The 286,286-nt window shown below is 47.4% G+C and overlaps 3 protein-coding genes across 21 annotated transcripts in view; all 3 read left to right on the top strand.

Annotated features, from left to right (window-relative positions):
• The window catches only part of LRRFIP1 (LRR binding FLII interacting protein 1), a 196,769-nt gene extending 71,402 nt beyond the window's left edge, over positions 1-125,367 (top strand). The window contains exons 2-26 of one of the 19 annotated variants that reach the window (XM_036769025.1): positions 36,567-36,653; positions 46,656-46,673; positions 54,093-54,140; positions 56,546-56,590; positions 57,261-57,311; positions 73,053-73,112; positions 77,303-77,365; positions 80,313-80,393; positions 82,248-82,292; positions 83,790-83,855; positions 86,134-86,211; positions 93,577-93,612; positions 94,079-94,204; positions 95,454-95,525; positions 98,567-98,737; positions 99,512-99,604; positions 100,506-100,598; positions 103,542-103,634; positions 105,954-106,095; positions 108,630-108,722; positions 116,844-116,893; positions 118,593-118,710; positions 120,109-120,188; positions 122,070-122,174; positions 124,491-125,367. In XM_036769025.1, the coding sequence (XP_036624920.1) occupies positions 36,567-36,653; positions 46,656-46,673; positions 54,093-54,140; positions 56,546-56,590; positions 57,261-57,311; positions 73,053-73,112; positions 77,303-77,365; positions 80,313-80,393; positions 82,248-82,292; positions 83,790-83,855; positions 86,134-86,211; positions 93,577-93,612; positions 94,079-94,204; positions 95,454-95,525; positions 98,567-98,737; positions 99,512-99,604; positions 100,506-100,598; positions 103,542-103,634; positions 105,954-106,095; positions 108,630-108,722; positions 116,844-116,893; positions 118,593-118,710; positions 120,109-120,188; positions 122,070-122,174; positions 124,491-124,601 (2,025 nt within the window). In that variant the 3' untranslated portion in view covers positions 124,602-125,367. Of the gene's footprint in view, positions 1-15,210; positions 15,742-36,566; positions 36,654-46,655; positions 46,674-54,092; positions 54,141-56,545; positions 56,591-57,260; positions 57,312-73,052; positions 73,113-77,302; positions 77,366-80,312; positions 80,394-82,247; positions 82,293-83,789; positions 83,856-86,133; positions 86,212-93,576; positions 93,613-94,078; positions 94,205-95,453; positions 95,526-98,566; positions 98,738-99,511; positions 99,605-100,505; positions 100,599-103,541; positions 103,635-105,953; positions 106,096-108,629; positions 111,628-116,843; positions 116,894-118,592; positions 118,711-120,108; positions 120,189-122,069; positions 122,175-124,490 lie in introns of those variants that run through there. The other 18 variants (XM_036769026.1, XM_036769027.1, XM_036769013.1 and 15 more) reach the window with 18 other exon arrangements.
• Positions 125,368-129,992: 4,625 nt separating this feature from the next.
• On the top strand, positions 129,993-160,919 carry RBM44 (RNA binding motif protein 44). Its single transcript, XM_036766752.1, has 15 exons — positions 129,993-130,128; positions 140,218-141,863; positions 142,078-142,136; positions 143,250-143,426; positions 144,481-144,667; positions 144,772-144,794; positions 144,967-145,057; positions 150,003-150,117; positions 150,745-150,873; positions 153,008-153,093; positions 153,218-153,291; positions 155,445-155,739; positions 158,023-158,168; positions 158,257-158,401; positions 160,840-160,919. Exons 1-15 carry the CDS (start codon positions 129,993-129,995, stop codon positions 160,906-160,908), a joined length of 3,378 nt encoding a protein of 1,125 aa, XP_036622647.1. The 3' UTR covers positions 160,909-160,919.
• Positions 160,920-165,827: 4,908 nt separating this feature from the next.
• On the top strand, positions 165,828-263,290 carry RAMP1 (receptor activity modifying protein 1). The gene is made up of 3 exons (XM_036768014.1): positions 165,828-165,991; positions 193,538-193,676; positions 262,457-263,290. Exons 1-3 carry the CDS (start codon positions 165,931-165,933, stop codon positions 262,710-262,712), a joined length of 456 nt encoding a protein of 151 aa, XP_036623909.1. The 5' UTR covers positions 165,828-165,930; the 3' UTR covers positions 262,713-263,290.
• The last annotated feature ends 22,996 nt before the right edge of the window (positions 263,291-286,286 follow it).

Below are 286,286 nucleotides of genomic sequence, written 5' to 3'. Positions count from 1 at the left end.
CAGGGGGCTTCTCCCTCTTCGCTCTCTATGTGACAGCTTCCCACCCCCTCCTGACTGAGGCCAAGATTCCTCCTCTTGACCTCATTGTCCTTTTGGATTTTCCTGCTGAAGACAGTTTCTGGTTTTTAGCAGCACTTGTATAACCACCCAAGTGGACTTGTGCCGGTTGGTGACTGAGGACCCCAGACTTTATCAGATCCTGTCAAATTCCAAACGGGTTTAGACCCTCTCATTGGGCAGAACCAGGAGAACAATGTAGCCGCAAGCCACTTTGAAAGATTTGAGGATCTGAATCGATCCAGTGACCAACCATAGGTGCAGAGTATGGATGCTGAAACACGTTCACCTCCTCCTGACCAGCAGGGTGATGGGCTTAGGGGGCAGATGGACAGATTATAATTTGGCCATGACCAGTGTGGGAACTTGTCTTGCTTGACATATCCATGTATGCCACAAAGGTTTGGGTTTTTTCTTTTTTTCAATAATAATGAATTTTTTAATGAAGGTATCTTACCAGCTGTGATTTAATAATTGGACTGTCTTTTCTATCTCCTTCAATGATGACCAGACTTTTGTCCATGGCAGCAACATTTGGCTCTTGTTTTAGAGTAGTTACGTACAGAAGAGAAATCCTGGAAAGTGATAACAGACCATTCTTCATACCCTTTGAATCGCAGCTTCCCAGAATTCACTCATCCCTCGTCTAACAGACATGATGCGGGCATTAACTGATGTGTTAGAATGTATCTGGACTCACGTTAATGTCTGTGCTTTGTAAAAATAGTCAGTTTTGGTGAAGAATTAGCTGAATGGCTTCATTAAACCAAGATGCTTCTGTAGGTCTGGAGCCCATGATGAATTAATTGATCCAGGTCTGCCTGAGAGGCAGCTTGCTATAGGAGAGAGTGTTGGGATCTGAGTCAGAAAAGCCCTGGGTTAGAGTCCTGCCTCAGAAAGATGCTTAGTCATGTGACCCCAAACTTCTCCGGGCCTTCATTTCCTCCTTTGTAAAATAAGGAGGTTGGACTCAAAGGCCTCTTGAGGTCCCTTCCTGCTCCACATCTGTGATGCAGTGAGTGACAGTGGACAAGTCACACCCTCTCTCGGCCTCAGCTTGCCCGTCTGTTGAATGGGAATCATGATGCTTTTACTCTCTTCTTCACTGGGTAGGTGGGGAAGGTTTTCAGATTGTAAAGCATGACACGTGTAGGTGTGTGTATATACATACACACACATGTACATCTATATATGCACATATACACATGAAAATGATTGTCTTGCAAAAGGAAAGACTTTCTCAGTGATTTCATTTTTGCCAGAGCGTCTTGTTAAAGTCAAACCCACATCAAAACCAGATGCTTCCACCAACATGGAAGAAATGATTTCAACATAACATGAGTAACTAAAATTCGAGTTGTTGGCCAAAGGACACAGAGGAAGGGCCAGGGAGGTTTATGGGTGCCTCGCCCTCCCCTGTTACTCCCAGGAGATGACTGGCTCCCTGAGCTGGGTGCTGAGCACGAAGGTACCTCTCTAATTGACCTCTTTGCTGAGGATTTCATGGTGTGACGTGGTCAGGGGTGGCTATTTTTATCTCCAGTTATTCCAGAATTTCCACCCTCCTGCCTGATGCCAGGCATCTCCATTGTGTCTCCAGCCTGCTGTTTTTGGCTCTTCCATCGACACTCCTTGAGATCTCTCTGGAAGCTGCTTCCTTTCTTGTGAACCCAAAGGTGAGGCAGTTGGGGTTTTTGAGACCCACTCTAGAAATATGAGTGACAGCTGACTGGTCCCTAACATTTATAACTTAGTCACTTTCCCAAAGCTCGGTGGCTTCTGTGCTGAGTTGTATTTGGAAGAGCTGAAAATGCAGGGACCAACTTGAAACATGTCTTTTTAGTACTGAAATTCTTAGAAGGAATTTCTTTTTTCTGGGAAGATGAATTACTGTGGGGTGGCTACTTTCAGAATTAGGGGGAGGGTTTTAGGTGGAAGGCCATGAATTTAGCCTTGCCCACTCATCCCCCAGTGGTCAGATTTTGGTTCAGCTTTTTAATAGGAACGTGTTAGCATTAATTTCATAGCCTGCTTAAAGTGCTGGGTTCTCCTCCCTTTTGTTCGTTCCAGGGCAGGTGTGTATTACTTTCTCCTTGCTGGAGACCCCTCTTGGTTTCCGCTTTCTTCATTTCATATTATTCTGGAATTAGCCTGTGTTGGGAGGAAAGTTCAGTCTGTAAGATTTCTAGCAGGGATCAGACTGGATCTGTGATTTCATCAGTGTGAAGAACTCCTCCCAGGGAAGGATCCAGCTGGTAATGCAGGTCAGCACTTTGTCTGTGGCCTCCAGTCCCAGAGAGCCAGATCCTACAGAGTCTTAGATCAACAGAGAGTCTTAGCCTTAGAGAGCTCACATCAAGAACTCATGCCGTTGATGATAGCGGTTGAGCCGTAACAGTAACTCGGAACCACCACATGATTACCGAGCGATTTCTTTCCTCCAACCAGCTCGTTTGGTCCTGACCTCTTCTTATTGTTACAATTCCATTTGTCACTATTATTTGTGTAGTTTCCCTGGTATCATTATTAAGGAAAACTGCTGAAGCCGAGGCTCGCAGGGGCTTGTCTACGGCCACCCGGCTCCATGAGCTCTCTGGGATCTGACTTTTCTTTAGTCCAGTGGAGCAGGTTACATCTCCGCTTCTCTTAGCTGTGCATCTATCCAAGTGCTTCCCTCTGATTCTTGCAGGAGGCTGTTTGGGGGCATCTGACCTTTTATCTGAATACAGGGAGGTCCTGTAGTTTGAGTCCCTGAGTAATTTCTGGTGTGAGAGCTTAATTTTGTAAGCACCTCCCAGGATTACAATGTTTAAGTGACTTGCCCAGGGTCTCAGTTCTGAAGTGTTAGAGATAGGACTCAAACCTGGATCAGAGCCCAGCATTCCCTCCCACTACACCGTGCCATTTCTTTGTCCTGATTACTATCTAATAATTCCAAGTAACAACCACCTACAACTGTGTGCAGTTGTTTGAAGGAGAGCTAACTTTTCCTGTATGACTCTGAGTCCTTCTCTGTCAAGATCAGAAATATATTTGCGAGAAGCACAACCACGGAGTATCAGAATGGAAAGAACCCACATCAGCCATCATTTGTTATTGTTTAGTCGATTAGTGGGTCTGACCCTTTGTGATCCAACTTGGGGTTTTCTTGGCAAAGGCATGGAGTAGTTCTCCATTTCCTTCTCCAGCTTATTTTACAGAGGAGGAAATGGAGGCAGATAGGGTGAAGTGACTTGCCCAAGGTCACACAGCTAAGTGTGAGGCTGGATTTGAACTTAGGACGTCCTGACTCCAGGGCCAGTGCTCTCCCCACTGTGCCTTATCGGCCATCTAATCCAAGCCATCCCTAAACAGGGACTGAGCCTCTCCCCCCGGAAAAAATACCCAACATACATGAATTTCTGGCTACTGGGAAGGAGGATACTCCACCTCCCAAGACAGGCTGAGTGCTTGGCACACAGTAGACACTATAGAAATGCTTACTCCCTCCCCAGTATCAGCCCTAAATCTGCCTCTTCTGGCCATGGCCCCAAGAGTTTGCTGCCTTTGGGGCCAGATGGACTAATCCCGTTCTTCAAGAAAGCCATCACGGCCCTCCTCGGCAGGTCTTCTGGGTTCCCTCCACGCTCTTTTCCTTGCTTGGAAGGGAAAAGCAGAATGTTCTAGTGTCTGGAGAGCCAGCACTGGAGTTCGGAAGACTGGGTTCAAATGTAGCCTTAGACACTTCCTAGCTATGGGACCCTGGCCAAGTCACTTCACCTCTGTCTCAGTTTCCCCAACTGTAAAACGGGGGATAGCATTTCCTTCTCATGGTTGTTTTGACAATGAAATGAGATAATGTTTGTAAAGCATTTAGCAGAGTTCCTGGAATAGTAGGTACTTAATAAAATGTTTGTTCCCTCCCTCTTTCTTCAAACCATTAGATCCCAGGACTCAGCAGTTCTTCCTCGATTAGAAGAGCAGACATTTAGGCAGGAATTTTGCTGCCACCCTCATGGCCTGTATTCAAAATCTGCTCAGCCTGACGTGAAGTGCCTTTTGGTCCTAAGAGATAAGGGACTTGGCTTTTCCAAGAGGCACTCAGGTTGTATGCGTTCAGGGTGTTTTCCTTGGTTACGGTTTATGAGGACTGTTCCCGTGACCAGTCAGTCTAAGTGGGACTGGTTGGACAGCTTGGATTGATTGGGGAAAACACACTTTTTTCTTTAAGGGTTGCTATGTACTTGGGCTTTTATGTCATCAGACTCTGACAAAGGGACACTTAGTTCCAGAGGAGCAAAGGGGAGACTGTTGAAAAGTTACTTTGACTCTTTACTCAACAGCAGCTAGAATGATTAGTTCAGGCATACAGTCTATAACCTGTGATAGAATAAGCTTCTCTAAAAAGAAACCATCTGAACTCACGTATGCAAAGCCCGGGCTGCAGTGACTATGAGGTTCAAAGGAGATCATCTCTGAGAAGCTCTGTGTCACAGTTCACTCTTATTAGGATTATGCTGGGGAAGAAAAGCTCTCTGAGCAAACCCCCTATGGGGGCTCATGGGTGATAGGCACAGAAAGCAGAAAAAGAGGGAGGCCCCTCCTCCATACACTGACCAAGGCCAGTAGGATAGTAATACTACGGTAGGAGGTGTCAGTACAAGGAATAATTAAGTAATCCTGCCGTCATCTCAGTCCTAAGCACAATCAGTTGGGGCTCTGCAGCTCTGATATGCCTCGATATTTCAATGTGATCTCCTTGATGGAGGTGTACTCTCCCCACATACAGGTAGCAGCCCATGCGTGTTTGAGATTCTGCTTTAAATCTCTAGAGAATCTGCCCTCTGGGGTTTTTTGACATCCGTTCCCAGTGAGCGAGCGACTCTCCAGAAGTCCATGTTCCTCACTAGCATCTTGGTATTTCCTGATTTGCAAAGAATAACAGAGTTTAAAAGATGAGGTTCCCTTTGGGGAGCGTTTTGGAGTTACAGAAAGGAACTAATGCCTAATTTCCTATGCTCAGTTCAGCCTTTTCCTCCTGTTCATTTCTGGGCCCAGATAATATTCATTTTTCATTTCCTATCCAAGATATATTTACTGATGGACTAAGGAGGCTGCCTATGCCCTCCATTGGGGACAATAGTCATCTTTGATTTGATTTTTTTCAATTCTGTTACTATATTTTGTTTCTGCATCACCTTCATTTCCAAATATATCTCTCCCTCCTCTGCTATCAAGAGAACCAGCCTTTGTCACAGAGAATAAAAAAAGGAAAAAATCAGTTCAGCTGAATCTGGTATATTTAGTTTTCCACACCCATGGTCCCCCACCCCTGCAAAACTGGTTGGCAGGTCCATTTCTTGGTATCTTCTTCCAGGGCAGCCTTGGAGCGTTCGGTTTCATTGTTGCTGCTACTCCGTTTATATTTATGTGGCTGTTGTTTGTGCTGGGCTCTCCTTCACTTTGCCTCAGTTCATAGACATTCTTCCGTGCTTCTCAGAGTTCTTCCTATTCGTTGCTTTTTTTATAGGGCTGGAGTAATGAACTTTCAGTTTGTTCAGCTTTCATTCCCCAGCCAGTGGGAGGCTTCTTTGTTTCCAGCCCTTTGCAATTGCTAAAGTCGCTGGTGTACTTGACGCCTTTCTTTCTGCCTTTGACCTCAGTGAGGCGAGTTTCCGTCAGCCTTCTCTCCTCAGAAGAATTGGAGCAATTCACAGCTCCACGGACAGGATATTTGTGTTCCTGAGTCTTCCACACTCCTCAAAACATATATTAGAAGTAAAACATTTAACAGAGCCTGAAATAATTCATAAAGAATAAAGGAACACTGCTCCCTCCCCATCTGGGGATTCCTTCCTGGAGACTGTCAGGGTCTCCATCCTGGATAAAGAGTGGGAGAGCTTGTTTCTCTGAGATCCTGCCCAGGGAGAGGTTTCTTCTGTTCTCGACCAGAGGCTGACCCCTGGTGGGTCTCATGGAGCCCTCACAGCTCCCACCTGCTTGTTCCTGGCAGCTGTCCAGCCAGATGTGCCGCTGCTGGCCCCTTTCTGGTACCAGGTGGTCATTTCTGCCCACTCAGCTCCTCTTTCTTCCTAGAGGGTCTCTGTTACCCTCCTGACATGGCTGAGTCCCATAAGAATGAAAGCTTCCTTCTTCCCAGTCCTTAAGGCCCAAAGGCTCGTGGGAAATGTGGTCTGTTTGCTTTCTCTTGTCCCTGTTACACCTGGGTAATTTAACCAAGTGATTTCCCATATTTTGTTCAGAATGCCATTCATTCACATTAGTCATTTGTGCTGGTGACATGATGATCAATTAGGAACACATGTTTAGAGCTGGAAGCAATGGTTCCCCCATCAGTTCCTCCTCTTCATCTTACAGATAAGGAAACTGAGGCAGAGAGAGGTTAAGTGTCTGAGGAGGGATTTGAACTCAGATCTTCCTGATTCTAATCCCAGCGCTTCAGCTACTGCCCAAGGAGGAACCCCAAAGCCTAATGAGGAAACTAAGCTTCAGAGAGGTTAGTGATTTGCCCAGGGTCACACAGCTACTGAGTGCCTGAGATGGGATTTTAACTCGGGTCTTCCTGGCACTAGTTAATGAACAAGCCTTTATTAAGCACCTACCCATGCCAGGCACTGTCCCAGGTGCTGGGGATACAGTGACAAAAATGAAACAGCCCTTGCCCTCAAGGTGTTTAATAATGGGGGAAACATAGATGGATTTGTGTGTGTATTGTTTATGTCACACACTTACAGCTACCAAATAGAGAACTAGGTCTTGCTTGACTCTGCATCTTTGTTACAAGAGTTTTCTTTTTCTTTCTTTTCTTTTTCCAATATGGGGGTGGGAAGAGGGGAGAAGGGACCAGCAGCTGGCGGAGTCCAGGAAGGCACGATCTAGCCTGGGGGTCTTTGGTTGGGCTTTAAGGAGACCTGGGCATTACAACAGGCCGAGAATGGAGAGTATTCCAGTCATGGGGGCAGGAAGTGGAAGGTTACGTATAGGGACCAACCACAGAGTGTGTGAAGGGGAGCATCTGGGTGACAAAGTAGACAGAATACTGGGTTTGGAGTCAGGAGGACCCAAGTTCAAATTCTGTCCCAGATGTATACTACTTGTGCCACTCAGGGCAAGTCACTTAACCTTGTTTGCCTCAGTTTCCTCATTTGTAAAGTACAGATGTTAGACTTAATGGCCCCACAGGCCCTTTATCAATCTAAGTCTATGATCCTGAGTTACATGCAATTAGGTTGGAGCCAGCTTATGGGTGGCTTTAAGTAGCAAGCAAGAGTTTGTATGGGGCCTCAGAGATAAGAGGATTTTACGGATGGTGCTTCTTAAGTTGGGGCATTGACATGTTGTTTCAACAATCCAGCTAGCAGCTTCTGTGGGGGTGTAAGATCCACCTACAACCAGCACCCAGAAAGCTGCCAACACGCTGCAAAAGCCCAGGTTCTTTTGATCTGCTTAACTAAGGAAAGCTACGTTAAGGGGTTGACAAGCTTACTTTAATTCAGCGTACAAATATCATTCACTTAGTTCAGGGGAAGAGACCAGCACGCTGAACTTCAGAACAAAATACAAATCACAAACGTCAACAGACAGACCTTGTCTGATTCAAATCCCAATACATAGTTACCACCAGAGTTCAACAAAGTCTCAGCATCAGGGTTACAAGCTGGAGGGCCCTTAGCTACAGCTGCCCAGAGTCTCTGCATCAGCACACCAGCATGAGTGAGAGCCCTGCGCAAATGGCTCTGTCCTCTCTTCTTATAGGGCTTCAGATGTCATCAAACATCATCTGAATGACCAGAACTTAGGCTGCTATGATTGGCTCTTGAGTTAGCCCCTCCCCTTAGGACCCTGGGAGGTTCACATCCACATATGTTGGGTTAACACCTAATAGGGGTTAGAGCCTTGGTAAGACTCAATGAAATACACTGAATTACTCAAAAGAAACAAAGCCAAACTCTTCAAGAGCACTTGTTGAACTAAGTGCTAAGAGCCCATTTTGCTTACCAACACACATGTGCTTTGGGAAAATCGGTTTCACAGCTAATTGGAGGCTGGACTGGAGGCAGGGAGCCTGATGAGGAGGCTACAGGAGTAAGTGAGACTAGAGGTGATGAAGGCTTGAAGAGGAGGTGGGAAGGAGGAGCCGGAGGGTGTGTCAGGTGGACAGAAGAGAAAAGATCCAACCAGGTTGTGGTGGTGAGTCTTCTAGACAGGAAAATGGCCTTTCCAGCTATGGAGTCTCTGTCAATGGAGAGTCGAGTTTAAGTGTTATGCCTGACACATTTTCTTTCCCCCTGATACAGACATCCCATCTAACACTAATTGGTTCCCTGTAAACCTGTTAGGGTTTTCTCGGAGAAACAGGTGGTCTGCATGGCATCAAATGAAAGAAAAAATGAGCCATTTCCATCGGGGTATCCATGACCACCAGAAGGTGTTTTGTTCTTGGGATGAGGGCAGATTTGTGATCTCAACTGTGGTTCAGAGGTGTCTCCTCTGGTCCTGGGCAGTCTGGATGCAGCCATCCTGAAGGCTTCCCTTACAGCAGAGTTCTTAATGAGGGGCCTATGAGCAGGCGATGAACAGAGATGGAGAAAAAACTGACATCTTTTATTTAGATAGAACTGGTTTCCTTTGCTGTTCTAGGTTTCATTTTATGCTTATACAATTATTATTAATATGCATATAAAGTTATTATTCTGAGAAGATGCCCCAGGCTTCATCAGATTAACAAAGGGGTCCATGACACAAGAAACAGGAAGAACCTGGCATCTTTCCCCAGGGTATAAACCTTGTGTATCACCTGCAGGTGGTAGGAAGTGTCATGGCAGAGACCGAGACTGTCCTTGGAAGCCACAGGGAGCCCCCGGAAGGGGCCACAGAAGACACTATCTGAAAGTCCTGATTGTGAAGGAGCCAGAGATAGGAAACAAAGATAGAGACAGAGAGACAGAGAAACAGGGAGAGACAGCAAGGGTGTTCCTGACTTGCCTTATGGTTCAGTGGCCAGAACTTCCTTCTTCATCATCACAGCTAGCATTTAGATCGCACTTTAGGGTTTACAATGCACTTTTCAAACATTGTCTCATTTTTTCCTTACAACAATTTTAAAAAATTTTGGTGGTGAAGAGGGGTTGCCCATCTTTGAGAATCTTAATTAATTTAAATGACTGTAATGCCATGGTTCCCTCTGACAAAGACAGAGCTGGCAGAGGCGGATGCTAAGACTGCCTGTCTCAGCTGAGGGATGCAGGAGGATTTCAGCAGAAGAGTCATTCTAGAATCTCCCTTGGTTTGAATTTCATCTCTGATTCTCCAGCACCGCTCCCACTTTGAATTAGATTATCCTTTTGTGTGTGTATCTGATGACCCAAAGTAAATCACTTTGAAGTCCATTGTAAACTCTAAGGCATTACAGAAATGTGCGTTCTTGTTTTTGTTTACAGGGATTTCCTTTGTTCTCTCAGCCTGCACAGAATTAAGAATTGTGTTGTGGTGAGGTCGTTAGAGAAGGATTCCAGTTGGATGGACATCTCTGATGCCTTAATCAGTACCTGCTTAGGGTTTACAGTAATCATAGTAATGACAGCAGTCATGATGCTAGCTGGCACTGAGAAAGCTCTTTCCAGATATCTCATTTGATCCTCAAACAACCCTGGGAGATAGAGGGGGTATTCTTACCACCATTTTACAAATGAGGAAACTGAGACAGCGGAGGTTAAGTGACATGCCTGAGGTCACCCAGGTATCAAGTGTCTGTGGTTGATTGAACTTGGATCTTCCTGACTCCAGACCTGGCACTCTATCCGCTACACCCCCAGATGCCTTAAAAGTGTGAGTTCCTTAATTACTACTACCCTTTGGCCCTGGACAGATAGATTACGTAAACTTTGCAAGCCTCGATTTCCTTATCTGTAAAATGAGAGGCTTGGATCTGATAGCCTCAGAATCCATGATCTTTTGTGGTCTGTGACCCAGTGAGCTCGCTGGTAGGCACACACACCTGAGCGTGCGATGAGAGTGCCATGTGCCATTTGTACCCACGTATTCTCAGCACCTCTGGTGGTAGCAGGAATCCAGGAGAGCAGGAAGGTGTCCGATGATCACTGCAGAGCTAAACAAGTTACAGTGAATGAGTGATAGGGCAGGATTCAGCCCTAAGGTGAGGTACAATGAAAATGAGAGGAGTGTGGGGGAAGGGGGATGTGTATGACCAAGTAGGAGGCAGAAAGCAGAACCAGGAGCCCAGTGTGCTCAAGATGGCGGATGGACACGCCCACTTCCTTCCTCCCAGTGCCCGAGGTAATCCCCAGTGCTTGGAGATGCATGCTCTTGGTCCAGTTGACTTGGCAACGGTGGCTGGTTCTGCTTAACTGGTGGTTATTGGTTTGCAAACGAAGGGGGGGAAGGTGGGGGTGGTCAGGAAGTGATTGTTGGGAAGGACAAATAACATCACACAAGCTTTTCTTAATAAATGGCTGTTGGATCACAGAATTCTGATCCAGAAGTAACCTTGGGTGTTACTTCCATCCATTGAGCCATGAAACCAAGGGCTGGAGAACTGTGCCTGGGTGAGGCCAGGAGTAAACAGAAGAGGCAGCTGCAGATTAGAGGCAGTGTAGTTGAATGGCTAGGGAGCTGACCTCCAGACTGGGAAGATCTGAGTTCAAATCCTGCCTCTGACACGTCACATAGGGTCTGTGTGACCATGGCTAAGTCACTTAACCTCTCAGTGCCGGGTAACTCTTTAAGATTCTAAGTTACAAAGAGAGAAGGTCCCTGCATGCTGGAAGTTCCCTCTGCCAGTGAAAAGTCCTCTCCTGCTGATTTCAATTCTTCTTTCTTCCTGTATCAAGCCTTTCAAAAAAACAACTAAAGAAAGAAAGAATTTTAAAAATTCATTATCACACAAGCTACATTTTGAATAACCTTAAGGTGATAAAGTCTCTCATACCTCACCACTATACCTGTTGGGTGCTGAGGTGCTGGAGGCCGCTAGGTGACTTCCAACTCTGTCCCACACTTCCTATAACTGTGTGACTCTTGCACTTACCTCTGTCTGCCTCAGTTTCCCTATCTATAAAACGGGGATAATAACGCCTTTCTTCTGGGGTTTCTGTGAGGATCAAATGCGATCATGCTAAATTGTGATATAAATGCAGCTATTATGATCACTCTGAGTCAATCCATGGCTCATCTGGGGGGAGGGACTCCCCCATTCCCCCAGCCGCCCCTTTGCCCCCTCTCCCTACCTCAGCCTATCAGCTAGGGTCTGGGGTTGGTTGAAGAAAGGAATTCTTGTCCTCCTATGAATGTCAGACCTGGTCCTCTCCCCAAGGGGATATTTGTAACTAAAGGAATCTCTGCTTGGCTGATGGATGTGTGGGAGCCAGAGCCTTCCTAGGAAAGCTGTATCACCAGGAGAGGGGAATAGGAATGTAAGCCCCTGCTCAGGCCAGTCTGGGTCCTCGGAGGTGTTTTAGACATTGGTACTGGCCCTTGGTGAGAAGGAGCAGAAGAAACTGGCCGACCCTGAGTGTGCAGATGGCTTCCTTCCTCTTCTGTGATATGAAGGACTTGGCCCCGAGGTCCCTTCTCTGGGCCTCATTTGCCCTGCTGTGAAATGAAGAGGCCGGCCTGGCCTCTAAGGTCTCAGGATTCTGAAATATTGCTCCTTCTGGATGGAGACCTCTGAGCTCACTTCCCTGTGTTATAGGAAGGGGTGGGTGTGCTTTAGCAAACTCTATATTTAAAAGGAGGGGTTGTGAGAAATGTGTCCCCAGGGCCTTGTCTGGAGAGGAAGCGTGGGCCAGTCCCACATGCTTGGCCTTGATGGAACAGAAGGCCACACGTGGACCTTGTCCAGGGCTTGCCAAGCTGCTGGAAATTTGTCTGGTGGGCCACGATGCTCCCATCTGCCTGGAGCTGGATTGGCAGATCTGTTCTAGCCCTGGCCTGACATTGGGCATGGCCCACCATGCTATGCCAGGCGGTGGCTGAGAACTGGGCCCCAACTGGCAGAGCTGACCTCATTTGGTCACCAGGCGGGGCCAGCAGACAGCAGCTTCCTTTCTGGAGCGGCCTAGCCCGGAAGAAACACAATGGAACTTGTTGCTAAGCAACCTCCTCTGCCTCTGGGTAACAGAGATGCGGCCAGGAGGAGATGACTGCATCCTGTCTCCCTTGCTCTCCCTCCCCTCTTCCCCCTTGCCCCTTCCTCCTGGGGTGATGAGGGGAGGGAGGAAAGCAGAGAGTGTGAAGACATCGGAAGTGGCTTGGGGGAGGGGGCCCAAGTGCCTGAAGACTGAACTGGCTAAGGTTGAATCTTTTGGTTAAAGACAGCTATGATTTTCTTCTGGCTGTTTCTGTTCCCCAGCCAGTCACCCAGAAAAAAGAGGGGGGGGGGCTTCATTTACCTTGCAGAAAAAAAGCAGCCTTGTCACCTTCCGGCCCCCAGCCCAAGCTCAGTCCCCGGCTTCCTGTTGGGGGGGTGGGAGAAATGAATGAAATGTATGTTTCTGAGACATTCTGAGGTGCCTGACAGGCGGGGGTAGAATGCCCAGACCAATGATGTGAGTAGGAGGCGAGGGATTTGTGTTAGAATGTGGTGATGAGAGAAGCCCCTTCACATGATGTCTGTGCGTTCCAGTACAGTTGAGAAGTCGGCTGTGACTTTTGGTTAGTGGTTTAGTGACACGGGGAGAAGATGAAACTTTCTCTGAATGAGTGTTTACTCTATCAATGCTCCTAAACGTTTAAGCTCAGTTGGCCTTGAGCTCAGAAGAGAGCCGTGTCCATGGACATTCACCTCCACCTTACCTGGTATATATAGATGTGGAGATCTGGTGCTGGTTCGTTTGTTTTTGTCTCCCCCTCGAGGCTCAGGCCTCCTGCAGAGCAGGCTTTGGCTTTTACCTTTGTAGCCCCAGAGCTTAGCACAATCCCTGTCATCTAGTAGGCACTTTAAAGTGCTCCTAGACTGACTAGCTGTCCATCCCCTGGGAGTCTGCAAACAAGAAAAAAGTGGCTTTTTTATACATAGTGAATGGAGGAACGAGACATTTGCTTAGGGTCAGTACTTTTGTGGTTGTTTTCCCTTTTTAACCCAGTATCCTGTAGCCCTTCCAAAATCCTGACTATGGAGAAGAAAAATGCCAGCAAGCTTTGATTGGAGTGCTTGTTAACTGATTAATTAACTATCATACCTAATTCGAGGTTGCATTTGCTTTTCGTTCAGTTTATCACTAAGCAGGCATTTGCTAAGGCCCTGCTATGCCTCAGATGTTCCGCTAGCAGCTATTGGGAAGACAAAAGTATTGCTGTCCTGAGGAGTCTAAAGGGGAGACTACCAGGTGTCGCACTGAATAGAGCACTGGACCCTGGGCAAATCACTTAACCTCTTTGACTCAGTTTCCTCACCCGTAAAATGAGGTGGTTGGACTCAGTGGCCTCTGAGGAGTGATCCTGTGGTCTGCGCAAATAAGTATCTTCAGAATCCTATGAGGTAATTTCACAGGGAGGGAAGGAGGGAGCTAACTTCTGGAAAGATCAGGAAAGGTGAGTGGGTGAGTCCCGAAGGAAGCTGGAGATTACAGGAAGTGAGGAGGGAAGGCATTCCAGGCATGGGAAACAGACAGAGAAGCCTCTGTGCATCCAGCTGTGAGACCCTGGGCTGCTCACATAAGCTCTCCGTGCCTCATTGTCCTCACCTGTAAAATGGGTAATGATCCTTACCTCCCTGGGTGGTTGTAAGGATCCAGTAAGTTAGAAAGCTCTTTGCTAACATCAAAGCTCTAGGTAAATTCTGCTGTCCTCGTTGTTCCTGGTATTAGCCGTCTTCACTAACGGCAAGGTTGTCTGATTTGAGTCACATTTACAAACAGTAGGAGTCATCCTGTCTGAGAGGGGGCAGGTAGACACGCTTGGTGTGTTGTGTTAATCTTGCAGTGCAGCCAGTGTTGATTGGGAGCTGGCTGTGTCCAGCATACTATGCCAGGCACTGAGTTGTGGCTCTCAGTACCCTACAGTGCACAGGAATGTGACAGTTGACAAGCATTTATTGAGCACTGACTATGTGCCAAACACTGTGCTAAGTACTTCAGATGCAAAGGAAGGCAAAAACAGGGTCCCTGCCCTCAAGGAGATTCTATTCTCATCTGCCAGGGAAAGCCTCTTCCTGCAGAAGTTGGGGTTGAAATTGAGTCCTGAAGGAGGTCTAGGAGGGAGGCCAAAAGGTAGAGGTGAAGAGAGAGCATCAGGCAGGGCCAAAGGCTCGGAGGTAGGAGACAGAGTGTGTTGGGTGGCAAGGAATAGCAAGAAAGATCAGCGTATGCGAAATCTCTGTTTCTAACTATTCAGATGTGCCTGCAGAGCTTGAAATACACAGACCAATTTTTTGGTGGGGGGTGGGAGGAGGTCACTGGAAGCCCAGTGGTTTGAGTGGCAGCTGGTCATTTCCGGTAGACTGTGGCAGGGAAAGAACCCCTTTAACAGATGAGAATTTTAGCTGCAGGGAAGCAGCCCTTTTTCTTCTCTGAGAGCAGAGCACAGGCTGGACTGGGGCTGGACTGACAAGTCTTAGCTGTTGGGCCCCCAAGTCCTCCAAGCTTCCAGGCAGGAGACGACCCGGTTGTGCTGGTTCGGAGCCCCTGAGATTCACTGAGCAGGACAAGGTGATCAGACCCGTGCTTTAGGAGAACCACATTGGCAGCAGCATGTACAGTGGCCGGAGCCAGGGGACCCACACAGTCCAGGTGTGAGATGATAGTGTCCTGGCCTCTCCTCTGGGACCGCTTTGCCGTTTGGCCTTTCTAAGACCAGCAGGTTTAAGGGCCAATGGTCATGAAATCTCCTACTTACTTCTAGGCAGTTCAGATGTGCCCTGCAGAGCTTGAGATGCCCAGGCCAGGCAGGGAGACTGGCAGGAGGGTCAGGGGATGGCAGCCCCAGCCATCGGTTCTTCCCTCTGTCCGGCCTGGGCTCAGCTCCCAGAACCAGGAGGGCTAGGGCCCCCAGCTCTTCTCTCTGTCTGCCCTCCCGGCACCTCCTCAGCCAACTCCTCTCCTGCTGACTCAGAATGAAGCTTGGGAGCTGAGAGGCGGGGCCAGGGCAAGCTTTTGACTGCCTTTCCTGTGTGTCTAGAAATAGGGTGGGGGACGGATCAACGGAAAGTTACTTGGGGCTGGCCTGAGCAGGGAGGCTGCGGCAGAGTTTGGGCTGAACCTTTGGGGGAGGCAGGTGGTGAGATCCCCCAGCAGACAGGCACTGGAGAGTTTCGGTCCGCGACCTAGGGGACCACCTGCATTTGGTTCACTTCCTGGCCACGCCCCAGGTGACCAGCCTCAGGCCACGGCCAAGCCCAGCTCCTTGTCTTGGGGCTGCCAGGAAAACATGGAAGTCTCATCACAGTGAAGACAGGTTGGATTTTTCCCTTCTGCCAAGTAGCAAGACTTTTCCCCTTGGTTTTCATGTGGTGGATCCAGAGCCCCTCTGGCCTGCTCCCCTGAGATGGACTTGGATGAATGAGAAGAGCTGGGCCCCCGAAACTGCCCACTGCCCTCTGCCCTCTGCCCCTGCCCCTGCCACCGCTGCCTGAGGTGAAGTTTGGGCTTGGAGAGACCTCGGTTAACAGAGACCTCAGCCATGCAAAAGAAAGAAATAGACTGCTTGAGTCCCGAAGCTCAGAAACTGGTAAGGGGAGGGAGCCTGTCACCCGACAGTCGGGCATGGTGGTGGCTGGGCAAAGGGACGTGAGGAGAATTGTTTTCTTTTGGTTTCCACCGCAGGGAGAGTGCCTCTTTCCTTGCCTGTCTCCTGGTGGGTGGAACAGTGCCTGTTGCTGTTGGCCAGGGGAGGCGCTGGTGGGGGGCCCTGAGGTCTCCCTCTTCCCTCCTTCCAGCCCTGCTCTCTCTGTCTCCCTCTGGGTGGGGTGGGGTGGGGAGGAGAGGGGAGGGGAGGGGAGCGCCGCCCTTTTCTGCCCAGCCCAGCCTAGTGAAAAAACCCCCAGGACCGGGAATCCAGAGACCTGGGGTCGTGTTTCCCTCTCTGGGCCCGCCACTGCCTCAGCTCATTCATTGTGGAACCGGCCTCTTTCCCTATCAGGGTTTCGGTTTCCCCTGTGTGACATGAAGGTTTCTACTGGATGGCTTTTGAGGAGCCTTTCCAGCTGTGGCAGGTTCGGCAGGCCCCGGCCCACCTCAGTTTCCCAGTCTGTAAAGTAGAGGGCTAGGGCTCCTTGGCCTCTGGGGGCCTTCCCAGGGGTAGCCAGGCAGGGACCCAGAGGTACAGTAGGAGAAAGCTCTTCAGCCACAGGACTTGTTAAACAGCACTTTGGATTCCCTTGGGACAGCATGTTTTCCTTCTCCGTAAAAGGTTTTTCTTTGTTCATTATGTTAAAATGTTTGATTGAAGCACCTCCATTCTGGCAGCCCAGGGAGTCACTCCTTTTTCCTTTGGGGCCCAGGCTCCTTCCCGGACGGGTTTCTGCCAAGCAGTTGTTATTCGGCTGCCAAGTCGCCTAACTTGGGGCACACATGTACCAGGAAGAGCTCAGAGGCAGAGTGGTGCCTAGCGTACCAACCCCCTGAGCCACCGACCTGCCTGACAGCCTGCCCTGGCTTGCTTCCCCAGGGATGGCCCCATTGGGGTCCAGTTTGATAGTTGTAGGTCATTCTGGGGAAGTAGCTGCCTGGACACCAAAACCCACCTGCTCAGGAACCGCTGAGAACGATCTTGGGAGCCCCCTGGGGCTGATGGGGGGGAACGAGGTGGAAAATCTATAAATAGCAAAACAACCTCATTTTACAGCTGAGAAACTGAGGCTCAGAGGTGAAATTACTTAGCCAAGGTCATAAGGCTGTAATTGGCAGTAAGTAATTACCATGTGTCCCACAGGCATGATGGTAGTGAAAGCTAGCTTGTGTCTCCACGTTGAAATCCTCCCGGCCACAGTCTGGGAGGGGGAGGGGGAGGAGAGACTTTTTTCATGGTCACCCCTGCCCCTGCACACCCAGTGAAAGGCAGATTCATCTGAGGTGTGCACTCCTGCCTGCTGTTTGTTATCTGGCCCTGGGAGGTTTTGTATTGACTCTAGCGACCTAGGATTGAGGCCCAAACCTTCAGGCTGGGGGACTGCCTGGGAAGGGGGGGTGTTCAGCAGGAATTGGGGCTGCCACCATTCTCCCCCTCTGGATGGCAGCAGGCCACAGACAGGAGCTCCATTGAAAATTAACATTGCATCTAAAATATTTGCCCAACCCCCTCAAACTTCCCTTTGTATTTCAAGAACTGGTGCCATATTGGGGTGGGGGGCGGGGTGAGGGGTCATGTTTCAGACATTTAATACGTTGACCTTTGTCCATTTGGAGCCTGGGCTTAAGACAGGGCCGGATCTGCCAGCAGCAGCCCCCATGTTACTGCCTTCAGTTAAAAGTAAAATGAACAGGGTACCTTCACCCCTGCCCAAGAACCTCACTGAATCCAGCTGCCCCAACGTCCCATTGGTCGGTACCTTCATGATAGTGGGAGAAGTCGAGGAAGGCCGGCAGCACATCGGGAGGACACACAGGATGGGCTGGGATCCTTGGAGCATCACCGAGATCCCCACCCATGGGCCTGTTTGAGGGAGTAGCTTTGAACCCACCTCCCTGCCATTTCTGGGCGAGGCCTTCTTTGCCTTTGCTCCAGATTGAATAGTTAATCGCTAACTGTACATAGAGCTTCAAAGTCTGCAGAGCCCTTACCTCATTGGATCTCACCACACCTTCCCCAGGGTGATGCCTAGCCCCATTTTGAAGATGGGGAACCTGAGGCAAACAGAAGCTGGGTGACTTTCCCAGGGTCACACAGCTGGTGTCTGAGGCCTCATTTGAACTCAGCTCCTACCAACTCCAAGTCCACTATGTTCCAGGCTTCTGAAGTTTAATTAGGAAGGCCCTCTGCTCAGCTGGGGCACCTCCCTCACACCTGGCATCACCATAAATTAGAATGCCTGCAATGAACACTGGGTATTTTCCCATCGTGGATATTTCTGCTTACTGTATTTATTGGAGGGGGGAAAACTGTGTTCTCCTTTGTGCTGGTCAGTATTTATAGGCCTAAGGTCAAAGCCTTTGAAAGGCCCCAGATCAAGCAATCTCTCTTGCATCTCTGGTCAAACAGTATGACATCACTGCCAAGCCATGCCCGGGCCCTTGGTACCTTCACTTGCCACACTGGTAGGCAGCAGTGCCCCAACAGCCTCAGAGGTGAATGCTGGCTAGGATGTGCTATTCAAAGGTGGGCCAAGCTCAGAGTACGGGAGAGCCATGGTAGGTCTCCTGGCCCCCGGAGTAGGAGAATGCCACAAGGAAGGCATCCTGGCCTATACAGGGCAGTTTTTCACTTTGAAAGTTTGGTTTCTTTATAATTAAGACCTGAGTGTGAAGGTGGTGGTGGCTGGAAGGGCTCTAAGTTAGGGCTCAGCTGGGCACTTTCTCTGGTTCCATCAGATAGATTGGGGCTCGCCATTATCTGATGTAGGATAGAGAAAAAGCCCTGTCTCTGCAGATGCTTCTCTGGATCTCAATGGATCAGCCAAAGGGCTGGGTTTTTAAGTACTCTATAACTGGGTTTTTAACATCTCTACCTGTTGATTGAAACCTTAGGAATCACCGAATAAAGTGGGAGCATGGGTTGGTTGGGAAAGAGCAAGACTTGGAAATCTGGCTGGAGTCCTGCTTCTGTCACTAGCTGTGAGACCCTGGGCAACTCACTGAAGGACTTTGTGCCTCAGTTTCCTCATGTGTAAAGGGGGGATTTAGGAGACTTTACTAGCAGGTTCGTGGGTTTGCTGGGAGAGTCATGTTTTGTAAACCTTTAAAGCATCAGGGAGAAAAGAGCTGCAGTTTGGTTCAACCCTCTGAGGTTACAGGTGAGGGAGCCCCAAGTCCCCTGACCTGGAGGTCATCACTGTCACTTCCACCATCTCCCTTTCATCTTCAGTCTCTCTCTTCTGGCTCCTTCCCTGCCATCTCCAAACATTCCCTCCTCCCCAGCTCTGGCCCTCTCTCCTCCCTTTTACAATCAGCACTTTGGAGGAAGCCTCTATGGTCTGTGTCTAGGCTTTCTTATAGGCCCCTTGCCATCTGGCTTCTGACCACACCAGTCAGCTGACATTGCCTTCTCCATGGTTGCTAGTGACCTCCGCATTTTTGAAATCTGCCGGCCTCATCCTTCCTGACCTTAAGGCATTTGGCGCTGTCTCACCCTTTCCTCCTGGGTGCTCTTCTCCTCTCTGGGCTTTCTGGGCAGCAGACTCTCTGACTGCTCCTTCTCTGTCTCCTCTGCCACATCAACCTCTCTGTCTCGTACCCTGCGTGTGGGTGAACCCCAGGGCTCCATCCACCAGTTTTTTCCTCCCTCTCTGCAGTGCCATCAGCCAAGATGGGTCCAGTTGTCAACTGTAATGATGGTTATTAAAGACTTCCTCTCTCTCTCTCTCTCTCTCTCTCTCTCTCTCATGTTCTCCAGATCCACATCACCAGCTTGGTTTGGCTGTTGGACGTGTCTGCTCAGACACTGTCCCGTAGAAACTCACCATCAGCCCCCTCTTAAACCGGCCGTTCTCCTGATTCACTTATTTCTATCCAGGGAAACGTCCTCCCTGGAGCTGCCCACGTTCTCAGCTTCAGGCATGGCGATCTCTTGATTTTGGCCCCTTCTCATATCCCAGGTTTTGTCGGTTCTGCCTTCATGTTATCTCTCACTTTGTCCCCTTCTTTCCACCTGGCATTCCCCTGGTTCGCCCTCCTTCCTCTTGCCTGGATTAATAGGCCTCCCTTCTTCTTGTGTCTTCTCTACAGTCCCCAGCCTCCTCATGACTGACAATCTGACATTCCTAAAGCACGGGGCTGCCTTTGTCACCCCCTCCCCACTGCTCAGTAGATCCTAGGGGCTCCCTCTCATTCTGGGATCAAATACACACGTGTCAATGGACACTTAAGGCCCTCCATAATCTGTTTCCTGCCTTCTAGACGTATTTGATATTACCCCACCTCTCCCCCATTCTCTCTGTCTCTGTCTCTCTGTTTTTCTCTACCTCTCTCCCACCTCCCTCCTTCCCTCTTTGTCTCTCTTTTTCTGTGTGTGTGTGTGTGTGTGTGTGTGTGTCTCCTCTCCTCTCCTCCTCTCCTCTCCCCCTCCCCTCCCCGTCTCTTTTTCTCTGTGCGTCTCCCTCTTGTTCTCTGTCTCTGTCTGTCTCTCTCCCTTTCTGTCTCTCTGTGTGTCATTCTCTCTCCTACCTCCTTACCTCTTTCTTTTTCTCTGTGTGTCTTTCTCTGTCTCCCTCCCGCTCTCTGTCTCTCTCTGTTTCTCTTTCTCTCCCTTTCTTCCCCACCCCCCTGCTCCACCCCCTTTCTGAATCTTGCTTAGGTCCTGACTTTCCACTCATCATCCAGATCACTGCTTAGGTCCCTTGACTTCACTAAACATCTCCTTCCTCTTCTACAGCAACAGGACAGTCTCACACTACCCACCTCTTCATGAAGTTGTTTCGAGGGAAGCATTTTAGAGTGCCAGAAAGGGCTGTGCAAAGGTCACACAGTCTTCTTTTTAGGCTTGGAGCAGACCCTTAAGATACTGTGACAAACCTGGGTAATAGTCCTAAGTTAGCTGTCCTATACCCTGAATGTCATGTTTCTCCCTAGTACTCCAGCGGAAATGAACATTGAATTTTAGATGATTGTTTTTCGTGGTATGAGGTACTTGAACTTTAAAAAAAAATTCTATCCCTAATATTTATTGCTGAACACACATTAGTTCTCAAGAGTCCTATGTTAGTTTAAGGGCTATAGGATCACATGCGGGAGCTAAAGCATTCCTCAGGGTCACATGGTCACGGCAGTACTCTGGGTTTGGAACAGTTAGAGAGAGGTTTGAAATTCCAAGGTAATAAATGACTGAATAGCTAGCATTCCTGAGTCAGCCCTGTATGCACAACAGGAGCCCGACCCAGGCTAGCGATAGGGACTGGTCCTGTGGTTTTAGTAATGCAGGGAGCTCCCAGGTGAGGAACCTCCCTATTGCATTTCTCCCTATGAGAGAGGTTATGTGACTCACCCGGGGTCACACAGTCATCATGCGTCAGAGGCAGAGCTTGACCCCAGGTCTTCCTGGCTCCAAGGGTGACTCCGTCCTGTGGCATGTTGCCTCTCACCTAGGCAGAGCTAGGCAGAGTTTACCAAACCGTCTCGCCGTCCTGCCGGCTGCTTCCCCACTTTGGTCCACCAAACCTGAAAGGAGAGAGTGTGTAAACCCCGGGGCTTGGCTTTGGCTAGTGATGTCTGTCTATCTGTCTGTCTGTCTGTCTGTCTCTCTCTCTCCCCCTCTCTCCCTCCCCCCCCTCCCTCCCTCCCTCCCTGTCTCCCTCTCTCCCTCTCTCCCCCTCTCCCTCTCCCTCTCTCCACACACACACACACACACACACACACACACACACACACACACAAATTTCTATATGGGGCGATCCTTGTTGTGAGAACACTCTCTTGTGCTAGGGGCTGGCGACATGCCCCAAAGTGAGTCTAGAGCAAGGGAGTTTTTGGAGGGAGAGAGTATGGCTCTTTGAGGACCAGGAGGTGGTGTCACTGTGAGCCTGGCAGGAAGGCAGGGAGGGCATTGCTAGGCTCGGTGCGGAGAAGACGGTTTGTCTGGAACGCTGAGTTTGTGAAGGAATCCTGGGCTTGGAGCTGGTCGGGACCCCAAAGGCCATCTTGTCACTTTACAGATGAGGGAACTGAGGCACAGACCAGCGAAGGTAGGATTTAAACCCAGGCCCTCTGACCTAAACCCAGCGTTCTTTGCAATGTATTCTTCTGCCTCCAGAGTAAAGGAAAATGAGGCTGGAAAAATCAGAGAGCCCAACGGTGAACAGAGGGCCTTGAATGCCAGAACAGGGGATTTAGGGAGCTTTGAATTGGCGAGGGGAGAGAGGGGAAGTGGGTGTCCAGTCCTGTGGCTGCTACGGTAATCACCCAGTGGGAGGGAATGAAGGCTCACGGCACCAGTGTGAACAGAGAGAAAAGAGAGAGGGGAGGTGGTATCAGGCAGGCCTGGCATCTGATAGGACATGGGGGATAAGTAGAGGGCAGAGTCAAGGAGGATTCTGAGGTTCTGGCTGGTGGGGATTGGGAAGATGGGAAGAGAAAAGTTAGGGAAGAAGGAGAATTCCCTTAGGAGTCTGAGATTCCCAGGAGAGTCCCGGAGGAGAGGTCTGCCAGACGGGGGCAGGGCATGGCTGGAGAGCAGACCATCGATCAGGGATGGGTGTGTCGATGGGAGACACGCCTCAGCATCCCCTCTCCATCACTGGTGCAGCCAGGAAGGAGACCAACAGGACGACCAGCCCCTTGGGCCTTCATGCCACAGCCCTGTCACTTCACCGTATCTGAAACCCTGAAGCCCTAACTATTGATCCTAAATAAGTCATGAAGGAGGGACGCTAATGTACCTGTGGTGCACCAGAAGCCCTCAGCCTGCAGATCATGCCTCCCTGCTCCTGGGCAGCTGATGGCAGTGTTCTGAAGGCTCAAGTTCGAATCCGGCCTAAGATGACACTAGCTGCGTGACTGTGGGCAAGTCACTTAGCCTTTGCCTGCCTCAGTTTTCTCGACTGTACAATGAGGATAGTAACATCTCCCTAGAAGGGTGATTACTTACCTAATTACTTAGCTTTGTCTGGTTTTATTTGTGTTTGTATCCTCAGTGCTTCGAACGGTGTCTGTCACATAGTAGGCTTTATATGAATGCTGATTCCCCTCCTTTCCCCTTCCTCTTGGTATAAGGAGTGGAGAGAGAGGGTTCAAACCTATGATTTCATTAGTGTGAGAAACTCCCTATATGGAAAACTCCTTCCACCAATGCAGGTTAGCAATTTCTGTCGATGTCAATAAGCGTTTATAAAGTGTCTGCTCTGTGGCAGGCACTGTACTAATAAATAAAAACACACTCCCTGTCCTAAGATGCTTATAGTCTGATGGGGAGAGGCCACACACAAAAGGAAGCTACAGAGAGAACAGGGAGAAGGTGCCCTGCATGGGGTCATGTTGGAAAACTCCAAAGATGTCCCAATGCGGTGAAGCCAGTGGAGAAGGGGGTAAGAAGCCAGGGCTGGGCCCCCTCTTCCAGTGGAGGCCCTAGAGCCAACAGCCCTATCCTCCTGGAGCCAACAGCCCTATCCTCCAATCCAAGGGGCAGAAGGTGCTGACAAGGTCTGAGGACAAGGCAGGGCCGGATAAATGAGTTTCCTGGGGAAGGAAGGGATGATAGAGAGGCCCAGAGAAGTCCCAAAGCAGATATGATGGTGGAGAATTTCTTCTGGGGTTCGAGAACAGCTGCTGAGGGCGATGAGAGGTGACGACTCACCAAGGTTGGCTTCACAGCCATCGTGTGAACCCAGGTCCTCCTGACTCCAGGCCCAGCCCTCTGTCCCCTGTCCCCTCTCATTTTGTACTTTGGAAGTTGGATCTTTAAATTCAGGTATAAGATTTTACCTTTCTCCTCATGAAATGTCATCTCAGCACTCTAATGTGTCAGGAGCCTGACATCTCTGGCATCTGAAGTGGTCCTTCCCGTTCATGTGTTGTTCACAGGTGGATAAAAGTGGGTCGTTATCTAAGTCACTGATAAGATTGCCAAGTTCAAAGCCAAAGGCAGGCCCCTGGGGTCCTGCCCTAGAGACTCTGGCAGGGAACTTCAGCCACTCCCATACCCATCTCCCAGTGCATGATTTTCTAGTCCACACCTCTCTCTTTTTTCCACAAGAAGAGCATAAGAAACTGTGTTAAGTGCCTGGTTAAAATCTAGATGAATAGTCTGTGCCAATCTGTGCCAGTCCCCTGACCTTGTCAGGGAAGGAAATGAAGGGACTCCATGAGCTGTTGGTGACAAAGCCTTTGAAAACCGCCTCCAGCCACTTGGACGTGGAGAATTCTCCCAGAAATTAAAGTCCAGCTCCCTGGCCTGCAGTTGAAAGAGACTGTCTTCCCTTTCGGTTTTTGAGAAATTGGATGTTTGCCCATCACCAGTCTCCTGGCAGCGCTCCCACCCTTTGTGACCTTTCAAAAACCAGTCATAATGCATTGTTCAGGAGTCACGTTGGAGAGCTATTGGGCATCAGCATGTACTTCATATAAACGTTAGTAGTTGTGATTGTTATTTGGGTCAAGCAGCTTGAGTTCCTCCAGGGCAGCAAGGTGCCCTCATATGATTTCCTCGTGTATTTGGGGCGTCGATTCCTTTTAGTTGTGTTTGTACTATTCTCCTGGGCTAGACACAGCAGAAATGGAAAGGTTGGGGAATGGGAGGGGGAGTATCTCTGCCTTTTCTCCACCCTCAGTCCCTTCTGCCTTGAGAAGTGGTCCTTTCTCTTCTTTGATCTCTTTTCCTTAATTCAACTTAAAGAAAACAAGTTTGTGCTATTCTTAGCTTTCCTCCCTGGCCTCAGCTCATTTTGAGCATTAGTGATCTTGGGGCTGTCATAGAACATCGGTCACCTTTCTGAACTTATGCTGTACAGCCTGCCTTTGCTTCCATCTCCGTGTCTTAAGAATCCCTTTCAGTTGGTGAGAGTTCCCTGTGTGTCCCCATCAGTCTTTTCAGATATCTCCGGTTGTTCCTCTTCAGAATGGCTGTCTGTTCTTTCTGAATTCAGAGTTTCCTTCTGGGTAGGATCCCATCCCACCTGGATTGACTTTGTGGGTAGAATTTTAGTCTGTAGAATTCTACCTGTCAGTTCTCTCCTTAACGAGCATGCACATTAGATTATTCCTAGCTTCCCAACATGGTTCTATCACAAACTCTGAACTGTGTAGTCACTTCCCCCGGGTTCTCATGCTTTCTACCCCAACAACCAGTTTGTTCTTGTTGGTGAAAATCAGACTTGTTATAGAATTTCCCACTTTCCTGGTTCTTCCACTTTTCAGATAGGAACTGTCTTGGGCTGAAGGAAAACAAACAGCCAGGTATCTGAGTGATCAATGGACGCTAGTGTCATACCCTAGTCTGTACTAGTGATCTGTTTCCCAAACTCTTCATCTGTTTCCTCTGTCTAGGAGGTCACCAATCAACCAACCAATCACCATGCACGTATTAAGCTGTTATCATGTGCAAAGCGAATTATGTGGAGGCAGCTTGGTGCCTCAGTGGGCAGAGCACTGGGCTTGGGAGTCAGGAAGACCTGAGTTCAAATCCAGCCCCAGATACTTACTGGTTGTGTGGCCCTGGGCAAGTCCCTTAACCTCTGTTTGCTTCCATCTTCTGGAGAAGGAAATGGCAAACCACTCCAGTATCTCTGCCAAAAAACTCCACGACAGTGTGGCCCATGGGGTCGTGAAGAATCAGACACAACTGAACAACATACGCAAAGTGCTGGGGATGCAAAGAAAGGCAAAAGCATGGACCCTGCCCTCAAGGAGCTTATATTCTAATGGGGGCCATAACATGTAAATAACGAGGTCCATACAAGGTACTTCATAGAAGATAATCTTAGAACGACAGACTTTAGCCGCCGAAGAGGCTAGGAAAGGAGGCCTCCATTGACCTTCCCCCCCACCCCACCCATTGCATTTTGAAAGATGATTTCCAGTCCCTGGATTTCTTCTTTTAACAGTGCTGCTTGCCTCTTCTATTTCTTTTAAATACGGTACATACAAGGTGTCCCAGAAGTCTTAGTGTCGTTTTAAGCTTTAATAGCCTTAGGGATACACGCGTTTAACAACTTAAATCTGCACTGAGACTTTTGGGACACCCTCTACCTCCAGAAGCATAGTCTAGTAATGAGTCTCTTGCCCTCAAGTTTTAAAGATGCCTGTGATGCCGGATTTGTCTTTTGCATTTGGGTCTCTGACTGTCAGAGGGGGTCCATGCACCAAAAGAGGTTAAAGATTCCTTCCCAACTCTTCTTCTTGCCTGGTGGATATATACATATGCAGTTTTCTTCCTCCCCCTTCCTATTAACTTTAATTTTTTAAAAATTAGATTTGTAAAACACTTCCAGGCCTTATTAGTTAGATATCCTTGTGCAGACCAGGCATTGTCGTATTTAAAGCAGAGGTCCAGAAATCCAAGTATCATTCTCTTCATGAGCTGTCCTCTTCCCAAATCTTTTTCCTCCTCTGAATCCATTTCTTTCCATGGGTAGCCATGGTGCCTTCAGGTCTTGCCTGTGTTGCTGGTCTTTCTAGGGAACCCATCAGCTCCAGGCTATCTCAGGGGCTGAAGGCTCTCTCCCTCTCTCCCTGCTGCGGCTGCTTGTGGTGATTCCTGGAATTCTGAGCTCTTGGCCAGACCTTGGCTGGGGAACTCTGTCCGCACAGACTTGAGCTTGCTTCTCTGGAACTTTGATCTGCTGCCAATGTAACTTTTTGGGGTTCTTCAGAGAAGATTCTCTTTAGACTTCGTAACTTCTCCTGCAATAACAGACCAGGTGAGGATTGCCTCGAGATTTCTTCTCTGTTCACTTTCCTCAGCTTCGAGATGAAAATGGAGGAAAGGAGATGGAATCTGGAAACATTATAGTGTTGTCACAGTCAATGTTTAGTGTTAGGATGACAGGACCCTAGAGGCAGAAGGCACCTCAGCAGCATCTAGCCCAGCCCAAAAGCAGAGAAGGTAATAAAATAATAAATTAATTAACTAATTAATAAAAACTTGGGTGTCATCCTCATTTCTTATTGCTTGTGGCAGTTAGGAGATTTTCCCTTCACCAGCAATGTCTATACACTTTAAAGAAAATTGTTTATTATAAGCAACAGCATGGGGACGGGAATGAGGGGCTTACCGTAGGACCAAGACAGCCTCTGCCTCTGATCCTTACTGATTATAAGACCTGCTTTTCCTGCTGTTGCTGTTCAGTCATTTTCAGTCGTGTCTGACTCTCCATAACCCTATTTTGTGGGGGTTTCTTGGCAAGGTACTGCCAAGCGTTTGCCAGTTTCCTTGTCTTACTCATTTCACAGATGCAGAAACTGAGGCAAACAAGGTTGAGTGACGTAGCCGAAGTCACACAGCTAGTAAGTGTCTGAGGCCAAATTTGAACCCATGAAGATGAGTCTTCTTGGCTCTAGGCCCAGCATTTTATCCACCGTACCACATAGCTGCTGTAGGTAATTCTTACGTTTTAGAGAAGTTAGTATATTGGAGCAGGGGTCTCTCCCCTGAGAATTCTCTGTGCTAATAAAAGCACTAGTCTAGTCTTTATCCCTAGCCTAAATAGGGCTCTTATATTCACCTATCAGAGAACTAACTCTGATTACTAAGGCCATTCAGCTCATTTATTACCATGGAAAAAGAAGCTAGAAAATGAGCCATGAGACATCGGTTGGACATTGCGAGAAGGGCTTGCAGGTGTCCATACAGTAGAGGCGGGAAGGGGGTGGAGGGTGTCCACTGTAAGCCAAGAGGTCTGAGGAGTTGGGGATCATCCCTTTAGCCAAGCCCCAGAGGTTTCCAGTTCAGTTCAGTTAGTGTCAGAATTCTTCAATGGATCTGTGATCTCACTGAGTTGGGAGCTTCCTACCAGGACACAGATCCCATCACCCCCTGCCTTGGTGACGGATGGACCTCTTTGACTCCTGTCACTTGTTGGTTCTATGTGGCGGCCTGTTGAATTCATTGAATTGCCTGAGAGAGCTATTTGTCACACCGAGGCAGGCCGGCCACAAGAATGGCCTTGCCTCCCGGCCTCTGTCGAACCAACTTGTCGGGCTCTTTACTCTTTGTCGGGCTGCGACAGATTCCTCTTCATTTCCCCAATCTGTCTGTGATCCAGAGACTTCTCAGGTCTCCTTTCCTTGTTTTTGTAACTCAAAGCCAGAGCTGTTTTATGTTAGGTAAAAACACTAGGAAAAACAAGACCTTTCCTTTTACAGGCTAATAGGAACACCAGTAATCTTTCATTTCTGTAGTTAGTTATCGTACAAACAGCTGTTTTCATTTGCTCTGCCTCAGGTTGTATATTGAGCAGGATGGGAAGATCCAGTGGCCTTTAAGACAGCCAGCCTCATTGGAGCCTGTCTGGAGATGGTTCGTTAAAGACACTGGCTGCCTCCTTTGCCTGATGTTCGACTTAGGCTGAGGCTTGTTCCAGCACTAGGGGATCAGGGGGAAGGAGGGGGGGAGTTCTGCAAGATGCACATTCGCCTTCCTTTTGTATATTAGGTCTTTTCCCTAGTGTGAAGAGATGCCTCACCCTTGTGGGAGAGTGGGGGGAAGAGGAAAGGGAAGGAGAGAGAGGAAGAAGGAGGAGGAAGAGAAGAAGAAAAGGGGAAATGGAAGGGGAGAGAGGAAGAAGAAGAGGGGAGAGGAGAGGAGAGGATTGGAGAGGAGAGAGGGGAGGGGAGAGAGAGAGAGCGAGCGAGCATTTCTGTTTCAATTGAAGGTAGTTTTTGTTCGCTTTGAATTAGTTGCTCAATAACCTTGCCTGTCCTTGGTGAGCTGTGGAAGAAAGAAGCTGGCTTTGAAATACACTGCTTTCCAGAGTCACAGGAAAGCAGGGTATGTCCAGTTCTCCCTGCCTGGACTTGGGCTTCTCAGCTACCCTGAACTGAACCATAAGCAAGCATCAGGCAGAGGTCTTTGTTTAAGATCTAGCAATGCATAAACTCTGCTGAATCTCCATATAGTAACCAAGCATTGCTTATTAATTTGCATTAAACCCACGGGGGTGACCCAATTGTGTAGACAATGGCACCTGGTATGTTGACCTTGGCAGGGTGGCAGTTTTGAATAGCTCTCACCAGCATCCCCCCCCTTCCATCAAGAGTAACCTTGTTGAGGGCCGATGGATACTGGTTTCCTTTGGATTCCCCAGAGTTATTATATGTCTTATTTACTAGACTTCCCCTTTGTGGACTTATCAACACTTCCAGCTAATTTTTGCCTTGCAGTGAGGTTTTCTATAATCCAGCCATGGAGTAGGCTCTTCAGGTTATCAGAGATTCAGTGCTAGAAATGACCTGAGACATCATCTAGTCCAGCCCCCTTATTTTTACATATGAGGAAACTGAGGCCCAGAGGTATTACATGTCTTGCTCCAGGCCACATAAGTAGCAGTGAGTGTCTGAGCCAGGATTCTTTAACTCCACACACAATGAACAAAGTCACCTGTTGGGGTCCAGATGGAATGGTACAGTCTTCCACTTGTCTCTGCCTCTGTCTCTCTCCGTCTCTCTCTCTTTCTCTCCTCTCTCTGTCTTTTCTCTCTTCTCTTCTCTCTTCTCTTCTCTCTCTCTCTCTCTCTCTCTCTCTCTCTCTCTCTCTCTCTCTCACATTTTCCTTCTCTGTAAAATGAAGGGGTTGGACTTACGATGTCTTTTGCAACTGTCTATATCTTATGATTTTTCTGCCTCTGGGCCTCAGTTCCCAAATCTGTATAATGACTAGCTAGCTCTTGAGCTAGGCTCCCAGCATGTTGAAAGGCAGCCAGCCAAATTCTCTTAAGGAAAAATTCATAATTGGCACTATCTGGGATAGGCCAATTTCAAAATTGTGTCTTATTTTGACTGACGCCAAACTTGTTTGCAGATGGATTTGTGTCTGTTGGCCTGGCCTCTGGATCCAGTGATTCCTCACTTTCATGGATATGGGTTTTCAAAGGGCCTCGTTGGAGTACTAACAACCAGAGGGACCTCACTTCACCCAGATGCTGAGGGCTTTGGTGAAAAACCTTTGCTGCCCTTTTAAAGTCCAAGTACAAGAGGCCAGGAAAAGCTGCTTTTCCCAGTTTAGAATTCTGAAGGTTTACTTTGAGCAGTAATCTAGAATGTTGCTGCCCTGTCATATTTCTTTTTATAAAAACAGAGAATCTCAAAGCCCCAGAATCACAAATCTTTCCTTGGCTTCTTGAAGCGCAACCTGGCTGGGGATGGGAGGCAGCATGGGCTGCTTTTCTGTTCCATGTGGTACTTTGGAGGTACCTCAGGGAGCCTACAGCCAGCCTCCCCTCTGTGCTCTGTCCTTTATGATGGCCTAGACTTGGTCGCCTTGTTTCTCAAGGCCTCCTAATAAAAGCTCCTCACTTTAAGGATCACCGTCCTCTTCTGCTCCTCTAAGTCCCCAGAGTGGTGGGTTGGGAGCTTGGGGTGGCATGGGTTGGGTGGTATAACTGAGCTGTGTCCCCAAGGCGCTTAGCACAGAGCCTGGCCCCTGGGAGGCACCTAGGAGATGCTTTGTGATGGAAGGAGGGAGGGGGCCTCTCTGCTTGAGTATATTCACACTAACAGACAATGGATGTGGCGTGGAATTGATAACCCAAACAGTAGTAGAGTGGGCCCAAAACAAATACAACCTGTGTTAGTGGGTAAAGGTTGAATTGGAAGGGGGTGGTCATAGAAGAACTTTCAGGCCATGGGGAGGACAACATAGAGGACTTTCCAATAACACATGATGGCGTCTGGCTTCCATATTTATAGTTAGGCTTGGGATGGACCGTTACTGTTGGGAGGGTCGCACATGAGTGTCATCTGGCGATTGTAGCAGGAAGCCGTGTGTGTGTGTGTGTGTGTGTGTGTGTGTGTGTGTGTGTGTGTGTGTGTGTGTGTGTGTGTGTGTGAGAGAGAGAGAGAGAGTGTGTGATTTGTCTTATTTTCTTTCTCAAATGTGTCAAGGTGATGAAATGGGCGGGGGGCAGGGCTCAGTGAAAAGACCTGGGCTCGAATCTCACCTCTGATGTCCGCACTCCCTCTGTGACCTTGGGCAATTACATAATCTTCCCGATCCTCAGTTTCTTTCTCTGTAAGTTGAGGCAGCTGGCTACTATTGCTCCGAGGCAGCTCTATTACCCTGTGCTAGCTCCATAATAGAGAAGCCTAGGATCATGTATTAAAGCTGGCAGAGACCTTCCAGTCTGTCTCATCCAACCCTCTCTTTTACAGATCAGGAAACTTTGCCCAACTGTTAGTATCTGAGGCAAGATTTGAATTCACATCTTCCTGACCCCAGCCCAGCACTTTATCCATTGCACCACCCTGGGGTGCAGTTAAGCAGGGGCTGGGGGATGATGCCTCACAAAGATCTGGGATCTGCAAAAAGCCCTCGGGATTTGGCCATTCCAGGTCCTGGGGACCTCTTCCAGCTGTGGTAAAAGCATTGTCTTCTAGCTGTGTGGGGAATGAATGAAAAACCCACATCCTTTAAGCTCTTACTTTGTGCCGGGTTCTGTACTATCTGCTGGGGATACAAACACAAGCAGGAGTGCGCATTCTGGGGTGAGGGGGACAATAAAAGGGCAACAATTAGTCACCTGTGGGGGAGGGATCAGAACAGGATAAGGGGAGAGCTCTCCAATCGGAGCCTGGTACCCTGAGGTCTTCTCTATTTTACCCCTTCGGCCGTTCTGATTTACTAAGTCATTTCCATTGTGTCCCACTCTCCACGACCCCATTTGGGGTTTTCTTGGCAAAGACACTGGAGCGGTTTGCCACTTCCTTCTCCAGCTCATTTTATGGATGGTGAAACTGAGGCAAACAGGGTTAAGTGACTTGCCCAGGGTCACCCAGCTAGTAAATGTCCGAGGTCAGATTTGAACTTGGGTCCTCCTGCCCCCAAATCCAGAGGTCTGTGCACTATGGCACCACCTAGCTGCCCACACCAAGCAGTAATAAGTAATGACCAACCATGGATGGGAAACTCAGCTCATGGAACCCTGGAACTCTGCCCATGACAATGACCCCGGTGGTCATCTGGTCTGCTAGTTGGGTGTTAGTGATGTTCTGTGACCCCCAGCTGGGAACACGGCCCTCTCTGAGCTCATTACCTTTTGATTTGTCCCGGTCAAAGGCCATTAACATTCGATTTAAGCATCTGGTCCGGTGCAGAGTAGATCCCCAGGACTCAAGGTCAGTAATGCTGAAGGCCTTCCTTCTCTCCTTGTCTCCTGACACTTGGCCTCTTAGGTGACATCAGTAGCATCATGGTTGGGGGTGAGCAGCCTTCGGCATCATCCAAAGACAAAAACGGGGAGGGGGAGGACAAGGAGACGCTTCTTCCAAGCCCACTTGTCACCACTCACTCGGGTCCCTTTTTAAGAAAAGACTTCTTTGTCTGGTTTACTTTCTGTGTCTGTCCAAGCACTGGCTGCCAGTGCCCTGCTGAGGAAGCAGATTTCAGGACCTACTTAAGCTGACTGACATCTGTGCCACAGGCTTTGTCTGGCTGAGGAAGAGGTTCAAGGCAGAGGCTAGTTTTCTCCGTGCAGGCCGGTACATGAATGGAGGCCATCCTTGAGCTGGTTCATTCAGTCGTTAGGACATTGCTGACATGGCAGAGTAATCCGGACTTGCTTGGATGTGCGCATATGTGGGTGTTGCCCAGGCCTAGACACGAACAGATAAGACTTAAATGGCTGCTCAAAGGCAGGAGGGTCTTCACCTCTTTTGTGCTGTGGATCTCATTGACGTTCTGGTGAAGTCTTTCTCACAATTATGGTTTTCTATGCATAAACCAAAGTACGTAGGATTACAGAGGAACCAATTGTATTGAAATGTAGCGATCAAAATATTTAAAAAACAAACTTCCAGATGTCACGTTAAGAACCCTTGCTTGCAGGGAACCTGGGAGATTGCTGCAGGCTTGAGCCTGACCTTGAACGTGACTGGCACCGCTATTTGACTCACCTTTATCTGGGTGGGGATGAAAAGGAGCTTGGTCGCTGGGCTCATCCTGTTGTGGAGCATGCCTTTTAATGAACGCATAGCGCTTCAGACCTCAGCATTGCTGCTAAGGGTGGCCAAAAAGAAGAAAGGAAAGAAAAGAAACCAACTTCTGTTTTGCCTGTTTCTTTCCCCCAGGAGCCTCCAAGCTCCTCGTGGACAGGAGCTGCATAGCTCTAACTACTTTAGCGTGTCTCACGTGGCATCTAACAACATGTTAAGGCCATGGCACCGTCGCCACTGTCCAGTCATTTCAGTTGCATCCAACGCCCCGTGACCCCAAATGGGCCTTTTCTTGGCAGAGACACCGGAGTGCTTGGCCATTTCCTTGACAGATGAAGAAACTGAGGCAAACAGGGTGAAGTGACTTGCTCAGGGTCACACACAAATTCCAAGGCCGAATTTGAACTCAGGTCTTTGTAACTCCAAACCTGGCACTCTATCCCCTACACCACCTAGCTGCCATGTTACTACAATAGGGAGAAATAGTAATAATAGGAATATGGAATCCTATTATGTGGATTTTTATTAATTTTTATCATAATTGTAATTATGTTTTATAATTTAACTATAACAAATAAATAAATTATAAATAAAACTATAATTTATAATTTTATAATTAATTGATTATTAATAATCTTATTATATGGAATAATTCTATGGAATCCCAGTGACCTTCTAGTCCAGCTCCCTCCTTTTACAGCTGAGGAAACCGAGGCCCAGGGACACTAAGTCATCTGTGTCGGTTACCTAGAAGTTCCTCCTGGTCTGCGATGGGCCAAGCACCGGGCTAAGTGTTGAAGTGACAAAGAAAGGAGAAGAGTCCTCCTGTCAAGGAGCTTGGGGGCTGCTGGGGGAATGTCACGCAAACACTGCACACAAACAAGGCGGGCACAGAATCAAGTCTTATGCTAATAGTCATCACACCTAACTTAGATATAGCGTTTGCCATGTGGCAGGCGCTGTGCCAGGGGTTCTACAACTGCCATCTACCCTGGAGGTAGGCACTGTTATTCCCCCATGTTACAGATGAGGAAACCAAGGCAAACAGATGTTCAGTGACTTGTCCAGGATCACACAGCTGGTAGGTGTCTGAAGCCGTATATGAACTCGGGCCTGGCTCCAGGCCTAGCCCTTTAAGCCCTTCAGAGGGAAGGCACTGAGGTTAAGGAGGACTAGGAAAGGCTTCTTACAGAAGGTGGGACTTGGGCTGGGACTCCAAGGGAGTCCTGGATGCTGGAAGTCGGCAGAGAGGAGGAGGATATTCCAGGTCTGGGGGTTGGCCAGTGAAAACATGGAGTCAGGAGGAGGCCGGCGTCACCAGACCACAGGTGAGACAGGAGACTGAGTGGTCAGTGGTCCGGAGGGGCAGCATAGGAAGGGCTTTGAAAGCCAGACAGGGCTTCATGAGTAATCCCTGGATGGAACAGAGAGCCACCGGAATGGGGGGAGTGACAGAGCCAGACCTGGGTTTTAGGGGGATCAGTTTAACAACTGAGGGTTAGAGAGGATTTGAATACAAATTCTCGTCTCAAAAAAATGAGTCCTAGCTCTAGAGTTGGACAGTTAGGGGGCACTGTAGTGCCCAGAGCACCAGGCCTGGAGTCAGGAAGATTCTTCTGAGTTCAAATCTGGCCTCAGACGCTTACTAGCTGGGTCACCCTGGGCAAGTCACTTAACCCTATTTGCCTCAGGTTCTTCATCTGTCAATTGAGCTTGAGAAGGAAATGGCAAACCTCTCCAGTATCTGTGCCAAGAAACCCCAAATGGGGCCCTGGGGAGTCGGACACGACTGAAACAGCTGAACAATAAAGAGCTCTAGAATCTGAGGACCTGCGTTCAAATCCTACCTCTGACAATACCTTCTCTGACCTTGCCTCTAATTGACCTTCGTAGTATCCGTTTGTGGATAGTTGTTGGCGTGTTGTCTCCTCTTTTGCCTGAGCTCCCTGGGGCCGAGGACCGTTCTCCTTGTTCACGTCTCCCGTGCTTGGCCCGGCACCTAGCACACAGTCAGCTCTTAATAAATGCTTTTTGCCAACTTGATTGAACCTTCCTGGGCCTTGGCTGTAAAGTGGGGGAATTGGGCAGACTCGGGCTTCTGAACCCGAGGCCCAGGAACTTTAAAAATACGTATGTTTTGATAAAACTATCTCAGTGTGATTGGTGTCCTTTGGGATCCTCTGCATTTTATTTTATGCATTTAACAACATGCATTGGAGAAGGGTCTGCAGGCTTCCCAGCCTGTCCTTCTAGGGCTCAGGGCATAAAGAAAAGAAAGATCCCTGACCCAGACACGTCAAGGTCCCTCCATCTCTGGTTTATGATCCCGCTGACAGAGGCCTAATTTCTCCCATTTTAAAGATGAGAAAACTGACGTTCAAAGAGTTTGTGATATGGACGTGGTCACACAGCTCGAAACCAATCAAATGCATTTGTTAAGCACCTGCCCTGGACCGGGCTCTAGGTGACTAGGGTTACGAGTGACTTTCATTCTGCTGGAGGAAACCAACCCACCCATGGAAAAGTCAATATAGGATGTGTCACAAGGACAACACAAAGTGCTTCTGACGGGGTTCCGGGAGAACTATTGGGGGAGTTGGGGAAGGCTGAAGTCCACCTGAGGGAGGCAGCCCTTGGGCTGAGGCTTAATGGGGACTGGGGCTTCCAGAGTTAGAGGAAAGCGTTCCAGTCACAGACGTGTCACGGTCAGATTTGATCTTTAGGAATTTCAGCTTAATCATCATTTGAAGAAAGGAGAGGCTAGAGGCAGAGAGGCCAGTTAGGAGGCTGTTGCAATAGTCTAGGTGGGAGGGGATGATGGCCTGAGTTGGGTAGAGAACAAGGGGAGGGATATGAGAGATGTGGAGAGGTAGACAATTGACAATGCTGATGGGATATTTGGTGTCAGTGAAAGTGGAGGCCTGGGCGTAACTCCTAGGTTGTGAATCTGGAAGAATGGACAGAAATGGGGAGTAGGAGGAAGTAGGAGGGAGTTTAGGAGAAAAATGAGTTCTCTTTTTGAACTTGTTCAGTTTGAGATGCCCATGGGTCATCCAGGTGGAGATGTCCAATGGGCCAATGGTGATGGAGGGCTGAAGCGAGGGGGGAGGGAGGGAGGGAGAGAGAGAGAAGAGGGGCAAGATGTAATGTGGGGATTGAACCTTGGGAGCTGAGGAGATCATGAAGGGGACACATGCAGAGAGAGCAGAAGAGGTGGCCTAGGATGCCCACACATCATAGGACGCAGATGAGAATCCAGCAGAGGCTCCTGAGGAGCCATCACATGGGTGGGAGAGTCTCCAGAGAACACGATTCTGAAATCCCAGGGAGGAGAGAGTACGCAGATGCCTGGGGCAGTCAGCAGGCAGTCTGTAGGAGAGGCTGAGGAATGTGTAGAAAAGAACACTTAGGGGTTAGGCAAGACCTGCCTTCAAGTACCTGAGGGACTGCCCTACCAAGGAGGAAGCAGACTTTTTGAATCCATACCAGAGAAAGTCATGAGGAAAGATGCAGTTTTTGCCCACAACCTTTCTTTCCCATGTGGAACTGGAATTGACCTTGTGATCTGAGCTCTGCGTCAGTGGAGTGAGTCCCCTGGAGAAGCAGCGACCTCCCCAAGCAGCGGATGGATGGAATGTTGGGGAAGTCGTGGGAGGGATTCCCTGTCGGATAGGAGTAGGGATTAGACACCTCCAAGGTACCTTCCAACTTTGACCTCATGAATTAACACTGGAAAGCGGTCAAGTTTCAACATTTGGTGCTGTGGTTAATGCTGTGCCATGAAAGCATTCATTGGTCTAGAAATTAACTGTACTTTTTCTGTTTTAGGCGGAAGCCCGGCTCGCAGCCAAGAGAGCGGCCCGAGCTGAGGCTCGAGAGATCCGAATGAAGGAGCTGGAGAGACAGCAGAAGGAGGTAAAGAGCTTTAGGCCCCTGATGTGGCTTTGCTCTTTTGGGGGGGTGGCATTTCTCAGAGCTGCCTCTTCTCAGCTGGTCTGTCCTAGCCAGGCCTGGGTTTGCACTGAATTTATTCAGTCTGAATTCCTGTGAAATGAACCCCAGGCATGCGTGTAATCAGTCACGCCAGCAGGACCTTGCCAGGGCCCCTGGGGCAATGGTGTAACTCCTGAACCCCTAGCTCGTCCCCACACACACAGCCACAAGCTGAACACGGTTGTCCGGCCCCAGTCCCTTTCTGTTTCCTCTCGGAGGGGCAGCCCATAGTCAGTACTGCCCACCCCAAGTCCTGTGGGCAACCTCGAGGGTGCCCTCGACATTCCTGATAGAAGTGGTCTGTGGGGATAATGCCAGAGAAACACACAGGTGCTGCCTCTCTCAGGTAAAGATCATCTTGGGGACTCCAGGGAAACTGAGTTTGGGCCTGCAAAAGGATGGGTGAGACTTTGGAATATGGCCTAGTTTGGGGCTTCCATTCTTGCTAAGGATCAGTCATTTCAAGCAGTAAGTTTTGACTGAGTGCTGTGTCAGTATTGTATGTGTATGTACATATATGTACATACGTTCACATGTATGTGTGCCTACACGTTACGCATGACATCTTACAAATCTTAGTAGTTCGAAGCTTTTAAAGCTTATACTTTGCTGCACGCACATATGCGTTCATGTCTATATGTCCATGTATGCGTCTATAGTTAGAAATGTGCGCATATATATTTCTATGTGTGTGTACACGTACTTCTCTCTCTCCCTCTTTCTCCCTCTCCCTCATCCCTCCCCCATCCCCCCACGTACACATACTCAGAATTTTTCTGAGATTGGAATCAGAATAAGTGAGGGGTGACAAAGGCTGTGACAGAGAACCCCCACAGCCTTGCTCTTGAAGGGCCACATCATGTCAACCTCCAGCCCAGCATTAGGGCGAGGGTCTGGGCCTGCGATGTCACTGATATAGGGAACTCCCAGAAGAGGAAATCCCCTCTACCAATGCATGTCGCCACCCTCTCTGCCACTGGGCAAGTTCCCTGGAGCGCTTTGAGGTGAAGGGGCCTGCTGGGCCTTGAACCCAGTTGTTGCTGACTCCAAGACCAGCCCTGCCCACTAAGCCACACTGCCTCTTGTACTCCTACTTTTGGAGTAGGGCAAGGGACCTGGGACTGGACCTGGGATTTCACTGGTAGAAGAAACTCCTGGGTGAGGACAGCCCTGCAGCCTGTGCGGGTCTGCACCTTCTTTGCTGTTTATAGCGTTGCCCAGAGCACTGAGGTTAAGTGACTTAGCTTGGGTCACACAGCCACCCTGTGTCAGGGTGAGGCTTGACCAGAGTTCGAGGACAGTTCTCTGGGAGATGTGTGTAACAGAACTGTTTAACCTGTAGCTACTCTTTTCACACGGCTTTCTCCCTTCAAAAATCACCCCTGTTTAGGGAGACCTGAATGGACTCAGCTCCCAAAGGTGCTTTTCCAAGTAAGCCATTTGAAATTCAGAATGCATTTTCCCACTGGATTGGGGTCAATGGGGGTAGTTAGGTTCTAAAAACCAACCCACAAAAATACTATTCTACATTCTGGCCGAAGTGAACTGGCCTGCCTAGAACCCACAGCGAATTCTGAGATTGTTGCCAGTGGACCAAAGAGTCCTCTGATGCCTCTTTGTAGCAGGCTGGGTTTCTCTGGGATCCATCAATGGTTCCACCAAGCTGGAGAACTCCTGAGCACAGGTGTAGTAACCGACTTTGCTTGCTCTCTGAGGGCCAGCCTCACTGAGTACATCACCAGAAGCCTGGCTTGGCAGAGACGGATTCTTTGGCCAAGACGGTCCCTGAAACCCACCCCCAGGATACAAAATGGCTCTCGGACCTGTCTGGCTGCCTTCTGCTAACACAGTAAGAGTGGACATAAAGAGTGCCCAGCCACCTTCATTGACTGAGGTCAAGGCCCAGGTGAAATTCATCTGGAAGTTCTGGAGGAACCAGCAGGTGCTAAGCTGGGTCAATGTCAGTGAGCTTTCCATATTCATGGAGAATGGCAGAGATGCTTGAGGACCAGAGATGGGCAAATGTTGGCTTTGTCTTAGCAAAAGAAAGACAACAGAGTCTTTACACTATAGACTGGCAGTTTGCCTTTGCTTCCTGGCCAAAGTCTTTAATGGGAATGGTTTGCAAGTATTTAGAAAGGTCAGTAAAAGCCATTATGGCTTCATCAAGGGCAGGTCATGACCTGATAAGCCTCATTTTTTAAGAAAGGGAGTTGGTTACTAGACTGGTAGATGAAAGCATCGCTGTAGAAATAACCTACCTGGATTTCTTTGAGGTATTTGATGGTTTCCCATGTTATCCTTTTGTCTCAAGTTGTGAAATGTGGGCTAGTTGTTGGTACAGATGGATGAAGCCCTGATTGGTTGAATGACCACACCAAAGAGTTGTCACTGATGAGTCAATGCCAAGTTGGAGGTCTCTAGTGGAACACCCCATATGTTCCAGCATCATGCTCTTTAAGTTGAGAGGTCTCTTAGAGGGGGTTACCTAATCTGGCCATCTCAACTTACAGATGAAGAGCTGAGTCCAAGAGATTAAGTGGCTCGCTCACAGTTAACATAGGTTGTGAGAGGCAGACCCAGCATTCCAACCAAGGTCCTCTGGCTCCAGATCCAACATTCTTTCTACTGCCGATCTCTCCTGGGCCTAGGTGGTCCAACATTTTGATCAGTGACTTGGATGGCGAGAGAACAGAGCTTTTCAACTTTGTAGACAGCATAAAGGTGTCAGGCAGAGCTCACACTCTGGGTGAGAGCTGAGACCTCAGTAGCCCAGACCAGAAGCTCAGTATCAGACATGGCAGCCAGAAAATCACATATGACTAAGGAAAAGGGAATGAGAAAGAACAGAACAGGGAAACCGAGAATCTTGGCGAGCATCCTAGGGATGTGGAGCTGGAACTCTCCAAGCCCACCCCTCATTTTACAAGAATTGCAAAGTGCTCTTTCTCTCTATACACACACACACACACACACACACACACACATAAAATGTATCTTTCTATATTTATACAGGAAGAGGAGAGAGAATATTTCTAAACACATTTTATAGTTCTTTTAAGATTTGCAAAGTGCTTTGCAAATATTATCTTATTTGGTCCTCACAACAGCCCTGGGAAGTAGGTGCTATCATGAGCCTCATTTTACAGACAGGAGGCAGGCATGAAGTGACTTACTCAATATGGACCACATCTAGTAAGTGTATGAGCTGGGATTCGAATTCAGGTCCAGCACGCTCTCCACTGTGCTATCCAGCTGCCTCAGTGGCAGATCAGGCCCAGAGAGGGTGTAAGGATTTAGGAGGAGAAAAACCGACCATAGTCTGTAGATTGAAATTCATTGATTTCAGTGTAAAAGTTACTGTGCAGATTCAGATTCAGTTGGAGGAATTCTTGGTCAGTGTTATTAATGAAACCTTTAGCCAAAATGTATTTTAAAAGAACATAGGGTCCTGCCAGGTTTATCGTTTATGGATTTTTAAAATGGATTTGGAAGAGAAAAATGCAACATCTCAGGCTCTTCTCAAACCAGGAATCTCTCAGTAAGATCACGCCAGATTTCCTGCTAGACTCAGTCACTACAGTGACTTTATTCAGCAATCCTGGGGTCATCAAGGTCGCGCTTAGCATCAAACAGAACCCCCCAATGTAAGCGCCGAGTGGCAGAGGATGGCCAATGCTAAGTCAGAACCAAAGAGGTTCCCCCCTGTTGTTCACAAAAGCCCATGTCTCATTGGAGCTGAAGCCCAGAGCACCCCGGGATCTTCTCCATGAGACCCATGTCCATAAAGGAGATAGGCTCCATGATTCACACAAAGAGAAGCCAGGGAGCCTTGCTAAGGTTCGGGCACGCAGCTGCATGGCCTCCATGGAGTCTGCCCATTAGGACTGGTGTCTTGGACAGACACTGAGCTGAGTCCACAGCTAATGAGGAATAGAAGAGCTGGCTGGGCCATTTGGGAAATTCCATGGCGGGACCCAGCCAGAGCAGTCATTGATTTCTCCTAAGTGTATGTATATTCTTATAAGTGTTTTAGTTTTCTCCAAATGCCTCTGACCATCCTGGGGATATTCAGCACAGGATGTTATTAGGAAGTCCTTGAATTGGCCTGTTTGCCATCTCCTCCAGCTCCCTCTAGTTCTGCTCTCAGGGCCACGCTGTTCAGGTTGATTTCTCCTCCAGATGCTTGATGCACAACCTGGGCCTCTTCCTGTCCAAACATCCCCAGTTCTTTGAAGCGGAGCCTTGAACGACATGGGAGCTCACTTTAGACTGGGGCCTCCTCGAGGGCAAGGACTGTCTTTTGCCTTTCCCTCTATTTTCAGTGGTTAGCACCCAGCCCGGCATACAGTAGGTGCTTAATAAATGTGCATCAATGAATAGAAGGGTGGACTGGGTTGAAATGCCAACCTCCGAAGTTTGTATTTTGTCCTGAGGTCAATAGGGAGCCGTAGAAATTTACTGGAGTGATGTAGTCAGACTTGAACGTTAGGAAGATTAATTTTGACAGCGCTGTGGAGGCAGGATCTGGAGTCCCATGAAGAGGCGGTTACAACGTTGTTCAGGCTGGAGGTGATGGGGACTCAGAGACAGCATGAGCCTTCTCGACTGACCTTTCTACTATTGATTACTAGAGGGCTTGCGGTTCCCTGGAACACCCAGATCTTTTTCATGCGGACCACTGTCTGACCAGAATTCCCATCTTGTGCTTGGAAAGTTTATCTCTGAACTCAAGGGCAGAACTTTAACGAATCTCATCTCGTTAGATTCCAGCCCGTAAAGTGTGTGTTGACCATCCTGCCCAGCTATGTGTCATCTTCAGATCTGATATACACTGATAAAGACAGGAACAGCATAGGCTCAAGCATAGATCCCTGTGGCATCTCACTGGAGACCTTCCACGTGGGCATCAAACCATTTTCCAACCTCATTGCACTCTGGTCTGTTCCCCACCGCTCTGTCGCAGATAGTACAAGAAAGTTTGTCAGATGCTGTTGCTGAAATCTAAGTAGATGATGTATACACAGTTCCTATCACAGAAAGGAAACGGTCTCATTCTGCCATGCCCGCTTCCCGGGGAAGCCTCGCTATCTCTGTGGTCGCTGCTTCCCTCGTATGCACCCCTTGCCAACACCCTCTTTAATGATCAAGTCTGACATCTGCCAGGAATCGGTCAACCTCACTGACCTCCGGTTGCAGACTCCATGCACATTCTCTTCCCTTTGTGGAAAACCAGGACATTTGCCTTTCTCTGGTCCTGCGCGGCCGCCCTTCCCATAACCCTTCAGCGCTCTCAGTGGAGTCCCCCCTGCGGGTTCCCTCAGCAGCCCTCGGGCTGGGGGCCTTGAGCTCATCTCGGGCCCCTGAGGGCCCTCTTCCTCACCTTGGGCACCAGCTCCCTATGGGCCACGTTGGTTCTGACCTTTCCAGCCCAGAGCTCATTCTCCTTGACCGAGAGCAAAGGCCAGTCGCGAATTGGACCATGCCGTCACCTCTCGGATCTCGCCATCCCTGCATCGCTCTCCAAGGCCACTTGGGAGACGTGGTGGCACCCTCCAGGTGCCTGATTCGTATCCAGAGGGACAGCTGTCAGAAGAACTTAGCCCCCGATTTGGCGGCCCAGCCAGTTTTGGTAGCGGGGGACTCAGCCTCAGGCTTCAGCTCTCGTCTCCGATTAGCGGTTCTCCTGGCAGGTGGTTTCGTTCGCAGGTGCAGCCAGTGAGTTAGGGCCTGTGGGGAATGAACGGCAGAGACACGGAAGACCGCGTATTTTGGCTTTTGTGGTGTGCTGAGAACCGTGGTGAGGATTCGTCTCAGGCTCTGAGAAAGGCAGTTATTGAAAACTTTACAAAACCAGGACAAATTACATTATATGTAGAAGATGTATTTAGGCTTCAAATGATGTAATTAGATGGTGGGGACAGTGTAGACAGCAGCATGCGGTGCTGGATAGAGCTCTGCTCTTGGAGTCAGGAATACCTGCTAGCTGCGCGACCCTAGATGGGCCATTTCACCCCTCTGCCTCAGTTTCCTTACCTGTGGAATGGGGATCCTAAGAGCTTACGTCCTGGGGTTGTTGGGAAGATCAGAGGAGATGACACTTTGCAAACCTTAAAGCACTATATTAATGTTATTATTTCATTGATCTGGGGAACTCCCAGGGAAGGAAGGTCCCTCTCCCAGGGCAGGTCAGCACTCTCTCTGTAATTTATAGCCTCAGAGAGTCGTGTGGGGCATTGAGCATTGAAGCGACTTTGCCAGGGTCACAGAGCCAGGACAGGGGCGGCTCGAACCCAGGTCTTCCTGACTCTGAGGCCGCTATCACAGCACCTTACTGACTATACAGGAAAATGTGTAGTTTTCAAATTCAAATTCAAAATCCTGCTTCTGGCAGAGTGTGTTTCAGAGGGGGATATTTAGAAAGAATTGAGCCCCCCACCTCGGCAGACATCTCCAAAGGGGCTCGCCCCCCTTAAAAGAAAATGCCCCTTTTGGCCTTCAATGGAAAACCCCCTAAATGCATTTTTCTGTTAGCGCTTCTTATTCGTGACGGAGCCAGAAGCAGTCACTGGCTTCTTATCAGCCTGGTGACATTAAAAAATAATCACTCTTAAACAGCTAGGAGGCACAACAGACCGAACCCAGGGCCTGGAGTCAGGAAGACCTGAGTTCAAATCCTGTCGTAGACACAGTTTAGCTGTGTGACCCTGGGCAAGTCACTTTACCTCTGTTTGGCTCAGTTTCCCCATCTCTAAATTGGAGATAATAGTAGCACCTTCCTCCCAGGGCTTTAGGGAGGATCAGGTGAGAGAAGAATTATAAAGCGCTTAGCACACAGTAGGTGATATATATATATATATATATATATATATATTTTAATACAGCTAAATTCTTAGCCATTTTAAAAACCCTTGCTCAGTAAGCTGTCGAATTGGAACAGAATAACCTCGGATTGTGATCCCTGGCTCCATTTCCTTGATTCGGGCTGAGGACACTTACTAAGAGCTCAGAGACTATTGAGTCTGACCCGCTCAGTGACTTAGGCCCCTACCTAGAGCTGGAGGGCGCCGATCAGCAGCCTTTGGCAGTAGTCCAAGTGAGGGATTGAAAAAGGGCCTGATCTGGGCCTCACATCAAGAAAGCAAAGGGGGGCTCAAATAACAGCTTCTAACAGGTTAGATTTGTGTTGTGTGTCAGGTTTCTTATTTTTCAAATGAACAGATGTAGGCCACGAGGATGCTGTTGAGACTCTTCCTGGACTTTGGGTCACATGGCGTGCAGCCCCAAATCTGACACAGGAGATTACTCCTGTGAAGACCGCCAGCCCCGTGAGGCTGCCCAGATGTCAGAGACCATTGGCACGAAGCGCCCTAGGCCATGGAACACAGGCGTCTTTCAATACCGTGGTACCTGAGATAACCTGTAAGCCAAAACACTTTGCCCTTTTCAAAGAGGGAATAAACAAAGTCCTGGCAGGGTCACTTTCTTTTGTATTGTCCTTGGGAAAGGAGCCTTGGAAATGTTTTTGAGAACCTGTAGATAAAAGAAGTATTTATTAGAGATCATGACAGGAGGAAGAATTGAGCTCTTGTAGTGCATTGCCACACAGATCAAGAGTTGAGCAGATACACACATATTAGCCTCCATTTCCCTGGCAGATTTGAAAATAGTAGAGAGCTTCATTTATTTAAAGTTCGTGATCATTTTGCGTTTCACCATAAGCCTTGTGCGTTCCAAGCCTTGGATTCTTCATTCTTTGATATTGTGTCCCTGGTACCTAGAAGGGTGCCTGCGCATAGTAGGTGTTTAATCAGTGCTTCATTTTTTTTAACTGCCTATTCACTGCCACCCTACTTCCTTGTCACTGAAAGGCCTATATTTGGCGATGGCAGCGTATGTATGACATTTATATGTATGTGACCCCACACAGTGGTTAAGAGGAGTCACAAGGATTGTTGGTCAGCCTCCTGGGGAAGAGCCGTTTTGTTCTGCCTTGCATAGGCAGGCCGTGGTCACTGCATGCTCCCAGGCAGAATGTCTTTAAATTCAGTGGCTGGCAGACTTAACTCTTTGCTGCTTAAATTGTTGCTACGGTTTGTCTGCCTATGTAAGTTTCCTTTAAAACAGGAGTTTTTAACTTGGGGTACGTGGGCTTAGGAGTCTGTGGATGGACTTAAGGGAGTCTGTAAATTTGGATAGGAAAAAATTCCATCATGATTGTTTAGGTGTTTCAGTCACATCCGACTCTTCATGACCCCATTTGGAATTTTCTTGTCAGAGATTCTAAAGCGGTTCCTTCTCCAGCTCACTTTACAGATGAGGAAACTGAGGCAAACAGGGTGAAGCAACTTGCCCAGGGTCACATGGCTAGTAAGTGTCTGAGGCTAGATTTCAGCTTGGGTCTTCCTGACTGCAGACCTGGCACTCTATCCACAGTGCCACTTAGATGCCCAGCCTTTGGTTACCTTGGGTTTTTTTGCATTTAAAAACAGTATTAAGAGTAGGGGTCTCTAGGCTTCACCTACAACGCACAAAAAAGGGCAGATTCCCGTGTTGAGGAAGGACCACCAGGGAGTAAAAGCAGTACTCTTAGGAGGAATAGAGCCCTTGCACTGCCCAGTTCATGGGAGGTGTCCATCTGAGTCAATCCCTGTACAAATTTTCAGAGGGCCGTAGACAACAGAGGGAGTCCAGTGGAGAAAGAACATCCAGGGCCCCCGAGTGGTCTGGAATCATGTAATGGGGAATAAGGCTGTCTGGGAAAATGGAAGAAGTCGTCCCCCCCACCTGGCTTTGTAGGAATGGGTCTGGTTAGGTTAGTTTACATTAGAGGAAGGAAAGCTAACTTAGATGGGGACTAGCCGAGCCAATTGACCACTGACATAACTTAAATTAGCTGCTCCCAGATGCATCAGTACATGTCTGAGACTTGTGATCTTTAAGGGTGGCTTCTTGGCTTATGGACCTGACCCATGTCTACATCTCTGCACGGACTCACTACAAAAGTGGAAATGTTTTAGGTAGCTATGTCAGTGCAAGAAAATATGCCATACTTATCCTTTTGGTATTCATCTTAAGAGAGGCAGGGAGGGCTGTATAGTAAGCTGAGAGCTGGCCTTGAAGCCACTAGAACCTGGGTTCAAGTCCTACCTTTGACACATACCAGTTGTATGATCCTGAACAAGTAACTCAACCTCTCGGTGCCCTACACAACTCTCTAAATGAGGTGATAAGTTGCAGAGAGATGCCTACTTGCATTGGTAGATGGAATGTCCTCACCTGGGAGTTACCTATCACAGGTATCCTTGTCCTCCTCTTCTACTTAAATCCAATTGGCATACTGAATGCTCCTCTTCTGCTTCCTGTGGCCTGCATAAATCAGAACATTATAATGTCGCCCCTCTCCTTCACATCCTGGTTATTTGCTATACTCGAGTCTAAATATCTTTTTGGGATTCAAAAGCTGTTTGGAAATCTGAGAAATCACTGGATTTGATCCTTGCTTGGTTTGGAAAGGCATCCCTTGGCATTAGAGAAGGTGCTTTGCAGTTTGGGTCCTGGTAACGCTTTGGAGGGGAAATGAAAAGAAACTTCGCCCATGAGGGTTAACACCTGGCTCAGCTGAGCGTCTGCTTGAGAAAGGGAGCCTGAGAATCCCCCGAGCCCCCTAGAGATTCCAGGGAGCTCTCCAACCTCCAGGGTGCTGATCAGAGTCCAGTGGAAGGAGGTCCTTGGGGGAATGATTACCTCTTGAAGCTGGGCTGAGATTCCTTCAGGAAAGCGGAATTCCACCGATGTCTTTTTTTCAGAGTGCTGCCATTCTTCCTGTTTGTCGCCATTTCTTCCCTGGGTTACGTGTCCTACTTTGTAAATGACGTCAACTTTTGTTTCTTTCTTTTGTTTTCCTTTCTCTTTCTCCTCTAGATCTATCAGGTTCAAAAGGTAGGCTTTGCTCGAGCATCGCTTTTCTGACCTGCATGTGCCTTGTGTTCCTTGCTAAGGCCCTGAACACCTCTTAGAAATAACTTCCTTAACCCAAGACACACAAAAGTTTATGCTGAATGTGCGAGTTGCTTTGAACCCGGCCCCCAGTGTGGGACTGTTTTGTTTTATAAAATAACAGCGTAGGGATTTCTTTGGCATTGTTCCATTCAATCGTCACAACAGCCATGAAAGGTAAGTATGGCGGGTCTTGCTGTGCCTTTTGACGAGTGAGGAAACAAGGCCAAAGATGTTCTACTGGCATTTAGCCAGGCTGAGACTTAGGGTGGGTTATTTTGGGGTTTTGTCCCTACCAGCCGGATGCCCATACCACCTCTTTGGGCCCATTCCTGCAAGACGAATTTCTGAATAATTGAATTCTTTTGTAGAAATTGATTTTCATCGTAAAATTGAGAATTCATAGCCCTAGGACGGCTCACAGCATCGCAGTTACTGCAGCAAAACTTGTAAAAATCATACATTTGATACACAATTCTTGGCAAAAATTTGTCACCGTATAGGAACCATGAGAAGTCTGGGTGACATTTCTGTCTTGTAGCCTGCTTTAAAGAAAGGGGAAAAATAAACCCAGCACCTCAGAGCCTGAAGGGACTGTGGTCTCCAGTCGTGAGGGGAACCCACTTTCTCCTGATGCCTCCTGTCCCAATTTGTACAACTCTGTAAGGAAATTTCTCCTTGTATCATGGTGAAAACTGCCCCTTGCTTCTTCACATGTTCACATCCCTCCCCAAGCCTTCCCTTTTCCAGGCCAAACATTCCTAATTTCATAAACTGATTTTGGGGCATGGTTTCAAGGCCCCTTTTGAGCCTAGGCACCCCTCAAGGGGCCCTTCAGATTATCCACATCTTTCCTAAAATATGACCCCCAACTGAATATGGTGAGGGCTCCACATTTTCTCACCAAGGAAGAATACAGCAGGACAGGCGCGTCCCTCAGCCTGGATGTTCTTCTGATATTAATTAACATGGCCGAAGCTTTCATTTGCTTTTCTGGCTTCCACAACACTGCTGGCTCACAATGATTTTGCAGTTTGCCAGACCCCCTGTATCTTTTCACATGAACCACTGTCTAGTCATTTCTCCCCCATCCTGTACAAGTACAATTGGTTTTTTGAACCCTAGGGTAATACTTGACATTTATTCTTGTTAAATTCCTTTGTGTTAGATTACATTCACTGTTGTCATCTGCTTCATTGATTTTTTTTGTTTCCCATTTTTATCATTCATTTTATTGGTTATGCCTCTCAGTGTCATCCACAAATTTGATAAGTCTGCCATCACTTATCCAAGTTATTGATACACATATTAAACAAAATAGGGCCAAGATCAGATCCTTGTGGCACTCTGCTAAAGACCTACCTTCAGGGTGACATCGGTCCACTAATCAACACCTTTGGTTTGATCTTTCAGCCAGTTCCAAATTCACCTAATTGTCTTTTAGGCCACCAGTGTCAAAGATGAGGCTTAAAACATAATTGGGAAATACTTGACAAAATAAAAATACAATAAAACCATTACATCTTAAAACTAAGTCACCATGCGGCCCTCAGGGACCCTTATGTAGGGATTGATAGTCCCACTTGAGTTGGAGGCTGATTGAGGCCACGTCCCTTGATCTTCTCCCAAGGACATTGTGAGAGCCATTGGATGCTTTGCTGGAGTCCTGGTGGACTCTCTTCAAGGCATTCCTTTGATTAACGAATCTGGTAACCCTGTTCAGAAAGGCGGTGAGCTCAGTCTGGAGTGATTTGTTCTGGATGCACACATGCTGGTTAGGAGCCATCACTCCTTCCTTTTGTAGTGAAAAGAAAGCTGGATCACAGTTGTGCTGCATAGTACTTGTATGACCTGGGCCACAGTCATAACACCATCAATTTAGCTGAAAGAACAATCAGCTAGAAGGGGCCTAAGATCTCATCTCCTTCATTTTGCAAATGAGGAACCTCGGGCAAAGAAATATGAAATGACTGGCCCAAGGTCACACATTGTGGTAGTAAGTAAGTGTCAGAGCCAGCATCCAAACCTAAGGTCTCTGATTCTAAAGTCATTTTACTACTCTGGGCCTCAGGGGGAAAGGAGGAGGTTCACCAAAAGGTTTCCAAGGTCCTGCCCAGTTCTAATCTGATTTGGTCAGGAACTGAAGCCAAACTTTACAGAGGATCCTTTGAAAAATCCAGCCCCTTTTCTTACTTAAAAATCAGGACATTTGACCCTCCCCTCTCCTGTGGTACATCATATGTTCATCTACCAACAGAGCACCGTTGGTCTCAGCTCCAAGTTTTCTTTAAGGCTGTTGGGACCATGGCAGAGCTGAGCAAATGTATTTACCGGCTGCAGAATGAGCCTATCAGCCCTGTTTCCTACCCCATTCGCCATTTCATATTCAGGAAGTCGCAGGAAGCAGGAAACATGGTGGCTTTCAGTGATTGCCTCAACCCCGACTCCTCCCATTCTGTGAACCCCAGTGACTTCTAGAGGTCAAGAGGCCGAGCTGGGCTCCTCTGGGAGGAGACCCAGAGAGAGAACCCAGCCTGTGATGCCAGATGTTACCCAGAATGAAGTCATGGCTGGGTTTGTTCATTGAGGCCCACGCTTGAGAAGACGGGCGTCTTCATGCGAAAGGCTGAGTCACATTTCCCTATTTAGAACTAAGGGTGTTTTCCTGTGCTTTGTCGGATTGGGGATTTTTTTTTTAATTGCCATTTGTCCTCAGTTAAGTCACCTAAACAATCTGGCCCATCCAAAATCAAAGTCCTGGGATCATAAATTAGAACTGGACCCTCAAGATGATGGAGGCCTGCTCCCTCATTTTCCATTGGAGGAAACAGACCTACAGAAGTCGGGGGCATCCAGGAAGTAAGTGGTGAGTCCACTTCCTATTCAGAGAGTTCCTGGATTTCTAGCCAGAAAGAACCTTAGAGACCATCTTGTCCAATGCCTTCATTTCACTTCAGGGAACTGAAGCAAGAGAAGTGACTCAGTTACATCACAGAATGAGCCAGTATCTGAGGAGGGATTCATGGCCAGACCTTTCAGGCTCCCATGGCCAGCATCAGTCCTTTCTACCATCAGTCCATAACTGGGTCCTCTAAACTCTTGGGTTTGCTTCCTTCCAGCAAAACCACTGCTAGGAACCAACCAGGGATGGGTTGAGCCTCAGGTATGATGAGAAGTTCACTCACTGCTCACTGGCCATTGTCTTTGACGAGGTCCAAGAGGAAAGTAGCAACATGGAGGCGTCAGCAGGCCTCGGCGCCTCTAATTCGGTGCTCACTGAGTGGGCAGGATAGACCATTATTGAATGGTGAAGGGAGCAAAAAGCAGTGAGCGACAGGTCTGTTGTAATATAATTGAGTCCTGGATACACAGAGAGGTTATAATTTATTGATACTGAGACCAGGCTACCCAGATAGTCACTCCATGTCTTGGCCCCTGACTCTAGAGCTGGCTTCAGGCCATGGGAGGTCCAGCTCTCTCTTCCTCCCTCTGTTTCCCCTCCACACTTCTTTCCCTCTCTCTTTCTCATCTGTCTGTCCTTCCCTCCCCCTTTCCCTCCCTCTATTCTCTCCCTCCCTCCCCCCATGTCTGTCTGTCTGTCTATCTGTCTCTCTCTCCCCCTCCTTCCCCCTCCCTCCCTCTCTTTCTCCCTGCCTCCCTACCTCCCTCTCCTCTCCTCCCTCCCCCTTTCCCTCCCTCTATTCTCTCCCTCCCTCCCCCATGTCTGTCTGTCTGTCTGTCTATCTGTCTCTCTCTCTCTCCCTCTCTCTCTCTCTCTCCCCCTCCCTCCCCTCCCTCCCTCTCTTTCTCCCTGCCTCTCTCCCTCCCTTTCCTCTCCTCCCTCCCCCTCTTCCCTTCTCTCTCTTTCTCCCTCCCTCTTTCCATCCTTCCTGTCCCCACTCTTTCTCATATGTATGTCCCTCCCTCCCTCCTCTCTCCCCTCTCTTTCCCCCCTCCTGCCCTCCCCCCTTTCCCTCCTCCTCTCTCCCTTTCCTTCTCTTTCCCTTTTTCTCCTCTCTTTTTTCCTTCCTCCCCTCTCTGTCCTCTCCCTCCTTCTTTCTTTCCTCTCTTCTCTTTTCCCTTCTCTCTGTTCTCCTTCCCCTCCTTCCTCTCTCTTCTCTCCCTCAGCCATTTGCCCAAGGCCACACAGCCAGACATCACTAACAGAGCTGGGAACCTAACCCGGGCGGTCTCGCCCCAGGTCTAGTACACATTCTCCTACATCTCTATCCCCATCATTTCACATGTGAGGAGACTGAGGCTCAGAGAGGGTCCAGGCCCTGCCCATGGTGCCACAGACCCAAAGCCATCCCCTCGGACACACAGTTCTCAGACCTACTGCCAGAATGGTAACCGAGGGCAGTGGCCGAGCATGACGTAGATTTTGGAATTGGACGCCTTGAAGATAGAGAATCTCCATGGGCACTGTCGTGATCAAAGTTTTCTCTAGGCCGTGGCCCTAGGCAGGCTGGCCTAGTGATTATTGCCTTGGTTCCTTCCGTCCAGTTAGAACTATTTCTGAAAGTTGGGCCCCTGCTGTCTCCCACTGGGCTTGCCTTGTCTATCCCACTGCTAACCCCACTACAAGCTTGGGCTGCCGCTGCTGCTAACATCCACCTCCCGGGGCCTGCTGGGCACCTTCCTACTTTCCCACCGCTCTTGGTAGTGCTGGGGCTGGGGGAGGGGGGGCCGTCGAGCAGATGCCACCGGCCCGATTAACATGTGCAAATAGGACCTCTAAATATTTCTTGCAGTGGCTCTGCAACCTTTTGTAAGGTTATCCAGCAGAAGGGAGGGAGGGAGGGAGGAAGGATGGATGGATGGACAGTAGAAAACAGTATATAAAGCTATGTGATTAATTGTCCTCCGTATTTCCCCTTTGGCCTCTTTGCATCTGGATGAGGCTAGTTGTTCACAAACTGTGAATAACCTGCCATAAGCTAGGTTTTTGTTGGGTTTTTTAAATGATTTCTTTCTATTGTCAGTATCCATAATTTATTATGGGTCAAAGGATCAGTGTTGGAGTGGAAGGGAAGGGAATAAGCATTTATTAAGTGCCTACTGCATGCCAGGCATTGGGCTGAGTACTTTATAAATACTATCTCTTGTAAGTGCTGCCATGATCCCCCTTTTACAGTTTGGGAAACTGAGGCCAGCAGATTCAGTGCCTGGAGCTTGCAGGGCCCTTGAGGACCTAGACTCAGCCCTCCTTTTACAGCCCAGGATCATCAGGCAAGCACTGGAAGGGCCTCGGAGGCTGGCTGGTCCGGCCCCAGGAAACTGAGGCTCAGAGAGTTTAGCTGGCTCTCTCAGGGTCACACAGCTAACAGTTTGAGTGGTATCAAGCTTCCCATTTAATGTATGGAAATGAAGGGAAGTTGAAATCCTTTCCCTGCCTTCAGCAGGACCCTTTGGGTGTCGAGAAGGTCTTTCTTCTAATAACCTCGAACTCCCTCCATCCATGTTATCAACTATTATCTTTACAAGGACCATGTGAGAGCCAGCAGGGCCACAGATAAACCTACTTTACCCATGTATAACCTGAACCCCAGAGCAGGAAAGTGATTGGCTCTCCAGACTGTGAGCAGGTCGGGGCAGAGCTAACATGGTCTTTAGAATCCCTCTCTTTTGTTGGAGCCACTACAATCCACTGGCCCTGGCCCCAAGGACCCCCTCTCTCCCACCCCCCAGGATCCCCAACTCTCCCACCTCCCAGGACCCCCACTCTTCTACCCCCCAGGACTCCCATTCTCCCATCCCCCAGGACCTCCACTGTCCTGCCTCCAAGGATCACCACTCCCCCTCCCAGGGGGACTTTTCCTCTGTTCCCCATCTCAGTGTATTTTTAAATCCCATTTACATCACCCTGCTGGCTTTTTCCTCCTCGCTGCCTGCGTTACCCATTGTCACCGAAAGAAAGAAATCCGACCATTTTAGGCCAGGGAGGTTGTAGTCTGCCTGCCACATAGCAACCAGGCCAAAAATAGCAGCCATGTGCTCCTGCAATCACAAACAAGTCCCCAAACTGGGGGGTTTGGAGAGTTCAGGACTCACTTGTTTTCAAACTCCCGAGTCCTGGGAGGGAACAGAAAACTAGCCATACAAGGCCGACCATAGCAGGAGGCTGGTCCTCTCTTGGTTTTCTTTCTGGGAGTTGAAGTTGCAATATGCAGGTGCCTTTGGTCATGGAAATCACAGGCAGTCCTGGAGCTGGAAGGCACCTCAGAGGCCAACAGATCAACCCCTTCATTTTAGAGAAAGAGAAACTGAGGCCCAGCCCAGGGCTGAAGGATGCCCAATTTGGAAGCAATCATTTCTTAAGGGATCTCCAATGTCGGTCCAACTTGTGACATCAGTCCAACTTTTTACTGAATTATTGCTTCTGCTTGGTCTTACGGAAGAGGGTTATACCCTAGGACCACAGCCTAGTCCTCCTCTCTCTACCTATCTTGGAGTTTTTAGCCATTTCACACTCCATTCCTTCCTTGGGAGGTCACCCTCTAATCCAAGCAAGGTAGGGAATGGAGGGAGTGGAGAAGCCTCGCCCCAGACTCCACCTGGAGAGCCTCCATCTTTTTGCTCCACCCTCCAGCTGGGACTCTTCACCATTTGAGGTGTGTAGGGATGCCTTGAGCAGTATAGAGAAGCCCATGGCCCCCTTCTCAGAGGCACGTTTTTAAATGCATAGGAAAAAAATTACATAGACTCACAAAGAAACCAATTGTTAAAATAAAGATGCCATTTTTCCCCCATCCAAGATCATAAATTCCTTGAAATCTTTAGGAATGGGTGGACCCCAGGCTCATAACCCATGCAATGAGGCCTCCTTAACATACAATAAAATGTCAAGGCCAGATTCCTCCTGGGCCTGGATTTTGACACTGGAATAGCCAGTGCTCCGAGGTTCAGCCGGGAAGTCAGCTGGGGGCTCAACCCCTTCTTGCCCCATTCTGCTGGCATCCCCCCAAAGGAGCTCTTGGCTTACACTTCTCTTGATAAATATGTTTGCTTGAAACGATGGCTTCCATTTAAACCTCAGACCCTCCGGCAGCACTTTTGGAGGGGCTTCTTACTCCCTTTTCATGTTCTTGGCACAAAAAGGGATGGAGAGGAGAAAGAGAAAAGGGAGATCCTTTTGCTCAGGGGCCCTTCTGACAAATGGGACGGCTCCCCAAAATAACAGGCCCCTTCTCCCTCCCTGACCTCACCATGCTGTTTGCTAGTGGTAGCATGCTGGCTGGCTGTGTGTGATCTCCTGCTCTCGGGATCTGTGGGGTGGGCCAGGCAGCGCTCTAGAATTGCATGTGGGGACGCTGGAGCGCTGATGTTTCTTACCTAATTTTCTTTCCTTTCTATCTATAGAAATATTATGGGCTGGAAACAAAATGGGGTGACATCGAGCAGTGGATGGTACGCTTTTTAAATACCAGGTTTTACAGATCCCGAATGGTTTATCATTTCATTCTTCTGCCTTTAATTCTGTAGGTCTCTCCTGACCTTGAGTTGAGTTTAAAGATTGATGGGCTTCTTAGTAGGATTATGGCATCCTGAGAAATCCGATATTCTGAATGCTGCATTTGTTCACGGAATCATTTTGCAATTTATCTTTTTCCTTTCCTTCCCCTGAGAAAATTCAGTGAGCCCCATTAGAAAGCCAAAATGGAACCCCGGTGACATTTAAAACAGTGGCGATTTGTTATTCATTTATGTGAGTAATTGGAGTGATCATTACATTGCAGCATGGACGGTCAGGGGGTGAGCCATGGTTGCCAATCCCCAGGCTCCTCATAAGCACAGTATTTTCTGAGCTCCACGTAGAGCTTTACAGACTAAGCCTGCATAGATCCTTCTAGCAGTGATTGGGAACGGGCCTGTGTCATGCCAGGTCCCAGCATTAGCACTAAAGGGAGGCTTAGCAAAGATCCCACGAAATGCTTGGCCCAAAGCTCCCCATCCCCTATATCTCTATGTAGGCCAGACTCAGCAGAAGTCTTAGTATGTACAAAGTGAGGCCAAGGGAAAAGTGCGAGGCGAGTTCGACTCCAGAAGAGTCTGGATTTGGGGCATTTTTTGAAGGAGTCTGTACTATGCTCAGAGTGAAGGAGAAGGGATGAGACATTCAGTTAGCTCTGAGCACTGCAGGTGAGGATGGCCCTCTGCTGTCTAGTTTTAACTGTGGTTTTTAACTTGAGAAATGATTCTTTTTTAAAAATAAGATCTGATCTGTAAAACTAATTGGGTCATAGTCCAACCAATGGAGTCAGTCTGCTTTCCTCTGCCCTTTCCCCTCCCCCACCAGGTGACAGCATGTGCTATTAATATCTCAGATTCATTCTTCTGCCTCACCTAGGTGATATAAAATGACTTCATGATCCAACGAGCTTAAGATTTGATGTTCATTTAAAGGAGTGTGTATAAGTAACTCCAGTTTGCCAAAACTCTCCCTAAACTGAAAGAGCCCAATGGTTGTCTTTAGGACCATAGGAAGATAATGGCCTCCTTTAAGGCAGGGGTGAAAGCCCCAAATTAGCATTACCTGTATTGTATTTTTATTTATTTTGTTGAATATTTTCCAATTACATCTTAATCTGGCTGAATTGGAGTTTAGGCTGTGAGGTTGACACCTTTGCTTTAAGGGATTGCCGAATCCTGAATTGATTCAGATTTATAGGGGAACATGTCAGTGTAGTTTTTGTGGGGATTCTTTGAAATTGGATAGTTGGTTAGCGGCAGTGAGTAGCGGATAGAGAGCCCTCCTCAAAGCCAGGAGTCAAGCCGCAGCCTTTGTAGATACCGTGTCCATTCACACCTCACTGCCCCCTCCCCCTTTCCCTCTCCCGCAGTTCTCTGAGCCTGTAAATTGAAGAGAAAGTGCTGACCTGCTTTGGCAGAAGGAGTTCCTTGTGCCAATGTAATCCCAGCCTCCGTCATTGCTGGAGTTATACCGTAGAGAGGTTAAGCAGCATATTCAGTTAACCAGAGCTCTCCCATTCTCTGGGGATCACTCTGAAGCTGACTCTCAAAAAAAAAAGATGATCTCGCAGTAATGAATGTCTAGGCCAGTGCAGCTGTCTTAGTGAGAAGGAGCTGCCCTCCACCATGCCATGTGGCATGCAACAGGTTTTGGAAAGGGAGACTCAGTTTTTCTCATAGAATCATGAGAGCGCTTGGTGTCAGAGATGGCAGGGCAGTGCCTGGTATAGGACAACAGAAAAACAAACAAAAAAAGCAGGTGCCTTCTATTGGTAGGGAGGAAAAACTGTTTTATGCCCTTGTCAACAACTTCCAGGGGAACTGTGGGCATATCTGTTCACTAGTAAAGAAAGGGTAACGTGCACTGCCAGCAATGAATGGGCCAAGTCAATTAATTTCAGCATCCAGGCTCACTTCCCTGGGTAATTCACACTGGAGTGCAGAGCCCCACCGCCCCCACAGAGCTTCTGCCCCCATCCCTTTCAATGGTACCTGCCTCTGGCTGCTTTTACTGCCCCCACAATCCCCTTCTGAGGTCGTCTGTTATAATTAGATTAACAAAGAAAGAAGAAAAGAGAAAGAAAAGAAGGAAGCCCCCCCCCAAACCAGTCATTTGACATTCATGGCAGAAATGTTATGTTGCCAAAAAAAAAATACCCCAAAGAAAAATGAAACACAGGAGGCAGATTATAGCTTCTTTTAGGGAAGTTAATCCCAGCTATTAGATTGTTTTGTCTCATTAAAGCTCTTTCTTAGAATATCAAGCTTCTTTTTTCCCCCAAAGCATTTTTGACATTTCTGCTTTCAACCTTTTACTGTTCTTTCTTCCTTTGCTTCGTTAGGAAGAGAGCGAGCGATACTCTCATAGATTCCGAAGAAATCCATCGGTTAGTACAGTCTTTGTTCCTTCCTTAGGTCTTCGCCCAGAACTGATGTCTTATTTGTGCTTGTGGTTGCTAGCATAAACATTTACTTCCACGGTCCTCTTGGAAGGAAGTGACTGATCCTGTGGTTAAGTATGAGCCATGACTTAGGCGAATACTGGGAAAGTCGCTATGGACGTTTTGCCTTAACTTTTTGGTGTTTTTGCTCGGAAGTGTTGGTTATTAACAAGGTATGGGTGGCAGCCTGTGTGTTCCCCCATTTTTTCCCTTTGCCTAATGGAAAGAAGGAGTTTTTATGAAATACCGAATATGTGCATTTATAAGCTGCCACGTGCAGTTAAAAGATTTCATTTTAAGAAAGTGAACATAGAAGATCCAGGCAGAATCAGATGTCGACAGGTATGTCCCAAGATCACGAGCAGGTCTAATGAATTATTTGGGATCCATGTGCTTTCCTCCTTGGGAGTGAAGGTATTAGCTCTCATTGTGATATGTCCTTCCCCTGATTCATGAATTTGACCCCCTTAATCATTAGCTCGAATCTGATTCTGTCCTGGTGTAAATCAGCTGTGGGGTTTGTTTTGTTTCCCCCTGAGACTGTTGGCGTGGAGGTCATCACTTGTGTTATTTCTGCCGTTTCATGTGTTTCTTTTCATCCTTTCTTTTCCAATAGGCTTCTGATGAAGATGAGCGCATGTCAGTGGGTAGTCGCGGAAGCCTAAGGGTCAGTAACCAAATTATTTAGTGTGCACGCTTACTTACACCTTGTGGAAACTTTCTGTTTTCTCATCAGAAAACCAAGAATCTTTACCCCTAGGTTTCCCAATCCAACCCCAGAGTTATACTCGGAATGAATCCCTTTATAAAGAATCCTTTGTATCCAAGCTATTTGCATGTCCCAACAGGTGAGAGATAGGAACATCAGTGATGGGCATATCCACCTCTTTATGATGAATAGTCCTGCCCAAGTGCCTCTTGAAATTGAAAAGGTTTTTGCATGAACAGAATCATTGCAGCTAGAATGAGAAGAGAAATCACCGAGTAGGAAAAAAAGGTTCCATCAAATATCACTATAATCCTTGCCTAATGTAAGTACAGTGGTCTATACAATAGATTAAATATACACATGTATGTATACACATACATACATACATACATACACATGTACACATGTATAGATTTGGTATATACTTTGACTTTATCAGTGATTTTTGATGCAATGATTTTTTTCTTCACTCAGTAGTTTCTTTTATTTTAGCTGTATTTATTTTATTTGTGCAAAAGTTTCTAATTTTAGGGAGAAACTATGTGCCCACCCATAAACATAGCCATTTCCACCCCCAACTATATAGAGAGTTGACACAGATAAGTAAGACCAACAACCATTCCCCAGTAGATAAGTGGTCCAACAGTTTCTAAAAGAATTTTATTCATCAATAAATATACAAATTAAATGCTCCAAATTACCAATAATAATAAAAATGCAAATTGAAACACTCTGAGGTTAACGTGGCCTGGCCTCATGGTCAGGCACTGGGAGCTCTTGCTTCTGTAGCTTCTGAATAGTTTTCGTAGCTGCCAGTTGATCTCTTTCCTTTCTGTTTCTGTTGTTGCCCTGGAGAGGTTACCAATAACACCAAATACTTTCAAATGTCCTTAACTTAGAAACCGCTGCTTAGATTTGCCAACTTAAGAAAACAAGTCCAACGTAGAATTATGGTTTGGAGCTTGAACGATGCCAGATGCTTTCCTAATTTGTCTGGAGAGTCTGCAGAAGCCCCAGCAGTGTTGGAACACACCAGCTGCAAAAACTAGCCTTGTGGCTAGAGCAAGTCCTGGGTGCTTAGGTATTTGGGACCCGTAGCAGATCGGACGCTTCCAGAGGACAGGAGTGGTTTTGTTTCTGCGCGTTCACTTTCTCAGAGTAGCTGCTTTCATCAGTTCTTACTGTAGCGTTGAATCCTGCAAAGTAATTGCAGGTGAGCCACGTTTTGGTAGAGAGCACCATTAAGATTCAAAGGATCATGGGACTGAAGCCAGAAGGTCTTGGGAGATCCTACGGTCCAATCCCCAGATAAGGAGAGTGAGTTCTCCAAGCCCCCCCCCCCCCACCCCGGGCTATAGGGAGCAAAGAGGGAAGGAAGTTGATCCCGGGGCCCCACCTCCAAATCTAGTGTGCTCTTTCTCTTGTACCCTGTTGGGTCCACCTTCTGAACTGAAATGGGGGAACTACTGGGTCTTCTGTAATGATAGGAACCAAACATTAATTGGTTTGGGCTCAAAAGCCTATCATAGTTAACTAAGTATGATGTAATTTCTTAATCAATATGGGTAGTTAGTTAAACTTGCATTGTTTTTTCTTCCTGTGATAATGTTTTCATAAACCTTCATAAATCCTGGTGATCAGATCAAATGTACTTTGGGAATTGAAGTAGAGAAACTGAGGTGTTTTTATTTCTTCTCGAGAATGCAAACTGACCTGCGATGCCTGCGAGTGTATTTCTTTTTCTGAGGCAAGGTCACCTCTCCTCTGTAATAACAAGGATTAGCACTTAGTAAACCCATGTATTGTATTAGTAAACTAGATTAAATTATTTTTTTCCACTAATTAAATCACATTTTTACACTTAAAACCCCTGCACTTACCCTCAAAGTACACAGAAATCTTTCACAATTCTTTGTAGCACTAAAAAGTCAAGTTGCTAGCATCTTTCTCGGTTGTTTCAAGTACCTTCTTCATTGGCGAGAGCAAGGCGTCAGGCGTTAGTTCGCTTCTTGTAACACACTGTCCCAAAATGGGAGGAGGTTGTTTTTGCTAGATCTCTCTATACACAGTAAGCAGTTTTGGGAAATGCAAAATTGACCTGTTTTTAGTAGTGCGTTTTGGAGGAATCCTAACAAACGCTATACAGATTTATACTTGGAGATTTTAGGGAAGTTATTAGGGCATTCTTGATTCACTTGATCAGAGAATGTTATATCTAAATGAACCTGATCCTAAATGAATATTTTGGGCAACAAAGAGTGAAATCTTGCCCTTTCCTTTGTGAGGGAGCCAGGTGGCGCGTAGTGGATAGAGTTCTGGGCGCTCAGGAAGGACTGAGCTTGAATCCTGCCTCACATACTTCCAGTGGCTTAGCAGAGTGTCTGCCACATAGGAGGTACAGTAAATGTTTATTGACTGACTGTGTGACCCTGGCAAAGTCACTTAACCTCTCTGTGCCTCAGTTTCCTCATCTGTAAAACGACCAAGTTGGACTCGCTGGTTCTAAGGTCCCTTCTGTAGCTGTGCATCTGTGATCCTCTGACAGTGACATGTAGCAGGTTGGCAAGGACTGGATTTCCTTCCCAGAAGAGACTGAGGAAACTCTCATTTTCTGACAGTTCGGCAGAATGACCCAGGATCGCTTCGCCACAGGGCTTCAGTCTCTCCCTCCTTCCTATTCCAGAGAAGCGTGTGAGCCACCAGCTACCCACCTAGATGCCCAGACAGGCGCCTCACTGCCCTCGTAGTGAGCTGAGCTCTTTCACCAAGAAAATAGAGATGTTAGGACTTTTTTGGATGGAATTAAAACAAATGTTTTATTTCTGTTAGAAGTGAATTTAGTTGAGCAAAGTCTAACTTAATTTTTTTTAAAGCACCATTACCGCTGCCATACTGAAAGGCTGGGAAACCTGGCCCTTTTTTCCTTCATCCATGTTATGAGGAGACCTTGGCTCCTCTGGGACTTGTCCTGTTTTGGTGATGTCTTCACGTGTTGCAGAAAGAGACAGATGTCTCAGGACGACCCCACAACCTTTCAGGGAAACTCCCCTCACATAAGGTTTAACAAGCTCATTAAGTTCTTCACATTCCTGTCTTTGTTCATAGTGAAGTTCATTCATTCTCTGAAGAAAAATAACACAGCTCAACAGCACGAGGAATCTCTTTAGACTGCAACCCAGTCATCGAGGTCACTGCTGCCATGTCCTATGAGTTACCCAAGGAGTCTGCCTCAGAATGGCACCCTCTGAGATCCATTCCTCAGCCCTGCCTCCCAGGAGAAATGGCTTTGAGACGGGGTGCGTTGAGCCAGGCCCTGCCCAATATTGAGCCCTGTTCCAAGAGTAAAGCATATTGTAGAGCTCCTGGGGTCTATTGTCCATGTGCCTGGGGAAAAAATATCTTAGGAGGCCCTTTCATGGGACTACGCTTAAGAAGAGAACTGGTTCCTTTACCTAGATCTCAATAAGTGTGTATTAAGAATCTACCTAGAATTGCAGACTCTCAGATTTCTGAGGGACGTCCAAGGCCTTACCTGAACAAGAACCCCCTCTACAAAATGCCTGACAGTGGATATCCGGCTGTTGCTTGAAGTCCTTTAGTGACGGGGAGCCCACTACTTCCAGTGGTAGTCCAGTCCACTTTTGGACAGTTCCCCTTACTGAGTTTTTTCCTGACCTTGAGCCTAAATCTGTATTTCTGCAGCTCTCCTTTGTCCCCCTCACTGCTACCCTCCCCCCCCCACTGCCTCCTCTGCCCCTAGTTCTGCCCTCTGAGGCCAAGAAGAATAAGGCTGACCCCTCTTCCACAGGACGGCCCTTCAGAACCTTGGAGACTGCTCTCGTCCTCCTCCTCTTCCCACCATCTACTGCCCCGCTCACATCATCTCTTCTGTGGGCTAAACATCCTAGTTCCTTTAGCTGGTCCTCAGATTGCTTGGTGTCAAGGCCCTCTACCATTTGGTTGTCCTCCCGTGGATGCTCTCCAGTTTTTCATTGCCCTTAAGATGGTGGCACGCAGAGCTGGATAATATTCAGCAGATGTTGTCTGAGCATGGGAAAGTATAGCAAGACTCTTGTCTCCCTAGTCCTGACCTTTGGGGAAATGAGGTAGGAGTCATTTATAATCTCGCAATTTTATCCCAGAACTTCCAGTGTAGAAATCTTCCCCATCCGTGAAGACAAGACATTGCTTTTAACTGTGTAGTCCTGGCAGCTTGCTGGGTAAATTACGAATAAAGTCAACGAGTTGTGACCGGCCCATTGTGGTCTGTATTTAGTATAGGTCGGATTAAAACCTGTTTCCTATGCCTTTTATTGCTAATTCTGGCATTTAGCCCAGTGTCTGTCACACCCCAGAGGCCATTGATCTTTTAAGCTGCCATGTCCCCTCCTGACTCATCAAAGTTGTCATCCACTGAAAGCCAGTCTTTTCTATGTGAACTGTTCTGGGGAGCGGTATTTCCCATTTGTGGTGTTGAATTCCTGGTCCTCTGGATGACTTTACATTTAGCCCTGTTCACTTTTGCCTTCTTGGATCTGGCCTCGATTTCTTACCTGTACATCTTATTGAAGCCAGGTTCTTTCTCCTATCTATTGTGTTAGCTGTTCGTTTGTAGCCAGTCTACCATCCATTCCTTTATCCAAGTGGTGGAGGAAGGTGGGAAATAGCACAGCTTCTGGCTCATATCCCTTATGCTTCTAGACGGCACCTTCCTAGTTGACATTGAGCCGTTAACGACTCTTCTTTGGGTCGGCCTTTTGTGTCACAGCAGTACCCTAGAGTCTCTGTGTCTTCCACGAGAATAGCACGAAGGAGTGGATCATACGCTTAGGTCATATCCAGTAAAACTGAATCTACACATGAGCTTCATTTGCCAGTCTAGTCGCTATCCAAAGGCAGGTGAATTTAATCTGAATGACTCGATTTTCATGAAATCACACTGGTTCATTCTTAGTGATCACTGTTCCATAATCACCTCTTTCATTGGAACACTGACATTTTCCAGGAATCCAAGTCGAGTTCACTCCTCTCTAGCTTGGAAGCTCCATTCTCTGTCCTTTTTTGAAAGTCAGGACAAGATTTTCCCTCCAATTCTTTGGTCCCTCTCCCACCCACCAGGATCTTTCAGCCATCACCAGCGGTGACCCAGGAAACACAGTGGCCATTTCCTTCGCACGTTCTAGCATGTTCATCTGGGCTTGGGGAACTGACCTTGTCAAAGCAGCCGGGTGACCTCTTACTGTCTCCCCGCTTATCTTGGGCATCATTTCCTGTTAGCCATTTTTGTTCTGTCCTTTCTGGTCCAAAGATCTTTCTCCTTAGCAGAGAAAACAGAATCCTACCTAGAGTTGAACAGCCATTTCTTTTGTCCTTTGTCTTGGCCCCATCCACCCTGAGCAGGGGCTCTACCATAACCTTTGTGGAGTTGCAGCCTGGTAATTGCTGCTGCAGGTCCTGTAATCCTGCCCACTGGGCAGCTGCAGATCCTCAAAACCCAGAAGAGGAAGCTGTGCCCATCAAAGTCCTTGATGAGACACACTCTGTCAAATGGTGTAACATCAAAACTGGTAGGATTTTATCAGTGGGAATGACACTAAAAAAAAAAAAGATATATGACCATCGGCCCTGCCCCCTAAGGACCATGGGGCCTTTCCTTCTGCCCTGCCCCCTAAGGACCATGGGGCCTTTCCTTCTGCCCTGCCCCCTAAGGACCATGGGGCCTTTCCTTCTGCCCTGCCCCCTAAGGACCATGGGGCCTTTCCATCTGCCCTGCCCCTGCCCCCTAAGGACCATGGGGCCTTTCCTTCTGCCCTGCCCCTGAAGGATCATGGGGCCTTTCCATTGTCATCTTCCCCATTAGAATAGGAGCTTCCTTTTATTAATCTTACCTTCTATTTGTATCTCCAGCATTTGGCACAGTGCCTTTGTAGATAGTAAGTGCTTAATAAATGCTTTCGCATTCATCTGTCATCCATCCATTCATTCATGTGTGCATACGATTATTCTTTTTCCCCCATCTCGCTACGTGGGTCATGCGTTTTCTCTCATCTTTGCCAGGTTTGGTCTCTGGTGATTTCTGGTCCAAAGCTCATTATCTCTCGATGCTGCCATCTCACTTTTCCCCTTCCCTGATGGGCGGTCACCAGGCTGCACAACACACTTGTCAGAGACGGTGAAGAAGTGCTTCTGAGCTTGGGATTGGCTGGATGCTGTGAGAATCCACCCCATGCAGCGTCTGAGAAACAGGACAGGAGCATGCTGCATGTTCACCGACTTGGCCAAGATTGAGGGCCAGCCAATGCCTCGTAAATATTAATGAGGCTCAAAAAATTAGGGTCATCCAAACTTCCTTTTATTTAATGTTGAGTCATAGATCTACAGCTACACGTAAGCTCAGAAGCCATAGTTCAGCCTCTTCATTTTACAAGTGAGGAAACCGAGGCCCAAAGAGATGTAGATGACTTGCCCAAGGTCACACCCAGCTGGAAAGGGCCCCAGAAGTCCAACCCCCTTATCTTCCAATGAGGAAGCTGAGGCCCTAGGCAGGGTCTGAGGTCTTCCATAGGATCAGAGGTTGAGAATTGGGAGTGACCCTAAAGTATCATCTCATCTCACCCCTTCATTTTACAAATGAGGAAACTGAGGCCAGGAGGCAGAATTCACTGGTCCCAAGGTGACTTTATAGAATTGATCACCTCATAGAAAACCTAATCCTTCTACAATTTCCATTTCATTGTTGTAAAATCAGTATAATTTTTCTTAATATTTAGTTTTACAGTGATTTACATTAGGAGCTTTTTTTAAAAGAAGTAATGCTCCTTTTTATATGTAACTGGGGGAAATTAAAATACTAAATAAAAGCTTTAAAAAAGAAATAATGATCCTAGGAATTTAGTATGTCATAGGTTTATAGTCAGCAGGGATCCCAGAGTCCATCTGGTCCAGCCCACCCATTTTACTGGGAAGAAAGCTGAGTCCCAGAGAGAGGCAGAGCGATTGCCTCAGGTTACATCAGTTTCAGAGGCAAGTCCTGGATTCCAAAGCTAGAGTGCCTCCCACCGCTCCTCCTGTTAGCGACAGTGAAAACATTCCCAGCCACACCACTTGCACCCCTGGGAAGTTAGCAGGGCATGACCCATGGAAACTGGCTGCTCTCTTCTCCTCCATCTTGGCACATTAAGCTTTTCTGTTTCTTTCTTCTTGGGTACACGTGCCTAAAGGCCAGAAGATGGGAGAGAGCAGGATTTTCTTGTTTGTTCTTATTTGTCCTCTCTGCCTGAGGGCCCAATCCCCTTCTGACTTGCCTTCTTATCTTCCCCATGCTCCTGACAGCCCCAGGTGGAACTGGACTATGCTGGTGCTTACCCCGTGGTGAGAGTCAGAATGAGCATCACTGTGTGTGACTTGTAACCCCCTGGTGAAGCATGCTACTAACACATCGTCCACTTCGCCTTTCTCACGGATGAGTGTTTCAAACTGAAAACCTCATGGAAACAAGTGGATCTGGGCCAGAGGATTCTAGACTGGCAGGGACCTCAGAGGGCAGCTAGCACGACCCCCTTCGATATTTACAGATAGGAAATGGGAATAGGAAGAACCGTTGTGAGTGCCAGGAGTAGGATCTGAACCCAAGACCTCTGGCTCCGAGGTTCTTTCCTACCACAGTTCATAGGAGAGTTTGATTTAACGTGTGTCCCAAAGATTGATAGCAAAATCATACCTACAGTGGCCCAAGAGTACGTTGGGTGGCACTGCTCCAGACAGAACTGGGGTTTCGTTTTAAGGGGCTGCTTTTTCCCTCTGTCAAAATTAGAATTGACAGGGACTCCCAGATCACCTTCATAGGTTCTAACTGATGCCAGTCATTTTCTGCCTGGCACTTTAGATTCCCTGTTAAGATTTTCTACATTTTGGTTCGGTCACTAACATTATTAACCAAATAAAGAGTTAACGATTAGCATGGGCGTGAAGCGGAGCAACGCTAAGAACAGTGCATGGTGGGCTGTACTCATGGGGCCCTTTGAGACAGTAATCCCGGGCTCATTCCACTTGACAGCACGGCAGTCCTTCTGCAAAACCATGGTTTGTGAATGCATTTTTCTGCTCCTTCCATTATGGTGTTTATGGATTTGAAAGAGATTTCGTTTGATTTTGCATGTATCTGTATTGAAATCCCATCATAGTGAAATGGCATTTTTAAAAATAAGGTCTTTATAACCAAAATATTTTCATGCCCGGGCAGATATACATGAGTCTGGAGGAATGGTGCTTTGTTAATCTGATCCCAGTAACTTCTGTAAATTGAATAATCTTGTGCACATGGCTTCCCTTAGTAACAAATGAGTGAATGAAAAAACACGTATTAAGCTCTTACTGTGTTGTTAAGTACCAGGGATCTAACTAGCAAAAAGCAAGACAGACCCTGCTCTGTAGGTCCTCACACTATAACTGAGGGGAGACAACACATAAAAGAAAGTCCAGCCACGTAGGGTCCATGGAAAGGTCTGGAAGTCCCAAGGGTGCAGCAGAGGGCCAGCTGGCAAGGACTTCCTTTGTGTGGCAGTGACTTTCCGTAATTTTTAACTCAGTGGGTACAATAAGAGAGGAGTAGAATTGTAGGACTTAAAATCACAAGGGAAATCCCTACTCATATAATGCAGCCTCCTCATTGTATAGATCTGGATACTGAAGTCTTAAGAGGTCAAGTGATCTACCCCTGAGATGAAACTTTGTCAATCCTTTTGTCTCTCCATCAAGTCCCAATGACCCTCCCAATGCCATCGGCCTTTCTCACCATAAGCATTCCAAGAACCCAAGTAAACTGCAGCCATCCCATTAAAAAAGAAGCAGCAGCAAATAGAACAGAGGACAGGGTAGGCTAGGAACCTTCTTTCATTAGAATTAAAAGGGCTTCTCCCCATTGGTTAAATTCACTGCAGAAAATCATTGACTCCGTTTAATCTGCGGAAGCCCTGGATCAAGAACCTTGCAATGTGATTTCCAGTCACAATCGTCGCAAAGTCCCATTAGGCTGGAAGAATGGACCCGTCCAGTGGAGCTTCATCAGCGGGGAGGGAAGAGAGGAAGAGAATCGAGCTGTCTTTGTCACTGCAGGCAGAGCAGGAGCTCCAAAGCCCAAGGATAGGAAGGAGGGACTGAGCCAAGAGGCTTCATTTCAGAGGGAACTTGGGGAGGGGGTGGTGAAGACCCAAAGTTGGATTTCTTTTGGCTTCCTCAGGTAATATTCCCTTTTCTCTGAAACTGTTTTGTATATTGAAGAGATAACAAGAGAGGGCGGTTAAGGTCTGGAATGTGCACATGTTCCAGCTCAGAGCAGAGATGAAAGTGAAGAAAGCTGACAATCGTTTTATCTTTAAATCTTTGACTTTGGAGGTCTGTTAAAATTACTCTGAAAGTTCATCAGGGTTCCCATTTTGTTACATTGGAAAGACAAAGTGAGAGGGCTCGTGATTGGTTGGTACAGAGAATGCCCAGGGGAAGCAGCTTCTACCAGTACAGGCCGGTGGGAGGCCTTCCGTGCCACAATTTCAGCAGTAGGATTTGAACTCAGGTCTTTGCGGCTCCAAGGCAGAATCTGTTTCCACCTTGTAGTCTCTCTACCTTAGAAAGTGAGTTCCAAATGATTTGGTATTTATGTAAGAATAAAGCAGTTTGCCATGGAGGAAGTTCTAAGACTTCTGAGTTTGGGAATCGATCTCCTGCCTTCAGTCAACATCCCGTCGATAGTTATTGACTTCTGTCCATGTGCAAAGCTTTCTACTGGTCTTTTCAAGGACTCTTGGGATAGTTTCATTGGCCAACTTTGGCTCACACTTCCTCCTCCTTTATAAATCATCGGGTGTTATAACTACAGGGGACCTTTGAAGCAACTAGTCCAGGGCTGTCATTATGCAGATGAGGCAGCGGAGGTCCCCAGAGCTGAAGTGACTTTTCTAAGGTCTTTAGGATCTATATGTTCTTGTTTCCAAACTTTGCAAATCCCAGCTCAGTAGGGAGGAATAAGCATCATCAGGTGGCTGAACTGAACTGTGACCCCCAACAGAGACATGAACTCCACAGATTGGCCATATGCTGAACCAAAGCTTAGGATGCCAACACTTCATTGGCAATAAGGTTGCTAGTTCTGTCTGCCTTCAGTTACTTAGTGTGGACCAGAAATTGCCATAAAGCTTCCGAAAGGAATAGAGCCACCCATGGGGAGATGAGCATTGGCTATGGAGTCCAGCCCACTGATTGGTTATTCCTTCAGTTCACTGTGGAGCAGCAGTTTAAAAGTCACAGGATGGGATAGGGCTTGGAGAAATTGAAATACTGAGAAGTGACAGCCAAGAGGCTAGAGTGAAGGCAACATTGCAGTAGAATCTCTTGGAATCTGGGGCCAGGAGCCCCATGCACACATTACAGCATCCCCGTAGGGTGGCATGGTCCATCAGCACAGTCTGCTAACCTCCACCGAAGCCTCGTCTAATGTGGAGGTGATAATGAGTCCTCAAAGGCTGTAGTAGTGCACTGTGAATGCTAGCAAGGTCTCCCATGCCAAAGTAGGTTTTATGTGGGGTTTGGACTCTTGGCTAGTTAGGAGCAGCCTTGTTGTTTGTTGTTGTTCACTTGTTTCAAACTCTTTGTGACCACTATTGGGATTTTCTTGGCAAAGACACTGGAGTGGTTTGCCGTTTCCTTCTCCAGCTCATTTTATAGACGAGGAAACTGAGGCAAAGAGGGCTAAGTGACCTGCCCAGGGCCACATAGACAGTGCCTGAAGCCAGATTTGAACTTAGGTCTTCCTGACTCCAGGCCCAGCGCTCTATCCACTGTGCCACCTAGCTGCCCTAGGAACACCCTGATTTAATACAAAGAGGCCCATCTGCCATGGGCTGCTGGAAGTTATATGTCCTTGGACCATGGCAGCCCATGAAGCAGAAATACAAAATGGCCCTTGGGCCTCTGCAGATCCTTGTACTTGGCAGTGTTGGAGGCAGGGAGTGTTAGGATTATCTGTCTACTCTAACAGCTGCTATTCCTCTTAATATGAAGTCATTGTCCAGTGACCAACAAGAGGACATACTACAAGAAGAAGCGACTCCAAGCAGTCTTAACATTCTTGTTATAAACTAACCCAGAAGGTGGAAGGAAGTTCTAGGTAAAGAGAAGGGGTGGAACATCGTGGGTTCTTCTGGTAGGAGTAGGAAGGAGTTGGTGTTCTAGGCTTTGTGGTGCATAGGAAGGCCAAAAGAAGCTATGAGTTCATGGACAGTTTGCTCACCTCCTATTATATAGTTCATGATAAAGAGTTGGAGAAAGACAACCATGAAAACAATCTACAGCTGACGCACCGATATCAGTTAGAGAGGGTGAAGAGGAGGAGAAACTCCATGAAGAACATGGTCTAAGACCCTCCGCATGAAGTCCACGTATTCTCTGATACTTGGTGACCATGACTGTGGAAGGAGAAAGGAAAGAGAGGGCCAAGACTGGAAAAGCACCATTCACTGAATCCTCAGGCCTCTAAGTACTGACTATTTTATTTGAATGTGGCCAGCCCCCTATAACAAGACAAAGCAGACAGGAAATGACTCATTACTGATAATGGAGCCATTCTCCTTGGAAGGAACAGCAATGGGAGAAGCAGCTGGACTAGACCAAATATATTGGGCAGTCAGAGGGACTTGTTAGAGCAAAGATTAAGGGGAAGATAAAGCTAGAAGAATAAAAGGTGAAGAGGCCATGGCATGCAATTAAAACAGCTCCAGCTTGACCTACTTAAGTGGGATATTGATGCTGAAAAATGAAATGGACAGAGGAAAGGACATTGATGCTAACTTAAATGTTTTCATATAAAAGTCAGGCCAGTGCTAATCAGTTGCCATGATGAAGAACCCAAAGAGACAATAGACCATCTTGGTCAGCAAACACTTGATTTGTTTGTACGAGAGTAGAGAGAGATGGCAACTAGGAGAAGCACTGGTCCAAGATACAAACTCATTTGGAAAACCTGACTGAGAAGGAGAACAGAAAGATCATGAACAGTATTTTCTCAAGGCAGGAAAAATGATGGAAGGTGAGAACCAATTTAAAGAAAGCTTGGCTAGAGACCCAATTAAAACAGCCATTCGGAGGGCCTTTAGCCGCTAAACTGAAAGAGGAAAATCAGAGAAGGGAAAGATAGAAATGATCTGTAAGGGTTGGTTTATAACTAACTCTTTTCACCATCAAGGACGCTGGAGCCTGCACACGTGGGCTCTGGCATCACCGCCTCAGCTGTATTTATAGAGGAGGGGAAAATGTCAGGGAATGGAACAGTGATGGGAAAAGAAGCTGTGCTAAACCAAATGTAGCGATGGTGAAGATGATGACGATGATGATGATGATAGCTAGCATTTATATGATACCCCCCATGCGCCAGGCACTGCGCTAAGCCCTTTTAAACTCCAGCTCGTTTGATTCCCCCCAGCAACTCTGGGATATAGGTTCTGTTATTATCCCCATTTTACAGCTGAGGAAACTGAGGCAAAGAGAGATGAAGTCATTTGCCTGAGCTCATACAGCTAGTAAGTGTCTGAGACTGGATTTGAACTCGGGTCTTCCTAAGTCCAGCCCCAGCTCTCTTCAGCTAACAGCTCTGCACCGTGAAGAAGGTTCTAGAAGAGATGTAATTGCGAGGGCATTAAGAGATCAGTTCTCAAGACACCCGAAGGAGGGGCAGATACTAGAAGTGTGGAAAAATCCTGGACCTCATCATTCCCACCCCACCCCCCAACAAGGTGACTGAGAACACTGGCTACCACTGATCTCTATGCCTGCTTTTCCCATCCTGATAAAATTTCTATGACAGTGTCTTCATGTGTTTTGAGGGCATCCTTGATGAGAGTTAGAAAGCAACAGGCAGAAGCAGAATTTCACAGCACATCAGCCCCCGTCACAAAATTGACTAAAGGCTCTGGGGTTCTTCTTATTGGAAGATGATCCCAGCCTCATTTGACCACAATGACAAAAAGGTGCTGCCTGCTCTGACAAGACACCTCCAGAAGACATGTCAAAAATATACAAGTTCTCTTGAAACAGGCAACAACAGAAAGCGTTGTGCTCAGTGATGTTCTGATCACTCGTGAGTCCAGACACCTGACGGGGAGATGTGTGTGCCTTTCCCATAGGCATTTGCCATTATCATGGAGGAGATGCAGTGTAGAGTCCAAGTCCTAGGAGGGATTCCCAATAAATAGTGAGTCCCTCTAGATGCCCTTCTTTGCAAGTGACATTGAACCAATCAGATCAAGACCCAGAACACTGCAGAACTTCCCGGATGAGATCTGTTGCCACTCAGACGGCCCTGGCTTTCCCAAGCCTGATTCCATAGCAGGCCGCACCTTGACCATCACACAATTGCCTGAAAGATGGAGAGAATCCCAGAGTGCACGGGCCTTTTGAATCCAGAATGAGCAGAGAGAAAGAAGGTTGAACCAACACTGGAGATGGACGGTGAGCAGGGGACACAGTTGAACAAGAGGAGTCAAGGATGCCAGATTCCTTTGGGAAACTGCAAAGCTATTTTAATGACCTCAAACTTCTCCATGAAACAAAGGACCATGTTTTTAATATCAATATTCCACTGAGTCCTGTTGTATCACAGGTTCTGAAGATTGGCGTGTATCACCCAGAAGGCACTGGAGAAGCTTGTGCAAATAGGCTGCAGTGCTTTACAAACCAGGACCTGTCAGAGAAAATCAGTGTAAATGATGTTGCCCAAGAAATTGATGAGCAGAAAAGATTTCCATTTAACTGAAAGGGACTTAGAGGCCATCGGGTTCAATCCCTTTATTTTGCAGATGTGGAAACTGAAACATGGGAGAGTTTAAGTGATTTGTCCAGGATCACACAAGTAGCAAGTATCTGAGGCTAGATTTGAACTCAGCTCTTTGTGATCCCCAAGTCCAGTGCCACCTGGCTGCCCAAGAAAATGAGTAGGTCACATAGCAAGAGATAGCCAATGAGTAGCCCAGATGCTCCACTGGTATCGTTGCAATGTCAAAAAAAAATTGAGAAAGGCTCTCAGCACATTGGATGGACTCCCTTTGGCCATCTCATGGGAAGTCAGGTATACAAGTTACCCAGGAGGGGCAGATATGGAAGGGTTAAGTTCTTTATCATTGGAGGGAGTATTTATACTGACAAAATTACAGACCCATGAGGGGTATGAAAGTGTATTCATGTCCCTAATAATCACCATGAGCCAACAATACTAGATTTTCCTTCATGATATGTGTCCTCTATTCATGCAGATAGCAGCCCCTCAGGGACTCAGGGGTTCTTTTAGAGGTTGTAAGGGCAGAAAGAAGAAAATGAGCCCCCAGTAACCAAGCTGGCAAGGAGCCCCTCCAGATGTAGCTAGTCCAATCCTTGGACAGTGCTCAGAGCATTTGTCCTGGAACCAACACCCAGAGCTTTTCCAGTGTGGGAAGACCTACTAGAGCTGGCATCTCCACTGGCGTGACCTTCGAGAGCCCAGGACCACCCACGTGGTCCAATCAGGGCAACATCCCTGCGGGGGCTTGTAGCGGAGGCCAAGTGGTAGTAGAAGAGGTGGTGGTAGAAGGAGGAGCAGCAGCAGTTGGAGTAGGAATAGGAGGAGGAAGAGGAGGAGTAGAAGTCCTGGCATTTGTACAGCGCTCTAATGTTTATAGACTAGCTGTATCTGCTAAATCATTTGATCCTCTTCATGAAGAGGTCACACTATATACTTCAGGAAGACAAGAGGAGTACATCAAATACCAAGGTTGTAAAGATTCTTTGCTTTGGGATGTTTTCTACCTTGAGTAGATAAAGTTGGGGACAAAGTTTTGACCCTCGGAGTAAAATCCATTGGTTTAGATTACAGGGGTGGGGAACCTGCAGCCTCGAGGCCACGTGGCCCTCTAGGTTCTCAAGTGCAGCCCTAAGTTTGGATTCAGTCAAAGGGCCAAACTTGAGGACCTAGAGGGCCACAGGTTCCCCACCCTTGGAAGAGCTCATTCCTAAATGATGGTGGAAGCAACCAAAATATCACTGGGTTTTTTTTAATGGAATAGAAGATAAAAGAAACCACACTGAACCCAGTTAAACTAGAACTTGTATTTTCTAAAAGTGTGGGGCCTGGAGCAAGACTGAGCAAGGGAACATTCCCAGAATCAAGCCTGAACTCACTGAGTGTTTGACTGAGCTCAAGTCAGGAGTCCTTCTCTTCCTGGTGTCATCTAAACCCTCTACATTCACCCTCCAGTAGTGTGTGTGTGTGTGTGTGTGTGTGTGTGTGTGTGTGTGAGAGAGAGAGAGAGACCCTGGGCAACTCATCCCTGCTTGCCTCAGTTTCCTCATCCGTAAAATGAGCCAGAGAAGGAAATGGCAAACCACTCTAGTATTTCTGCCAAGAAAACCCCAAATGGGGTCACAAAGATTCAGACACAAATGAACAACAATTGCGTGTGTATATGCATGTGCATGCCTTTGTGTGTGTGTGTATGTACATGCATTTGTGTGTTTTGATATAAAATTGCTCTTACCAGCAGCCACACTCCTCTCTGCTAGGTTGAGTGTCTGGCCTCTGCTTGTTCTAACCATGAAGGCCAACTTCATCCTTCCCTTGTGGTTTAGAAGTGCTGTCTGATCTCTCTTTGGCAACCTTGCCTCTTCTCTCTTTCCCAGCAGACGAACGGTCACGATGCAGACCTGTATGGATCCTCGTCCCTGAATAGAAAATCTAGCAGGGTCAGTAGATCTGAGTGTCAGTAACGGCCTATGAAGGCACGCGCAGAATTTTCTTAAATACTGGTAAAGTTAGACTCTGTGGTCCAGGGTCTGCTCTACGGCATGTCTTCCAGTCCCCTGTATCTGTGCCCCCAGCCCCATTTGGGATATAGCCAGTCCAGATGAAATACAGTGAAAAGCTGCCATCTAAATCAGTCATGAGAAATCCATCTGACATGGGTTTTAGAAACACTTAAAACCGAAGGCTAGATAGAGCTCCGGTTTCCTCTGCCATTTCCCCTCTTATCAATGAATCAGCAAGCATTTAAGCACCTGCTATGTGCCAAGCACGATGCTAGGCCCTTGGGGACAACTACCTATCACATTTTAACATTTTTCCACATCTCCAGTTTCATTCATCCATCCATTCATTCACACACTAATTCCGTAAACCCTTGTGGCATGTCTGTTGGGTGCAGAGTGCTGTGTTGGAGCGGGCACAGCCTATAAAGTTGAAGTATTTTACTTCAAGTCCTGACTGGCTTCAGGAAACTTCACAGCCAAGTAAGCTGTGAGGTGTCTAGCATTTAGGCCTATTGTCTCTGTAATTCACTTTGTTCAAAAACAAACATACAGCCTGGGAGGCTCTACTATAGCGAGCTTAGAGCTCCGCTTTCTATTTTTAATTCCCTTTATTCCCTAAATATTCTATTTATGAAGCTTGTAGCCAGCTCTCCTATGGCTAGCTTAGAGCTGTGTCTATTTCTACTTCCCTTTACTCAATAAATATTCCAGTTTCTTTATGAAGCTTCCAGCCTGGTAGTCTCTCATCTGGCCATCTTTGAACTCTGATGCCTACTTTTTATTGGTCTTATTTATTCACAGACTGTGAATCTCTCTAAAGAAAGCCCAAAGAGAGGAGCAGAGAGTAATGGGTCCTAGCATCAGGGCCCCCGTCACAGGCTGGCAGGAACAGAGCCAGAGCAGGGCAGTGTTGGGGAGGCAGCGAATAATGAAGAGGGCACCAAAAAGCAGAGAAGTCAGAAGGAGGAGCAAGAATTCATCGCATTTGTCAAGAAGAGCCTTTAGCCTGTTAGAGAGTTGGCACACGGGAATTTATATAAAGACGTCATCGAAAGAAATGTATGAGAGTAAACAGATTATAGGATCATAGAGTGGAGCCTGAACCTCCTTGCAACGTTAGCCTCTGGAAGTAATGACTTTATTAATTATGTAAAAAAGTACTTCTGTTTATTTTAGTCCAGATTTAAATGTCTGGAAGTTCTGGGTTCGAATATGGCCCCTGGCGCTTATTAGTTGTGTTACCTGGGGCAAGTTCCTTCCTCTTAGGATCACAAACTAGGGCTAAAACACTGTCTTCCCTGCCTCTTCTCGGTGCCCAGGTGTGACTTGTTTGTGCTAAGTGGGTGAGTCCCCAGCTTGCGGGGTGCTGGCCCTTTGGCTCTGAAGCAAGCTTTGGTCTGGATGTCCAGCTGGCCCCAGGGCCCAGGCACCTTCCTCCCGCAGTGACCCCAGGAGGCACGTGGTTTTAGAGTCCCCAGATTCATTCATACACATGAGGAAACAGACTCTGCTAAGTTCAGTGACTTGTCCAAGATCACCTAGGTCATAAGCAGAAGAACCAGGATGAACCCAGGCCACCTGAATCCAAATCCCCCTTTGCATCTCACCTCCAGCAGAGGCCCCTTCATGCCATTAAACCTTTCTGATTTAGAACTGGGAAGGGCCTCTGAGGCCGAAAAGTCCACCCCTTACTTGCTGGAGAAGGGACATAAAGAAGGGATTGCCCAGGACCAGACTTGAGATCCTGGGAAGGCCCTTAGAAGCCACCTAATCTAACCTCATCCTTCAGTTAGGGAAACTGAGGCCCGAGAAGTTAGCTGCCTTGCCTAAAATCACACAGGTAGTAAGTGACAGAGACAGAATTCAAACCCGGGTCCTCTGACTCTGTGCTATTCAGATAATGCTGTAGATTTTAGCAAATCATATGATTAAGTCTCTCATACTGTTATGTGGCCTCAAGAGTAGGATTCAATGGATTTGAAACTATGCAAATGTCTGAGCCTCAAATCACCAATTAATTAATCAAGGAACAAGCAAGTGTCAGTCAGAGCCCGTCCCCCTGGGGAGACAACTGTGTACACAGATAGGCAAGTACCAAAGAAAGAGAAAGGGGGAAAGCATTTATTAAGTGCCTACTGCGTGCCCCACTCTGTGCCATACACTTTACAAATAGCATCTTGAATACTGGGCAGACTTTGAGGCAGGTAGGCAGGCAGCAGAAGCAGCAGCTGGAGAAATCAGAAAAGGCTTCAGGTTCCAAAGGCCTTGGATCTAGGATCCGGAGTTGGAAGGAACCCCACGCTTTGTGTATTCCATCTGCCTCCTTCCTTAGATGGCTACAAAACCACCCAGTGCCCTGCCTGGCTTGGCCTGGGCCAGGGCCTGATTGAATAGGCCAGCGTTTGAGCCAAAGCAGGAAATTAGCAGGAGGGTGGGTATAAGTGTCAGAGCCAAATCATGAGTCAGAGGCAGTTAGCTGGGGACCTCTGACTGGAGAAGGTGAGGAAGGGGATCGGAAGCCCAGCCGTGCCAGAGCCCGGTGGGGCGGGGGACTGGGGCAGGGCTTCTTTAAAACAAGCTCAGCCACCTACGTTGATAGAAGATCCGTGTGGGAGGAGGGACTAGAAAACCTAAAATGTTCCTGGACGTTTCCAAAAACTCACCAGATCTCATCTCTTTCGATAAGCAGATTCAGGGGTTCTGTTTCTATAAGCACCTAAGTATATAGCCGTGGATAGAGGCACAAGAGGAGCTGAGTTCAGATTTTACCTCAGATACTTGCTGGCTGTGTGACCCTGGACAAGTCACACAGCCTGTCTCAGCCGCGGTTTCCTCATTTGTAAAAATGCGGATAATAATGGCACCTACTACTCAGGGTGGCTGTGAGGACCCAATGAGATAATATTTGTGAAGCATTTTCCTCAAGGTGCTATATAAGTGTCAGCTGTTATTCTGTGGCCACACTTCTCCTCCATTAATGATAACCAACATTGGTATTATTGGGCAGCTAGGTGGCGCCATAGTGCACAGAGCTCTGGATCCGGAGTCAGGGAGAGTCCTTTTCCTGAGTTCAAATGCAGCCTCAGACACTTACTAACTGTGTGACCCTGGGCAAGTCACTTAACCTGTTTGCCTCAGTTCCCTCATCTGTAAAATGAGCTGGAGAAGGAAATGGCAAATCACTCCATTATCTTTTCCAAAGAGTCGGACACAACTGAAATGACTGAACAACAACAAATTTGTATTATGCTTTAAGATTTGCAAAGCAGCTTACAAATATTGCCTCTAATCCTCACAACAATCCTGGGGCACTATTATGAGTAAACTAAAGCAGAAAGAGGTTAAGTGACTTGCCCAGGGTCACACAGCCAGAAAGGGTCTGAGGCTGAAATTAAACTCTTGCACGTCTGACCTCCAGGACTCTATCCACTTTGCCACCTAGCTGCCTCGTTAGAACACAGATTTTTCCATTCCCTTCATTTGATTGGATCTTGTCTATTTAAAATAATCTTTTTAGTTTACCCAAGATGTCACAGCATTTAATTTGAGGATTCATAGATATATAATTGTAGATAGACTTAGAAACTCAGAGGGCTGACCCACAGAGAAGAAGCCAGTACTGTGGCAAGTCCATTGTTCTGGGAGAAGGGCCACCTCTCCCTCAAACAAACCTACTTGCACCCCAGAGGCGTTGAGGAGAGAGGGTGAGCCCCTACTAGAGGGGAACCATAGCAAAGCATCATGAGCTACGTGAGGTGGTCACTTACTATCTGTACGACCATGGGCAAAGTCATTTTGTACACCTTGGTCTGATTCTTCCATTGTAAAATGAGATGTAAAGTTGTAAAATGGATGAACTCCAAGGTGTCTTCTAGCTCTAAGTCCTAGAGTACTAGGATGCTGCAGCAAATAGTAATTGGAGCAGCCTTGTTGCATCACCAAAATATAAGCAGTAAGTTAAAGTGAAGTCTCTGGTTCAAATGTAGTGATTGTACACTCCTTTTATCAAGTTTTTAGCTTATCACATACTTACATGAAAAAAAGACATGGAACTTTCAGAATGACTTGGACTACTTACTACAGGTGTTAAAATCTCTCATAAGTTTTCTTTTTCTTTGATGCTTCAGAGTTCCAGATCCAGCAAGGAAAGCAAAGTGCCCAGCAGGTTGTCATCCAGGGAGGAGAAGTTGGTTGGTTTCCATTTAATATTTCAAATCCTCTCTCCAAAGGCTGCAGGTTTTGTAGCATGAGACTTGTGTGATTTCCCTCCCCTGATGTCTTCCTTACTAATTTTCATTTGGATTCATTTGCCAGCCATACCAACTGTTGGCAGGACTCATGTGGGCCAAATGAACTCCTTTTCTGTAGTGAGAGTCTACTCGTTTTTATGCGTGTTTTGTGACTTAGACCGGAGCACCCACTTTTCTTGGTAATAAACCACATCTTCAGAAATCTCTAAGCATTGGGGTTCCATGTATCTGTTAAGCAGTCAAGTACATTCCGTTTCCAGTTCAGCTTCCAATTACAATTGATCAAAAACCAACATTACGCCCGGCATTAGTCAGTCGCGTAACAGCATGGGTGGGCAGGTGATTGGTCCCTGCTGACTTGTTTGTTCATTAGAGATAGATGCTAGACCTAATGGGGGGACTCGTTGATGACAAAGCACCAAACATCAATTTAAGTTGGTGCCTTCTCTGCGATTTACAAGCTTAGGGGGGTGCTGGGAACACAGAGAGGTGCCATCACCTGTAGGTAGCCAAGTCTCTGAGGCTCCACAGCCAACTTGCCATCTACCACACCCTGCTGCCTCTCATCCTTTAATCTGGACTAATTAGGTAAAACATTTTTGCTAGAAAATTTAGATGTCAGTACCCCAGGGTCAGATGGGATGCCCATAGGCTCTCTCTTGGGAGATATATTCAGAGGAGCATAAGGAGCTCTTGGCTTCTTCCTAAGTGGCCTGGAAGAATTGCAGCAGGATTAATACTGTGGGACCCTGGCCTCTCTCCTTAAGTCTGGCATGTGGTTGCGGATTAGACTTGCTAAGCAGGGCGGTGGTCAAACCATGCTTGGAAAGGGCCACAGGGGCTCGGGATGTGGGTTCAGTTCTGATGCTTATTGCCTTGTCTCTTCAGTTGTTTAGAAGTAGTTGTGTGAGCCCTGGGTTCAAGTCAGGCCAGTGATTCATCTTCTCAGTAGCCAAGGAGGGGCATGAGTTCTAAAATCTATGATCCTTTAATTTGTCCTTTTTGGGGGGTAGGGGAGCAGGTTTGATTTCAACAGTGTGAGAAACTCCCAGTGTGAAAATTCACTCCCCCATTGTAGGCCAGCAGCTCCTCTCAGGATCATAGATCCAGAGCTGGAAGGAACTTCAGGGTCCACTTAATCTAGCCACCTTCCCCTTCTCTCTCCCTCCCCACCTTAGTCTTTGAGCATTACTGGGACACTAAGGAGCTAGCGCACCTAGTTTGTGTCAGAGACAGGATTTGTCTCAAGATTCACTGACTATTCGTAGACATAATTTAGAAGCATCCAATGCATATAAACAATGGATAAGAAGAGCTCACATTTCAACCAATAAACATTTATTAAGCCTCTGATTAGCCCCTTAGGTTTCCAACACACTTTTCAAATATTGTCTCATTTTATCCTCACAACAGCCCTGTGAGAGTTTGGAGATGAGGAATGACACATTAAGTGACTTGCCCAGGGTCACACAACTAGTAAGTGTCTGCGGCTGGATTTGAACTCGGGTCATTCTGATCCCAAATCCAAGACTCTTATCTAATGGACCACCTCATTACCAATCTTAGCTACAGAGATTCTCCGTTGGGTAATTCATTTTAGTTCTCTTCACATCTAGTTACTCATTGTACCTAATCATAAACTCAATTTCCTTACACTCTCTTATAATTCAGAGCTTTCAAAACATTGGCCTAACCTTGAGTATGAATTAGTGAGATTCTACTATGTGTAAAATCAGTTCCAAGGCCAAGGAGATGCTGAATTATCCGATGCCCTGAAAGGCTTCATTGCAGGGGCATTTATCAAACATCATGGTGGCGTATCTCCCGCCAAGATCACCCCCTCTGAAGAGATTGAATGTGTTTGTCATGTGGACATGTTGCTCATATGTTTGCACCTTCCGCTCAGCCGGAATGCCCTTTCCTGGGAGTTATCTCGAGCCCAGTAGTCCTTGAGATCTTGGCTGAAGAATACATTTTCATGAGTCCTTGATTGGTAAATAATTTCCTTCTTTGCCACCCCACCCACCCCCATTTGATTTCTCAAAATAGAATGAGAAGGACTGTGGAAATGCCACAACCAAAACTGGGATGACAGCTCAAAGGGCGTCCTTAAAGATGTTATCTAATTTTATTTAGACCGGATCTCATGTAGTTAGTCATAAATAATTGATACCTGAGTTTAGGGCCTAGAAATCAGAAGTGTAGATTCAGCAAAGGCCCCCTTGATTTATTTCAGACATATTCTAGTTAGTGGCACCAATGTAAGACTTTCTCTAGAACTGCCATATGGGCTGTTTGTCATAGAATTTAATTTAATATGTAATATTCCCGTTCTGCATACACATGTACACACAGGCACACATACGTGTCCCAATATGGAATAATAAGCAAAAGCAGCGAGGCCTATTTACATAGCATAAAGTAGAGACTGTTTCATATACAATCAGATTCAATTTACAGATGTTTTTTCTGCAAACTATGGGTTTCAAGCTTTTAGCAAAATTAAAATAATAGGGATAGTGATGGAACATGTGGGATTTCAGGAGTAAATATATCTTTGAGACCAGGCTCACCAGTTCCGTGAATGATACCATGGTAAACTGCAGCCGATGCTGAAATCAATGATCCTGATGCCAGAGAAGTGGGTTGGGTTGGGTTGGTTTGACCGTGGCGTGGCATGATTTGGTCAATTACTAACACCTTTGTTCATTTCTGGTCAAGTCTTCTCTGTTTACTTAAGGTGATGTAGCTCTTTGACAATCCCTTAATATTTTTGCTGTGGAAATTATTTTAACAAAAAAGAATTAACACACATCTGTGTGTTTTCAATAAAACGAAGTTCTAAAGGTTGTTTTTTTCTCGTTTCCCCATTTTTCTTTGATTCCAGGGTTCCTACTACTCTGACCTCGGACTTTCCTACACCAGCCTTCCCTCCAGACCCCTGTCAGCTTCCCAAAATGGAGCTCGGGTCTGTCACCTTCCTTCTCCAGGATCCCCCTCCCCTCTTTTCCAGTGTTGCTTTCAGTTTAATTATTTGAATGATTAACTCGATCTACTTGGACGCTTCAACCTCCTTGGTACCGTACTTTGTGGACACCATCTCTAACAGCCATTTCTGTTGTGCGTGGGCTCTGTGTAGGCACGTGACTAGACCTGACCCGTTGCCAACATTTCCCCCTGCCCTTTTTTTTATTTAAAGAAAATTATTGGTGGTATCAGTGCCCCTCCCCTACAACGCTGTTTCAAACCTGAAGCTCATAGAATTTGTTTCTTGGGCTTCCCTTCCCCTTCCAGCTGTTGTCACCCATTTGTCTTCCCTTTTGTTTTTTAACATTTGCCTCTCATAAATGTGTCCAGGAAGAGATCTGGAAAGCCCTTTATGTAATCAGAGTTGTTCATCTCTGAGAAGTGGGGAGAAAGATTTCATTTTTTTTGGATCCCTCTTCTCAATATGTTTCCTGTTTTCTGAGAGTTGGAATTCTGCTATAGTCCCCAAGGTGTGATTTTTTTGAAAATTTTTTTTAGCTCTGTTTTGTTTTAGATGTGCTTTCTGTTCTGGAAGGAGAGAATTGGGAATAAAAAAATTAAAATTGTTAAAACAGCTTCTTTTGGAGGTTGAATTGTCCATGTTCTGTGCATGTAAGTTTGGTGTTTGAGTGATTCAAGATGGTGGCAGGGTCCAAACCAGGCATTCTCCTATCCCAGGTATTGGGTCTATTTATTTGCTGCCTGCAAAGGTACCACAGTCTTGGCCTTCCTTTTGGGACAGCAAATTCCATTCTATGGAGTGTGGCATTGTAGGCTGGCTCTTAGGCTGTCCCAAAAGTTTTAATCCCATTCAATAATAGTTTTAATGGGGTAATAGCATAAAACTGTGCCAAGACTTCAGGACACCCTCTATTTCAAATATGAAGGAGAATCCATCAGGAACCTGTTCAGTGCACTCATTTCAGTGGAACAGTACCTGAGAGCTGATGTCTTTTCCCTAACATTGTTCCTGCTGTTTCTCTAGGCAAATTGGGCTTATCAGATTCCTTTTGGGGACTCTACAGTTCCCTTTTTCACTCACATATCTAAGGGTGCCTTACCATTCATAACGGAGGATTATCAATGGCCATGATCCTATTTCTGGTTTCCCTGCACTTCTCCATCCATCTGGAAATACATCTGGTTACTAACTCACACAGGTGCATTTTCTTTGACTGTCACTGGGGGGATTTTAAGCTCAGATAATCACATGTTCTTAGGATGCTTTTCTTTCTTCCTCATTCTTCCACTATTAGGAAGCCATGAAACTTCTACTGGCTATATCAATGCTTTCTTTCCACCAGAGATGTGTGTATAAATCCTATCCATGTGAATTAAAACATATTTCACATGGACCACAGAAACTTCCTTCAAGCTATGACTGGTTGGAGAACTCCTTTTTCTGGAGGAGGAAAAATGCTCACCTCATTTGCTTTGAGTGGATCTGATTATCATATTGATATGAAATGACTATTGATGAAAGAGGGAATGTGGTGATACGTAAAGATCACTGGCAGCCTCTAATGCTTAGTGCTCATGTGACCTTGGGCAAGTCACTTAATTACCATGTGCCTCCGTTTCCTCATCTATAAAATGAAGGGGTTGGACTCACTGGATTCAGAGGTCACTTCTAACTCCAGATCTGCGGTCTATGCCAGCTCACTTTGCCTTTTTCCTGACTGTAACGTTATTTGGATGTCATAACCTCACTCCCCACCATTCAACACCTTGATGAATGTCAATGTTTTGTCATTGTCCAAACTTCTGAAACCAAACATGTGCTTCTCTCCTCTAGTCTTCCTTTCTTTACCGTGATGTTAAGGCTGCCTGGCGTTACAGGGTTGGTGTGCTCACTTGCCCTCAGTTACTTTTACTTGAGCTATGGATGTTTGCACTTTAGTCACGGGAGCGATTCTTGGTCATCACAGTCTGTTCTGTGTTGCACACATGCACCAGAATGTTGCAGTCATTGTTCGATCCACTGAATTGTGAAGGATTTTGTCCCTTCCCATGTATGTTGGTGCCCTGAGTCACCATGGCCAATTCCGGATTTTGTATCTCTTGGACTTTGGCACTGCTGAGTAACATAGGCTGCTCACTCATTTTGAATTTGATCTGGATTCCTTTCTGAGATATTTCCTAGAAAACTGTTGGGCAGGAAAGGGGCAAGGTTGACCCTCTAAATGGAGAAAGGTTGTTTTACAATGCCTCGAAAGGGCCCTTTGGGACACCTGTGATTTCTAGGTGAATTTGAAAATTGGCCCTTCAGATACTTTCTTTTGTTGCTAGACTGAAGCTTCAGAGTCTTGCTGGTCAGGCTTTTGCTGTGCTGGCAAAACAAAACTGTCTTAAAGGAACTATCGACTATTTCTGCAGAATTCTCCCAGATACCATCTGATTCACATTGTGACTTATCTAGGACAGTAAATAACCAGCTAAAACAGCCCAGTGTTTCATGGAAGGGAAATGCCAACATGGGAGTTATGTGAAATATATCAGCAGTTGACTGTTTATTTCAGAACTACAGTAAACCCCCATTTATCCAGAATGTTTCATAGAATCACAGAGCTAAAGGAGACCCTTCCCATTCAATTCATCAAACTGTGTGCAGTCAATCAATCATTAGGTATTTATTAAGCACATACTATGTGCCAGATCCAGTGCCAAGTGCAAGGGATACAAAAAAAGGGGAAAAAAAACCATTCCCTACTCCCAGGGAGCTTACAGTCTAATGAGGGAGACAACCTGCAAACCAGTATAGACAAAGCAAGCCATGTGCCAGGAGGTCTCTATGATAGCCGAAAGGCCCTGCCCCACCCCAAGCCCGTGAGCTTAAATTCTCTTAGAGGGGATGGGTTGAGACTAGTGTTGACTATTTTAGGGTCATTGAGGAATTCACATACAATAAAAGTCAACATTAAACTACAGAACAGAATTGAATGTTTGAGTCTCGGTCCTGCCTGTATGCCTTCACGGTGAATCCAGATTCTAGATAAGTGGGGATTTCCTGTAGCATGGTTTGGTGGTTTGTTTTTTTAAAGATTTTAATTATCCAAGATGGAGCTGCCAGTGTTTGGTTGGTGGGATCTCCCTTTGGGCTCACTTCTGCATGGACCTTTGTTTGGTTGCACAGTTTTTGGAAGTGGGAAATGCAGTTTCCACACTAACTTTGCACGTCATTGAGACAGTCCTTTGAAAGTGACTCTCCTGTCATGTCTTCGTCTTCCTCACCTCCCTTTTGGCCTGTGTGATGATTCTGTACCCTGGTGTCTCTGTCTCTCTGTGGATTGGACCCAGGGCACGCTCTTCCTGTTCTGAAGTTTTCTTTTAATTGTAGGCATCTCTGTATGATGAGAGCATATACAGTGGGAGCCGACGATATAGCGCCTCCAATTCACATCCAGTAAGATGTTTCTGTGTTCCTCTGCCCGCCAGCACTCTCTCTGTTTGTTGTCTGCTTCCTGACACATTGAAACTCCTCTCGAACACCAGCCCTCTCTGGGCATTTAGATGATTGATGACACAGTCACTGAATCGTTGGCTCATAGGAGGGATCTTAGAGGTCATCCTCCATCTCCTGTCTGCCAATCACAAAGTTTAGCCATCTTGCCCACTGGACTTTTAATGAGAGCAAGTGAAATCACTCTGGTGTTGAGTCTCCCCCACATTCTGGGTTTTGTGAGGATGACTTTGGCAGCTGAGTGAGGCTGGATTGGAGTGGGGAGACATGAGATGAGGACAGGCACTGAACTGGAAGGCTTTTCAGATCTGCCTAGCCTCTCCTGAATCTCACTCTGCTTCTACTCATAACTTCATTTGGAGGATTAATGTCCCAGAGCTCTGGCCTCCTGCATCTCTGGAAGAGCTTGGCCCAGGCTTGGTTGCTCCTTTCCTGAAATGGTTGGCTGCAGAACGAGGTTTCCCTCTTCAACATCCTTCTCTGACCATTAACAAAAATAGCACCATCTGACAGGTAGTTTTGATGAGAGGCAGTGTGGTGGAATGGAGAAAGCACTGGACTGGGAACCAGGAAGACTCGGGTTCACATCCCACCTTAGACACTTAATGGCTCTATGACCCTGAGCAAGTCACTTCTCCAGTCCTACAGTGCCACTGAAGTCAGTCAACAAGCATTTATTAAGCACCTACTGTGTGCCAGGCCATGGGCTAAATACAAAGAAAGGAAAAAATAAACAGTCCCTATTCCAGCTTGCATTCTACTTAGAACTCCAGCTCTTTTTCAAATGGTTACCAAGCCCTCCTTTGCTGGTATTTGCAAAGTTGCTTTCTGAACCCAGGCCTGAGATTTTATATTATGGTTTATTAAATTTCCCGTCAGTCGATTTAGCCCCAGGGTCCTAAATTGTCAATGTGTTTTTGGATCCTGATTGCCGTTCAGGGCGTTAGCATGCATTCCCAGCCGCAGATTCAAGAAGCATGCCTGCTCACAGTTTTACTCAGGTCACTGATGAAAACATTAAATGGAACAGGGCCAGACTCAGATCCCTGAGGCACTCCATTGGAGACCTCTTCGTGGGACCAGTGATAATGACTGTTCTTTGGGGTCTGGCTAATCAGCCAAGTCCATCCAAATTCAAATATCTCTCAGATTTCATTTCTTTTTCTTTCTCTGCTTAAAGAAACAGTTGGTAAAGGGACAGCCTGACATAAGATCTAGAACCCTGGGACTTGTTATGAGGAAGCTCTGAGTTTTAACTGTGCCCCTAACACTTGCTAGCTGGGTGATCAGGAGTAACTCAGCTACTTGGGATACTTGGCTATAAAAATCTTAGTTGATCTCTGTAAGAGATGACGCCTCCAATGGAAGTCTTAGCGATCTTAAATATTTAAATATTCCAGGCTGGGCGCTCTAGCCACTGCACAAGAAGGCCGATCTTTTTCTCTTCCAAGAAAGGGAAATGAGAAGTTTTTTCATCAGTGAAGGATATGTCAGAATGTGCATTTAATGGACTAAAACCCATTTGTCCAAAGATTGTTTTTTACTAAGAAAGTCAGCAAACCATTAAGTGCCTACTTAATCTAAAGGGCCCAGGCAGTTAGGCCAAGCACTTAATAAATGCTCCTTGATTGACTCTGTGGGTTCGAGAGATACAGAAATAAATAAGAGGTCCCTGCCCTGATGCTAGACATAATCCCTTGGCTTCATTGATTAAATCCTATGTTGGGTGAATGAGTCAAGACCGGAAGCCAGATTTTGGGTTTTTGTGGGTTAAACAAGAGAAAAATTACTGTCTTTGTGCTGGGTAGGGTCCATTAAAATCTAAATCTAATTTGTTCCTATTTACAGGGACAGTGGTAATGATGGTAGAAGGAAGGTGATGGGGTAATGTCTGACATCATCCCATGGAGGCTTTGGTTTTGACCATGGGCAGTTCTCTGATTGTAAAGAATGGGGGAGGGGGAGTTCTGCTCCACTCAGGATTGATTGGATGCCTTTCCTAAGAAATCCACTCTGGCCGTCTTGTTTAGCCTTCTTTTGTGCTTGGAGGTTCACTTGACTACACTGCCCCACGCCCACCCATCTTGGAGTGAAAAGTCTAACATTTTCCTCACCCTGTTCATATACCTGCCCCTCCTTGGAGCTGCTCCTCCTGTCTCTGCCCTCCTGCTAACTGCCTTCCTTTATTTCTCTCCCCGTGCTCTGGGGTGTGTGCGGGTAGCCCTCTGAGTACAGCGGCTACCTGGGCTCCGGATCTCGGGCATCGTCCAGAGCCAGCTCGGCCCACGGAAGTCCAGTGGTGAGCACATTTTCATTTCTCTCTCGCTCTGTTTTCCCATCTTTTCTTCCTTTCCTTTCATGTGACGTGTTAGAACTGGGATGGGAGCTCTGGAGATTGTGGTTTTTGATATCAGCAGAAGAGAGGACAGGCACTGGGTTTTTGTAAGTCTTGTTTGTGACTCCCAGGGTTTATAAAGAGCCAGCGCGGTAGTGTATATTTCCTAAGCGATGGTTCTGCCACTGGCTAAGCTGTGTGACCTTGGGTAAGTAAGCAAACCTCTCTGTACCTCGGTTTTCTTCGACAGAGTTGGACCAGTTCACCTGTCAGCTCTAAAAATGCTGTGATTCTCCTGGTTCTCACCAGCTCCATCTAGTCTGCCACCGGCAGCTTGAATATTGTTGAAAATTGTGTGGCTTTTTCGAGAACTCCTTTTTGATTGCGCTCAAACATGGACAGTTGTCAGGTGGTGATTTTTCTTTTGGCTCCCAGCTCCTTTTGCAGGCCAGTGCCGTTGTTCCAAGCAAGCTACGTTCCTGAAAAGATTTTGTATTTTCTGTGATGTTTATGGAGACAAAGATGAGTCTGTTACATTTCTGTGGATTTCCATCAAAATGGCTAAGGTCAAAAAATGTTGCTGCTGAAAGAGTTGACCTCTTGGTATTCAGAAAACTTACTTTCGGAACTTCATTCTTTTGTGTGTGTGCAGCAATCAGGGGTAAGTGACTTACCCACAGTCACACAGCTAGTAAGTGTCTTGGGTCAAATTTGAACCCAGGTCCTCCTGACTCCAGAGCAGGTACTCTATCCACTGCACCACCCTCGCCTCATTCATTTTCAAACCATTCTGAATAACCGTCAGATCTTGGATCTAGAACCGATGGAGCTTCAGAGGCCATTTAGTCGGACCCCCTCATTTTACAGATAAGGAACCGGGGTCCTGCCCAGGTTAAGTGACTTGCCCAGGGTCACACAGGAATCAAAGGCAGGACTTGAACTCTTATCCTACGACTCCAGAGCCAGGGATCTTTCCACTGTGACACACTTCCTCCCAGCTTGGGTACAACCAACTGTCATTCCTAAGAGAAACGAAGAAAAAAAAAAATCCTTATTTCAGTAACAGACCATATTCTTTGACAGGCTGCCAGGTGGCGCCATGGTGCACAGTCAAGAAGACCCCAGTTCAGATGCAGCCTTACTTACTAGCTGTGTGACCCTGGCCAACTCACTTCAACTTCGTTTACCCCAGTTTCCCCGCCTGTGATCATAGCAGCACCTACTTTCCAAGGTTGTTCTTAAGATAAAATGAGATAATATCGTAATGCCTGGTGTGTGATAGGCTCTATCTAAATGTTAGTGTTCACTGCTGTTTTACAGTGAAGATGAAGGCTGCACTAGGCCACCTATTTCTCATTTCCTGAAATGGTTCCTAAAACCCAAGTAAACTGGTCTCAGTTCGTATCCGAAGGGCCTTGCTCAAAGGTCTCTGAGATTACAGACATGCTTTTGCCACATTCCTCCCGTAGACAATGTTATGCCTTAGGAATCTATGCATGTTCTGGGTTATTCCCAAGTGTTTCATGCTATCTTTAGGAAAGGGAGAGAGCCATATCCTGCTATAGGAAGTTGAGAAATGAGAAATCTATATTTAAGTGAGTACCCATTTAAAAGACCCAAGATGATGGCATTAGTCAAATAGCAAATGCATTATATTAAGTATCTTCTTAAAGGGCACATGTTTATGACTAATACAGACATGGGTTTTGCATGACTGCACATGTATAATCTATATCAAATTGCTTACCTCAATGAAGAGGGAGGGGCGGGAGAAAATTTGGAACTCAACATTATAAAAACTGAATGTTGAAAAATTTCATGTATGATTAGAAAAAAAATAAGTATTTTTAAAAGAGTGTGTGTTTAGTTTACAATGAGATATCATCGTAAACTAAATTTCCATACGAAGTATTTTGGAGGAGATATTATTTGCCATCACAGATCCTTTTAAACAATCAGATGGTGACTTTGTTTTCCTTTTTTCTTTTTTTTAACTGGGCTGGGTACATCATTTGAGGCAAATGTTTTTACTTTGAAATACACATTTTCATCCCACAATCTCTTTTCTTTAGAGATGAAAACAATGCGCTGTTGGTAGATACAGCCTGGTCCTTCAAAGTGTTTTTATATTCTGATCCTTCTAGTGTTAGACTTTTCATGTAGCAAATATTTTCTAAGTTTGTCGACCTAGAGATCTCTCTTTACTTAAACTTGTTAAATGTGAGTCTTTCCTATTATTTGGAAACCTGCCTTGAAAAGGAGGTAAAGCCAGAATGCCAGTGTGTGTCGTAGCCATCCTGTTTAGACAGACTGTCAGCAGAAATGATATTGGCTAATTTTTATATAGTTACACTTTAAGGTTAGCAAAGTGCTATACAAATATTAGCTGATTTGGTTTGGGAGATTTATTTACCCAGGGTCACACAGATAGCGAATGTCTGAGCCAGGACCAAGCTAGAGGGGAGGGACCCCAGGAAGCACCTTCAGCCCAATCCATAACTGAAAGAATCTATGACATACCTGCTAAGCGTGTTCACTCAGTGTTTGCTTGAAGACTTCCTTCGAGGGGATGTCCCCCACCTCCCAAACAGCTGTCATTGTTAGTAAGTACTCTGCAGCCTCTGCCTCTACAACTTCAGCCCCATTCACTGTTCCTAGTTTTACCCTCTGGGGCCACACAGAACAAACCAAACCCTCTTAGAGATGGATAACCCTGGAAATCTTTGGCTGTCCTTATGGCCAAGTCTGTCTTCTCCCCAGGCTAAGCATCCCATGTCAACATGCTCCGTTGTGTCAACCCCCTACTCAGTAAACCCCAGAGGCTCCCTTGGGCCTCCAGGAGCAAATACAAAATGCTCTTTTTGGCAATCAAAGCCCAGAATGAGTAGATTGGCCCCCTCCAGCAATAACTGCTATGATCCAATTTACGTTCTCCCCTTGTCCTAAAAGCTAACTTTGGTCCAACCCAAGCCTGCCCTCTAGCGCTTGGATTTGGAACGCCGAGATCAAACAGGCACCTGGTCTGTCTATGTTGGGCTCTTCTTGTTTGAGGTGACTGGGCTCACGAAATCTTAGTAGCAGTTCATAGATTTGGTTTGGACTTTGCTCTGTCTGACGTAGGAGCACCGTCATCGTCCGGAATGTGCCTTAGAGAGAGCCAAGTGACCTTTGGGCATGTGCTCCAACCACCCATGGCACCATTGGGTTTTTGAAACCCTGAGGCTGAATGGCCCCGGAAGCTCAGTAATAAAGTGGGTGACTCACATTTACTGAGCACTTTATGTCGCATTGATTGGCTGGAGTGGGGTGTGGGCAAGAGGCATTGGTGGGGGTGGGGGGAGGCAGAGATTCCTTTAACTGTTGAACTGCCCTCATCCCCGGTTCTGAGTCTCCTTGAGAAAGTGGGGATGTTGGAGGCTCATGTTGGACAAGCTCTTTGCTTATTCCTAAGGAAAAAAGAAAAACCCTTTTTGTGTTTGAAATATTAAATGGATGGAAATCATCACCTTTGTGATTCAGATTGCAAGAATCCGGACCTTCGTCACTTACTGTACACATGTTGGTGTCTGCCCTGTCCAGCTCTATGGGATGAGACCCAACCTCTTCCCAGTTTATTAGACAAACTGGGGAATGTGAATATAAAAATGAAGCTGTCCTTACCAGCAGGGAGCACACATTCTTTTGGAAGAAACAGCACGTGGAAATATACACACAGTAAATTTGAGGTCATTTAGAGAAAGGGGCACTGGTAGCTGGGGTGGGGGGCGGTTGGGGAGCTGGCCTGGGAGCTGAGCATCAAGGAAGATTCCTCAAGAAGCTGGAAATCTGGCTATCAGCATGCATGAGGCCCAAAGGAGCCCTAATGGGTCAGGTGCCCTTTTGCTCTGAAGGGACTGTCTGGGACCTGGAGCCTGCCAGGAGTGAGGGCAACTTTCCCAGTCCTGGGGACACCTGGTGGCTGCAGCCACCACCCCCATGACCTTGTCTTCTTTCTGTAGCTCCCGTAAGCCTGGTCTAGTGGCTTGATCACCCCCACATCCCTTCTCTCTCCCTGGCTCCGTCTATGCCATGGCCCCAGCTCAGCTCCTTGTTGGGGAGGGGCATGCTAATGCCTACCAAGGCCTGCCCGCCTCCCCCTTCCTGCCTGGGATGCCAGCCATTCTTTGGGATACTTTGTTTTCTCTGGCTCGGCCAGTATGTGACCCCAGGGTTCTGGTTGGAACAAGTGAGATTAGCAGAAGTTAAAGTTGTATTATTTCAGAAGCTCCAGTTCTGGTCCCCTGTCCTGAAACTCCTCTGCTGGCTCTTCATGGCCAAGTGCAGGGCGGGAAGCAGGGGCCAGTCAGGAAAAGGGAAAGGTTTGATCAAACGCTGGGTGGCATTTAAGTTCTTGGAGGCCAGATTTCATTCTTGGCCATTGGTCCTGTGGCGCCTCGCACAGCCCTGGCACCATCTAACCAAATGGACCGAATCTCTCCTTGCTGTATTAAGTGATCAGAGCTATTAGAAGCTAAACGCACAGAGTGGGCTCGCATGTCAAGATTTGATTTAGTTAGAAAGAACTTAGGCCAGAGCTGGTATTTTTTAAATAAAGTTTGAGTGTGAGGTTCAGTTAAGTTTTAGCTCCTTTGATGAATAAAAATAGCATCCTTTTGAATTGAATATTCAACAAGTGTTTGCCTTCACAAATTAAATTCCCTGGGTGCACACCCCATGGAAATGGGCTGGGCAGGCCTGTGTGTGGGATGTAAGTCAGCGGAGAGGAGTGGCCTGATGTAATGCAGTGGGGCATTCGGGAAGTCCGCTTTGGCAGCAGCAGGGGGTTTGATGAATTCATGAAACTCAGAGTTAAAGATTGATCCAGCCATCAGAGGACTTTCTTGTTGGGATTTGTCCTTCTGGCCTTCTGGCATCTCTTCCTTCCATACCTTTGCACTGGCTGTGCCCCATGTCAGGAACACTGTACCCACTCACCTTGCCACCTCTTATTTCCCTGACCTCCTTCAAGACTCAGTCCCAATCCTTCCTTCTGCTAGGAGGCTGTGTGGTTCCCACCCAGTCCTTGCTATCTTCTGCTTCCAAAGCGCCTTCCATCTACTCTGTATATACCCTGTACCTCCCTAGATGTTTCCACGCTACTTCGCCCATGAACACATAAGTACCTGCGGGCAGGGCCTGTTGTCCACCCTCTTCTCATCGTCCCCAGTGCCTGATCCAGTGCCTGGCTGGTCCAAAGTAAGCGCTTAATAAATGTCTGTTGACTGACTCGAGTGGACTTTCATTTGGTCTGCCAGGGAAGTCTCTCCGCAGTTCCAGACCATCAGTACCTCAGAGCAGGGGGTTTTCACTACTTGCCTACACTCCTTATGAGAGAAAGTGCTAATTTTCAATTACAGGTTAGTAAAAATGAAGATGTAATATTTTCCCACACAAGGTCATAGACCCCTTGAAATCTTTCCACAGGTCCTTGGGCCCCAGGTTAAGACCCTCTGATACAGTGTTTGAGTTGTCTGTGGCTCATATATTAAGGAGCTTATCCAGGGAAAGGAAACATGATACATTCATCGTACAGTAGGGGGAGCCCAGAGTTTGGGGTTGGCACCCAGGCAGCTAAGATCAAAGCGGAAACCTGCTGGCGCCATGTTCCAGGTGAATGAAATACTTGGGCAACGCTTGAGGCTGCTGGGTCAAGACGCGGCAATCTTTCAGATGCCCACTCATGCAGCACATGAAGGGTTAAATTATATTTGTATAATAGAGAGATTTAGCCAAAACCAAACCGAGCAAACAGTTCCGATCAAGCGTCTAAAAGCTCCAGGGGTTTCGTTTTTTACTCTGACTTGTTAAAAACATGCAGTAATTCCATATTTGAGACGATGGAGTTGGTCCCTGCTGCTTGGCTCCCAATCGCACCAAAGCTTATGTTCCTGGATTTCTTAGTGGGTGCCGGCTCTGTAAACAAGGCTGACCTTGGGAAGGGTCACCTCCCAAAGGACTTTTGGAGTTTTCAAAATATTAGCTTCGCTTTGGTGGGAGATGCCTGAAGAGAGAGAGACAGAGATGGAGAGGTAGAGAGAGAAGTTGTCACCTCCTTTTTGTTGGTCATTATTTAGGACACCTGTATTAAAGGCATCTGTCCCTCCTACGGTGGAAATGTGCTTGGCTAGCTCATTCATAATAATAACAACCATATTATCATATGATAACAGTATAATATAATCATCATACCTTAAGGCTTATAGAGCACTTTCTATCCACTGTTTCATTTGATGGGCAGCTAGGTGGCACAATGGATAGAGCTCCAGCCCCAGAGTCAGAAGGATCTGAGTTCAAATCCAGCCACAGACACTTACTAGCTGTGTGACCCTGGGCAAGTCACTTCTTCCTGTTTGACACAGTTTCCCCATCTGTAAAATGAGCTGGAGAAGGAAATGGCCAACCTCTCCAGTATCTCTTCTAAGAAGACCCCAGAAGGGTCACGAAGAGTCAGACGCGACTGAAATGACTCAGCAATCTCATTTGACCCTCACAACACCCGTGTGGAGTGATGCGGTTATTCCCCATTTCACAGATGCTTACCGTGTGCCTGGCACGATGGTAAGTGCCAGGGACACAAATACAAGCAAGACAGTCCCTGCCCTCAAACAGCTTATATTCTAACGGGAGAAAACAGCACACTGGGTGGGGGAGGGGGTGCACTGCAGTGTGTGTCTCTCCTAAAAGGGAGCATTTAGGAACAAGTCAGCCGGCTATCAGGTGAGAGGAAATGGATTCAAATTCTGTTTATTAGCCCACTCTCCCCCATTGGTCATTCTGGAATTAGCATCTACTAAGAAACCTTTGCATGTGAAATAAAAATTGTCCTCCAATCTGTCCTCTATAAACATCATTCGTGCCCGGATAGCTGGTCAAGCCTTAAAAGCCAATGAATTTCAGTCATTTTGGCAAAATGTAAAGCTGCACTTAACTTCGATGTGTGTACCGCCCTGGCAAGCTGAAGGGTTATTCCAGACTCTCACACAAAGGGGGTTTAATAATCCTAATTAATGCTGACTAGCATTTCTAGAACACTGAGATTTGCCAAATGCCTTCGTGGGAATCCTTACAATGACTGTGAGCTCCATTTTACTGATAGGTGATATGACTTATTCAGGGTCCCACAGTTAGTAAGTGTCTGACACGGAGTTTGAACTCAGGTCTGAAAAGCCTGACCCTCCATCCTCTGGGCTACCTTGGGCAAAGGAAACCCAGCTGAAAATGTAGCTGAACCAGCTGTTGCTTTAAAATATTTAATATTTGCCTGCTGAGTTGTTTTTTTTTTTTTGACAGGTTGAAGAGAGGCCGGAAAAGGACTTTGCTGAGAAGGTGAGTAGGTTCTAGTAATATTTTTGTCTTGTTGTTCTTAAGAATTATGGCTTTCTAGCTTTCAGAATTCATGGATGAAATGGACAAGAAAAAGCATATTATTTGGTTTTCAGAGAACAGAAGAAGAGGCATCTCGGAATTAGATGGGGCTGCTGTGGGAAATCCTGAGCCCTACCAAGCCCCCTGGGGCATCCCACTGCATGTTGCTTCCCGTGTTGGGCAAAAGGGTCAGAGTGTGTGGCAGGCCAGCCTCAGGCTCCACCGGTGAAACCTTGGGATGGGGCAGCTGTGAGCTGCCCTCTTGCTACCAGCCACCTTCTGCCTAACTGCCAATTTCCTGGTTTGGAAACCACCGTGAAGGGTTGGGATGTGTTTATAATAATCCATGTGTGTTTAAAACCGTTTGATCCACTGAATAGGAGAAGACAATTTTCAGTTCTAAAAGTGGTCTCTTAAAATATTTTAGGGATCTCGTAACATGCCCAGCTTATCGGCAGCCACGTTGGCTTCTCTGGGCGGAACCTCCTCTCGGAGGGGCAGCGGGGACACCTCCATCTCTGTGGACACCGAGGCCTCCATGAGGGAAATCAAGGTAAGACATCATTGAATGGTTCGTGACCTGAAACTGCCCATTAGGAAAACCAGCCACCGAGAATTAGGAGAGCCTTTTTTCTCCCTCTCCCTCCATTCGCCTTTGTCCAGAATCAGAAAGAGACTCTGAGTGGGAGGCCCAGCAACTAAAGGAGATCTCAGAACAATGTCTCTCCTATGCTATGCAAAAGTCACTGTCGGTATTAACGGAGCTTTTAGTCATAAACATGATGTGGGCAGATGTATCACCAGGTTGAACAGTTTTCAGTGCCTCCTGTGGGCCAAGCACTATGCTAGTCACCGCAGACACAAAGATGAAAGCAAGCCCTGCCTTCAGGGAGCTTACAGTCCATCTGCAAGTGCTTTGTGAAGAGCCTACTCTGTGCCAGCTCTGCTGAACACTGGAGATACAGAAACCAGAGTTCTTGGTCTGAAGGAGCTTCCATTCAAATGATCTTTAAGCTCTTATTAAGCCCCTACTGTGTGCCAAATGCACACAATCCTCACCTTTCAGGAGCTTATTCCACCAGTGAACCAGCATTTATCCTAATGGAGGAGGGAGGGCATGGATAGAGGAGATGGGAGTGGGGGATGGCGCTGGGGACAAGAGGTAACAAGCTGTAACTGATCCCGCTTGCAGGCCACCTCACAGAGTGCACATGGGCATTTGGCATAATTGATTAAGCGATCATTAAGAAACTTCCAAATACAGGCTACAAATACAAAAAAAGGGCAGACTTCTTCTGTCTTGAAAGAATGTTATTTTAAGATTACTTGAAGAAAATAACTTTGCCTTCATTCCAATGGTATTTGTTCCTATGAGGCACCATTTCCCAGGTGTCAGAGCTGGAGGGGCCATTAGCAGTTGCCTCATCCAATTTCCTCATTTTGTAAAAGAAGAAACAGGCCCGGAGGTAAAATGACCTACCCAAAGTCACACAAAGTGTAAGCCGCAGAATGGGGATTTGAACCCAGACCCTTGACCCCAGATCCATCATTGCCTTTGTGTGAAGCAATTTCAGGGGAGACTCTCGTGTTTTCCAAAACACAGAAGGTATGTCCTCGTTTTCATGTTCACAATGTCATTTTAATTATTTTTATAAGTTTTGCCCTTTGGGGAACTAGCAGTTGCAACTCCTGGCAGGGCAGGAAGCGCCAGGCCCCAGAAGCCTGTCAGCCCAGAGTTTTGCTTGTGACCCTCATCAGTCTGTTCCTGTGATGTCCTTGCCTCTTCTTGCCATTTTCCTCAGGAGATCAATGAGTTAAAGGACCAGATTCAGGACGTAGAAGGCAAATACATGCAGGGCCTGAAAGAAATGAAGGTATCTGTCAGCCGCATGGCAGCCATGTGTGATGAATGATATTAACCCAGCCTAACTTCGTCAGAATTAAAACTCAGTCTATGTGCTCGTCCCCAAAACCACGTTGAGATTTTTCTCTAAAACTTCATTTGGAGAGGTGGGGATGCCACCCCGTTGGATTTCTCATTAATCAGTCATCTTCCCAAACAGAGAGCATAAATCAGGTTGCATCGAAATGATGTGACAGTAACGGTCACTAACATGTGCTCACTGGGGCCTGCTGCGGGGCCTTTTTAAGGCTGGAGACGTGCTCTCGTTTTTCTGCATGTTTGGCCGATGCCTCTCTTGACCTGCATTTCCACACAGATGATACATCCGGCTTTTGTTACTCACATGATGACCTAGGACTCTGGCTAGACAGTGGGTGTCACAGTTCCAGCGGGCTTGAGGGGATCCAAATGGGGCTTTCTACACCCAAACCCAGTGGGATTGAGGGCCCTCAGCAGACCCCTAAGGGGGGCATTTTGGGCTGTCGGCCCAAGAGGAGACCCTCATCACCTCCTTGGTTCATACTGGCCTCACAAACTTGACAAAAAGTTCCTCCTGGTGTTTTAATCAGACAGTCCCTTCACTAGTGTGTCTGGCTGATTGGTGATGGATCAGAGTCTGTGTCCTGCTGAATTTGTCCGAGAGCATTTAAGCATCCGTCTGAAAAATCAGATGTTGCTTTTACGAGTGAGAATGTTGATGAGGTCCCACTCACACGAAGTGGACTGTGCTTTCTCTAGCCCTCTACGCTCACCATTTGTGGCTTGACCTGAGGAAAAGACAAAGCACATGCTTTTCAGTTACCGTTTAGAAATTACGAGGAAGTGAATTTAGCTGAGAGAAGCAACTGAGCAGATTTTCTAGGGGCAGAGCCTTTGAAAGGGACTGATCAGAGGAGCATCTGGCCCCATGAGCTTGAATGTGCAGCACTTATGAGGTCATCGGGACAGCCGTGTCAGACGTAGATAACAGCACGATCCCATTCCGGTCCAGCTCTTTCTCTTTCCTACCCAGACCAGCTTGGGGTATCTGGGACCCAGCAATAGCTTGTAAGTGACTGGATCATAGGGTGAGACCCGAAGGGATCAGAGAGACCTTTGAGTCCCGTCCTGTCATTTTACAGGGGAGAGAAATGAGCCAGGAAGTATCTGAGGCAGGATTTGTACCCAGATGTTCCCAGGCTCCCTCGGCCTCTCGAGTCTCTTTCCTTCTCTAGCCCTCCCCTCAGGAGAGAACACCAGAACAGGTAACAGCACCCAACAAGGCAGGGGAGGGAGGCAGAGTTAATTGACTAATCACGCGCAGGATTGGCTGTCTGTCCCCCACCTCAAATATGACCCGATGACGACAGCCTCAGAGATTGGGTGCCAAGGACTAAGACCTATTAGTCTCTTTAAGGACCACATTCTTAACCCAGGGGTGAGCCTGCTCAGGGGTCCTTCTAGACCCGGGGTCCCCCACTTCCCCAGTTTCTACTTCGGGAGTTAAATGGTACCAGCTCTGCGCCAGCAGGCTCACTCCCTTATTTGTGCTAGCCATGCCCAGAATATTCCGGTGGGAGGGAAGGAGAGGAGGTGACAGATAACTCATCAAAATTCTCATCCACCCCCGGCCAGGTGCTGTGCTAGGGATGAGATGATGCTCCCAGTGACAGGCCTTTACAAGGAACTGGAGAACTTACAAAGTGTCTTACATACTTCATCTCATTTGGTCCCTACAGTATGAACTACGTGCCGCTATCATCCTCACTGAGGCTCTGAAAGAGGAAGTCACTTATCCAGCACACCAGCTGATAATTATCAGAATTTAAACCTGCTTAGTTGTTCCTGGCCCTGCCTTTGGCACACCCTGTAATCCAACACCCCGCCCTCCTACAGTCACATGAAAAATAGCCCCTTGCCTGCCCTCCAGTACAGTCCTCTAGGGATCCCATGATTCCCTGCATGTCCTCGCGGCTATCAAGCCAAGTTGAAGGACTTCCTAAGCCTTGTGCCAGGAGTGCTAAGAACACACACTGGGCTGGCCCTCAGTGCTCCCTGTAAATTATGGTGATTCACAAGCCGGAAGTTGTATTATTGTATCCAAAACCAGTTAGTCGTTTACAATAGCTGTTCATGACACGGGGGTTGAAATGCAGACTGGATATAAGGTTCTTCCTATGCCTGTCATTTTAGTGAAAGTATGTTACAAATTGGTAGCTGTCTTAGTTCCTACTGACCAGGTGCCTCAGGTTCTTGGGACCATATGTTCAGAGCTAGAAGAAACCTGATAGGCCCTCTCATTGTCCCAGACCCTTCATCTGACAAATAAGGGAAACTGAGGCCAGAGAGGTCAGGTGACTGCCCCAAGGCCCCCATGGGTAAGAGGTGGCATAGTTGAAGCCACGTTCTCTGATTCTTCAAGGTTTTTATCTCGGCCTTCCTTACTCCTGTCTTGGAAACAATGAAGAATTCAGTATAATTCCAACAGTGGGCACCTTTAGGTGCTAAATTAGCAAGAATCTGAGGCAGCACTGGTACCATCAGAAGACCATGAGGCTTCAGATATTGCATATGGCAGGATCCCTTTGTTTTCCAAGCTGACACAGCTGCCAGGGGACCAGGAGCCCTTTCCATTGTGTTGATGTCCACCATCTTGATAAGTGTGTGATCCAAATAGTGGGTTATTAACAACTAAATCACTAACTGGTAGGAAGTTGATCCCAGTATAACACACTGAAAAGCAGGAAACTACAAGCTTTGAGTTACTATTTGTGGTGAATTCCCTTCAAGAAATGGTGTCCATTTGGAGACCTGATTAAGATGGCTGCCATTCAAGATCTTTTTTCCCCTCAGGCATGTTTAATTCTTTGTTGAATTGTGATTAGAGGCCCTGTGTCATTACATTTTTAATTTAATTTTTTTTTCGGTTAACAGATTAAAGCTCCAACAAGCTGTCCCCTCCCTCCTCTTACCCCCAAAGATTAACTTCCCAAGAAATATCCACCTAAAAATCTGTCACTTTGGTTTCCACAGGACTCCCTGGCTGAAGTCGAGGAGAAATACAGGAAGGCCATGGTTTCTAATGCCCAGTTGGACAATGAAAAGACCAACTTCATGTACCAGGTCGACACCCTAAAGGATGCCTTGTTGGAACTGGAAGAACAGTTGGCCGAATCTCGAAGACAGTATGAAGAGAAAAACAAAGTGAGTGGGGCGCCGTCTTCCTCAGCTGGACAGCCGGGCCCCAGTGGGCTCTTGGAAATAGAGAAAGCGGGGGAGGTGAATGGGATCAGCTTGGGTCAGGTTTTAGAGCCCATGGCGAGGTCCTAAAAATAAAACCCTTGGGCTCCTGGCCCTGCCCCTTTCCCCTCCCCAGCCCAACCCAACTGAACGCGGAGACTTCTGGGAAACATCTTCATTGGCCCTCAAACCCAAATCAGATTTTTTCCACAAGAAAAATTACAGAATCTTTTTGTATTCATGAAATTCTTTTTCAGGGGCAGCAAGAGCACTTGTTTATGGCGTTTGCTTCCCTCTCTTTCATCAGTTGGTACAAAACAATGCTCTTATATCATAGAATACAAACTTTAGTGGGAAGGGATTGCTCAGGAGCAAACTTTTAAAAACTTCTGCCTTCACTCCTTGGGGGGTGGAGGAGGGTGCCCTGTGCAGGACATGGCAGAGAGAGGGCAGAGGCGCGTCAGTGCTGAGCTCACCTTGAGTGGGGGGGTGGGGAGCCTTCATGGTCATCAGAGTGGCAGGAGAGTAATGGGGGGGGCGGTCCCCAGGGCTGCTGGGGTTTACAGGATAATGAGGTGCTTCACCTTTTGTGACAATAAAGGAATTATTCTGCCAACACATTTTAAGCACCTACCATGTGCCAGGCCTTGGGGCCACTAAGAACAAACAGTAACAACAACCAGAACCATCCCTGCTTGGGGAGTTCACCTTCCCTCTTCTTGTGTTTGCCCTTTAAAGGAATTCGAGAGGGAGAAACATGCCCACAGCGTCTTACAGTTTCAATTTGCTGAAGCAAAAGAGGCCTTAAAGCAAAGAGAAGAGATGCTGGCGGTAAGTGGCCTCATGTGTCCCCCTTCTGCTCTGTGCCAGGTCAGCCCGGAAGGGCCAAGAACAGCAGCAACACCAAAGGGTGGGGGAGAAACGAGGAGTTTAGGCTCATTCCAAGACCTCACCCCACAGGCTTCCCTAAAAGAGGCTCCAGGCTTTGGGGTTTGGCTTTTAAATCAGTTCTCGCGGATATTTTGGTTAATTGTTTATTATCAATTTTGACTTTACATTGCTCAGATCTCCCCCTTATCAAGACACCAGTGTTTTAGCCCGTGAAGCTTCCCAAGCCTCTTAATGGTTACAGTGAACAGATTAACCTGTGCCTGTGGCTTCCTGGGTTTCCTTTCAGCCCTGGGGAAGAGGAAGACTGGGAGAGAGATGGGTGGGGATGCGCCCCCCCCCCACCTGGCCCAGCGTGAGCCCAGAGCAGGCACTTTACAAAGTCCTGTCAGGTTGAACAGCCTTCCCCTGAGCCATCAGAAGACAGGGGCCCCTCATCTTACCCAGCTTGGAAGGACAGCGGCCACTCGCAGCCCGATGCCACCGCTGTTCCGTTTCTGCCATAGGCTGCCTCAGGCAACCTAGTGGCCCACCATTCCCATGGGCTCACCCTCCCGGTGGCACATTGGGTGCAGACACCCGATTGGCTTAGCCCATTGCAGCTCAGAACTCACTTGGTTGAGAAATCTGCCAGCCTCAGCTGGTTGGAATGCATTGGAGAAATCAGATTTTACTGTAGGGCCCCTTTCTCTGGCTGTCGGGAAGGACCTGCTGCCATCCCAATGCCCATATCTGGAAGGACTTTCTCTCTCCTGCGCCCCTTGGCCCTCTGCGCCCTTTGGTCTCTTCTTTCTGCCTGCTTAACTCTTGATGTGCTTTCTGTCTTCTCTGCTCCTGTCCTCAGGAAATCCGGCAACTGCAGCAGAAACAGGAGAGTTATATCAGGGAGATTTCTGATCTTCAGGAAACAATAGAATGGAGAGACAAAAAGATAGGGGTAGGAACCTCTCAAATCTTTGGAAATGCGTTTGAACAAACAGCCGGCTTAAGCAACATGTGAAACAAACTTGCTTTCTTTTAAAGGCAGTGTGTGTAGGCCCGCACCTTGAGTCTGTGTTACTGGTTAGGGCTCTGTGCATGAAGGAACTTCCCAGAATTAACCTCTAATTCAGAATGTAAAGAGACTTTAGGCAAGCATTGAAGGCCAAAGACTGAGCGACTTGGTGTCGTGGAAAGAGTGGGATTGGAGTGGGGGACCTGGGTTCAAATCTGCTTCCCTCATTGGGCCTCAGTTTCCTTTTCTGTAAAATGAAGGACCTGGGCTAGATAAGCTCTGAGATCCCTTTTGGCTTTAAGTACCCAAGGTCTGTGCTGTGACCCCCATGTCCCTGGGTTACCAACACCCACATGGTTATCACTTAAGAGGCACACTCCAGGCAGCTGCCTTGGGCTAAGCTCTGTCCCCAAGGGGCATGGGAGGTATCTCAAGTGGGAGGGAGCTCACCATCACCGGGAGCATCCAAGCCTGGCCATTTGTTGGGGCAAAGTCCAGAAGCTGGTGCTTCCAAGGGCCCTTCCAGCGCTGAATTTCTGAGATCCTCTTCTCCACAATATTTCCTTCGCTTTTGTATCGTCCCAGCTGATAATGACAGCAGTTCTAATAATACCTAGGATTTCACTTAAATACATTTTATAGCTATTAGGTAATAGCCCCTTAAGATTTGGAACACCTTTTGCTTCTTATCTCATCTGATCACATTAGATCATAAACGTAAAGAAAAGAGACAGGAGGACAGAGTCCTGCAGATGACTGGGAGGAAGGTGGTGCTCCCTGGGGGTGATGGGAGAATCTCCAAGGCTTATCGAGGCTGTTAGCACAGTCGATCTGCCCGACTCCAGTTGGTGGGCACTGCTGGCATAACTAACCCATTTTACAGATGAGCGCCCAGGAGCAGAGAGGTCACGCCCCTGGCCGAATCCAGGCCTCCCCTGACTCTGGAGTCCGTTGTTCTTTCCCCTTGCTGCCAGACGAGTCTGAGTGAATGTGGTGCCTGCTGTATCACTCCTAATAGCCTTCGTAAGCAGCTGAGGGTTTGGCCATTATCTTATAAGTGTGCATGTATGACTGGCCTTCACTTACATGTTCAGTAACTCACTCAAGAAGTTGTGCTTTGGATTCTGTGGCGTGATAGAGACAGAGCTGGGCTCAGAACCAGCTCAGGTCCTTGGTTCGTGTCTTATCTCTGACCCAGACTAGCTGTGTGACCCGGGATAAGTCACTTGGCCACTTGGTGCCCCCCAACTACCCACTAATATGGGAAGGCACTAAACAGGTGCCAGCCTGCATCATAGAGGGAGTTCCCCCACCTGGAGCTCCCAGAAGTGAAGTGTCCAAAATAAAACCATTAACAATAATAATAATAATAATAATACACAGATTCACACCTAGAGGCTATATGCAAAACTGTAGACAAGCTGTCCCAAAAGTCCTGATGCAGTTAAGCTTTAATAGCATCAAACTCAACCATGACTTGTAGGACATAGATCGCTCAATCATGGATAAATGGGTACATAGAGGGATGGTAGATAATATCTGTTTGTGCCTGTATCCATAGGTAGATAGCTGATAGATCAACAGGTAAATAGAGCAAAGATTGATGACAGGTGAATGGAGATCACGGGTGGATAGGAAGAGAGATAGTACGTAGTGTCTTGGGTATAATATATATACATATGTATATACATACACCGGGAGCTAGAGAGATAATAGATTGACAAACAGAGCTAGAAAAAGATCAATGATAGGTGGCTAGAGAGAGATGATGGATAGAGAGGGAAAGAGAGAGAAACAATGCGTCTGTGCACACAGAGATAGACGTGGTGTGCGATGCTCAAGAGAGACTTCCCAGATCAGCCCCGAGCCTGAATCTGTGAGACTTCCAGAGCTAACTCCCAGTGCATCCGCTGGGGCAGCCTGGGGAGCCCTCCTCAGGATCATGCACAGACACATTGTTTCTCTCTCTCTTTCCCTCTCTATCCGTCATCTCTCTCTAGCCACCTATCATTTATCTTTCTCTAGCTCTCTCTTTACCGTATAATCATATGCACACAGACATTATCTATGTATGCATGCACATATATATATTTTATACACAAAGCATTATGCACTCTCTACCTATCCACCCATGATCTCTATTTACCTAACATACAATGCCTAGGATTACAAAAGAAGCCAAATATATTGAAATCTAGTTATCAAAGCATCTTTTTTTTTTTAAAGTCCCCACATCCCAGAAGGAGAGCCCCCACCAGTAGCCGTCCTTCTCTGTTATTGGCCACATAGCCAGGTTTGTGGCTTCCATCATCTCTCATCCCCAGGCTACAGAGAAAGCCATAGCATTCCTGTAAGCTGGCCAATGTTAGGGATAGGGAACTTCTGGGTGAAGAAGCTCCCTCTACCAATGCAAATTGTGACTTCTCTACAACATTGTACATAGTCTTAGAGAACAGCCTAGAGCGCTAAGGCTGAGTGACCTGCCCAGGGTCACACGGCTGGGATGTGTCAGGCTGGATCTGAACTCAGGTCTTCCTGCCTTTGAGGCTAGCTCAGTATCTACTACCCCAGTCTGCCCCAGCCCAGGGTAAAGATAATAGAGACAGGGCCTTTGTTCCCCTCGTTCCTGAGGAGTATCACCCCAGCTCCAGAAATGTAGGTGTCTGCGCCTTCTCCCATCCTCCCCCACCTCTGCCTCACCTAGATTGGACTCCATGATTAACTGGATCTGTATTCTCACCTGCCTTATCTAGTAACTCAGTGCTTAAGTCTTTCTTAGCCTCTAAACCCTTCTCTTCTCCCTATTGTTTCTGAATCTCCTCTGCTTCTCTCTGTCTTCCTGCTGTGTCTCTTCCTTCTCTCTGGGTGCCACCACCACCGCCTCAGGCATTAGAGAGGCAGAAAGAATATTTTGATTCCATCCGGAGTGAACGAGATGATCTTCGAGCCGAAGCGATCCTGCTGAAGGAGGAGCTGAAGGTACGGTACCCACACCTGGCAGCCGGGGCCTGAATCGCCCTGGTGGATGGACATCACCCAGGGGCTCGAGAAACTCCATCTCGAGGACTTGTTTACAAGCCGATTCTTGAGGCCAGCTGAGACCGATAAGCCCATGGGCAGCCAGGGTTGGTGTGAAGCCTTCCATGCTTAGGGATTTGTCAGCCGCCAATCATTTTAATTTCCAAAAGTTCTGCAGAACAGTTATCTATGAAATAAAGGGGTTGGATTGGGTGGCCTCTCTAGTCCCTTCCGCTCTGGATAAATGAGCCTGAGCCAGCTGGTGGCACAGTGGCTAGAATGCTGGGCCTGGCATCAGGAATACCGGCATTCAAACCAGGCCCCAGACACTAGCTGTGTGACCCTGGGCAAGTCACTTAACCTGTCTGCCTCAATTTCCCCAGCTATAAAGTGAGGAACCTCCCAGAGTTGTTCTGAGAACCAGAGGAGGTAACGACTGTGAAGTGCTTAGCACAGTGCCTCCCACAGGGTAGGTGCTATGGTTCTGTAACCGTTTTCAGTCGTGTCCGATTCTCCAAGACCCCGTTTGGGGTTTTCCTGGCAGAGATGCTGGAGGGGTTTGTCATTTCCTTCTCCAGCTCATTTTACAGATGAGGAAACAGAGGCAAACAGGGTGAAGTGACTTGCCCAGGGTCACATAGCTAGGAAATGTCTGATGCTGGATTTGAATTCAGGAAGATGAGTCTTCCTGACTCTGGGCCCAGCGCTCTGTGCACTATGGCGCCCCCTAGCGGCATGTAGTAGGTGCTATATAAATGCTTATCTTTTCCTTGGTCCTTGCTCTTGTAAACTTCCTGAGGGCGGTCACCATCCTCTCCCCCAGGTTAGCTTCTCATGCTGTTCCTTGTGGCTGAACCTCTCTCCTTAGCCCAGCATTCAAGCCTTTGATGATCTGGCACCATGCTGCCTTCTAAGATTCTCCCGCTCCTGCCACTCTCAGGCTTCTCCCTTCCAAGTCCCTAAACTGGATAGCTCCCTGTCCCCTGCAGTGCCCTCAAATTTCCAGCCTATGTGCCTTTGCTCACACTGTGCCCTGTGCCTAGAATTGCTCTCCCCACTTCTTTCTCCTGTTGAATTCCAACCTATCTTTTGAAACCTAATGTGTGTGCATTGGTCATTAATCGTTTTTATCATTAGTTTTACTGGGATATGGAGGATTGCCTATTTAAACAAACTTAGAGCCTAGAATCCAAATTTGTGGAATGGACTGAAGTACCTGGTGGTTGTCTGCATGTTGTATGTATGTTCCTGTTTAAGGAACTTTCAGCGTGGGCTTGGGTTAGCTTGCCTGACCGTACTGAAACCAAGTGCATAAAATAAATGATCCTACGAATAAAGCAGTCGTTATGAATGTATAACTAAGCGACACCTAATGGTCAAGCTTGGTATTGCAACCCAAGTCAACTAGACATTGTAAAGCCTCTAGCAAATGGAGGCAGTGGGGGCTCAGTTATTAGGACTTGGCCTGTCTGGTTGGGGAGTTTTCACAGCACAAGCAGAGTACCTATGATGGAGATAAAGGATAGGCGCATGAAAATGGCGGGAAGAGCCTGGCGTTGGAAAAATGCAGCAGTTCTGAAAATGGCCAAGCCCCACCCCCGCTGCACCCCCACAGTAGGCGGTCCCACTCACATAAAGCCTTGCTTGTGTAGAGACATGCATCATCTTAAATTCTTTCCTTCAGGAGTTGAGGACTGGGCTCGTTTGTTTGGGTTTTTAAATACAGCTACATCCCAATTAGTGTGAATACTGAAGCCCCTGAAATGATCATATGTCTTCAAATTTGCACATTTTGGACTTAAAAGTACATAAAACATAGCCATTGGTTCCAGCCCAATGGAGACATGCAGTAAAAATTCAAATAATATGACCATTTCAGGGGATTTGTTATTCCCACTTAATGGGACCTTTGCGATAATGCATTTTATAACGGATGGTAATGGGGAAGTAAATTCACTTTAAATCAGTTTACTTGGTAGCAAGATTTGCCAAAACATAATTAATTCCATATGTGGAGGGATACCTTATAGTCAACAATACCTCATAGGCATGATTAGACCCAGCTTGGATGGAATGCATCCAGTTGGCAGATACACATAAAGGGACCACATCCTAGAGCAGTTTGCAAATGCTAATAGAATTTTTTTTTTATTTTAAGGTGTTTTACCATAACCAAGCACTTTGTATGAGCAGTCTATTTAGACAGCACTCTCTTCAGATTTTTCTAGAATAGACTGATTAATGTTACTGAATATTACAGTAGTCCTGTCTTGTCCACAGAAACATGGAATAATCCTGAATTCTGAAATCACCACCAATGGAGAGCCTCTAGATAATCTAAGTAACGTGAGCCACCTGGGATCTCCCAAGATGTCACAACAGGAAACAAATGCCCTAAAGTCATCCGGTGATGGGACACTCGGTAAGAACTTGCTGCCTTCTGGGCCCTTTTCTCTTTCTAGTTCTCATTTATTCACCTTCTGTGCTTGATTGGAACTGAAGCTATCCATCATCACTTGGTAAATTCACTAATCACATTGCATGCCACCATGTTCTCTCACTTCCTGTGCATTCTGCCGCTCAGTGGTTCTAATTACCTGCATATGTTGTCATGCAACTTTTTTCACTAGCAATCATGGATTTGTTCCTCAACCCAGTCAACTGGAGCCAGTCAAACAAGACTGGGAAGCAAGGGACCAAAACTACCAGACAAAAGTACAGTTGGATAGAGACATCCCTAACGTCTAAGTTTTCTTTAACTTATCTCCAGTTAGAGGCATAAAGAACAGTCTGATGATGACAGAGGCAGCGGTCAAGGTCATTTACCAGATTTTCTCATCTAAAATGCTAGTTAGAGTAGAATGCATTGCGAGAGTCTGAAATACCGCTTAATCATTCAGGTCCGGTAAAGAATACTTGACCGTTCCCAAAATACAGACGTAGGTGATCCCAATGACGTTTTGTGACTGTGATTTTGGGTTTCCATGAGCATCATCAGGCCAGCACACTGACTGTACTATTCAGGCAATGGCAGTTGGAATAAGCCGACACGCAGCCTTCTTTCTTCCTTGCCAGAACTGACATTATCGTACCCATGATGCTTTGCTTTCTGAAAGGGTGTAGGAGTGGAATCTGGGAGACTGAGAGCTTGGCATGGTTGGGTGACTCATGTTCTCCACTGGTCACAAACTGGTCTCTCCTGAACATGTATGCCTGTTGGAGAGTTTGTGCTAAATTTTGAATTGGCCTTCAGAATGTAGCAGGTGCTGAACTCTGCAATCCGGACAAGCCCTCACCAGACACTAGTTATTGACCATTTTGAGGCAGCCAGCTGGCAGAGTGAGGAGGCGTCTAACTCATAGAAGCAGGGACCACTAAACCAGACGAAAGGATCCCTGTGGGCAGCCTGCTGATTTCATTTTCAAATGTACTGTTACCTATATTTTACTGTATTTTTATTTATTTTGTTAAATATTTCCCCATTACATTTTAATCTGGTTCTGGCCGCACTCAGGAATGTTGTGGGCCCTGTATTTGACACCCCTGGTATAGTGGATGAAGCACTGGACTTGGGGTAAGACCTGAGTTCAGATCCTGCTTAACTGGCTGTGTGTCCTGTGGCAAGTCACCTAACTCCTCTGTGCCTCAGTTTCCCCATCTGTAAAAATGAGGTGGCTGTATTCTATGGCCTACAAAGTCCTTTCCATCTCTAAATCTGTGGTCCTATCATTTTAATTTTCCACTTGGTAGCTTTCCACTCCTTTCTGTTTCAATCCTGGAAGTGTGGAAGCCCAAAGACAAAAGCATATAAGCTAAGCATGTGTCCAACCGGAAAGAAACCAGTCTGGAGTTTCCATTTTTGTTTGGGTTTTTTTTTTTTTTTTTTTGGAGAAGATAGAAATTGTTGGAGGGAGCTAAAAAGCTGGCTTCCCACCTCCCTTGAAGGCAAATGGCTATACGGGGGAGAAACGACCAAGCTGCTGTCTTTGGTTGGAAAGCGCATTTGATGAATCTCTAACTACAGGTGACTGGCCGACTTGCCGGTGACCTGCAGGCTCAGTGATCAGAGGAGCACTTGATTCTCAGCCTTTGAGCGCCCCTGTGTTCTTAAGAATTTGGTTTGTCTTTTCAAGGCCTCCAAGAGTGAATGCTGCAGTGCTCCTGCTTAAGGCAGGTGTGTAGGGCTTGGAGGCCTCGGATTCTTTCCTGACAAGTCCCCTTTATTGTAATGAACTGGTCACCCCCTTATGCAGCATACCCCAGATATAGATTTCCCAGGCCTCCACTCTCCTTCCCCTTTCCTTAGATAATAGAGCCAAATATTTGAGAACAGAAACTAAGGAAAGAAAATCATAAAGTGAATAAAGATTGAATAATCTCCATGTACTTTAATAGGCTGGTTGACAAATGCCATTTTAACTAGGGTAGATTTTTAAGGGTGATATTCTTCCAGGAGGTTGAAGGATTTTTGGAGGGAACTTCAGAAATCTTCTTAGAAGATCGTATGCTATGCAATGCACTTGGCCCCCAATAAAATTGAAGAGTTTCGATTAAGTGTATAGTCTAGAAATAAGCAAGGCAGAGTTAATCTCTGAATTTGAACACTGAGTCCAGTCCTGAATCAGATTGTTGGGGATGAAATCGGGCTGCTGCTCCAAAGCTTGTTTTAATTGTGAAAACCTGAACTTGACCTTCAAAAGCCAAGTCCCACAGAACCCCTGTTGTCTTTCAGCTGGTGTTGGGCTTCACTGTCCAAATGGTTTACTAATTCAGTCGCTGCTTTGCCTCACAGAATTGGCAAAGGCTGATGATCTCTCATTAACTGGGATTCTTTGATGATTCTTTCTCTTTGGGAGAGGGGGTTGGGTGAGAGTTAACCTATGTTTTTGCATTTGAATCGATAGTGAGTGGTTGCCACATCACGTGGTCCCTTCAATTTTTTCAATGGTCTTTTAGGAAGAGCCAGTGAAGTGGAGGTGGCCAGTGAGAATGTGGACAAAGTGGGGGAAAGCCCGGTCTTGCAGCCCCAGGCGGATTCTGCAGAGGCAGGTGTGGACACAAAGGCCCTACCTCCAGATGGCAATGCAGAGGCAGAAAACCCCCCGCAAGACCATACCATGGTGCCAGAAACATTAGCCAAGGATCCAACCCATGTGCTAGAGACTCATTCTGTCCCTGAAAATTCCAGCGAACAGGTTGAACCCGGAGAGGGTGGAGACAGACTGGGGGCTGGCATAGAATCCAATCACCTCATTGATTTAAAGAGTAATAATATTGATCAGAATCAAGAACCCGCAGGGAGCCCTTATTTTCCAGGTGATGAGATTAGCCAGGACGGGGACAGTTCCTTAGATGCTCAAAATGAAAAGAAAGAATTAGTAGAAAAGCAGAAAGAGGGAAAACCAGAGGAAGAGGGCAGCAGGAAATTAGCTGAGGAAGCTGATCTTTTGGGGACACCAGATATAGAAAGAACAGACACAGGGATTGAGGAACCAAGTGAGAATCATTCAGAAAGCTTGCTTGAAGGGATGGAAGCCAAAGACGGGACACAGGTGAACACAGAAGCAGACAGCGAAAGGGCTGAAGATGGAACAGTTAGTGGGGATGAAAAATGTGCAAATCTCACAAAAGGGGAACCAAATACAGAGGAAGCAAAGCAGTTCATAAAGGAGGAGCCAATCCAGACAATCCTGTCTTCAAAACTCCAGAGCAGTCAGCCAGAAAAAATGGGCAAGAGGGTCATAGTGGGCGAAAATGAATGCTCAGAACAGAACATGCCCACAGCTCAAAGAGAAGGCCAGAAAGGGGAAATATGTGACTCTTCATCCAAAAAGTCCAAGAACAAGAAAAAGAAAAACAAGAAGAAAAAATCACCCCCTGCAGACTCTTCCGAAGACGTTAAGAAAGAGTTGGTCTTCCAAAACACAGAGGAGGAGGAGGAAGAGGAAGTGAAGTTGGAAGCCAAGGATCAAGCCCAGGACACTCTTGGCAAGGGGGCCCAAGAGGAGAAGCCAGAAACAAGGACCAATCTCGAGGAATACGTGGATTGTCCAGAAGAAGCCAAAGCTGACTTAGACGACAACCCGAATCAGGAAGTTGATAAAGCCAAGACTCCTGAAGGAGGCATAGATGGTGACAGCAAAGTATCTGAGCTTGACGATGATGCAGCCCATCCACTGGGAACTGGTGGCAAGGGAGAGGTCAATTCCTCAGAGGCTGCTGAGGCTGGAAGCATAGGAGAAGCATCCATCCCTGCCAAGAAAGCAATAGAGCAAAGCCAGATATCCAAACTGGAGAATCAAGGAGCAGCGGGCAGCAGGCCTAAACACGAAGATGTGCCATCATCTCCTAGTGATAGTCCTCCCACCGAGACTATGGAAGAAAACTCTGAGCAATCAGATGAGCAGCCAGAGACAGCTGAGGAAGCGTTAGAAAGTAATAGCCTAGATAGTGATGAGCTTGAAGACCCAGTGGGCAGCTCCAAGGCAGAGAGCAAAGAGGACGCCCAGGATAGGACCAGTAAGGGCAAAGATAAAAATAAAGAAGAATGCACCATGTCATGAGTCAGGGCAGGAGGCTCATGGCAGCTGTTGTAGTGGGAAGACAGCTGGAAGGGAGAAAGGCACTTGGCAGAAAAAGTCATATTACAGGAAAACATAGGGGTTTTCTCTCCTGGTGACAACCCTAGAGTCTAGGTTGGTCTGTATGCACTGTGTGGCAATCAGTGACCGAATCATTCTTGTTTAATCTTTTATCGGGTTCAGTCAATCATTGTGTTTGTCACCTAGATTTTAAAGAGGAGGCATGGCTATACTGCTATGAGCTCAGGTTGAAAGAATGAGCAGAGAACCAAATAACTATTATTAATGTTCATTGCTTTAGTTTCCAGCTCCAAGTCAAGGCAGCCTCAGCATCCTTAATTTCTGCTCTAAGCCTGTAGACACATGTGGCCGTGCTTGGTCATGAGTGACGCCATTTTATTGTAAAGACCAGACTGCCCTTCACCTGTAACTGATTGATTCTCACTTGGGTTTGTCTCTAATTCCAATGTCTTCTATTTATCTATCATTCCTAGTATATTTATTTTAATGGGCACCTTGTGACAGATACCACAGCTGATTTCAGGGCAATAAGCTGCCAGATAATATTTAGGTCACTGAGTGATAAGGTTTGTGCCTTATGGAAATGAAAGTTCATTTAGACCAGTGAAGCTCAGATGCCTTCAAGACCTGGAGGAGTCTTGAGGTCAGATCACATCTGGACGTGCTGACCTAGGCACTTTACCCTCGGTCAAGCCTTGGGGGCCATATTACCAATCATTCCTTGACATATAGAGATATTTTTTGTTTGTTTATTTGGAGGGGGGAATTATTCCATTTTATGTGCACATATATTTTATATACAGCGCTACTGAGATAGATGGAGTTTTTTTTTCCTAAAAAAGATATTTGTTAAATTCATTTCCTAGTACTTTTAATTTCTAGCAAGAGCACATTTTTGAAATGATAGCTTACCTTGAAGATATCCTTGATCCTTTTGGCTAATCCTCTTTGAGTGTCTAACCTTCATTAACAAGTGCTATGCCCAAAGTTATAACTATCACTGTGCAGATTCCTAACCCCTAATGAGCAAGAGAAGGTGGAGACAGTTGAATCAGTCTTGACTGCCACCTGCACTATCAACCCAGTTTTGCTGGTACGTTCAGAATTTGGTCTGCACACAGGCCCCTGTGTGTTTGCTGCATAATGAAATGTTCTTTTTAGATGTTTTTGAATATTGAAATCAAAGTGTATTCACACATGAATGTCATTGCCTTTTATTTGGACATGTTTATGTGGTTGTTATAGCTGTTACAAATCATTGAATACAACCAGACCAAAGTTTTATCAACATTTGAGGTGTATATGATAAATTTTGTATATAATTGAAATAAAGACATTTTATAATTTTAAAAGACTGTGATGCACAATCTTTGTAACATGCATAATCCCTCTAGGACTAACTAATATTTGCTTCTGTGCTTCCGCTGTCTCCTCCCACATTCGCCGTGTTGTCTTCATTAAAAATAGATGCATTTGGAAGCCGATTCCTTCTGGCCCCTTACTGTTCTATGGATGTGCCATCACAAGGAAGGTGTTTGTGGCCATTCAGGTGTGTGGTGGGGTTGGGGTTTAAGTCTCTATTCAAATGGTCTAATGTATGTGAAAGTATTTTGTAAACTGTAAGCATCATACAGATGTGTGTTACTTACTTCATAGCTTCTAGGGGAGGACATTGAGGAAATTGGTGAGAGGAAGGAGGACTCTGGGTCTCTTCCTGATGTCAAAACAGCAGAAACACTGGATTGGCATAAACAGACTCATGTGAAAGGATCTTCAAGGGCCATGACGTGGACAGGCCTGACTTTTGGAGAGCTAGCTGCAGTGGGGCCATTCAATCCCACTCCTCTTTGAAGGGATCCCTCCTCCCCTTTTTAAAATTTTATTGATGCGCTTTGTTTTCATGTTACAAACATTTACAGATTATCATTGCTCCACAACAGGCTTCTTGTGATGAAGCAAAACTAACATTACACTGACCTTACCTGAAGGTGTGTTAATGTTCCACATCTGGAGCACCTTCCCACCACTCTATTTTTTAATGGTTTCATTAATTTACAGAAATTATTTCCTTTTCTTCCCACTGACCTCATTGGATACGTACAATAATACACATACGTCTCCTTCTGCACCCAAATCTGTCACCTCTCTGTCATGGATAGTATATTTCATCATCATCATTCTGGAGTCGTTGATCTGTCAAGATGGCAGTTTGGAATTGTACGCAGAAAAATTAAACAGTGCGTGCCCTTTGACCCAGCTGCTAGGCCTGTATCCAAAAGAGATAAATAAGTAGCAGAAGGTTTTAATGTAGAAAAATATTTTTGTAGTGGCCAGAAAGACCAAACTGGAAACCAAAGCCATGCCTGTCAGATGGGAGATGACTTTACATGGACGTGACGGAATCCTACCGTGCCCCGAGAAATGAGGGAATAGATGAAAGACTTAGATGAACCAATGCAGAGCAAAGGGAGCAGAACCAGCAATTACTATAACGTTGGTATTCACAATTTTGAAGACTTTTATAAACTGATGAGAATGAGATGGGCAGAACTGGGAGAACAATTTACACATTAATAGCAACCCTGTAAAAACAAACCATTCTGAAAGCGCGTTTGATCAATGTGATGACCGTCCATGAGACCAGAGGATAGATGGGACATCCTACCTACCTCCTGACAGAGAGCTGGGAGGTCAAAAGGGATTTTCAAGAACACTATTCACTCACTCATTCATCTAATGTGCATGTATGGATGTATACTGTATGCAGGGCCTTTTGCTAAGTAAGAATGAGGATGGTTTCTGTTCTTCAGAGATCTCCTGTAGCTGGGGGGCAGAGAGGCAGAAATGAGGAACAGCTTGGTAAGGAGGGACTGGTCATATGAATCTTGAAAGAGGAGTCAAATTTCAATGGAGTGTGGGGAAAAAAGAGAAGCAGAGATAGCATCAGGAAGGCCCGATACAGCTTTGGGGAAAGGTCCGCAGCCCACTTGGCCAGGACCTTGGGTGGGAATCTGGAAAGATAGGAAAGAGTCCAATTATAGAGGACCTGAAGTGCCAGACTGGGCATCTGGACCTGATTCAGGGGCCACTGGAGAAATCTCAATGACATCTGACCATCATGATGCGTGAACAGAGTCTTGGGGTAGGAAGATGAATCCAACCAGAGCAATGAGGGAAGACTGGAAAGGGAAGATTACTGAGGAGGCTGCTGCCATAGTCCGGGCAAGACGGAAGGAGCCTTAAACTAGGACCATCCATGGGAATGGGAATGGAAGGGAGGGTCAGAAGCTAACGAGGCAATGGGAACAATCAAAGGGACAGGGCAGTGACCATGACTCCAATGTGAAGGTGACAGAAAAGGAATGAAAGGTGGCACCAAGAAACCATAGCATCTCCAAGCCAGACAGGCCCTTAGACACCATCAGCCAGATGATCAATCAAATGAGATTCTATTTGTAAAGTGCCTAGCACAGCACTTGGCATGCAGCAGGTGCTTAATAAATGTTTATTCCTTTCCCCCTCTCCATCTATTCCAACTCAGGCCTTACTAAAAATCCCCTCTATCACATGCCCCTCAATAAGTAAATAAATTCCAGTACAGATAACTGACTGAATGATGGTATTATGAACAGAAATAGGGGAAGCAGGAAGAAGAGCCCCGAGAGGAGGTCAGTTTGGAACAGGTGGTGACAGTAGGCAGGTAGCATCATGAGCACAAAACTCAGGAGTAAGTTGGAACCTAGAGATTTGGGAGCTGTCTGCATCAAAAGGATTTGTGATAGGCCTCAGGTAAGAGTTCTTGGGGTCTATGGATGTATGTGTAATTTATATTTGGAAAACTATATTTCAGCATGGGACCAAGGCCATGGTGGACTTTTTTATGGAAGAAGCTCCCCCCACTTCTCAGGGAGACAAGTAGTCTAAAGAGATACCAGAAATTTCTTGATTAAAATCCAGGCATTGTATGCAAGGCCCCAACTGGACTATAAGACTGTTGAGGGCAGGGATGCTTCACTTTTGTCTTTTTCTCCCAAGTGCTGAGCCTTTCAGAGCCCAGCAGGTGCCTAATAAATGTTTATTGATTGATTGAAAGGCCGTCCTTCCAAGTATATTGGCACCATACACACATTTCTAAAAAATTTGGTTATCTGTTTTCCCAACTTACAGCAGACTAGACGTAGTTGTCGTATGCCAGTAAGGCACAGGGACATCCCACAGCCACAAAGGGACCATGACGCATGGAGCACAGAGTAGGAGCCACCTGGCAGGGGAGGGGGGCGAGGGCATCTCTTCGGTCACAGGCTTTCCTGAGGCAGCACACTTTAGGTGCTGGAGCCCCACACTCAAGGAAGAGGGACCCCTTCCTTGCTGCGTGATCCTGAGTCATTTTACCCTCGAGCCTCCATTTCCACATCCCCCAAATGAGAGGGTCATATGTGCTCAGCTCTGACACTCCCTGGGTGACCGTGAGTCATACAGAAAAGTGAAAATGTGTCCCGGGTTTGGATTTTCTGTTTTTATCATCCTCTTCATCACTGGTGCTTCTGCATGACAGGCAGGGAACCTGGGGATCATTAAAAGGGCATGAAGAGCCCCCCAGTCCCATTCTCTACCCAACCCCCCATCCTCCTAGTATAAATTTGGCAACATTTTAGCTGTGTTCCCAGCTAGTGATCCTCCCTTGGCTCCCTGGCACTTTTTCTGTCATCTAAAGATTTGCTAAACACTTCATGTAAATTATCTCATTTGAAACTCACAGCCTTGGGATGCAGCTGCTCACTATCTCCCTTTTGCCTCAGAGTCTCAGTTGAGACTCAGAAGAATTACATCTTAGGCAGCCTGGTATAAACAATTAGGAAGAACTGAGTTCAGATGCTGACACCAGGCTACATCGCCTGTTTATCTTTCATTTCCTTGGCTGTAAAACAAGGGAGTTATTTGGCTTCCATAGCCTCAAGGTCCCTTTCAGAATTAAGTCTGTGACCTCTGATTCTATTATTTGTCCAGGGTCACACAGCATCACAGGCAGGAAATCAAGGTTGGCCATACCAGCTCTTTCTCTTGGGTACCCAAGATCTGCTTGGCTTCTCACCACCTTGCATACAGTCGGCACTTAATATACCTCTTGTGAATTTATTAGACCTGCAGGCAGATCCAAATTCATACTCTTCCTTCAGAGACAGATGAGAGCTGGGTAATTATGCTCCATGGCACCCAATGAACATGTTCATCAGAGATCAAAGTGGGGAAGTAGAAACACCCATCGTCGGTTCAGGTTCAACACCGTTAATGCTTGGTTCTTGCCACCAAATGCAGGGCACTTTGAGCAGTCCAGGTGGTGGATTAGCCAGAAGCCATTTATTTGCTGAAGATGGTTCTTCTTGGGCACATGAGAGTCGTTGACACAGTCACACTCGGGGCCTTCACACAGGGAGTCTCCTGAGACATTTCTTTACTTGCTTGGTTTTCCTGTCACCTGGTTTAATAAATGTTGTACAGACAGTTGGAAGCTAAAGATTATGTATCCATGAGAAAAGACTCCTTGGCTAAGGAAGGCTTGAACCTGGCTTTCCTTATTCCTTGAGTTGGCCTGTGCACAACTTAACTCACCCTGTGTTTTGGCTTCTGAGAGGGCACTTCCCCAGGATGGGAAAATTTACCAGGCTTTGCACAAACACAGTCTCCAACACAGCTTGGGGTGGGGGTGAGGAGTCGGCCTGGAGAAAGGAGAGCTGGTCCAGCTCATTTCCTTTCCTGTCACGTGGAAATGATGAGGGCTGCCTTGCCTGCCTCACGGGGTTGTTGTGAGGAGTAATGCTTTGTGTAAACTTTTAACGTGCCATAGAAATGCAGGCTGGTACTGTTCTTCCTGTAGACAGCCAGAAAATTGCTATTCTGCTGTTCAAATTAACTGTGTTCTCTGGCTGACCTGAGAGAATCCTGGAACACCTAGCCCTCAGCTCTGATGCATCCTGGCTGTGGGACCCCAGGCGAGTCCCTCCCTCAGTGCACCAGATTGATGAGAAGGGCAGAGAAGGTGCCAGCCCCCATTGATAGGAGTGGCCAATGCTTATGCCCAAAGGGCAAATACACCATAAAAGCACTAGTTATTAAGTATGTGTGAGAGAGGGACAATGGGGAAGAGAAGCTCCACAAGCCTCTGTGATGATGCTCAGCTGGGATTCCAAGTGGTGTCTGTTCACCTTTCCTGATGATATTAAACCATGAAGCTTGTGAGATTTTGTGTTGCAGTTGTATTTGGCCCTAGAGTTCTTGCATGCTAACCCAGAGTAGAAGACTAGCCTGTGTGCGTGCAGCTGGATGCTGCCCCTGCCGTGTCCAGCATGCTCGGGGACGCTGGCCCAACATTCCCATAGCTGTACGTCTGTTCATTCATTCATCCTGTCTGTGACTTCATTCGCTGTGGTACGTGCACCCATAACTACCTTTATCACAAATGTCGCTAACTTGCATGATCATTCTTTTCCATTTTTACATTATCTGTGCCAAACAAGGCCCCGAGCCGACTGAGCACTGAAACCTATGGTTTGTCTCTTTTCCTTTTTAGACATTAGGCTGAAAAACCTTGTCGATGAGCGAGAATGCTTATTAGAACAGGTAACAACATTTTCTATGACTTCATGTGTTTCTGGTCCCACCCTCTTCTGCATGATTCCTCCCCCGAACAAAGAACAGCAATCCACATCAGGCAGAAAAAAATCGACCAGCTGCTGCCCCCCCAGAGTAAGCGTTCCCAGAAATGTGCCCAAAACAGACTGTCTGTGGTCTGAAAGCAAGGGTGATGTCGCGTTCATTCGTTCAACAGGTCTCAGCTGTGATACTGAATCTGGCCGCTGTCTCTGGATGACTGCCCAGAAGGGCTGCCAATTTTTGGACAACCTGAGGCTCCACGGGCCCAATGGACCAAATAGTATTATTCTGAACCTGTCCCATGCTGAGGGTTTTCTTCCTAATAAAAGACTGACAGAGGGAAATTTCATAATGCCCCCAAATGATTCACTCCAGTGAAGAAAAACCTTCCCTCTCAGCAATTCTGTGTGTGTGCATGTATGTGTGAGACAGAGACACAGAGACACACAGAGAGACAGAGAGACACATCCAAATCAAGTGTCCCTGAGGCTTTCTGTACATGAGAGATGTTCCTGAGGATGCAGGCCCTTCGTCACCCCAATGGCTGATGGAACAGGGAACAATTCCTGTAGGGTTCATTTAGATTACTGCCCTTTTAAGTTTGGTGAGAGATTTCCCATAGCACTAAGGAAGGAAGGCTGCAGTCCCCAGGATTCAGTGAGATCAGAGGATCTGACTCTGGTTACGAGAGGTCACTTAACCACCTTGGATCTCAGCTCCCTCCTCTGCAAATGAGGGGGTCACCCTAAGACAGCCTCTGAGTTTCCCATCCTGCACTAGACCTCTGATCCCATGACCTTGTTCTGGACCTGTCATTTGTGTTCATTCATTCAACCATCCAATATTGTCTGAGTATTTAATGTGTAGAAGCCAGTCAGTGACATTGGTTGGAATTGAGACATGGGAACTCAATGCCCAAATCTACGATGGCCAAATTAAAGATCTAGATACAAAGGGGCATAGGAGGGCCCCTCTTTCCTAAAGATTAGCAAAGGTGTCCCTAAGTGACTTCTCTGTCTACCATCAACCAGCAGATTTCTTATCTATTTCTACTGAGGGATCTTAGTTAATGCAAGATGTACATATACACGTGCAGAGATAGACATATACATGTGTATGTGTCTCTACCGACATATGTACATATATGTATATCTGACGTATAGACACATTATCTACCAGGCTGGGGCTCAACATGGCCCATTTCATGGTCAGCTTAGTGAATGAAGTGCTGGGTCTTTAGATGACTTCCTCATTATCCCAGGCAAACCACTCAGACTATTTTACTCCCTCTTCATGAGGCTTTAGTTAAATCAGCTTTGCTAACAGGCTCCCCCAAGAGTGCGTCATCATCTGTGCCTGGAGATCGAGAGCAAATTTAATATGTTGTACCACCTCTTGAGAAGAGTATTGGTTGGTGTTTGTTTCTAAAAGAAAAATTGTGGGGCCACATTTATTTATAGTTTTTCCAGTCTTGTATCATATGAAAAAGATTGAACTGAGTTCCATGAAATCACACAGCAGAGCCATGAAGGCGCATCAGAGCGAGACTGAACAGTTTGGCTTTGGATTGGATACGCTAAATTGACTTATCTTTTTTTATTGAATTCCAAGTGCATTGATGCAGACTTGATATGAAGAAATTAATGGATGGATTTGGGTTTTTCAGATTAAAAAGCTAAAGGGGCAGCTGGAAGAAAGACAGAAGAATGGCCAGCTAGAAACTCTGAGGTCGGAAGACGACATCTTGGAAAACGGGACAGATATCCATGTACTTGATCTACAAAGTAAATACCGGCTCTTCCTTAGATAAACCATCGTCTGGGTTTGGGTTGCCCTTGGGATCTAGGAGATTTTAAAAGAGAATCCTGGGCCCCTCAAAAACAGGCCTGGCAGTCGAGAGAGAACCCCCAAGAAGAAGTAGCTGACTTAGTTGATGCTATGGTGTCTTCTAGGTCAGCCGAACCTGGATGGGTAGGAAGGTCTTGTTTTACGATAACTTTTCCACACCAGAGGCACATCCTGAGGGTACCATTATGTTAGCAAAGAGTAACCAAATTAACCCACTCAACAAATTTGGCAACAAAAATGTAAGTCATTCACAAGAGATGATGTGGCAGGCAGAAGAATTCCATGTTTGCTCACAAAGCTCCTCACATCCAGGAAATCTCTACTTAGGCAGTGTGAGGGTATGGCCAGAGGATGTGTGGTCTCTACAACATGTTCAGTAAAGCCTAGGGAAGCACCCCACTTTGGGGAGACCCAGTTTTTATATTGAAAAACATGGTCATTTAGCCTACAGACAATGGAATGTACGGAAGGCTAAGAATAAGGGGAAGCAATTGTGGTTTGTGAGGGTTTTAAAAATTCAAATTCCATCTTGGGGTTGAAATCTGAATTCTCAGCAATAGTCTTTGAAATGCTGGTTGAGGGTGTGAGTGATGGTTTTCCCCATTCCGTTGCTAAGAGTGGTCATGGCTTTTAGAAAGGACACTCCTGCGCTCACAAGCACAACAGGCGTGAACAGAAGAGCTGGTGGCCAGGACACATGCATTCTTCTTTTGGAGGCAGCTGTAGCATGGGGCAGGCAGGCAGGAAGGTGGTGCCACAGTACGCAGAGTACCAGGCCTGGAGTCAGGAAGACTCTTCCTGAGCTCAAATCCAGCCTCAGACACTTACTATCTTTGTGACCCTGGGCAAGTCACTTCACCCTGCTCAGTTTCCTCGTCTGTAAAATGAGCTGGAGAAGGAAATGGCAAACTGCTTCAGTATCTCTGCCAAGAAAACCCCCAAATAGTGTCACAGTGAGTCAGACATAATTGAAATGACTGAACAACAACAAAACAGCATAGTGGAGAGAGGGCTTGACGTAGAATCAGGAAGACCTAGGTTCACATCCTGCCTCTGACACTATCCTTGTGACCCTAGGCAAGCCACATCACTTCTCTGGCCTCGCTGGCCCACTGTGTAAAACAACAGTTCACCTAGATGACATCCAAGGTCCTGTGTGGCCCAGCATGTGCAGCCTCCAGTTTCAAGTCCTGTTAGCTTATGGAGTCAGAGGTCAAGGTTCACCGAATTGTCAGACTGACCAAGAAACAGAAGTGTGGTCCCAGGGAAGGAGGGAGGGGCCAACCCATTTAAGTTCTGGGAGGTTAACACAGCTGCTTTCTCTTTTTCTGTAGGGGATGCCAACAGACAGATCAGTGACCTCAGATTTAAACTTGCAAAGTCTGAGCAGGAGATCACTGCCTTAGAACAGAATGTACGTGTGTGCTTCTCAGTGTCAATGGTCAGACCAACTTTGAAATCACCCGGAAAGAGCTGGAAAAGGAAGATATGACTGGTTTTCCTTTTTAGAAAATACCTGTTTTAGCAGTAAATACAATTGATGGAGAGTGGAGGTGGAGGCCTGGAAACTGAGTTCTCTGGGGTGAGGGATGGTCACAGGTAGTCACAGAAGTCCAGGGAGTCAACCCCTGATCAATTGAGCCATCAGAGGAGAAGGCTCTGGCTTCATCCCCAGCAGGCCCCAGCCCTTGCCTGTCCAGGTCTCCACCTCTCCTTGTCCCACCTCCCTCAGTCCTCTCCAGACTCTGCACATTGCCACCAGAACATTTGGCTACTGGGGTGGGGGTGCTGGGCCCCCCTTCCACCCTGGCCACTTATGTGGACGAAGGCAGAACTATCTTTCCCTCCCAAGTTTCAGCCAGACAAATTTCCAAAGACCTTTTACTAACAAAACTAATAGGAAATGTTTAGAGAAAATGCTTACAGAGTACAGGTTTCAGATCCGAGCTTACATCCAGCCATAGGTGGATTTGGCTGGAACAGTTAAAGCCTCCCCTGCCTCCCCAGCCCTTTCTTTCTCGAATCTGAAGGACATTGTTCTCAAGTGCGCGCGCGCGCACCACACACATACACCATCTTTGGTAAGGACCTTGCCCCCCTCACTGGGCCTCAGGCTCACCAGAACCAGGATAGCCTGGCTGCTTGACTATTCACGTAACGAGGATGAGGGAGTCACTGACTGTTCTTCCTGGGAGATAATGGACCACCAGGCCTTGCCATCTCCCCTGCCTCTGTGCCCTCCAAACCCTGGCTTTCATCTGACCAGCATATGTAAAGTTCTCACAATATGCCCCAGTTAGATCAGGAGAATGATTGACTCCATATTCATGACACACTCACATCAACTCCCACCCTCACCCCCCAACACTCCTCCTCCCTTCTGAAGTATAGAGATAACATATCCCACCCCCCTACACTTGCCTTTTAGAATGTGTTCAGATACACAAGCTTCCTGGGTCCCTTCAGAACAGCAAGGCTCCAAGCTGCATCAGCATTGGGGTACCATGGGCTCGGTTATCAGGGTTGCCGGGACCCTCAGTCCTTGTCATTGTCAGGCAGGGTCTTGTGTAGAACATTGCATGAGATGTGCCGTGTCACCTAAGAAAATGTTCGCCACACACACCCCAGTTTTAGGCCACTCACTGCCTTTGCTTTGACTATTTCCCAAAGCATGTTTGTCATGAAAACAGCAGGAGCCTCAGCTAGCTCTTGGTGACTGAAAAGGGGAATCAGGAAGGACTCGTACAATGACCGAGGCATCAGTCAACGAGCATTTATCAAGCACCTGCTTTGTGCCAGGCATCGGGAGGCACAGCAGATACAGAGAATGAATCAATAAATGAAAGAAGAAACATGTATTAAACACTGCACGAACTGCTGGGAATTCAAACAAAGCCCCTGCCCTCGTGGAGCTTAGAGCTCACGGGGAAGTCAGCACATACAAGGGAGGGCACTTTGGTGCAGAGAGTTACAGTGACAGTGAGAAGACTGGCACACCCTATCCAAGGACAATGGCAGGGATGACTTGATCATGATTCTACAACTGGAGGGGATGGGCAGTGGTTTGGAAAGGGTGTACACAGGGTTATAAGGCAATCAGCAAGGATGTTGGGAAGCGGCCAGAGAACAGAGTGTGAAGCCAAACATCGAGGGCCTGCCTAAAGTTTGGGCTGGGGGGACAGGACAGAAGGTCTACAGTCTAAAGTCCATAGATGGACAGTCATGCTGAAAAACAACAAAAAGCTCCTTCCCCTACGTGCCCTGATGATACCCTGGCTTGGTTTTTCCCCTTCAGGTAATACGGTTAGAGGGTCAAGTGTCTCGCTACAAGTCAGCTGCTGAGAATGCAGAGCGAGTTGAGGATGAGTTGAAAGCCGAGAAACGCAAACTCCAAAGAGAGGTGAGAGCCTCAAGCGGCCCTGAGCTCCTGGGACAGCCTGTCCAACAGGGCTCTTCTTGGTGCGTAATCATCCCGATGTATCAAATGTCATTCTGGACTTTATGAAGGAAAGCAGAGCCAGTAGCACTTAGTGCTTGTTGACTGGCTCAGGGACCCAGGAAGAGAAGTTAGGGTGTGTCTAAGTTACCCATGCACGATTGGGTTGGGGGAGGTGCCAGACCTGAGATTTCATCAGGGGAGGGGGCTCCTCATCTGTCATTGTAGACCAGTGGTTGTTCTGCAACTTCTCTTAGTTGCCTGGGGCACCTGCCCAGGGTCATATGGCCAGCTTGGGTCAGGGACAAGACTTGAACCCAGGGCTTCTTGTCTTATCATACATAAACATTTAATAAGAAATGAAGGGTGCTGTAGGTAGGTTCTGATTCTTGCTCAAAATGTGCTTTGAGGGCTTGCAGATACAATGCACGTCATGACCTCCGGGCAGAGTGGAAGGTTTTGTGCCTGAGATGGAGACACCAGCAATTATTAAGTCCTACTCTGGGCCAGGTTCTGGGGCTACAGAGACAGTGGTGAAGCAGGCCTTGCCTGCCCTCAAGCAGATGACCTGTGGGAATGTTAGCTCCTATAAGCTCCAAGGTGAGGTTGAGGGTGAGGTTGAGGCTTCAGGAGCGGCTTCATGCCGGAGATGGTGCTTACACCGAGGGGATGTGCAGGTGAGGGGGCGGGGCCTTCCTATCTGGGGCCAACCTGCCTGAGCCACCAGCTGTGTGGAAGGGAATGTGGTGTGAGGCAGCTTGGAAGCTAAGCAGGAGCAGGTTATGCAGAGCTTTAAATGCCAAATCAGGGTTTTATATTTGGTCCTGGAGGTGATGGGAAACCACTGGAGTTTACTGAGTAGGGGTGGGGTTGGGCATCACGTGGTCAGATCTTCGCATCAGTGGCTGATTAGAGGATGGATCTGAGTGGGGAGGGATGTGAGGCAGGCCCCCCAGCAGCTATTGTCATAGGCTAGGCATGAGGCGATGTGGGGTGGGGGGTAGGTGAGTGGAGAGAAGGGCATATTCAAGAGATCTGTGATTTCCTCTAAATTGGACACCTGGGGAGAACACCAACCAGGAGAAAAGAGGGCTTACCTAGCATTATTTCAGTGAGCTCATTGGGTGATATGCAGATTCCCAAAAGGACCAATCTACTTTCATTTGGGCTGCTCTTTGCTTTTAATGACCAAATGGACACATATGTCTACATGTGCAGCTTATATCTGTGAACATGCAAACTATCTGTTAATCTGTGAGGACATCCTCTATCGATGATTGCAATTTACCTGTGTCTTAGGTAAGTATTAGGGTAGATGAGAGAGACAGACAGAGACAGGTAAGATTGGATGGATGGATGGATGGATGGATGGATGGATGGATGGATGGATGGATGGATGGACAGATGGGTGGACAGATGGACGGACAGACAGATGGATGGGTGGACAGAGAGACAGATGAACGAACGGATGGATGGAAGGATGGATTAGATAGATTTATTATCTACTCTGTGCTAGGCACTGTACTAATAACTAGGGATACAAGCAAGCAAGGAGGTCCCTGACATCAAGGAGCTTACCATTCTGATGGAGGAAGAAAGCGGAGCTGGAAGGGGGAAAGGGGTGGAGTGGGGTGGAGCATGGCCTGAATGGAGGCGGTGGTGAAGAGGTGGGGGTGACAGTCCAAGATGAGGCATCATGGCCAGGACCCAGTCCAGGAAATCTTAGAGAGCCAACATCAACAGCTGCAGACCCCCCAGATCATAAGGGCTGCACAAGTCTCAAATGTCACAGGGGACTTGGACCCAGGGTTCTTGTAAGCCTGGCACTCTGCCCCAAATGCCATCCCAAGGCCAACTTTCATTTTACAGATGAAGAAGGCAGAGAGAGATTAGGAGACTCTCCCAGCCATCACCTAGCGTGTCTGTACCTCAGTTGGCCCCTATGACCTCTAAGGTCCATTAGTACCACTTTACATCTCAGTACCAGTCAGGTCTCTCTCTGACTGCAAATCTGCCCTCTTCCCACTGCATTATTAGCTGGACTGGATGGCCCCTCAGCTCCTTCCTAGCTGATTGCATGTATGCATGAATGAATGAGCTTCCCCACCAACAAACATAGAGGGATCGTGTTTCTGAGCGACAAACATCTTCTGGGATTTCCCCTTCCCGGGTTCAGGAGCGCTGACGCACAGTTGTGGGGCTCTTGCTTGGGCACAATGCCTGTGCCAACACAAAGTGGTGCCCTTCCCGCCCCAGCATCCTTTGCTCTGTCTTTTTCAGCTTCGCTCGGCACTCGATAAAACCGAGGAGCTGGAGGTGAGCAACGGCCACTTAGTGAGACGCCTGGAGAAGATGAAAGCCAACCGTAGCGCGCTCTTGTCCCAGCAGTGAGGGGGGCCAGACACGGGGAAGGTCCCCGCCGCAGGCGCTGTTCTCTAAGATGCTGCTTCATCCCATGCCTTCCAGAGGAGAAGACACACCCCTGCCCACGCACATGCACACGCGCACCCACAAACGCTCCTTTGTTCCACGGGGCCAGATTCTGGTCCAGCTGCGGCTCCCACCCGCGGCTGCCTGGCCAGCATACAGCCCACAGGTGTTCTCTTTCTTATAAGCACATCGGGCATGGCCTCGGGAGGCACAGCAGCCTTGATCGCCATTGAAAATGGCGCTCCAAGGGAAGATTAAGACTTGACTTCTCTTTTTATTGCATCTTGCTGAAAATTGGTGGGGGGAGGGGGGAAGGCAGGACGATAACTTAATCTCTGAGGAGAGTGACTCGAGTAGTAGTAGCCTAATTGTGCGCTTTTCATACACAAAGCACTGTGGAGCCATAAGCCATTACCAAGCAAAACTCCTTCACTGGGAACGAGGGAAGATGGTGGTCATCGTCCGAGCAAAAGTGACCTTACGAGACTCTTCACAGACAACCAAGGAAGGCTTTCGAAAGGGTTTTTTTTTTGCATCAGTTCAATCATAAGAATATTTGATTTCAGAGTAAACGGGCAATAGCTTCACTGAAGATGACAGCTTTTTATTTGTTTATTTAATCCTTATATTGGGAATTGAAATTAACTTCTTTTAAATGATATAATGTTGCAAAAAATTTTAAAGGCAATTGCAATGTTAAAAATAAAACAAGGCGGTGTTTATGTTATCTTCACTTTGTCCACCAGTTGTCAAGACCAAAGACAGGATGGTTTGCGTAATAGGAATCTACATAGATTTCCAAGTCTGCAACTACACTGTGAAGACAGAGTTTCAGACAAAAAACCACGGGCTGTTTATTTACGGTATTTAGTTCACTAAAGCTGTCCGAGCAACCTTCTCTTCCTCGGCTTTAGAATGTTAGAGGTGTTTGAGTTTGAAAGCTGGCGATACAAAAAGACAGTGTTTTAAAGGAGCAAGGTGGTGCAATGGTTAGAGCAGTGTCCTTGCAGTCTGGAAGACAGTTCAGTTCCTGTCTTCAGACATTCGCTAGCTGTGTGACCTTGAGCAAGTCACTTACTCTGCCTCTGTTTTTCTTCTCTGGAAAATGAGGCAGTGGGCCCTGATGGCTTCCCAGTGCCCCTCTGGTTATGAATCTATGATCCTGTGATTGCATTCACAAAAGTAACCTTTTTTTTTTTTTGCTAGTAATTGAACAGATTGCATTTCATCCATTTTCTATAAATCTATTTTGCTTCCTTCATAGAGGCAGCATGATATGGTACCTAGACTTGAAGTCAGGAAGACCTAGGTTCCAATTCCACCTCTGAGATTCCATAGCTTTGTGGCCTTTAAGAGCTCTGTGCCTCCAGCCCTTGGTCTCCTGAGACTTACTTACCTATGAGTCAGACAGGGGTTACAATCTGCATGGAGGAGGCAGTTCCCACACTGGGAGCTCCTAACACTTCTAAGATCAGAGGTTTTTGAACTGTTTCTAACAGCTCTGCCAAAGTATTCTTGGCTATTTCAAACTGTCAACAAAATCACAAATCGAATATACATACAAAACAAGGGCCAGAATTCCCAATTCCCACAGCTTCTAATAAGGCAGAATTGCCAGAATAAACAAGAACTGGATTCTGAGATTTCAAGTTGGAAGGGCCCTCCGAGGACTCTGAATGCCTCATTTTACAGCTGAGGAAACCAAGGCTTAGGGAAATCAGGTGATTTGGCCACAGTCCTCCAGCTCTATGTGGCAGCATTCAAACTCAGCTCCTCAGATTCCAAATCCACCATACTTTCCACTGGATCATGTTGCCCATAACAAAGATGGTGGTGTGTTGTCTCTCAGAGGATCCTCGATCTAGAGCTAGAAGGGACCTCAGAGGCTAGCCCAACCCCTTCATTTTACAGATGAGGAAACCAAGGCTCCAAGAGGGAGCCCGAGATTACACAGGTGATAATTATCATAAGTGGAATTCGAACCCAGGTCCTAGGACTCCACAGCCCCGGGCTCTCTCCACTGTGCCTTCTGCTGCTTTTGGTCTTGTTTGCCTGCCTCCCTTCTCTTTGGTCTCAGTTTATTTGGCAATATAGGTAACATGAATACAGTTCTGGTTTTGCTGGGTTCACTCGGCACCTCGTAGAGATCTTCCTGTACTTCCCTGTCTGTTTCATAGCTGTGATTTCTTAGGCCACCATGACGATAAGCACTTAGCAAGTGCCTGGCACATAGTAGGCACTTCATGTTTACTGACTGATTGAGATTCCTTTCCTACATTATGCTATTATCTATTGAGGCACATTCCAACTGTGGGACATGGAGGTTGTTTCTAATTGTTTTACTATGAGTAAGAGGATCTTTGTACCAGCAGGCCCTGTTTCTGCGGTTTGAGGGATGGAGTCCTAGGAACGAGATCCCTGGGTCAAAAGCCACGAGTGATGCTGTGACTCTTCCTGCCAAATTCCTCTCAGAAATTCCTGGCCCGGTGTGCAGTCACACTGGCAAAGGACTAGAGGGGGTCTTTTTCCTCATGGCCCTGCCAGCTGTGGACCTGAATCTTTCTAAAATATTTTCTGACATTGTAGTGGATTGTAAGGTAGTATCTTGAGGCTGTGTCTTTCTGATTATCTTCCAGAGTTTTTTAAAATAAAAATATTTAAGGATCAAAAGAACAGTTAAAGAGGAAAATAATAAGCATTCGTAGAGCATTACCATGTGCCAGGCTAAGTGTGCTAAGGGCTTTTTACAAATATTCCCTCATTTTATCCTCACAATGATCCTGAGAAGTGTAGGTACTGTTATCCCCATTTTACAGTTGAAGAAGCTGAGGCAGGCAGAAGTTAAGTGACTTGCCTAGGGTCACACAGCTAGTAGGAGTTGGAGGCTGGATTTGAATTCAGATCTTTCTGACTCCAGACCCAGTGCACTAACCCCTGCATCACCAGCTGCCTCAAGGATAGTGAATGTGTTTCTTCAGTTGCAAACTTTTTGCACATGTCTCAACATTTTGAGAAAGGACAGTTTACCAAACAGCAGTCTTGAAAAAGTCAGCATTTCTCACCCCTCCTCACACCACTATCTTTTAGGAAAATTCCCATCAAGAACATAGAAATGTCTCCTTCAGAACAATTCTCTGGCTTCCTGGCTGGGTGCTGGGTATACAAATACAAAAGCAAAAACATTCCTGCCCTCAGGGGGGCTCATGTTTTATGGGAGAAAAATTACGGAGAATCCAGTAATTCAATTTAAAAATATACAAAACAAATATGAAGCAAATGGAGGTAGGAGAGGAACAGGAGTAGCCACATGGAAGCTAGGGATAGAGAGAGACAGGTGAAGGAGGGAGGGCATTCCTGGCATAGGAAACAGCTTTTGCAAAGGCAAGGTGAGTGGAAATGGAATGTTGTAAATGAGAAATGGCAAGCAATAAGATGTTTTGGAGAAGAATACTGGGTAATTAGTCTGGAAAAGAGCCTGAAGTTCTGATTGCAGAAGAGTTTTATTTCATCCTAAAGGCAAGAGAGAGGCACCGGTGCTTGGGATCGCCAGTTGAGTTAGATGATGACCTAATTGTCCAGTACAATCCCTTCATTTTACACATGAGGATGTTGAGGCCCAGAAAGATCTGTGACTTACACAAGGTCAGCCAGCATTTGACCCCAGGTCCTCAGCCTCCAGACCCAGCCCTCTTACCCCTGTTGTCTTTATCTCTGACCCAGGACTTTCGGGTCTTTGAGCCAAACTTGGCACCTGGTTCTGGCTTTGGGTGGCTACCTGTCTGACATGGAAAGTGTGTTCTGGATGGTCAGCGTACACTTGGGGTGGAGTGGGTCTTATGCCTCAGTTGGGTTGATGGCAAGACCCTGGCTCCTTCCTCTGGTGCATTCAGTCTCCTCGTCCTCTGCCAATGCCTCTATCAGAGCTGGGCTTTAGGAACCTCTGTCAATTTAACAGCCTTGTAGAAGATGGAGGGGGAAGAGCCTAAAGGCAGGAAATCTAATTAAAAGACCATTGTAATAGGCTTGCTGAGGGGCAGTGTGGTAGCCCTGGAAATGGAGAGATGCAGTAGGAGGAAGAGATGGAGTCAGGCTACTCAACCTGGTCTGATGAGTCTGACTGGATTATGGTCTAACCCTCAGACTCCATCTTCTCCACAAAAAGTGTGAGATACTGTCTCAGAAGCTTTGTTAACATCTGGATAAACTCTCCCCTCATCAACTAGGTTAGTAATCCTGCCAAAAAAAGGAAGTGAGGTTGGCCTGCAATGGTCTGCTCTTCCTTCCTAAATGTTCACCAGCCCCTCTTTAACCACCTGTTCTGGAGTCTTCCTAAGAGAAGTTCAGCTTATGTAGTTTGCAGGCTGTTATCTTCCCTTTTCTGAAAATCAGTACATTAGTCCTTCTCCACCTTGTGGTTCTCCCATTGACCATGATCTTTCCAATATCTCTGACAATAGTTTAGCCATCACAGCGGCCAGTTCTCGTGCCTGAAGGATGTAGTTCTTCTGGACCAAGTGACTTGAATTCATCAAAGGGAACTAGATGTTCCTTTACTGCCTTCTTACTCATCTTGGTGCCAACTCCCTGTGAGTGTGTTTGTTCTATGATTCCCGGCACAAAGGTCTTTCTTTTCAGAGAAAACAAAAGAAATGGAAGCGCAGCTCTATCCTTTCTCTCTGTTGTTCAGTATCATTCCATCAAACCCGGCAAAGGTCCCAATTCTTCTCTGATCCTTTTCCTCCCATTTTGGTTTAAAAAAACAAAAAAACCACCCTTCTTGTCTTTGTACACACACACACACTCCGCCCATTCTGAGCTTTAGCTTTCCCAACAGTAATTTTACACCCTTGGATTCGTCTTCTATACATTTTTTAAACTCTCTGTTGAAGAGTTCCCTGTGCATCCACATCCCTCTGGGCACAAATCCCTCCTCCTCCTTCCTGGCATCGTTACCCTGCTTATCCTGCAGGCGGCGCACTTGAGCCTCTCCCCTCCCCGCTCCTCCCTTTATTAAGTGCTGGGGACACATGGGGGGTGGGGGCGCGAAGGGAGCGCCTGCCCTCAAGGAACTTACATCCTCCCAGAGGGAAGGGCCCTGCAGTAACTGGGTCGTGCATCATACACGAGGGAGACAGGGCCGTTTTCACCAAGTCCAGGTGTAAGTCGGCCAGACAAGCCCATCCCAAACCTCGGGCTGCTCAGCATCTGCGCCTGCGCCTGCGCTCTCACAGCGGGCTCAGCGGGAGCCACGCTCCGTACGTCTGCGCACGGGCTGCCCGAGACGTTCCCGCCACTTGACGACTGACGCTTACCTCGGCCAATCGCGGGGTCGCCGCGCCCTCCTGGCTGCCAATGGAGGTTCACTCCGGGCCTAGGGGGCGTGGCCGGCGGCCCACGTTTCCCAGCGGCCAGGAGCCAGGGCGAAGGCGGCGGCGGGAGGCTGTGGCCGCGGTGGTGTCGGAGCGGCTTCCCCGGGAGTGGGTGCCGGGTGAGTGCCCCGGGGGCGGGGGGGGGGAAGGGGACGAGGTGCCCCGCGAGGCCCCCCCCTCCAGCACCGGCAGCCCGTTCCCTCCTCTCTCCAGCCCCCCGAGCCCCCACCTCCGCCCGAAGCGGTGAATCGCCCCCCCCCCCACTGGGTGTCTCCAGCATCCGAAATCTCTAACAACCGGCACTGCCGAACGTAACCTCCCGGTTACTGATGCCCCCCCAGGCCCCCAGTATCACACACCCCACTGATGGACGCTGCCCCCACCTCTGCCGTAACCCTAAAGGGCCGCCCCCCAGGCTCCGGCCCGCCCAACTGCTGCCCCCTCAGAACTCTCGGGGCATCTCGGGAGCCCCACCCCCCCCAACGGCCGCCCCTCCCCCCAGGTAGGGTGCGGTACCGTCTGGGGCTCTCAGCCGCCTCCGCTCCCATCCCGCGGCCCGAGCTCTCTCCGGACTGGGAGGCATGGATGTTCCTGGAGGTAACTCGGTCTGGGCAGGATTGGGGTGGGCTCGGCCCCCCGCCGCCTACGGAGTGGGACCCTGGACTCGAACGGGGGAGAGAAGATGGAGTCTCTCTTCCCTTCCGCGCCCTGTCCCCCCATTGAGAACAAAAGAAAAAACGGGCCAGACAAATGCGATGAGGCCTGGGTGTCCCCCGGCCCCCTCCCCTCGCACCGCGTGGCCTCCCGTTATGTCATGAAGCTCATGAAGCACCTACTGTGTGCTGGGGCTGCGGAAGGAGGGAGGGGCCCCGGTCTAATAGCAGGCGCCGCGCGCCCCCAACAGATGAGAGGCGCTGGCGTGGAGGGAGGGCGGCTTCCTGTAGGAGGTGGGGGGGCCAGCCAGGGAGGGGCGTCAGGTCCAGGTGAGGCCGCGTGGACGAGCCAGTGCCAGGGATGGGGTTCTGCGGAGGGCACTTTCCTGAGCCCGGCTTCGGTGTCTAGAGGAAGGGGTGGGGGGGGGGTGGAACAGACCCATCCACAGGCCAAGCACCCCCGGGAGGGGCACAGGCACAGACCCGGGGGTGGGGAGGGCCAGGACGGGCCTTGGGCTGGGGGGAGAGTGTTGCCCCTGCCCCATAGTAATGGGGGGTGACTTGGGAAGAAAGAGAGCGAGCTGCCTGTCTGAAAGGCGGCTGGACCTCGGAGACTGCAGAGAGATGGCAGGAAGGAGAATGGTCAGCACCAAGATGGCCATCAAGTCCATGGGGTTGATGAGACCCCCAGCCGAAGAAGAGCTGAGGGGACGCCCGGGGTCAGAGGCTGATCTGGAGGAGGATTCGGAGAAGGAGGAGAAGCAGAGCCAGGGTCCTGGAAACCCAGAGAGAGAAGGATGAGAGCGGAGGAAGGGACCACAGGTGATTGGCGATGAGGAGAGAATAGACCTCGCCAATGGTCTGCAAAGTAGAAGGCGAGCTTCTCAGCTGGACCCACAAATGGTGGTGGAAAGGCTTGAGAAAAGCACCCGAGGATGGCAGATATTGGGGGTGTCCAGCTGGGGGGGGGTGCCCACAGTGTGGCCCTGGGGCTGCCTCCTCCCAAGCTTAGCTCCAGGCCTTTGAAAAAGAAAATTCTTGGTCACTGGCCATGGTGGCAAGGGGTCAGGAGCAGGAAAGACTCTGTTGGACAGGCCAAGGGGCTTCTGGTCGGGCTCTCTCTGCTTCTGGGATTGGGTCTCCCGGCTCGAGGAGCTGAGCTGGGCTTCCAGGCCCAAGCCTCAAGTTCTTACCGAGGCTCCAGAGCCGCAAAGGCAGGTAGAGTCTGAGAAGCGTAGCTGGCACGTCTTCTGCCTGGCCCCAGACTGACCGCCCCTTCAGAACTTCCATCACAGCACTTGCTGCCCCCTGGACCAAGCACCAGATCCTGGCTGTCCCGTCCCCCTGGCCTGGGACGGTCCCCAAGACTCGGCTCAGGCCTTGCCTAACACTTTGACACTTCGGCTCCCTTTTGTCTCCATATCCCCAGCACTTGGCACATAGTAGGTACTTAAATACTTGGTGGTTTGATAGAAGTCAATACAGAATATGTACAAAAAATATACAAAGGAATTGAAGAAACCGAGGCAGACAGAGGTGAAATGGCCTGCCCATGGTCACCCAGCTGGGCAGAGTTTGAGGTTGGGTTTGAACTCAGGAGTTCAACTGTGGCTTCCCCAGCAGCCAGCAGGGGAATTTGTACAGACACTCCTCAAGAGTCCATGTCACTCACTGTGGGGGGGCTTCACTGTTAAATTGGGCAGGGTTCCCATCTTGGGTTAGCCCAGCATCTTTACCCCCAGCCTGGGCACTTCTTGTCCTGGGCTTGTTCTTGTGATCTGAGATCACTGAAGGACAGGCTGGTCATAGCTTCTTCCTGCAGGAGCGGGCAAGTGCTTGCCAGGAGTGCCTGAGCCCAGCCTGGGCACCTAGCTAAACCTGGCCCTGGGCTCCAGGGTCCCTGCCAGGCACGTGCCTGTACTTCTGACCCCTGCGACTGTCCCCACACTTCAGCCTTTCCATGCCCCTCTCAACCACACCTCAGGGTCCAAAAGCCTCCTTTCCTCCTGCCTCAGGTTGCTGGGGTGGGGAGAGGCAGCAGCCCCTCTGGTCCAGCATCTCCTACTGCATTCACCTCCTTGCTGGCCTCCCTGCCAGAGGAGTTCCGGATGGCCCACTCTGAGCTGCCTGCCTCCCCGAGCGGCAGGGATCGACTCAGACGTGACTGTGAAATGCTCAGCAAGCTGTTGGTCATTGATGGATTCCGTGCTGCTCTAGACAGGGTGCCCAGACTAATGATTCATTTTACGCAAGAGTGGGTAGCTGCCGAGCCTCCTCTTAACTCTGCCCAAGAGCCTCTTCCTTCATAATGGAGCCTGGGATTCAGTAGTTACTGTGGTGCTCAAGGTACCAGAGTATGGGGGCCTACAACTAGAATTGTAAGAACCAGGATGCTTCTGCAGCTAATATTTAGAAAATGCTCTATTTTCTGGAAACCAGTGCTGTGATTTGCAAGCCTGTAGGTGTCTGGATGGCAGATTTATTTTATATTTATACTTAGGAATTTCTAAATACAACATTCCCCAAACACTGGCTTTTATGACACATTCTAATTCTTGAATGTTGTATTTGATTATAATTATGAATAAAAAGATGCCCATAAAATTAGTTTTTCTTTATTAATTTATTTTAAGCTTAAATACTAAAATTTAAATGCAAAATAAGAAAAAAAACCTTGCTATGTGCGGAGCAGAATGTAAGAGAGGATTCAAAATATGTAGCAGAAATTTCCACTCCAAGAAAGCCTATATGATAACTACCACACGTTGTGTTCAGAGCTGTCCATTTTTCCTTTGCTTCCTTGTAAATTTTCTATTGTTCTCTGCTGTGGACTTTGTACTTTGTTCTTCCTCCCCCCTCTCCCCCAAGGAGGCTACAGTTAAACACAGATGTATTTATACACACAAATACATACATATACACACATGCACTTACATTTACATACATATACTTAGATTCCTGTAATCCTACACGTACACACATTCACATGCATCTATGTAAGACCGGACTGTTCTTGTTTGTCTTGTTTCTCTGAGGGTGGATAATGTCTTCCTTGGTAAGTCCAAGTTTTTTCATATTTTTCTCAGTCCACCAACTCATCATTTCCTATACCACAGCCATGTTACAACTTTAAACAGTCTAATAAAACTACATTGATTAATATAGCTAACATGTAGTGTGTTTTTCACTATTTTGCTCTTTTGATTAAACCAGTTTTAGCTTTAACTTTGTCTGAGATCATGATTATTACCCTTGCTTTTTGTACTGATAAATTCTCCTGATTTTTATTTTATGTCTTGTGTGTATCTTTTATTTCCTGTCCGTCCTAACTCCTGTACTTCTTAACCATTATCTTGCCCTCCCGTTACTTAAGGTACCCCCCTCCAAAAATCCCTCCCTTATCCTCCCATTCCCATTAATCTAAACACCCTTCTATACCCCCCCCATCCTATTCTCTCACCCTCTTATTTCTTTATAAATTTAGGCTTTTATTCCTTTCTAAAATGTATGTATTCTCTCTTTAACCCAAATCTGAAGTGAATAGGCTTCTCCTTAAAAATCCCTCCCTTATCCCCTCCCCACCTTGTCCCCTTAGTCTTTTATTTCTTTCTGAATTCAGAAGACTTTTATACCCTTCTAGTAACTTATGCGTTCCCTATTTAACCCATTCCCAATGAGAATAGGGTTCCACGACTACCAGCCCTCCTTCCCCATCTAATTCCTCTGTGTCAACTCTTCCTCTCGCACTTCATTTAAATAACATAATTACTCTTTTCAGCTGTTCCTAAATGATTACTTTTTAGAATCATATACTCAGGCCTACTCCAATCTTTCTTTCAAACTACCCAGTTACTAGTAACAATCTTAGGTAGAGGTTTTGCACTTCCTCGTATAAAATGTAAACAGTCTGCCTTTGTTGAGGTCCTTGTAATTAGCCTTTGATGTGTACCTTATATTTCTCTTGGATCTTGTATGTCAGATTTTCTGTTGAGTTCAGGTTTTTTTGCAGCAAAATCCTGAAAGTCTAGCAATTCAGTGAATATCCTTTTTTTTCTTCATTCAGGATTATGCTTAACTTTGCTGGGCGTGACGTTTTCGGCCTCAGCGCTGGTTTTTTTGCTTTTCAGTACGTGGTGTTCCAAGACCTGCGGTCTTTTATGTCACCACTGCTATGTCTTCTGTGATTCTAATTGTGATCCACCATATTTGAATTTTTTTTTCCCTTGAGCTGGGGGTTTTGGAATTTAACTATGATATTCCAATACATTTTCCTCATAGTATCTCTTCCAGGTGGTGATTGGTAGATTTTTTCTATTTCTACTTTCCCCTCTTGTTCTCCCTCTTCAGGACAATTTAATTATTTATTGTATTATTATATCAAGATTCTTTTTTTTGATCATAGCTTTCAGGTAGTCTGATTATTCTTATGTTTTCTCGAGCTGTTCTCCAGATCACTTGTTTTTCTTATGAGATTTTTCACATTCTCTTCTATTTTTTTCATTTTTATATTTTGTTTTATTATTTCTTGGTCTCTTAGAACTTTGCTGGCTTTCTCTTTCCCAATTCTAATTTTCAAGGAGTTGCTTTCTTCCTCGAGATTCTGGATCTCCTTTTCCATTTGGTTGAGTTTCTTTTCATAATCTTATTTTTCTTGAATTGTTCTTTTTTTTTTTTAATTTTTCCTCAATTTCCTTCATTTGATTTTTAAAGTCTTTTTAAAAGTTCTGTGAATTCTTTTTGGACAGGTAACCATTTGACATTATTTTGGGGGGTAAGAGAGGCTTTTTTATATTTCTTTTTAATTTTCCCCACTTAATAGTATTTTATTTTTTCAAATTAAATGTGAAGATAGTTTTTAACATTCACTTTTATAAGATTTTGAATTCCAAATTTTTTTCTACCTCCCCCTCTCCAAGATGGCAAGCAATCTGATATAGACTATACATGTACAGTCTCATATTTAAACATTTCCACATTAGCCATGTTGTAAAATAACAGAACAAAAGTGAAAAGCCACAAGAAAGAAAAAAAAAAACAAAAAAGACAGAAAATAGTATGTTTTGATCTGCATTCAAACACTGTAGTTCTTTCTCTGGATGTGAATAGCATTTTCCATCAGAACTCTTTTGAAATTGTCTTAGATCGTTGTATTTCTGAGAAGAACTAAGTCTATCAAAGTTGATTATCACACAGTATTGCTGTGGCTATGTATGATGTTCTGGTTCTGTTCACTACATTCGGCATCAGTTCATGTAAGTCTTTCCAAATTTTTCTGAAATCCATCTGCTCATCATTTGTTATAATACAGTGGTATTCCATCCCCACTTGATGGGCATCCCCTCAAATTCCAATTCTTTACCACCACATAAAGAGCTGCTGTAAATATTTTTGTATAGGTGGGTCTTATGACCTCTTTGGGATACAGACGTAGAAGTGGTATTCCTGGGTCAAAGAGTATGCACAGTTTTATAGCCCTTTGAGCATTGAGCTCCAAATTGCTCTCCAGAATGGTTGCGTCAGTTCACAACTCCACCAACAATGCTTTCTTGTTCTAATTTTCCCACATCTTCAAGAGCAGAACAAAGGTCTGTACGCAACATTTTAAATCTGACCGAGGACTTTGATATAGTCAGTCCTGAGGGCCTGTGTCAAAATTTGCTTGTCCAGAGAAGTTCATCAGTGTTGTACGTCACTTTCACAGTGGCATGCTTGCCCAGGTTCTGGATGATGGATGATGCTCTCATGAAACAAACCTGTGGGCTTGCTCCCATGCTTTTTAGCATGATGTTTTCAGTCATGTCGAATGCCTTCAATGAGGATGAACGTGGCATCGAGGTTAGCTACTGCACTGATGGGAAACTCTTCAACTTGAAAAGGCTACAAGCCGAGACCAAAGTGGAGGGAGTGCTGGTGCCTGCTTTTGTGTCTGCAGGTGATTGTGCACTCAATGCAACTTCTGAAGCTGAGATGCAACAAAGTATGGCTCGTTTCTCGGCTGCTTGTGCTAATTTTGGCCTAACAACACCAAGAAAACATAGGTGCTCCGTCAGCCACCACCAGCTACAGCAAATGGAGAAGTTTTGAATGCTGTGGCTAAGTTCCCCTCCCTTAGCAGTATGCTTTCTAGGCATGTAGACATCGATAATGCGTATGAATTGCCAGAGCTAGCTCAGTGGGAAGCTCCAAAGGAAAGTATGGGAGAGAAGCGGTATTAGGCTGCTTACCAAACTGAAGGTCTACAGAGCTGCTGTGCTGACCTCATTGCTATTATGCCTGTGAAACTTGGACGGTCTACCAATGCCATGCCAGGAAACTGAATCGCTTCCGCTTGAATTGTTTTGGGAAGATTATGAAGATCACCCTGGCAGGATAAGATACGAGACATTGAGGTCCTTTCTCAAGCTCAACTACCAAGCATTGTTCGAATGCGAAACGTACTCTTGCCAAAAAGACTTATTTTATGGAGAACTCACACATGGTGGTCAGAAGTGATACAAGGATACTCTCAAGATCTCTCTTAAGAACTTTGGAATTGATTGTGTGACATGGGAGACACTGGCGTAGGACCGCCCAGCATGGCATATCCACATCAGAGAAGGTGCGCTATGAGCAAAGCAGAATTGAAGTGGCTCAAAAGAAATGCAAGATGCACCAATTTAGAGAATCCACCCCCAAATATTCACACGAACTATTTGTGCCCAACCTGCGGTATAGCTTTCCAAGCTCAGATTTGTCTGATCTAGTCTGATCAGCCACAGTCGGATGTGCTGTACCCTGACCCCAACATACTGATGTCATTTTGGTCTTCCTCCAGAACAACGGACAACAAAACCATCGTTTTCCTTTTTTGTCATTAGCCAATCTGATAGGGGTGAGGTGGTATCTCGGAGTTGTTTTTATTTGCATTTATCTAATAGTAATTTAGAGCATTTTTATATGACTATAGATAGCTTTAGCTTCTTCATCTGAAAACTGTCTGTTCGTAGCCTTTGACCATTTATCAATTGAGGAATGACTTGTATTATAAATTTGACTCAGTAGGAAAGGGGTTTTTTGCTTCAATATCCTCCTCTGGAGATGAACCCTAGTCTTCTCTATTCCCATAGTAACTTTCTATAGTTGGATTCTTTCTCCTTTGCCTGCTCACTCTTTTTTTAATTTGTAGCAGCTTATTATTGTAATCACCTCTGGTTCTGGGGTATGGGGGATGATGTCTCTGGCCTCAGATCCTTCTTCAGTTCTCCCCTCTGGCCTGGAACCAAAACCAAGAACTCTACCCTCCCGTGAGTGCCCATAGCCAGTAGCATTCCTGTCCCACAGCTTTTGCACTCACCAGGCCATATGCTGATTCCTTCTCACACAGGGCTGTGTTTCAGTAGCACAGCTGAGTCTGGCATTCCTTATCAGCAGAGGTTCCCTCAAGCTTCCCCTCACTCAAACTCCAGACTCTCCACACTGTCCAGGAGGTGAAAAGTCCTGTGGCTGAGGTTACCTCCTGTTTCAACAATCAGGCTAGCAGCTGCTATGGGGGTGTAAAACCAAGAACAACCAGCTCACAGAATGCTGCAAGCCCAAGTTCTTTTGATCTGCTTTACTAAGGAAAGCAATGTTAAGGGGTTAACAAGCTTACTTTAATCCGGCATACAAGTATCATCAGCTTAGTTCAGGGGAAAAAGCCAGCACCCTGAACTTCAAAGAAAATGCAAACAAATTACAAACATAAACAGACCTTGTCTGATTCAAATCCCAATGCATAGTTACCAGAGTTTAACAAAGTCCCAACATCTGGGTTTATGAGCTGGAGGGCTCTATAGCTACAGCTGCCTGGAGTCTCCACATAATCGTGCCACCAAGAGTGAGAGCCCTAAACAAAATAGCTCTGTCTTCTCTTTTTTATACAGTTTTAGACTTCATCAAATGTCATCTGAGCAACCAGATCTTAGGCTCCTTTGGTTGGCTCTGGTGTTAGCACCTCCCTTCATTGGCGCCACCTGGAGCCCCACCTAAGTTACCAATTCACCCCCACATAGTGCTTAGCACCTAATAGATAGGGGTTTGGGCCTGGGGCTTAGCACCTAGTAAGACTCAATCAAAGACACTAAATCAAAGGAAACAAAAGGCCAAACTCTTCAAGGATCCCCAATATACCTCCCAACCCAGCGTTCTAGGGCTTGCAGCTTGCTGTTTCAGCAGAACTAGCCTGGAGGTGTTTACACTTCACAGGGACCAAATCTCAGATGCCCTCTGGTTGTCCCTGGAGCACCACTGTTCTGCCCCAACTCTTATATATTTTTGCTGCTTTATGTTTGCTCTGAAGTGCTGTTTTGGTCTTGTTTGTGGGGGAAATCTGGAGAGCTTGGAATGGCTCTACCGTCTTCCCAGAATCCTCCCCCCAAAGTTAGTTTTGACTTAAGATGTGATAAAATGAAAATAAGTATTTCTGTGATTATTGGTATGAGTGTTCATTCTTTCTAAGCATTACATACTACTGTTTAGTGATTTTTTTATGTCTTTAAAAAAAGTTTTGCTGATGCCATAGTTTTGAAAGGTATCTTTCCATTTTCCAGGTTTTTTTTTTAAATGACCTTTTATGTTTAGTTTCATTCAATTTTTATTGTGGTATATCAAATAAGAAGCTGGTCTTAACCTACTTTCTGCAGGACTGCTCTTCGTTTTTCTTACCCTGTTATCAAATACTGGGTTCTCAGGTTCATTGGATCCTGAGTCTTCCTTGTCTAAGCATTTTGTAAGTACTGCTGCTCTAAGCCAAGCACTGTGCTGAATGCAGCAGATACAGAGACAAAAATAGTTTACATTCTATTGGGGGAAGCAGCCTGTCCATCCTTGAGGATAGACAGAATCAATGTAGGTCACATCATGTGGTTGGGGGAGTAGGGAAAGACTGAATGCCAAAAGTAGCATCAGGTTTGAGAGAAATGATGGATTCTGAAAGTTGGGAGTGAGGAGGGAATGTCTTCTGGCCTGGCCTAGATAGAGATGCACCATCCCATGTGAGGAGCAGCAGAAAGGCCCAGAGTGTAGGTGAAGGAGACTCAGGATTAATCTGCTGAGAAAGTCATTGGAAGCGAGGTGGTAAAAAGCATAAATGCAGATCTGCCATCCTGTTGTTAACCTAGTACCAGATAGTCTGGACAACTATGACTTTATAATATAGGCTGAGGTCTGGTAATGGAATGGCACCCTCCACAGCTCCCTTTTTTTCTTTGATTATGTGAGTTTTGAGTTGGGGAGGGTAGGGGATGGGCTACAGAAATAACTGGGGAAGAGAAAGCTTGGGGCGGGCGGTCCATAAGGGGCCAAGGCTGGAGCCTAAGAGATGGTTTCAGGCACCCAAAGGGCCCCCTTGTAGGAGAGGGATCAACCCTGTTTCATGTGGCTCCAGAGGGCAGATTTGAGAATGGTGGGTTGGCATTAAAGAGATGCAGATTGAGGCCAGACATAGAAAACACACAACCAATGGTGTCCAGAGCCTGCCTGTTGGGGGAGAATCTTGTCGAAAGGCACATTTTTACTCTGTGCTTCTTTTGCTTTCAGACGAGCCATCAAGCCCCAAGAGAAAACATTTCTTCCTGGCCCCTCGTTATTATGATGAAAACGTCAGTGGTGAAAGTCTTTTGACTATTTCTCGTGATCACTGCAACTTCTTGCTATTGGAGCAGATGGATAAAGACGACATGAGCCTCTTGGACAAAGGAGAGACATCCAAGCTGTCCTCAGGGAGCCCGCCGGCCTCTCTTGGGAGGGCTCCCCATCAGTCAAGTGAGCTCTCAGGCATAGTTGACTATGCTCTCCTGAGTGATACCTATTCCATCAATATCTCAGACTCAGATTCTAAATTGAAAGAACATTTTACATATCTAAGTTCAGAGGCAGATCTCGAAATGCAAAAAGAAGAGCTATTTTTTGATATATTGAAAGACCAAAACAAAGATTCTAGTGTTTTGGGAGATACCTGCAGAAATGTAGATGGTGATTACAAGGAGATTACTGGTAGTGATACTCAGAAGCACGATCTAGATGAAGATTCACAGCAGGACTACCACAGTGCTGAAGAGCAGGATTACTCTGGTTACCACTTAGATTTTGACCAGATAAAGACACTATGTACTCCTAATTCAGAAGTCGTCGAGTTGGGAAATTCAGATTATGAAATTAAATGTGCTAATGTTCTGGGAGAGAATCATGTGAAGAAGTTGGAAGGTGGTACCTTTTTCTCCTATGAATCAACTCACATTCGTACACAAGAAGAAGATATGGCCAAGGTGCCCGAGCTTCATGATTACCTATCTCTAACCAAGTGTCATGGTCAGAAGTACTGGAGGTGCCAAGAACAAGAGACTAGTTTCACAAACCAGAGTTTATTTGATGGCATTGTACAGATGAGCGGTGCTGCAGAAGAGCAGGACGCTGCCTGCACTCAGACTTCTCAGTTATTAAGCAGTCCAGAGAAACCTCAGAAGACACTAAAAGCTGGTGTTTATCCTGACAAAAGGAAGTCTCGGATGACTGAAGAGAAAGATGTCTGTGAGGAAAACATTCTGAGTATGGAACACCCTAGTAGTGCATTCCTGGAAAGAGCTTCAGGGGTATCACAGCAGCCCAGCAAATGTTTTCAGAGTTCTACAACTTTTATTTTTGATGAATCACATATTTCTGCCTATGATCAGTCATGTTATAAATTCATCCAGAGCACCACCAAGCCAGGTTTAGATTTTCCCATGACTATGCCAAAGGTTTCAGCCGAAGAGAGTCATTTGATAGAAGAGAATAGCCCTACAAAAGCCGACAGCAGTGGCATCATGAACAAAACACACCTTATCAATGTGGAATCCAAGTATCCTAAGCATTCGGTGGGTGCAGCCCGAGACCGTCTTGTTACAGTTAACCAGACAGTTGATGCCAGCTCCGATTTTAGGGCCTGTTTCACCACAAGCAGGGCAACGAGTGCAAGGTATTCGGTGGCCTCCAGGTCAAGCAATACAGAAATAACCATGATGAACAAAACGCGGCCCAACGAGTGGCCGGATGAGAAGCCAAGAAGCGTCGCCTGCAACACAGACTGGTCCTGTCTGCAGGAATGGGCAGAGGAAGAGGGTCGCTTACAAGGGACTTTTCCCAAAGGTCTGGAAATGTCTTTTCCAGTTGAGAATTCAAAAGCTAATGACAATTTATTAATTAAGGTAACATCAAACTTTTTTTTGTTTTTATCTCCTATAAAGCCTACCTGGATTCCTCCCCTCACTACTTCATGAAAATTTTGAATGATAGAATTGAATGAAAAAGCACTTAAGTGTCTACATTTATATACAAATAGGGAGTTCCTGGTAATCTGCTTGTGTGGCATTTTGATTTCCATTGTTGAAAGTTTCTAATTATTTATCAAAATGTTTTCAGGATTGCTTGGAATTGAAAAATAAATTTGATGTCAAAGACTTACAGAAAAACCCTGAGAGGTACGTCATATGATTTATATGATGCTTTTGCAATCAATTGTGAATGACAAGCATATGCAGAGTCAGAATTAGATTGTGTCTGTCTAGCTGACATCATTTTAATAGAATGAAATGGCCAAAGGAGCCTTAAGAAGTTATGTTTCCAGCCGTACTTTTTAGACATGTCCAAACAGCCCTGGACAGAAGCCTACATAGTGTCTTCCCAAAAATCAGATTTAAAATTTATGAGGCACCTAATATGTGCAAGGCAGTAGACATTTTTAATGTCTCTATGGTTGCTCTGCAGTCTCCCCTGAAGGCCCTGCCTTCTCTTCTATCACCTGGTCTGCCCCACTCCTTCCCTTGGCCAACCCCCCCCCCCCACTGCTTTTCCTTTAACTGCTCAGCTGCCATTCTATTTGGCCGTGCATGTGTGTAGATGCACATGTATGCATATCTGCATGCACACACAAAACATCTCACCATCTCTGGTACTTTTAAGCATAATGTCTCTGTCTTCCTTGAGGGCATTTATTTTTGTTATCTCATCTGAAAACGTGGTCACAACTTCTGATTCATTTGTTTTTACTTGCATCTGAGGTATATTGCATTTTAGCCCTTCCCTGTTCACTGGCATGGGCATCTATATGTTGTGTGTTTCTCTTAGACAGAAAATTGTTGGGTTCTCTGTCTAAACTATACTGTCACCATCTTCCATCTAATAGGTGAATTCAGCACCTTGATTTTTCAGGGTTGTAATTGTAATTTTTACAGTAACAGCAATCATCCTTTCATTACTTTGAAAAAATGCGTTCACATACAAATAGCCTAGATTCTGTCTCTGTCCTGATACATAGACAGAAGCTACCTCTTCTGCTTTCTCCAGCGCCAGCAAGTAAATGAGACACCCTTACTATAATAATGCCTTAGAAAAAGTGTGATTTATTAAGATGTTTTCTTTATTTTTATAAATACAAAATTATCTTTAAATCACAAGTTACTTTCTAGAATGTTGTGAGTGCAACTTCTTAATCACCTGTAGAAAAGGATTTAAGATGAAAATCTAGAAAACAACTTGCTCTTAATGTTAAGTGGATTCACTGAGTTTTAACTTGTTCCTACTTTGTTTTCAAGTCAATTGCAACCTTCTAAAGAAGCAGAGAAGAATTTTTCATCCCAGTGTTGTCAGAAAACATTGCAGAGAGCCATGAAGGCAGAGTTGCTGCTTTTAAAAGCCCATTATGAGATGTGTCATCAGCATTGTTGGAAAATTTACAGACTTGTAATGGAAGAAAAGGAAAGCTTTACCAGGCTTGTATTGATTGCTTTTTAAAATATTTTCTATCTGAAGCACTTTAGAAAAAAAATCATCTGTTTGCATATTACAAATTAATAGTCATGAATCTTAGTCTGATGTTTAAAAATGTTTTGTTATGCTTGGAAGGGATGGAGTACCATATGAATTGTGCAAGGCTGGGCACGGTGACTGGTCCCAGGGCAAGTAAGTGTGCCTTTAAATGCCTGCTCCTCTTGGGTGAGGGGAATGAAATCATCATTGCCAGCTCCCTCAAGGACTCCTGTTGGGAGCGGGTTGCCTCATCCTCCAGCTTCTCAAGTGGTGGCCCTAGAAAGGTCATAATGTTAGTCACTTCATCATTCTTATGAAAACCTTTTTTAATCCTAATAGAAATCAGCCTGTCCATTTGTGACATGTAAAAAGTTGGAGAGATGTAGTTTCTGGGTAATTAATAATTTTATTAATTATGCTAGTGGATAATTAGTAAAAAGGGGTCAATGGCACTCTCAAATGCCAAAGAACCCTTATGGAGCCCACTTAACACTTATATGCCCTTGGAAGAGTGGGTTTTCCTGAGGGTGGAAATCAACAAATAATGAGAGAACGAATATTATAATGACAGGTGGGATTATTCTAACGAGATGGGGGGTGGGGTGGTATGATCACTTAGTCTTGGACAAAGAAATGCATCTGTTCACACTACCCCTGCCTAGGGAAGCCTAGACAACAGGGGGGCCACCTCTGGTCCACCATACCTGGTGGACTAAAACACAGTGAATGGACTGGGTTTTACCAGACTGGAATCTCTTTACCTTTTGATCAGATCTAAATTTTCCCAGTGGGGTGCATCTGCCCAAGATTTCATCTCTTTTGTCAGTCCTGCCCTTCAAAGGCTGACTGAATAGCCTACAGGGAAGGAGGAAATAAAAGGGGGGAAACCTTAGTCCTAATTCAGTAATTGGCTATTGAAAGAGATAATTATTTCTCTCAGCAGTAATAATAAGCATGTGTGTATAAAGCCCAAGGTGTAAGAGGTATGTACTTAACTTAATTTTTACTGCTTAACAGGAATTTTGCAAGTGATTTTGCTAAAACAGAATTGGGATCTACATTACTGTCTGTTTTTGGAGATCTGAAATTTAAGTATTTGAGTATGAGAGAAAAAATAATAAAGGGAGTGCCACTGGATGAATTGCCTCCCCTGTCTGTGGAGTCCAAGTTGTCATCTTTCTTTTCCACTTTTATTCCTTCCAAGGTATGTGTTTGAGTAATGAGAGGTTTTTTTTTACATTTTCTGCAGAAAATATTCATGTTTTAATGGATTTCTCCTTCCCTCTCACTCTCTTGCTCTCTCTCCAGCTAATGAAAGAAGACTGTCATATGTAAGTTATGTTTTTTTCCTAATTCAGATAAGCATCAGCAAGCTCTGACAATAAACATTATACTTGTTTTTCCCTGTGTGTGCTCTACATCTGGGTCTTACTCAGAAATGTTATCTTTATTCTGATGTGTCCTCTTTGTGCACTAGAGTGATCTGGGTGCCTTTCATTCCAGCCTTTCAGGACCAAACTCAGCCCTCATCAATGTTCCTGGTGCAAATAACGCTGACCCCAGTGCTACCAACCTGAAAAGGACCCTTTCTCAGGTGAGGTTGGGGAAGGAATTCAAGTCCCTCCCCAGTGGGAATTTGTGGTTCTTTATGTGATGCACAGTGTCACCAAGTACAGTCCTTCCTGCCTTGGCCATATGACAGACCCCGATGCAGTCAAGCAGCTACTTCTTTGTGGCCCGAGCAAGTCCCTTCTCCCTTCAGGCCTCAGTTTCTTCGGGTGTAAAGTAAGAAATAAATCCTAGGTTGTTTCCCCAACTCAAACACATCCCGGTGATACCTGTCTGGCCCTGAGGTGAGAATTCATTATTATTTTTTTTTAAGTTATACGCGTGTAGTCATGGAAAACATATTCATAATAGTCATGTTGGGAAAGAAAACATAGACAAAAAACCTCAAGAAAAATAAAGTTTTAAAAAAGTCTGCTTCAATCTGTATTCGGATACTATCAGTTCTTTCTCGGGATGGATAGCATTTTTTTTGTGATAAGTCCTGAGTTTTCTTGGATCACTGCATTGCTGAGAATAGCTAAGTCATTCACAGCTGAGAATCTTAGGATATTTGCTGTTTGTTGTACACAGTACATTTCATTTTGCTTCAGCTCATGCAAGTCTTTCCAGGTTTTTCTGAGAGCATCCTGCGCATCATTTTTTATAGGACAGCAGTATTCCATCATTATCACATCCCACAGCTTGTTCAGCCCTTCCCTATTTGACAGGCATCCCCTCAACTTCTGATTTTTTACCCCCAGAAAAGAGCTGCTATAAACATTTTTGTATCTATCAGTGCTTTTCCTTTTTGGTTTTTATCTCTTGGGATACAGATACAGACCTGGTGGTGATATTGCTAGGTCAAAGGGTACGCCTGGTTTTATAGCGCTTTGGCCACAGTCCTAATTGCTCTACAGAATGGTTGAATTTCAGTTCACAGTTCCATCGACAATGCATTAAAGTGTCCTATTTCCTATGTTCTCTCCAATATTTGTCATTTACCTTTTCTGCCCTTGTTAGCCAATCTAATAGGTAAGAGGTAAAGTACCTTGGAATTGTTTTAATTTGCAGTTCTCTTATCAATAGTGAGTTAGAGTACTTTTCCATGTGGCTCTAGATCGCTTTGGTTACTTCATCTGAAAACTGATCACATCTTTTGATCATTTATCAATTGGGGAATGGCTCTCATTTTTATAAATTTGACTCAGTTCTCTATGTTTGAGAAGTGAGGCCTTTATTAGAGAAACTTGCCTCAAAATTTTCCCACAGTTACTATTGCTAAGTGTATTTCCCTCCATTCAATTCCCCCCCCATTCTATTCTCTCTCTCCTTTCACCCTGTCCCTCCTCAAAAGTATTTTGCTTAGGACTACCCCTAGCCCAGTCAGCCCTCCCTTCTGTCACCACCACCCCCTCCCTTCTCTTATCTCCTTCCCCTCCTACTTTCCTGTAGGGTAAGATAGATTTCTATACTCAGTTGAATTTGTTATTCCCTGTTTGAGCCGAATCTGATGAAAGTAAGGTTCATTCACTCCCCCTCACCTCCCCCTTTTTTCCCCTCCACTGTAAAAGCTTTTTCTTGCCTCTTTTATGTGAGATAATTTATCCCACCTTACCTCTCCCTTTCTCTGTCTCCCAATATATTCCTCTCTCACCCCTTAATTTTTTTTAAGTATCATCCCTTCATAATTAACTCACACCTGTGCCCTCTGTCTGTCTATGATCATTCTACCTGCCCTAGTAATGAGAAGGGTCTTATGAGTTACAAATACCATCTTCTCATGTAGGGATGGAAACAGTTTAAACTTAGTTGAGTCTCTTACAACTTCCCTTTCCTGTTTCCCTTTTTATGCTTCTCTTGAGTCTTGTATTTGAAAGTCATACTTTGTATTCAGCTCTGGTCTTTTTATCAGTAATGCTTGAAAGTCATATGTTGCACTGAATGTCCCTTTTTTCCCCTGAAGGATTATACTCAGTTTTGCCGGATAGGTGATTCTTATAATTCTAGCTCCTTTGCCCTCTGGAATATCATATTCCAAGCCTTCCACTCCTTTAACATAGAAGCAGCTAAATCTTGTGTTATCCTGGCTGTGGCTCCACAATACTTGAATTGTTTCTTTCTGAATGCTTGCAATATTTTCTCCTTGACCTGGGAGCTCTGGAATTTGGCTAGTTTTCATTTTGGGATCTCTTTCAGGAGGTGATTGGTGGATTATTTCAATTTCAATTTAGCCTTCTGGTTCTAGATTATCAGGGCAATTTTCCTTGATAATTTTATGAAAGATGATGTCTAGGCTCTGTTTTTGATCATGGCTTTCAGTTAGTCCAATAAATTTTCTATTATCTCTCCTGGATCTATTTTACAGGTCTATTTCCAATGAGATATTTCACATTGTCTCATTTTTTCATTCTTTTGGTTTTGTTTTATTGTTTCTTGATTTCTCATAAAGTGATTAACTTCCATTTGCTCCATTCTAATTTTTAAGGAATTATTTTCTTCAGTGAGCTTTTGTACCTCCTTTTCCGTTTGGCCAATTCTGCTTTTTAAGGCATTCTTCTCATCATTGGCTTTCTGGACCTGTTTTGTTTTTTTTACCATTTGGTCTGGCCTGTTTTTTAAGGTGTTATTTTCTTCAGTATTTTTTGTGTCTCATTTACTGAACTGTTGACTCCTTTTTCATGATTTTTTTGCCTCACTCTCATTTCTCTTCCCAATTTTTCCTCTACCTCTCTTAACTTGATTTTCATAATCCTTTTTGAGTTCTTCAGTGGCCTGCAACCAGTTCATATTTTTCTTGGAAGCTTTGGATGTAGGAGCTTTGACTTCGTTTTCTTCTGAGTGTGTCTTTTGATCTTCCTTGTCACCATAGTAACTGTTTTTTTTTTCTGTCGTTTGTTCATTTTCCCTGCCTGTTACTTGACTTTTTAACTCTCTGTTAAGATAGGGCTCTGCTTCCAGGGCGGAGGGCGCATTGTCCCAAGCTTCAGGGATTTTGTGCAACTGTTTTCAGAGATACTTATAGGAACCTTCCAAGATGGTATGATCTGAGCTGGCCCTTGCTATGGTCTATGAGCGACCACAAGCACTCTTTTGTGGCTGAAGGCTCTGGTGTGCTAGCACTCCTCCTCACCCTGGGACTGTGACCCAGTTCCAGGTATGGGCAAAGCAGCAGAGACCTGCCCCCGGTGCCAGCACGTAGGCCCCTGTAATCTCCTTCTGACCTGTTGTTCAACCGCTTTGCAGCGTGTGGGCTGAAAGCACCAGCAGCAGCTGCCACCAAGGCTGATTCAGCCACTCCCAAGGTCTGCTCTTGTTTTGGGGGGCCAGGGCTGTGTTGGCGTGGCATGGCGTGTGCTGGACTGGGTTCCACTCTCACCCAGGTATGACAGACCTTTCCTGCCAACCTTCCAGGTTGTCTTGGGCTTTAGAATTTGTTTAGAGGAATTGTAAAGGGTATTGGGAGGAGAGCACAGGCAAGTCCCTCGTGCATTGATTGTAATCGTGCACTTTTGCAGGATGGTTCACAATCCACAATACTGGTTTCCCCTAACAGCTCTCTGAGGTGGGTAGAATGGGATTCTAGACATGGAAAGATGACTCCCACCCCCACCCCAGGCCTCCAGCTCCTGCATTGGGTCTTTGCCTTTCAATCTCTTGCTTTAGTTTAAGGTGTTGGGGGAACCAAATATCAGACATCTCAGGTCACCCAATGCTGGACCCTTCAGGTACTACTGAGGGGACTTCTAAACCACATGGTTTTAGATGTACAATTAGAAGGACGCAGGGAATCGAGGAAGGCTTCCCCGTGGGGTTGGGGGTGAGCCCTGCTCTCAGCCGTGGAGAAGAGTCTAAGAAGAGGAGGGTGAGGAGGGAGTATTCTTGCCCCAGGTGGACTGGGGGGGAAGGTCTGCCCAGGCAGCATTGAGGAAATAGCATCCTGTTTTACCTAGCACATGGGAGGGGCTTCACAGGAAACCCAGAGGTCTCAGAGACCACCAGCCTGTGCCTTTGGAAACTTGTTCTGATCATCGTCTGGAGACAAAGAGAACCTTGTCAGGGAGACCCTTTACAGAGGGGGCTATTGGCTTTAGTCTGAGTGGGAGGCAGAGGTCTGGTGGGAGACATAGAAAGGAGACCCGGCCTGCCTGATGGAGATAGTATGGAAGGGGCTTCTCTGAGATGTGGCTCCTGCCTGCGTGTAGGGGCAGGGGAAGGATGGACCCTCGCCAGAAGCTGGGAGGTCCGAGGGATCAAGAAAAGGACTTCCATGTTGGCCGTGTTGTGTTTGAGGTTTTGGTAGGACTGGCATATCAGGAATATAAGCAGCTCTTTGGGCAGGAAGGCCCCTCCAGGGCAGGACCAGAGGCAGGTCCTTGCTCTGAGGGAGAGCCTTGTGCTTCTCGCCACCCCACCCCACCCCCACCTTGGTTCCCTCTGCTAAGGCACGGAATTGAAAACATTCATGCAAAGAAAACATTCCAGGCCTCCTTCGTGCAGGACCCTGTGCCAGGCACTAGGGAAAATACAAAGTTCAGATGCAGCTGTACCTGCCTGCATGAAGGCTACAGTCGGTCTGGTTTGGGACCAAGGTAGCCCCAATTGCTGTAACACGCTCACACTCGAGGAGTGCACTTGACTAGAATTTCGGAAGACAATGTTGTACAGTTGGGGGTGGGAAGGAAAGGGCTGATCTTGGCGGGGTGCGCTCTTGAAAGGGAGCCGCTGCTTTGGAAGCTCTAGCTGCCCAGCACTGGCCCATTGGGGGATGAGTGACCCATGAGGGGGATGCCCAGGTGGTATCTGCTTTTTGGCCCATGAGGAGGGGAGTGGGGGAGGTCAGGGGCCTTGACTGGATCCATCTGCAGCTGGGAGCTAACGAGCTGCTGGTAAATGTCTGTCACAGATTGGTAACTTGGGGGGGTGGCACTTAATTTGTGTATGTTTTAATCAAAATGGCCCCTAGTGAATCACATTACCCAATTCCTCCTTAGACTGCTCATGCATATGAGAATTGTCATCCCAAACAAGACATAGCCCCTAAGAATGAAAGCAGGAAGACCCGGGATCTGAATGTCGGCATCAGAAACCTGAAACTCGATGATGAAGGTCTGTGTGATTACCAGGGGATGAGGGGTGGGGGTGGGGTCACTGTTCTAATTCACCCCCCTTGTCTGTACTGGCAACTGGTGGTGCTCGGCCTGGGCCAGCTGGGCCTGAGACCATCCCTAGCTCTGTGACCCTGGGCCAGTCCCCTGACCTCTCTTTGCATTAGTTTCTTCAACTGTCCCATAAGAACAATGATAGCCCCGTCCCCGACCAGGGCTGTTGCGAGGGTCTGGCGAGAGACTTTTGTGAAGCACCTAGCCCATGATAGGCACTTAGTAGGTGCTTGTTGCCTTCCCTCCCCCAAATACGTCTGCGCTTCTGTTCTGTTCCTCCCTCTCCCCAGGCAAGTTCTCATCATTACTCAGCAGTTTTCAGCTGCAGAATGAGCCATCCTACCTTTCTGTCATTTTCTTAAATGTGACTTATAGGACGTGTTAGAAACAATTTTGGGGGCACACAGCAATTCATGAACTTGTGAAGAAGAACACGCCTGGCTCTTGGGATTTGAGAAGAGGTGTTTTTAGAGCCAAACTGAGATTAGCTTCCCTATACTGCCTGTGCCCAGCAGAACAGCCACACGGATGGCCGCAGCCTAGGAGGGGTCACTGGGTACTTTTGATTTTCTAGACTACACAAAATGTCAGGAAATCAGTGAAGCCTGGTTTGATGCTGAAGAAAACCTTATGGGAATTGACTGCTCAGAAATCCCAAAAAGTCAGACAGAGCAAGACAAGAAGAGCCCTGAATTCATCCCGGGTGAGTCTTCCTGGCTTCTTGATCAAGAAACTGGACTGTGGCTTTTATTAGGCTGGGGGCAGAGGGGCTCAAAGAAGGACATTTGCATGTGGATATTCATCCCTGGGCTTCCCACCAGGTCCCCTCAGACAGCAGGGCCACCCCCAGGTGATAAGTTTATAATTCCTCCCTCTTGCTGGGTCCTGGCCCTGCCCCCTCCTTACCCACTAGGGAAAGAGGCAGCTGCTCAATGTCCATATTTGCCCATGAGGCCTCGCTAAAGCCTCCTTGTGCGGGTCTCCACCATCTCTTGGACCAGCTACAGATTTTGATCCTTTGAGGTTGGTGGATTCTGAAGCAGGCTGCTACAGCAGACACCTAGTGTCCTCCTTCTAAGAGTGTTGAGGATGTGTATGCTGATCAGTGCAGCCAGCGGCCTGCCTGGCGTGTTACCGGGTAAAGCTAAGCTTTCTTGAGTGGTCCTGAGCCATGTGCTGGGGCTCCAGGATCCTCCTTGGCCCCAAGTGGGACCTTCCTTTGTATAGAGGACATTCTCCATGACACAGGTCAGGAGATTAGGCCACCCGTGGCTCCTGCCCTTGATGACTGGAAAGGGCTTTGGTTACCATTATCTAGTGAGGTGGCCTTTAGCGAGGACCCTTCAGGCCCTTTGCATGAACAGAGGGCTTAATGTCAAGGCTGAGGTTTACTCTATCTTTGCTCACATGCATTTTTTAAAAATATATTTTATTTTTTTTCCTCATTCACATGTGTTTCAACAACCTGGCTAGCAGCTGTTGTGGGGGTGAAAGACCAACACAAGCCCAACAACAAGCACGCTACCAACACACTTCAAAAGCCCAGGTTCTTTTGATCTGCTTTAGTAAGGAAAGCAGTGTTAAGGGGTTAACAAGCTTATTTTAATCCAGCATACAAATATCACTCAATTAGTTCAGGGGAAAAAGCCAGCACCCTGAACTTCAGAGCAAAATACAAACAAATTACAAACATCAACAGACAGACCTTGTCTGATTCAAATCCCAATTCATAGTTACCAGAATTTAACAAAGTCCCAATATCCGGGTTTAGGAGCTAGAGGGCTCTTAGCTACAGCTGCCTGGAGTCTCCACACCACCAAGAGTGAGAGCCTGGCACAAATAGCTCTGTCATCTCTTCTTGTACCGTTTCAGACGTCATCAAACGTCATCTGAATGACCAGAACTGAGGCTCCTGCGATTGACTCTTGAGTTAGCACCTCCCCTTAGTACCCTGGGAGCTTCACGTACACATAGGTTTAGCACCTAATAGGGGTTTGGGCCTGGGGCTTAGCACCTAGTAAGACTCAATGAAATACACTAAATTACTCAAAGGAAACAAAAGCCAAACTCTTCAAGGGCACTTGGTTGCACTGAGTGCTAAGAGCGCATTTTGCTTACCAACACAACATGTTAGATCGGTTTTAAACTTTTTAAAAAATGGTTTGAGTTCCAAATTCTATTCCTCCTTCCCTTCTTCCCTCCCTGAGATGGTGAGCAATCCGATACAGGTTATGCATGTGCACTCGTGTAAAATATTTCCATATTAGTCATTTTGTACAAGAAGGCTCAAAGAAAAGAACAAGGATGGAAGAAAGAAAGTGAAGAATAGCCCACTTCAGTCTGTATTCAGACAGTATCAGTTCTTTCTCTGGAGGTGGGGGCATGCTTCATCATTAGTCCTTCGAGATTGTGGCTTCTGTGCCTTTCTGAATAAAACAGGAGCAGAAGTAGCAGGCCTGGGCTGGGAGTCAGGGTTTGTATGCAGGGTGCACCCACAAAACCCCCGAGAAGGAGAGAAAATGTCTCTGGAAAATGTTTCACAAAATCAGCCACAATGCAGGACCACGTAGCTGATGTGAACATGTGGTCAGTCTCTGGCCTGCAGGCAGCGGCCATGTCTACTGACCTTTGCTGCTCTGGCCAAGGCCTTGGGTTCACGTTAACTCCCCAGCAGGGCTTGGGCTGGGCAGCCCATCTCCCGGCACCTCTAAGACAAGGGCCCATTGAGGTCACTGGCAACCTGTACTTTTGGGCATGAAATGTTAAGATTTGTAAACTTTGTAAACTTCAGAAAGCTTGTCAGACTTAAATAATTGTCTTGGTTTTTCCTCACACAGAGAAGAAGATTGGGGAACCTTCCCGGAAGGAACCAAACAAAAGCTATCTCATTCACGTCGGTAGCTTGTGTCCTTCAGTGTCCGAGGTAGGGAGACCCCGGGCTGCCTCTGGAGATTGTCACCCCGAGTCCTTTGGGAGTTGCTGCGCTTGGGTTTGTTAGAAAGGGGCTGGGGGCTTTAATAAACTGTCCTGTGTCCTTTTCCTTTTAGACTGACCTGATGTCTCATTTCCAGAAGTATCAAGTTTCTGAAGTTTCCATTTGCACTTCTTCTCATAACTACAGGTAAACATGTGTTCAGTATGAAGTCTTCCATTGACACGGAATCATTTTTCTTTGTAATGTTGAAATTAAGTTTAGTCAGACTAGAATCAGCTCTTGTGTCCTTCAGTACAGCCTTGCGGCCTTGATCCCCAAATTGGGTAGGTGACCCTGGGTAGGGTGAAGCTAATAAGGGACCATGTGCCCAGAAGGGCAGCCATCAGAACAACTCATGAAGCTGTCGACTGTGGTGTGATGGACCTGGTATGCAGCCACCATGTACCCCCAGGGATCAAAGGGGCCAAGGGAGAGACGAGGTCCCTTTAGGAAGATCTAAGCAGGGGGACCTCACTCCCTGTGAGCAGAGTTTCACAGCCAAGGTGGTACCTGAGCTGGTCCTAGCAGGCAGAGGGCAATGGGAAGTGCCTTCTGGAAGCTGCCAGCGTGGGCGGGCAAAGGTGGCATTGAAGGAGCAACTCTCTGGAATGTGAAATGCATAGAAGGGATGAGGGGGAAATGGAGTCCCATTACAGAAGGCCTTCCAGGCAGTTGTGGCCCAGCCGGTTAGAAATCTTTAGATGCCTTCGCCACGTGTATTTAATTAATTGAGATCCTAGACCATAGATTGAGAGCTGCAAGGCCTCTCAGCGACGATCTGGTCTCCCTCTTCTGGAGGTAGACAGAGGGGCAGTGGCTTTCCCAAGGTGGCCCAAGAAACAGGGAACAGAACCTGGAGTAATCACCTTCAGGCTGTTATAGTTACTAGCTGGTGTGAATTCATCTGGGTGAGGCCTGGCAGGAGTTTGAACTTTGTAACCATAATGAGCTAATTAGGCAAGGATTGTGTTTACCATCTCAGGCCAGATGTGTCTATGCACTGGATGGCGGATGCCCCACCAACAGTATGATCAGGAGAACACTGAGGCTCTAAGGCAGGGATGTCTCCCCTTTTTTTTGTCCTGGACCCCTGAGGAAGCCTACAGATGCCTTCTGAGAATCATGTTCTTTAAGCGTAAAATACAAAGAGTGACAAAGGAAGCAGATTCTTTTCCAATAGAAGGTATCAGAGTATTAAACCAAGCTCGTGGAGAGCAGGTGAAGGTTGCTGGCTACTTCTAAAAGGTGGCAGCAGCTCCCAAAAGTGGTTTTCCAGCTGATTAGCAGAACAGTCCGGACTTGAACCTTGACCAGAGTCCACTGCAAGTCCCCCTGGATGCCCTCAGGCCTCGCTTCAGGCTGTTGAAGAGCCTGCACTAACAGCCACCCATCTCAGCCCCCCAACCCCCCACCTGTTTGGGGTCTGAGCCCCAAATGCATTCCCTCTCCTTTGAAGGCCCATGTGCCTTGTCTCTCCTGAGTGGAGGCTGGTTCGTAGCTACAGACAGATGTCCGGTAGGAGGTGGCACAGCCCTGCCTCTCTATGGCTCCGCATTCCATGGGCCCTGCACCTACTTCGTGGGTCTATTTTAATTTCCCTGCCCCACTTTGTTTTCCTTTTCACTCCCTTCCTGCCTCCCTCCCCTCTGACTGTGGTTTCCTTGGGGCCTGGATCTCAAAGCATTGCAGCCTCTTCACACACTGGGTACTTCACAGTTCCCCAGCCCAGGTCTCTGCCCAGCTGACTTTTGGGTGGTCAGAACTGGGATTGGAGTAGACGCCCCTGAGTTTCCTCTCATCTCTGATTCAGGACCCTGTGATTCTGTGTAAAATGCTGTCTTCTGCCCATTGTTAAGCCTGTGCTAACAGCTGTGGTGAGCTGGTCAGGGTCAGGGGCTCCTCTGCCCTGTCAGGGTTTGGCTCACAGTGAGCCTTGATACCCTCTTCTTTTCAAAATCACTGGGTGGACTCACAGGCTCTCAGTTGCGTCTGCAAGCTCTAACTGTTGGGCACGTAAGTGGGCAAGTAGAGGTGAACAGTGTCAGGCAGCCAGGGCAGCGCCCTCCCAAGCACAGAGTTCATGAGAATAGAGCTTTAACTTGTAACCAATTCTTAGTCAGTACACAAATGTTCCAAAATTGTTCATTTTAAACAAGTCTTTATAATTCATTAAGCTGACGAGTTGATTTATGTTTAAAATGAAATATAATTTACCCTTCACACACACACACACACACACACACACACACACCCACCCCTTATTTTTGTCTTTAAGACATCCTGTCCCTCTTGTGTTTCAGGTACGCATCTCTCGTTTTTAAAAAAGCTAACAAGGCGAGGATGGCTGTGGAAGAAATGAATGGGAAAGAAATCAATGGGAAGTCTGTCAATGTGCGTCTGGTCAAGACCCCTGTAGAAAATGCCCCACCCCCATCCTTCAGGAACGAAAGCCAGCTCACCCTCGGTGGTCTAGAGGAGACGACGATGGACGGTAAAGGGTCCAGCTCGTCCCCGGCACCTGCTAAGTTACCAGCTCACGTGCTGAGGCCTCCTGGGCCCGAGCAAGAAAACACTTATCTTTCAGTCGACCAGAAGGTGAGTGCTCCGTGGTGGCTGTTCTCCGGGGTGAGGCCCAGGCTGTTTAGTGTCACCCGGAGACCTCCTCAGGTTCAAAGATGATGCTGAAAAAGGGGTGATGGCAGAAAGGCAGCAGAGTCCTCCTGGATTATCAGAGTAACCACCGGCAAGTCTCTCGGCAGAAGCATCCCCTCCAGGACCAGGATGTGTGCAGCCAGAATGCCCGCAGGGCCTTGTATCCATCCCTTTCCAATGCTCCTCCGGATCTTTGTCACCAAAGTGTTGGTGCCCTTGGACGACTCATTGTCCTGGTCCTGCTCCATCGCTCTGCATCACCCTGATGCATCTTCTTGAGTTCCTGTATTTCTTAAGGCAACATCATATCCCATTGCCCTTGTCTGCCATAATTTGTTCAGCCCTTCCCCACTGATAGGCGCCCTTCCCACCCCTGTGATGAGGAGTTTTGTATATGAGGTGCTCGAGTGGGTGCACAGCTCACTGACTCTGGGGGCTTAGCTCCAAAACACTTTCTAGAAGGGCCTGACCCATTTTCAGCGCCCCGCCCCCAGAAGTGCACCAAGGCTCCCATCTTCCCCTGCCTCTTAAACACTTGCCATCAACCATTTCTATCGTCTTCACAGCATCTGATGGAGTTTTTCATTTGCTTTTCACTCGTGTGTTGGTGACTTGCAACATCTTTTCGCAGAGTTATTAGTAACTTGGACTAAAACTGTCTGGTTGTATCCTTTTATATATTGGGTGATATCCCTTGTTCTTCTGTATTGGAAGCAGTTAGCTCAGCTAGCTTGATCACCAGGCTGCTGCTCCAAGCCATGTATCCATGCAGAGCCCATCAGGGGAGATGGTGGGAGATGCTGGTCTGAACCGAGTTTCTGCCAGACTCCTTTCCAGTTTGTCCAGCAGTCCGTAGCATCACCATCCCAGTCTTGGGGCTTATTGAACAAGAGGCTGCTGTGTCTAATCTCTCTTCTTCTTAACCAAAGGGTTGGGGTGAGGGCAGCTGCCCAGAACAGTCTGAGGTCTGGGGCTGCCAGGCCCTTCCTGCCCACGTTTCCTCGCCCCACTCGAGGCTTTTGGCCTCTGCTTCCTCCACGTGAATTTCTCCCTGAGGTCGCCTGTTGGTAGTTTGGTGCGGTTCCGGATACTTGGGGCATCACTTTTATCCTTTGGGTGTATCCCACACTAGTCATTCATCTCCAGGCATTTGGATCTCTCTGGTTCAGTCACTCATGCATTAGGGCTGTGCTCGTGGCCTGGAGTTCCTCTGTGGCTCTCGAACCCTCACGAACGTTTTCACATATCCTGTAGTGATTTTAATGACATTTCTCTTCACCGTTTCTCTTGGGTTCCGTGGGTAGGTTCAGAAAAGCTGCCGCTTTGTGTGACCTGGTTTTCTGTCCTGCTGCTTTCTTGAACTTCTTAATTATGTCGTTTAATTGTTACTTACTTTCTGAGGCTCTCCAAGTAGACCATCCGGAGCCGTGAGTGATTTTACTGCCCATTCCTTCCGTTGCTTTGCCTTGCCTTCTTGCTGTAGCAGCGGTGCCCTTGGACCAGCCTTGGCTGGAGAAGCTTCTGGTTTGTCTGCGCCATCGAATGTTAGCTCTTGGTTGTGGATGGGGCAGCGTTTAGCCTGGTACAGAAAGGTCCGTTGATTGCTGCTTTTTTGATCAAAGTGGGTGTGGCAGTTAAAAGCTTTCCTGCATTTGTCAATGTGATTATGTAGAGTGGGCTCGATGATACAGTCAGTAGGGCACTGGAGCTGGAGTCGGCAAGGCCTGGGTTCATCCAGCCTCAGACACTGTTGTGCACGAGAACAAACCCCAACATCTGACGCGGTTTTAGACAGAAATGTCTCGGGTCATTTGGTCGTGAGAAGGAGCGGATGGAGGGGCAGCCCCCCTCCCCAGGCTTCGGGAGCTCGTGTTCTGCAGAGTCTGATACAGGCTTACGGGGTCTGCTGATTGGAGAGTGTGCCTGGCTTCCCTGGGGCGTCTCCCGTGGTAAAGGATAATGGGCAAGGCTTCCTGGTGGTGTGACCCTGGGTGAGTCATTTCACCTCTCTCCGCCACGGTCTCCTCCCAGAGTCGTCGTGAGCACCCCACGAGATTGTGCTTGTAAAGAGCTTTGCAGACCTTACGACGTGCCAGCAGTTATTAGGATGGGGTTTTCATTTTTTCATTACTACAGTTTTAAATTTATTTCAAGATGAGTTTTTTCTTGCACCCTGTAATTTTTGTTTACAAAAATGTTTCCTTTTTCTTTGAACATTTCATCTAGAGTGGCAGAAAAGGATTTAAGCAGAATAAGCCTGTTAAATTACTGCCTGAGACCCCTCTTCCATACATACCTCCCAACACTTTGAACCTGGGGAGCTTCACCAGACTTCTGAAGAAGCTCGAAGGTCTGCACCCTGATGTCAGCAGGTAACCCGAGCACCTTCAGGGCAGGGAGATTGGAGGACTGGCGGGTTCGGAATGTCTCCATTTTGTTTCTCTCATTGTCCCCACCTAGAGACACCATCATCGATGCCCTCCAAGAGGTCAGGACAAATAACAAAGGTTTTCTGAGTGGCTTATCCCTGACCACCATAGTGGAGATGACCACCTCTGTCCTGAGAAACTCTGCCTTCAAAAAGGAAGAGAAGAAGCCCCGAGAGGTGAGCAGCTCATGTCTTGACACTTGGACGTGTTAGGTTTATAAAGGCCGTGGCCTGTATGGCAGGAGGCCAGGGTGTGTGCCATGTGCAAAAGTCTTGGTGTCATGGGATTTAGAATCTCAAGAGCTGGTCCAGCAGGTCTGTGAAAACATGCTCTAAAACCCCATTGATTAGAGAAATGCACATCAACTCAGAGGTACCACCTCACATCTGTCCGATGGGCTAATATGACAGAAAGGGAAAATGACAAATGTTGGAGGGGATGTGGGGAAATTAGAACACTGATGCATTGTTGGTGGAGTTGTGAACTAATGGGCTATTTGGAACTATGCCCAAAGCTCCATAAAAGTGTACAGCTTTGATCTAGCAATGCCACAACTAGGTCTGTATCCCAAAGAGATCACTAAAGAGGTAAGAAAGGGCCTATAGCAGCTCTTTTTGTGATGGCAAAGACTTGGAAATCATGGGGGATGTCCGTCCATTGGGGAATGGCTGAACGAGTTGTGGCAGCGAATGTGATGGCGTACGATTGTGCTCTGAGGAGTGAAAAGAGGGTGGTTAAGCCATGACAAGACTTAGGAACAGATGGAGAGTGAAGCGAGCAGAACCAGGAGAACACTGTGCACGGTGACAGCCACAGGGTGCAAGGACCTGCTTGGATAGACTAGCCCTTCTCAGCCATTCAGTGCAGTAACTAAAAGACGCCTTTGTCAAGGAGCTGCCCGCTGAGACAGCTGAGGGCCAGAAAGAGGAAGGGCTTTGCCCGGAGTCTCATGGGCGGTAAAGAGCAGAGGCCGCGATCGCCCTGAAGTCAGGTCCTTGACACGTATCACCTGGATAAGATTCTGGCTTTTTAAATTAGTTGATAAAATGCTTTTTGTGTTCCAAGGAAATATCCAGTTGGAATTTATTAGACTCCTCCGTTTCTTCATAGGAGGTGAGCTCTCCCGGCAGGATGTCCGATATCTTTTCAGTTCTTGAGACTTCTGGGTGTGTGGTGGAGGAGCCTCAAGCCAGTCCAGCCCCCGCCCCTCAAAAACAGAATGAGGCCAGCATTGGGACAAAGAGAAGGGGTGGGGGCGGGGCAAGACCCACAGGTCTGTGGGGAGGGCCTGGACTGTGTTCTCTGCCCCCCCTGGGTGTGGGGCAGCCATCCTGCCCTTTGGGAGCATCTGGGAAGCCTGAGTTGGGCTGTTCCCTTCTTGGTCTTAGCAAGAGAATTCGGAGGAAATGCGCAGTTCTGGTTCTCAGCCTCTTCAGTTGCCCTGAGTGCCATGGGAGGCCCTTGGGAGAGGCCCAGCCTCCTGCTTTGTAATCTCCTGAGGGCGGCTGGGGCCTTACTGCCCTGACCCACTGCCCGGCCAGGGGAAGTTAAGTCACTTGACCCTTCTCTCAGGGTGTGCTTCTTGTGCCAGGCAGTCAGCACCAGAGGCTCCCTGCATGCTGGAGTGCCCGGGAGTCCAGGCCCGGCCATCAGGGACTTGCCTAAAGTGTAGGTGATTGACTTGAGTCATTTAGAGGTGGCACAAAGCTGGGGAACCCTGGATGACAGAGTCAGGATTTGACTGGGGAGGGATTGAGCATTTAGAGATCACCTACTGTGTGCCACACACTGTGCTAAGCACCATACAAATGTTACCTCATGGCATCTTCACAGCGTCTCTGCGAAGGAGCTACTTCGATGATTCCCATTTTGCCAGTGAAGAAAGAGGCAGACAGCGTGCCTTGCCCAGCTTGCACAGCCAGTCAGTATCTGGGGCAGCATTTGAACTCAGACCTTCTAACACCAAACCAGGTGCTCTGTGCACTGTGGTGTGCCCTAGACTGGTTGGCATGCTGGGCTCTGTGAAATTGGTTGAACTGTAATATGACTTTACATTTGGGTCAAAGAAAATGAATTGGACAAGCCAAAAAGGGAGGTATGGTGGTTTGCGAAAAAGATCTAGGGGTTTGAGTGGGCCACAAGCTCAGTGGGGGAGGGGAGCCAGGAGCTTGGGTGTTAGGCTGTATGGCCTCAAGGGTGTAGCCACCACCTAGCACAGGGAAGTAGGGAAGGGCAGCAGTTGTACACTCTGTTCCGCTGGCAAGGGGCCCGCGGCTCAAGCAGTGGCGCACATCCTGCTGGGCATTTCTGCTGTGACTTAGTCTAGCCACCAGGCTCTTTCCTGCCTTCTCACTAACCAGAGTCATAGCCCAGGGAATGAACTGGCCTTGGGAGTGGCCTAGAGTGTCACCACCCAGATGTGCGGTGTGACCCCCCCCCCCCGCCCCATCCCAGATGTGGAGTTTCCCCTGAATTGACCCTTCCCTCTCCTCCTCCAGACCAGCCAAGGCAGTCAGCCCTTGGCCTGATGGGCTCCGGAGCCTGCCCTGGACACAGTGGCAGCAGGAACCTTTCCTTCTCTCTAACCGTTGTTTTCTTCCTTCTTGTCCCTTAGACTTTCCCCAGCACCTTATTGAAGCCTCCTCCGCCAGGAAAGTCCTCAGAAGAAAGTTGTAGAAGATAAACCCGTCATGGAAGCCCATCCAAGAGGTGGAGCTCCTCGAGACTCCGCCCAGAGCCCCTTTCTGCTGGGTCGGGGTCCCAAGAGGGCCAGGCAGGGGCAGCTTCATTCCTGTACACTTGGATTCAGCACGTGTCCATTGAGCAGCTGGTCGCTTTGCCCTTGTGGCCCATTCCCCATTTTGGATGGAAAAGCCACTGGACTGATCCCAGCAAGAACCCCGAATGTCCAGTAGCTCAAGCACCCTGGTTACGGGCCATGGGTCAGGCAGCGTTGACACTCTGGCCGCTCATTTGTTTTCACCTTGCGCCCCTCCTGACGCTCAGCAAGCCGTTGTTCTCATGGGCTTGGTTTGGCGGGACCTAGTGCAGCAAGGTGTGTTTGTTGCCTTGGCTGGGGCCTTGGGGGTGCTGTTGAAAGGTCACCTAAGAGGGTTAAGTTTAGTTTTCAAGTGGCATTGGCTGCATTAAAATTACACCTTGGTCATCCGTATTTGGTGAATTGTGGTCCCTTCTGAGGACGCTGTAGTCTATTAAAACTTAGTCTCCCAAGCTTTGAAGGAAATTCTGAAAATCCTCCTGTTTGCCAATGTGGGCATCTGCCAGCTGTCACAGCCACGTCACCTAGGCTAATGGCTTTAGGCTGCTCTTCAGAATTTAAGAGCTGGCCAGGTGTGACCGCCGTGTTTGACCTCTCTGCTCCATGAGCAGTGGTGAGGAAGAGGTCGGGGCTGCTGCTGTTTGAAGATGCTTGGTCTTGGCCAGACAGACACTGATCCTTCTCACCCTTTTCTTCTTTCTGGCACAAAGCAGCCATTTTGTCCTGGCCCTGATTGATGATAACCAGAGTATCAGAATTAAGCTGAAGAATTGACCCTCCCAGCAGCACCAGGAAGAGCAGGTTAACCCATTTATTCCTGAGGGTTTTGTCATTAAGTATTTCTGAATTCCCATTCAGACTCAATGAGACCAAAACACTGTGTTTGATTGGAAGGCGGGAACGGTGAAAGCTGTGCAGTGAGAGAGAAAGGCTGCCTCCTGCTGGGACCTCCTGATGTTGGGCCGGGAGGGTGTCCTGACCTGGCTGTCCAAGAAGAGGAGGGCACCAGGGAGGCCAGAAAACCGACAGGTTCCAAAGTCAAATTCCACCAGCTTGTTCCTTGGAGGGTCTGGGGAAGAGTAGGAAGGGAGAGCCAGGGGTCTAGAGTGTAGACCTGGGGTTTCATTGTTGGGCGCCCCCTTCTATCAGGGCAGATAAGCCACAGGACTGAAACTGAAGTGGCCTTGAGAGTGTGGCCTGAGGCCCCAGAGGTCAGCCGGCCACCCAGTAGGCCCCACACTGCCTTTCTTATCTTTGGCATCATATTTGGCCCTTAGAGAATTAGACAAAAATGAGCTCATGGGATTCAAACAATAGTTAATAAATGGTTAGTGCTGTTGGGCGGTAGGTTGGAGTAGGTGACCCAGCTCAAGGATTCCATGATTTTAAAGAAGTCCAATCATAAATACTTGAGTGAAATCCACAATCCACTTGGGGAGATGGTCAAGCGCTTGGCTTGAGAGTGGGCTGGACCCACCAGGACAGAGAGCCACGTCCGTGGGGTCACTGTGTGAAGGTCACAGATGGCTGATAAACCCTCCCTCAGTTTGGAGCCCCCTGGGAGGCTCGTCAGCCCCTGGGGACTTGTCGTGGGCGCTATGACTTATGGATGTTCTGTCAGATTTTAATCGCTTCCTAACAACATCCATTCAGGCTAAGTAAGAAGGGGAACCAGGGTGGGTGCCTCATCCTGAAAGTTCCCTAAGCCACCAACAGATGGCAGCAGACCTTTAGGCTGTGTGGACAGAGGGAGGCAGGAGCCTTTGGAATCCAAGAACAGCATCCAAGTTTGCCGAGGAGTGGGGCAGTGATTGTGCTGGGGGGCAGGGAGAGGGGGGACAAGGAACACCAGGAGAGACCTAACACCTCCCCCAGCCCCGGGGAGCGGAGTCCAAGGTGGCCATATGATAGATGCATGCTAGGTGGTGAGCCTGCCTGTAAGGAGAGAACTCATTTCTGCTGCTCCTCACCTAGAAGTTGGGGTGGGGAAGACGGCACAAGGTAGGACTGGAGCTTGCCTTTCCGCTCCTCCAGACTAGCCCAGGCCTCATTGGCATCAGCAGGGGAGGTGCCAGGCCCTATACCCTGTGTCTACCAGGGCCAGAAAATCAATTCAGCAAGTACCCATTATCGTACACCTGCCAAGCACAGGTGCTGGGGACATAGGAGGAAGGACCCCCTTCCTCTCAGGGAGCTCAGATTAGGTGGGGAAATGGGCAGAGGGGAGAGTTGGCACGTGGAGTAGATGGACACTGGAGCAAGTGACTACATCAACACATCCCTGGAACAAATGGCCTTCCCAGGCCTGATGCCAGCTTCTGGCCTGTTGTCTTCAGCCCACATTTAGTACCTACTGTGTGCTGGCCCTGGGACTGGATCTTCAGACATCTCTCCAGGCTGCACAGTCTGTGCCTCCAAATAAAAGGGGCTGGCTGAGGGCAGCCACCCCCAACTAGGTCTTGTGCCTACCCTCACCAGGTCAATCACAAGCATTTCTTAAGTACCTACTATGTGTCAGGTACTGTGGTAAGCACTGGAAGTCCAAATCCAAGCCAAAACATGGTCTCTGCCCTCAAGGATCACACATTCTAAAGGGGGAGACAAAATTCAAATAACTACATACAAGATAATTAGGCAGAGAAGTGGTGCGTGCATAGAGTGCCATGCCTGGAGTCAGGAAGACTCATCTTCCTGAGCTCAAGTCCAGTCTCACTTGTTAGCTGTGTGACCCTGGGCTAGTCACTTAACCCTGTTTGCCTCAGTTTCGAACTGGAGAAGGAAATGGTAAGCCAAGAAAACCCCATGGGCAGTACGGTCCATGGGGTCAGGAACAAGAAGATATCTGCAGAGTGAATGGGAGGTAATCTCAAAGAAAGGTGAACCACCAAGAAAGACGTGTGGTTTTAGCTTCCTTTTTAGAAGAAACCAGGAGGCAGAAGAGGAAAAGCATTCCAGTATGGGAGACAGCCAGTGAAAATGCCCAGAGGTGGGAGGTGGAGGATTTCATGAGAGGACCTAAAAGGAAGTCAATGGTAGAGGTGGTTTGAGGGAGTCAAGTCTAAAATGGGAAAGGGTGGGGGGCGCCCAATCTCATATTTTCAGCTGCCTTTCAGACATCTTGAACTGGATGTCCAGTGGGCATCTACCTTCCCTAATACTACAAAGCGCACCCATCCTCCCAGTCCCTCAGCTCCCAACCCAGATATTCCGGGATCCCCAAGCTTTCTCACCCCCCCAAATCCAATATGGTGCCAAGGACTGTCAATTTCACCTCGGCAGCATCTCTTGTGGATTTCACCTCTGCCTATCTTCCCTCTGACCCTGCCCCCACCGCAGTGCAGCCCTCATCACCTCATACCTGGACTATCACCATAGCGTCTGCCTACCTCAGGTCTCTCCCCACCCCATCCTCCATTCAGCACTAAAGTGATTTCTCTCAAATCAAAGGTCCAATCATGTCAGACACACACCCCCTACTCCATAAACCTCAATGGCTCCCTATCACCTCCAGAAATAAATAGAAAATGCTCTGCCTTCCCAGCCCTTCATCACCTTTCCGGTCCCTGACACTCTTGGATCTAGTGACCCAGGCCTCCTGGGCATTCTCTCTGGATATCTCCCATGCCTGGAAAGCTCTCCCTTCTCGGCTCTGGCCACTGACCTACCTGGCTTCTTTAAGTTTCAACTAAAATGCCAACTTCCACAGGAAGGCTTCCCTCTGCTAATTATTTCCTACCATCCTGTACATAACTTATTTGTACACAGATGTTTGCTTCTTTCCATTAGATTGGAAGCTCCTGGAGGGCAGGGACTGTCTTTTGCCTTTTTGTATCAGCACTTAGCCCAGTAGGTGAGAATGACAGCTTATTGACTGGCCAGGTTCCAAAGAGCTTTGAAAGCCAAAGTTTACCCTGGAGACTCACCCTGGAGGGCAGGAGAGAGCTGAGGACTGGTGTCTTTGGTCTTGACCGAAGCTCAGTCTGGATGCCTCAGGGTACCTGGAGCCTGGGAGCCTCCTTCAGATCAATAAGCGTTCAATCAGCAAACTAATCATTTATCAAGCCCCCACCGGGTGCGGGGGACAGCCAACCCCCCAACATTCCCTCCATGCCCCCAAGAAGCTTGCATGACTGGGGTGGGGGGGGGAAGAAAAGGGCGGGGGGGGGGGCGCGACTCAGGCTAATATACAACCAAATCTATCCAGTCAGCGGCAGGGAGGGTGAAGGACTGTCACTAGCTCCTTCGTGTCCTTGGTGGCATCTCACTCTCAAGGGGGGAAGGGGCAGGGTCTGCTCCGGCGGGCCAGGTGCCTGCCCCGCTCTCACATCCTGGTCCCTCGCCCCTCACCGCAGGCCAGTATCGCGGCCCCAAGCCTGCCCCTCAAGGGGATGCCCACTTTGCAGAACGCTGCCAGTCCTGTCCCGCCCGCCCCTCCCTTCTACCCGCCCCGCACTCCCATCCCAGGCTATTTTGGGAAACTCAGGTTCCTCTTTAAATTTAGACACGCCCCTGGAAACTAAGTGTGAGTCTCCCCTCCCCCAGCCCAGACCCAGGGGACCTGGGTGGGAGGGTAGGGGGTCCTGGAGAAGCGGCCAGTCCCCATCGCGGACCCAGGTGTCTCCCTCCGCCCTCCTGCCCCCACCGGTCCCCAACCAAGCCTGCCGAGGGCTGCTCCCAGTGGAGCCCTCTAGCCCGGTGCTGGTGGTTGGCTCGTGGGGCTGTCAGGCTCCCCTTCTGCCCCTGCTCGGGCTGCCTTCAGTCCCTTCCCCCTCCCCCTGCCCCGCCCTCTCCCTCCTCTCCCCGGCTCCTTCCCTCCTCCTCCTTTCCTCCTCCCTCCTGCGGACTGACGGGCGGGCGGCTGCTGCTGCTGCTGCTGCTGCGGAGGCTGCCCGAGGTTGGGGGGAGCCGAGCTCTGTCTGAGCAGTCATGGCTCTGCCGCGGATGCCCCTGGGTCGACCTCTGGTAGGCTTCGTCTGCTTGGTCCTGGGTAAGTGTGAGCCACAGCCACCGCTGCTGCTGCAGGGATCGCAGGGCTCTGAGAGGGGCTGGCTGCTAGGGGTGAGGGCGCGGGTGGGAAGCGGGGAGGGCGGAGAGTGCTGGGCACTGAGTCTGGAACCCGAGGTTCGCGTTCTGCTTTCCCACTGCCTAGCCGTGTGACCCTGGCCGAGTCACTGCACCATCAAAGCCGCAGTTTTGTAATCTGTTTAGTGTCTATGTGTGCAAGTGGGAACGGATGAGAATTCTTGATTTTGCCCTTCGGGGATGGTGGGAAAAAGTGAGGAAAGCGCCTTGGAAATCAGAAGGGTTTCCCATTTCCAAACGGGAGTTTGCCCTCCCTCCTCCAGCAGTCCGGGCAGCCCTGAACTGAGCTGAGGAATGGGCAAATGTTGGGCTAAATCTGCCTGGACCCCTCCCCTCCCCTTCACTCCCTTCCTCCCCTTCATTTACTTCCTCTCTTTCCTCCTTCCCCTCCTCACCCTCTTGTGATTTCCACCTGAGTCTAATTCTCCTGCCTGGGGGTGGGGGTGGGGAAGACCTTCCCCTGGCTCTTCCTCCAGGGCTTCACACCCCACCCCACCCCCCATAATTCTGGTGCCAAGATTGCCAGCTCCCAGGCTTGGGTGGATCTTGGACTCAAAGGCCTGGGTAAGCAGGCACGTCCCACCCTCCAGTTTGAGTTCAGCTTCTGAAGGGGAAAAAAAAAACCATTTCTTAAGCTGGAGAACAGAAACCCCAGCACCCCATCTTACAAAGGGCTTAATCCAGGTCTGGCTGAGACAGCTGCAGCCAGATGCGACATGTAAAGCCCTCCCCAGTCTGGCTCCAATCTACCTTTCCTGGCGCGTTTCTTATTACCCTCTTCATGCGCGCTCTATACATTCGGGCCAACTGACCTACTTAGAGCTCCCAGGGAAGTGTCATCTCCCACCCTGGGGTCCACAGACCTCCAAAGGCTCTAGAGATAGATTTCAGGAGGTCCATGAACTTGGATTGGAGAGGGGAGGTGACATTTTTATTTTCATTTATTTCTAACTGAAATCAATTATTTTCTTCTATTGGGATGTTTAAAAACTCACCGTGATTCTAAACGGGGGCCGCAGACCACCCCAGACCTGCCAAAGAGGTCCGGATATGGCCAGGGTGAGAAATGCTTTTGGTTGACTCTGCACGATTGTAACAGGGGCTCTATTTTTCTTGTTTTATGGGGTAGGAAAGATAGTGAGAGGGAAAGAAGCCAAATCTAAGATGGGGGGGGGGGGGCCGGGCGGGGAATGAAGAAGCAAAAAACCAAAGAGGTCCAGGACACACACAAAAAAACTGAGTGATATGCTCCTTCCCTAACTGATCTGCTTCTCCATTCTCAAATAATCAAAGAACCACGTATTGGACTAATGCTCCTACATGATGACCCTCTCCCCCCACAGCAATACCCTTCCCCCCCCACCATCCCCATGGGGTAAATTTCTTGAGGGCAGGGAATGTTTCTTTTGGGTGTTTGCTTTCACAATGCCTAGCTGGCACTCTTTTGGGCAGTACCTCGGTTCAACACACAATCCTTAAGCCTTTTTTTTGTGGAATAGGACCAAAAAAAGAAATAACACAGGGCTTATGGGGAAGGAGAAGGATGGGATGATCCATGCCCCGATCTAAGACATGGATGGGAAAGAATGGGAGAGGTGTGTCAGGTGGGATACAAGAGGACCAAGTTGAGCAAGGGTGTTCCCAGGGTCAGCCCCGCTCCTTCGAACGGGCCGGCGGACGCTCAGATGTCTGTGTGCGGACCCTAAACCCAACGGGCAGTTGTTGGGTGAGTAGGTAGCTATCGGGTTGGCCGGGCTTCTGTCGCGCTGTCAGCAGGGGACCTCCTGGAGCAGCTGGGCAGGGCGCAGTCCAAGGTGCCCTTAATGCGTTGGTACACCTTGCTTTCAGGGCTCCTGGATCCAGCAGGCAGCTGTTAGGTGGCCCGGCAGTGGTCGGAGTTGCTATTGGGCTGTGGAGCTGTCCGTAGAGGGCCCCCTGGAGCAGCCGGGAGGGAAGCAGTCCAAGGTGCCCTTAGTGCGTTGGTACACCTTGCTTTCAGGGCTCCTGGATCCAGCCGGCAGCTGTTAGGTGGCCCGGCAGTAGTCGGGGTGGCTACTGGGCTGTGGAGCTGTCCGTAGAGGGCCCCCTGGAGCACCTGGGCGTGGCAAAGACCAAGCCGCCCTTCCTTGGTTGGCCGGTGGTGATTCAGAGATGCTGAATGGATGGCGCACCAGGGTAGCCGCCGCCGCGGCTGTGGCTGCTACGTCGCCACTGCTGCCACCTTTGCGAAGGCGTTGTGGGTGGCTCCCTCTCCACCACAGCCCAGAGAGAGCTGGACAGGACGTTGGAGAGGGTTCACAGGGTCCTTCCTGGCCCTTCTCTGAGGCTCAGTTTCTCCATCCACCCGGTTGCGGCCAACTCACCTGACTCCAAGGGAAGATGATCTCAGGCATCCTTTTGTAAGTGGGGTTAAGCTATGTGAAACCCTCCACGTGGCAGCTCCCCTCTGACTTGAGCATTCCAGGCCAGTCTGCTCTTCCGTCTGGGATGCAGGATTGGCCAGCCCATCCATCTGTGTTTGAACAAGAAAGTCCCCTTGGGTCCTGCCTCAAGCCCAGAAAATGGGGCGGGCCTGGCTATGTTGAGAATGTGGAGACTGGAGGGGAGAGAGTGGTAACGTAGTCAGTAGAGGTCCATTCCACGATGAGAATGTTCTATGCAGATGAAACACAGCCTCTCCAACCTCACGCCCCCCCCCCAAAGAAAATGTAATGACAATAAAATGCCCCCCCAAAAAAAGTTCTTTAAGGTAAAATGTCCTTTGTTTACCAGGGGTAGGGAACCTGCGGCCTTGAGGCCATATGTGGCCTTCTAGGTCCTTGGGTAGGCATTTTGACAGAGTCCAAGTTTTATAGAGGGAATCCTTTTATGAAGGGGATTTGTTCTGTAAAGTTTGGATTCAGTCAAAGGGCTGCACTTGAGGACCTAGAGGGCCGCAGGTTCCCCACCCCTAGTTTAAATAGAGATTGTTTCTCTTTCTCCCCCCTCCCCCTTCCTTACCATCATTTACACCTAGGTCCTTCTTGGGAAGTCATTTGGAAGAGCAAGGCTAGTTTCAGATCCCACTTCAGACTAAATGTGTGATCCTGAAGTACCATGTACTCTGAGCCTCAGTTTCCTCATCTGTAAAATAGGGTTTGATTCATTTCGATGCTATTTTAAAATGCGAGCTCCTTGAGAGCAGAGACTGGTTTGGTTTTTTGGCCCGGTGTTGTATTGTAAATTCTTCCCCAGCAGAATAGGCACTTACTTAATGCTTGTTGATCGCTTGAACACCACCTAGAATTCGCCTGTCAGTACCAAGATAGAATGAAATGGTCCCTGTCCTCAAGGAGCCAGCATTCTTTTTAAAGGCAAACAAACGAAAACAAAAGCCAATCCATCGGTGCCTTTCATCTTTGTATCAGCAGTTAGATTGGGGACGGAGATCCTCTGGGGCCCAAGTCTAAGACGATACTTTGCAGGGAAGATGCTGACCCGCATTGGTGGAGGGAATTTCCTCATTGGAAGCTCCCTACACTAATCAAATCCCTGTTGCTATTTCCCAGCTTCTTCATGTCCTAATCAACTGTCCGAGACCAGAAATTGAGGTAGATTCCTACTGGTCTACACTGGCCCAGACACCGATGAAATCACAGCTTTGCACACACACCCCATGGTAGCTTAAGGTTTGCTAAGCTCTTTACATAAATGATCTTATTAGATTAGGAAGGGAGGTGCTCTTCTTAGGACCATTTAATAGAGGAGGAAAGTGTAGGGTTACAATGTTTCATGGAGTACAGCTAGGTGGCGCTGCAACGGATAAAGACCCATGCCTGGAGTCAACAAGACTCATCTTCCTGAGTTCATATCTGGCCTCAGACACTTACTAGCTGTGTGACCCTGGACAAGTCGCTTCACCTTGTTTGCCTCAGTTTCCTCATCTGTAAAGTTAGCCAGAGAAGGAAATGGCAAACCCCTCCAGTATCTTTGCCAAGAAAACCCCAAATGGGGTTCAGAAGAGCCAGACACAAATATGACTTTCATTATTTGATTTTGGTCTGGACCTATGATGTCATTTGCTATATGCAGTGACTCCCACTGCAGAAACTCCCTTCACTAATACAGATCCACCACATATCTAAACAACAAGTAATTATCGTTGAGAGGTATCTAGGACACCAAGGTTTTAAGTGTCTTGCCCAGGGTCACACAGCTTGAACCCAGGTAGTCTTCCTGCCTCCAAAGCTTGCTCTCCATCTACTTAAATGCTGCCTCTCACAAATATTCATATTCCCAGTTTACAAATGAGGAAACTGAGGTCGGAGAAATGATATGACTTGTTGTCCAAAAGCGCATTTTTTTAAATGACTGATGATAGAGCTGGAAGGGTTAAAATTCCCTCGGTGCAAACCACTCACTTTAAACCAATGTCTATTGATGGCTCTTTTTTTCTTCCTTTCCCAATATCTTCTGCTCCCATCTCTCCCCTGCAGCAGAATGAAAAAGGAAGTACTGGGGGAGGAGAGATAGAGGTTCAGCAAAATTGACCCACCTTGTCCAGTAGTGACATGGTTCCACATTCGCGTTGGAAGGGGCCTTAGGAGTCAGTCATATGGTAAGGTCTGGTCTCCTTATTTTACAGAAGGGGAGACTGAGCCTTAGAGAGGGCCAGTGACTTGCCCAAGGTCTCACAGCTAGAAACCATCTGAGGCGCAGTTTGAAACCGGGTCTTGCAGACTTCCAGTCCAGCACTGTATCCACAAGGCCATTGCAGGCTTCCATACTCACCCATAGATTCTCTCACCCAGCCCCCACCTCTGTGCCCTCCCTCCCCCATACTTCTGCAAAGATAGGGAGGCGTCTCATGCCTTCTTCAGGACTGAGCTCACCGGGGGGAAACTGAGGCCCAGAAAGGTGAAGGAAAGAACAGGAGTGACTCCCAAGGCTGCAGTTACCGAGCCAGAGCTCCTGTAGGAGGCTCGGCTTCTAAGCCAGGGTGGTCGGCACGCTCGCACATATGCATACGCACACACAGAGAAACAGACACACATGCACATGCACACAGACAGACACACACACACATACACATACATGCACATACACTCACACACAGACACACAGGCATGCACACTCACACACAGAGACAGACACACACAGATACACACACATGCACACACAGACACACATATGTACACGCACACACATACACACATGTGCACACATACACCCTCACACACGTGATGTCTCTTTTCCCCCAGCTTATAAAGAGGGCCTTGGTCTTGCTTTCAGGTGAAATCTGACCCAGAACTGAGCCTGGTGCTTTTGCTTCCCTCTGCCTGAGGGGGCCTCTGTCTGCTTTTGCCCCTGACTTTTGGTGTCCTGTAACTGCTGGCGAATGTCCTTGGGGATGGATGAGGCAGCAGCATCTGGGAACAGAAACCCTGCCCACCATGGACGCTCTCCATCACAAACCCCTGCAAAATTCATTTCCTAGAAACTGATTAAAACAGCAAAGCTGATGCTCAGGCCCGAGTCCTCTTTCCAGCAGCTTGTTTGCAAAGAAAGTCTCTGGCTCTGGGTCAGGATGATGCTACTTGCTCAAAGTGAGGTGCTGCTGGGTAGAACATCCCCCTGGCCCAAGCTGGCTGTCTCCAGGGGATAGCTCAGCCACCTTAGAGCTCAGCTTTGCTCAGCAGCAACAGAGGTGGAGGTGGTTCAGAGGGAGAAGGAGAGAGGAGGTGCCCACACACAGCCTGAGAGCTGACACTCCAGGAAGGATGCTAGCTATGAATCATGGCTCTTGGCCCTGGAAGATGTGCAGAATGGGCATCTCCCAATGATCTAAGGGCGTGCATGTTTCCTCCAGAATGTTTGGCCTACAGATTTTTTTTTCCTCCTTCCCAAATCAGGCTGTTGTCTCTTGCTTTCACAAAGGGTCGCTGGCTGGCTTAATTGCTGTTCCTGCTACCTGGTATTCCATTTACCCTCTCTGCACCTTTTCCCGGGGTGTCTGCAATACCTGCCCTTCTTACCTCTATCTCCTCTGTGCCTTCTTCTCTCCAGGGTAAGCATCCATACTTCCTGTGGCTCCCTTTTGTATATTCTCTTCCTGAATTAGAATCCAGACTTCATTCTTCCCATCTTCTCTCAGCACGGTGCCTGGCACAGGGTAAACACTCAATGACTGCTCTATTTTGAACTCAGGGCCCTTTACCCTCCTCTAGCCATTCTCCAGTTCATCCATGTCCTTGCTAAAATTTACTTCTAACTGCACCAGCTGGGGCCAGTTCCATCCCCCTAACAGTCACTTGAGAAGAGACCAAGGTTGGTGAACCTTGAGTCGCCCAACTTGGGAGCCCCCTGTTGACCATTTGTAGCATTGCTCCGCCTATGTGGTCAGTGTACTAGAAGCCATTTCCTGGGACCAAACAACCAGACTTTTTCAGAGAATCTCAGCAGCAGATGGGACTTCAGCCTGTCCCCACACCGGAACACTGCCGGCTCCCATACAAACGTGCCCAGCCGAGGGTCTTATGCCCACTCCTTCCCATGATGGCCCAGTTCATGCTGGGACAGTTCCAATTGTCAAGAAGCATTTCCTAATGAGGGTCTAAATTGGGTTCACTATAGCTTCCCTCTAGAACCAAACAAAACAAATCTAAGTCCTTTGAGTGTGGGATGGTGGAGACAGCCCTGACTTTGGATCAGATTTGAGGATCTGGGTTCAAATACTGCTTCTGACCCATACTGAGTGACCTCAGGCAAATCAATTCACATCTCATGAGCCTTAGTTTCCCCAACTGTAAAATGAGCGGAAAGGGTTTGACTCGATAGCCTCTGAGGTTCCTTTGAGTTCTAAATCTATAACCCTAAATAACCAGCATTTGATTCCCCAGAAGCACCACACAGAGTGCTGGTCCTGGGTTCAATTTCCACTTCCAGAATTTCCTAGCCGTGAGACCATGGAGGAGTCTTCAACCTCTTTGAGCCTCAGTTTTGTCCTATAAAATGGGTATGGTGCCCTCTAGGGTTATTGTGGGGATGAAATGAGACAAAGACTGTAAAGTACTCGGTAACCTGAGAGTCCTGTGTCAATGTCATTCCACCCTCCTGCCATGTTTGCTCCTTTGATTTCTGCTTATCGCTTGTCTGCTTTTCAATTAATATGCCCTTGGGACTTGGAGGTGGAAATGGGGCGGGCACTGGGCACTGAGGCATTGCCATGTTTCTGCCATCAAACAGAATCAGCTTAAGAGGATGGGTCAGGTGTAGTACGACCCACATTTCCCAGGGTAAGTGGACCTTTCTACAAACCTTCCATCAGGATGAGTATTTCTTCTACCCCTTTGCCCACTTGAAACTGGTGATTGCCGCCCTCACCCTCTCACCGTGCCTCCCTCAGGTAGGCAAAGGGGGTAGATGCTTGTCCTGTAGACGAACCTCACTGCCAATAGAGATGGAAGTTGGGATTGTTAGGAGAGAGGAGCTGAGGCTGGGCTGTGCAGAACCAAAGCCGGTCCTGGAGTAGAGAGTCTAACTCTACGAATAGTTATGGGACCTGAAGGGACCTTGGAGCTCATCTGGTGACTTGCCCAGAGTCCCACAGAGTAGGGAAAGTAGAGAGCTGGGATTTGAACCCAGAGCCTTTGATTTCAAATCCAACACTCTTTTTAATTTCACTTTCCTTAATGTTATTTTATTTTTGTCCAATTGCATATAAAAGTATTTCAACATTCTTTTTTGTAAGATTTCGAGTTCCAAATTTTTCTCCCTCCCTCCCTTCCCTCCCTCCTCCCCAAGATAGTGTGCAATCTGCTATGGTTCATACGTGTACAATCATGTTAAACATATTTCCACATTAGTCATGTTGCAAAAGAAGATTCAGAACAAAAGGAAAAGCCAAAAGAAAAAAAAACCAAAAAGCAAAATGAAAATAGTCTGCTGTGATCTGCATTCCGTGGATGTGGTTGGCATTTTCCGTTTGGGAATTGTCTTGGCAAATCCAACCCTCTTTCCACTGTCCCAAACTGGTTCTCATCTCCTGCATTTTGTGGCTAAAGAGCCAAGACCCAGACGAGAGAAGGGATTTACCCCGGCCACAGGAGTAAATATCAGAGGCAGGATTCAAACTCGGGTCTTCCATCAGGAAGATTCAGGTCCACTCTGGTAGCTGTGCTGCCTTGTGTCATTTCTAGGTGATTTTTAAATCTCATGCCTCAATCCTTTCGCCAATTAATAACATTAATGATATGAACATCCACGTGATGTTATCATTCCTTATAATTCTCTGGGCTACGCTCCTTTAGCTGTTGATAATAGGATTAATAAAAGAAACGCTTGCATAGTAGTAGACTCTAGCCCTTGGCCAGCTCTGGTACCTTATACGGCAGTGGTTCTGGAGACTGTCACCCACTGGGACTGGAAGCTATTCTGGGCCTCAGTGGGCCTGTTTTGTCATCACATGTTTATGTGACAGGAACAGCCCCACCAAGGAAGCCTTGTAGTGAAAAATAGATGAGGACAAAGGAGGCAGCTAAGGGCTGCTGGCCCAGACCAGCCTCTTCGTTTTTGTGCAGCCTGTGTCCAAGCCTGGAATGCCCCCCCTGTATCTGTGCCTTGAGGGATTTCTGGCTTCTGTCAGCACCTTGCTGGGTCTCCCGCTTCCTCGTGCCCCAACCCCAGGCCCTCCCAATGACCTTGTGTCTGCTTTACATTTATTTATCTGTTCGCGACATAAACTCCTTGAGAGAAGTGACTTTGTGGTTTGGAGGGTTCGTATTCCCAGCTCCCAGCCAACTGCCTGCGCAGAGTCAGAGCTCAGTGTGGACTTAATGAATGAATGAATGAGCTGAACCCTAGCACTCCCTAAGTCTGTGCTCCTTTGGTATCAGCGTTCTCAAGGATGCTGGGGCTAGATTCTGAAGACCAGGGCTCCAATCTCAATTGCTACCATTGTGACCTCAGCCAAGTTACTTCCCATCGGTGGGCCTCATTTTTTCATTTTATAAATGGAGAAGCTGAGGCACGGGGTAGTTCTAGGGTAACTCAGCCAGTTGGTGGCCGAGCTGGGACAGCAGTCAGGGCAAGAAGCCCCAAAGAGGATTGGGTCATGAGATCCTGTTTCTGAGCCCCTTCTAGGTCTGGGCACCCCCCCAGAGCTGCTGGGTCTGGTCAAGGCTGGAACTCTCCGCCTCTCGGTTTCCAGCCAAGTTTATCAGGGCACGGGATCAGTCCCTGACACCTTCTTCCCTCCCAAGGGCCTAGAAAGATGAATGGCTTGGTATTATTAAACTCCTCCCATCCTGGGAGATGAAAGGTTCTTCAGAAAGTCAGAGAGTGTGTTTGGTTCTCCCCGGAATTATACCAAGACAGGGAAATCTGCTCTCTGAACAGCACTGAAGAGAACTGAATGTCATGCCTTGGAAGGGGGGCAGTTTGGTAACTAAAAAAGCAGCTTCTACCTGCCTTTTGGGGGGAGGGGAGAGGGGGTCAAGTGACAATCCTAGGGTCACACGGCTAGTAAGTGTCTGAGGCCAGATTTGAACTCAGGTCTGCCTGACTCCAGTCTGCTTGCCTTTTAAGATTCTTTTTTTTTCTAACAAGATCCCTGAACCAGAAGGATCATAAGGATCCTTCAGTTTACAGATGAGGAAACTGAGTCCCAAAGATGTTGAATAACATCCAATGACCTAAGAACATCAATTTAAAGCTAGAAGGGACCACATTTTAGGGATGAGGAAAGAAACAACTTCCTGGGGTCACACAGGTGTTGGGTGGCCAGGCCAGGATTCAAACCCACTTAGAAGGAAGGGGGAAGGAGAGGTGGTGATCAAGGCTGATGGCTTGTGCCCAGGCGCGCGCGCGCGCGCGCGCGCACACACACACACACACACACACACAAGGGGTGATTCATCTTGCTATAATAAAGCTTTGTGATGGAGGAAAATACTTTTTTCCTGAGATGTTTTCATTTCAACCTTTTCTTTAGCCGTGCCTTCGAGTCCTGATTGGGCAAGGGTAGAGGAGAGGTGTGGACCCTGACAGAGCTGCTGTTTGCAGCCTCAGAGCAAAAGGGAGAGCCACAGAGTGACCAGAAGCCCGGCCTGGGTGTTATTTGGTCTCTCTCTTCACTCCCTGACTCCATCCCTTGGGCTGGCCCATGGACTCCTTCGAGCCTCCCACTCGGGGCCTGGAGGTGATGAGCCTGCTGCCTTAGAAATGGAGTGGGGGCTCCACCAGGGCCTTAGGGTGGGACCAGCCTGACCCAGTCAGGAGAGGGTGGTCCAGGGGAGGGAGCTTTGTGACTACAGCAATGCTCTGATCAGCTGAGATGATGGGGGCGGGGGAGGTGGAGAAGCAGCTTGGTGACACTGGGGAGTCTAGTGAGACCTGAGTTTGAATCCTGCCCCTGACCCTTCCTAACTCTGTGACTCTGGACAAGACGTTTCACTGACCCTCAGTTTCCTCCTCTGCAAAGTGGGATAGTAATAGCCACTGTAGCCCCCTCCTGGGGACATTGTGAGGCTCAAATGAGAGAATGCTCTTCTGGAAGGAAAAGAGGTCCCCTCCCCCTCTCCTTCCCCCTCCACCACTAAGGAAGAATTCCTCCCTCCTGGGAGAGAAGTGGATTTCTAATCACTGGACCTGGGTGACACAGGGAAGATCCTTCTGCTCTGTGGATCTCCATCTCCCCCTTAAACCTTCCCACTTCAAACTCCCCAAACAAACTGCTCATAAAAGAAATGTCCCCTGATCGGGAGGAGGGAGGAAGGGATGAGGCCATCAGGACACAGGATCATGGACTTGGAGGTGGATCCACTGTAGCCCAGCCGCTTCACAAATATCTCATTGGATCCTCATAATAATCCTGGGACATAGACACTGTCATTAGCATCCCCCATTTTACACATGAAGAGACTGAGGCAAATAGGGTTAAGTGACTTACCCAGGGTCACACAACTAGTACATGTTTGAGGCTGGATTTGAACTCAGGTCTTCCTGCCTCCAGATTCCTGACCCAGCTGCTTCTTACAGGGCATCTAGTCCATCCTTCTCATTTTACAGACAAAGGAACCAAAGCCCAGAGGGGTCAAACACCTCACCTGGGATGACCCAGCTTGGATTTCCAGCCTAGCTCCACTGACTCCAAACCTGGTGGTGTTTCTCAAATGCCACACTGCCTCTTTCTCTGTGGCCCCTCCATCCTTCCCCTTCTGGTACCCAGCACCACTCATCTTGGGCCGGCTGATGCCAAAGAGAATGGGGTCGTTCAGTTCTGTCTCTAGGTCTTTGGGCTGGGACCAGAAGCATGAACGATCGCCTTTCACGGATGCTGTGGTTTTGGGGCTTGCTAGCCAATTGCATATTGGAGTTGTTCAGAAGGAAGGGATTCCTCTGTCTTGGTCATGGAAGTCGGGGCTTCAACCCCTGACCAAAGAAAGAGCTTGAGCAGGACACGGTGGGTCCTCTGCACCATCCGAATCCCCAGGATGCCAGGGGGGACAGCAAGGGTGAGCTCTCCTCTCTCCATCTGGTGAAGCCTTGCTCAGCCCTAGTCACAGACCCTGCAGGACTTAGGGATGATCCAGAAGAGCCCTGGGTTTGGAAACAGAGGAGCCGTTAAGTGGCAGAGCAGAGATTCGAACCCAGGATCCCCAACCACATGTTTAGCACTACGCCACCCTCATGATCACTTGGGGGCCAGTCTTGGTTCTCACTCACTGGTTGTGCAATCATTCACAAGGACCAGAAGAAGAATTTATTAAGCGCTTACTGTGTACCAGGAACCATGCTGAACCCTGGAGGTAGAAAAGAAGACAAAAACAGTCCCTGCCTTCAGGGAGCTCAGAGTCTAACTTACGGAGGGGATGCCACTGAGCTCTCTGGCCTCGTTTCCTCACCTGGTAATGAGGGAGGAGAGGGTATTCTCTGACCATGTGCCTGAGGATCCCAGAACTGTGGAGCTGGAAGGGACCTCAGAGGCCATTTATTCAGCCTGAATCAGCATAAGGACCTCCCCTGGAGGGGCCAGCCGGCATCCCAGCAGCCTCTGCTTAAAGCCTCAGCTGAAGGGAGGCCCTGCTACCCCAGCGCACGGTGGGACAGCTCCCCCTGTCAGGAAGTGCCTCCTGACTTCAACCCTGGATCTGGCTCTTTGCCCCTCCCCCATTGCTGCTTTATTCTACCCTCTGGGACCAGGCCAAATCCCCCTGACCACGTGCTAGCCCATCCTTCCCCTCCTCACCCTTTCCTCCCTCCCTCCTCATCATTCTCTTCTCCAGGCTAAATATCTGCATTCCCCCCACCCCGGCCCCCATTGATTCTTATATGATGTTGTCACTTGTGGCCCAGAATCATCCAAGGGCAGGGGGCCTGCGCTCAAGACCAAACCTCAGGCTCCCTTCTGGAATGAATCCCTAGAAAATACTCGGGATTTGGTGACTCGGAAAACAAGCGTCCAGCAACGTCCTGGTTTGGGGCAGTGACGGTCACAGCCACGGCCCATAGCCGAGCTTCTAGAACAGCCTGAGAAATCACCGGGACCAGGGATGGACAGCGTCATTCTTCCCGATTCTCTAATGAAAGCCATCAACTTCCCTCTCTCGATAACTGCAAATGGAAACATACTTGAAATCTCCCAAACTCTGGTTAACGTGAGTTGGGCTGGGGGCCATGCCCTGCTCAGCCAGGCACTCACTCACCACCCCAACGACCCGGGTCTAAAACATCTTCTTATTGCAGACTTGAATGAACCATACCTCCTCCTCTTCTCCTCTTCCTCCTCCTCCTCCTCCTCTTCTTCTTCCTCTTCCTCCTTCTCCTCCTCCTCCTCTCCCTCCTCCTCCTCCTCCTTCTCCTCCTCCTCCTCTCCCTCCTCCTCCTCCTCCTTCTCCTCCTCCTCCTCTCCCTCCTCCTCCTCCTCCTCCTCCTCTTCCTCTCCCTCCTCCTCCTCTTCCAAGAAGTGGCAGACTCTGGGCCCAGAACAGCATATACATTGTCAGAAAGTGGCACTATGTTGGACAGTTTTACCCAACTCTCTTCTTTTTTATAAGATACTATTTATTATTGTAATTGTTAGAATTTGTCTCTTGGCACTTTTAGGTGTTTCCCTTTTTAATTTACTTGTGGAAAACTCTGGCAGCAAGCACGAATTTCTCAGCCCATTCAAGATTGGTCATTTGCCCAGCTTTGGCCTTGCCCATGGAAGCATGGAAATTGGAAATTAGGAATGGAACAGCAGACTTTGGGGCAGAACATCTGATGGTTTGCCTTTTTGGAAGTGGCTGGGAGTTGGAAAGCCACTCGCTAGTATGCAGGACATTGGGTGGGCTTCTTTACAGGAACCCCTGCTGAGTCCTCTATGGGCTTTGTCCCCAAGCTGCAGCTGGAGCTGGGCCTCGTCTTAAGCCGGCTCATTCGCAGCTAGCTGAGGACAGCAGATTGCCAAAGGTTTTGGCCAGAGATGTCTACTGGGCTACAAAGGACTAGAGGGCATCAGGCTTGCAGTCTTGGGTGGGATGGGAAGAACTTATAAAGGAAGCAGAGAACAGAAAAAAAAAAAAACACTGCTTGGATTTGGGGACCAGCATCTCCTCTCCCCTGCCCACATCCTTCAACCAACTTTTTGCGTCCCAGGTTGACCCAAAGGGAAGCCACCGGACACAGCTCCTCACTGGATCTTTCATCCTGGGCTTGGAGAACCGTCCTCCAAACCTCACCTCTGGGTCTCAGTACATTTTTCACATCATCACTTCTTCTGGCCCAGATTCATCAAAGGGCAGAACAGTACAGACCCAGAAAAAAGCAACTTAGAGCCAGGGAGCCCAGATTCAGACATGTCCTGGCCACTTAGAACTGTGTGGTCTGGGGCAAAAGTCACTGCTCTCCTCTGGGCTTCTCTTCAATAAAATGGGATTAAATGCAGTTTTTAAATTGTGATTAAACAGTGATTAAATTCAATGTTTATTAAGTGCTGAGAGCCAGTAAATATTTATCAAACAAACAAACAAAGCAAACAAAAAGAGGCAAAAGACAGTCTCTGCCTAGAGGGGCTTACAGTCTAATGGGGGAGACAACACGTGTGTACAACAAGCTCTATGACAGGATATATGGGAAATACTGAGCAGAGGGAAGGCCCTGGAATCAGGAGGTGTTAGAGAAGGCTTCCTGAAGAAGCAAAGAATTTTCTGCACTTAAAGGAAGCCAGGAAGCAGAAATGAGGAAGAGGTTCCAGGCATGGAGGATGACCAGAGAGAACACCCAGAGCTGAGATGGGGTGTCCTGTTCACGAACCAGTCAGCACGCCAATGTCCCTGGATCAAAGAGACCATGTCGGGGAGTAGGGTGGAAGAAGACTGGAAGGGTGGGAGGAGGCAGGTTACGGAGGGCTGGGAATGCCAGGCAGAGCCTTTCGTGTTCCGTCCTAGGGTGTGAAGGTCTGCCAGCTGATGCCAGTTGTTGCAAGGATCAGATGAGATGACTATATTATTATTTGTAGGGAATTAGTGGGTAGAGGAGTCAGGAAGACCTGGGTTCCGGGCCAGCCTCTGACGCACACTGGGCTATATCACCCAGGAACCTCTCTGCTTCTTCTCTAAGACTCTAAGTTATGGAAAAGTTGCATCAGTGAAGGAGTTTACACACTAGGAATTCCTTACAGATTCCTTATAGATCTCAGATCTGGACAATATCTTCTCCTTTGAGCCTAATAATAGCCTTGTGGGGTTTGTGGTACAAGTACTATTCCCCTCATTTAAGGTAAAGTGACTTTCCCAGGGTCACACAGTTAACATTCTTTTCCCTAGCTAGACCTCCTCAGGGAGGCTGTGTGGGAAGCTGCTATTGGGGGAGACCACTGGCAGTGGATGGGGAAGGACAGAAAACACCAATATGACTGACTTGGCCAAACAGCTTGCTGAGATCCAGGGATAAGATATTCATGACATTATTCATGTCTCCAAGGCTAGGTGCCTTGCCATTAAAGGAAAGGAGGTCTGCTTGGTATGACTCACTGTGAGTGAGCCGGTGCTGGCTCCCTGAGATCACTGCTTTCTTTTCAAAGTGCTGAGAGAGTATCCCTTTAAGTAACATGTTGTAGAATTGTTCCAGGAGCCATTGTTATACTTATTGGCTAATACTTTGCAATATTTACCTCCTCCATCATCGGAATATCACAATAATATTTGCCTATCTCTAGTTCCTAGGCACTTCTCTCATATGCTGGGATCCTTTAGAGATGAGGGACTGTGGTTCAATCAAGCAATAAGCACTGTGCTAAACACTAAGGTGCTATCTATAGTCATATGAAAAAATACTCTAAATCGTTGATGCTGAGTGAAGTGCGCAGGACCAGGAGAACATTGTACACAGTAGCAGCAGCACCGTATGATGACCAACGTTGATGCCTCAGCTCTTCTCAGCATGCGGTAATCTAAGACAATTCCAAAAGACTCGTGACAGAAAGTGTTATCCACATGCAGAGAAAGAACCATGAGTGCAGATCAGGGCTGACAATTTTCTCTTTCTGTTTTTTCTTTCTCGTGGCTTTTCCCTTTCGTTCTGCTTCTTCTTTCACGGCATGACTAATGTGGAAATGCTTAATATGATTGTAGCCTATATCAGATTGCGCGCTGCCTCGGGGAGGGGAAAGGAGAGGGGAAGAAAGGGGAATAATTTAGAACTCAAAATCTTATAAAACTGAATGTTGAAAACTAAAAATAAATTTAAAAAATTAATTAACAAAAGAAATGATGAGAAGGCAGATTTCAGAAAAGCCTGGAAAGACTTGCATGAACTGATGCTGAGTGAAGTGAGCAGAACCAGGAGAATACTGTACACAGTGACAGCAACGTTGTGTAATGATTAACTATGATAGACTTAGCTCTTCTCAGCAACACGATGATCTGAGACCACTCCAAAAGACTCATAATGGAAAACGCCATCCACACCCAGAAAAAGAGCTATGGAGTCTGAATGCAAACAGAAGCAGACTCTCTTCACTTTTTTTGGTCTGTCTTTTTTTCTCAGGGTTTTCCCCTTTTGTTCTGATTCTTCTTTTACAACACGACTGGTGTGAAAATACGTTTAATATGATTGTACGTGTATAGCCTATATCGTATTGTTGCCATTATGGAAAGGGAGGAGGGGAGGAAGGGAGGGAGAAAAATACTTGGAACTCAAAATCTTATAAAAGTGAACGTTGAAAACTAAAAAATTAAAAAGAAAGAAAAAATTCAGCTATTAATGCAATTTTAAACTGCACTAAGACTTTTGGGACACCCTGTATTTTGAGTCTCATTTTCCTGCTAGCTATTTTTGTCCCTCGTCCTTCCCAATGTGGTATAAGTACAGATGTGACAAGCCACTATGAAAGAGGGCTAGATCTGAATTTTCACTTCACCATTTACGACTCATGTGATCTTAGGCAAGTCACTTCCTTGGGCTTCCTCATCTGTAATAGGAGGTACAGTAGAAAGTACAGCCTGTGTCTGTAGAGGGGGAAGCCCTGGATAGTATGCTACCTGTAAGACCTTATGCAAGTCATTCCCTGCATCTTAGTTCCCTCATCTGCAAAATGAGGGGTTTCAACTAGAGGGTCCCTATATTTATGATCCTTATAGAGAAAAGAGGCAGAAAGGGGAACCATGTATTCTCCTTTCCTTCTATTGTTGCCCTCCGGTCCATCCCAAGCAGGGGTCCTGGTCCTTCCCAGACCTTCCTTTTGTCCTTGATATGGCCCCCAAAATGGCATTCTTTTCAAAGGGACTGAGGGAGGGGTGGGAGCCGCTTGAGGAATGATGGTTGGCACCCCCAGCAGAGCAGACAAATCCATCTTCCTTAGCTTGCTCTGTGAATAATTCACAGTGCCTTGTCTCCTGTGGGTATTGACCTGGCAGAGGTGTAATATAAATTAAGTTGGGACTTTTTTTACTGTGTTAGAATGATAAATTAATTGTCTTTGATTGAGCCTTACTAGGTGCAAAGCCCCAGGCCCAAACCCCTATCTACTAGGTGCTAAGCCTATATGGCCGTGAAGCCCTCAGGGTCCTAAGGGGAGTTGCTAAGACCAGAGCCAATAGTAGGAGCCTGAGTTCTGGTCACTCAGATGACATTTGATGATGGCTAAAGAGTGCATAAAAAGAGAGAACAGAGCTATTTGCAGGGGCTCTGAGCCACAGGAGGAGTAGTGGCACAGGACTCTGGGCCAGCCGTTGTTATGAGCTCCCCAGCTCCTGAACTCAGATGTTGGTTTCTTGGTAACTATGAATTATATTTGGTCTGTTTATAATGTATGTTTGTAATTTGTATTTGCTCTGAAGTTCAGGGTGCTGGTTTTTTCCCCTGAACTAAGTGAATGATATTTGTATGTTGGATTGAAATAAGGTTGTTAACCCCTTAATGTTGCTTTCCTTAGTAAGGCAGATCAAAAGATCCTGTGCTGGCAGCATTTTTGTTGTTGGGCTTGTGTTGGTCTTTCACCCCCACAACAGCTGCTAGCCCAATTGTTGCAACAAGAGGCTGGTCCCATTTATAGTCAACGTCCCAGAGCTCAGCTGGTTGCCCCGCTCTGGTTAAGATGCTGCTCTTCCTGGTTCTGCTTTTGCTCCAAGGAATTCATGGGCAGCCCTTATTCCCTCTCCCTGGAGTTTTCCCAGCTAAGCTCAGATGACTCCTCATCTGGTTTCTCAGAGAGGAGATTCTTGTTCGAGGATGTGTCGGACTCAGCAGGCCCTGAGATCTGAGGCATTGCAAGGCTCCAGAAAGGAGATGTATGGAGGACTAAGGGGGGGGGGGAGCCCGTACTGACAACACAGGTTTGTTGTCAGGAAAACTTTTTAACAATTACACTTATCCCACCGTGGAAAAGGTTGCCTTGAGAGGTGTCTTAGGTCATTGGCTTAGAAGGACCTCCTTTTATAAATGAAGCCGCTGAGGCCCAGGGATATGTGACTTGCCCTAGGTCACAGAGGGAGTAAGTGGCAGAATCAGGTTTCACATCCAGGTGCCCTGATTGCATTTCCATTCCCTGGAGGTCTTTATGCAGAAGCTTGAAGCCCTCTGGGAGGCTGCGGTATTGAGGGGATCCTTGTTCCGGTGTAGGTTGGAGCTAGATGGCTCCAACCTTCCTTCTGATTCCTTTCATGTACTTACTTGGAGTTGGAGACTCTCTGACATTGGCACTCCCCAGGTTCACACTCTTGAAAATCATTTCCTTGGGGAGAGGTGGGGTGGGGCAGCTGGGCATCTCACCTGTTCTTCAGGGAATGGGAGTGTCTGAGAGAGCAGCCTGGGAGGAGGAGGGAGACAGCTCTCCCCTGTTTGTTGTGGGATGGTAAATATTTGCTCCACTTAAACTAGACCCTTTCCAAGGTCAAGGTAAATCCAGACCAGAGTCAGGTGCTGGGCTTTGTAAGATCTGGAACAATCCAAAAACCACCTGGAAACGATTCCTCTCGAATCTAGTGATGAATGCCTCTAATCAGTGAAGCATTCATTAAAGAACTGAGATGTTCCAGGCACTATGCTAAATGCTAGGGATGCAGAGACAAAATAAAATCAGTCCCTGCCTTCAAGGAGTTTATATTCTAATAGGAGACAATGTGTAAGTTATTAGGTGTGCATAACATACATATAGAGTGTTGTTCATTCATTTCAGTCTTATCTGACTCTTTGTGAACCTGTTTGGGTTTTCTTGGTAAAGATGCTGGAGTGGTTTGCCATTTCCTTCTTCAGCTCATTTTTGTCCAAGTTCACACAGCTAGTAAGTGTCTGAGGCCAAATTTGAACTCAGGTCCTCCTGACTCCAGGACTCTGTCTCTATTATCTACCACCTAACTGCCCACGTGCAGAGTAGAAGGATGGTGATCTGAGAGGGGAAGACACTAGTAGTTGGGGCTGGAGACGAGGAGGGAGTAGAACCAGAAAAGCATCCCGTAGAAGGTGATATTCAAGTTGAGTCTCAGAGGAAAACAGGGATCCAGAGAGTCAGTGGTGAGTAGGGAGAACATTCCAGGCATGGGGGAATGTCCTGTACAAGAAACTGCAAGCAATCTCATGTGGTTGGAACCCAAAGGGCAGGAGGGGGAGTCATGAGCATTGAGCATGGAAGAATCCTCTGGAACTCTTTCAGCCGATGAGTGTGACATGATCAGGGCTGAGCTTCAGGGATGCCTCAGTTTATCTGTCTGTAAAACAGGTGGGGGATGTTGGTCAATCAGTGGCCAGACGTGACTTAAAAGTACCAACAATAAATCATGCTGCCCATCTCCTGACAGCAGCGATGCACTCTGGGGACAGGATGAGACATTGATTTTTGGATGTGCCCAATGAAGTCATTTGGTTTGCTTGACTGGCATATCTGTTACAAAGGCTTTCTTTTCTTTTTTCTTTTCTTTTTTTTTTTGAGGGGAAGGAGGTGAAAAGCAGAGAAAACAAATGCTTGTGAAGCAAAAAGAGAAGTTCCACCGAATGAAATGAAGGGACTGGATTAGGGGTGCCCGGGGGCTCTTTCCACTCTCAGTTTATGCTTCTGTGTCCTGGGTGGGACAGAGGCTTGCTTACTGGAGACATTCCTGAGCTCTGATGTCCAGCACCATTGGTGCCGTTGGACCTCTCAGCAGAGTTAGCCCGAGCACTTTAACTGAGCCGAAAAAGAGCTGAAATCTCCAGCTGTGAAAATCCTCTTGCAGAGACAGCTCTGGGTGCTGGACCAACTGTCAGAGGGAGCCTTCAGTCATTCAACGCAGACATTGTGCATACTAAAGTAGGGCAGGCCAGCTTCGCTTTGGACAGCTTCAGCGGCTCCTTGTAGCTCAGCAGAAAGGGAAGAAGGGAAGAGAGGGAGAGAGGGAGGCGGGGCAAGCCCTGCTTCCCCAAAGGTTAAGAGCTTTTAGGAAGAGGCGGACCGTGGGATGGTGTCTGGGAGCTGGCTGTTGTTTCTCCAAATCGAGGTCAAGCATCTTAGAGGTCATTGCCGAGAGGAGGGCTCAACCTTTTAATCCCCCACTCCACATCCCCCTCTTCCTCACCTCTCCTTCCTCACCCATTCCCCAAGCCCCTTCGATTTAATTGTAGTAACAATCCCTACCAAGGAGAAGAACTGATACCATTTTGGGGAGGAGGGGAGAGGTTGTTTGTTTTGGGGGGGAGTCACGTGACAGGGCTCTGGGGATATATCTGGGACACTTAGCAACCCCAGGAAATGTGGGGACATAGCTCATAATAGCCAATCAGTCAAACCGTAAGTATGTATTAAGTGCCTGCTATGTGGTTCACACATATAGTTCAGGGGGCTGGGGATACAGAGATAAAAATCCCTGCCCTCAAGGAGCAGGAAGAACCTGGTCTGTCTATCGGTTAGATGGAGGGTTTGGTTTGGAAACTGGACTGCAGAGAGAGCTATATGAGGAAAGAGGATTTTGAATGCCCCCAAATACCACATATATTTCCAATGGGTGTATATGTGTGTGTGTGACTCGGTACAATTGTCCTCTCCCTATGGACACTGTGTGTAATCATGGCAAAGCATGTTCTTACTAAGCATGTTGAATTAATTCCTCTTTAATCCCTCACTGGTGGTCTTCCAGTAAAGTCCAGAAGACTACTTCTCAGGGGATTCCTGTCCAAGTGTATGTTGGACTAGCCAGCCTCTGAGATCCCTCCCAACTCCAGAATTCTCCAGGATTCCAGGATACGGAGAGTCAATCCGTTTGTGTCTTTGGCCTCCACTTTCTTCCCCTCTAAAAGGATGATGTTAGACTGGATGGGTCCCTTCCAGCTCTAATGCCCTATGAAATGTAACTCTTCCCCACTGATAAGGCTTTTTCCAGTGGCTTCCAGAGAGAGGATCAGAGAATTTCAGAGCTGGAAGGTAATTCATTGGCCGTCTAGTTCAGCCTGAAAAAAGAATCCCACCTACAAAGATCCAGACAGGTGATGATCCAGCCTTTGTTCTCCAGTAAAGGGGAATGTCTAGTAAGTCCCCCCCAGTCACCCCGCCCCAGCAGCCCAGGGGACAGCTCTCATCCTTATATAGCTTCTCTGGACATCAGCCCTAAACAGGATTCTTTATACCTTCCCCCCAGGTCCAACCAGACAGAACAAAGCTAATCCCCCTTCTATGTCCCTGCCATTTCAATTCTTAAGGACAGCCATTATGTCTCCCTTGAGTCTTCTCCAGGCTAAACACTCCTAGTTCTTTCAATCAGATCCTAAGTGACATGGATGCAAGGTCCTTCACCATCCTGGCCACCCTCCCCCAGGCCAACTGACCAATCCATGTGGTTCCTTAACTGGTCACCCAGAACTAATCACAGTCAGCTCCTTCTTCCTGGAAACTGGGGATTGCAAGAGCTCTCTTGGATTCCAAGCCAAAATTCCCTTCCCAGAATTCTAACTTCACGCCTCCTTCAACTTCACGCCTGCCTTTTCAACAAGAATTCTGCTTTTTATTATGAACTTGACAATTACCAACCAACACAAACATTCCAATATACAGTGGAGAACAAAAGAGCGGTGTCATAATTAGGGATTGTCTCTCCTGAGGATGTTTCTCTCCTTTCCCATCACCCACAGCTGCCTCCCACTCTTGTCCCTTCTTCTCTGGCACATGAGGGAAGCAGGTTAACTCTGGGAAAGAATTCTTGATTGAGCATATTTGGAGTGGAATGTGTTACCATGGGAATTCAAAGAAGCGCGTTCATAGAAATCGGGCTTGGTTTGGGTTTTTTATGGTGGTTTGTACGCAGTCTTGATTTAAGAAAATAATTGATCTCCTTAGCCATGGGGTCAGGGTTAGTCACTATCTTCCAGACTGGATCCGGTGACTTTTTTTTCTTTATTTCTAATGCTGGCATAGTGAGCTCACATACATCATCTCACTTAAGCCTGTGAAGGGGCACCATGGGATTCTAAAATTTAAAGCTGGAAGCAACCTCAGGGGCCACTCGGTCCAACTTCCTCATTTTACAAATAGGGTCCAGCTAGGTGGTCAACATCACAGGTGGGATTTGAACTCAGGTCTTTTGACTGCCACATCAGTACCACAGGACTTCAATTGTTATTCCTGTTGTAGAGAAAGGAAAACTGAGGCTCGGTGTGCTTCAGTGAACAGCTACTCGTCTACCTCGGGACAGCGCTTGGAGCTGAGCCTTGAGTCAGCTATAAGACCTTGGGCAAGTCAGTCCACCTCTGTTTGCCTCAGTCTCCTCTTCCATAAAATGGGGATGATAACAGCACCTGTCTCCCAGGGTTTTTGTGAGGTTCAAATGAGAAAGCGCATAGTAGGTGCTACTTATGTGTTAGCTCCTATTGTTACAGACTTTTTTTGTTTGTTTGTTTGCCTAATGGGTAAAGGGTCTAGAGTGCGGAGCTTAGATTCAGCAAGACTTGAGTGAAAATTCCCACCACCAGATGTGTGACCCCAGGGAAGAAATCAGCACTTCTCACCCAGACTTTTGCAGTTCGTCCTAACTGTCCTCTGTGCCTCCGGTCCCATCCCTCTCCCGTCTCTTCTCGCCGCAGTTGCCAAACTGATCTTCCTCGGTCCTTCCCCTGCTCAGGAAGCCTCCACGGCTCCCTCCTGCCTCCGGGAGAAAACATCGACTCCTGCGTGTGGCATTGCAAAGCCCCCCCATCCGCCTCCAGCCTGTTTTCTTGGACCACTCTGCGGGCTCTGGGCTCCAGGCAAACTCCAGACCTCCGCACAGACGCTGCCTCGTCCCTAGAACGCGTTTCCCTCCTCCCGCTAAGATTCTCGGAACCCCTAGCTCCTTTAAGAGAGCAAATCAAGCATTGCCAACACGACAGTGTTCGTTCCTCCTCTGCCCCCAACATATCAGTGCTCTTATGACAGCTAGGTGGTACAGTGGATGGAGTGCCCAACTTGGGGTCAGATGCCATGTGACCCTGGGCAAGACATTTCGAACCTCAGTCTGCCTTGGTTTCCCCAACTATAAATAGATAATATGTGTAAAGTACTTGGCACAGTGCCTGGTACACAGTAGGTGCTTAATGAGTGGTTGTTCCCTTCCTTCTCTAAGCCTCAGTTTCCTCACCTATAAAAGGGGACCAATAACAATTACTCACAGTTGTTAGAAGGATCAAAAGGGAGAACCCACATGCAGCGCTTTGCCTGCTTTATCCCCACCCCCACCCCCACCCCGGGGGCGCGCGTGCACACACACGCACACAGTCACTTTGTATCACTTTGTATCTAGCTTGTTGAAACTTCTCCGTCTTCCCTCCAGCAGAATGAACTTAAGCTTTGTGGGGCAGGCTCTTTTCCATCTTATCTGACATCTCAACACTTGGCACGGTGTCTAGCCCAGGGCTGTCCAAAGGGCAGCCGCAGTGTGACTTTGCGGTGCCCGCCCGTGTTTACTACAGGCATGGACATTGACATAAATGCTTTAACTAAAGCGTTTGTGCCCATTTCTGCGCTTGTGGTGGACACAGGCGGGCCACATGGGGGTGCGCAGCCCACGCTTTGGACAGCCCCGGTCTAGCATGTAGTAGGTTTTTAGCTTATTGAATTGGAAGCTCCTTTACCTCTCGGCCTCAGTTTCCTCTCCTGTAAAAGGGGGACAGTCTTTGCGTTGCCCATTTCACATAGACATCCCTGGTTCTCCCTTGACAACACTGAAGCGGGCAGTGCAAGAACTATGCCCATTTTACAGCAGAGCAATCTGAAGCTCCCAGCATCAGTGAGAATCACGTGGAAGTGATTTGTCCAGGATCACTCACCCTGAAGCAAGATTTGAACCCAGGTCCAACCATAACATCCCATTTGTGCTGCTTTCATTTGGTCAATCTGTCCAAGCCAGTCTTGTGAATACCAAGGGATGGCTCAGATCCCTGAGACTGGCAGGCTTCTACGGGTGTCAGATGTCCCCAGCTCTGTGGGATGGCTGGTCCATTGCCTACCTGGCATTTCTGAAGCTTCCAGTCAGGAGGTTAGAATGCGCCACTTCTGCCATTGGCAACTGTGGCGTGACTGCTCTGGGCCTCAGTTTCCTCACCTGTAAAGTGAAGAGGTTGGCCTGGATGACCTCCAAGGTCCCTTGCAATTCCTGATCTCTGAACCTACAGTCGTTGTTCCCAGCAGGCAGTGTCTTTGGTGAAGGTTACCAGCTACTTTGAAGTTCTGGGGTTTCATGAATTTCATCATTCTTTTGATTTCGTTCATTTCTGAGCATCAGTTTGGGAGGAGACAGGCAGAGCCAGGAGGGGAAGGCAGCGGGCCTGGGAAGCCTTGTCTGCTTAACTCAATAGAACACAAAGAAGCTTTCTTGCCTCAACTTGCCAGGTTGAATGCCTGGTGCTCTTGTACCTGGGCCCATGGTGGCTCCTCTCAAGGCAAGCATTAGCAGTGACTGAATTCCGGGTTCGCTGCTAGGAACGGACTGCTTGGCTCCCAGACAACTGTGTGAAAATCCTTTGGCAATGCATAAGTAGTGTTCAGGGCATGATGGAAGCTATAAATGTCTTTTCACTTAGAGAAGAAGGCAGCGGTCTGGCCAGTTGGTTTTGTTTTTTCCTCTTAAGCTTTTCAAGGGCAGCTGACTCTGAGATGGGCCTGAACATGTCTTTTGTGCTGAGGAAATGGAAAAATGCAGAGGGAGGGTGTCTCTGTCTCTGCATTTAAACTCCGGTTCTATTCCTTAGCTCTGTGACCTTGGGCTAGTCACTTGACCTTGGGATTATAGGCTCCTACTGTGACCTTGGGTCTGTCCTTGAACTTTTCTGGGCCTCACCTTCCTCATCTTTGAAATGGGCCGATTAGCCCCTCACACCCCTTGAGCTGTGATCCTGTTTGACCCTATAATCTTTAAGGTCACTCATAGCTTTATATGCATGAGCCCATTAGGACTCTCCCTCCCCCTCCCAAGAACCAGACAGGGAACCCCAAGGCCCATTTTGCTTTTGACATTGAGAGAAATGTCTCTTAGCCCCCCCATGCCCCCAGAGGGAATGCACCCCGAGGAAGGCCAGACTCCTAACTGGTGGGATTTGAGGGCTGATGCAGGGAAAACCCTTGCCCTCTCAGCCTCAAAGGGTAGTTATATGGTTCTAGTGAGATGACATATATGGGAGCATTTTCTCACCATAAAACTCTGCATTATTAGTATGGAGTTTCTGGGGTCCTTGGCATTGATTGTGGTTAGCTCTAAGGAGTTCCCAACATGGCAGCCATGAACTTGCTTTTAAATTTTCCGATAACTGCATTTCAGTATAATTGGTTTCCTTTGCAATTCTGGGTGTTTTGCTTTATTTTATGCATTTACAAACATGGTTCCCTTGAAGGGGTCCCGAGGCTGTACCAGACAGCCTGCCAAAGGGGCCAGGAGCCAGGAAGGTGAAGGACCCCATTGTCAGAGTAATGCCCTTGGGCTGGGGGATGGACCACCTGTCTTCCTGTGACTGCAAGTCAGGGTCTGGAGGCTGCCGTGTCTCTGCTCTGAGGCATCTGCTCCCCAAGTATTCCATGAATGTGATGCTCCACAGGCTTCCCAGTCACACCCTACCAGCTCCCCGTGGCTCGGAGCCCACTGAGATCCTGTTCACCAGAGAAGCCCCGAGAAGAGACGCCCCCTGGTCCAACCAGCCCCATGGCTTTATACTCAGCTGGGTCTGTCTCCACTTGACCTGCCCGATCTCCCCTCCCCCTTATCTCTGTTCAGATAGAATCCTACAGAATACTGGAAACTCCCGAGCCTGCTGCCTAGCATTCTCATGCTAGGGGGAGGAGCAAGTCCGGCACCAAGCTGGCAAAGCAAATTCAAAAAGAGGCAGAGAGAGAGGCAGCTGTGGGTTAGTGGATGGAGAGAGGCCTTGCAGTGAGAAAGACCTCGGTTGAAATCCTGCCCCTGACACATACTGGCTGTGTGACCCTGGGGAAGTCACTAAATCTCTGCCTGCTATCTCAGATGACTTGAGGAGCAGGTACAGGGGTGGGATGGGTGGGTGCCTATGGCTGAGCCCCACCCCAACCCTGCCTAGTTTTCCATGCTGTAAGCTCCCTGAGGGCAAGGACCTAGTCAGTCTCTTTTTCTTTCTAATCTCTATCCCGGCAAGGGGCGCCCAGGCGTCAAGGTTTCTAGAGAGCTGGTCTTGGAATCAGTAAACCCTGGGTTAGAATTCTGCCTCAGCACTGTATGACTCGGGCTCAGACACTTCGCTCCCTTGCTTCCTCTTCCTCATCTGTAACATGGGATAATTAATAATAATGATAACAACACATCTTGCAGGCTTGGTGGAAGGATAGAATGGGATAATATTTGTAAGTTATTTTGTAAACCGTAAAACCCTTTCTGTCCACCTGGACGCCCCACCCCCATCACAAACTCAGCAGGTTCAAAATAGTGTCTGATCGGTGTCTGGCCCCATTCTGGCCCCTTTGGGTCTCAGGCCGCTCTGAGGACTCAGACTCAGAGATGAGCTTCCCGTCCCAGCATAGTGGCTGCTCAGGCTTCCTTGGCTGCCCCATCACCTTTCAGGCTGCTTAGTATGACCTCACCTCTCGCAGCTCATTGACACAATGCAAGGTCATAGCGTGGGGCTCGGGTGCAAGTTCTTCTCTGAGGCTGAGTAGCTGTGTGACATCTCCCCTCTCAGACCTCAGTATCCACATCTGTAAAGTGGGAACCGTGCACCTGTCTCCTCCAGGGTTATTGGGAGGCTCAGCTGAGATGGGGTTGGTGGAGCACCTTGAAGGTGGCTGAGGGCCACAGAAATGTCCCTCCTTGCTAATATGATGATTCCTTATTGTCCTCTGTTCTCAGAATGTGGGGCCTTTGGAGCCTCAGCAGCAAAAGTTTGAAAATCCCTTCTTTCAGAAGGTGTGATGAAGGGTCAAAGCAAGGAGCCCCTCCCCTGAGCCTGGCTCTGCTCTCCAGGCTTACAAAGTCATGGGTCTGGAGTCAGGAGGGACCTCGAAGGCTGGCTAGTCCAACCCACCCTTTTTACAGACCAAGAAACTGAGGTCCAGAGAAATATTGTGAGGTGCCCAATGTCACATGGGTTGTAAGCATTAGAGGCAGGATTTGAACTCGGGTCTTCATACTCCAGAGTCAGAGCTCTTTCTACTACCCCAGGTTAAACTAGAAAGTATTAACAAGAACAAAGACGTGTGTATGTGTATGTGTGTTTAAAATTCACACCCGTGATTTCACCTACATGGAAATGTCCCTCCACTAATGCATATCAATGTGAAATGTGTAACCTGGAGCACTGAGGTTTGATGATTTATCCAGGGTCACACAGCTGGCATGTGTTCAGAGGCAGGATTTTATCATATTGTTTCTCATCAAGGCCCATTTTACAGATGAGCAAACAGCTTCAGAGAATGGCCCAGGTGAGATTTGAAGGTAGGTCTCTCCTGTATCTGGGCCTGCTGCCCTTTCCACTCTGCTCCACTTCCCCCTTTGGGCATTCCAGTGAGAAAGCTCCCTTTTCCATTTCTCTGTTTCAGGTCACCACTTGGTCATGGTCACCGCCTGCCCAGAAGTGGACTTTGGCCAACTCATGAATGAGCTCTGCCTCACCAAGTTTAAACTGGAAATGGACGAGATCGAGAAGGGCCTCTGGTGCAACTGGGATCAGACGGTCAAGTAAGTCTCTCTTCTCCTTCCTCGATTCTTTGGAGGAGATTTGCAGATCGTGTTTTCCTGGGTGGATGTGATGAATGGTGGAGCCCTGAGCCTTCCACCCTAGACCTGTGCTCTGTGGGGCCAACTCCAGACTCTGACTGCTGGCATCTGTTTTAGGTTCCCTATTGCATGGGACCTCCCTGTGCTACCTGGATTTCAGCAAAGCATTTCACAGTCACAGGTGCCATCTCTGTAGACAAGAGGGAGAGATGTAGGCATCAGAGGTTTTTATAGGATTTATAATGAGGCAGATTTGGAAGTGGCTCCATCAACAAGCAGGTCTTAAGAGATAGGAGAAGACACCCCCACACCTTTGTTTATGTGGGGGACCCACAAGCATTATGTTGTTGTTCAGTGGTGTCCAACTCTTCGTGACCCCATTTGGAATTTTCTTGGTAATATTACTGGAGTGGAGGCAAACAGGGTTAAGTGACTTGCCCAGGGTCATACAACTAGTAAGTGTCTGAGGCTAGATCTGAACTCAGGTCCTCCTGAGTCCAGGCCGAGCACTCTGTCTATTCCGCCACCTCACTGCCCACAAGCATCATACAGAGAACATGATTCCAGACTCTTTCAATGTATTCATCAGTTGTGCTGATTTTTTTCTATTTTCCTTGTTTTTGTCTTTAAAAAACATCACATTTTTTTCTTTGTTTTTTTTTGAGGGGGGGAGGCAGGTCAATTGGGGTTAAGTGACTTGCCCAAGGTCACACAGCTAGTAAGTGTCAAGTGTCTGAGGCTGTATTTGAACTCAGTTCCTCCTGACTCCAGGACTGGTGCTCTACTCGCTGTGCCATCTAGCTGCCCCCACCAAACATTTTCAAATGGACAGAGGTAGTTCAACCAATCAATAAAATAGTCTTCATTACGCACCTACTATGTGCCAGGTACTCGGGATACAAATACAAAGGACAAAACAGTCCCTGCTGCATTCTTTTTTTTTTGTTATCTTTTTTTTTTAATTTATTTATTTAACACATTTGGTTTTCAGCATTGATTTTCACAACAGTTTGAATTACAAATTTTCTCCCCATTTCTACCCTCCCCCCCCACTCCAAGATGATGTATATTCTGTTGCCCTGATCCCCATTCAGCCCTCCCTTCTGTCACCCCACTCTCCTCCCATCCCCTTTTCCCTTCCTTTCTTGTAGGGCAAGATAAATTTCTACGCCCCATTGCCTGTGTATCTTATTTTCTAGTTGCATGCAAAAACTTTTTTTTTTTGTTTTTGAACGTCTGTTTTTAAAACTTTGAGTTCCAAATTCTCTCCCTTCTTCCCTTCCCACCCACCCTCCCTAAGAAGTCGAGCAATTCAACATAGGCCACACATGTATTATTATGTATAACCCTTCCACAATACTCATGTTGTGAAAGGCTAACTACATTTTGCTCCTTCCCAACCCATCCCGCTTTATTGAATTTTCTCCCTTGACCCTGTCCCCTTTCCAAAGTGTTTGTTTTGATTACCTCCACCCCCATCTGCCCTCCCTTCCATCATCCCCCCCCCTTTTATTTTTTTTTTTATCTTCCTCCCTCTTCTTTCCTGTGGGGTAAGATACCCAACTGAGTATGTATGGTATTCCCTCCTCAGGCCAAATCCGATGAGAGCAAGGTTCACTCATTCCCCCCTCACCTGCCCTCTCCCCTCCTCCCACAGAACTGCTTCCTCTTGTCACCTTTATGGGAGATAATCCATCCCATTCTATCTCTCCCTATCTCCCTCTCTCAGTATGTTGCTCTCTCATCCCTTAATTTCATTTTATTTCTTTTATATATCTTCCCTTCATCTTCAACTCACCCTGTGTCTGCTCTCTCTCTTTTACATATATATATAATATATATATATACACACACATATACATATATATATACACATATATATACATATATATGTATATACACATATAAAGGCACACACATATATATATACCTACATACACATGCATACATATACACATAGATACATACATACATACACATTCACATATATATACATAAACATATATATATATGCATATTCCCTTCAACTACCCTAATACTGAGGTCTCATGAATCATACACCTCATCTTTCCATGTAGGAATGTAAACAAAACAGTTCAACTTTAGTAAGTCCCTTGCAATTTCCGTTTCTTGATTACCTTTTCATGCTTCTCTTGATTCTTGTGTTTGAAAGTCAAATTTTCTATTCAGTTCTGGTCTTTTCACTGAGAAAGCTTGAAAGTCCTCTATTTTATTGAAAAGTCCATATTTTGCCTTGGAACATGATACTCAGTTTTGCTGGGTAGGTGATTCTAGGTTTTAATCCTAGCTCCATTGACCTCCGGAATATCACATTCCAAGCCCTTCGATCTCTTAATGTAGAAGCTGCCAGATCTTGGGTTATTCTGATTGAGTTTCCACAATACTCAAATTGTTTCTTTCTGGCTGCTTGCAGTATTTTCTCCTTGATCTGGGAGCTCTGGAATTTGGCAACAATATTCCTAGGAGATTTCTTTTTGGGATCTATTTGAGGAGGTGATCGATGGATTCTTTCAATTTCTATTTTGCCCTGTGGCTCTAGAATATCAGGGCAGTTCTCCTTGATAATTTCTTGAAAGATGGTATCTAGGCTCTTTTTTTGATCATGGCTTTCAGGTAGTCCAATAATTTTTAAATTATCTCTCCTGGATTCTATTTTCCAGGTCAGTGGTTTTTCCAAGGAGATATTTCACATTGTCTTCCATTTTTTCATTCCTTTGGTTCTGTTTTATAATATCCTGATTTCTCATAAAGTCACTAGCTTCCACTTGCTCCAATCTAATTTTTAAAGTAGTATTTTCTTCAGTGGTCTTTTGGACCTCCTTTTCCATTTGGCTAATTCTGCCTTTCAAGGCATTCTTCTCCTCATTGGCTTTTTGGAGCTCTTTTGCCATTTGAGTTAGTCTGTTTTTTAAGGTGTTGTTTTCTTCAGTGTATTTTTCAGTATTTTTTTGGGTCTCCTTTAGCAAGTCATTGACTTGTTTTTCATGGTTTTCTCGCATCCTTCTCATTTCTCTTCCCAATTTTTCCTCTACTTCTCTAACTTGCTTTTCCAACTCCTTTTTGAGCTCTTCCATGGCCTGGGACCAGTTCCTGTTTTTCTTGGAGGTTTCCGTTGTAGGCTCTTTGACTTTATTAATTTCTTCTGTCTGTATGTTTTGGTCTTCTTTGTCAGCAAAGAAAGAATGCAAAGTCTGAGACTGAATCTTGGTGCGTTTTCGCTGCCTGGCCATATTCCCAGCCAACTAACTTGACCCTTGAGTTTTTCAGTGGGGTACGACTGCTTGTAGATTACAGAGTTCTATGTTCCATGTTTGGGGGGAAGGTGCCAGCTCTGCCACACCAGCACTGCTCCTTCCCCAACCCCCAACCCGAACTGGGCTTAGATCTTCGGCAGGCTGTGCACCCCTGCTCTGATCCGCCACTTAATTCCTCCCACCAGGTGGGCCTGGATGGGGAAGTAACAACAGCTGTAGCTGCCCCACCTCCGCTGCCCCCGGGGCTGGAAGCCGAACCGCAAACTCCTTCCACTCCCGCAGCTTTTCCCACTAACCTTCTCCACAGTCTTTGGTGTTTGTGGGTTGAGAAGTCTCGTAACTGCCGCAGCTCACATATTCAGGGCGCTATGGCCCCCTCCACCCGGCTTCTGGTCTGGATGGTCCACGCCGCTCAGGCTGGGCTCTGCTCCACTCCGTTCCCAGATCCCAGCTCCCAGTTCCGAGCTCCGTGTGGGATAGACCTCACCCAGAGACCATCCAGGCTGTCCTGGGCTGGAGCCCTACTTCACTCTGCTGTTTTGTGGGTTCAGCCGTTCTATAATTGGTTCAGAGCCATTTTTATAAGTTTTTGGAGGGTCTCCGTATGGAGCTCACATTATTCCCTGCTTACCAGCTGCCATCTTGGCTCAGCCCCCTCCCTGCTGCATTCTAATGTTGATTAACAACTGCATTTGGAGCGGCTGCGTCAGACTGGAGGAAGGTCTGCAGCTCACCGGCCCAGGGATTGGCTCTTGGCTCGCCAGTTCACCAAATTTTCCCCTGATTTGGATGAGGGCTTCATTCTCACACTTGCAGATAAGAGGAAGCTCCAAAGAATAGTGAATAAATTGGATGAAGAGTCAGAAGCCCAGGGGCTAGAACATTGAGCCAAATCTAATAAGATGAGATAGAAAAGGGATAAATGCAAAGTCACCTACTTGGGTTCAAGTAATCACTTCACAAGAACAGGCTGACAAGAGTCTGTGCAGAAAAGAGCCAGAGCTTTCAGCAAACTGAAAGCACTTCAATATGAGTCAACAGTGAGAGGTAGCTGCTCCCAAAATCCCTAACAGGATCTGGGAGAGGCCAAGCATCCACGTGGAGAGAGGCAAGAGTCCTGCCACACAGGGCTGTGATCACAACCTGTTTGGGGTACTGGATTCGTAGCCGCATTTTAGGAAGGGCAGGCAAGCCGGTGGGCATCTAGAGTATGAGGGGACTGGAGATGAGGCCTGGCTGAAGGAAATGGGGATGTTTAGCCTGAAAAAGAGAAGATGCCCTGTGTGTGGTTTAGGGGGGGGGAAGGAGGGCCGCGTGACAGCTTCTTCCATAGGTCCACTGTAAAGAAAGATAGAACTAGCTGTTGTAGAGCCAGGAGCAGTGGGTGGAGGCAGATGTGTTCTTGATGTAAGGGGAAGCTTCCCATCAGTTAGACCTGTCCAGAAGTAGGGTGGGAGATGGTCGATTCCCCTTCCTTGGGAGTCTTCAAGTGAGGTCTGAATGGCCATGATCAAAGGCAATGACCTTACAGAGGGGATTGAGCTCAACAGCCTCTGGCCCCTTCCAACTCTAGGACTCTCATCTGCAGGAGCCAAAGAAGAAGTCCCCCCACCCAAGCCCCTTGAAAGCCCCCCCCCCAGAGGGCACAAGGCTTTTCTTATAGATGAGGTGTCTAAGAGAAGGTAGAAGAAGTGCCCAAGGTCACACAGGTACCTGGGTTGAAATCCTGATTGTGACACTAGCTCTCTGTGCGACCCTGGGCAACTTATTTATTTTTACAAATGTTGTCTCATTATCTCTAACACTGCATATGATGTTAAACTTGGTTGCTATATGGGCTGATTTCGCATTCTTAGTTATGAGGTGTGTCTCTTTAGGAGAGGGAAGAGGGAAGGAATATATTGGGAATGTAGGTGATGTTAAAACCAAAGACATCAATAAGAATGAAAACAAAACAAAAACACGATAACAGTGACAAGAAAAAAGCCTGGTCCTACTTGGCCCCAGAGAACAGGACCAGGAGCAGTAAAGGGCAGCAGTTGGGAAGAGGCCAGATGAGGCTTCATGTCAGGGAGGATGTCCCGGTGATGAGAGCTGTCCAGCAGTAGGGGAGAAAAAAGAGGGGGGAGAGAGAAAGAGAGACAGAGACAGAAAGACAGAAAGACAGAAAGACAGAGGTGGAGGGTGGGGAGAGACAGAGAGAAAGAGTGGGGGAGAGACAGACACAGACAGAGAGAAAAAGAGAGACAGAGAGAGACAGAGGCAGAGAGAGGAGAGAAAGAGAGAGAGACAGAAACACAGAGACAGAGAAACATAGAATGTATTAAGTGCTTTCCTTGGCCAGACACTGTGCCAAATGCTTCCCTTACAAATACAAGCAGGCAAGACAGGCCCTGTCCTCAGGGAGCTGACATTCTAATGGAAGGGGGAAGGGCAGCCAGGGGGAGCATGGTGTGACTATGGGTGGCTGTGACAGCCTATCAGAGCCACTAGAGAGCTCAGGGCACTGGGAGACTGTGACCTACTGGTTCTATAGGTTCACAAACTCAGTTTCTCCAGTTGGCCCCAGGGTGATCTGGCACAGATTCCTGCTAGCCAGGCACAGAAGACCAGGATGTTCATTTATTTGTTTACAACAATAGACACCCTTGACCTGAGGGCTGTGCTCAGAGTGTCCCCTTGGGTTGGGTCACTGCCCTCATGAGACCAAACCGGGGATCTGGGTGTTGTTTGGTAGATAGACACACCAAACCAGAGGAGAACAGTGTTCTAGGGTAAGGTGGTGGAGTGGTTAGAATACTGGACTTGGAGCAAGGAGGACCTGAGTTGAAATCCCACCTTAAACACTTACTACCTGTGTGATTCTGGGCAACCACACTAGTCACTTCACCTCAGTGCCTGTATTAGGAGGGCAGAGTTTATAATCTCAAAGAGGATCATATATATGTCTGAAAGGTTCAGAACCGCTGGATATAAGAAACTCTCAAAGTAGGAGGCAGAAGAATCAAAGCATGTATTTAGGCTCCACAGTAACCAACCCATGAACCAGCATCCCCATTTTGACATATTAATCAAAAGCTTCCAGGCCCAATAAGTACACCGCACAAGAGTAACCAGGAGGCTACAGAGAAGCATGATGGTGTAAAACAAAATCATGCTTCCCCTCTATGGTAAAAAGATTACCCACTGGTCTCAAGTTCTTGTTCAGCTTCCTCCCATAGGTCAGCTCTGCTACCAGCAGCTCCTGCTTCAGCTTCGGCTGTGGCTGTAACTATAGCAGCCTCTGGCTCCAACGGAAGCTGTTTTTAACCATCTGGCTTCTGCGGGGGTGTAAGGTACACTGGGGAAAGCACAGGTTCTTTCAATCTGCTTAAGCAAGGTGAAGGGGTTAACCAGGAAAGCACAGGTTCTTTCCATCAGCTTAAGCAAGGTGAAGGGGTTGACCAGGAAAGCACAGGTTCTTTCAATCTGCTTAAGCAAGGTGAAGGGGTTGACCAGGAAAGCACAGGTTCTTTCCATCAGCTTAAGCAAGGTGAAGGGGTTGACCAGGAAAGCACAGGTTCTTTCAATCTGCTTAAGCAAGGTGAAGGGGTTGACCAGGAAAGCACAGGTTCTTTCGATCAGCTTAAGCAAGGGAAGCAAGGTGAAGGGGCCGACAAGCTTACTCCAGTCCAACATACAAACAGCATTCAGTTCAGGGGAAAAAGCCAAACTAGTCAAGGGCACTTGTTGACTAAGTGCTAAGGAGCCCATTTTTGGTTACCAACACAGTGCCTCAGTTTCTTCAGCTGTAAAATAGAGATAATAATAGCACCTACCTTCCAGAGTCGTGAGCATCAGATGAGCCAATTGGAAAGTTCTTGGCCCACAGTAGTCACACTAGGGGTGTTAGCTATGGTGATGATGGTTCCCCTGGTCCAGCTCTGGTAGCCTGAGGAATTTCCCTTCTCCAGATGTAGAGAGCTTTCTGTCAAGATGAGGACCGGCCATTAGAATGTAAGCACCTTCCCCACACCCCCAGCTGTGAAAGCTGAGTTTCCCTCTCCTTTTTCAACGTTTCCTGTTAGTCATGAGTATGGCAGAAACTAGGTATAGACCAACATCTCACACCACATGCCAAGAGAAGTTCAAAATGGGTACATGCTTTAGATACAAAAGCTGATACCATGAGTAAAATAGGGGAGCATGGAATAGTTTATCTGTCAGATCTATGGATAAAGGAAGAATTTAGGACCAAACAAAAGATTGTTTTTTTTTAAAGATGAATGTTAAAGATTGTTTTTTCATGCAATTGGGGGAAAAAGTAAAATACTTTCTTTTTTTGTTTTTGGCAGGGCAGTTGGGGTTAGGTGACTTGCCCAAGGTCACACAGCTAGTACCTATGTCAAGTGTCTGAGACTGGATTTGAACTCAGGTCCTCCTGACTCCAGGGCCGGTGCTCTACTCACTGCGCCCCTAAAATATTTTTTAAAGAAGACTATTATAATAGTCCAGGTAAGAGGTGACAGGGGCCTGAACAAAGATGGTGGCTGTGTGAGCATAGAGAAGGGGACAGAGGTGAGAAATGTCAAAGTAGAATCAAGATTTGGCAGCTGATTGGATGTGGAGGGTGAGGGAATGGAAGAAGGTGAAGGTAACACCAAGGAAGGAGGGTGGTGCCCTGGACAGTAATAGGGAAGTCTGGAGGATGAGGGGGTATGGGGGGAGGGGAAGATAATGTACTCATCACCATCAAATCCTGTCTGCTCATGGTCTGGCCAACTCTGCCACAATGAAAGGAAAAGAGAGGGAGTCTCTTACTCACCTGTCACTGCTTCCATCCACATGCCCACCCTCCAGGGAGGTGATTGAAGAAGAGGGAGCAGAAATCAAATGCTCCCAATGGCCAGTGGTGCCTGGGCAGGAGCTGCTCCTATGGGAGCCCACGTGGCATTTGGTTCATTACTGCCCCAAGTGGACCATGCCAAGCTCAAACACAGGGGAGATTAGGAGTCTGCACGGCAGAGGGAGGGGTCAGAGTGGGGGAAACATGGTCAAGACTAAGCGTAGGCGCAGTCTTGTTAGAGGTGAGACCACCATTGGCATCTTGTGGAAGCCAACAATCTTCCTACCCTCTGGCCAAGGAGACAATTCATGGCGCACAATATGGAGACCCTTGCTCTAGGCACTAGGGAGCCATTGGAGGTCATAGAGTAGGACTGTAATTGGCAGACAGTCCCCATATCCATCATTTTCCATTTTAAGTTTTGGCTCCTGAAACATGGGCCCATAATAGTGCTGCTGTAATCATCGGCCATCTTTATCCGTCAGCTCAGATTAATCTGTTGACATTGTACTTTAAAGAATTCCCTGCCTCTCTAAGTCTACAAGTCTTCAGACTGATTTTTACTCATGGTGTTGGGTATTTAGCCTGTCTGTTAAAAAGCCAATTCATGTTTTCCTAAGAAATTCATACAAATGCTCAGGTTTCTAAAGCTATGACCCCAGGGGCTCAGAAGGAGGAACATTATTCCTCGTTTCACCTTAAACCGTGTGTAAGAACACTAGCTCTTAACTAAGACAAGTCTCCATCTTGGTTTCTCATTAAGTAACTCTCTGGGTCATGCCCTCAGCTGGGAATTTCCTTGGGAACGTCAGTACTTGGCTTGTGTTTGTTTGGTTCTGCCCGGGATTTCCCCAGAGAATGTCAGTATTTGGCTACTCTCTGGGTCCCACAAAGCCACAGTTGCAAGGGAGTCAAGGCATCCTTTCTTCTGGTTGATCCCACCTTCCCTTGGGACCCACAAAGCCTATATGACTGTCAGTACCATCAAAGGGACAGGAGTGGGCTGTGGATCCCCGTCATCACTCCCCACCAGGCGGATTTTTCTCATCCTTGTGCTTCCATCTGGTAATGGCTCCTTCTTTCTTTCTGCTTCTCTCTGAGGAGGACCTTTCATGAGTTTCTCTCCCCTGAGGATTTTTCTTCTCACTGGACCATCTGGCATTGATTTCCTATGTCCATGGAGACCGTGGTGCTGCCTACTTTTTTGGCAGGGGTGGGGAGAGAATCTGTTGGATTGAAGAGGATTCATAGGCCTCTCCCCAGGACACAGATTTTGTGTTTGTGTGTAGCCCCACCCTCTCTTTGGCCAAGCATGTGAACTGGAACCAGGACCATCACATAGGTCTGATGACTACGCCAAAGAGCCAGAACAAGGGAGAGGAGGAGCTTCCCATGATCCTCCTGGGGCCTGTGTGGGCACACCTGCCCCATCGGAGACAAGGAAACAAACTCAGGTTAAGTGATTTTCCCAAGGTCATGTAATTAGTAGGCCTTCCTTCTCCCCATCGACCAAGTCTGGATATTTTCCACGGCCTTTGACAATGGGCAGGAACTTGTTGATAAAATTCTAGACTAGCGACTTCCCTGCCAGCCAGGCTTTGTACAAGCAGGTGAACAAAAGATGAAGAGGGAAAACCAGAAAGGGGAAAGACAGGTTTTGTAGCTGATTTGCCATTGGATCAGCTAGTCGACAGTTGATTGGACAACATTTGTTGTTCAGTGATTTTTCATTTCCATCCCACTCTTTGTGACCCCATTTGGAGTTTTCTTGGCAAAGACACTGGATGGGGGTTGCCATTTCCTTCTCCAGCTCATTTTGCAGATGGGGCAAACAGGATTAAGTGACTTGCCCAGGGTCACACAACTAGACTTGACAATATGTACTGTGGTAAGTAAAGAGCTGTCTGGTTTTGTCTGCATTGCTTCAGAGTGAGTCAACCAGATATGCTTTGCATTTCTCTGTTTAAAAGGAGCTTCTGGCCAATATAATAACATAACTCTGCTTTTTAAGAATGATTATGAGTCAAAGTCATCACTGCTTCATCAATTTGAGAAGGGAAGAGGATTTGCCAAACAGGAGAGCAATTAGCAGAGAAGACACTTTGTGTAGTGGAAATGTTCCTAAATGGACCAAGCTCTGCATTCCACAGTCATGAGCCACCCTGAGCACACGGGATTTCCTCCCATGTGTGCCTCCCTGTCATAGTTGTATAAGTGTGTGCTCGCTACCCAAAGGTCCTGAGTGCATTGAGAGGAAATGTGCCCCCAATCTATGTAAGGACTGTAAGTTATCATTTCTGCAGCTTCTTTATATTGAGGTTAACCTTTGACATTTGGATTATCATTGCTTTTACCTTACTAGTAAGCAAATAGTTATAGCTAAGATCAGATGATGTCAGCATTGTGAGAGGTTGGTTTTGTGTGACTGGAATCGCACCAGCGGGGACCTCAGAGCAGCGAGTCGCGAGTCTCCCCACACAAAAGGGTTATCCCTGAGAGTTTGAGTGTAGTCACATGGTCATGATCCTTCTCTATGACTTCAAAGCTGCTAGTAGAAGGGCAGGTTAGGGTAAGCAAAGCAGGCCAGAGAATGGGAGCCCTGCCAGGGGTGTGCCAGGCAGACGCCACATGTGTGTGTCTTCTCCATTAAAATCTAAACCCCTTGATGGTGGACATTCTTTTTACTTCTCCGTTATATCCCTAGCATTTAGCACAAATCCTGGCACATAGAACATGTTTAATAAATACTCGCTGATTGATAGGTTTAACATAAAAGTAAAACTTCAAGACCAGAGGAGGATATTTACATACCTTTTATCCCAAGTAAGAACCTTCTAGATATAGTTAATCCAGAAATGAACTCAAATTGATTCTCTCTCTCCTCTCCTCCCCTCCCCTCCCCTCCTCTCCTGTCCTCCCTTGTCCGTCCCCCCTACCCCCCCACCCTCTCCTCCTCTCCCCTCCCTTTCCCCCTCTCCCTGCCCTTCCCCTTCCCTCCCCCGTCTCTCTCCCCTCTCTCTGGCAGGGAAGGGGTCAGAAAAACTTAGTTGATGAATTTAAGACCATCAGTATAATAGGGCAGCTGAGTGGCACAGTGGATAGAACTGGGCCTGAAGTCAGGAGGACCTGAGTTCAAATCCAGCCTCAGATACTTACTAGCCAGGTGACCCTGGGCAAGTCACTTAACCCTGTCTGCCTCAGTTTCCTCATTGTAAAGTGTACTGGAGAAGGAAATGACAAACCACTCCAGTATCTTTGCCAAGAAAACTCCAAATAGGGTCACAAAGAGTCAGACACGATGGACAACAACGAAATCCTTGTGGTGTTGAAGTTGAGACCCTGAATTTGAGTCTGAGTCTTGGCTCTGCCATGGAAGTAGCTGGGTGACCCCAGGCACACCACTTCTCTCTCTCTGGTATTTTTGTTTCCTGGCACGCATGTCGAGTGAAGGCATGGAAGGCAGTGATCTGAGCACCCTTTGTGGCGCAAAATCATTAAGTGTCACCCAGCACAGCATCTGCTGATTGCCACAATTAGAGATAGGGAATGGCACTGGATTGGGATCAGGAGGTCTGAGTTCGAATTTTGACTCTGCCATGTACTACCTTGGCCGAGTTACTTTCTTCCCTTGGTAATTTTCTCTTTATCCAGTACCTAGCTTGTTTGTATATATTTGGCTTTTGTTGTTTCCCCCATTAGACTGTGATCTCCTTGAGGGCAAGGACTGTCTTTTGCCTTTTTTACATCCCTAGTTTTTAGCAAAGGGGCTGGCACACAGTAGGTGCTTATGAAAGTAGGTGCTTGTTTGACTATTTGACTGAGCCACTTTCCTCATCTGTCAAGTGACAGGGCTGGATTTGATGGCCCCTCCCTGTCTGCCAGCTGCAAGCCTCTGGGCCTGTGATTGACGTTTCTCTTTTTCAGAAGTAAAAAGGCCCAGAAATCTCCCCAGGGAAGCTCTTGCTGAGGCTGAGTTTGGTCAAAGAGAACGCGACTCTAAAACACTTTCACGTTACTGTGACACCCAGGACATCTACCTGCCTTTGACCTGGAAGGTCTCTTTCCTGCTCTTTGGCCCAGATTGTGCCCTTAGACCACTCAGGTGGGTGTCCGGGAGCTTGCAGGATTTCCTTCGAGTTTATTGAATTTGGGGTGGGGAGGAGCATCAGCAATCAGCTTGGCATTTATTTGTGCTGCCAACCTGACTTGCTGGCAAAGGACTCCTAGGCAAAAGATGGGAGTGATCAGACCCAGAACTGAAATGTCAGAGGGAGCTGTTCGTGCTTCATGGAAACGTGACATTCATTGGAGATGAGCGTCCAGCTGCGTGTGACTAATTACCAGGCTCAGAGATTCTGCTCTTAATTTGTTCTGCGTGATAAAGAACTCAACAGTACTGGCTGGCTTCCTTGTCTGGTTGGGGGTGGGGTAGGAGAGTAAAGGGTGGAGAGCTGGAAGTATGGGGGGTGAGGAAGGGTTATTTTGGGAAGTGGGCTACCTCAGCATTAGATAAAGGGTTTTAAAAAACCCTTTATTTGCCCTATATTTATTTATTTTACTTTCATTTATCCTAGCATAAGGATCTCAATCCTAGCACTCAGGTGAGAAGCTTCTCTAGACAGCCTAAAAAGGCCCATTTGGACCTTGCTGATGCTGAATTTGGGGTCTTTTGGAGAAGGGGGACCTAAATTCCCTCTTTCATATGATGCTTGGCCAACCTTAACGTACCTTAGAAATCTGAGAGTGTGGTTCGGGTAGGAGTAACTTTTCTATAAAAAAGAGTCCTGGAAGCAATGGAAAAGTATAGACATGTCCAGGCAGATGATTTTAGTCTGTGTTATCGCATAGCTCGTTTCTTTAGAAACCATGCTTGTTTTAGTTCCCCGAAATCACTTTGGCAGCACCTTTCCATATCTCACTTGGCTGCTCCCAACTGCCTTTTCAAAAATTCAGTAAATATTTGTTAAGTATTTCCTGTGTCCCAGGCCTGGCCTAGGAATTGGGGGCAGGCACAAAGACAGAAACAAAATGCTGCCTCTGCCCTCAAGGAGAAGGCTTTCCTGTTTGCCATTAAAGCAGGCTCTGGCCTTGGGAGTGTGTTTCAACAATCCAGCTAGCAGCTTCTGTGGGGGTGTAAGATCCACCAACAACCAGCACCCAGAAAGCTGCCAGCACGCTGCAAAAGCCCAAGTTCTTTTGATCTGCTTTAGTAAGGAAAGCTACATTAAGGGGTTGACAAGCTTACTTTAATTCAGCATACAAATACCATTCACTTAGTTCAGGGGAAAAGACCAGCACACTGAACTTCAGAGCAAATTACAAACAAAGTACAAACATTGACAGACAGACCAAACACAGTTCATAGTTACCAACATCTAGGTTCAGCCCGGGAGCTCGGAACAAGGGCTGGCCCGGAGTCACGCGTGCCACCACTGCTGTGGGTAAGAGAGCTCCAGAGAATAGGAGGCCAACTCCTGGTTTTATATCTTTTTCAGGGTCAGGGGTAAGTCATACATGCAACTCACTCATGTGACCTAGAATCGTCGCAAAGAGGCAACTTAAACTTCTGGCCCTCTGTTCCTACCTTCCTTCCTCTGGACACTTCGGTCATACCTTCCTTCCTTCCTTCCTTCCTTCCTTCCTTCCTTCCTTCCTTCCTTCCTTCCTTCTTTCCTTCTGCCTCTCTGTTCCTACCTTCCTTCCTTGGGACACTTTGGTCACACATTCCTTCCTTTGAGCACTTTGGTTACACCTTCCTTCTTCTGAACACTTTGGTCATACCTCCCTTTCTTCCTTCCTTCCTTCCTTCCTTCCTTCCTTCCTTCTCCCCCCCCCCCCCACATTCCTACCTTCCTTCCTTTGAGCACTTTGGTTACACCTTCCTTCTTCTGAACACTTTGGTCATACCTCCCTTTCTTCGTTCCTTCCTTCCTTCCTTCCTTCCTTCCTTCCTTCCTTCTTTCCTTCTGCCTCTCTGTTCCTACCTTCCTTCCTTGGGACACTTTGGTCACACATTCCTTCCTTTGAGCACTTTGGTTACACCTTCCTTCTTCTGAACACTTTGGTCATACCTCCCTTTCTTCGTTCCTTCCTTCCTTCCTTCCTTCCTTCCTTCTCCCCCCCCCCCCCCACGTTCCTACCTTCCTTCCTTGGGCACTTTGGTCACACCTTCCTTCCTTCTTACCCTCTGTTCATACCTCACTTTGGTCACACCCTCCTTTCTTGGGACACTTTGCTTGCACCTTCTTTCAGGCACTTGGCTGAATCCATCTTGTACTGTGGTTATTTACTTACACATGATGTAACAGGCTCTTGAAGGAAGTGCCAGAGAGGACTTCAGAGGCATCTGGTCCAGTCCTCTGACTTTACTGGAAAAACGTGAGACCCAGAGAGAAGCAATGTCTTTCCCAAGGTCCCACAGACAGTATTTGACAGAGCTCAGCTTCAAGCCCAGCATTCTCTCTTGCAGCCGAAACAGCCCAGTACAATAGGAAGAGAGCCCAGTTTAGAATTAGAAGACCTGCGTTCAAATCCCAGCTCGGCCACTTACTGTCTATTCAAATTTGGACGGTTCATGTCTCTGTGCCTTAGTTTACCCTTCTATAAAACGAAGGTATTGGACTAGATGCGCTGAAGTCCACTGGTGCTGTGGACAGAGCACTGGACTTGGAGTCAGGAAGATCTCTTGTTAAGGTAGGCAGGCCCCCATTTTACAGATGAGAAAATGGAGGCAGGAAGAGGTTAAGTGACTTGCTCAGGGTCACACAGCTAGTAAGCATCTGAGACCAGATTTGAACTCAGGGAAATGAGTCTTCCTGACTCCAGGCCCAGTGCACTGTATATTCTGTTCATCCTGTAATCATAGACGTTAGAGCCACAAGGGATCTCTGAAAGCATCTGCCCCAGCTCCCTGACTTTTACAGAGGAGGAAACTGAGGATCAGGGAGATGAAGCGACTTGCCCACAGTGACACAGCCAGTAAATGATGAGGCACAATTTGAACTCAGAGCTTCGGACTCCACTCTCTACTGCTGCCTCCTGAGGGCAGAGCAGGGGAATGACTTCCCCTGAGTCACATGGTGGGTATGTCCAGAGACAGAGGATCCGGGCTAGGGCCCGACGTGGACACTGACACTTTCTGTGGCTTTGAACAAGCTAAGGAGCCTCTTCATGCCTCTGTTTCTTAGCAACATGAAGAAAATGCCTAATGTATGCAAAGACCCCTGAATTGGATATCAGGAGGCTTGGGTTCAAGTTTTGACTCTTCTGCCCATCACTGGTGTAGTCTTGGGCCTGTTACTAAACCTCTCTTGGTGTCAGTTGCTTCTGTCTCAAAATGGTAAAATTAGAATATCCTGGGCGGTAGGTGCTGTAACTGACGAATGAGAAAACCCAGGTTGAAGGGTCAAGTGACCTATCCAAGGTCACATAGCTGGTCTGCAAGGGAAGACTGGAGGCTCAAATGAGATAATGGATATGAGGTCTTTGCCAGTCTGAAAGTGCTACGTAATGTTGTTTGTTGTTTCCATTGGTTTGGGTGTTTTATTGGCTTCTGGCCTGCAGGCAGCCTTCAAGGGAGAGGCGAGATCAGCCACAGGATGACTGGCCCAGCTACTGCTTTCCTGTCTCCAGAGCATACCTGCCCGCCTCCTCAGCTCTGCTTCCACAGACGATAACCTCTCCCCAGCTCCAACCCAGAGTCTTTAGGCTGAGCGATCCAGATGGAGTGACCCAAAGCATCGTTCTGCAAGAAAGCCGAGGAAAGGATCGTGAGGGTTAGGGTCTGGGGGCATTGGGAAGTCAATAAGAAGAGTCAGGAGGCCGTTAGTCATAAATGTTTATTGAAGAGGCTGCCACTAGCTCCCTGTGTGACCTGGAGTTAGAAAGTCTCTTCTTCTCCCAAGGACTCAGTTTCCCAAAGGATCCGGGAAGGATGAGCCTAGAGAAGAGAAGGCTCAGGAGAGACAGGAGAGCCACCTTCATATCCCTGAGGGGGCTGCCATGTGACAAAGGGACCAGCCCCGATCGGCTTGTCCCCAGAGGGCAGGACCAGGAGTGGTAGACGGAGATTGGAAAGAGGCCAAGTCAGGTTTAGTGTCAGGATACACGATGAGGGCTGTCCCGGAGCAGAATGGGTCCTCCCTCAACTGGGGGTCCATAAGCAAAGGCTGGCTGACCCCCTGGCAGCTCTGTTGTAGAAAGTGAGTGGCCAGCGCTAGGGAGAAATAGCCAGACAGTCATAGCATGGCTCATACTTCCTCTTCTCGTGTCCTTGGTGGAGGTGAAGTTAAAAAGGCACTTTCACGCCTTGTTCCTCACTGGGCAACAAGGAACAGAGAAACTGGAGCAGCCCACAAAAGCCACCAGGCATTTCCCCCTCAGAGGGATAGGATGAGGAGGGAGGATTTAGCTTCTTCCTGCCCCTCAGCTGTTGGCAGAGAGTGTCTTGTTGAAGGACAGGCTCCAGTGTCCCTGGTTGGACTGAGAAGAGCCTCGATGGGCCACCACGGTTAAGACAAGGAGGGCTAGTGTGGTGTCATGGAAAGAACACTCAAGCCTGAGCCCTCTGCCGCATTAGATTGTAAACTCCTTGAGGGAAGAAACTGTCTTATGCCCTTCTTCGTATTCCCAGTGCTGACCACAGTGCCTGGCACATAGTAGGTGCTTAATAAATGCTTATTGACTCCACCTGACAGCCTTCCACATATTTGAGCACAGCCAGCATGTCTCCCTGAGTCTTCTCATCTATACACCCTTCACCATTCTTGTTGCCCTCCTCTGGACACTCTTCAGCTTGAACTGTAGTGCCCAGAACTAAACATGACACACAAGATGAGATCTGACAAGGGCAGAGTATCCTGGGACTATCTCTTCCTTATTCTCAAAACTAAGCCCCTGTTATTGCCCCCCACAAGATCTGCTTATTTCTTGGTTGCTACATCACCTTGCTGAACTATATGGAGCTTGTGAGTCACTAACACCCCTAGATCCATTGAAAACGACTGCTGCTTCTCCATGCCTTACCCCTGCACACACCCTACTGTGCTTCCACATCACCAAGGCCAGCCAGCCATCCAACCAGTCATCCATTAGATTGTATTATCATCCAATCCACGGTTCTCCATCTTCTCCAAAAGAACAGTACGAGCTACTGTATCAAAAGCTTTGCTAAAATCCAGGTGGCCTCCATCCATAGAATTCTCCTCATATACTGGTTTAGTGATTCTGTCCCAAAAGGAAATGGGGTTAGTGTGGCATGGGCAGAAGCCATGTTAGTTAGTTGTAACTATTACTTCCCTTTCTATTTGTTTAACAACCATCTTTTTTAACGATCTTTTCAAGAATTCACCTAGAAATCAAAGTCAAGCTCATTTGACTATAGTCTGCAGATTTCTCTTCCATTTTCTTAAAAAAAAATCAAGATATTTGCCTTTTTCTAATCTTGTGATACCTTTCTGTTTCCACTATGTTTCAAATATCCCTGGTGGTGGATTGGCCATCACGGCTTCTGACTGTTTGCTGGGATGTCAGCTTCCTTTCAGGGATCTCTTTATGACGTTGTTACAATCCTTGTGTATGTTACTCTCTTGCTCACTTCTCTACGCATCAGTTCATATACATCTTAACATGCTTCTCAAAATTCCAATATTTTTAATAACCAATTAATAATGACCCGTTGCATTCTTCTGTGGCATATGAACCATTCGTTCCCTAGCTGAAGGGCTCACACTTTAACCGGGCTTCTGTTGTACGTATTACCCAGTGCCTTCCTCTATTGCTTCTTTCCTGTTTATCTTCTCAGATAAATTGTTTGTACAGTTAGTTGCATGTTGTCCCTTCTCCCCCCACCTATTGATGGTGAGGTCCTTGAGAAGAAGGACTTTTACCTTTCTTTGTATTCTCAGCTTTTAGCACAGTACTTAGCACCTGGTGGCTGGGTTGGTTGTTGTCCATTTTCAGAGAGGGACCAAAATGCTATCACTGTGTCAGGGTCAAGGTGCAGTGTGTCTGACTGTGGCTGATCAGACCAACATGAGCTCAGAAGGCTCTACCACAGGTCGGGCACAAACAATCCCTGTGAATATTTGTGGTGGTGGCGATGTCTCTGTGACGGCAACTAGGAGGTATTTTATCAATGTTTATTAACCAACTGATGTGTCTCCTCCGTAGAATATAGTCTCCTTGAGGGCAGGGACTGTAAACCCAGTGCCTGGCAGAGTGCCTGGCACATAGTAGGCACTTAATTATATTGCATATTATTTACACATATGTAATTAATAAATGCTTATTACCTTCCCAAGCACAAAGAAGGCACTTAATAAATGCACGTTGATTGGTTCCTAAGGAAATAAAGATTAGAAAAGGGCACTAGAAACATTAGAAAAGGGCAAAAAACCCAGGTTAAAATCTTGGCTCTGTTCCTCATTATTACCCATGTGACTTTGAATGTTCCTTCCCATGGATGGCCTCAGTTTCCCCCCCTTGTCAAATGAGAGGTTTGGACCTTGTCAAATGACAGGTGACTTCGCAAGGTCCTTCTGGCTCCTCAGGGATGAAAAACTCATCCATCTGCTGCATGACTCTGGGCAAGCTCCTTCTCCTCTCTAGACTTGAGCTTCCTCCTTCCTGAAATAGTGAGGGTGTGGCTGACTCTAGGAACCCCCACGCTTTCTGACTGTGTGGTCTCCCGGGACCACAAACACAACCAGCGATGGGACCCTCACCACTTCTGCTTTCCTCTAAAACTGAACAGAGAACAGAAACTTCCCAGTTACTGAGGGCCAGGGGTGACTCTTTTTACAAGGATTGGTACCAATGCCATTCCTCCCTCATGTTAGGACTCCTGAGCTCTAGAACTAGAGTCTGTAATTACATGAATGGGAGAATGTCCCAGTGTGGGACCTCCCTCCACTAAAGCAGATTGCCACCTGCCTGCCATGGAGTAAATCCTAGGGTCATTGGAGCTGAAAGAGAGGCCATCTGATTCAACTCCATCATTCTGCAGACCCTGAGAAAGGACATGCCCTTTCCAAAATTATACAGACAAGGTGGCATTTGAACCCAGGTCATCTGTCCTGCTTTTCTACTGTGGAAGGTGGCTTAGACCACTGGAAAGCCAACATTTATTAAGTTCCCATTACATCCCAGGCTCCATGTTGCAGTCACAGGACCTGAGTTCAAATTCTACCTCTGCTGCTTACTTCCCGTGTGAGCCTTCCTGGGCCTCAGTTTCCCCTCTGTAAATGAGGGGTTTCACTAGGTGGCCTCTCGGGACACTTCCAGTTCTGGAACGAGGACACCATGAGTCTGTAGTGGTTGAAGTGACTATCCAGGGTCCATAAGAGCCAGTGCCAAGATTTGAAGAAAGGCCTTCCTAAATGCAGTCCCCAGCTCCACCCATTGGGCCGTGCTACCTCTGTCTGTAGCAAACTCTGGCCAGCGAGCACATGATGGGAGGCTTAGCATTCACATTGTCCACAGTCCTGCAAAGGGTGAATTCCCAGCACCCTGGCCGATGAGCCATTTCCATGCATCCATGAGTAATGGATGAAGAGATGGGGCTGGGTCAGAGAGGGGCCAGGGGAGGGAGAAGTGAAGGACATCAGGATGGAGGGTAGAGATGCCATGAGTGATTGTAATATCAATTAAGTTGGGACTTTCTTACTGTTTTAAAATGATTAATTGTCTTTGAGTCTTACTAGGTGCTAAGCCCCAGGCCCAAACCCCTATTAGGTGCTAAACCTATGTGGGTATGAATTGGTAACTAAGGTGGGGCCCGCAGATGGGGCTAAGGGAGGCCTGATTAGATCTTTGCTCCTAAGTTTGCCCCAAACCCCTAATTACTAGGTGCTAAGCCTATGTGGGTGTGAAGCTCCCAGTGTCCTAAGGGGAGGTGCTAACTCCAGAGCCAATCATCGGAGCCTAAGTTCTGGTTGCCCAGATGACATTTGATGACATCTGAAATTGTATAAAAAAGGGAAGATGGAGCCGTTTGCTTAGGGCTCTCACTTTTGGTGGTGTGCTGATGTGGAGACTCCAGGCAGCTGTAGCTAAGAGCCCTCCAGCTTTTAAACTGGATGCTGAGACTTTGTTAAACTCTGGTTAATTATGCATTGAGATTTGAATCAAAGTCTGTCTGTTGATGTTTGCAATTTGTTTGTATTTGCTCTGAAGCTCAGGGTGCTGGCTTTTCCCCCTGAACTAAGTGAATGATGTCTGTATGCTGAATTAAAGTAAGATTGTTAACCCTTTAACATTGCTTTCCTTAGTAAAGCAGATCAAAAGAACTTGTGCTGGCAGCATTCTTGTTGTTGGGCTTGTGTTGGTTTTTCACCCCCACAGCAGCTGCTAGCCAGAGTGTTGAAGCAGTGATGCAGCCCATCTCAGGAGCTAAGCCGGGGTTTGCCTTCCCTGGGCCCCTATTATTCAGCTGTCAAGATAAATGCCTACTTCACGAGGCTGATTCATGACATGGCAGAGAGCTCTGTGATACCTTCCCTGAGAGGCCCTTGCTCAGACACAAGCTTCTCTGCTCCATGCCAGTCTTTGCTCATCCAAGCAGGAAGCTGTTCTCCACCGAGACATTGCCACCTTTCCTCATGACCCCAAGAGGCTTGCGGCAGCGGGTGGTATGATTGACGCCTTGATTGTACTTGAGGGCAGTGTAACTCAAGACTTTTCAGGATGAGAAGAACTAGAAGACCCCAAGAGGATCTGTAGTCCAATCCCTCCTTTAACCTAGGAAGACACTGGAGCCCAGGGAAACGGAGGTGACTTAGTCAGGGTCACACAGCTCCTAAGGAGCAAGCTGGAGTTTGAAGCCAGGACTCTGAACCCCATCCAGACCTTTCCATTAGGACAAAGGGGCCTCAGTTTGTAAACATTCAAGCCATACGTAAATGCTCTTCTGTCATACCGTGCTCTGCAAGCAGAAAGGCACAGCTGCAGAGGAGGGATCCAGGTGTTAAGCACACTGTTGTGGCCAGAAACATGGCATCATTCCTGGTGTTAGTAACAGATGCCGGACTGAGAGCTGGGAGGCACCTCCGAGGCCACTGAGGCCAGTCCCCCTCAATGACAGGTGGGAAAGCCGATGCCAGAGGAGGCGGAGTGATCTGCCCACCACCACAGACAGAGATGGGGCAGAGATGGAATCCCAAGACAGCTCCTTTGACTCTAAACCAGAATTTCTCCCTCTGAGCTATTCATCCTCACCATCCTGGGGGGCAGGTGTCATGAGGGACAGGGAACTGGAGAAGCTGACCCTCAGGGTCATGTTCACTTGCCCAGGTAACCAAGAGGGGCTTAGATGAGGCGAGGAGGATGAAAACATCACCTCACACCTTCTGGGTGCAGCCTCTTGATGTCATCAGGCCAGCTGAGTGGGGCAGTGGGTAGCGCTCCAGGGCTGGAGCTTGAACCTGAATTCAAGTAAGACCTCAGATGCTTATTGGTGTTGTGTCCCTGGGCAAGTCATTTCACCCCGTTTGCCTCAGTTTTCTCATCTGTAAAATGAGTTGGAGAAGGAAAAGGCAAACCACCCCAGTATCTTTGCCAAGAAACCCCCAATGGGATCACGGAGAGTTAGACAAGACCGAAACAAATGACCAGGAAGCTCCACCCTCTTCTGTATCATCTTCTAAACCAGCCTTTCCCTGGGAACACACACGAAAGGCTCAGTAGCCAGAGAGGCAGCCAGGATAATGAGGGTCAGAGAGGTTAGGTGATTGGCCCAGGGTCACTCAGGCAAGTGTCTGAGGAGGGATTTGAACCCAGATCCACTGCCAGCTAAGAGAGGTTAATGACTAGGTGTCAAACTCAGTCTTCCTAGCTCTCAGCCTGGCTTTCTTCCTCTTCCCACTATTCAGCGTTGCCTCAACTGACACGTGACTTGGCACAGAGTGGCCGAGATTCTTCACTGAGGTCGATTGCTGTTGTAAGCACCTGCTATACGCTGGCTATTACAGGGATTATTATCCTCATTCTATTTGGCAGGTGAGGAAACTGAGGCTTGGGAAATGTCAGTAACTTGCCTGTATATCAGAAGCAGAATTGGAACCCAGGGCTGGACTCCAAGTGAGGTTACCTCTGCAGTCCCGGGAGGTGGAGCAGTTGAACATTTTGTCCCACCCATCCTCCTCCTGGCCCAATACTCATCCTCCCCATGTCCTCAAGTCAATCATTACCCCTAATCGAATTACGTGGCTGTTATGGTGGCCCCTGGCTAGCTGCCCTGTGCAGACGGGTGCAGCACATGCACAGAGAGATGTCCACACACAGGGATGGCCCTGCCCTTCCCGTCCTTACCCCCCAGCCCTCAGTTTTGTCCCACTCTGTCCGTCATCCTCCAAGGGAGCGAGCCAGCTGTCCCAAACCCTACCGGATTCTAAGCACATCTGTGGCCGGAAGGGGAGGCCAGCAGCTGCAAGGAATCATCCTGGCCTTCAGAGCCAAGGCCCCAGGACACGTTCCAAAGTCCTTGTGCAGTCGATGTGGCCCAGCCCCTGGAGCTCCAAAGAGGCTTCACTCAGTCAGGGCCATGACCTCCTTATCTGGAGTGAGGTTGGTTTATGGCCCACCACCAAAGCATAAAGACCCTTCAATAAAGAGGGCATCTCTTCAGGGTGTCAGGCAGGTCCCGGCTGACACCAGGATACAGACAGACATGGCCCAAGTGGCCTCCCTTTACATTTAAGGTTGAAGAGCCTGCAGTGGGACCCTTAGAAAAGAAACAAGAACTGCATCTGATAGACGGTGTGTGTTACTGACTGGAGATGATGGGAACAAAGGGGGAGGGTGTCAAAAATGGCTCCAGGATCGGGAGGGCAGGTGCCTGAGACAATGATGGTGGCATCTATCATTCATAGAAATAAAGTCAGGAGGGGAAGCCTTGTTGATAGGTCTGGTCTGCGGCGTGTGAAAACGCCAGGGAGGGAATCAGGAGGCAGCCCTGCCGCATGTCCTTGGGCACTTTTTGGACCCTCTCTGTGCCTCAGTGTCCTTGTCCTCCCAGTGAGCACCTGAACTGGATGACTTCTTACTTTCCTTCCAGTTCTAACATCTTAGAGCTCAATGGTAAATTTTAGGTCTCAAGAGCACTTCTGAGAGGGAATATTGAGCAAAGAGTTGGAGAGGTAGGGATGGGGGGGGGCGGGTAGGTCTGGAGATTCAGGAGACGGTGACCCAAGGTGACAGGTGAAGTCTTGGAAGTTGGCAATCCCGTTCAGGGAGAGGAGTTGACCTAGAGCATAGAGATAAAAGTGAAGACAGATGAGGATGTGAGCATTGGGCAACACCAACCTTTAGGAGAAAGAAGAGCTGTGAAGGAGCCAGAGGAATAGGCAGACAGAGCGATGTCACATGAGCTAGGAGAGGAGACATTTTTCTTAAGAACTGGATGCTTGGCCAGAGGCACCATTGTTTCAGAGAGGGCAAGATTGGTCACAGAATGAAAGCTGTTGGGTTAGAGTTTGTATACTCTACGTGACATCGAGGCCCAGAAAGGACAGCTTAAGCCACATTTTTTCCTGAAGTTTTTTTTTTTTTGAGAGTTTTTATTTTTAGTTTACAACACTAGGTTCTACCTAATTTTGAGTTCCAGGTTTTCTTCCCCCGCCCCACCTCCCTTCCCAAGACAGCATGGAATCCAATATATCTTCTACATATAATACACTAGTCAAGTTATGAAGAAAAATTAGGACCAATGGAATGAATCATGAGAAAGAGGAAACAGAACCAAAATAAAAACCCAAAAACAAAAAGAGAAAAATAGGGGAAAAAAAGGCGAGCACAAAGTATGCCTCAATCTGCATTCAGACTCCATAGTTCTTTCTCCGGATATAGATAGCTCTCTCCATCGTGAGTCCTTTGGAGCTGTCTTTGAGCCTTGTATTGCTGAGGAGAGCCGAGTCTATCAAAGTTAGTCACCACAGAATCCATATATCTGGGGTTGTGTACAGTGTTCTCCTGGCTCTGCTCCGCTCACTCAGCGTTATGTCGTGTAGGGTTTTCCAGGTTGTTATGAAGTCGCTATCATCCCCATTTCTTATGGCACAATAGTATTCCATTACCTTCATATACCACAGCTTGTTCAGCCATTCCCCAATTGATGGGCATCCCCTTGATTTCCAATTCTTAGCTACTACAAAAAGAGCTGCTATAAATATTTTTGCACATATGTGCCTTGTGTGATCTCTTTGGGATACAACCCTAGAAGTGGTATTGCTGGGTCACAGGGTATGAACATATCTATAGCCCTTTGGGCACAGTTCCAAATTGCTCTCCAGAATGGCTGGATCAGCTCACAACTCCACCAGCAATGTAACAATGTTCCAATTTTCCCACATCCTCTCCAGCATTTATCATTTTCCTGTTTTGTGGTTTTAGCCAATCTGACAGGAGAGATGTGGCACCTAAGAGTTGTTTTGATTTGCAGTTCTCTAATCAGTAGCAATCCAGAGCATTTTTTCATATGCCTATAGATTTCTTCCTCTGAAAACTGCCTGTTCATATCCCTTGACCATCTGAAGTTTAATTAAATGAAACTGTTAAGTACTGTCTTATATAGGCTTAAATGAGGGTGCCTAGGCTATTTTGTGCCAGTGGTTTTCAGTGGAATGAATGCCATTTACCCCTATCTCTGGCTCATTGAAAAGGTGATACATTTTTATGAGCAAATGTGACTGTTACTTCAACCTGGTTACAGTTTGGGGGTGATCACAGATGTTGACATCAGAGTCAGAGAAATGTGTTGCCCTCATTCCTGGGCCGTGCCCAGTACCGAGTGACTTCAGCTCCACTCTGCTGTGGTCCCACCACAGGCACAGTTAGGTCCTCGAGATGGGCCTCAACCCGAGGCAGGATGCCTGTGCTAGCTTCAATGAATCAATCTCTCAACACACATTTACTGAAGCGCCTACTGGGTGCTGGGTCCTGTGCGTACCCAGACCAAAGTGAGATAGTGTGGTTGCTTGTAACAGGTGTCCTCCTTCCCTTTGGGGTTTGTGTAGATCAGAGGCTGGTCTGCCAGAGTCACCTTAATTCATCTGTGGTCATGTGCTCACTGTCACCAACAGAGTGGTGGATGGTCCTTCCATGGCAGTTTTCAGGGAGCATTGTCAGAAAACAGGCCCAGTCTGGCCTATTTCTAACGGGCCTTTAGAGGAAGCAGTGGGGGGGGGGCACCAGAGGGAGCCCCAGAGTACGAGTCAGGAGATTTGGGTCTGGATCAACTCTGCTACCAGCTGGGCATGTCTTGGACTATTTGGCCCCTAAGGTCCCTTACAGTTTCAAATCAGTGATTTACAGGCTTCTGTTTCCCTCTCTGTTAAACGAAGAAGTCAGACTCGGATGACTGTTACCGTACCTTCTAGCCCTGACATGCTATAACTCGAAACTTAGCTCATCTGCCCCCTTCCCATGTGCAGTGAAAGGCTTGGACCTTCCCTGGTCCTAGGCTGACTTCCCACAGAGCAGTATTTCTGATGTTTTTGATCCTTTTGTAAATGCAAAGACACTGATGCAGCCAGAGGTCCATTACCTGATTATATCTCGGCTGCAGCCCTCCTGATAAAAGAGGGAATTAGGGAAATTAATCTAAGAGAATGACTTAGAAAATGTTGCAAGTTTCTGTTGGTTTACAGAAAGGGAGAGGAAACACAGGCCTCCATCCCCACGAGACATTAGGTAAAATTACATTACAAGGGGTCTGGGAGTCTCCTTGGAACCACAGGTCATGGCCTCCAGATGGGTGGGCTCCTTAAGTCGGCCACCATCTTGAAGGTCCTTCCCAGCCCTCAGCCTAGGACCTGTACGTCTGCATTGCCACCAGTGTGGTGACATTACTCACTTCATTGTATGTAACTAGATATTACATATGCCATCTATGGTGCTATATATCCTATAGATAACTGTGTTGTATATAGTATTATAGACAACTATAAATGTGTGTGTGTGTGTGTGTGTCCCTTAGAGGGCCTGGTTGATTTTTCAGTCTGGCGGACACCTCATTTTTCAGATGAAGGGATGGAGTCACACTGGCAGGAAGTAGTCCAGCTAGGATCTGAACCCACGGCCTCTGACTTCTAACTTGGGGTTATTTTTGATCGATCCAAGTCTGTTAATACTATATCTGGTGGCAGTCAGTTCAGCCACACCGCGAGGCGAGCTGGCAAGGCTCCTCCGGCCTCTGAGTTGACAGGAGCCAAGCTCTGGAGCTGGGAAAGGACCCCAGAAGCCATGAAGGCCAGGCCCTCTCCTTTTATAGAGGAGACTGGGGGATAGTAAGCATCAAAGGCAGGATTCAAACCCTGGTGCTTGTATTCAAGAGTTAGTCTCTTTCCATTTCCAAGTCTCTGTTTCCTCATCTGTCAAATTATCTGGAGAAGGAAGTGGCAAACCACACCAGTATCTTTCCCAAGAAAGCCCCAAATGAGGGCATGAAGCCTAGGACACAACTGAAAGTGGCTGAACAACCACCGGTGACTCAAGTGCAGCCCTGTTGCCTCTTGAAGATGAGGTTTGTGACCTTGGGCACGTCCCTCAACCACTCTGATCCCAGACTCCTCCTCTGTGAAATGTGGATGTGAAGGGCACAGGGTACTGCGAGATCTGGCCTGGGGGTGTTTCAACAATCCAGCTAGCAGCTTCTGTGGGGGTGTAAGATCCACCAACAACCAGCACCCAGAAAGCTGCCAACACAGGTCCTTTTGATCTGCTTTACTTAAGGAAAGCAATGTTAAGGGGTTAACAGTCTTACTTTAATCCAGCATACACGTATCACTTGCTTAGTTCAGGGGAAAAAGCCAGCACCCTGAAGTACAGACCAAATACAATTGGTAGTTTTCAACATCTGGGTGTACAGCCGGGGAGCTCATTAGGACGGCTGGCCCAGAGTCACAAGCCACTCCTGCTGTGGCTCAGAGCTCTGAGGGAGAACACTAACCTGTGCGCTTATACATTCTGTTCAGGGCTCCAGTGGGCCCTGACCTTACCTAGGCTGGGTGTGGAGAAGTTCCCCACCCCCAATATCCCATCAGATACAAATCAATGGCTCCCAATTGTCTGAGAAATACAAAAACATCCCACTTTATCTGCCCCATTCAAACAAAGGCCAGAGTCATTAAAGGTCAAAAGCAAAAGGTCCCACCTTAATTACTATTACAGGGGGCCACGAATTAGCTCTACACATTACCCTGGACCTAAGGCCTTTATCTCAGACTCCACCAATAACTCATCAGGGCCTATACATCTTCCTAGGGTTGGCCCAAAGTCTGCTTCCAAACTTGTGCCTCCCAGTGACCCAGGCTTCTTTACGAGGCTGTGGTCACATAGCCACAGACCTCTAATTCTAACTAGCGCTCGAGCACACACACACACACACACACACACACACACACAGAGTCTCCCACAACATAAAGAGAAACAAGCCGGGGAAAGGGTCCCCAGATCAGACCCTGCCCACATGGCAAGGACATGCCTGACTATTTATACCCTGTTTTCCTGCTCTTCTGGGACTCCAGTTTCACGGCCCCAGCCCCCACCTCCCTACTCCTACCGGCTCCCCCCGGGCTGGGCTGTCATTTCACTCTGGGTGCTCGTGGATGGACCCAGAACTGAGCAGGGACTTGGGTGGGGACTGTTCAGCCTGAACCCAGGGCAGAGTTTGGTTAGTAGGAGGACAAATGTGCCGAGACTCATCTCCATAATGGTACAAAGTAATTTTTTCTCTGGAATCCAATTCAAACCAAGAATCAATCATTTATTAAGCCCCTGTTCATTGCCAGGCCCTGTAGGGACAAAGACAAAAGCCTCCCTCAGCTGGGAGAAATAAGAATGCCTCAAGGTTTGCAAAGAGCCTCACAGATGGTCAGTGTCTCATTCGATCTCACATCCCCATTTCACAGAGGAGGAGTCTGGGATCACAGTGGTTGAGGGACGTGCCCAAGGTCACAGACCTCATCTTCAGGAGGCAACAGGGCTGCTCTTGAGTCACCGGTGGTTGTTCAGCCGTTTTCAGTTGTGTCCTGTTCTTCGTGTCTTCACTTCGGGCTTTCTGGGCAAAGACACTGGTGTGGTTTGCCGCTTCCTTCTCCAGATGATTTGACAGATGAGGAAACAGAGGAAAGCAAGGTAAAGGGACTTGCCCAGGGTCACACAGCTAGGAAGTGTCTGAGGCTGGATTTGAACTCAGGTTTTCCTGACTCAGGAGCGGTGCACTATGGCGCCACCTAGCTGCCCAGGTGCTCAGGTGAGTCACTGGACCTGAGTTCAAATCCCTGCTGTGTCATTTACTGCATGTGATCTTGGGTGAGGGCTGATGATACAGACTTCTGTTTGTCCTTATACAAAATGAGCAAAGTGGATTAAATTACTTCTGAGGCCCTTCTGGCTCTAGAGTCATGATCCGAGAGAGAGAGAGAAACTACATGTCATAGCAAATGAAGCAAGGAAGACCAGGATTCAAATCCTGCCTCTGACACATCATGGCTGAGTGACCTTGAACCAGTCATTTCTTCATGCCTCAGTTTCCTTCTCTGTGAAGTGAGGTGGTCGGACCCAAAGGCTTCTAAAGTCCTTTCCCATTCTAGGTCGATGATGCTTTGGATTCTTGCTAGGGAAAGAATCTTAGTCTTCTGCTCTGCAAAACAAGGGGTTGGGCTGAACTGTCCCAAAGGTCCCTGCAAAGAGCCCTGGCATTTTAGGAATCCCGAGTTTGGCGATGTGAGTGAGCTCTCAGTGAGAGAACATTTATGAAATGCCTTTTCTGTATGTGGTTAGGGCCATCTACAATTAGTTTTAGAGAGGGCACAAACCTCTATCCTGAGGTGAAGCCAAGAGAGCAGGAGACCAGGGTGGAACAGTGGGAAGGGACCCTGCGCTTAGAATCCCTGGGTCTGGGTTCAAATCCCAGCCCTGCTACCTACTAACTGAAAACGGGCCAACTGTTTTCTGAGCCTTGGTCTCCTCACCTATAAAATGAGGGGGCTATTTGGACATTAGCATCATACCTAAAACCCCCCAGCAGAAATGTGGACAAAGAAGCTAGAATGACTAGCTTGGCAGTCAAGGTGAGAGGAGGGAGACGTGCAAACCATCCCCCCCCCCCCCAGGCTAGCTGTGTGCGTGAGATGAGCATGCGGCTTTCTCATCAGGAGAGTCACGTGCACAGAGCAGATCTCAGTGTCAGGGATTATCTTTGGTGACTTTTTTAAATAGCTCGGCCACTGACTTTTTTACTTTATTTTATTTTATTTAGTTTTAATAGCCACTAGCATTTATGTAATGATTCAAGGGTTGCAAACACATTCTAAATGTTGTCTCATTTGATTCTCACAACATCCTCGGAGGAGGGTGGAGGCGGTTATTATTCCCACTTTATAGATGGGCAACTGAGGCTGAGGGAGGTTATGTGACTTGCTCAGGGCCAGATGGAGGGAGACAGGAAAGGGGGGAAAGGGGGAAAAGGGAGAAGGAGAGAAGAAAGGAGGAAAGGAGGTAAGAAAGGGAGTGGGGAAGAGGGAGAAGATAAAAGGGGGGAGAAAGGGAAGAGAGGGAGAGAGGAAGAGTGAAAGAAAAGATGGAGAGAGACAGGAAAGGGGGAAAAGGGAGGAGAGAAGAAAGGAGGAAAGGAGGTGAGAAAGGGAGTAGGGAAGAGGGAGAAGATAAAGGAGGGAGAGGGAGAAGAAAAGGAAGAGGGGGAGAGAGGAACAGTGAGGGCTCTGAGACAGGATTTGAACCCAGGTCTTCCTGACTCCAAGTCTGGTGCCCTCTCCATTGTTCCCAGTGACTTGGGGTTTATCTTGATTTATTTTTATGCCGCACTCACTTCCTGATATACCTTCTGGGGCTAAGTGGTTTCACCAAAGAGGAAAGGACCATTGCTTTAACTATTTATGGGCTCAGGTGGGAGTCTTTGGCAGCTTGGGCTGCCAAATAAATAGATCCTGTCCCATATTTGATATATTGTCAGCCTGAATGCTTGCACAGGAGCCCTTTTTATTTTTGTGGAGTCTTAGAAACTAGTCAAGTTTTATGTTTTCCAGAAAACCCTAGGTATAAACATGTGCCAAGGAGAGCAGTGTGTGTCTAAATCTGCCTGAGCTTGAACCCAGTCTAAATAAAGCCAGAGTTTTGTGTCTGGGCCCTGGGTAGCGTTTGGAGCCTGACCCAGTCCAGATGGGACTGTAACACTATAAAGCACCCTACCGATGTAAGGCATCATTAACAAACATAAAAATTACTCTGACCTGGCGCAGACAGACCAAAGCAGGGCTCTTCGAACCTGACATTTTGGCAGTGTGAGCGCTGTCTCTGTGTGGTAGGCTGCCTGTCGTTTCTGTGGAGCCTGCCTGCTTAACTGGGGCCTCAGGCTTGCAAATGGGAATTTAATAGCTTCCAGCAGTAGGTAATAGCTTTAGAGAGTCATCAGCCTCTAAATACCATCTAATTGCTGGAGGAGTTTGGAGAAAATAAAAAATGATGTTGCCAGAGTGACCTTTCTCCTCATATTCTGAGACTTTCCAGGCAACTCAATTTTCTTGGCGGGGAGGGGGGGGGGGAGGGACTAGAAAGGGGGAGGGGTAGAAAGAGAGTATAAGGAGTAGGGGTAAAGGAGAAAGGGAAAAAGGGAGGAAAGAAGGTGAGAAAGGGAGTGGGGAAGAGGGAGAAGATAAAGGAGGGGGAGGGAGAAAGGGAAGAGAGGGAGAGGAAGAGCAAAAGAAAGAAGATGGAGGGAGACAGGAAAGGGGGGAAAGGGAGAAGGAAAGAGGAAAGGAGGAAAGAAGGTGAGAAAGGGAGTGGGGAACAGGAAGAAGATAAGGGGGAGAGAGGGAGAGAGAGAAGGAAAAAGGAAGAATGAAAGAAGATGGAGGGAGAGGAGGGAGGAAAGAAGGTGAGAAAGGGAGTGGGGAAGAGGGAGAAGAGAAGGGGGAGAGGGAGAAGAGAAGGAGAGAGGAAGAGAGAGAGAGAGAGAAAGAAAATGGAGGGACAGAGGAAGGGGTAGAAAGGGGAGAGGGAAAAGGGGGAAAAGGGGGAAAGGGGAAGGATAAGGGAAGGGGATAAGGGAGTGAGGGAGGATGAAGTGGGAGGGAAAGAAGGTAGAAGGGGAGAGAGGAAGGGAGAAGAAAAGAGGAAGAAACTGGGGAGAAGGAGAAAGGCCAGCCTTGGAAGAGAGAGACTGGAGAGTGGGATAGAGACTGGAGAGATAGGGAAGGGAGAAAGGGCAGAGAAAGAGAGGAGAGAAAGGGAGGGGCAAAGGCAGAGGGAGGGAAGGAGGAAGGAGAGAGAGAAGGAGGGAGGGGGGAAAAGGGGAAGGAAGAGTGGGGCGGGGGATGAAGGGAGAGAGGAGTGGGGGGAGGGGGGGCGGCGAGGAGCAGCTGAATGTGGAAGGCAGCTAGAACATCCATTCAGAGGTCAGTGCTGAGCAAGAAGAAGCCGGTTACTAAGTGACTGGGCATTACAAAGGCGGAAAGCAGCTAATACCCTGTGGGTTCAATCGATCCCCAAGAACCGGGAGCTGGATGTGGCCTGAAAGCAGCCATCTGGGCCACTCAGTAGAATGCAAGCTCTAGGACTGTGAGACCTGGGTGCAAATCTCAGTCCTGGCGCTTGCTACATGTGTGCTCACAGGCCAGTCACTTCTTCGCTTTGTAGATAACCCTGGAGGACTCTTGCAGCTCTCCATCCAAGATTTAGCTCCACCCCTTGGCTCTACAGATGCAGACGCTGAGGCACAGAGGAAGCCGTGGCTTGTCTAATGTCATCCGGGTAGTGAGTAAACGAGATATTTGAACCATAGATCATAGATTTAGACCTGGAAAGAACCTTCGAGGTCTGCTAGCCCATTGAAAATATTTTACAGATGAGGAAACCGAGGCCCAGGGGCACAGTCAAGGCTTGACCTAGTGTCTTGCCCTAAATTCAGCCCTTTTCCCACCAAACCGTGAGCCTGGGTCTTCTGGTGACACGTTCATTTTCCTTTCCACTGCACCATCGACCAATATTTACTCTCTCTTCTACTTCCTATGTGTGTGAACAGTTCCACTGTAACCACTTAACCTACAATTAGGCAGCTGGGGGCAGGGTTACAGCTGGTTACGGTGCACAGAGCGCCAGGTCAGGAGTCAGGAAAACTCATCTTTGTGAGTTCAAATCTGGCTTCAGACACTTCCTAGCCACGTGACCCTGGGCAAGTCACTTCATCCTGTTGGCCTCAGTTTCCTTGTCTGTAAAGGAGGAAATGGCAAACCCCTCCAGTGTCTCTGCCAAGAAAACCCCATGGACTTCCGTGGGGTCACGTAGAGGCAACAACAACGTGTGTATGTGTGCTACATGAGCATTCTATCCAATATCATGTGTGTGCATGTGTTACATGTGTGTCCACACACCCACACGCATTGTGTTTCTATGTACATATGTGTGGGTGTGTGTATTATATGTCGCGATATCGATATGTGTATTATCGTGTGTGTATGTTTATGCCTACATGCAGGTGTTATGTGTGTCTGCATGTTGCTTGTATGTCTATACATGCCTATAGAATATGCATTACATACAAAGTATAGACACATGTATACATCATGCTGTGTGTTCCTATGTACATATTATGGTGTAGGCATGTGGTATAACGTGTGTACACATGTGTTTATATATACATGTATCGGCATATTGGTATGTGCATGTGTTTATATGTAAACATGCTTCTGCGTGTTTGTGTGTACATAGCATATACACACATGTTCTTGTGTTGCGTGTGTTTACGTAGACATGTATGTGTTGCTATTTTGGGTTGTGAGGTATTCGTGTACACATACACACAGCCATACGTGTATTTACATGCACATGTGTGTGTTACAATTTCTTATCACCCATGCCCACAAAATCGGAGAACCTTCAAGTGTTTCCTTGCAATAAACCGTGGGGTGGGAAGTCGAGCGAGTATTTTTATCCCGATTTTACAGCAATGGAAATCGAGGCTTTGAGGGGTGACAAGGGGACTTTTCCTGGGGTCTCACAGGTGCTAAGTTTCAGAGCCAGGATCCGAACCCAGAGGAGTCCCAGGGCTCTTTCTATTGTGTAGGGCCGCTCACAATCCCACAAGGAGAAGGAGGAGCCTTCCAAACCTTCGTCCTAAAAGGAATCCCATGGTGAGTGAGCTCCCCGGCCCGGAGAAGAAGATGCTCGCTGCGCTTGGCCACGTGGACGGCCGCGTCGCTAACGGTTTAGCGAGTGATGACTGCCTCTGCCCTTAGTATCTCAGTCGGTTTCCTTAAGCTGGGAGCAAACACCGGAGAAAGAGCAAACAGCTAGGGGCCGCGTGCTGGGAGCCATCTGGGGAGCCATCTGTTGGGAAGCCGCCCTCGAGGACCATGTGTGAGTCACAGCTCCGTAACCGGGCTGGAATTCAGAGGCAACTGTTCGCAAGGTGCCACGTGACTCCTTCAAGAGAATGGCCAGCCCCCTCCATGCAGCCTGGGCAGCTGAAGCCTGAGGGAAGCCTTCCAAAAGTCTGGCCCAGCCTGAGCTGGCAGCGGCTTTCCCCAGCCTCTTCCAATCCCTCCCAATGAAGCCCGGCGCTTCTCCTCCTGCTGCTCCAACCATAGTCTGGGAGCAGGGGAGAGCCAGGATTATCCTTATCCAAGTCTGGACCTTCTCCGGTCTGGGGAAAGATCTAATTTAGGCTTTTGTCTTCTTAATAGAGAGACTGTAAGTTCCCTGAGGGCAGGCACTGATTCATTTGTATCTTTGGATCGCCACTGCCCAGCTCAGTACCTGGGGCACAGAAAAGGTGCTTAACCTGTTAACAAGGGGGTCCAATTTGGCCAGCCAAGAACACAGCTCCCAACCAAGGCTTTGCACCCTGGCCCATAAGGTTTAGGGGTCAGATGGGTGGTGCTTGTATATTGGCATTAGTTTGCACAGAAGGATGGTAGCCTCATGGACTCAGACGGGACTGAAACAGACTTTGTAGTCACCTCCTGGCAGTAAGTTTTCTGGATGCGACTTCCTGCCCCGGGCCAGCTGACCTGGTTATGTCTCTTCCAACTCTGCGGTTCCGTGATGGCTCTGAGTGGCTCCTTCAGCTTCTCGGGTGCCAGGAGGATCCTTTCTTTCACATAGAAATTGGCCCACGATGCTGAGGGCAGGGTTCAGAGAGCCTGCCTTTCACTGGTCAGCAGCCAATGATTGGCACACGCAACAAGGGTCATGATTGCTGAGGGTACACATTTTGAAAGTGAGGCAGTATTTACTTTTGAGAAGCTTCCATTTCGATTGGAGTAGAAAGTTCATCTACTGGGTTTATAGCGAGACCTGAAAATCCTAAAGATGCCACAGAGGGTCGGATGGCAGTGCCAGGGGTCAGTCGGGCATCAATACTGGGTAAATATTAATACTGGAGGATCTTAGGAGGCAGAGACAGAGAAGATGGAAAGACTTAGTGAGCCTCTGTTTCATCAGAAGGAATCCTGGGTGGCGAAGTGGAGAGAGTGCCAGACACAGAGTCAGGAAGACCTGAGTGCAAATCAAGCCTGAGACACTATCTGTGTGACCTACCCGCCTGGCCTCACCATGTGAGCAACCACCAAGCAGGCCAGATGCATTCTGGGGGACAGGACAAAAGGAGCCACTTTCCACATGGCTCAACTGAAAAGTTCAGCCTCTCCCCTGAATAGGACAAACAACATATTCTAGTAAAGCGGTGTGAACGTTGACAGTTGACATTGCTCGCTCCAAACTAGGCTTCTACTGTGTGTCAGGCACTATGTCAGGTGCTAGCAAAGCAAAGAGAAAAGCTCCTGCCCTCAAGGAGCTTCCATTCAGAGGCTAAGTCACTTGCCCAAGGTGACAAAGGTCATAAACATTAGAGGTGATATTTGAATCCAGGACCCTGTGTGCTTTCCAATGTATTGTGGTTCTTTTTGAAATGTCTTAAATTTTGTAACCAAACTCTAGAGTACTTGCAAAGCACTGTAGAAACTGTCCCCCTCCCTTCCTCATTCCCCCCCCCCCCATTTATTCTCTAAATACAAAAATCCTTGATCCAACAGGAGAAAGTGCAGGAATGGATGTGGCCTCAGACAGAGGAGACACATTCTCTGGATTCCTCCTTTCCCCTTCCCCCCACACCCAGTTCGAATAGGGCTTGTGCACATGTGCAGATACAGGCATGAGTGAGGCGCCTCCTTCTGTGTGCCCAGGGGCCCTGACAGTGCCTGATCTCCGGGCAGTGGCAGACTTGAAGAGATGATGTAGCTGCAGCCGCTGGCTGCCAGGGCCAGGCTTACTCAAGGAAACTGAGGCTGAATGAGGTTAAATAACTTACCCAGCATCACACAGATAGTGTCTAAAGCTGAATTTGCCCTTAGGTCTTCCTGAACCCGGGTTTGGCACTCTCCACTTTGCCACCCAGCTGTCCCTACTGAGAGTGTAGTGCAATAACAGGAACAGGGAAGTGGGGCAGAGGGGCTCATTAGAGGGGAAGGTATTGATTTCTGTCTTGAACTTGTGATTGCTATCTGCTTGGACACACAAGTAAGAGCAGGTTTCTGCCCTCAAGGAGCTCCCATTCTCCCAGGTATTTAAGACATCCCTGGGGCTTCAAAGTGGGCATGTCCAGGAGGCAGTTACTGATTAGAACTCAGGAGAGAGGAAAGGGCTGGAAATCTACCTATGGGAGCTGGCTGCATAGAAATGCTCCTTGAAATTCTGGGACCCCCAAAGGAGAAGAGGGGAGCCTCACAGGTGTCTCTGCTCTGCGCCCCGAAGGCATCTGATTCAGACAGCACTAATGACCCGCAGAGGCCAGCCTGGAGTGAGGGCTGTGGGTCATCAGGCGGCAGGGATGGGCAGGGCACAGGTCTGAAAGCCCTTTACTCTCTAGTTTTGCCTGAGGTTAGTTCCCGGAGGTGGGGAGGGGATCCGCCTTGGGTGGCCAGGACCTCAGAGCTATGGGGAATCCCGAGGAGGATTCCAGAATCCTGGCCAGGCAGCCTCTTGCTATAACCATGCCAGAACGTGCCTCCCCTAGCAGAGCCATAACATGGGTGGGGCAAGCAGGACTTGGCTCCCGGGTGCTGGGTTTAGCCAAATCTGGAAGGCCCTAGACCCAGAGAGTACTGAAAGCATTGGTGGAACATAGAAATGATGGTGTCGAGGGATAAGAGCTAGTGACAAGAGAAGCTGCCAGTTGGGGACTGCGTGAGCTTTCTCCCTGTACCTTTGGCAACCCCCCCCCCCACTCCCCTGCAGTGGTTCTGACCCGTCTAGTCTCCTCCGGCCCCTCCGACATCAAGCTTCCCTTTGGCCAGAGCAGGGGAATGATTCCATGACAGCAGACGCAGAGGAAAGAGGGCTGGCTTTGGGCTCGATGACCCAGGTTCTGGTCCTGATTCTGCCACTTATTATCAGCCCCCTTGGTAAATAACTCCTCGTCTCTGATCTGTTTCCTCATTGGTGAAATGAAGTCGCTAGACTCAGCAGAGTCCCAGGGCCGTCCAGCTCAAACCCTGGGAGCCAATGATGGATCCAAGGCGTCTTTTTCTTCCAGCCTTGGAACACAGTGTCCCTTCACAAGTTCCCTCCCTAGGCACTGCTTGTTTTCGTGGGCAGGCTTCCAACATAACAGGCACAAGACCTCGGAGAGGAGAGCTAGCCCTGAATGGCCACATTCCAGAACCGAGGTTCTTCTTCCCCCTCTGAACTGAGTGAGCGGTGCGTCTCTGGCCCTTTATGTCCTCAGATCTCATTCTATCCCCTCAGCACCCTGTAACATCACAGAACCCAAAATCTAGACCCGGAGGGTCTAAGCTTCGAGGCTAGTCTACTTCCACATCTTCATGTTACATACGTGGAAACTGAGACCCAGGGAGATGAAGTCACTTCATGTCTGAGGTCACCCAGGCCGGAAGCATTAGGGGCTGGATGCAAACCCAGGTTGTCTGATTCCAGAAGCAGCCATAGTGTTATTATGTAGGGAGGGGGTGCAGTATCCCTCATTTACATCAGCGGGTACTGAGGCCTGTTGTCGTTCAGTCCTGTCTGACTCTCTGTGATGCCATTTAGGGTTTTCTTGGCAGAGATATTGGAATGGTTGGCCATTTCCTTCTCCAGCTCATTTTACAGATGAGGAAACTGAGGCAAATAAGGTTAAGTGACTGGCCCAGGGTCACACAATTAGTAAGTATCTGAGGCTGGATTTGAACTTTACTGGCGAAATAAAGGGGAGCCATTGAAGGTGTTCAAGAAGAGGAGTGACCCGACCTAATCCACAGGCAGGAAAGAATGTAAGCTCCTGCTCTGGGAGATGATCAGGGAAGGGAAGTCCGGGCTCAAACGATCCTCACCATTCACCCAAAGACTTGATCATCCAGGAAGGACTAATTAATAGAAGCCAGAGGTGGTATTCACGATGGTCACGTGCTGGGTGACAAAGAGGAGCACATGAACTCAGACAGTGTTGTCTTCTGTTTCTGAGGGTATCGATTCCATGCCAGCTTTAGTTATTTACAATCACCTGGGATTTTGGGGGCAGAGCTGGCCCTTTAAGTGCAGGTAAGCGGGAATGAGCTCATAGGTCAGAGGGGCACAAGCTTTTCTTTCTTTCCCCTGAGTGGAAGTGACCTTGTTCAGTCAGTAAACATTTATGAAGTGCCTACTATGTGCCAGGCACTGTGCCCCCAGACCGTAGAATCTTAGGTCTAGTATTACAAGGGACTTCTCTGGTCATCTAGTCCAACCTTCCTGTTTTACAGCTGAAGAAACCGAGGTGCAGAATGGTTCACAGGTCACAGAACTAGAGTAAGAAGGGCCCAAAGAGGTCATTTAGTTTGATTCTGATTTTACAGCTGAAGAAACTGACCCAAGGAGGTTTGTACTTAGTAGAACTGGAGCTAGAAGAGACCTCAGAGACGTCTAGTCCAACTCCTTCACTTTAGAGATGAGGAAACCGAGGTCCAGGGAAGTGAAATGGCTTTCTAAAATTCATGCTAATATTAAATAGCAGAGCTGGGACTTGAACCCAGGTCCTTTGTCTCAAGAGGCAGCCCTTTCCACTGTCCTACCAACCTGGGAAGACTTCCAGCATGGGATGGGAAATGCGCTGTCATCCCAGCTCTAGGTCAGTTAAGTTCTGAAAGACTTCATCATTGCCAAAATATTGGCCACCAGATGGTGACATTTTTGACACAACTCAGGAACTATCCTCCAAAGGAGTTTGATGTTTGGATCTTCTTGGGAGAGAGGGGAGCCCCTTTCCCTTAGTGAAATCCCAGCTGAGGAAGAAGCCCTTAAAAGTAGGTGAAATTCAGCAAATCCAGCTGGAAAATTGGGGCAAGATCTTTTAATAATGATAATAATAATAAATTTATTTATTTATTTAGAACATTCTTTTCAAATTTTGAGTTCCAAATTCTCTCCTTCCCTCCTACCCCTCCCCATCCACTGAAAAGTAGGACAAAATTATATCAATTATACATGTGAAATCATGCAAACCATATTTCCATATTAGCTGTGTCACCAAAAAGCAAGAAAATTATGTTTCAATTTGCACTTAGAATTCATCTGTTCTTTCTCTGGAGGTGAACAGCACTTTTTCATCATAGGTCCTTTGGAATTGTCTTAGAGCATTGTATTGATCAGAGTAGCCAAGTATTTCACAGGTGATCATCATTACAATGTTGCTGTTACCATGCACAATGATCTCCTGGTTCTTCTCACTTCACTTTGCCTCAGTTTATACAGATCTTGCTTTGTTTTTTCTAAAACCACCCCCTCGTCATTTCCCACAGCACAACAGCACTCTGTTACAGTCATATGCTACAACCTGCTCAGCCATTCCCTAATTGATTGGCATCCCCTCAATTTCCAATTCTCTGCCTCCACAAAAAGAGCTGCTCTAAATATTTTGTACATATCGATCCATTTCCTTTTTCGTTGATCTCTTTGGGATACAGACCTAGTGATGGTATTGCTGGGCTGACCAAAGATACCAGTAGGCACAGTTCTATAGCCCTTTGGGCATAGTTTAAAATTGTTCTCCAGATACCCTTTGACCCAGCAATACCACTTCTAGGATTATATCCCAAAGAAATCACACAAGCGGGAAAAGGACCCGTATGTACAAAAATATTTATAGCGGCTCTTTTTGTGGTAGCCAAGAATTCGAAATCAGAGGGATGCCCATCAATTGGGGAATGGCTGAACAAGCTGTGGTATATGAAGGTAATGGAATACTATTGTGCCATAAGAAATGGGGATGATGCAGACTTCGTAACAACCTGGAAAAACCTACACGACATAATGCTGAGTGATCGGAGCAGAGCCAGAAGAACACTGTACACAACCACAGATTTATGGATTCCGTGAGGACCAACCCTGACATACTTTGCTCTTCTCAGCAACGTAAGGTGGAAGGACAACTCCAGGGGACTCACAATGGAGAATGCTATCTACATCCAGAGAAAGAACTATGAAGTTTGAATGCAGATTGAGGCACACTTCATGCTAGCCTTCCCCCCCCCCTTCTTTTTCTTTCCTTTTCTCTCCTTTGTTTTTGTTTTTGGGTTGGTTTTTTTTCTTTGTTTGTTTGTTTTTTTGGTCCTGTTTCTTCTCTCGCATGATTCATTCCATTGGTCATAATTCTTCTCCACAACTTGACTAGTGTATAAATTAATTCAATACGAAGTTATATGTGGTAGTTTTATGAGATTCCATGCTGTCTTGGAGAGGGAGGGGGGGAGGGAGGGGAGAAAATCTGGAACTCAAAATTATGTAGAACCGTGTGTTGTAAACTAAAAGTAAAAATTAATAATAAAAAATTGTTCTCCAGAATGAATGGAACAGTTCACTACTCCATCAGTAGTTTATTAGTATATTTATTTTCCCTCATCCCCTCCGGCATTTGTCATTTCTGATAGGTAGGAGGTGGTACCTCACAGTTGCTTAAATTTGCACTTCTCTAATCCACAGCGATTTAGAGCATTCTATCATATGACTGTAGGTAGCTTTGATTTCTTCTTCTGAATATAAACTGCCTGTTCGTATACTATGACCATTTGTCAATTGGGGAATGGCTCTTATTTCTCCAAATTTGACTCATTTCCCTATATATTTGAAAAATGAGACTTTTATCAGAGAAACCTGCTGCAGACATTTTTTATATTACTTCATTGTCTATGGTACCTCTTAGCAAAATGTAGTTTCCCTAATTATATCTTAATTGGATTTATTTTTGATTTTGCTTCATCTGAGATCATGATTACTACCCCTGCCTTTACTTGAGCTGAAGCATTATAGATTCTACTCCAGTCCTTTATATTTTAACTTGGTGTGCCTCTTTTCGTTTCCAGTGTATCTCTTATAAACAACATATTGCTGGATTCTAGTTTCTAATATATTCTGCCGTCTGCTTCTGTTTTATAGGTGAGCTTATTCCATTTACATTCACAGTTATGCTTACTATGTATTTCCCTCCATCCTATTTTCTTCTATTTATCCTTCTCTCTCTCTCTCTCTCTCTCTCTCTCTCTCTCTCTCTCTCTCTCTCTCTCATCCTGTCCCTCCTCAAAAATCTGTTTTGCTTCTGACCACAGCTTCCCATAATCCACCCTCCCTTTTATCCTCCCACCTTATCTCTTAGCCCTTTCCCTTCCTATTTCCCTATTGAATAAGATAGATTTCTATGCTCAACTGAGTGTATATGTATATTCTTCCCTCTTTGAACCAGTTCCAATGAGAGCAAGTTTCAAGCATTACCCACCATCACCCTTCCATTTTCCCTCCCACTCTGCAAGTTCTTCCTTGTGCTCCTCTTTTATGTAAGAAAAGTGCATCCCTCTTTCTCACTGCACCCCCCCCCTTTTTAGATAATCCCAATATAAGTGACTCATACCCATGCCTTCTGTCTATGCAGACTCCTTCTAACTGCCCTAATAACAATAAAGTCCTTAGGCATTACAGGTATCATCTTCCCGAATAGGAATATGAATAGTTTAACCTTACCGAGTCCCTTATGATTTCGCTTTTGTGTTTGCCATTTTTTGTTTCTCTTGAGTCTCGTGTTTGAATGTTAAATTTTCTATTTAGCTCTGTTCTTTTCATTAGGAATATTTGAAAGTACTCTATTTCATTAAATGTCTATTTCCCCCATGAAGGATTATACTATAGCTTTTCTGAGTAGGCTATTCTTGGTTGTAATCCTAGCTCCTTTGCCTTCTGGAATATCATATTTCAAATCCTCTGCTCCTTTAACATGGTCCCAACTGTGGCTCCATGATATTTGAATTGTTTCTTTTTGGCTGGCTATGATATTTTGTCCTTGACCTGGGAGCTCTGGAATTGGCTTAATGTTCCTGGGAGTTTTCATTTTGGGATCTCTTTCAGGAGGTGATCAGTGAATTCTTTCCATTTATATTTTACCCTCCAGTTCTAGGATATCAGGGCAGTTTTCCTTGATAATTTCTTGAAATATGATGTCTAGACTCTTTCTTTGATCATGGCTTTCAGGTAGTCCAACAATTCTTAAATTATCTCTCATGGATCTATTTTCTAAGATAGTTGTTTTTCTGATGAGCTATTTCACATTTTCTTCTATTTTTTTCATTCTTTTGACTTTGTTTTTATTTTTTTTAATGTCTCATGGAATCATTAGCTTCCATTTGCCCAATTCTAATTTTTAAGGAATTATTTCCTTCTGTAAGCTTTTATACCTCTTTTTCCATTTGACCAATTCTGCTTTTTTTTAATGGTGTTATTTTCTTGAGCATTTTTTTGTGCTTAACCTAGCGGTTAATTCTCTTTTCATAATCTTCTTGCCCTGATTTTTTTTCCAAAATTTTCCTCTACTACTCATCTGTAATGGTAATGTAAATTTGAAGATCTTCCCATCCATTAATAAGCCCATGAGACCTGCTTACATCACAGGAAGCCTAAGTCACATGTGGTGGGAGGAGCTTGCTGAAAGAGTAGAACAGGAGAGGGTGGAACAGGAAGAAAGTGCAGTTAAGAGCTGAGGGAGCGAGCAGACACAGACAAGCTAGTTGTGCTGTGCGTGTGTTTGTGGAAAGGCCTGAGGTGGGGGAGGGGATGACTTTGAGATGGAGTGGCTCTCTGGTGTGATAATGCGTATTAACTTTTTGCTGCTTGGATAGATTGGACTTACTGGTTTGGGGATTGGGCTTTCTGGTGCCTGAATACATGTTTTGCTTCTGTCTTCTATATGGAGAGTCTCTCATATTTGGAGATACAGAACCAAGTCAGCATATTAATAGCAGTAGCAACCGTTGTGAATATTGCCTTGGTGATACATCATCTCTTTTTTTAACTCTTCCAGGAATTCTTGTTGGCCTTGGGTCCAATTACAATTTTTCCTTGAGGTTTTGCTTGTAGCTATTTTCAATATTGTTGTCTTCTTCTGAATTTATGTCTTGGTCTCCCCTGCCACCATAGTAGCTTTTCATGGTCAAGTTTTTGTTGTTGTTTGCTCGTTTTTCCAGACTGTTTCTCGTCTTTGAACATTATATTAAAGTTGGGCTCTACACACCTGGGGCTGGGGAGGCACTATCTCAAGCTTCCAGCTTTTTCATGATGCTTTTGTCAAAGCTAGTTCTGGGGGTCTGCAAGTTTTTGTTGCTTCCAAAGTGGTGTGATCTGGGGAGAGGTGTGATCACTGCTCTTTTGCCTTTATTAAGCACAAGCATTATTATTTATTAGGTACCAGGCACTGTACCTTAGTTGGAGTTCTATATCCATTCTTTAGTGATAGAAAAAATCCTGGAGGTGGCCTGGGTTCAAAGCCAAGCTCTGCCACTAACTTTCCTGAGTGACTTGGTACAAATCACTTTCCTGTTCTGGGCTTAATTTTCTTTGCACATCAGTTGGACTAGATGGTCCCTAAATTTTACTGTCCTGTGACAGATATCCATGTCCTGACCTCCTAGAATTTCAGCCTCAGTCTTCTTATCTGTAAAATAGGGATAATAAAAGCACCTACCTCACAAGTTGTTGTGAGAATCAAAGGAGATCCTATTTGCAAACCTGATAGTGATATCTAAATGTTAGCCCTTATTATCTCTATCATACAGATTCCCAGGTCATAGATCTAGAGTAAGAAGGACCTAATTAGTTATTTGATTGATAAAACAATCAAATTTTGCTTATAAATAAAATGCTTATTAAGTACTCACTGGAGATACAAAGAAAAAACAGAAACAGTCCCTTCCCTCAGTGGGCTTCTGTTTCAATAATATAGAAGCTACATGTACATAAATAGGTTATACAAGATACAAGCAAAGTAGATACAAAGTCACCTAAGAGAAGATGGTACCTGGGGGTGGGGGGAAGTGAAGGGGGAGTGAAGTAATGATGGGAAAGGGGGAAGGGCGGCTGGGAATGTCCTCTGGTACAAGGTGGGAAGTCAGGGCATAGGAAGAGCATTTCAGGTACAAGAGGCATCTTTGGGACAGAGATGGAGATGAGAGATGGAAGACTACATGTGAGCAATGGCCAGTAGGCCAGTATGGACGCGCCAAAGAGTGTGTGGAGGGGAGGAGAATGTCAGGGGAGTAGAAAAGTAGGAAAGGGGCAGATCATGAAGAGCTTAACGTGGGAGCTTATTCCTTGAGGCAGCAGAGAGCCACTGGAGTCAGTAGGACAGGAGACTGTCCAGGTCTTTCCCTCAAGCAATGGACACGTGCCACTGAAGAAATGGTGGGCACTCTGGGCTCTTAGGTTTGCCCGGCAAAGGCACTAATCCCCGCTCCTCTGAGTCAAGCTTCTTCTGCCATATAGAATTTCAGCCACCTCCTAAATAGCCCAGCTCAGGAGCCATGGAGGCAGGTCCGTAAATAGCCACCTCCATTAAACATTGCTTTGTTACCAAAATCTTTCTCCCAGTGGAAGCAGCGGACACATTCACCTGCTGAAACACGTTTATCTAAGTCCTGGCGGAGCTTTCCGGAGAATGACTTCATCTACGTCACCCATGTAGATCTCTTTAATTAAAGTAACTCATAAATATTCTCTCTTTTTGTCCTGGACCCCTTGAGTGAGCAGGCTGGTGGAGCCTATGCCCCCCTTCTCAGAATCAGATTGCTAAATTTATAAAATATATAGATTAAAAAAGAAACCAATTATGTTGAAATACAGTTATAAAGTTTGGGGGGGGGGGTATTTTTTGGTTTGTTTGGTTTTTAATGATCAGACCCCAAGTGAGGAAGCCCTGCTCAAAGTGACCTCTAAATGCTCAACCTTCAGGCTTCAGTCTTAATCTGCCGGAGATAGCTAGGTGTCCCAATAGAGAGAGTGCTAGAAGACCCGAGTTCAAATCCAGCCTCTGACACTTCCTCAGGGTGACCCCAAGCAGGTCACTTGACTTCTCTTGCCTCAGTTTCCTCATCTCTAAAATGGAGATGATAGCACCTACTTCCCAGGGTTGTTGTGAGAATAAAACAATACAATACTTGTCCAGTGCTAGCCAAGATCATGGGGGTAGCTAGGTGGCGCTGCAGTGGATAGAGCACTGAGCTTGGGATAAGGAAGCCTCACCTTCCTGAGTTCATGTCTGGCCTCAGACCCTTACTAGCTGTGTGACCCTGAGTAAGTCATTTACCCCTGTTTGCTTCAGTTTCCTCATCTGTAAAACAAGCTGGAGAAGGAAATGGCAAACCACCGTAGCATCTCTGCCAAGAAAAACCCAAATGGGGCCATAGGCTCTCTGCAATGTCTGGCCTTAAAAGTTGGCTAGAGTGCCCAGAGTTGGCCAGAGTCGAATGGCCAGTATGCATCAGCATCAGGACCTGAACCCAAGTGTCTCTGGCTCCAGGGCTTACTCTCTACCCACCAGGTCGTGCTATTAAGTCAGCATTTAATGCATATTTGTTTAATCTCATTCATACAATCTGACAATCCTGGGTTCTCTTTGACACTTAAAAAAAAAAAGAATTTTTTCGTTTCTGTCCTCTCCCCTCACCCCTTTCAAAATGTACTCATCCTGTGCCTCATGACCTGACTTCAGTTCCTGGCTCTTGCCCCTTATTCCCATGCGTCCTTGGCAGAGTCACTCTGGGCCTCAGTTTCCTCCTTTGTTAAATGAGAGGGGCTGGACTGGGTGGCCTTTCAGGCCCCTTCTAGGTGGAGAGCCTGGGTCCGACAACCCAAACAGGTGGCGCACTGCTCAGCAGTTTGGGCCGAGGCCAAGGGCTTGTCTTCCATGGTGAGCTTGGTCTCGACTGTTCTCTGAGAAGCAGGACCTGAAAGGTTCCTGGAAGCTTTGGAGTGAACTCTTGGCTTTCCTAGCCAGGACTTGCTTTCGTGTTCAGCCAAGAGATTAATTTAGAAAATTCCCCCTTCAGCCCTGGCATTGGGCATGAAGCACTCCAACCATATATGTGAAAAAGACTGTGAAAAGGAAGTTGAAATCTGAGGAATGAGAACAGGCAAAGGGCACAGATCAGCACTAACAAAAGCTTCCTCCTCCCTTGTGGCCAAGAGGCAAAGCCACCAGGCTGGAATCACAGCCAGACTGTCAGTTTCTCTCTCACGGTTGTGTTTGGGGATTTTTCTTTGTCACAAATTAGGGTTCAGTCTGGAGGGGAGTAGGGGACAGAGGGGTGTGATAGAGAGATTAAAGACATCCCCAAAACACCCTTTTTAAAAAGGAGACACTAAAAGGGAGAACAACACACACACACACACACACACACACACACACACACACACACACACAGAAGGAGAGCTTGGGGAGATGAATTCTGCTTGGCAAGACAGAACGAAACTGCCCCAGCCGGGGCAGCCAGGGTTCTCACACCTCTGAAAGCACTGGGCCAGCCTCAAACTGGGTTTAGTATGCCAGCGTGGTTGGCCTACTCTTTCTTTCACCCTCAGCAGCTTTAGAGCAAAAATGTCCTGTTGCATCAAGGCTACCAATCGCCTTCTCTTAGTGTAGGCGATGTTCCCCTGGTCTCTCTGAGGGGTCTGTGGTTAGATTTCAAGGGGGTGGGGAACTTGGATGAGAAAAAAGTGCCATCTTTATTTTGACTCACCTTTGGTTTCTTTTATAATCCTCTGTATTTTGTTTTATGCCCTTATGTATTTTTAGATGGGGTCCCCAGTCTTCACTATCTGCCCAAGGGGTCAAAAGGGATCCCCGAAGAATTAAGAACCCCTGTCTTGATGTGTTTAAACAAGAGGGCCTTTGAAAGAATCATATGGACTTTTGTCCCGGAGTCCTGCTCCTCATTCAGTCAGTTAATCACAAGTATTTATTAAGTACCTACTGTATGCTGACATTGAACTAAGAATTAAGGTTTCAGAAACAACAGTGAGAGTTCCTGCCTCCAAAGAGCTTGGGGGAGGGGGGAGGAGAGAGGTATCAATCACTCAATCAGTGAGCATTTATCAAGCCCTTACTGCTTACCAGGCACTATGCTAAGCTTTGATGCTAGGGTATAGAGACAAAAGCCAGAAAGGCTCCTCCCCTCCAAGAGCTTACAGTCTATGTTCCTTTTCTTCGTGATCCTACTGAGTCATGTCTGAATGACCCTCCACGGTTACTGAGAGCTTCACATCCAGCTGAGGCATTAGAATGCCTTGGGGAGCTTTGACCCCAGAACAGCTCTGCCTTCCCCAACCCCCAGGTTCCTTGCAGACTCAGCTCAAGCGCCCCTCTGCACACGAGACCTTTCCTGGTTCTCCCCCATCCCGGGGACTAGTGCCCTCCAAGGCCAGGCCATCTTCTGTCTGTTTTGTGCGTACTTGTAGTATATGTACGTTAGAATATAAGCTCCCTGAGGGCAGTAGTGTGTACCCTTCTGCAATGCCAGCACCTGACCAGTTGTAAGTGCTTAGTAAATGATTTGGGATAGACTGATTCCTCACCTCAGCCCTGTAAGATATTACACCACTACCATTGTGCCCGTTTCGTAGGTAAGCAATGGGAGGTTCTGAGGTGTTGCGACTTGGCCCAGGTCACTTGGACAGTAAATGGTAAGCAGGACCCCAGCTCTGACCTGCAGATGCCAGCTCCAGTATACAGCTTGTCAGGCGGAGGCTTTGCTCAGGAGCCCCCTCCTTTGGCATTACTGTTCTCTTCCTCCTCAGATTAGCTGGGATATGTTTGTCTGTTTATATCTTGCATCCTCCCCCAAGAAGAACGGAAACTGCTTGAGGACAGAAGCTGTTTTTCATTTTTGTATCTGTGCCTTTATGGTAAGACTTCTTTAATGCCATCAGCTCAAGCCCTCCACGGTTCCGGTGTGTTCTAGGTCCTGGACCTAGAGTCAGGAAGACTTGAGTTCCAATCTGGCCTCAGATGCTTACTGGCAGTGTGGCCCTGGGTGAGTAACCTAACCTCTCAGCCTCAGTTTCCTCACCTGTAAAATGCACATCATAACAGCACCTGCCCCCCAGGGTTGTTGGGAGGATGGGCCGAGATCACATTTGTAAAGCGCTCAGCCCGGTGCCGGGCACATAAAATTAACACAGTTTCTACCTGGCATTAACCCCATCGAATTCACTTGATAAATGTTTGTCGAAGTGACTCAAAACATACGGCAAGCCTGCGTCTACGTGCATGGGCTTATGGGCCATAACACTCCCAGGGCTCCTCTCCGGACACATCTACTTCCCTTGACATCTTCACGTCAGAAGGAAAACACGAGCACATGTTGGCATTGGGGCCTGGCTGGTGGCTCCGGGATGGAGACAACCTTTGGTTTAAGAGCAATGCTTCTTTATCGCATCTCTGCCGTCTGGATGTTCGTGGGCCCCTGCCGACATGCCAGGGATTCCCTAAAGCCTCATTAAGTCGGAGTTTATTAAGCCAGACTAGCAATCACTTGGAGGCCGAGCTGAAGCCGTCTCTCCAGTGTGCGGATCAAGGGGGGCCCAATCGGTTCTGCCAATCCCAGATGAGCGGCAATCAGTCCCATCCAGCCACTGAAGTGGCCAATTTAGCAACGTCTTGTGGGACTAATCCCGCTTCTCTCCGTATTGGGAGGTAACGAAGACGGTGTTTCTTTTATGATAGTCTTTGATACCCACGATTTAACCCTAATTAATAAGGCTTTTTCATGCCAAAGATATTGCAAATTATACTTAATTTAATCGATATTCTTGTTTCTGTACTACCTTCAATTTTAAAAGCGTCCTCACCCCCCAACTCTACCCAGCACAGAAAGAGAAAAATATTTGAAAAAACTGTCGTCGTTTTTGTGCCCGACTTCTGATTTCATTTCTCTCAGGAGCGCCTGGTAAGGAGATCCTCACTCCAAAGCAGAGCAGGGCTATTCAGAACTTGGAGTCGAGCTGGCTCTGAGGGTTGTTAAAAGTCTTGCCCAGGGTCACACAACCAAGGCCTGCCTGCCTTGGAGGGCATCTCTCTCTCCTCCCTGGTTGCGCTTTTCTTGTTGTCCTTTTCAAAATTGTTTTTCAGCCTCATTTCTCAGTATATCCCTCCCCCTTTGCCACTCAGAAGGCCAGGCCTTCTAAGAATAAACAAGGGACCAAAAAACCAGCTCAGCAAACCCAAATCCGGGTGAGTCTCATCTCACAGTGTATGCGATGCTCGCTCTCCAAGGCTCCCCACATCTGCAAGGGGGAGAGAGGGGTGTGCTCTCCATGCTCTTCTCTGAGGCCAGGCTCAGTGCCATGACTATACAGTGTTCACTCTTGATTTTTGCTGCTGCCCTGTCTGCTTACCTTCCTGTCATTAACTGTATTGCTCCCCTGGTTCTGCTCAACTCATTGCATTAGTCTGTAGAAAAGTCTTCCTGTATTTTCCATATTTGTCATTTCTTACAGTGAAATAATTTTCCTTACTTTCCCGTTGCATAATTTGTTTAGCCATCCCCCAGTTTATGGACGTCTACGTTGTTCCCAGTTCTTCGATATCCCCCCCAAAAAAGTCGATCTTGTTTTGTTTTGTTTTCAAAAACAAATAAAAAAACACCCTTCCCAACACCCTGCACTATTACCAGGGATTAAATGGTCTTGAGAAGTTTACGTTCAGTTCTATTGGTCACTAGCATAGCCACTATGCCCTGGGGCTCACCCCGAGGCCTCTGACTCAAATCTAACTTTCACTCTCCAGAGCTACCAATAATGAGACAGTTGATAAGGGAGCCCTCAGGGGCATCTCAGTATCAGCTCTCCCGGCCAGTAATTGAGCAGTCCCATCACGCTCTTGATCTCTAATCCTGCCCTTTGGTGGGGCAGCAAGAAGCGCCCTGATTTAGAGTTTGAGAGATCCAGAGAGACAGAGAGGTAGAGACAGAAAGAAGTCACATGGGACCCAGGGGGCCCCTTCCGCCAAAAGAGAGCTCCATTCAGGAGTCACACGGACCATGTTCCATCCTGGAGAGGCTTGCTTTCAGGCTTTTCTCTCACTTTCTCACCCGTTATGTTCCTAGCCCAGAGTAGACCTCTGGAGAAAGTCTCTAGAACAGAACTCAGATATGAGATTAACATCTCAACGGGATTAACAAAATTCTGTCTAGAAAAGGTGTTCAATGGGCACAAGCAATATCAGATATAGGACAGCTATTTATTTCTTCCACCACAAAAGAAATGTTTAAAATACAGGTGACTACAAGTGTGTATTAATAAATACTTTAAATATAACACAGTAACCTATGTTACTTATAACTCTGGCAAGGGGTAAAGACAACTTGGTGAAACTGTGGAACAGGTATTTCACGTTCACCTCAGATCTGTAGTGTCTGAGATGCTCACAAGGTGCAGCCCAGGCTGCTCTTTCTGGCAGTTTTCCCTGGCACTGACACATCTTCTCCTCCAAGAAACAGGAGTCACCTCCCTCTGGGCAGCAGGTACCAACTTGGGAAGTCCTGACCTCTCAGACTCGCTAGTCATCAAGGTTAGACATACATTTTTCAAGATTGCCATTTAGTGACCTGGGTCATGGGAAGGATGTCTAAAACAATCGAGGCAGCTGGGATCTTGAGGTCTAGGCACACGTTCCCCCACTGTGGGCTCCTATCCTCCTGAGGGCTGGTGGGGAGGAGGAAACAGAAAGCTATCCCTCCATGTGCCTCCTGGTGAGCAGACACCTCTGGTGGCTAATTAGGAGAGGCCAGAGGGAGCAGCGATTCATACCCCAAATACTGATCATCTTTGGTACAACCCAGCCTCTCCTAGGGACCTATCAGGAGCTGCTGCCCACACCAGCAAAACCAAACACCCATCACTCAGCAAGAGGCCAATGCACCTGTCCATCCTCATGTGGCCAGAGAACTTGTTCCGTGGATCACCCACACCACATAAATGTGTACACGTATATCAAAGAGCAGGCAACTAGGTGGCGATGCAGTAGCTAGAGGCCTGGCCTGGAGTCAGGAAGACCTGAGTTCAAATTTAGCCTCAGACGACCCTGGACAAATCACCCTGTTTGCCTCGTTTTCCTCATCTGTAAAAAGAGCTGGAGAAGGAAATGGCAAACCGTTCTAGTATATGTAGGTATGTACGTAGGCATATATGTGTATGTAAAGATATGTATGTATGTGTGTGTGTTTATATTTATATATTGTGGAGGCAATTGGGGTTCAGTGACTTGCCCAGGGTCACACAGCTAGTAAGCGCCTGAGGTCCTGACTCAGGGGCTGGCGCTCTATCGGCTCTAGCACCACCTAGCTGTCCCCACTCCAGTATCTTTGCCAAGAAAGCCCCAGATTGGGTCACAAAGAGTCGGACGTGACTGAACTGAAATATCCAAGCATATTTCCTGAGTGTCTACTGTGAAAGAATCAGGGTGGGGAGATATTGAGAAAGAACACGAGCACCCAGAGGCGATTGGTTTCTCATGGGCACGTCTCTTTGGCATTCAGTGTGGAGGGCACACACATCATTGGTGGCTGGGCCCAGATCTGTGCGTCTCTGCCCTTAGGTCTGGTGTTGTTGGTTCACAGGGACTGATGGGGGGGGAGGCTTAGGAGGTGTCAGTCACCAGGTGGTCTGGATAACAACCCCAGCCCCTCCCCAATCAACCACTCATGTTTGCAAAAGTTATTCCCCTGGATTAGATGAAGTTTGTTAAGTTGACAGTTTGCTGACCTTGCATTCCCAACCCTACATGTGGCCGACCAAACCAGTTGTTGAGTACACAGGAACTTCCGGTGTGTAGACGGGTCAATCTGTGGTCAAACATGGCGTCACTTTCATCAGCTAGGGCCTAGCAAATAGGTCAGTCACACACACACCTACTATTTGCCAGGCAGGGGCTAAGCAGCAGAGGTCCAAATAGGAAGGTGAGCCAGTCCCTGCCCTCGCAGAATTTAGATTCTTTATGCAGACGTGTGTATATTTTCATATGTACATACATCACACGCAGTGTCTATTTTAAGCAGAACCAGCAGCCCAAAGGTGTCTTTCTTCCATATTAAACTCTCAGCAGCATCCTGTTTCTTCTCAATGCGCCTGACCCACTTCAACCTGCCTCACTGCCATCATCCATTCTGAGGACAGAGAAGGTCTGTGGCCGCTCGACCTTTGTGAGGGAGAACACGAGTCAGAGCATGTTTGTTTAGAGGAAAGTTTCACAAGCGCAGGCGTCCGGAATCATTACAGAAGCATCAGAGCTCCGGGATTCCAGCGGCCAAAACATCAGCGGTCCCAAACGGCGGAGAAGCTAGGTCTTCTCCCATGGAGCTCAAAGTCAAACTCAGCCCATTTTACTAACTTTCTCCACATCGTCAACTAAACCAAAGGATTCACACACCGGATTTTCAGTAGCATTCACTTCAATCCAACGAGTCAACGGACATTTATTAGGCGCTTACTGTGTGCCAGGCGCAGCTTTCTTGCGCTCATGGAGTTTACAATCTAATGGGGGGAGGGGATCAGGAAGGTCTCTGCTGGATGACTGAGGTATGGAAGTCTTGAGAGCCAAGAGCAGAGCAAGAGAGGGAATGAAGGACAGCTGGTCTGGGCAAGCGTTTATTAAGCACCTACTGTGTGCTAACCAGCCTGTTAAGAATACAAAGAAGAAAAAAAAATTATTCCCTGTTCTCAAGGAGCTTATAGACCACTGGGAGGGGGAAGACAAAATATATAAAGAGCAAATATGAAGTAACATCAGCTGGGCAGAGAGGAGGAGAGATCAGGAAAGATTCTTTTAGAAGGCAGCATCTCAGCTGAGCCACGAAGGAAGGTAGTGATCCAAAGAGGTGCCAGAGGGAATTCTAGGCATAAGGCCCTGTATGTGCAAAGGTGAAGTAAGAGTCAGATATTGGGAACAGGTCAGGTTGTTGGAATACAGAATAAGTGATGGAGAGAAATATGGAAAAATAATGGGGCAGCTAGGTGGCATAGTGGATAGAGAGTAGAACCTGAAGTCAAGAAAGTCTGAGTTCAAATCTAGCCTCAGACACTTACTAGCTGTGTGACCCTGGGCAAGTCACTTAGCCCTGTTTGCCTCAGTTCCTCATCTATAAGATTAGCTGGAGAAGGAAATGGCAAACCACCCAAGAAAACCCCAAATGAAATCATGAGGAACTGGACGCAGCTCAAATTACTGAACAACCACAGAGAACAGACTGGGGTGGAGAGAGGCTTGAAGCAGGGGGACCATCAGGAGGCCATTTTGATAGTCCAGGAACGCTGGCACCCCACCATCCATCAAATATACCCTCAACACATGCTTAGGAAGCATCGGCTCTGTGTAGGGCACTGTCCTCTGTGCTGATGGGGATTCAGAGGCTTGGTCCCTGTCTGCACAGAGCCTGAAATCTAGTAAAGGGAGAGAAAACATTGGTCGAAGGAAGTGAGGGTTTTTAGGCTCAAGAAGAAAGGAGTCAGAGGAGCACTCTGTGCTTGAGAAGCCTCTCTCCTGTGGAGAGGGATTAGGCAGCTCCACTGGGCACCCATGTGTTGGCAATCAAGATGGGCTCTTAGCACTTATTCAACCAAGTGCCCTTGAAGAGTTTGACCTTTATTTCCTTGATTAAATTAGGTAACTAAGGTGGGGCTCCAGGTGGGGCCCATGAAGGGAGGTCTGATTATATCTTTGATCTCAAGTAGGCCCCAAACCCCTAGATATTAGGTGCTAAGCCTATGTGGGTGTGAAGCCCTCAGGGTCCTAAGGGGAGGTGCTAAGACCAGAGCCAATAGTAAGAGCTTAAGTTCTGGTCACTCAGATGATGTTTGATAATGGCTAAAGAGGGTATAAAAAGGGAAGACAGAGCTGTTTGCTTAGGGCTCAAACTCTTGGTGGTGCGCTGATGTGGAGTCTCTGGGCAGCTGTAGTTAAGAGCCCTCCAGCTTGTAAACATTCACACTTGGTTAAACTCTGGTGACTATGCACTGAGATTTGAATCAGACAAGGTCTGTCTGTTGATGTTTGTAATTTGTTTGTATTTGCTCTGAAGCTCAAGGTGCTGGCTTTTCCCCCTGAACTGAGTGATATTTGTATGCTGGATTAAAGTAAGCTTGTTAACCCCTTAACATTGCTTTCCTTAGTAAAGCAGATCAAAAGAACCTGGGCTTGCAGCATTCTGTGTGCTGGTTGTTGTTGGTTTTATACCCCTCACAGCAGCTGCTAGCTGAATTGTTGAAATACCCCAGCACTAGGAGTATCAAGGAGAGGTTTAGAGGGGCAGGTTTAGACTTTAAATAAGGAAAAACTTCCAAACCATCAGGCCAAAGTGGAGGACCCCTGGAGGAAGTGGGCTCTTCCTCTATGGACATCTTCAGGGAGAAGCTGAATGACTGATCAATCACCAAGCATTTACTAAGCACCTACTATGTGCCAGGCACTGTACCTTAAGCACTGAGAATACCAAAAAAAAGTAAATCCATGAACATAATCCCTGACCTCAAGGTGCTCACATTAATGCAAACAACTACAAATAGGGCAGATTCTGGAACCTTTCCTTTCTCCTATCACCACTGGAGCGTTCACTGGCCGTAAAGTGAGTTGTTTTAAAAGTAGAGACAGGAGGTGCTGGGTAATCTGAGACACACGTGGCATCTTGTCTGGGATGACCATATGTTTTTTCAAAATGAATGATTTAGCCTCTCCCTTACTTTCTTGCAGAGGTGGGGGACTAGGGGTGTGGAATAGTGCATATATTCTCAGAGAGAGGCCACAGATGGGTCTGGTTTTGCAGAATTGCTTTTCTTCCTTTCTTTTTTATTCTTATTTACAAGGAGTAGCTGCTGGGGAGCAACAGGTAAGGAATATATTTGGAAATGTAAGTGATGTAAAAATAAACCCAAAAAGTCAGTAACAGGATTTTTAAATGACTCATTTAAGCAGAAATGGCCAGCTTAAATGGAGGCGATGATGGGCTAAATTCTCTTCTCCCTCACTGCTCCTCCTGATTCACACCAGCTACACTTCCTGTGCTGAGCAAATAAATATCAATTAATCAGAGACTCTCAGAAATAAATTGATGGGGCCACATGAACCCTAACCTGACCAGCAAAACAAACTCTCTCTCTCAATATGACGTCAACTGCTCATCAAGCTTTTGCTTGTCTTTTTTTTCAATCGTGTCCAACTCTTTGTGACTCCATTTGGGATTTTCTTGGCAGAGATACTCGAGTAGTTTTGCCATTTCTTTCTCCAGCTCATTTTACAGATGAGGAAACTGAGGCAAACAGGGTGACGTGACTTACCCAGGGTCATACAGCTAGGACCTGTCTGAGGTTGGATTTGAACTCACGGAGATGATTCTTCCTGATTCCAAGTCTGGCTCTCTGTGCTGCCCCAAGCTTTTCCTTAAAGACCTTCATTGAGGGGGACCCCCTTCTGCCCCAGGAAGACCCTTCTTCTAGGGGTCAGCTCTGATGACTAGTCTTTTTTCCCTTACAATAAGCTCCAAATGGCCTTCCCCCACTGGTGCAAAACAGGCTAGTGATTGTACCTGGGGAGTCTGGCTAGCTACCATGCTAGAATTATAGATGGAAAGATGAAAGGGGTGTTGTTGAAGGCCATGTGTGTGCGCGTGCACACACGCACACGCACACACACACACATCTGGCATCTGGGGCACAAACTCAGTTACTACTCGAGTTTGCACAAACAGTGTCAGAGCGGAATTTGTACTCAGATCCTGAGCCCAAACTCCGCACTCTCTTCTTGATACCATGCTGTCTCTAATCTTTCATGCTCTGGTGCAGATGGAACTAGGTGAACTCTGAAATCCCTTCCGAATCAGTTTGAGGATTCTACTCCTCCTGGCACCTCCAAGGTTGAGGCTGGTGACCACTTGACGGAGGTGGTTTATTTTAGAGCTGGGTTCTTCCCCCAGGTTGGTGGATAGACTTCAGGGGTCCATGAATTTGGCTGGGAAGATACATGACATCTTTGTTTTCCTTGGTAATCCTCTGCATTTTTTTCTATGCCTTGAAAAGCCTGATTCTGAGGAGGGGCCATTGAGCCTCTCCAGGCAGCCTCGGAAGAGGCGTGGGGGTGTCAGGCACCTTTCATGACCAGGCCTCTTCAGGCTAGAGTCGCCCTGAGATGTCATCACAGCTTCCTTCCGGTTCCGAATATTGGGGTTCCGAGGCCCCAGGGGCTCTCCCCACACTCCATCCACATTCATGGCTCCCTAGAGAGATGACTCAGCTCACTATTGTATCAGCAGCCCCAAGCATCAGCAGTAATTAATCGCCAACTAGTCCCTAGCACCTTGCCTAGTGACCAAGATGGGCATTTTCATTTCCCTCCATGGGTCTACGAAGGAAAGAGGGAGGGGAGGAGGTGGGCTAAGCCTGTAGTGTTTATTCATAAAGGGAGGCATAGGGGAGAGCCCCCCTTTATACCCTGGCACACACCCCCTGGAAGCTGGCAAGGAGGGGAGAGTGAGTTTTACTGTGCTCTATGAGGGATGGGCAAGACCAAGAAACACCTAACATGCAGGAGGACAGGAACTATTTCAAGCACCTTAAGAGTTGTCATTTGGGTACAATTTACGTCTGCTTCAAACATTCTGCTGTATTTATCACAGTAGGCATCTGGTGTGTGGGGGGCCGAGCTTTGGAAGCTTATTCCTGCTCCCTGGAAACGCTCTTAACCCTCCCGTGCCCCTTGACTGAAAGAATGGATTCACAGGTTGAGTTTTCAAACAGGGTTCAAGCACCTATTAAGCACCTACTGTGTGCTTGCTTAAAAGTAATGAAACTGTACAGATGGGAATGAACCTGCAGTTTCACATGGGGAGCTCATGGAAGAGAAACCTCCCTCTGCCAATGCAGGTTGGCATCCGCCACTAGAGTTTAGAGGAGTTATTAACCTTTCTTGTGCCATGAAGCTTTTGGGCAGCCTGGGGATACCTAGAACCCCTGCCCGAAAGAATTTTTAAAAGCGTAAAATGAAATGCAAATGCTTATAAAGGAATATTTATTGAAATATAGCTACCAAGATATTTCTTAACAAACATTCATAGGCCCCAGGCTAAGAACCCCTGAAGACAGTTTCCTAGGGGCCCATGCCCAAGGTCACAACAGGCTTTCTGGCCCTGAGGCTGCCTCCCTACACATCATACCACACTGCCCTTCCTTATTTTTTTAAATTTATTTTTATTTACCATCTTTCTGATTGGTCTTTATCTCCAAGAAATCCAAACAAGTGAGGTGTTACTGCGTAACTGACACTCCCATCCTCCTCCCTGGGACGGATAACTCCAAGTGGTGGGATACCACCCCACTCTGACTCTGGATTCAAAGGACCTGGGTGCAAATCTGTCCAAGGTCATACGACGAGTCAGCGGGAGAGTCCAAATAAGCGGAGAGAAACCTCCGATCTCCCTCTGGAGTCAGATCCAGATTCAGATCCAGAATCCGGAGCTCCTCTCTGTAAAATGGAGTTACCACTCTGGACCTCACCGGGCTGTCATCAGCATCGAGTGGGAGACGTGTGTGAAGTGCTTAAAAAGCCTCAGAGCCCGTATGAATGTGACCGGTGTGACCTCGAGCCGACCAGCTGGACGCTCTACTTCCCTGGCATAAATCTGAGGGATAAGCGGACTGTTTTCCCCTACTGGTGAGGATTTGAGAGAAGCTGTAAGTATTTTAGATGTTTTCAGGGCTTCCTTATAGGTCCTCATGTTGGATCTTTTTATGGGCTTTCATCAGGCATTTATGAAGCGAATGTTCTGTGTCAGACGTTGTGCTGGGTACCGGGGTTACAAAGACAAAGAAGGAAAATGCCCCTGCCCTCAAGTAGTTTCCATCCCACTGAGGGAGGAAAACACACAGGGAAGTAGATACATAGGAATTTCTGGGGAGCAAACAACGTCGAGTCGGGGGTCAAGAAGGGCCTTGTGGAGATTCTTCCTGGAAGAGGGAGAGAATTCAGGATGTGGGCTCCAGTCTGTGCAAAGGCAGGAGGTGGAAGACCAAGTGGACCACCCTGCCTGGAAGGGAGAGGCAGGAAATCAGCCTGGGGCCAGAAGGCAAGAAGTTTTAAATGCCACACTCAGGACTTTGAACTTTCTCTTGGTGGTCATAGGGAGCCACCGAAGTTTTTAAAGCTGGAGAGTGACCGGTCAGACTTGATCTTTAGGAAGAATTCGAGGGAAGGACAGAGGGTCAGGGGAGAGAAGAGAGGCTGGAGGCTGGAGGCCCTGGCAAGAGGCCAGGTGCAGCTGTGATGCAGGTGAAGAGAGGGGGAGGATTAAGGGAGATAGTGTGGAGATAGAAATGTCTGGATGGCAGCTGGGGAAGGGGGAGGCCTCAGGGCTGGCGACTGGGGAGGACGGAAGTGAACCTGAGGGGAGGCAGCCTCCCTGTGCCCACTGGCCTGGCCTGCCTCCCAGGCGCATAGAAGAAGATGCCGCAAGAAGTTGGTGTCTGACAAAGTGGAGATTCGCATCCGGCACTTCCAGTCTAGCCTATGAGTGTCTGCAGCACCCTCTGCTCCCAAAGACGCTGAAACATGCAGCCAGAAGGTGCTGCGCCCAGAGAGGCCTGTTTATGTAAAGAGTAAACATCCCGGCCTCCTTTATCTGCAGAGACAGAAAGGCAGGCTCCCTGCTGCCCTGCATTTGGAGGCAGCTGGCTGATAAACGAGCCGACCGACTCCTGGCTCTGGGGCCGGTCAACTTTAACACAGACCAGGCCCCACAACAGAGGGGTTTGAAGCAAACAAAGGGAGAAGCACAAAAACCCCATAACTGGGCCACATATAACCTGGAGGGAAAGTCCCCAAGTCTTGGGCTCACATGCTCCCACTCAGGGCATCCCTTGGCCATCCAAGAATGGAAAAGCCCATGTTCCATAAGGGAAGGAAGGCCTCCCAGACTTCTGCTCATTCCCAAGGCCTCCCAGACTTCTGCTCTTCCCAAGCTCAGCCCTCTTGAGTGAGATCTGGCCCTAGGGTGGGGCAAACGGGACTCGTCCCAGGGGGCCTCATCCCAGGGCACTGACGTTTCTCACAGAACAGAGGGTGGGGCAAGGTTATTGGGGCTTTCTCCTTGCCTTCACCTGTTTGACCCCAGGAGGGCCTCAGTCCACTCCTCCGAGATAGGGCAAAATCCTCTCTGTCCAGCCACTATTCCACTCCTCTAGAGCTGGGGTCCTTCCCCTTCTTTGTGACCCCTTTGGCAATCTGGTGAATCCTTTGGACCCCTTCTTATAATAGCATATTTAAATGCATAGAATATAATACAGAGTATTGCGAAGGAAACCAATTACATCAAAATACAATTATCAGAACATTTTTTAAAGTAATTTCACAGACCTCAGGTTAAGAAACCCTGGGACTCCCCTCTCGAGGAGACAGACAGCTCCCTCTTTTGACACAGACACACCCCTAGTTACAATAGTTCCCTGTGTCCCCTCCCTGCCCCCAAACCCATGACTCTGTTGTCAGCCTCCCTAGTTACAGCCCTGACAGGCAGGGGGCTCTCACCAAGATGGCCCTGAAGGATTCTGGAGCCAGGCCTGGTCTGGCAGACCAGAGCTAGGCTCACTCTTACATTTATAGGACTATAGATCTAGAGCAGTAAGAGACCTTCCAGGTCACTTAATCTGAACCCCACATTTTACAGATGAGAAAACTGAGGCCTGGAGAAGTGAGCCAGCTTGTCCAAGATCACCACAGGTAGAAACTGGCAGAGCTGGGGTTTAAACTTGGAATCTCTGAGTCTGATCCAACCCATGGTGGGAGACCCCTCAGTTTGTGTTTCTTGGTGCACCAGCAGCTAGCCAGGGGGCACCTTTGTCCCATTCTTCAAGTAACCCCACCAAACCCAATGAAAACTAGTGCATTTCTGATTGAACCCTTCCCCAGGCTCAGCAGACGGCTCCCCCGGGGGAGACTTCTCTGCTTGCCGAGCTCCTCTCTCCTGCTCTGGCATTACCTCACCCTTCCTGGCCCCCCTCGTGTCGGACTGGACTCATGGCCCAGAATCCCAAGAATGTTCCTTCAGTGCACGGCTCCAGGGGACTTGGCTGGACTGTTCTCTCAGAAAGAACCGAGGAGGAAATAGGTGTCCAGACAAAGCATCTCATCCTTCGCTAACGCTTGTTTCATTTCAAAGTGAAGGCATCAGGAGACCAGAGGGTGAATCATCTCATGGTCTCCCAGAAAGTTTCCAGAGAAGGAGAAGAGTAGTCTTGTCCAATAGGCATCTAGTAAGTACTGACCATGTACCAGGCCCCATGGAGGCCACAGTGAACCTCAAGGCAAAAGCAGAAAGTGGCCTCTGGCCTCAGGGAGCTTATGTTCTTCTTAGGGGATACCACATGTAAGCAGGGAAGCATAGATGCAACCACTGGAGGAGGAGGGTGAGGGCACAACCACCTGAGGGGATGAGGACAGACTTCTCTGGGGTAGGTGACCCATGAGCCAGTCCTGCAGAAAGGATTCAGAAGAGGAAACAGGAGAGGGTTCCAGGCATAGATGGATTAGGGCCTTTGCCGAGGCAAGAATGGCCAAGCACAGAGACACAGAGTCAGCCAGTTGGGCTAGAAACATGGAGGTGGTGCCTGGAGGGGAACAAAGTATCTGGAAAGGGAGACTGGAACCTGATTGCAGAGGTCTCTAAAAACCAAGCTGAGGAATTCATTTTCTCCCTGAAATGGCAGGGAGCCGCTGAAGATTCCTCAGCAGAAGAGTGGCGTGGCCACGCGTGGGCTTTAGGAGCGATTGGAGAGGGCAGAGGCAGGGAGGCCCATGAGGAGGCTACTGAAATGGCCGAGGTGAAAAGCATGATGGCTGTGGGAGTTGGGAGAAGGAAACATGGGAGAGACGACAGGAAGGAAGAATCCACAGGATGTGGCCGTCAACTGGCTTTGGATCCAACTGGTCAATTTTACGGAATCTTGGTCACCATTTCGGCCTGCACAGACATGCTCCTATCAGGAAAGGTGGATCCCTAGGGATCCATCTTCTCCTCTTGCTGCCCCCTTGAGCTTCTCAGGGCATCAGCCAGCCCACCCTCCCCAAAAACTCATCAGCTCCTCCCAGAGACCTGAGGTCAGAGAACCAAGGTTGTTTGTCACTACTGGTCATTGTCCCCAAGTAACACAGTCTTCCCCTCCCCCTGCCCTGTTACTGTACAGAACAAGTCTTGGTCAGATGAGGTAAGGATCTGGCCTCCAACAAATTGAAAACATATTGGATCAGATCACCACCACACGAAGAGACTAAGATGCTTGCTCTTGGAAGAAGTGTTAACTGTTTCCATTCAGAAATCTAGACAAAGCTCCACCAGAGGAGAAAATTCCCAAGAATAAAATTCCCCCCTCCCCCCTTGCCTTGCCTCACCCTTCCATGCATTCTAGTTCTCAAAATGCTTTGTACTTAGCTGACCCAAAGTACTTAGGAAGTACCCAGTACATGCAAGTGACTGACTAGCCAGGGCACCGATTGACATTCAGTCCCATTTCTTTTTTTGTTTTGTTTTGAGTTTTCAACATTTACTTCTATAAGATTTTGAGTTCTAAATTTCCTCCCTCTCCCTCTGCTCCCACCCTTTGAGACGCAATCTGATAAAAGCTATATGTGTACACTCATATTAAACATATTTCCCCGTTAATCATGTTGTGAAAGAAGAATCAGAACAAAAGGGGAAAACCCTGAGAAAGACAAAACAAAAACAACTAAGGCAATCGTCTGCTTCCGTCTGCACCCAGGCTCCATGGTTCTTTTTCTGGATGTGGGCGCCATCGAGAGACTTTTGGAGCTGTCTTAGGTCCTTGCATTACTGAGAAGGGCTGAGTCTATCAAAATCAGTCCTCACACACTGTGGCTCTTACTGCGTACAGTGTTCTCCTGGTTCTGCTCACTTCGCTCAGCATCAGTTCATGTAAGTCTTCCTAGGTTCTTCATTCAGTCACATTCCTAAAGCGTTTGAAAGGTGGGCCTAGAGAGCCAGTCTGGAAACCAGGAAAGTTGAAGGCAGGTTGCCTCCAAGCCATCCTGGCTGTGTGTCTCTGGGCAGGCAAGTCATGGATCCCTCGATGCCCCCCCCAGGCAGCTCTGGGTCTCACGGGTACAGAGAGAAGGTGCCGCCTGCATTTTGGGAGGGAGAGGTCTTCCCCACACTAGTAAAACCGGAGCTCTAGTCCCAAAGCCCTCAGCCATTGCTTGTGTCTGCTTTCCAGTACAGATGTCCACATCAATGGAATCTAAGGTCTTTGAAGGTGGGGCCTGTTTCATTTTGGTGACTGTGTTCCCAGCACTCGGTGCACAGGGTCATAGATTTAGAGTTGGAAGGGACCCTTAGAGGTCATTCATTCCAAGCCCCCTCCCCTTATTTTACAGATGAGGAAACCGAGGCATAGAGTTTCTAAGTGACTTGTGATCACAGATTTAAAGCTGAAAGAGACTTAAGAGGCCATTGGGTCCGACTGTCTCATCTACAGACGAGGAGGCTGAGGCCACGAGTGATTAAGTTACCTTCTCAGGGTCACACACCAAGTAAGTATCTAAGGCAGGATCAGAACCCAGGACTTCCTGACCTTCAATCCAGTTACACTACATGGTGTCTCTTGTAGATAACTTCAGATGCTGGTGGTTGATTGCACTCTCCTGGCATGTGCATTGGTTGTCCTTACCAGCCCATCTCCTTTGTCACAGCAATCAAAGAGCATTTATTAGGCACCGACAGTCACCCCCATACATTTCTGGCTTGGTATCCTTTCTCTGATCCTCTTTTGAAAGTCTCAGTCTGTGATATATCACAGCCTGCTCGTCACAACTGCCACAAAGGCGAGTGAACGACAGTCCCTGCCTGCTTGGTGTCCAAGTGAGTCTGGGGAGCCTTCAGATGTGGAAGGGGGAGTGCCACCCAGACGGGAACTTTGGAAGTTGGGGGAAGGTAGATGACAATGATGACTGCTGTTTCTCTAACGCTTAAAGGTTTACAAAACCCTTTCCTCCCTGCCTCTGTCTTGCAGCTTGCTGCTGCTTGCTGTTTGTCCTTCATTCTCCAAGAGGACCATGACATCAGGGAGGTGATGCCACGACATGCGGGTGAATTGGATTTAAGCGAGGGAGGGCTGATAAGGTTGCAAAAGGATACTTAGCCCCATTTTACAGATGAAAAAGTGAGAGAGGGGAAGTGACTTCCTAAGAGTTCCCCAGCTAACCAAGGTCTGCGGTAGGATTTGAACCCAGATCTCACAGCCTCCAGCCCACCACTGTGTGCCATACTGCCTGGATCCACACGTAAATAATTAGTCACCAGTTAGACTTGCCTCATTCACAGCCTGGGGCCCCAGTGACCAGGGCTTTTTCTTTTGGTCCTTTTCCCTTCTCGAGATGGAGAGGAAGTTCTCTCAACCCTACTCATTGGGGACATTCCAAACAATCTTGCTTTGGGGCCAAGGTGGAAGTTTCAGCCAAAAAAGGGCAATTTTCAAATACTTGGGAGCAACCAAAAAAACTGGATTAAAGCAAGAGCTCTTTCTGCTCCTAATTAGTCCCAGCTCCGCAGCAGATCGGTGCCTTGTCCTGTGCCCAGGCCATGCCCCGTGTGCCTAGATCCTCACGCAAATGATCCAATGGAGACTTGCAAGGGACCATTTCTCAAGATTAAGGTTTTCACTCCAAGGGGGAGGGGCTTTACATAGTGCACGGTAGCCATAGAGGTACCCAGATTTATTGCCATTTTCAGCTGTCACTGGGGTATAAATAAATGGACTGGAAGGAGCAGCCAGCCTCACATCAGAGGTTATTTTGGGGCCCTGGTGACACGGTGAGCCCACAGAACAGACTTCAAACACTGTGGGAGTCCCCAGAATAGCACATGAAACCCTCAGCCCTGGTCTGTGGTCCCTGTGAGCACACAAGGTACTGGGCTACGCCAGTGTCAAGCATAGCCCACATCTCTTCACGGATTCCAGGGACTTGGCGGGTGGAGAGCTCCTGAGACTCCAGGGCTTCCTCTTGAAGAGTCCCATGTTCTCTCCCATTGAAGGCAAGGGTTGCATTTATTTTTTCCAGGGAAAATCATACATCTGTTGCTGTGTCTATGTCACTCCCAGAACAATTATTGACAAAGGGAGAAATTCTGTGTGTTGGAGGATGGAGGTGAGGGAGTGAGAGAGGAGCCTTAGTATGGATGACAAAAGACCTCTTGAGTTTTTACTTTGTTCCTTAATGGCTGAGTGACCTTGGGCAAATCACTAAATAGGATCAAAGATTTGGAGTTGGGGGGGAGGCCTCCGAGGCCAATTTATAGGTGAGGAAACTCTACAATGGTTGAGTTAGGAGCATAGATCTGGAACCAGGGACTGAGAGGCTCGTGTGGTCCAATGCCCTTCATTTTACATATGAAGCAACCGAGTCCCACGGACGTTGAAGTGACTCACTCAAGGTGGCAGAGATGACTTGGGATTCAACCCAAGTCTTCCTCCCTCCAAATCCACTACTTTATGTGCTCACATCCCTTCTGGTCCCGTCTTCCTCATATCCACAGCATGAGCTTGACAAGAATTCTATTTTCTTTCTCCCAGGCTTGTTCTGAGGGAAATGCAGCATGAACATGAATCGCTGCCATCTTCTGCCTTTCTGGTCTTCTTACACCTTAGTCCCCAACACTTACACCTCCATCCAGTGACCCCGGCCTCCTGGCTGCTCGGCAGACAAGAGCCTCCATCTCTGAGCTCTGGGCATTCCTCCGCTGTGCCTGGGACCCTCTTCCTCCTCCTCCTCTCTGATCGCTGACCTCCCTGGCTTCCTTTAGGTCGCAGCTAGAACCCCACCCCTCCCTTACCTAATTCATTGACAAATCACTCTCTTTCGTTTGGGAAGCTCTTCATTTGGGGTCCATGGGACTATGGATGGATTTCAAGTGGTATCTGAACTTGAATGGGAAAAAATTACATTTTTATTTTCACTCATTTTTATTTGAAACTTAGAATGTCCTTCAGTTATGACTAAAACAAAAGCAACCTATAACCCAAAAGGGTCTGCAGGCTTCACAAGACTGCCAAGGAGTCTAGAACATAAAAAGGCTAAGAATCGCTCCTCTGGAGAGATAGCAAAATTGTGTGACTCTTTGGTGGGGCCCAGGTATATGGGGGCACTAGACCAAGGCCCAAAGGTCCTGGGAGTCCTGGCACCCTACAGATTTGGGAGGGCAGCAGACCAAATAGCTGCTAGAAGTCGGGAGGGGGTCCTCCTTCTCCAGGACTCCTGTTCATATATGACAGCCCAGAAAGGAGACTGGAGGCCAGCTAAGGGGAGAAAAGAGGATGCGAGACGGGTCACTGACCTGAGAAGACTTGGTGCCCAAAGGACAGTGGGGAAGGAGTGACTTCCAAGAATGAGTCGGTGACCCTTGGAGGCTGGAAGGATGCCGGCACCCTCCATAGAAGGGAGAACTCTGGGAGGGGAGAGAGAATGACTTGTTGCATTTGAGGAACCTCTAGAAGGGCCCATGACTCTTCATATTTATATTCAGGTATGGGGTAGAATAGAGCCTGGATGACTTCATGTGGGTAGAAATGTTCTAGGGGGCAGCAAAGTGGCTCAGTGGTTAGAGTCACAAGGGCCTGAGTTCAAATCCAGCCTCAGACACTTACTAGCTGTGTGACCCTGGGCAAGTCACTTAACCCCAATCACCTCCCAATGAAATAAAATTTAAAAAAAAAGAAATGTTCTAGAAAGAGAAAAACACCTGTTACCCATTTCTGTCCCTGATCTTCTTGAGTGTCCCTCAGCAGTTCACAGGGATATCTGTCTCAAGGACAGGGGAGCTTTGTCAGAGTGAGTTCTGAGGCAGAAAAGCCTTGAATTGCTAACCTGTGCCTTACATGGGAGCCCCGGGCCTCTTTTTAGCTTAAAAAACCCAAACTGAGAGGGTTTAGAGTAGACGAGATACCGCCAGCTTCCGGTATCTGCAGGGCCTTTGGCGTCTCGGCCCCAGAAGGCAGAGACCAGGCAGTGGCTGTAAGTGAGGACATCTCTGAAATTTGCAGTTAGGTTATCTCATCTGATTTTCATGACAGTCGCCCTCTAAGCAGGGAGATCGTTGTCCCCACTTTGCAGAGAAGAAAAACTGCGTCTGAGAGAGACGCAGTCAAACGACTTCACGACTAGTGTCTGAAGTGAGATTCTGACTCAGGACTTCCTGACCAGAAGTCACGTGTACTATTCACTAGGCTACCTGGCTGCCAAAAGACTGATGAAAATCCTCCCAACAGTAAGGGTTATGCCAGATGGGCTTGTCTCAGGAGGGTACTGAGTTCCCTGTCACCAGGGGTCTTCAGGGACCATTTCTTGGGGATATTGTGGAGGGGCCTCCAGGTGGGGTCGGGGTTGGACCAGATGGCCTCTGAGATTCCTTCAGGCTCTGAGATTCTGTGATTCCTGGAGCTCAGTTCCTGAATTTTTCCATCCCCTCCTTCTTGCTGGCTCCCAGCCACCCTAGATCCAGGCTGAGTTTAGTCCCCAGGCATCCCTTCTCCAAATAAGATGCTCCATTGTTTGGGGTTGTTTTCTTAGCAAACAGGGACCAGCCAGTGGGGGGTGGAGGGAGGGAGTTCTGCTTATTTGAAATGTGACCGAGCAGGAATGAGGTAATGGGGCTGTGAACTTTGGGGATTAGGGCGTTCCCCCCATCCCCCCCCCCCCCGCACCAGGAGCCTCGAACTTCGCAGCCTCCTTGACCTAATGGGAGCCTGGTTTTTTCTTGAAGGTGCCAAGTCTCCGATAATCCTATTGTAGGTTCAGAAGTTCATGAACTTGGAGCTAGGGGAGACCTTGGGGCCATCTTTGCAGATGAGAGAAATCAGAGGCCCAGAAAACAAAAGTCATTTGGCCGAGGTCACCCAGGTCGGGAGGGGCAGAGCTGACCGTTGGTGGGCAAATAGGAAGTGACCATGTGTTCTGCGGTTAGTTATTTCCTTAGATAGATATGGACCAGCCTGCTACTGGACTAGACCGTGGGTGCCCAAAAGGCCAACGTAGGGTCCTAGACAAATCTGGCTTCTTCCTCAGAGACTAGCACAGTGCTCTCTGCACGTGTGGTACTGATGAATATCTGTTTTGAGTTGAACTAAATGTACAGCCGAGAAAAGGTTATGTTTTGTCGTTGCTGTTCGATTCTTTGGGGTTTCCTTGGCAAAGATACAGGAGTAATTTGCCATTTCCTTCTTCAGTTCATTTTATAGATGAAGAAACTGAGGCAAACAGGGTCAAGTGACTTGCCCAGGGTCACACAGCAAGTAAGTGTCTGAGGCTGAATTTGAACTCAGGTCTTCCTGACTCTAGGCCCTGCCCTCTATCCATTGCAGTGCTACCTAGCTGCCCCCTTCACCTCCCAGCTGCTTCTCAGAATCTCTGAATAGGAAGGGAGCTCAAGAGGCATCTACTTCCACTCATGCCGGAATAAGAATCCCCTCTCCGGATGTGACCTGGTGCCCTTATGGCAATACCCAGAGTAAAGAAATCACCATATGCTGTAACCCTCTAGAGGACGTGATAGCTTCGTGTTTTCCTTTGAATCCCTAATACCTAAGGGAGCTTCTTGATCCATAGCAAGTACTCAACAAATATTTGTAGCATTGGATTTAAATGAATTGAGATATCAAAACAAGTGCTGATATTACAAAGCCTACGTATTCATTTGCTGCTGCTCAGTCATTTCGGTCATGTCCAACTCCTCGTGACACCATTTGGGACTTCCCTGGAAAGATCCTGGAGTGGTTCACCATTCTCTTTTCCAGCTCATCTTATACATGAAGAAACTGAGGCAAACAGGGTCAAGTGACTTGCCCAGGGTCACACAGATAGTAAGTGTCTGAGGCTGAATTTTAACTCAGGTCTTCCTGACTCCAGGCTAGGCACTCTATCCCCTGTGCCACCTAACTGCCCCAAAGGACTGGTAATACACACACACACACACACACACACACACACACATCTATGTGTGTATTGTGTGTATGTATGTATGTGTGTGTACGTGTATAAGTGAAGACAGTCCTTGCCCTTAAGAAGTTTCCATTCTAACTAGAGGAAGACAGTACATTTCAATAAATGGGGAAGGAGAGTGTTTCTGTGTTTTGGTTTGGAAAGTTACAGGGACTGTGAATGGAGCCCTAGAATATATTGACACATCACTGAAACAGGGGCTCCTTAACAAAGTGTGGCCTCCAGGGGCCAGTTAGTTCCTACCGCCATTTTCAAGATGCCACTGCCAAAGGGAGAGGATTACCTGGGGGCTGACCCTGTGAGGCCAGTCAAGAGGCTAGCCCGCCCAGCCCTCCCATCTTACAGATAAAGGGGCTGAGGCTGAGAGCAGGGAAGGGTTTGGCCCCAAATCACACAGGATGAGATCTGAATACCTGTCCTCCAAATCCAGGGGTCGTGATGGGGTGTCACATTGAAGAGGGGAGGCCTGAGGGGCTGAGGCAGGGGTGAGTAAGAGGATCCGGATCTGGCCCCTTGATTTGGCCTTGTCAGAACGCCAAGCCGTGAGTCCTTATCAAGTCCCTGGGTTTTAATCTGATAATTGTCCAACAGAGCTGGCAGCCAGGTGAGCCTGGATAAATGGTAGGTGGAGTCAGGTACCAAAGCTGGATGAGCAGAGAGATCATTTCACGGGAAGAGGGGGAGGGGAAGCACAGATTCCCATCCCCCCCCCCACCCCCTCCATACAAACCATTCTAGGAAGTCAGGACCTGGATATCTGTCATAGGATGGAGAGGTGAAGGGGGCAATCTAGGGCAACCCTCTAACATGACACATGAGGAAACTGAGGCCCAAAGAGAAAATGACTCACCCAATGTTATCTAAGTCTTAAATGACTGAGGAGAGACTTGAACTCAGGTCTTCTGGCTCCACATCCCAGAAGGTAAAAGCTCAGACCTGGGGAACTAAGGTGGAGAGAGAGACACAGAGAGAGAAGAGAAAGGGACACAGACAGGGACAGAGAGAGGGAGACAGAGAGAGAGACAGAGAGAGAGACAGAGGCAGAGCAAGGAGAGAGACAGAGACAGAGAGAGAACATTTATTAAGCACCTGATGTGTGCCCAGCACTGTGTTAAGAGCTTGAGGTACAGATACAAACAAGCAAAATAGTTTCCCTGCCCTCAGGGAGCTTCTGTTCCAATGGGAGAAGGCAGCACCCAGTCACCTAGGGACAACTTCTGGAAGCTCTACCCTGGCCTGAGCAGCCTGCAGAGCCCCCTAGTCGGCCCCTTCTCTTCTCTCCCGCTGACGGCTCTTTCTCTTACAGGAGTTACAGAGAGGTTACCAACTGCACCTACCTCATCGCTGAGAAGCTGGACTGCTACTGGCCCAACCACCAGGTGAACGACTTCTTCCTGGCCATCCACAGGCACTACTTCCAAGACTGCCCTGCCACGGGAAGGGTCCTGAAGGACCCGCCCAGCAACATCCTCTGCCCCTTCATCATCGCCCCCATCTTGGTGACGCTGCTTGGCACGGCGCTGGTGGTGTACAAGAGCCAGCGGAATGAGGGCATCGTGTAAGGCCTCGCCACCCCAGTGTTCGCCACTTGGGACTTACCCCTGCCATTGTGACCTGAGACTGTGGGGTGGTCAGAATCCAGGGGCATGCTGGGAAGGAGGTGGGAAGAGGTGGGCTGGCTCTGAGAAAACCTTCATTCTGTGCGATGACAGCTTTTGTAGTGAGGGGGCTTATTCCCTGCAAGATGGTGGGTGGGCGGGCAGAGATGAGGAAGCAGTGTGAGCACAGACTGCAAACAGTCCTCTTCATTTCCTCTAAACAACACATGCCCCTTCAGTAATACTAACAGTATTTTTCAGTTGCCAACAGATTGGAGAATTAAGTTTGACACGAGCCTCATCTTGACTCAACCCACAGGGTCCAACAGATTGGTTAAGGTTGGCCGAGGTTCCGTCGAGCAGAGATGTTGTAGGTAGAAATTATTCCTCGGGAAGTCTTTGGTCAACTGTTTCCCTTGAAGTGTTCATTCTCCGGATGTAATCCTCTGGCCCTACAACGTTTCCAATGTATAAAATATTTTATCGTACTGTACACATGGAACAAGCTGTGTTTGGGTGATTAAACGATATAGTCTCAAATATAGAAATGCTTCTGGTCACTCTGGGACTTTCCAGATGGGGTAGGAAGGGGTGTCTGCGATCTGGCTTATACAGTGAAGATTACAGCCAGGGGAGCGGTCCCCCGCCACCCTGACAAATCCTAGCATCGTTGATGAAGGACTCAGCAAACATAGGTGAGACGATAGTACTATCAACTCTCATTGATGTCGAGATTTATAGTTACAATGTGCCTAATATTAGTCATCTCATTCAAGCCTCTAAATAACTGTGAAAGGTAAGCAGTACACGGGTTATTCCCACTCTACAGAGGAGGAAGCAGAGGCTCCAAGAAATGACCTGACTAAGGTCATTCCTTGGTTACTGGTCTTCCAGCCCCAAGACCACTGTCACAACATCATCGCCATAGGCATTCTCGTCACCTGCCATTTTGTTAGAGCTACTCTTCATTCCAATTCCAATCCATTTAACAAGTGTGGGCAGCAACGTGGCCCAGAACAAAGAGTGTTGGCTCTGGAGTCAGAGGATCAGGGTTCAAATCTCATTTCTGAAGGTTACTCTTTGTTTCCCCTTGGGCAACTCACTTGACCTTTCTATGTCTCGACTTCTCAACTGTAAAAAGAGGAGGATGGACTAAAGCACCTCCTGGCTCGAAATCTATGATCTGAAACTCTTGCGCATAGTAGGTGCTTAACAGAGACCAAGAGTTTGTCACCTGGCGCCAATTTGTTTAGCATAAAGTTAAGGAAATGCATCCTTGAATGACCAGTAAACTTTTCATGGTCCTTGGAAGTTAGAGTTGCAGGCTCCCCAAATGAAAACAGGCTGCCCCTCATTGATCCCATCCCAATCCTCCATTCCCACCCTCTTATGCCACTCCCTGGGCCTGACTGACACCCAGCACTCAGAGTCCATTAATAAGATAAGGTTTATTCAGTGTATAAATCATATAACACTATGTACAAATGTTTACGGATTGAAATAAGTATAAAATAATTTAAGATTTTGAAGAATTGGGAGTCGTCAATATTATAAAGATTAAAATAGTACCCAAATTAATTTAAAGCCATAGAAATATGCCCCTGAAAATAGCAATAGCCTCTGTTAGCATTAGATAAAGTGATACCAAGATGTATTTGGGATAGCAGGCTAATAAAAGTATCAAGAGGAGATAGGAAGTAGAATGAAGAGAAAGGTCTGGTATAGTCACAGAAATCCTGCGATGTAACTACTCAGTTCTAGGCTTACGTGGCCTGGGGCTTCTTCTTGAATAGCTGCTCCCACCCAGGAAGAGGCTGTCCTCTGTGTTCCCCAGCTGTTACCAAGCTCAGGCTGTGAGGACGTGGTATCTGATACCTCTTTGGGGTCATAGGAAGAGGGCACACCCACTCTGGTGTAATAACCCCTACTCCACATTGCTTTCAGGCCAAGGCTGAAGCTGATCAGCCCCTTTCTTAGGCTTTGAACGTTAATCTTTTGGGAAGGGGGTTGCCTCATCTCACCAATGACGCCCTGTCAAAAAGAACCTGGTGTGAAAGACCTTCTCAAGAATTCACAGTCTGAAAAAATAGGTGGCTGGGTTATGCTGTGGGACTGAGGATGGCCAGGCAACCAGGCCCCAGCGTGGTTCTGGTACCTGGGAAATATCTGGAGATGCACACTGCCTCCCAGCTGGATCAGCCAACTTGTTTTCTCTACCCAGAGTCCCCTACCCCATTTCTTTGCCTTTTCAGAAGCTGTTCCTTATGCTTACAAAGCCTCTTGCTTCTACCTCAGAGAATCCCTGGCTTCTTTCCAAACATGAGTCTGGAGCCACCACAGAGAAAGAGAGAGAGATTGAGAGAGAGAGAGAGAGAGAGATTGAGAGAGAGAGAGAGAGAGAGATTGAGAGAGGGAGAGAGACAGAGAGATTGAGAGAGAGAGAGAGACAGAGAGAGAGAGAGAGAGAGAGAGAGAGAGAGAGAGAGAGAGAGAGAGAGAGAGAGTTGGGTACAGAAATACATTTCACCCAACAGAGAATTAAGAGAAAAAGAGGAAGGGGGGGATTAAAGGAGGAAGGGCAGACCAAGAAACTAGTCTTAAGCCAAATGAACGCTACCGATGCACGGAAGTGCTCCCAGCAGCCCTCTCAGAGGTGGCAGAGAATGGGAATCTGAGGGGCTGCCCATCAATTGGGGAATGGCTGAACAAGTCATGGCATGTGAGTGTAATGGAATACTATTGTGCTGTAAGAAACGATGAAGGACAGGGTTTCAGAGAAACCTGGGAAAGCCTTGTATAAACTGATGCAGAGGGAAGTAAGCAGAACCAAGAGAACGATTCATAAAATGACAATAAAATGATAAAGACCAGCACCTTGGAATGAATCAGGGCCTCTGATCAGTGTAGTGGCCAGCCAGGATTCCAGAGGACTAACAATGAGAAATGCTGCCCACCCCCGATAAAGAGGTAAAGGATTGGGAGGGCAGAATGAGACGGTTTTTTGGACTCAGCCAATGTTGAAATCTCTCTGACTAGCTGTGTTTGTGATGGGTGTTGTTTTCAGTTGGAGCTTGGAGGGGGAGGATAAAAAGGTAGATTTTTGCTGATTAAAAAAGTAAATCAAATTTGAACAAATACATAGTGCTCTGTGATTGGAGATGAGTGAAAAGTTAAGGGCTTAACCCAACCTTGGACTTTTTCTGGGCAAACCACTCCCTCTTTGTAGGTTTCTGTTTCCTTCTGCCTAGAATGAGATAGTTAGACGAGATGATGTACATACACATTGTCTTCTCAGCTTGAATGCTTTCTGACCTCCAGCTGGGAGACAGCAGGAAAAGTGTCTTGGAGGAGATGGCATTCGAACTGGACTTTGAAGAATGGGTAGAAATTGGCCAGCGGGCTGACATGAGGAGGAAGGGCTTTCCCCAGAGGTCACAAAGTAAGCAAAAGCTTATGGGGCATTTGAGGGGAGCATATGGGGCAGATAGGCGGCACAGTGCACAGAGCACTGACTCCTCTTTCTGAGTTCAAATCTGTCCTCAGACACGTACTAGCTGTGTGACCCTGGGCAAGTCACTTACCCGTCAGCCTCAGTTTCCTCATCTGTAAAGTGAACTGGAAAAGGAAATGGCAAACCCCTCCAGTATCTTTGCAAAGAAAACCCCAAATGGGGTCACAAAGAGTCAATCAGTCCCATTTGGCTCCCTCAGCAGTCACATGAAAGAGAAGCTGGGAGCTAAGTCACAGAGGGTGTTCAAAGTTAGAATTTCATTTAGCTCCTGCCTCTGTGCTAACCAGCTCACTGCAGATGAAACAAGCTCCCAGCTCTCTAGGCAGTGGAAAGCCCTTAGACTTCATGGTTCATGTCTGCCAGGGATTGATTAGAGGCAGCTCTTCCCTTCCCCCACTGGCCTGCTACATTTGCTTTCCAGTGTTCAACCGATGGGCCTGAAATGGTTCCATCTCCTGGTGGCCTCAGGGTAGCCTTTGTGGGTCTCTCTCCATGAGGCTGGACCACTTCACACTGATGTAGCCAGGAGTCAGCTGGGCTTGATTCTCTTTCCCCACCCTCCTCCTCTCCCTCCACCTTCCCCTCTTCCTAGGGAAGACCATAACCAAACAGCAATCATAGCAGCAATTCAGAGGCTGGCTGACTCATTGCTTTCTTTTCAAACTCAACTCCTCCACTCTATGGGAGATGAATTGGGGGGCCAGGCGCTGAGCAGAAGGGCATGAGAAATAGCTCTCCAGGAAGAAATCTCCCCAGGAGGCCAGAGCTGCAGTCCCTGCTCCAGGACCAATTGCCCCCTGGAGCCTTGGAGGGTGAAGCTGCCTTGGGGAAGGCTCCCAGCACAGCGAGTGGGTTTTGTGCTCGAGTTTGGAAAGCGGCTATGTGGATTTTTCTTGGGATGTAGCTAGCCTACAAAATCTACGTGGGAGGAGCAGGTGTTTATGCTGGCGGCTCTGCTGGGGTCCTGGAGAGAAGAGCCTGGCTCCCTGACACCTGACACTCACTCTCAGGGCTCCAATTTCTCTCAGCATCCATCGATCTACGAGTGTTTATCAAGCTCTTCCTATATACCAGCTGGGACAGCGAGGTGGTGCAGTGGATACAGTGCAATGCCTGGAGTCAGGAAGACCTGAGTTCAAATCCAGCCTCAGACACTAGCTACGGGACCCTAGGCAAGTCACTGAACCCGTTTGCCTCCATTTCCCCATTTATAAAATGAGCTGGGGAAGGAAATGGTAAACCACTCCAGTCAGACATGATTGAAAACAACTAAACAACAACGGACCCCAGGCACTGTGCTAAACTCTGGGGACACAAATACAAGTGGGACAGCCCCTCCCCTCATTTACATATTCATATTGCTTGTCTCCCCTGTGATGGTAAGCTCCTCAAAAGCAGGACTGTCTTTTGCCTCTTTTTGCATCATGCCTGGCACACAGTAGGTGCTTAATAAACTTTAATGACTGAGTGACTGCAGCTTACATTCTAATGGGAGAGATAACCGTCCACCCAGGCCTATGTATATACACACACTACATAGAAATTGAAATACAAGGTCATTATGGGTAGAGGGGAGGGCACCAGCCACTGGAGGGCTCGGGCGTGGCATCGTGTAGAATGTGGCTCTTGAAGGAAAAGAGGGATTCCAAGCATCACAGTGCCAAGTAAAAAGAGAGAAACATCACAAATTGTGACCTAAAGGGACCTTAGAGTCATCTAGTCTCTCATCTGGTCTTTAATCTCCTCGTTAGGAATAAGGAAACTGAGGCCCAAGAGAGGCGAAGTAACATGGAGCCAGGTGGACAGGTGCCAGGCTTGGAGTTAGGAAGATCTGAGTCTGAATCCTGCCACAGTCACTAACTAGTGGTGCTCGTGCCTTCTCCCCTGACCCACAACAACCTTGCCTGGGACAAATAACCTCAGAGATCTCCTCTGTCCCTAAATCCCATCATTCATGTTCACAGGGTGCTATGATCCTAACATCTGTTAAATGTATCCTATGGGTCAGGCACCAGGAATTCAAAGACAGAAACAAAATGGTGGCTGCTCTCAAAATCATGTAATTTTGGAGCTGAAAGGGACCTCGGGGGATGTCTGGTCCGAGTCATTCCATACTACAACATACCCCAGAAGTGATCACCCAGATTATGCTCAAAGGTTTCTAATGAGGGGGAGCCCACCCCCTCCTAAGGTAACCCTCTCCACTTTTGGATGGCTGGACATCGAGCCTCATTTGTCTCTTTGCAGGTTCCACTTGTCACTCCTGAGTCTTTGCCCTGGGGCCAAGATGAATTCTTCTTCATTCGATGGCCGACAGCTGTCATGTTCCCATTGAGTTTTCTCTTGTCCAGACTCATCACACCCAGTGCTTTCACGAGATTCTCACGTGCCATGGAGTCAAAACATATCAACACTCTGGTTGTCCTTCCCTGGACCGTCTCTAACTCATCAATGTGCCACTTAAAATGTGGATGGCAGAACCGAGCCCAGTGTTCTAGATACGGTCCAGCCAGGGTCAATGTGCCACTTAAAATATGGATGGCAGAACCGAGCCCAGTGTTCTAGATATGGTCCAGCCACGGTCAATGTGCCACTTAAAATGTGGATGGCAGAACCGAGCCCAGTGTTCTAGATATGGTCCAGCCAGGGTCAATGTGCCACTTAAAATGTGGATGGCAGAACCGAGCCCAGTGTTCTAGATATGGTCCAGCCAGGGTCAATGTGCCACTTAAAATGTGGATGGCAGAACCGAGCCCAGTGTTCTAGATATGGTCCAGCCATGGTCAATGTGCCACTTAAAATGTGGATGGCAGAACCGAGCCCAGTGTTCTAGATATGGTCCAGCCAGGTCAATGTGCCGCTTAAAATGTGGATGGCAGAACCAAGCCCAGTGTTCTAGATATGGTCCAGCCAGGGCTCAGGACAGAGGGATGGTCAGCCTCTCTTCATGCAGCCCAAGATCACAAGAGCTTTTCTAGCTGATGTATCACACTGATGACTGGTCCATCAAGACCTCTAAATCCTTTTCTGACAAACTTGTACTTAGCCAAGCCCTCCACCTGCTATACTTGTGAAGCTGATTTTTTGAACCCACACGTAAGGCTTTACATTGATCTGTTATGGCAGTTCACCTTATTAATTAGGTTTAGCCCAATGTTCCAGCTTTCAAGATCTTTTAGGACTTGTCTGTATCATCCACTATGTTTGCTATTCCTCCAGGTTAACAAACATGCCAACCATGCCTTTATGAGGCATTTTTAAAAATGTTCAACTGTGTAGTGACAAGCACCCAACTCTGAGGCAATCCACTGGAGACCTCCTGCCAAGCTGACATTGAACCATCAATGACCACACCAAGTCTTCAGCCAATTTCAAATCCATCTCATTTTGTAATTGTCTAATCCACAGCTCTCCACATTAAAAACAATGGCACAAGATATTTTATTAAATGTTTCCTAAAAGTTAGGTGAACCATGTCTACAACAACTCATTCCTCTACCAGTTCATTTGCTGTGTTAAATCACTGTTATCTCTTCTAGATTTTTGCTAAACATTTCTTTAATGATCTGAGGATTTTCCCAGAAATCGAAGTCAAGTTCATTAGCCTCTAGTTTGTAGACTCTGTTCTCTCTTCTGTCTTTTGACCATCAGGACAACATTGACCATTCTCTGATCTTATGAAACTTCTCCCATTTTCCATGATCTTTCAAATATCACTAACATTATGGCTTCGCAATCACATCTGCCAGTTATCTTAGTGTTGGGGAATGTAGTTTATCCAGGCCAGGTAACTTGAATTCAAGAGCCTCACCCTGTGCATTCAATCAGTTGCCAAATCTTGTGATTTCTTTAGGTTCTGTCTTACCCTCTCCTTACTTACTACTCCTTACTGCCTAGCCGTTTTAATTCTGTCATCTCTTTTACTTTATTTATTTATATTGTTAAATATTTCCCAATTACATTTTTCAATGTTTTTAACATTCATTTTTTAAAATTTTGAGTTCCAAATTCTCTCCCTCCTTGAGAAGGCAAGCAATATGGTATCAGTTATACATATGAAGTCATGCAAAACTTATTTCCGTGTTGCAAAAGAAAACACAGAAAAACCCAAGGAAAATAAAGGAAAAAAGTTTGCTTCAATCTGCACTCAGAGTTCATCAGTTCTCTTTCTGGAGGTCAATAGCATTTTCATCATGGGTCCTTTGGGAGTCTTGAATCATTGTCTTGATCAGAGTGGCTAAGTCTTTCGCAGCTGATCGTTGTTACAATATTGCTGTTACTGTGTACAATGTTCTCCTGGTTCTGCCTGCTTCACTTTGCATCAGTTCATGTAAGTCTTTCTAGGCTTTTCTGAAATCTGCCTGCTCACCATTTCTTTTAGCACAATCGCACTCCATCACAGTCATATACCGCAGCTTGTTCAGCCATTCCCCACCTGATGGGCATCCCCTCAATTTCCAACCACCCCAAAAAGCTGCTCTAAGTATTTTTGTACAAGTAGGTCCTTTTCTCTTTTCTCTGTTCTCTTTGGGATACAGACCAGGAGTCATTCCATCATTTCTAGTGCCAAGGTCATTGTCCTTGGCAGAGGAAACAAAGGGCCTCTCTTCAAGGAGCCCAGCCTGCCTTCTAAGCAGATATGAACAATGACATCGATAGTGAGGGCAGGAGAGCTCCCAATTTCTTTCCTGCAGAAGTGCATAAAGTAAACACTAGCCACAGGCAAAAGGGCAAATGACCAAAAAAGTACCCCCCCCCCATCTTCTCCCATGAAAACCAGGCCAGAGGGCTTTGTCATCCTCATTCAAGGTTCCAGGCTTTGAGCAGGGGATTTTCCCAAGGTTCTCTTTGTTGCATACCCATAAACCTCCACTGGATTTTCTGTCCAGCCAGGGTGAAAGACACACAGCCAGAGGGGCAGCCAGTTTGTTATCTGTCCCCGAGAGGCTTTTCCTTCAAAGGTAGCCAGGATAAGGCATGCCTGGGCGGCAGGGGGGATGTAGGAAAGCTGGGGCCAGAATGAGGGTGAGGCTGAGACAAGGTCATTGTTTCTGGTGAAGAAAGAGAGCCCTGTGTGTCTCCGCTCCACGTGAACACAGGAGCCACTTTCATGTGCAGGACACTTGGGGGAAGTGCGTGCATCCCCACACACAGCCTGGAAGGACTGCCCAGAGAACACAGGAGACTTTTCTTCATTTTACAAATCAGCAGTTCCTGTTTGCCACCGGTTGCCAAGATGCAGTGGGCACCTGCACATAGGGAGGCAGTCAGTCACCCACACCCTGGGGAATTCTCAGAGCCGGAAGGGATCTTGGAAATTATCTAGTCAGAAGACCGCAGGATTGTAAGTTCAGAGCCGGAAGGGACCATCAAGGTTATCCAGACCCACCTCCTCATTTCGTAAATGAGGAAACCAAGGTTCGGGCAGGCTAAGTGACTTCATAGGATCATAGACTGAGACCTGGAAAGGGGTCTCAGTGGTCATCTCCCACACCCCCTTATTTTACAAGTGAGGATTCTTCAGTTCAATTAAATAAACATTTATTGAGTGCCTGCTATATACACCAGGAAGTGTGCTAGGTTCTGGGGATACAAAGACCTACCCTCAAGCAGCTTCTGTTCTACTGGATAAGAATGATAGGTATACAGCTAGGTAAATAACAAGTATATGCAAAGGAACTGGGTGGATACTACCAACGGGGGTGATCAAAAAGGGCTTCTTGTAGGAGGCCAGAGCTTCCAAGAGCTGGAGGGGAGAAGAGAGAGCATGCCTGGCATAGGGTACAGCCACTACATTGGCAAGGAGGCGGGAGATGAAATGTCGGGTCCACTCTCTGCTTTTCCTCTTGTCTAAACCCTCTGCCATCTGCTCCTGACTAATTTCACTGCGGGCCTGTCCGGAGGTGATTAACAAGCGCAATATGCTTTTCTCCATCCTCATCCTTCTTGAGCTCACTGCAGCCTTTGCCAGTGACCTTCTCCTGTGGAATCCTCTCTTCTCTCTAGGTTTCAGTGACATTTCTGGTTCTCCTCCCACCTTTCCAACCATTCCTCAGTCTCTTTTGCTAGCTATTCATCCAGGCCATGCCCTCTAACCCGTGTGTCCCCCTAGGACTCGTCCTGGGCCCTTTTTTCTTCTCTCTCTATACTAATTCCCTTGGTGATCGCATCAGCTCCCAGGGATCCAATGCTCAGGATGCCTCTGCACAGAGAGGGGACTCAAGCCCAGGTCCTCTTCTTGATTCCATGCAAGGCTTGCCCCTGAGCTAATTGGCCCCTGTTCATATGACATCGCGCTTCCCAAAGTGCCTGATACAAACTGGGTGCTCTGTGTGGAATGGAACCTAATCTAATTCAGTTCCTGCTTAGAGAAGCCTTCCTGGTTTACAGAACATTAGCTGAGAAGCAGCGCATTGAGGGCTAAAGAACGTTGGCCTCAGAATCAGGGGAGGCAGAAACTAGAATCCCAGTCCTGCCCCTTGGTGCTGGTGTGACCTTGGGCGAGTCATTTACCTTCTCTGTGCCTCAGTTTCCTCCTTAGTACAATGAGGGACCTTCCGGGTGTAAATACTAGGATCCCGTTGAATCCTTCCAACCACTCTGGAAGGTTGGGAGCTATTATCGTCCCCATTTTGCAGGTCAGTAAACTGAGGCTCAGAGAGGCAAAGCAACTTGCCTAAAGTCATGTAGCTATAAAAGGGCAGAGATGATATCCTTACTACATCAGGCTAGTTCCCCAAGAAAGAGTGACTTCCCTCATTCTATGTAATAATAATTTGTAGAGCTCTTACTCTGTGCCAGGCGCTGTGCCAGCCCTTTGCAATTGTTATCTCACACACAAAGAAGAAGAGCTGGAGGAAGGAAGCGTGAGCTCCTTGAGGGGAGGGCTTTGGGGAGAAAGTGGCCCTGAATGGAGCCCTGAGGGCAAACGAGGATTCTGAGAGGCAGAGCTTAGGAGGGGGGACTTCCCAAGCTTGTGAGGGGAGAGATGGCACAACGTTCTGTTGAGGAGCCAGGATGCTGGATCACAGAGTCAGGATCCAAAAAGATTTTGACTCGAAACCATTTCCCGGAATAGGGTAGAGAGATGTGGCTTGTTGTTGCTTGGTTGCGTCTGACTCTTCACGACCCCATTTGGGGTTCTCTTCGCAAAGACAGTCATTTCCTTCTCCAGCTCATTTTGAAGATGAAACTGAGGCAGTCAGGGTTAAGTGACTTGCCCAGGGTCACACAGCTAGGAAGTGTCTGAGGCCAGATTTGAACTCAGGAAGATGAGCCTTCCTGGCTCCAGGCTCCTTGCTCGTTCACTGCACCACCCAGCAGTTCATCAGACAAAAATAGAGGCGAAGGTGGGGAGACAGTGAGACGCAAGTTCATTATGAGCCAGCAGTTTCCTATGGCAACCCCACAAGCTAATGCCATCATAGGCTGCCTTAAGAAGACCACCCGGGACTCGGAAGAGAGGGAGCGCTTTTGTACTCTGCGCTGGTCAGGTCTAGGAGCAGTCTTCTGTTTGGGAAGCTGCACTTTACGAATGAGAGTGGAGAGTGTCTAGAGGAGGAGACCAGGATGGCCTCGAGGCTGAAGGTTCCCCACCCCTGCTCTAGAGTCTGGAGCCTGTGCCATATTAGGACTGGTGCAGCCCGGTGCAGAGGAAACTTGGCGGGACATGATTGTTATCTTCAGCGTTGGCATGACGCTCAGATGGATTAAGTTTGCTCAGCCTGGCCCCAGGGGCAGAACTGGGAGCAGCTCTGGGTGTGAAGTGGCTGGGCACAGAGGGGAGTGTAAACAGGCAGATCGGGCCTGGAGTCTAAAACGTCCTTAAAAGTGAGAACTTTCCAAAGATGGAATCAACATCTAGAAGCGCTAAGTCGCACGTCCCTAAAGAGCCTGTGTGATTGCTGCTTGGGTGTGGTGAATGTGTTCTTGCTAGATCACCTCTGACTATCCTCCCCTCCTGTAATTCTCTGATTTTGTCATTCCGTCCCTGTTTATCTGAGCTGGCAGGGAGGGATCAAGGGACTAGCTTTAGCTGGTCACGTTAATAGAGGCAGTGACTGCTGATGGGAACTGGCCTTAGAGGGCAGCTAGGTGGCACAGTGGAGCTTGGAATCAGGAAGATTCATGAATTCAAATCTAGCCTCTGACACTTCCTGGCTTTGTGACCCTGCACAAGTCACTTTACCCTGTTTGCCTCAGTTTCCTCATCTGTAAAATGAGCTGGAGAAGGAAATGGAAAACCATTCCAGTAGCTCTGCCAAGAAAACCCCAAATGGGTCATGAAGAGGCAAATACAACAAGCTACTCAGGCTTTTGTCAGGGAGCAGAATTCAGAGGGTCTTCTCATCTCTACCCCGAAGGGCACACCTCCATCCTCCTCCCCCAGAAGCGAACAGAAACTTCTCAACATTTCCTTAATAATGCCTACTTACGATTTATAGGACAATCATAGACTGTGGGCATTTGTACTAGGAGATTAAACAAAAGTCAGATGATGAAGAGCAGTCTAACTCAGGCCGTGCCTGATATTGGTCCTTCTAATATCGTCAGGACTGCTTTCTGCTTTAACAGGCCAGCCCCCAGGGCAGACAGAAGTGTTGGCTCCAGATGAACTTCAAAAAGGACCTGAATCCTCTGTTTTCCAATGTACGGTACCAGCCTCTTAAATAAAAAAAAAAAAAAAAAAAAAAAAAGAAAGGAAAAAGAAAAAGAAAAACCACCCAGTTTCCAAGGCTCCTTAAGGACAGCATAGAAGCTAAAGTCAGTGTTTTCTATTTACCAATTCAGAAACATTCTTCCATCTCCTCTAGAGACTCTCTTTGCATCCCAAACATTCTCCTTTTCTCTCCTTGCCAAACCCAAACAATTCTAATTCCTTTTCTCTGTTTCTTAGACTTTCTGCCTTCCTTTCTTTGACTCCAGGGCTTTTCACGCTGCCTGTTTCTGGCATCAGAAACCTGAAGGCTCTGGCTTCACTTCCCTGGATCTCTGAGCCCCCAGTGGAGATGGCAAATGTTGATGCTGCAGGGGAGAACAAAGTCAATTCTCCCTGACTTTTCTTCCCAACAGGAGCTAGGGGCGGGGGAGAAAAATATTGAAGGGCATTAAAATTAAATATATGTGCTTCTTCTTTAGTGTATTTTGTAGACCTCAAGTCATTTTGTGATTTTACATAAAAAAATTATGAATAACTAGTCTTTTGTATTCAAAATGATGGGAATTTTTTGAATAAAAATTTTGGATTAAAAATTTGCATAAAAGTCCTACCACAATTTACTTGAAATGATTTTGATTTTTGTCATAAATAGATCTGATGGTTTTGTGAGCTCACTGAAGTGAGGAGACAGGTCACCTATCTCTGCCTCTTGTCTGTGTCCTCCCATGTGTTCAGACAGAGAGTCCACCCAACATGCTGGGAGGCCTTCCTTGGTTTCTCCTGACATTGGGCAAACCCCCATTCGATGAAGCGCTCCCAGCAATTCCCTGTTGCCCACCTGTTCTGGCTGGTTGTATGTGACTTTGATAATATCCTCCATGCTTTATTATACTGTGCAATTATTTGTGTGCGATGTGTTGCAGTTTACTCACCCCACAAGGGGCCCTTCCATTGCCATTTGGTCAGCCCCCAATTTCAATTCTTCAGAGTCCGTGACAAATAGAGCTTCTGGCTGCTGAGTTCAAAGGAATCTACCGTCTCTTCATTGTTGCCAATTAGGAAAAGCAAGTAGTGAAAATGTCAATCAGCAAGCATTTATTAAGTGCTTACTGTGTGCCAGGCACCATGCTAAGCTCTGGGGGTACAAAGACCAAAAAAAAAAACAGCCCTGCCCTCCAAGAGCTTCCATTCTGTCAGGGAAGATGATGTGCACATCCTGCTGGCCCCAAACAGTGCTTCACATCCAGCTCCCTGGGACATCTTGTCATCCATTCTGGTGTTGCGTGAGTGCATACATTGTATAATAGTGTTTAATAGGTGCTAACTCCCCCTAATAAGAATGTTAGACTCTACAAGGTGCAAAGACAACTCCAAAGGACTCACGATGGAGAGAGGTATCTACATCCGGAGAAAGAACTATGGAGTCTGAATGCAGATTGAGGCACACTTTGTGCTCGCCTTTTTTTCTCTTTTGTTTTTGCCTTTGTGGTTTTTTTTTTTGGTTTTTGTTTCTTCTTTCTATTGATTCATTCCATTGGTCATAATTCTTCTTTATAACTTGATTATTGTGTAAATAAGTTCATTGTGAAGTTATATGTAGAAGATAGAGCAGATTCCATGCCGTCTTGGGGAGGGAGGTGGGGGAAAAAAATCTGGAACTCAAAGTTATGTGGAACCGAGTGTTGTAAACTAAAAATAAAAAATCTTAATCATAAAAAAAAGAATGTTAGGCTCCTAAAGGGCAGGGGCTATTTGGCTTCTGTCTTTGTCCCAGTTCCTGGCATTTACTAGGTACAGTGGCTCAGAGAGTGGGTCAGCCCCCTGGGAGGCTTTCACCCCTTCCCAGCCTGGCCCTTCCTGCAGTCCATGTTCCACTGGGACTTCCCCTTCCTCCCAACTTTCTTGTCAACAGATGAGAAGCTCATACATGCCCAGGGTCACACAGTTGGAAAGTGTTGAAGGCAGGATTTGAACTCAGGTCTCCTGAGTCAGCTCCTCCCATTTCAAGACTAGACTTAAACTTTCCATAGTACACTCAATCACTCAATACACATTTACTAAGAGCCCATTTCACCTGTTTGCCTGAGTTTCCAAACTCCAAGGGTTGTTGAGAGGGTCAAAGGGGACCATAACAGTAAAGCCCATAGCACAGTGCCTGACACATAGTAGGCACCATACAAGCGTGAGCTCCTACTGTTATATCGCTACTATGTGTCAGGCACTGCACCGAGTGCTAGGGATACAAAAAGTAGCAAAAGACATCCCTGACCTCAAGGCGCTTACTGTCTAATGCAGGAGAGAACAGGCAAACAAATGCGTAGGAAATAATTAATAGAGGGAAGGAACCGGAATTAAGAGGGGTCGGGGAAGGCTTCCGACGAAAGAAGCTGGGACTTAAAGGAAACCAAGCGGAGGAGGAGGGAGAGCATTCCAGGCACGGGGGTGTAATAGTAATTAAGTTGGGACTTTTTTACCGTTTTCTCTTTTAGCACTTACTTAATCAAGGGCCCCTGAAGAGCTTGGCCTTTGTTTCCTTGATTAAATGAGGAGTCCTTGGTGACCTCCTTGCCTCAAGGGAAAGCCTAGTTTACATGGGTTTGAGTGACGTGTTTGTGTCATCAGAGGCGTTTAGACCGCGTGGGTTTGTCTCATTTTTGTGATGCTTTTAGGTCACGTGGGTGAGTCGCATGTGTGACTCACCTTTGACCCTGAACAAGATATATAAAGCCAGAGGTTGGTGTTCTCCTTTGAGGTTCTCACTCCTGGAGGAGTGTTGGCGTGGGACTCTGGGCAGCTGCTCTAAGAGCCTCTGGACTCGTCAACCTAGATGTTGATGGTTTCTTGGTAATTATGAATTATGATCTGGTCTGTTTATGTTGTATATGTTTGTAACTTGTTTGTATTTGCTCTGTAGTTCAGGGTGCTGGCTTTTCTTCATGAACTGAGTTTATATGTATATGTTGGATTAAAGTAAGATTGTTAACCCCTTAACATTACTTTCCTTAGTAAAGCAGATCAAAAGAACCTGTGCTGGCAGCGTTCCTGTTGTTGGGCTTGTGTTGGTCTTTCACACCCGCAACAGCTGCTAGCCGAATTGTTGCAACAGAGGAATGGACAGAGAGAATGGCCAGAGCCAAGAACCGGTGTTCTGCTTGTGGAACAGGCAGAAGTCACCGGATGGAAGAGCCGGGTGGTGGGGTGGGGAGGAGGGTGTAAGAAGGCTGGAAATGTGGGAAGGGGCTGGCCAGGAAGGGCTTTGAGAGCTTCATATTTGGTCCTGGAGGCACCACTCAGCCTTCCCTGAAATGCCTCCACTACCTTTCTCTACAAATGGAAGCCAAGCCGTTATAGAGATGACTTCGAAGGTCTCTTCCAGTTTTGTGACTCTGACCCCCTTCCTCTGCCCCAGGACAGTCTTTCTTCCTTGGATCTGGTTCCCAGGCTAGACATGAGCTGCCTTGTGCCCTGGCTCTTGGCTGGCCCCTTGTGGTGGGACTCTACCTGGCTGGTGCCATGGGGACCTCTTCCCATCCTCCCAAAATTCATGTACTAACGGCTCTAATGGCCCATCACCAGTCATCTTGACTTTTGTCTTGCAGAAGGACTCCTATCTCTCTGGAGGAGAGACTGAGGCTGATAACTTTGTGCAGCTTTGCCTCACTTAAATCTGATTCACTCACAGGTCAAGACACCATCCCATATAGTCACTGGACCTCTTCGAGAATGAAGGCCAAACAACAACAAAAACAACCCCCACTTTGGAGGCCTTCAGGCTTCCAGAATTTCTTCCCCATAGGTAGGCAGGCCAAGATGTTTGTCTTCATTTTACAGAGGAGGAAACACACTCAGGTAAAGGGACTCATCCCAGGTCTCTCAGCTTATCAGTAGCAGGGTGGGGCAGGATCAGGACTTGAACCCAGAGCCTACTGACTCCCAGTTCAGTCCTGATTCTACCCCACTGAGGAATACATCTTCAATTCAGCCCTAGGCCTCCTCCATTGACTCCAACCCACTCTCCATACACCACACTGACTCTTTGTGTTCATTTGGAGCTCAGACACAATTTTTCCATAGGAAAAAATGCTATGAATGAAGGGCTGATTCCCTGGCAGGTCTACAGAAGGCTATCTATCTCTCCTGCCTTTTTTTTCCTCTCTTTTTGGTCACTATCTGTAATTTCACTGGTTGAGGGAACTCCCCTCCCCCCATCAAAGTAAATAATTATAATAGCTACCTTTAATTATTAAGCTTGAATGGCTTAAAACTGTCATAAGACTTTTGGGAAACTTTAAAGTTTGCAAAGTGCTTTACATATATTATATCATTGGATTGTAACAACAACCCTGTGAAGGAGATACCCTTGTTATCCCCACTTTAGAGATAGGGAAATTGAGGCAGACAGAAGTGAAGTCACTTCCCTGTGTTATCCAACTTAATAAGGGTCTGAGGTGGGTTTTGAACTCTGGTCTTTCTGACATTAAGCTCAGCCTTTTATCTACTCTGGCGCCATCTAGCTGCCCCAATATAAGTAACCTGTCTAGAGTATAACTTGGTCTTGCAGAGTCACAACTAGCAGAGAATCAGGAACCTCTGTGTGCCAGAATGCGTCAAGGTCTAAAACCAGGTCTTTCTGACCCCAGGCCTAGATCTCAAGCCTCTCTACCCACATCACCTTGCTGCCTTTCATGCAGCCCCCAAGGAATTAAGATACCTGTTCAGCTCCCCTCTCTGGGCCTGCTTCTTTCTCTGTAAATTAGAGCTTTGTCTGGATGATGTCCTTTCCATCTCTAAACCCTCTGAAAAAATGATGTAGGCAAACTCAGGCTGCAAGCAGTCCTTGCAACTCTGGAGTGCACAGAAATTACATTAAAAGATAATTGGGAACTGTTTAACAAAAAAAAAAATACAATTCAACACAGATGATGTTAATTTGTGATTTTCTAAATCAATCTGCAGCCCAGTGGGAATCTGTTTCTATTTGAGCTTTATCTCACTGACGGGGGGAGGGGAGGGACAGGGAAGGAGCCCTGGCCTTGTATATTATCTCGTTGAATCCTCATAACAACCCTGGGAGGTGGGTGCTATTATTAATCTCCATTTTACAGAGGGGGAGACTGAGGCAAACAGAGTTTAAGTGACTTAGCCAGGGTCCCAGGGCTAGTAAGTGTCTGAGACCAGATTTGAATTCAGATCCTCCCTGCTCTGTCCACTGTGCCACCTAGCTGCCCCTAGTGAGTATCTGAGACCAGATTTGAACCCACATCTTCCTGACTCCAATCCTAATTCTCTTTCTACAGTAATAACTATTTGCCTCCAAGATGAGGCGCAGCCAGGTGGCGCCATAGTGCATCAGGTGCACTTCCCAGAGTCAGAAAGATTCAAATCCAGCCTCAGACTCTTACTAACTGGGTGACCCTTGCTTCTGGGCAAATCACTTAACGCTATTTGCCTCAGTTTCCTCATCTGTAAAATGAGCCAGAGAAGGAAATGGCAAACCACACATATGAGATCATGAAAGTCTGAAACAACTGAAAAACGACTGAATGTGAACATACAAGACGTGTTTGCCAAGGAGAATATAGGCTCTTTGAGGGTAAAAAATGGTTGTTTTTTCCCATTTTGTCTCTACCTCTCCATTGCTTAGGAGCCTTGCATATAGTAGGGGCTTAACAAATGTGTATTAAACTGAATCGAAATGAATTGAATTGGCATTTTGTTCCCAAGAGAAGGATGCTTTTCATTCCCTATTATTGCTTTCTGGACAGTTTGCACATTTCCATGAGGGGGTTGGACTCGGTGACATTTATGTTCCCTTCCCACTCTCAGTCTATGATCCTAGAACATCATCGCCACCACCAGTGTCACCACCCTGACTCTCTACACCTCTGACAGGTGACTTGGGATCTGGTATTGGCTGTATCCTTCCCTGAAGTCACAGCATCCAGGAAAATGGCATCTGCCAAGCCAGAGTCAGTGGTTGGGCTAGACGTGGGATCGTACATCTAGGCTTGGAAGGGACTTCAGAGTCCAATCCCATCATTTACGGATGAGGAAACCGAGGCCCAGAGAGGTGAGGATGTCTAATATGGAATTCATTGTGTCCCGTCCCACACCCCCACCAAACATCATCCTTCAGTCCCCCAAGCTTGTAACTTTGGAGCCATTGTACCCAGTGGATGAAGCACTGGGCCTCCCGTCAGAAAAACTTGAGTTCATATCTAGCCTCAGACCTTTATTGGCAAGACACTTAACCTCTGTCTGCCATGGACCGCGGCTATAAAATGGGAACAGGAACACCACTCACCTTCCAGGGTTTTGTGAAGATCAAATGACTTCATATTTGTAAAGTGCTTAGCGCAGAACTTGGCGAATAGTAGGGATTTAATGAATGCCTGTTTCCTTTTCCTTCCCATCTCCATCCAGTTTCTTTCTGCAAGGAATCTCTCACACCCATCTCCCTTTCCTCCGTTTGCACAAACAACCCTAGTTCAGCCTCTTAGCACGTCTCCCTGGTCTATTGCTTCAGCCTTCTAAATGGTCCCATTTATCTCTGTTAGAAAGTCAGCTTTTTGAGAGTAGAGACTAGAGACAGTATCATTCTTTGGATTTGTATCTCTGGTGCCCCTCACAGTGTCAGGCACATAGGAGACACTTAATAAGTGCTTGTTGATTGACTGATAGTTCTAAAATACAGATCCGACCAGTTACTCTCCTCTCCCCCTAAGATGTTTTCATTGGCTACCCTCTGCTTCAAGGATAAAATGCAAACTTCCCTATTTAGTGTTTAAAGTGCTTTGCAATCTTTGTAGTTTGAGCTCCCAGGCTCTCTCCCTTAGCAGACAAACTGGCCGTTTGAGCTTCCCCACATATGACTCTCTCTCCACAGCCAGCCGTGTCTGGAGTGCCCTCCCTCTCCTTTCAGACTCTGGAGTCTGCTCAATAATGATGCCCTTCATGAAGCCCTTCCTAATTCTCTTTCCTTGCCCCCATTTCCCTGAGCAGTTCGTATTCTCTCCCTCTTGAAACCACATTGCATCATTTTGCATATTCATTTTGTGTTTCTTTATCTGTGTCCAAGTTGAGTCACGGACTGTTTCGCCGGTTTTGTCATGGTATCCCCGGCATCGAGCCAAAAGCCTGGCACAGAGAAGGAGCTTCATTTTTCTTATGCTCTGATCTGATTGTAACTCCCCTACTCAATCAATTCCAGTGACTCCTTTTCCTCTGGAATAAAATAGAAACTCTTCTGTTTTGCTTCTGAAGCACTTCCCAACCTGGCTCTGACCTATCTTTCTGCCCCTTTGGATGTTATTCCCCCTCCTAAATTCTGCGTTCCAGCCAAGCCAGTTTTCTCTCTACTTCTCCTATAGGACATGTTATCTCCCATTTGCACCAGCTGTCCGTCATGGCTGAGAAGCACTCCCTCCATCCCTTCGATTCCTTCAAGATGCAGTTTTAGCGCCACCTTCTTTCTGTATGAACCCTTTCCTGACGCCCCCAACTGATGGTGCCCTCCCTCCCAAACTACCTGGTATTGAATTACTTTGTATGTATTTGTAGTTATAAAATTAACATTTATATTTATTTATGTTGGTATATAATTTATATTTATCCTATATATGTACACATGCACATACATATACATACACACACATATACATGCCTCCCCCCGTAAGAATGTAAATGCACGTGTCGTTCTTTGTATCTCCAACTCCAGCATAGTATTTGGCACGTAATAGGTACACAGTAAATGCTTGTTGATTGATGGATGGATTATTGTTGTTGCTGGTCCCTTTTCAAACAGGATCAGTGACATCACAGGGTGATGACTTGACTAGTGAGTGAATTGATTTTAAGCGAGGCAGAGTTGTGTAAAGTCATCAGCCTCACTCTCTCTTCCTGAGCCTTGGAAGTCCAGCGGCAGGCCGTAAGTCAAGACAACTGGCCATGGCCTGAGATGTAGCGGATGATCTTGATGTCTTTGATGTCTGACCAACCTCTAGGCATTCCACAGCACCCACTTCAGCTGCCACGATGGCTGTTGGAAGAAATTGTTCTCATCTGCCCATTCTGCTGGGGGAAATCTTCCCATGCATGGGGTAGATGTCCCCTTAAACGCACCAATGGATTTAAGGCCCCTTGTTTAGCCTGTCTGTACAGCCAGTTTGCTAGGGTGTGGCTGCTGTGCACGCTACAGCTTCGTGGAGCCACGGGTGAGAGTGGAGTCCTAGGTGGACCCCAAAGGTGGTTGAGCAGTCCTGAGGAGGGCTCAGCAAACCCTCATACCAGAGGTGCTAGTCCACCTTGAACACCCGATACACCCTGATTGATTGATTAATACCATTATACCACATTATTTTTGCCTAAGCAGCTGAACTACTGATGCCCCCTGAGCTCAGCTTACTAGATAATAGGATGACAGGAGCAGACATTGCTCTACTTTGAGCCCAGATACTGGACTTTTTCAGCTCTGAGACCAGGCTAAGCCCTACGCTGGCACAAGTTCAGAACTGTGCTGATAATCATAGCACCAACAAATCACTGTCCTGTCCTCCTTGCTAAGCTCCCTCATGTTCTGAAACTCTCTCATCCCTCTAAGGAGACATCTACTTATAATTTACGTGCCCTGTCACACTAAAAGAAGAACCTGGTGGATACTTTTTATTTCAAAAAAGCTAATAATTGTTTTCCTGCTGGGGACACTACGGTCTTCAGGATTTCATGTTTAACTGGACTTTCCTCCCACCAAAGTAATCCTTTGCTGTCTTGTGGCTCAGCAGAAAGAGGGATAGACTCAAGACAGGAACATCTGATTCAAATCATGCCTCAGACACTTGCCAACTGTGACCCTAGACAGGTCAACTCATCTTCCTGTGTCTCAGTTTCCTTATCTGTAAAATGGAGATAACATATATAGCACCTACATCTCCAGATTGCTAGGAGGCTCCACTAAGAAATGTCCTATGGGCTCCTATCTCAACTTACACTTATTGTGGTGTGTTGGGTCCCCAGAAGGAGGCTACTTTGTATCTCTCCTAAAGGTTCTAGTGGTAACTCTGAGGAATGGGGCTTGTCAACAACTGTTGTGTATGAGCCCCCATCAGTGTGTTCTTCCCAATATCATTCAGTTGATCTTTCCTCAGTATCAGTTAACCAATTATCATCAAGTAGCTTTTATAAAGGGCTAGTTACAGAGAAGGTATAGCAAAAATTGAAGTGCAGCAACCTCTGAAACAAAGAACACATTTTCCTCTGTCACCTGAGTCCCTGGGGAAAGTAAACTCAAGCTTAACATAGTTCTGGGTGTGGCACAATAGATGGATGAGTTGTTTTCTTCCTTGCTGATGTCTACATTGATGAATTGATCCGCCCCTGGGCTGGGTCAAGCAGGTCAGTAGTCAGGTGTGGCTCCTCAGCAGACTCAGCTGCCAGTAGGCTCCATTATGGACTTCAGTTGGTCTTCTGGCCTTTCAAAGCTCTCAAGATTGTGATCTGGCCCACTCTGCCCTGGTACTCACTCCCCTAAAATCAGGAAATAAACACAGTGCAAAGAGGAGAAGATAGTGCCATGCATGCATAGCCATGTGGCAGTCAGATGAAAGAGCGGGCCCAAGACCTTTCCCCAAACCTGGAGACATCTAACACTTTTTGCCTTGCTCAGGACCAGGAAAGAGAGAGCTTTTGTCTGTTGGTGTCTTTCATATGCACACTAAGTTCCAATTCTGCAGCCAGTTAAAAGGCTTTCATCACCTTACAATAAGATGACAGGAAAGGGTCACCTGCACATTCTCTGTGTCAAGGAGGAATTCACTTCCTCCTTCCCTTCCAGAAGGACACTCACCAAGTTTCCATATGGATTGCCAGTTGCCCCAGCATATCATGCCTGCTCTAAAGACTGGGATCTCATTGGCCAGCTCCTGCCCCACCCCCAATAATAGAGATGATGTAGACAAAGTGATTTACTCTAGAACTGTTATTACTATGACAACATGACATAGTGGACATAAGTCCGTGCTGGACTTGAAGACAGAAAACTGAAAGATGCCTTAGAGGCCACTTAGTTGAATCTGCTTATTTTACTGATGAGGCCAAGAGATATTAAGTGACTTGCACATAGTCACACAGGTCAGTAAGCCAGAGAGGTAGAATTTAAACCCAGAACCTTTGATTCCAGAGCCAGTGTTCTTTCTACCATGACATGTTGGAGACAAGGGCTCAGAGCCTGCTTCAAATACTAGCCACATAACCCTGGGCACTATACCATGTTCTTTCTCTGCAAATTTTGCTTTCAATGTTTTGATGTTTGACTGTACTCTCTAACAAGAATCCTTCATTGATTCCTTCCCTGTAACAAAGAAATAACTATGCAAAACAGACCCAGTCTGACAGTATATACAGCATTCTATACCCATATTCTACCATCTCTCTATCGAGAGGAAGAAAATTTATTTCATCGACAATCCTTTCCCTCCTTAAAGATTCCTAAAGCACTTTGCCCAGATCTCTTGTTTGCTCTCGTAGCTCCCTACCTTAGATTATATTTATCTATGTCCATGTATTACTAGTCTCTCTCCAGTAGATAATAAACTCCCTAAAAGCAAAGATTGTCATTTTTTTTATTCATCGTAAGACACTTTAACACAGTATCTTGCCCATAGTAGGAGCATAAAGCTGGACAGTGGTTCAAGAAAGATAACTAGGATGGTGAAGGGCCTTAAACTCGTGATAGCATTAATTGAAGGAAATTGGGGTACAGGATATCGACAAGCCATCAGGGAGCCATGATAACTATTTGCAAGTATTGGAAAGGGAACTACCATGGGGAAGAAGGATTAGAATTGTTTTCCTTGGTCCCAGAGGGCTGATCCAGAGGGGAATGTGTGTGTGTGTGTGTGTGTAGATGTGTGCGTGTGGGGGTGTTGCAAAGAACAAATATTGCCTTGATGTAAGAACAAACTCTCTTGCCATGAGAACTGCTCCAATTTGAAGGGGTGAAACGCACACCCTCATCTCCAGGCTTCAGTGTCCTCCTCTTCCTTCATTCCTCAGTCACGTCCTCCATCAAGCAGAAAGAGATGTGTGGGGGTGTCTTGCTTCGGTTCAGGTTGAATTAAGTAGTCTCTGAGGTCCTTTTCAGCATAGAGATGTTGTGATTCTATGAGCTGAATGTATGTTCAAGTGCTTGCTACCAGCATGAGCTGGTATGAAGAATACCAGAGTCTAGTGATCGCCACTATTTTCATGTGCCCTGTTTCCATGGATGCACAATTTTTACTCTACCTAAAGCAACTGCCCAACACTGCATTCAGTTTTATTATCTATTTCAACAACTGCTCATGAGTCTTAATTTTCTTCCTTTGAAGCTTGC

The sequence above is a fragment of the Trichosurus vulpecula genome, chromosome 7 (assembly GCF_011100635.1).
Source record: "Trichosurus vulpecula isolate mTriVul1 chromosome 7, mTriVul1.pri, whole genome shotgun sequence".
Classification (NCBI taxonomy): Eukaryota; Metazoa; Chordata; class Mammalia; order Diprotodontia; family Phalangeridae; genus Trichosurus; species Trichosurus vulpecula.
Note: the sequence above shows the minus strand (reverse complement) of the source record. Positions and strands in the feature narration are given on the sequence as shown.

Excerpts from the sequence above, each read along its gene's own strand:
- RBM44 (XM_036766752.1), top strand. The coding sequence starts at position 129,993 with ATGGAGGTTCACTCCGGGCCTAGGGGGCGTGGCCGGCGGCCCACGTTT. Across the intron at positions 145,058-150,002 it reads TGAAAAGGACCCTTTCTCAG|ACTGCTCATGCATATGAGAA; the intron begins GTGAGGTTGGGG and ends ATTCCTCCTTAG. Across the intron at positions 150,118-150,744 it reads CCTGAAACTCGATGATGAAG|ACTACACAAAATGTCAGGAA; the intron begins GTCTGTGTGATT and ends TTGATTTTCTAG.
- RAMP1 (XM_036768014.1), top strand. The coding sequence starts at position 165,931 with ATGGCTCTGCCGCGGATGCCCCTGGGTCGACCTCTGGTAGGCTTCGTC. Across the intron at positions 165,992-193,537 it reads CTTCGTCTGCTTGGTCCTGG|GTCACCACTTGGTCATGGTC; the intron begins GTAAGTGTGAGC and ends TCTCTGTTTCAG. Across the intron at positions 193,677-262,456 it reads AACTGGGATCAGACGGTCAA|GAGTTACAGAGAGGTTACCA; the intron begins GTAAGTCTCTCT and ends TTTCTCTTACAG.